This window comes from Amblyraja radiata, chromosome 15 (assembly GCF_010909765.2).
Source record: "Amblyraja radiata isolate CabotCenter1 chromosome 15, sAmbRad1.1.pri, whole genome shotgun sequence".
Classification (NCBI taxonomy): domain Eukaryota; kingdom Metazoa; phylum Chordata; class Chondrichthyes; order Rajiformes; family Rajidae; genus Amblyraja; species Amblyraja radiata.
The window spans coordinates 5,121,404-5,409,761 of record NC_045970.1 but is presented as its reverse complement, the minus strand read 5'-3'; the positions used below and the strand labels follow the sequence as shown (position 1 = coordinate 5,409,761).

Sequence of the window (288,358 nt, the reverse complement as noted above, 5' to 3'; positions counted from 1 at the left end):
TTATAAAGGCTTTTGGCACTTTGGCTTTCATCAATCAGAGTATTGAGTAAAGAAGTTGGGAGGTCATGTTGCAGTTGTATAAGACGTTGGTGAGGCCGGCATTTAGAGTATTGTGTTGAGTTCTGGGCAGCACGTTATAGGAAAGATGTGCTGAAGCTGGAAAGGGTACAGAGAATAATTACGAGGATGGTGCCAGCAGTAGAGGGAGTGAGCCATAGGGAGAGGTTGAGTAGGCTGGGACTCTATTCCTTGGAGTTCAGGAGGATGAGGGGTGATCTTATAGAGGTGTGCAAAATTATGATAGGAATAGATCGGGTAGATGTATAGAGTTTCTTGCCCAGAGTAGGGGAATCGAGGACCAGAGGTCATGGATTTAAGGTGAAGGATAAAAGATTTAATAGGAATCTGAGGGGTAATTTTTTCACACCAAGGGTTTTGGGTGTATGGATCAAGATGCCAGAGGAGGTAGTTGAGGCTGGGACTATACCAATGTTTAAGAAACAGTTAGACAGGTACATGGATAGACAGGTTTGGAGGGATATGGGCCAAATGCAGGCAGGTGGGACTAGTGTAGCAGGGACATTTTGGCCGGTGTGACTCGTACACAGAACTAGTGTTTGAGTGATCGATGGTCGGTGCGGACTCGGTGGACCGAAGGGCCTGTTTCCACATTGTATCTCTAAACTAAACTAAACTAAACTAAAAACTAATATCCAGGTATTCATATGATATACTCCTGTAGATGAGGAATTGAGGCTTGGGAGTTGTGCGGTTAGGACATGGCATATGAGATCAGGGGCTGAGAGTTAAGATATCAAGGCCTGGGATTGAAATTATTTGTGTCCAGTGTTTGGGCATCGGAGGATGCAGTTTGTGAGCAAGTAGCCTTGAAATCACGTGATTCTGGCCTGAGGTTAAAACATCTGGTTCTAGGGGTTTTACTTTTAGTTTTTAGTTTTAGTTTTAGAGATACAGCGCAGAAACAGGCCCTTCGGCCCATTGGGTCCGCACTGACCAGTGATCCCCGCACATTAACACTATCCTACACTCACCAGGGACAAATTTTACATTTACAAAGCCAATTAACCTACAAATCTGTACTTCTTTGGAGTGTGGGAGGTAACTAATCTCGGAGAAAACCCACACTGGTCACGGGGAGAACGTACATACTCCGTACAGACAGCAGCCGTAGTCGGGATCGAATCCGAGTCTCCGGCGCTGCATTCGGTGAGTGCCTGAGGATTGTATTTGGAATATGGCCCATTGAGATTGGAGCCTAAGAATCAGGAATGGAGGCTGAAGATCGGCAGATGTGGGCTTGGAGGCTTAGAACATTTCAACAGAGAGTTATGGACCTGTACAGCACAGGAACGGACCTTCTGCCCTTCTTATCCTTGCTGACCAAAGGAAACTTGTGGAAGAATTCTTCTCACCAATTGTTTAAATGAACAATAAGTGCACATCTATATTTATCAGAAGTGTGATTTTCAAGAGTTGTTCATACAAATGTCTGGGATGGCATAATTCAACTTTAAGATCTCTGTAATCATATTCCACTTTGAACAGTTTAGTTTAGTTTAGTTTAGTTTATTGTCAAGAGTCAATATCACCAACAACTTCTCCTGGACCACCCATATTCAATCAACGACTAAGAAAGCACACCAGCGCCTCTACTTCCTTAGAAGGTTTAGGAAGTTCTGTATGTCCTCTGCAACTCTCACCAACTTCTACAGATGCGCCATTAAAAGCATTTTATCAGGATGCATCACAGCTTAGTTTGGAAACAGCCCCATCCAAGACCACAAGAAATTGCAGTGAATTGTGGATGCAGCCCAGACCATCACGCAAACCAACCTGTGTAAGAAGGAACTGCAGATGCTGGTTTAAACCGAAGATAGCTGGAGTAACTCAGCGGGACAGGCAGCGCCTCTGGAGAGAAAGAATGGCAGACATTTCGGGTTGAGACCCTTCACAAACCAACCTTCCATCTATTGACTTCATTTATATCTCACACTGCCACGACAAGGCCAGCAGCATAATCAAGGACGAGTCGCACTCTGGCCACTCCCTCTTCTCAATGCACACCTCCAGATTCAGGGACAGTTTCTTCCCAGCTGTTATCAGGCAACTGAATCATCCTACCCACAACCAGAGAGCAGTCCTGATCAACTATCTACCTCTTTGGTGACCCTTGGACCATCCATGACCGGACTTTGCTGGCTTTACCTTGCACTAAATGTTATTTCCTTATCAGTACACTGTAAATGGCTCAATTGTAATCATTTACGGTCATTCTGCTGACTGGTTAGCACGCAACAAAAGCTTTTCACTGTACCTCGGTACACGTGACAATAAACTAAACTAAACTAAACTAATGTGTACCGAGGTACAGATGTATACTATCAATTTGCATCATTCTAACGAGTCGTACACACATAAACAGACACAAGAACATCTTTCTTGGCACTGTGGCAGGACTTTCACTTGTGTGTCAGTAGGTCATGAGATTAGGGATTAAACATACAAGACAATCAGGTGCAGAGCTGATTCCTATCTGTGCAACAGGAGGTGCTGTCTTTTAAATAATATCATGAAACTGAAATATTGCCTTCCCTTATATGTGGCAATCATAAGTTCAGACTCTTATATTTGTGGTTAATAATACAAACTCATACTGAATACAAAATGTTTATTCTCTGACACTATAGCTCAGGCCTGAAACTCCAAATATTCTGAAGAACCTGTAATGTTGTCTGTCCATTTCTACACCGCATCCTGTCTCGCCAGTCGAAATGAGTGCTTTTGGCCATAATCACAGCACGAGTGAAAGTACACTGAGTTACTCTGTTGTTTCCTTCATAATTTAAGGAGAGTCTGCTGACTCCTGTAGCCTTTTTCAGACAGCTTCAGGCTGCCATGCACCCTCCAAGCAACAAGTAAAGTGAGCATTTTGGTGACCCTCGGACTATCTTCGATGCTTCATGCTTTATTTTGCACTAAATGTTATTCCCTTATCATGGATCTACGGTATACACTGTGAATGGTTCAATTATAATCGTATAGTCTTTCCGCTGACTGGTTAGAACGCAACAAAAGCTTTTCACTGCACCTCAGTACATGCGACAATGAACTAAACTAAACTAAACTAATCAATGCTGTGTTCAGGACTCTGCTCATGTGAGTTGGTTGGGGTGAAGGGGGTACGTCACTGCTGCAGCCAAGAGCGGAACCCGCTATCAAAACATAGAGGGGACGGGGGACACAATTTTTTGGCGGCCACGTGTGCATGCGCACTCTCACACACATGCGCACGCGAGGCTTCAGAGGCTCAATCCAGCGCTAAATGCAGCTCAACTCTGCCTGTCTTACCGGGTTAACTACAGCCCTGTCTGGACTGACGGGATACCAGCGCTGTTTCTCCGCGCTGGCCATATTTCCCGCAAGTCCAGGAAGGGTTGTAAGCTCACCTGGCGGGACAGGCAGAGTTAGCTGGGTTTAGCGCTGTTTCTCTGCGCTGGCCCGTCTGACTCCCGACCAAAGATCCTAGATCCTATAGCGGAGGATCTTTGCTGCCGACCTCTCTGGCCACCCGCGGGTGGGGGGGGGGGGCACTCGGGACAGCGCCGGAGACCTGTCCGGGATCGATTCTGGCTGCAGATGAAGCGCACGTCTGTGCCACTTCTCCCTCCTCCAATCACCGCGCTCTATCCTCAGTCACCCTGTAGATCAGTGCATGCTCCTTTAACATAGTGACCTCACCACTACTAACCACTCCCCATTATCTTCTGTATAACTGTAGCCTCCCCACGTCTCTCTCGCTCTCTAGCTCCAGTGACAGACCACGGACAGCTAGGGCACGGTGTGTGTTTTATACCAGTGTCTATAATAAAACATGTAGTGAAGACCACACGTGTTTGGAAGTCATTACATGGTCCTTCCCCTCGGAAACAATCCAGGTGGCCACGGGCATACTCAAGGAGGTGAGTGATCCCATCCGGTGGGTCTCCACCATGGTTGTTGCAGCAAAGAAGGACAAGAGCGAGATTCGAATCTGCATCAACCCAAAGGACCTGAACCTTGCCATCAAGCGCCCGCACTACCCCATGTGAACGGTGGAGGACGTCGCTGCACAGGTTGGCCCCGCCACTGTATTCTCGGTCCTCGATGCCAAGAGCTCTTTCTGGCAGATTCCGTTGGACGAACGTTCCTCCTTCCTGACCACCTTCAGCACTCCTTTCGGCAGGTTCCGTTTCCTCCGCATGCCTTTCGGGATCAACTCTGCCAGCGAGGTTTTCCAGCGCACCATGGAGCAGCTGTTTGCCGGTCTGCCGTGTGCTATCATTGTCGACGACATCCTGGTGTACGGGAGGGACGTCGCTGAGCACGACCTCCACCTCCGTCAAATCCTGGATAGGGCTCATGAGGTCAACCTCAAACTAAACCCCAAGAAGTGCCGTTTCCGCGTCCCGGAGGTCACGTACGTGGGACACGTCTTCACGGCTGAGGGTCTGAAGCCAGACCCACAGAAGACGGCTGCGGTCTCGGGGATGCCCGCTCCGACCGACGTGCCCAGCCTGCAGCGCTTTCTGGGCATGGTGAACTACCTGGGGAAATTCATTCCCGACCTCAGCGAGCTGAGTGCGCCCTTGAGGGAACTGACCAAGAAGGACACCGCCTGGGTTTGGTTCCCGCACCATCAGTCGGCTTTCGAAGCCCTGAAGTCCCAGTTGGTCCGCGCCCCCACTCTCAAATTTTTCGACCTCAAGCGCCCCATCGTCCTCACCTGCGATGCCTCGAAGTTCGGCCTCGGTGCCGCCTGCCTGCAGCTCTACGACAGGCTGCAGCTGCCTGTCTCCTACGCTTCCCGCACCATGACCACTGCTGAGCAGCGTTACGCTCAGATCGAGAAAGAGCTCCTTGCCGTGGTGTTTGCCTGCTCGAAGTTCAAGGACTACATCCTGGGCAACACCTTCACTATTGAGACCGACCACCAGCCGCTAGTCACGATCCTGAATAAGCCGATACACGTTGCCTCATCCCGCCTGCAGCGTATGATGCTGCAGCTCCAGCGTTTCACCTTTCGAATTGTATACCGCAAGGGCAAGGACATGTTTGTGGCCGACACTTTGTCCCGCGCACTGCTGGCGTCCACTGCCCAACACCCGTACGAGTCGTCTGACCTGATGATATTGAACGTTAACATTGTGCCTTCCCAGCAGATGCAGTCCCTGGTCCAGCACACCGCCCTGGATCCTGCCCTGCAACAGCTTGCGGACGTCATCCGCCGTGGCTGGCCCGACCGCCGCTCGTCCCTGCCTGATGGCGCTGCGCCATACTTCCTCGTCCGGGATGAACTTGTACTGCACGACGGCGTGGTGGTGAAGGGCCACAAGGTCGTGGTGCCTGCTGCGCTGCGGGACCACTACTTCCAGTCTGCCCACAGCGGCCATCCAGGGGCCGAAGCCACTCTGTCCCAGGCCCAAAGTCAGTTTTATTGGCCCGGCATGGCGCAAGACGTCCGGGACAGGGTCTCTGCCTGCTCGACCTGCAACTGCCTCGCTCCCCACCAGCAACGCCTGCCGCTCCTGCAGCAGCCTGCCCCCGCCCTGCCGTGGATGTCGGTCGCCACTGACATTTTTGAGTGGCGCGGCAAACATTTCCTGGTCCTTGTGGACTCCTACTCCAGCTGGTTCGAGGTGGATCAGCTGCCCACCCTCACATCTGCTGCTGTCATCGGGAAGCTGCGCCGCCACTTTGCGACCTTTGGCTCTCCAGTTACTTTGCAGTCTGACAACGGCGGCCAGTTCTCCAGTGGGGAGTTCAGCGCCTTCGCTGCATCCTGGAACTTTCGCCACATCACCAGCAGCCCCGAGTACCCGCAGTGCAACGGCCTTGCTGAGCGCGCCGTCCGCAGTGCAAAGGAGTTGCTGGAGCATTGCAGACTTTCGCGGTCGGACTTTTACCTGGCCATCCTCAACCTCCGCAATATTTCCCGTGACCCTGCCCTGGGCTCGCCTGCTCAGCAGCTCATGTCCCGCACCACACGCCCCCCGATCCCTGTCTCCCAGCGATCCCTGCAGCCCGCCGTCCTCAGCCCTGCCACAGTCCAGGAGCGTTTTGCCCAGAAACAGGCCATTCAGAAGCGCTCCCACGACAAGTCCTGTCGTCCCCTTCCGCATCTCTTCCCGAATCAGGTGGTCCGGATGCGGTCCCCCTCCGGCCACTACCGGCTAGCCGTGGTCGTCGGCTCTGCGGGCTCTCCTCGGTCTTACCTCATTGACTACGAGGGTACCATCTACCGCCGGTCCCGCCAGCATTTGCTCCTGGTCAACGAGCTCGCTCCACCCCCTGCAGCTCCTTTTGCCCCACCGGTTCCTTCCTCTCTGCCCTCCACTCCTCGCATGCCCAGGACCCTGCCGTCTCAGCTCTGTGTGCCACGTTCTCCCCCGGCTCCTCCCAGTCCGCCTTCGCCTTCCTCGCCCGCTCCCGTGCCCGCTTCTTTCGCTTCACCTCCCCGCTCTCCTCGTCCTCCCTCTCCCGCAAGTTCTCCTGCCCGTTCCCCTGTCGCCGCCCCGGCTCTCGTCCCTGCTCTTCCTGCGGAGGGGGGGGAGGGTGGGCTGCGCACCTGCTCCGGCCAGTTGGTCAAGCCGCCTGTACGTTACGGGGAGTATGCGTGAATGTGTTAACTGCTTCCTACCGGTGTACGCGCGGAGGGTGTTTCTAGCGTATGAGTCGTGGTCGCACTGCCACTGCCATAATACTTTGTTTCCAAGGGGAAGGATGTAGATCAGTGCATGCTCCTTTAACATAGTGACCTCACCACTACTAACCACTCCCCATTATCTCCTGTATAACTGTAGCCTCCCCACGTCTCTCTCGCTCTCTAGCTCCAGTGACAGACCACGGACAGCTAGGGCACGGTGTGTGTTTTATACCAGTATCTATAATAAAACATGTAGTAAAGACCACACATATTTGGAAGTCATTACACCCCCCACTCCACCCTCCTCCAATCATCGCGCTGAATCATGTCCCGTCCCCATTGCCTGCCGACCGACGTCTCTCTCCTCCAATCGGCGCCCTCGATCACCGGGTTTTAAAATCCGGATTACAAAAACTTGGAGGGGATGTCCCCCACCTCTCAAAACATGGAGGGGACGTGTCCCCTCTGCCCCCCCCGGGTTTTCTGCCCCTGGCTGCAACAGGATGAACTACTGTAGTTCCCACATGCCGTGCAGATGCTCCTGTTGGGGTGAAGCTGTTCATACAAGGCAGCTCTGTGCTAGTGATGAGGTGCAACCTGCTTTGTGCCATCTCCCTGGTGAAGGAGAACATATGCAGCATCCCACTGCTCCTGGGGAACTGCAAGCTGCTCACTGGGAGCATCTTGGAGACCTTGGGGAAAGCAGCAAACAGCTTGACAATGGAGTCCCCAGCCCAGTGCAGCCAATGGCTGTCGATGCCACAATGCTGGCAGATCACCACTGCCCTGGTCATCACTGTCTTCTCATCAAAATCTATTTAGATGATGCCATTCCTTCGTGAAGACTGTCCCTGGGTGATCTCTCTGATGTAGGGGAGAGGAATGTGTTGGACAACACAGCAGAGATTTTCTGCAGCCACTGAGAGGCCCTGTGGCAAAGGAGCTGAGAGTCAACATGATATTGGCTTCCAGAGAGAGGACAGTGCAGGAACGAGATCACAGCTCAACGTCTGCCTCCAAACCACATATACTTCAGCCAAGGAAAATCTACGTCTGTGAATACATTGTTTATCCGGAAGGCATAGAAGAGCAATCTCTCTGACAGTCTGTAGGAACGGGCTGTCTGCTGTCTGTAGGAACAGGCTAGATGCCACAAAGCATAACCAGGTAATCTTCTCCCTCCTGCTGTGAAATCCTCAATTCAACTTGAGTGTGAGTACGGTTCAGATTCAGATTCAGATTCAACTTTAATTGTCATTGTCAGTGTACAGTACAGAGACAACGAAATGCAGTTAGCATCTCCCTGGAAGAGCGACATAGAATATGATTTCAATAAATAAATCTATTTACATGTATACAGACATAGTGTTTTTCCTGTGGGAGGAGTATCCGGGGGGGGGGGGTGGGGGGGGGGGGGTGGGGTGATTGGCAGTCACCGAGGTACAGTGTTGAGTAGTGTGACAGCCGCAGGGAAGAAGCTGTTCCTGGACCTGCTGGTCCGGCAACGGAGAGACCTGTAGCGCCTCCCGGATGGTAGGAGGGTAAACAGTCCATGGTTGGGGTGAGAGCAGTCCTTGGCGATGCTGAGCGCCCTCCGCAGACAACGCTTGCTTTGAACAGACTCAATGGAGGGGAGCAAGGAACCGGTGATGCGTTGGACAATTTTCACCACCCTCTGCAGTGCTTTCCGGTCAGAGACAGAGCAGTTGCCATACCATACTGTGATACAGTTGGTAAGGATGCTCTCGATGGTGCAGCGGTAGAAGTTCACCAGGATCTGAGGAGACAGATGGACCTTCTTCAGTCTCCTCAGGAAGAAGAGACGCTGGTGGGCCTTCTTGACCAGAGTTGAGGTATTGTGGGTCCAAGAGAGGTCATCGGAGATGTTGACCCCCAGGAACCTGAAGCTGGAAACACGTTCCACCTCCGTTCCGTTGATGTGGATGGGGGTGTACGTGCCGCCCCTAGACTTCCTGAAGTCTACAATGAGCTCCTTGGTCTTCTTGGAGTTAAGGGCCAGGTTGTTGTCAGCGCACCATGCTGCTAGGAGCTGGACCTCCTCCCTATAGGCCGACTCATCGTTGTTGCTGATGAGGCCAATCACCGTTGTATCATCTGCATACTTGATGATGGTGTTAGTACCATGTACAGGTGTGCAGTCGTAGGTGAAGAGGGAGTAGAGGAGGGGGCTCAGCACAGAGCCGTGTGGAACGCCGGTGTTCAGGGTGAGGGTTGAAGAGGTGTGGTTGTCTGACCTAACAGACTGGGGTCTGTTAGTTAGAAAGTCCAATATTCAGTTGCAGAGGGAGGGGTCGATGCCCAGGTTACCGAGTTTGGTGATCAGTTTAGAGGGTATAATGGTGTTGAATGCTGAGCTGTAATCGATGAACAGGATTCTTATGTAAGTGTCTCTGTTGTCGAGGTGGGAGAGGGCGGAGTGAAGTGCCGTTGAGATGGCATCCTCCGTACTCCTGTTCTTGCGGTAGGCAAACTGATAGGGATCCAGTGTGGGGGGTAGGCAGCCTTTGAGGTGTGCCAGGACCAGCCTCTCGAAGCACTTGGTGATGATGGGAGTAAGTGCAACTGGGCGGAAGTCGTTGAGGCTTGCCGCAGTGGAGTGTTTTGGCACTGGCACGATGGAGGTGGTTTTAAGGCACGTGGGGACAACTGCTTGGGCAAGTGACAGGTTGAAGATGTCAGTCCAGACGTCTGTCAGCTGCGCAGCACAGGCCCTGAGCACGCGCCCGGGGATGCCGTCAGGGCCAGCAGCCTTACGTGCATTTGTCCTACTCAGTGCCACGTACACGTCGTAGGGGGTGAGTGTGAGGGGTTGGTGATCAGCAGGGAGCACAAACTTGGTGGCTGTCTCTAGATTGTCCCTGTCGAAGTGGCCATAAAAGTGGTTAAGCTCCTCAAGGAAGGAGGCGTTGCTGGATGTGGGGGTGTTATTGGTGGGTCTATAGTCCGTGTTGGCCTGGATGCCTTGCCATATGCGTTGGGGGTCGGAGTTGTTGTTGAAGTGCTCCTCAATCCTGAGCTTATGGCAGTGCTTGGCCTTCTTGATGCCCCACTTCAGGTTAGCCCTGGATGAACTGTAGGCTCGAGCATCGCCTGACCTGAAAGCGGTGTCCCGTGCTTTCAGCAGTAGCCTGACCTCGCTGTTCATCCATGGCTTCTGATTCGGGAATATGGTCACCCGTTTGTGGGAGGTGACACTATTGATGGTGGAGTTTATAAAGTCCAGAACAAAGGATGTGTAGGAATCAATGTCCGTGTGGGAGTCAAGGGTGGCCTGGGATGCAAACGCCTTCCAGTCAGTGTTTCCAAAACACTGCTGAAGTGTGGAGTCCGCTTCCTCTGACCAGACTTTAACTGTCCTCACAGTGGGTTTAACCCGTCTGATGAGTGGGAGTACTTAGGGAGCAGGAACAATGAGAGGTGATCAGACTGACCAAGGTGGGGGAGGGGGACGTCTTTGTAAGCTTCAGCCATGTTAGTGTAGACTTTGTCCAGTGTCTTGTCTACTCTAGTGGGGAAGGATACATGTTGGTGGAATTTGGGGAGTACAGTCTTCAGGTTGGAGTGATTTAAGTCACCCGCAACAATGAAGGCTGCCTCAGGGTTGTGCGTCTGTTGTTTGCTAATGGCTGTATGCAGCTCTTTCATTGCAAGCTTGGCATTAGCATCAGGAGGGATATAGGCTGCAGTCACAACAGTGGAGTTGAACTCTCTGGGCAGATAGAACGGTCTGCATCTAACCAAGAGGAACTCAAGGTTAGCTGAGCAGTGACTCTCGATGATGGTGGAGTCCATGCACCATGCTTTATTTACATAAATGCACAGACCCCCACCTCTGGTCTTACCGGAGTCTGTTGTCCTGTCCGCTCGGAGTAAATGACGCCCCGATAGCTGGATGGCGCTGTCAGGAACGTCGATGTTGAGCCAGGTTTCCGTGAAGATCAGGATGTTGCAGTCTTTGATCCAGTTGTGGGAGGTGATCCTTAGCCGGAGTTCGTCCATTTTGTTTGCCAGTGAGCGCACGTTGGCGAGGAAAAGGCTAGGAATCGCTAGCCTGTGTGGGGCTAGCTCTAACCTGGCCTGTGTGGGGCTAGCTCTAACCTGGCCTGTGTGGGGCTAGCTCTAACCTGGCCTGTGTGGGGCTAGCTCTAACCTAGCCTGTGTGGGGCTAGCTCTAACCTAGCCTGTGTGGGGCTAGCTCTAACCTAGCCTGTGTGGGGCTAGCTCTAACCTAGCCTGTGTGGGGCTAGCTCTAACCTAGCCTGTGTGGGGCTAGCTCTAACCTAGCCTGTGTGGGGCTAGCTCTAACCTGGCCTGTGTGGGGCTAGCTCTAACCTGGCCTTTAACCCACCTCTGCGTCCCCGGCGGTGCTTTCGTACGCGTCGCCGTCTGTTGGTGCTTCCGGTCGGCCGAGCTGGCTTGGTGCGCGCTGGTGTACTACCGCTCCGTTGCTCCGCACCTCCGTGGCTCCAGTGGCGGTCTCCAGCCCCGCGGCTCTGCTGGCGGTCTCCAGCCCCGCGGCTCGGGTGGCGTTTTCCAGCCCCGCGGCTCTGCTGGCGGTCTCCAGCCCCGCGGCTCGGGTGGCGTTTTCCAGCCCCGCGGCTCGGGTGGCGTTTTCCAGCCCCGCGGCTCCGGTGCTTCGTTGCTCTGACGAGCTCAGGAGCAAGACGGAGATCGCCCAGAAAGTTGTTGCGGCCGCAGGAACCGAAGGCCAGAAGTTCCTGTCGGCTGTACGAAATGGATACAAGACTGCTCCGTGTGAGCAGCCTTGAAACAGGTAGGGGAATTGTCGCTATTTTTACCATTCTTGGGAGACACGGGGCGTTGCGATGTGCCCGTGCCGCCGCCATTTTCTTTATCTACATCCACTCTTATTCCTACGATGTGGGAGAAGGTAGGCCTGCTGCTTCACACCTCCAATAACTTAGGGTGGATGTTGACCTCCATCATCGCTCTCTACTTGGTGTTAACTGTGACAACATGAGGTTTCTTCATTTGGATTATTATTGGATTCATATAAATGGATGATTGATGGACAGTGTGGACACGGTGGGTTGCAGGTTTCAGTGCTGTACTTGAAATAATATGAGTGCAACATACCTGCACACAGCAAGATCTAGTCATAGGATGAAACATGTCGAGAAACATCATGATCCTTGAGTGTTATAACCAACAGTGAGTGGATACTAACTATCTACTCCAGAAACTCAATGGCATTACATTCATTGATACAATCACACAACCAACCTCCCTTCCATTGACTCCATTTATACCTCACGCTGCCTCGGCAAGGCCAGCATCATAATCAAGGATGAGTCGCACCCTGGCCACTCCCTCTTCTCCCCACTCCCATCGCGCAATAGGTATAGAAGTGTGAAAACACATACCTCCAGATTCAGGAACAGTTTCTTCTCAGCTGTTATCAGGCAACTGAATCATCCTACCACAACCAGAGAACAATGCTGAACTACTATCTAACACATTGGTGACCTTCAGACTATCTTTGATTGGACTTTGCCGGCTTTACCTTGCACTAAACATTATTTCCTTATCATGCATCTGTACACTGAATGGTTCCATTGTAATCATGTATTGTCTTTCTGCTGACTGGATAGTATGTAACAAAAGTATTTCACTGTACCTCGGTACACGTGGCAATAAACTAAACTGATATTCCCACCATCAACATCCCCCACCTGAATGGCTTCTACAAGCTGGAAACTCAGATGAATCAGCCATAAAGTGCCTTGCTCACAGAAGAGGTCAGTTATCCCTGTGTCCAGGTAGGTTATCCTGTGGCCTGACAAAAATAAATGACCTGAACATAAATGTAGATGGGTTTGGTGAGTCAGTTTGCTGACAACACCAACATTGGAGGAGTTGCAGACAGTTAGGAAGGCTGTCGGAAGATACAACGGTATATAGATCAACTGCAGAAATGGGCCGATAAATGGCAGATGGAGTTTAACCCGATGAAGTGTGAGAAGTTGCACTTTGGTGGGTTGAATCTAAGGGGAAAGTATACAGAAAATTGGCAAGACCCTTAACAGCTTTGTTGTGCAAAGGTATCTTGGAGTCCAAGCTCATAGCTCACTGACTATGGCAGCACAATCGATAAGGTAGTAAAGAAGGCATGTTTTGCCTTCATCACCAGAAGTATTGAATATAAGAGTCAGGAAGTCATGATGCAACTCTACAGGACTTTGGTTGGACTGTGTTTGGAGTATTGTGTGCAGTTCTAGCCAGCCAATTACAGGAAAGATGTAGAGGCTTTTAAGAGGGTGCAGAGGAAATTTATCAGAATCCTGTCCGGATCAGAGTTTGGATAGACTTGGATAGTTTTCTCTGGAAGTCAGAGGTTGAGGAAAGACTTGATATAAGTATATAAAATTATGAGAGGCAGAGATAGGGTAGACAGTCAGAACCTTTTCCCCAGGGTATAGCTATAAGGCGAGAGGGAGAAAGTGTAATGGAGATGAGGAGGGTAAGTAGTTGGGGCCTGGTACGCATTACCAGGGGCAGTGTTGGGGGCAGATATGATAGTGGTATTTAAGAGGCTTTCAGACATGTACATGGAAGTGCAGGGAATAGAGAGATATGGATCATGTACAGGCAGATGAGGTCCGTTTAGTTTGGCATGTTGTTCGACACATTGTGGGCTGAAGGGCCTGTTCCTGTGCTGTACCATTCTATGTTCTATGTTCCATTGTTCTTCCCATGGACAAGGACATGAAGACTGGGGAACTTGGGACAGTGAATGGAAATATCTTGAGAGCAGACCCTATAACAGCCTAGGAGTTGCTGAATGTCCCCAGGTTTATGAAGGCAAATACATCTCTCGGGCCTGATCAGATATGTCCAAGGACACTGCAGGAAACTAGAGAAGAAATTGCCGGTGTCTTGACTGAGATGCATGAACCATCATACATGGGAGAGGAGCCAGAAGACTGGAGAGTGGCGAATGTTGTGCCTCTATTAAAGAATGCCTGGAAGGAAAAGCCTGGCAACTATAGACAAGTAATCACATCTGCGGTAGGCAAGTTACTGGAGAGTATTCTGAGGGATAAGATATTTGGACAGACAGGGGGTGATTAGAGATAGTCATGGTTTAGTAGGGCCTGGTCTGTGCCATATGACTCTATGACTCTAAATAGTGTTTTGTCTCAATGTTGTTCTGTCACCTGACTGTGCACATTCTCGCGGCAATCTTTTGACATTTTACAAGAGTATCGACCTAGCAAAATCAAAAGTACTCTGCACGGTGACACAGCGGTAGAGTTGCTGCTTGACAGCGCAAGAGGACTGGGTTCAACTCTGACTACGGGCCCTGTCTGTACAGAGTTTGTACGTTCTCCCTGTGATGGCATCGGTTTTCTCCGGGTGCTCCAGTTTCCTCCAACACTTCAAAGACGTACAGGTTTGTAGGTAAATTTGCTTCGGAATCATTGTAAATTGTCCATAGTGTGTCCAGAATAGTGTTTGTATGCGGGGATCGCTGGTCGGTGTGGACTCGGTGGTCCAAAGGGCCTGTTTCCACGCTATATCTCTAAACTAAACTAAACTAAACTTGGATGTAAATTGAGAGTGTTTGCTACTTTCATTATGAAATAGGTTTTCACAGCTCCTTCAGAATTCGTTGTTGTGGGCATGTTTTGAATCATTTTGGTCTCTGTGGTTAGTAACTGCGCTGAGATGGAGTTTAAACATTTGAAGTTACGGGTGAGACTGAACTAAAGAATAGAAATGTATTTTTTTGCAGGTTGCAATTAAAAATTCAGTTTAAAAAGCATGAAAAATGTCACACATATTGAGCATGCCGGTACTCCAGAAATGTCTCATGCCTCATCAGAACAAAATGTTCCCTGAGATGTAACCCGTTTGGTTTGTGATCAGGTTGACCAAATAGTGAAAGGCTTGGATAGAGTGGATGTGGAGAGGATGTTTCCACTTGTGGGAGAGACGAGGACTATAGGTCATAGCCTCAGAATTAAAAGACATTCCTTTAGGAAAGAGATGAGGAGGAATTTCTTTGCCACAGATGGCTGTGGAGGCCAAGTCATTGGATATTTTTAAGGCAGAGATAGCTAGATTCTTGATTAGTACGGGTGTTAGGGGTTATGGGGAGCAGGCAAGAGAATGGGGTTAGGAGGGAGAGATAGATCAGCCATGATTGAATGGCGGAGTAGACTTGATGGGCCGTATGGGTTAATTCTGTTCCTTATGGCACAGGTGGTCTCTTGAAGAAGAAGCCATGCCCATCAACCAGGTTCTTCTCTCCATTAACCTTGAACAACTGCCAACAGCCTCCCAAACTGTAAGGGTGGCACCTTACTGAGACTACTCAACACATGCAAGTCACAGGGAGAATGTACTGGACAAGAATGTACAAACTCCATACAGACAGTACCCGTAATCAGGATTGAACCTTTCTCTGGCGATGTAAGGCTGCAACTTTCATTTATTCTCATTTAACCTCTAATATACTGGCGAATAGCAACTTATTCAACTAACAGTAAAAGGCAGTCATAAAGCTAAACAGCATGGATAAAGGCCCTTCGGCCCCACTTGTCACTGCCAACCAAGATGCCCCAACTAAGATACTCCCATTTTCCCACATTTGACCCATCTATCTATACTATTACTAAAATTCTCATCTTGACCACTACCTGTTTGCATTTTTTCTCTCTCGCAAAACCGGTACCCTATATCACTAGGATTTTTTCACCACCTTACTCACCGTTCTCCTCTGCTCCAAGCGCACCAAGTTTTGTTCCAATCAGTGGAATATTACAAATGGTATGAAGGTTTAAAAAATCGTGAGATCAGCAGATTGGTCTTCTTGCCTGTCATCCACCATCCGGAGGCGGGGCTGAGTTCACAAGCCATGTGGAGTCTAGGGAAGCCGCTGTGTGGACTGTGAGGAGGATGCTATGAGGATGCAGGGTGACTTGGACAGGTTGGGTGAGTGGGCAGATGTGTGGCAGATGCAGTTTAATGTGGATAAATGTGAGGTTATCCACTTTGGTGGCAAAAACAGGAAGGCAGATTATTATCTGAATGGTGTCAAGTTGGGAAAAGGGGAATTACAATGAGATCTGGGGGTCCTTGTTCATCAGTCACTGAAAGTAAGCTTGCAGGTACAGCAGGCAGTGAAGAAAGCAAATGGCATGTTGGCCTTCATAACAAGAGGAGTTGAGTATAGGAGCAAAGAGGTCCTTCTGCGGTTGTACAGGGCCCTAGTGAGACCACACCTGGAGTATTTGTGCAGTTTTAGTCTCCAAATTTGAGGAAGGCCATTCTTGCTATTGCGGGAGTGCAGCCTAGGTTTACAAGGTTAATTCCCGGGATGATGGGACTGTCATATGCTGAGAGAATGGAGCGGTTGGGCTTGTATACTCTGGAATTTAGAAGGATGAGAGGGTATCTTATTGAAACATATAAGATTATTAAGGGTTTGGACAGGCTCAACGCAGGAAACATGTTCCCGATTTTGGGGGAGTCCAGAACCAGGGGCCACAGTTTAAGAATAAGGGGTAAGCCATTTAGAACGGAGATGAGGAAAAACTTTTTCACATAGAGGGTTGTGAATCTGTGGAATTCTCTGCCTCTGAAGGTAGTGGCGGCCAATTCTCTGTTTGCTTTGAAGAGAGAGTTGGATAGAGCTCTTAAAGATAGCAGTCAGGGGATATGGGGAAAGGCAAGAACTGGGTACTGAGTGTGGATGATCAGCCAGTGAATGGCGGTGCTGGCTCGAAGGGCCGAATGGCCTACTCCTGCACCTATTGTCTATTGTCTGTTGTATATTGTCTAAATACTGGCTTGAACTCCTTTGTCCACATATAATCAATGAGCTCACATTTATCCCAATGTGTATCACACCTGATGCTTGGGCAGTTACTCTACTCATGAGTGGCTCTGCCTTCTCCCCAATACCACAAATTCAGCCCTAGTGTGCTTCTCACCTGCTTGGACCATTGCCTTGAAACATCCAACTGTCAGGAGTGGTCACGATGATGTATAAGGAAACAATTTCTTCTTACACTTTCTTGAAGTGCCTTTTATGGTATTCCATTTTAAGTTTTCCCACAGTCCTCTATCAATAACATAGCTGTCACTTCCTGAGTCTACTATTGTCTACTTCTACACGGCCAGTTCTCACCGCCACCTTTGTGTGCTTATTGTTGATAGCAAAAGCGTATCTTGCATCCATCCTTGTTTCATCACGTTCACATTCATACCGACATTCATCAACTTGGCATAAATTTCAACGGTATCCGCCTCTGCCCCCTTCTTCCTCCAAATCTATTTGTTTATCCATCATCTCCCTTTGGTTTTCCTGAGGCTCAACACTTCTTTGCAAAATGTTTTTTTTTTCCACATCTTCTGCACATTTGTCCCATGGCAGGGCATCAGGAATACTTGCCAAAATGTCCAAAATTCCCACATATAAAACTCTCACCGTCATCTGCAGCTTTGGAATGACCCTCGCCAAGTCTATGTCCCTTACGAGTGCCAGTAGATGTCATCTTGTTAACATGGCTTCTTCCATCCAATCTCATGGTCTGAAACTGGCTTTCCACGGCTTCAAATTACACGGCAATTGTCACTGTTTCCACGAATGTCATCGTGTCATCTTTCTCCAACACCTTGCGTCTTAAGCAATTTGATTTGCAACTTTGTACAAACTGATCCCTGATTTCAGTTCAGTTCAGTACAGTTTTATTTATCATATGAAGGTTAACACAGGGTCAACGGTACAATGAAATGTTTTTGACATGACAACGGGTCACCTCATCAACGATATTACAAGGATAAAATTGATTCTCCAACTCAATTCCATAGTTGCAGCGCTCAGAAACTTGACACAATCTTGTGACAAACTCAGCAATGCTTTCCTCATCTCTCTGTGTCGTCTGGCGAAATACATGTCGTTGAATGCCCGGCGATGAAATGCCCGGCAGGCCGCTGTGGAGTAGCCGAGGCCAGAGTCCCCGCGGGTCGGAGTCCGCGGCCGGTGGAGCCCGTGGCTGTCGGAGCCTGGGTCGTTGGAGCCCGCACGCTGAGGTTGGAGCCCGCACACTGCAAGTCGACGGAGCCCATGGCTGGGTTGGTGCCATGGAGGCGTCAGGGGAGCACCCGGCAGCGTTAGTGGAGAGATCGGGGATGGCACCGACCGACGGACGTGGACACACCACGTGGGAGTGAGGACACCGCTGCTGAGGCAAGGTCATTAGAAACGGGAATAGTGCCGGAGGATTGGCGTACTGCGCATGTTGTTCCATTGTTTAAAAAGGGGTCTAAGAGTAAACCTAGCAATTATAGACATGTTAGTTTGACGTCAGTGGTGGGCAAATTAATGGAAAGGATACTTAGAGATAATATATATAAGCATCTGGATAAACAGGGTCTGATTAGGAACAGTCAACATGGATTTGTGCCTGGAAGGTCATGTTTGACTAATCTTCTTGAATTTTTTGAAGAGGTTACTCGGGAAATTGATGAGGGTAAAGCAGTGGATGTTGTAAAAATGGACTTCAGTAAGGCCTTTGACAAGGTTCCTCATGGAAGGTTGGTTAAGAAGGTTCAATGGTTGGGTATTAATGGTGGAGTAGCAAGATGGATTCAACAGTGGCTGAATGGGAGATGCCAGAGAGTAATGGTGGATGGTTGTTTGTCAGGTTGGAGGCCAGTGACTAGTGGGGTGCCACAGGGATCTGTGTTGGGACCACTGTTGTTTGTCATGTACATCAATGATCTGGATGATGGTGGATTAGTAAGTATGCAGATGATACTAAGATAGGTGGGGTTGTGGATAATGAAGTAGATTTTCAAAGTCTACAGAGAGATTTATGCCAGTTGGAAGAGTGGACTGAAAGATGGCAGATGGAGTTTAATGCTGATAAGTGTGAGGTGCTACATCTTGGCAGGACAAATCAAAATAGGACGTACATGGTAAATGGTAGGGAATTGAAGAATGCAGATGAACAGAGGGATCTGGGAATAATTGTGCACAGTTCCCTGAAAGTGGAATCTCATGTAGATAGGGTGGTAAAGAAAGCTTTTGGTGTGCTGGCCTTTATAAATCAGAGCATTGAGTATAGAAGTTGGGATGTAATGTTAAAATTGTACAAGGCATTGGCGAGGCCAATTCTGGAGTATGGGGTACAATTTTGGTCGCCTAATTATAGGAAGGATGTCAATAAAATAGAGAGAGTACAGAGGAGATTTACTAGAATGTTGCCTGGGTTTCAGCAACTAAGTTACAGAGAAAGGTTGAACAAGTTAGGGCTTTATTCTTTGGAGCGCAGAAGGTTAAGGGGGGACTTGATAGAGGTCTTTAAAATGATGAGAGGGATAGACAGAGTTGACGTGGATAAGCTTTTCCCACTGAGAGTAGGGAAGTTTCAAACAAGGGGACATGACTTGAGAATTAAGGGACAGAAGTTTAGGGGTAACATGAGGGGGAACTTCTTTACTCAGAGAGTGGTAGCTGTGTGGAATGAGCTTCCAGTGAAGGTGGTGGAGGCAGTTTCGTTTTTATCATTTAAAAATAAATTGGATAGTTATATGGACGGGAAAGGAATGGAGGGTTATGGTCTGAGCGCAGGTATATGGGACTAGGGGAGAATACATGTTCGACACGGACTAGAAGGGTCGAGATGGCCTGTTTCCGTGCTGTAATTGTTATATGGTTATTAAAGGGGGACCTGGCGTGGGGGACCACCGTGATGGGGATGGAGGGGGGGAGGGAGAACAAAGGGGGACCTGTGGGGGGGGGGGGGGGGGAGTTTGTAACATTGTAAGCGCCCTTCATGGGCGACTATTGCATATCTTGGCACGGTACGCAGGCAAATAATTTCACTGTGACTTGTCACATGTGACAATAAAGTTTTCATTCATTCATTTTCATTCAAATGTAGCATTTGGTTGCACCACGTAATGCTTCCTCAAAGCAGCAACAGTCATCGTATAATCTACTTGTCCACCTCCCTGGAAGTGTTTTGAAAGTCTCCAGAACTGAAGCTCCAGCGCTGTATGATATCAATGATCACTGTCGTGTCAGCTGCACTGGAGTTGCTAGTCAACATGGTTCATCTGACCACGCGTCCCAACGTGCACTCACCACACTTGCTTCTCCACTCGGCTCAAATAGATTCAAACCTCTAATCCCAGATGCTCCCACTCCACCAAACACCATGTCTGATTCCAAAGTTGAACTACACAATTCCTAGGTACACAAAAATGCTGGAGAAACTCAGCGGGTGCAGCAGCATCTATGGAGCGAAGGAAATAGGCACCGCTGCTTTATTCCCCATCAGTTATTACCCACCAACATGTGTCAACAAACCTTTCTGTCTGTGTAACATGTGATACATTTCAATACAACAAATGTTGCCATGACAGGTATTTCTTTGGACCAATCTACCTGAGGCATCAGAAGGGTCAGGAACATAGGTGTGGGAGCTAGTTAAACATAGAATAAAGAAAAGTACAGCACAAAATAACATTCAGCCCACAATCTCATTACCAACACAATGCCTAGTTAAACTGATCTTATCTGCCTGCACATGATCCATACCCATCTGTTACCAGCATGTCCATGTGCCTTTCAAAAAGCCTCTTAAACGCCACTATTACATCTGCCCCTTCAACACTCATGGCAGCACGTTCAAGGCACTCAACACTCACTGTATAAAAAAAGCCGGCCCCACACGTCGCCTTTAACCTTTGCCCTTCTCATCTTAAAGCTATGCCCTCTGGTCAGTACATTCCCACCCTGGGGAATAGGTTCTAACTATCTACCCTTTCTATGTCTCTCGTGATTTTCTATCACTTCTTCACTTAACCTTTTTAGCGTTCCAGAGAAAACAAACCTAGTTTGTCGAACGTCTCCTTTCAGCAACCACTCACGAATCCAGGCTACATTCTGGTGAATCTCTTCTGAACCCTGCCAATAGCATCTGTGTCCTTCCTGTAATGGGGTGATCAGAACTGCACACAATACTCCAAATGCAGCTTCACCAAAGTCTGATACAACTGCATCCCTGACTCATATATGCAATGCCCCGACAATGAGAGCAAGCATTCCATATGCTGCCTTTACTATTGATAGAACTTGGGCAACAGGACTGAACTGTGGGATCCCAGCACTATTACAACTTTGTTGTTATGAGTGTCCAAGACCAGGCACTGTTGGGACAAGCTGAACTAATTTCCCAAGTGGAGATCCAATAGAGGTATGGAAAATAGTGCATTTACTGTATCTCACTCACTAAATATGTCAGATATGGACAAACCATGCAGCTGAGAAATGGCCAGCCACATTTTTGGAGTGGTGCGAATCGACCTGGAAATGGTTATTAACACGTCACTGAAATAAATAGAGCTACAGTATGTGACTGACTTTCTATATCTCCAGATGCACATTTTATTGACATGAACAAGGATTTAAGCAGTCCTCCCAATTCAGAATATCTTCATGCTTCAGGGAGCGGGGGTTCCCCTCCCCTACTGTAGATGAGGCTCTCACCAGGGTCTCTTCCATACCCCGTAACACTGCTCTCTCTCCACATCCCCCCACTCGTAACAAGGGCAGAGTCCCCCCGAGTCACCTTTCACCCCACTAGCCGTCACATACAACAAATAGTCCTCCGTCATTTTCACCACCTCCAACGTGACCCCACCACTCGCCACATCTTCCCATCTCCCCCCCTGTCTGCTTTCCGCAGAGATCGCTCCCTCCGTAACTCCCTGGTCAATTCTTCACTTCCCTCCTGCACCACCCTCTCCCCGGGCACTTTCCCTTGCAACCGCAAGAAATGCTACACTTGTCGCTTTACCCCCCCCCCCCCCTCGACTACATTCAAGGACCCAAGTAGTCGTTCCAGGTGCGACAGAGGTTTACCTGCATCTCCTCCAACCTCATCTATTGCATCCACTGCTCTAGATGTCAGCTGATCTACATCGGTGAGACCAAGCGTAGGCTGGGCGATCGTTTCGCCGAACACCTCCGCTCAGTCCGCATTAACCAACCTGACCTCCCGGTGGCTCAGCACTTCAACTCCCCCTCCCATTCCCAATCCAACCTCTCTGTCCTGGACCTCCTCCATGGCCAGAGTGAGCACCACTGGAAATTGGAGGAGCAGCACCTCATATTCCGCTTGGGCAGTCTGTACCCTAGTGGCATAAACATTGAATTCTCCAATTTCCGGTAGCCCTTGCTGTCTCCTCCCCTTCTCAGCTCTCCTTCAGTCCTCGGGCTCCTCTTCTTCATTTCTCCTTTCTTCTCCCCGTCCCCCCCCCCCTCTACATCGGCCCGAAACTTTGACTATTTCCTTCGCTCCATAGATGCTGCTGCACCCACTGAGTTTCTCCAGCACTTTTGACTACCTCCCAATTGAGAAATTGATTTTATTATGAAGATAGACACAAAATGCTGGAGTCCCTCCGCGGAACTGGCAGCATCTCTGGAGAGAAGGAATGGGTGACATTTTAGGTCGAGACCCTTCTTCAGACCCTGCACATTAGGGTCCTCCAGCAAATTATATTTTATCATCCCATTCTTTTCTCATTGCCATCTTTATTTTGCTCCTCCCTTCTGGCGATCCCTGTGCTCTATAAACTCATCAGCAGCATAAACAGAGTTCGCTGTTCAGCAGGGGATCAATGCAGCTAGTTGTTTGAGAATAAATGTAAAGGGCATCTTGTATACACAAGTGAGAGCCAAATGTCAGGGGCAGCTGCATCAAACTTCTACTACACAGCAAGACTTGCTTGGAATCGCTGCCCATTCTCATCCCCCACGGAGAACTGCAGAAGGAAATATCACTGCCTGGTCAATTAAAGCTAATAATAGTAAATTAAAATACTCTGATGAACAACCCATGGGGAACACTGGCAAGTAATGATGGAAAAATAAAATATCATGTTTTAATGCCTTAATAAGCTGATCCCACTACAACTTGTGGGAAATAGCCAAATTTGGCCTTAGGATCTCTGAGCTGGGGGAAGGGTTGCTGGCTGACAGATTTCCTGTCCCTAATTGCCTTATTGGAATAGCTAGAGTAAAACAAGTAGAATGCTGTGCAATGATAAGTTTGACCTTGCTTCTGATTATCCGCGTGGTTTAGTTTAGTTTAGAGATACAGTGTGGAAACAGGCTCTTCTGCCCACCGAGTCCACACCAACCAATGATCCCCGCACATTAACACTACCCAACATACACAAGTGGCAATTTACATTTATACCAAGCCAATTAACCTACAAACCTGTACGTCTTTGTAGTGTGGAGGAAACCGAAGATCTCGGAGAAAACCCATGAAGGTCACGGGGAGAACGCACAAATTCCGTGCAGACAGCACCCGTAGTCGGGATCGAACCCGGATCTCAGGCACTACATGTGCTATAAGGCAGCAACTCTACCGCTGCACCACCATGCCGCCCGGTTGAATAGCTCTCTGCGAATGAAAACAGGCCACTTAGATGTGGCCACTAATACCGCACATATAAGGATGGCAATACCCTCCCTCATAAAAAGAGAAACTTACTGAATAACATTTTTTTGTAAATAATTGACGTTTAATTTTATGTACATTGTCCTGTTTGTGGACAATTGCAGTTCAGAATCATGTTCTTCTTCTTGCATATGGCATGCACAGCCTAAAGTTGTAGGACAACTTGTTCTATTTGATCTTATTTGATTGTGCACGCCAGGTTGATTGCATTCGTTGAAACAGGGCGGACCACGTGAAGGTTGCAATCTCCCACCCCAAGAATCATGATTGTGAGGTTGAACTCTCAAGTCTGCGCTGGCCACATGGTCGCCACATGGTCGCTGGTGGTCTCTGGTGAGTCTCCTTCATGGTCGCGAGGAGTTCCCGCATTCTGGGATCTAGTCGCGGCCTCAGTATGGTCGCCATGGAGAAAATCAATAATCCTGTAGTTGTGGGTGCAGTTGTAGTGGGGTAGCCATGTAGTTATAGGTAGTCGAGGTAGTCGTAGGTAGTTTTAGTTGATTGCCTTTACTGACCGGTCATTTTCATTGGCTCATTGGGGGAAATAAAACGTAAGCACGAGTTTTCAGAACCGAGGAAAACTGACCGATAATGTTAAATGTGCGCCGAACTTCACTCCTGTGTATCTCTGGCTTATTAAAAGTTATCTGGCTTCTCAAAAGTTGTCTCCACTCCTTCTCCCCCCTTCTCACCCTCCAACATCCCCCCCTCTTTTAAAGGACTTACAGTATACTGTGCTTTAGCCGGCTTAATTACAGCGCCAACCTTCCTGTTGATCGCAGTGTGTATCTGTATCACCTTGGCTTTGCACCGTGGGAATTTCAGATAGCGCTCCCCCCGCTTGCCCTGGCCCCTGCCTTTGAGATGTGTGTGTCTGTGTGTGTGTGTGTGTGTGTGTGTGTGTGTGTGTGTGTGTGTGTGTGTGTGTGTGTGTGTGTGTGTGTGTGTGTGTGTGTGTGTGTGTGTGTGTGTGTGTGTGTGTGTGTGTGTGTGTGTGTGTGTGTGTTCCACTCTGACAGTCGCCGATCCAGTCCCCGGTTTTTCAGGGGACTGCCGGCAACTTGACAGTCGCTGGCAGTCTGCTGAAAAAAAGCCTAAGTGGGACAGGCCCATTAGTCAGCAATTGCAGGTGACTGCCGCTATTTATAGACTCAATTATAGGTAGTGGTATCTTCATGATTCAGGCCAATAACTGTCTTTCAGTTCCTTCAACTTTGTTTTGCATCTGTAACAGATGGTGGCATCTGGTGTGTGATACTTCAGCAATGGCAGATGTGCCAACATTCATGTGCTTGCAAATAGAAAGGTTCAGAATGTAGCTCACACCTGCTGCAATAAATAATCAAGACTCTTCAATCATGCTGTCAACAGCCATGGCCCAACGTGGCCCGTGGTGCCTCACCGATGTGAATTCCAGAACTGAAACATCTGATCACTGAAAGATATTTTGTTGATTTACTGATTGGACTTCATAGAATCGAATGGCTGAGAGGTATTCAAGAGAGAGTTAGATAGAGCTCTTAGAACTAAAGGAATCAAGGGATATGGGGAGAATGCAGGAACAGGGTACTGATTTTGGATGATCAGTCATGATCATATTGAATGGCGGTGCTGGCTCAAAGGGCCGAGTGGCCTACTCCTGCACCTATTTTCCAAGTTTCTATGTTTCTATGAGAATTAAAGAGAATTAAACTTAAAGCACCATTGTGACAAAAATTGAATTGTCTGGTGTCTGCATTGCCTTTACTCCTGTGTCACATTCCAAAATAAAACTGGGATTTGGGATTATTTCACTTTCAGGTCATTTATTGAAATTGGCAGCAATTGTGCATGATTGCATTTCACGTATTCAAAATTTGAAAAGTTACAAAGGTTACTGTGTGAATGCAGCGGTGGCGCAGCGGTAGAGTTGCTGTCTTACAGCGAATGCAGCGCCAGAGACCCGGGTTCAATCCCGACTATGGGTGCTGTCTGTATAGAGTTTGTACTTTCTAACAGGACCGCGTGGGTTTTCTCCGAGATCTTCAGTTTCCTCCCACACTCCAAAGACGTACATATATGTAGGTTAATTGGCTTGGTAGAAATGTGAATCGTCCCTAGTGTGTGTTGGATGCTGTTAATGTGCGGGGATCGCTGGTCGGTGTGGGCCGAAGGGCCTGTTTCCACACTCTACCTCTAAAACGAAAACTAACAAAACACCCCAAGACAATGTTTTTCATTCTCTGATACGCTGGTAGACAAAAATGCTGGAGAAACTCAGCGGGTGCAGCAGCATCTATGGAGCAAAGGAAATAGGCAACGTTTCGGGCCGAAACCCATCTTCAGACCGATCTGATACGCTGGATATGCTGATACGCTGATACACTGGATATGAAACGTCCTGCTGAAAAAGTTCTGATGCATCCACCCGGGTCTTGTTAAACATACGGCATCTGCGGAAAAAGAAACAGTTAATATTTTGAGTCGGTGACCTTCCATCTGTAAGCTCTGTACTTATAGAGAGAGAACTGTGGCTGAGGCTGGAAGCATAGAGGCTTTGGCTTAAGTCCACAGTATACACTTTTTTGGAATTAATGCACCATGACTGGTGTGTACAAACCTTGTCAAGGACATGCAGAACACTTTAGAGGTTAGAAACCCATATCCACAGCAGTGTGACATTGAGACAGTCTCAGCAGATGGCAGGAGTGGCCACAAATGTTGTCATATCTGTTCCATCCAGCAAGGCAGTGCAAGTGACATAAAGCATCCCAGGTTGAATTAATTCTCAAGTGCATCGTATGGTGAGGTATAGGTACAATGAACATCTTGCTTGCTGCAGCATCATTGACACAAAGATGAAGGCAACACACAAAAACATCAATTGTACATGAGTTACATATAAATTCTGTAAGACGGTCAAAAGAAAAAGACAAGTATAATTCTTTTGAACAGATATGGTCTCCATATATACAGTATTTAGAGAAGTAGCTGTTCTTGGCAACACAGCTCGGCGTGCACCGTGCGGGATTTGGTGAGAATAATTCATTTTTATATTGGAATTAACATATATGCCTTTATTGATACTATCACTTGTAGTAGTGTTATTAATAATACATATTGTGGTTACTAAAAATTTTTTTTTTTTTTTTTTTTTTCGTTTCTCTTTTCTTTATTATATATAATCAAATTATTATTTAATCACTCTCTTAATGATTTATAACTGTTCTATTCTTTCTCTATCATTATTTCTAAAAAAATAGTAGATAAGTATTACTAGTGTTTTACTTAATGCAAATTGAATTAATTTGATATAAAGTTGTTTGAAGCATTGTAATTGATTACCTTTAATAAAAAAATATATTAAAAAAAAAAAAAAAAAAAAAAGAAAAAGACCATGCAAAAACAAGATCTTCTACAATAGATGAGGCTCTCACCAGGGTCTTTTCTATACCCCGTATATATACCTACTCTCACTCCCTACCCCCCCACTCTCAACAAATCCCCCATGTCCTCACCTTCCACCCTACCAGCCGTCCCATACAACAAATAATCCTCCGACATTTTTGCCACCTCCAACGTGATCCCACCATTGGCCACATCTTCCCATCTCCACCCCTGTCTGCTTTCCGCAGAGATTTCTACCTCCGTAGCTCCCTGGTTAATTCGTCCCTTCCCACCCAAACCACGCCCTCTGCGGGCACTTTCCCTTGCAACTGCAGGAAATGCTACACTTGTCGCTTTACCTCCCCCCGTGACTCCATTCAAGGGCCCAAGCAGTCTTTCCAGGTGCGACAGAGGTTCACCTGCACCTCCTCCAACCTCATCTATTGCATCCTCTGCTCTAGGTGTCAGCTGCTCTACATCGGTGAGATCAAGCGTAGGCTTGGTGATCGCTTCGCCCAACACCTCCGCTCGGTTCGCAATAACCAACCTGATCTCCCGGTAGCTCAGCACTTCAACTCCCCCTCCCATTCCGAATCCGACCTTTCTGTCCTGGGCCTCCTCCATGGTCAGAGTGAGTAGCACCGTAAATTGGAGGAGCAGCACCTCATATTTCGCTTGGGCAGTCTGCACCACAGCGGTATCAACATTGGCTTCTCCAATTTCAGGTAATCGTTGTTTTCTCCTCCCCTTCCCAGCTCTCCCTCATCCCACAGTCTCCACCTCTTCTTTTCTTCTTCCCCCACCCCCCTTCCCACCCTCACATCAGTCTGAAGAAGGGTTTCGGCCCGAAACGTTGCCTATTTCCTTCTCTCCATAGATGCTGCCTCACCCGCTGAGTTTCTCCAGCATTTTTGTCTACCTTGCAAAAACAAGATGTCAGTGCTAAACACATATTGGAAACAAGTCCATGGGAGTTTCATAGGTGGGACCTTTGTCACGGTCCTTTCAGCATCATGTTCCTTTGCCAATGTAAGATTAGGCATAGGGTCAACAAGAACCTGATGGTTGTGGGAAAGTATCCGTTACTGAATTTGATGGTGCGTGGCTTCAGGCTTCTGCCTGGCAGGAGTAGCAAGAAGAGGACATTGCCCAGAGGGATCCTGCCCCATAGATAGATGCTGCCTTCTTGAGGAAGTGTCTCATATAAATGCATTTGATGGTGGAGTTGGCAGGACTTGACCGAGTCCACAATTCTATGCAGCCTTATTCATTCTTGGGCATTGAGATTTCCCTATAAGGTCATGATGCAACCAGATTATCCACCATGCACCTGTAGAAAGTATCTTGATTGAAATACCTTGTCACCATTTCCTTGCAAAATCCATTGTCTTCCTTGTCCAACGCTAGTCATGGATTGAAAAGGAAACGCTCAACTCCATTCTTCAAATCTCACTTCAGCTTTGAGTAAACCTAGCACACAAGCTGGGACCTGAAATATCAATAATAATGTAATTGACAAATTAAAAGAACATCCTACATAAATCATCTGGAAATCTCGGGGTTACATACCCAGGAATAGTCTGAAGAAGGGTCTCGACCCAAAATGTCACCCATTCCTTCTCTCCAGAGATGCTGCCTGTCCCGTTGAGTTACTCCAGCTTTTTGTGTCTATTTTCGGTGTGAATCAGCATCTGCGGTTCCTTCCATCACAACAGTTATGGCCAGTTGTGTGACTTTGCATGTAGTGTACAAAACCGCAGGAGCAAGATTAAACAAGGGACAGGTATGCATGGTAGAATATGCACTAGCAGCTGGAGCAGGGAAGGTAAAAGCAACAAATGGGGTGGTACAGTGGTGCAGCGGTAGAGTTGCTGCCTCACAGTGCCATAGACCTGGGTTCGATCCCGACTATAGGTGCTGTCTGTATGGAATTTGTACGTTCTCCCCGTGACCGCGTGGGTTTTCTCCGAGATCTTCAGTTTCCTCCCACACTCCAAAGATGTACAGGTTCATAGGTTAACTGGCTTGGTATAAAATGTAATATTGTCCCTAGTGTGTGTAGGATAGTGTTAATGTGCAGGGATCACTGGTCGGTGCAGAAGGGCCTGTTTTTGTGCTGTATCTCTAAACTAAACTAAACTAAACTACTGTCAGAACCTCGCCTTGATCCGATTATGATAAATACACTTAAACTAAACTAGACTAACATGGCTGGTGCTGTTGAAAATGGCACATATCCCTAAAAACTTACTATCCTTAGAGGCATTTTCTGCAACAAGCCAAAATTGATGTGATCAAGATATTCTTCTCATTTGAGTGTGATCCTTCAGCAGTAAGTATAGGTACTGGTAAACGGAGTAAACCTCTCACACACCTGTAAACATCTGTATTCACTCTCCCATACAACATCAGGCGATAACGTTTAGATATGCTGCACAGGCAAATATAGGTCAAATTACTTGATTTGGAAAAATCGCTCACAATCATTCTTTATTTCCTGAATGAAAGTGTCATCTGCAAAGTCAATGGCCCCTCTACCAACTTCAGTAAACATTCAAAAATAAGGTGACTACTAATCTCTTCAATACAAATCTATCCAATAGTGTTCAGTTTTAGCCACTGCGCCAAAGGTAAGATGCCATTAAGCTGGAAAGGGTGCAGAGATGGGTGTTTGAAATTGAGTTTGATATTTTAACCAGTATATTTTTATTGGTTTGATTCACTTTGGTTGTTCGTATATGGTTAATAGAAGCAAAGTTGATATAGAACGATGTGCAAAGATCTGAATGTGCTCTGTTCCTGCCTTTAACATGTAGTTTGAGTTATAATCAACTGTGGCTCAGCAGTAATTTGAGTCTCATCATTTCCCACTCATGATACTAGCTGTGGTGTCTTACTAATGCTAACAGGAGACTTTGACAAAATTACAAAGATGGATCCCACCACCACCTGTTTTTCAGCTTTCCTTCCCCTTCTCCAAACAGTCTGAAGAAGGGTCCCTATTCAAAAGCTGTTCATTCCCCCCACATATGCTGTTTGATCTGCTGAGTTCCTCCAGCACTTTGTGTTGTACTAATAAGGAGACTTATTTTCCCCTCAGGAATGCATAACACTTTAGCCACAAGTGCCGGTAAAATTAGTGCTGGCTGGAAGACACTGATCCAGCTGTCTCTCGCACATCAGGAAATAAGAGAGAACTGCATAGTCATCAGCAGCTCTGCCAGCAAGCTAAAATAATCAACTGAAGCACACAGAATAGAAAAGCATTGAGATAACCAGCAGTTGGTTACTGTGGCAAAACAGTGGGAGCAATTTTGCAAAGAAGACATGAAAATTCTCCTGTGTAGTTGTAAGACTTGGCTGAAAAATGTGACCAAACCTAACCTAGTTCCTATGTGTCAGAAGGAACGGCTGGTTTACACCGAAGATAGACGTAAAATGCTGGAGTAACTCAGCGGGGCAGGCAGCATCTCAGGAGAAGAAGGGTCTTGACCCGAAACGTCACCCATTCCTTCTCTCCAGAGATGCTGCCTGTCTCGCTGAGTTACTCCAGCATTTTGTGTCTATAACCTAGTTCCTGGTGACATCAGGCCAGCAATGTTGTCTGGCGCTGTCAATCAGAACTTTATTAAAGATTGTTGAGATTAGAATGGGGAGGCAAAATTTACTTTCTTCTCCAGTGTGTGCTTTTTTTTAATGATTAAAGCACTTGTTGTGCAGAATATTTAACTTTATACCTGAGCTTGGTACATCAAGGGTGTGTAACACAAAGGGCACAAAGTGCTGGAGTAACTCAGCGGGTCAGGCAGCGGGTCTGGTGAACATGGATGGGTGACGTTTCAGATTGTGTTCCCTCTCCAGACTGGAAAAAAGGGTCACGATCTGAAACGTCTCCTATTCATGTTCCCCTGGGATGCTGCCTGAACCACTGAGTTACTCCAGCACTTTGTGCCCTTCTGTGTTGTTAATCAGCATCTGCAATTCCTTGTTTGTACATCAAGGGTGCGTGACGTTTTCAGATAAAACTGCCCGTCACTATCAATTCCTGATGTGTTACTGAGTTGTAAACTGTCCTGGGTTCGATACAATTCCACATTGTACACACGTCGCGTATTCCTCTGTACACAAGTATGATTGGGTTTTGTCACTTGCCATAATGTTAACCCAAAATTGCAATTTTGTTGTGGGATTGGAAAAAATCCCTTTTATTTGGCATCCAGTGATTTGTTGATAGTCTAATGACAAATTATTTGTTGAATAATTCACTGAATTGTGTGTAATTCCACCACATATTGGTGAGGGACAGTCTGGTTAACATTAACATATGGTTTCTTTATTGTCTGGTGTATCAGGTGCAGTGAAATATATGTTTTTACATACAGCTCAGCAGACTATGTCTGTCCTTGAGCACAATCACCCCAGTTAGTACAGAATGTACAGAACAGCCCACTGTGTCCGTCCGCATGCATGGGGCACCATTTTGGTGCCATTTCCCAGTCCCAGCTGCCATTGCCTCCATTCCAGTCATCCAGTGATCCGATATCCCGCTCCCCGCCTGACCCTCTGCAGCCAACCTCGAGGGTGCGGAAGGTAAGACCCCCCGTGTTCCTCTTTGTCCAGCGTCAGCCGCAGCTGTCGCATCGATTCCCGGTCCATGGGGCGAGTAGGGGCCGGGCTCGGTGACCTTCCCTCTCCGGGTGAGCCGGGAGCGGTTGGGATACAGCCGCTCCCGCCAGGCCCTTGGCCGAGCCCCAGGCTGCTACCGCCCGGGCCCCCAGCAGCCCTCTCCACCGACGAGGCCCCCAGCAGCCCTCTCCACCGCCGAGGCCCTGCGCTGCTTCCCACCCCCGCTCCTTGAACCGGACCTTAGTCCAACTCCCTCATCTCCGGTCCACAGGGTGGGCAGGGGTCGGGATCGGCGGCAACCTCTCCGGGCGGGATCTCATTACCATGGCACCAAGCCGGGCCTGTTGTCGGGCATGTCCACAACCATAGCCCGTCAAAAGTGGATAGGTGTTTAATACAGAAATATCTAAAATTGGGCAAGACTTAATTTATAGCAAAATGATTGATGGAAGAAAATGCAGCGAGAAATAATATCAGAAATAATAGGCACCAAGACAACTAGATTTAATGGCTTGACAAGATGACCATTGTAAGCAGCAAATAGTCAAACAACAAACTCGAGGGATGAAGGTCGTGGAAGTTTAATTAATCTCAGACTAGTTTAAGATTCATTTGTTGACTAGGTTTTTTTTAGTAATTATTATCATTAATTACTATAACAAATGTTATTCTGTGACATTGATGTGAGTATGAGAATCAGGATAATGGGAATCAGGATAATTATGTCATTGATGTGTGTATGAGAATCAGGACAATGTTTCCTCCACTTGAAATGCAACAGCAAGATAAACAAGAAAATGAATGAATCTCATAAAAATGAAGTGGGTAGTGGCAGCAGTAGGCCACGGCAGCAGCAGCGGTAGGCCATGGCATGGGTAGGCAGCTGTAGGCCATGGCATGGGTAGGCAGCAGCCCCTGCCTGGAGCCGTCCCCCTCCCCTGGCTACAGGATCCCACCCCCCCCTCCACCTGAAGCCATCCCCATCCCCATCCCCGTCCCCGGCTACAGGACGCTCCCGCCAGCCCCCGCCTGAAGCCATCCCCCTCCCCATCAGCAGGTGCTTCCACACCGGCCCCCGCCTGAAGCCGTTCCATCCCCAGCTGCAGGATGCTCCCCATCGGTCTGGTGGCAACAGTAGGCCATGGAAGCATTAGGCAGCGATAGATCATGGTAGTGGCAGCAGTTGGCCATGGCAGCAGTAGGCGAGGGAAGCGGAAGGCCACGCAGCGTTCACGCCAGCCCCTGACAGCCCCCGCCTAAAGCCGGCCCCGTCCCCAGCTGCAGGATGCTCCCCACCGGTCCCCACCTGAAGCCGGTGGGGAGCGGCAGTGGTAGTCCATGCCAGCAATAAGCAACGGCAGTGTTAGGCAGCTGCAGGCCATGGCAGCAGCAGGGATAGGCTGCAGTAGACAGTGGCAGCGGCAGGTCACGGCAGTTCTCACCCCTCCACCACCAACCCCCAACAGCCCCCGCCTGAAGCCGTCCCCCTCCCCCGGATGCAAGACGCTCCCCCCCCCACCAGCCCCCGACAGCCCCCGCCTGAATCCGTCCCCCTCCCCGGCTTTAGGATGCTCCCCACCGGTCCCCGCTTGAAGCTGATGGAAAGCGGCAGCGGTAGGCCACGGCAGCGGCAGGTGTAGGCGGCGGCAAGGGTAGGCAATGGTAGGCCACGCCACGGCAGCGGTAGGCCACCGCAGCATTCCCCCCCTCTCCACCGGCCCCCAACAGGCCCCGCATGAAGCCGACCCCCTCCCCCGACTGCAGGACGCTTCTCCCACCAACCCCTGACAGCCCCTGACTGAAGAAGTGCCCCACCCCGGACTCCAGGACGCTCCCCCCACTGGGCCTCGACAGCCCCCTGCCTGAAGCCGTCCCCCTTCCCCCGGCTGTAGAACGCAACAAGAAAGAATGGACTGCATAAATCACCTCTTTAACGTTTAAATTGTTGTTATATTTTAAGAGTTATTCGCATTTTAAGCTTTAATAAATTCCTTTTCCACTTGCCGTGCCCATCAGCTGCACCTGCGCAGTAATACCTGCGGGTTTTACATCACAATGGGAATCCAATGTGTGGGAATGGCTGCACTGTCGGAGAGCCACTAAGAGTGGATGGGAGAGGGGTTTGAGGGGGAGAAGGAGTGAGTGCGTGGGGGGGGTGAAGGGCAAGGGACAGAGTGGGGGTGTGAGGGGAGGAGGGGGATCAGCGGCATCACAACGGGATGCGTGAGTGGTGGAATATTGTGTTGAGGGACCAGGAATCCCTTGTGACGATGGGTCCCACGTAGTCTAGTCTTTCCTATAACATGGTGCCCAAAACTGAACACAATACTCTAAATGTAGCCTCACCAATGTCTTATACAACTGCAACATGATCACTCAACTTCTATACGCAATGCTTTGACTAATAAAGGCCAACAGATTTTGAAGGATTTGAGTTTAGGAGCAAGGAGGTCCTTCTGCAGTTGCACAGGACCCTGGTGAGACCCGCACCTGGAGTATTGTGTGCAGTTTCGGTCTCCTAATTTGAGGAAGGACATTCTTGCTATTGAGGGAGTGCAGCGTGGGTTCACCAGGTTAATTCCTGGGATGGTGGGACTGACATATGATGAAAAAATGAGTTGACTGGGCTTGTATTCACTGGAATTTAGAAGGATGAGAGGATGATCTTATGGAGACATATACAATTCTTAAGGGTTTGGACAGGCTAGATGCAGAAAAAATGTTCCCGATGTTGGGAGAGTCCAAAACCAGGGGTCACCGTGTAAGAGTAAAGGGTAGGCCATTTAGGACTGAGATGAGGAAAAACTTTTTTACCCAGAGAGTTGTGAATCTGTGGAATTCTCTGCCACAGAAGGCAGTGGAGGCCAATTCACTGGATGTATTCAAGAAAGAGTTGGATTTAGCTTTTAGGACGAATGGAATCAAGGGATATGGGGAAATAGCAGGAACGGGAGTACTGATTTAGGATGATCAGCCATGATCATATTGAATGACAGTGCTGGCTCAAAGGGCCGAATGGCCTACTCCTGCAGCTATTTTCTATTTTCTGCCTATGTTTCTAACGTACCAAAAGCGTTTTTGACTACCCTACCTGTGGTGGCACTTTCAGCGATTTATGTACCTCTTGATCCCTCTGCTCTACAACACTCCCCAGTCCCCTACCGTTCACTGTTTAGGTTCTGCCCATGTTAGTGCTCCCTAAACACCTCACATTTCAATGTATTAAATTCCATCAACCATTCCTCAGCCTGCCTGCCCTTGGGTTTTATCCACATTAATGCTCTTCAAGAGCCACAACACCTCCATCTTCTTCAACTTGAATTTCCCTTTCACATTAGGATTCTCAACACTGATCTCACTGTCTTCCATGTCCTTCTCCCCGGTGGAAACAGATGAAAAGTATTTGTTTATAAACAAAAATACTGGAGAAACTCAGCGGGTGAGGCAGCATCTATGGAGAGAAGGAATAGGTGACATTTCGGGACGAGACCCTTATTCAGACTGATGTCGGGTGGGGGTGGAAAAAAAGAAAGGAAGAGGCGGAGACAGTAGGCTGTGGGAGAGCTGGGAAGGGGAGGGGAAGGGGAGGGAGAAAGGACCATCTGAAATTGGAGAATTCAATGTTCATACCGCTGGGGTGTAAACTACCCAAATGAAATATGAGGTGCTGCTCCTACAATTTGCGCTGGGCCTCACTCTGGCATTGGAGAAAGCCCAGGACAGAAAGGTTGGATTCGGAGTGGGAGGGGGAGTTGAAGTGCTGAGCCACTGGGAGATTAAGTTGGTTAGTACGAACTGAGCGGAGATGGTGGGCGAAACGATCGCTGAGCCTGCGCTTGGTCTCACCGATGTAGAGAAGTTGACACCCGGAACAGCGGATGCAGTAGATGAGGTTCGAGGAGGTTCTATTTGTTTAGCACCTCACCTACATCCCCTGCCTCTATGCATACATTCCCTGCTTTATCCACGAGTTGTCCTATAATCTCCCAGATTATCCTCTTGATTGTAATATAGGAATGAAAATTGGGGATTTACTCTAATCCAACTTGCCAAAGCCATTTTGTAGTCTCTTTTGGCCCTTCTAATCACCCGCTTGAGTTCTTTCATATCTTTATATTCCTTATAGGCTTTGTCTGATTCCAACCTCTTAAACATTGCTTGGGGAATACTTGCATAGAGTATCCTTGCCTTCATTTGCCAGGGCAGTGTGGGTAAGAGTCAGGAGATCATGGAGCTGCTTTATCAGTCTGAAGAAGGGTCTCGACACAAAACGTCACCCATTCCTTCTCTCCAGAGATGCTGCCTGTCCCACTGAGTTACTCCAGCATTTTGTGTCTACTTTCGATTTAAATCAGTTCTTTCCTGCAGCTTTATAACACTTTGGTTAGGGCATATTATGCACAGTTCTGGTTGCCCTGTTATAGGAAGGATGGTGAGACTTTGGAAAGGGTGCAGAGGAGGTACATGAGAATGAGACCTGGGGAGATAGTTCAAACTTTAATTGCTTTCTCAGGAATACTGGATGCGGTTTCAGGGGAAACCTGATGGAAGTATTTAAAATGATGAGGCATAGCTAGATTAAACAGTGAGAACCCTTTTTCCAGGATGGAAATATCAGATACTAGAGGGCAACTTTGAGATGAGAGGGGCAAGTTTAAAGGAGATGAGTGGATTAATTAGTTTTGAACTAAATCAAACCCCAGTCTTTGTCTGTTTTTCGTGAAGTTCACTGCACGTTTTTTTTCTCTTTTGTGTTACGTCAGTATATTCAAAAAGGTCACTTTCAAATTGAAGACCATAAGAGTGGGATTTTCATAAATTCATAAGACATAGGAGTGGATTTAGTCCATTCGGCACATGGAGACTGTTCCGCCATTCAATCACGGCTGAAAATGTTCCTGCCTTCTCTCTTGCCTTCTCCCTGTATCCTTTGACCCATTACTAATCAAGAACCTATCAATTTCCATTTTAAAAGTACCAAATGACAGCCTCCACTGCCATCTGCAGCCATGAATTCCACAGATTCACCACCCTCTGGCTAAAGAAGTTCCCCCTCTTACACCTTCTGAAGGTACACGCTGTTATTCTGAGGCTGTGCTCTCTGGTCCTAGACTCTCCCACGTCTGGGCGGCAGGGTGGCACAGCAGTATAGTTGCTGCCTTTTAGCACTTACAGCGCCAGAGACCCGGGTTCGATCCTGGTTACAGATGCTGTCTGTACGGAGTTTGTACGTTCTCTCCGTGACCTGCGTGGCTTTTCTCCAAGAACTTCAGTTTTCTCACACACTCCAAAGACGTACAGGTTTGTATGGTAATTGGGTTGGTATAAAGATGTTTTTAAAAATTGTCATTAGTGTACGATAGTGTTAATGTGTGGGGATCGCTGGTCAGTGCAGCCTCAGTGGGCTGAAGGGCCTGTTTCTGCGCTGAATCTCGAAACTAAACTAAACTAAACTAAACTGAAAACTTCCTTCCCACATCCACTCTAAGCAAGCCTTTCACCATTTGGTAAGTTTTAAAGAGATATCCCTTCATCCTTCTAAACTCCAGCGAGTACTGGCCCAATGCCTTCAAATGGCCCACATACATTAACCTAATCATCTCTGGAATCATTCTTGTAAGCCTCTTCTGAACCCTCTCCTATCCGAGCACATCCCTCCTCAAATATGGGGGCCAAAATAAGCGAGTTCGGTATTCCGAAATTTGCAAGGAATCATGGGATTTGTCAAAGGTCGAACGCTATAAATAAAAATCGAACGAAGCGTGTATAGTGAGTATAGTTTGGGTCCGATTTTTTGGGAGACGGGGTGGTAGGGGGGGGAGACGGGGGGGGGGGGAGACGGGGGGGGGGTAGGGGGGGGGGGCAGGGAGACGGGGGGTGGGGGGGGAGGGAGACTTGCAAGGGCTGCCGAACTGCCACTGGAACGTCCCCGGTCCCCTCCCCCCTCTCAAGACGTCCGGACCAACAGTGCACCGGCCCCCAGGCCCAGCACGGAGAAGCACCAACCCCAGCTCACCTCCGCCTCTCCTGCCGGGCCAACCGACAGCCTGGATCAACGACACCAGTGACCCCAGGCCCACAGACAGCGCCAACTCCAGCCCAACCCCGCTCCAACTGCAGAGGAACCAGCTCCCCAATGGGCCGCTATGCCGACAAGTGCCAGTTCGTCCATGCCCTGGCTGAGCTGCACTCCGTAAGCCGCCACCCCAAGTACAAGCCGTACCTTGCGCACCACCGGCTTCTCCCCCCACGTAACCCGCTGCCGCTTCATGCACAACCCCGAGGAGGAGCGAGAGCCCCGGCCTCGCCTGCGCCAGTCTCCTCCGGCCCGGCGCTAGACTGGGCCGCGCTGCAGGCGGCCTTCAGCCCCAACCTGGAGTTGGTGCTGGCCCGGACTCTGGGCTTGGGGCTGGGCAAGGGAGGGGGAGGAGGTTGCTGCTGCTGGCAGCAGCACCAACAGCACCAGCAGCTCCAGTGGGCAGCCGGCCTGCCCATGGCCAGCAGGAGCCCGTCCGCAGACTCCCTCTCTGACCAGGACGACTCCAGCAGCAGCGGCTCCGAGTCGGCCGCCCGGCCGGCGACTGCCCATTTTCAGCAGGATCTCGGTGTCGGTCTGAGGGGGGGGGGGGAGGGGGGGCGGAGGTGGAGGGCTGTCGGCCGACCCGGCAGCTGCATGTCTGGGGCCGCCCCACTAGCACATGGCCATCCCGGACACCTCCGGATAGGATCGGGACACCGGGGAGGGGACGGGAACGGCCCAACAGCAACTCAACAGCATCGGAGAGCCGACCCCGACTCCGACTACGGACGAAACGTAAGCCTGCACACAATGCATCACCACCGTTACCAAGACTGTTTTATACCTAGTGACCTATGACCTGGGCATGTGCAGCCGGAATACCGAACTCGCTTATTGTTCACAATATTCCAAATTAGGCCTGACCGGCAACTTGCTAAACTGGTGATTACATCCTTGCTTTTATTGCATTTGTCTTCCTTACTCAATCTGCAAATTGGCCTTTTGCACCAGCACACCCAAGTCCCTTTTCACTGCTGAATTCTGAACCCTCCCCCCATTTACAAAGTAGTCTATGCCTTCATAGCTACTACCAAAATGCATGGCTGCACACTTTGCTACACTATATTCCATCTGCCCACTCTCCCAACCTGTCCAAATCCTTCTGTAGACTCTATGCTTAGAGTCAGAAACAGGCCCTTTGGCCCAACTTGCCCACACCGACCAACATACCCCATCTACACTGGTCCCACCTGCTTGCATTTAGTCCATATCCCTCTGAACCTTTTCTATCCATGTATCTGTCCAAATGTTTCTTAAATGTTGTGATAGTACCTGGCTCAACTACCTCCTCCAGTATCTCGTTCCATACAGCTCTCGATTCCCCTACTCTGGCTAAACGATCCAGTGCATTTACAATATCTATTCCTCTCTTGATCTTGTACACTTCTATAAGATCACCCCTTATCCCGCTGTGCTCCAAGGAATAGTCTTCACCTGCCCAACCTCTCCCCATAGCTCAGGCCCTCGATTCCTGGCAACAACCTTGTAAATTTCCTCTGCAGCCTTTCCATCTTAACAACATACTTCCTCCAGCAGGATGACCAAAACTGAACATGATACTCTAAATGCAGCCTCACCAATGTCTTGTGCAACTGTAACATGGCCTACAAACTTCTATACTCAATACTTTGATTGATGGATACTAATGTGCCAAAAGCCTTTTTGACCACCCTACAGTATCTACCCGTGACGCCATTTTAAGGAGCTATGTACCTGCACTCCTAGCTCCTTCTGCTCTACAACAGTACAATGCCCCGCCATTCAGTGTAATCATGCCCTAGTTAGACTTACCAAAATGCAACACCTCACACTCCTCAGTATTAAACTGCATTAACCATTCTTCAGCCCACTTGCCCAGCCAATTAAGATCCTGTTCCAATTTATGATTCACTATCTATAATACTGTCCATTTTAGTATCATCTGCAAACTTACTAAACATGCCTTGTACGTTCTCATCCAAATAATTGATATAGACGACAAACAGTACTGGATCCAGCACCAAACCCTGAGGCACACTGCAAGTCACAGGCCTTCAGTCTGAAAAACATCCTTCCACCATCACCCTCTGCTTTCTTCCATGAAGCAATTTTTCTATCCAGTCAGCTAGCTCTTCTTGGATTCCATGAAATTTAAATTTCCAGAGCAGCCTACCATGTGGAACCTTGTTAAATACAGTACTTCCTCAACACTACCTGCCCCTCACCTACCTTCATTTCATCTGCAAATTTGGCAACAAAGCTATCAATCCATCATCCATAGCATTAACATATAATGTGACAAGTAGCAGATCCAACACTGACTAGTTAGAACACCACTAGTCACCAGCAGTCACCCAGAAAGCCCCCCTTTATTGCCACTCTTTGCCATTTGCCAATTAGACAATTTTCTATCCATGTTAGTATCTTCCCTTTAATACCATGGGCTCCTATCTTGTTTAGCACCCTCGCTTACAGACTCTATCAAAGGCCTTCTGAAAATCTAAGTTAACACTTACTCTCATTTGTCTATCCTGCTATTTACTTCCTCAAAGAATTCCAACAGATTTGTCAGGCAAGATCTCTCCTTGGCAAAACTATGCTGACTTTGACCTATTTTATCAAGGGTTCCAAGTACCCCGAACCATCAACCTGAATAACAGACTCTAAAATTTCACCCACCATTGAAGTCAGATCAAGCAGCCGAAATCTTCCTTTCTTTTGCCTCGTTCCCATTGTGGAGTTACATTTGTGACAGAACCATTCCTGATTCTAGTGATTCTTGAAAGATCTACACATCTACTAATGCTTCCACAATCTCTACAGATACCTCTTTGAGAACACTGGGGTGCAGGCCATCTGGTGCAGGTGACTTTCACCTTCACACCTTGCAGCTTCCCAAGCACCTTCCCCTCAGTAGTTGCGACTGCACTCACTTCTGCCCTCTGACCTTCTTACATTTCTGGCATGTTCTCTCACTGAAGACTGATGCATAATTGTACTCAGTTCATCTGTCATTTCTTTGTTCCCCATTACTATTTCTCCAGCATCATTTCCCAGCGGTCCGATGTCCACTTGCCTCTCTTTACTCTTTATATATCTGAAAACAACTTTAGTATCCTCGTTTATATTATTGAATAGCCTACCTTCTCTTTCTCTTTTCATTGCTTTTTTAGTTGCCTTCTGTTAGTTTTTAAAGGCTTCCCTATCCTCTAGCTTCCCTTTGCTATATTACATAGCTTTTCTTTTGTCTTTATGCTGTCTTTGACTTTCATTGTCAGCCATGGTTGCCTCATTCTCCCCGTGGAACAAAGATGCTGGATTCATGCCACGTTAATCGGGTGGCAGCCTCACCAGCAGCGTCAGTCATTTCAACTTTCTTTTAGTATGTCTAAATCTATGCGCTAATGTTTCTCTGTATGTTTTTATGTGTGGGGGTGGTGGGGGGGAATAGGGGGAAACCGTTTCCAGTCAATTATCTCGTCAGAGATGCAACCTTTCTCCTAGTCGCCTAACAACTTGGATTGGTGCGGCCATTCCCGGAGACGGCCCAGAGCTTCAGCAGCAGGCGCGGCATGGCGCAGACTTCCATTGCGGAGCCAGAAGGAAGGCTCTAACCGCCGGCCTGTTGACTTTAACATCATGAAGCTGCGGTCTGCGGAGCTTCCAGCAACAGGCGTGGCGTGGATTTACCATCCTGGAGCCAGGGATCCTTTGCCGGGGATCACCAGAGAAGAGCTCCAACCTCTGGCCTGCGGCCTATAACATCTAGAAGCCGCGGTCTCCCGTAAGAAAGTGGCCGATTCGGGAACTCCAAGTTCCATCCATCCTGACTGCGGAGGGTCAAGGCCCCAAACACAGGTGAACAAAAAGGAGGAACACTGAATGAACTTTATGGCCTTCACAGTGATCACAATGGCGGATGTTTATGTTAAGTTCTATCATGTCTTGTGTTCTTTTAATTGTATGGCTGCATGGTAACTCAAATATCACTCACTGTACCTTCGGACGACAGATGGCACAATGGGCTAAGTGTTCGGCTGGCAACCGGAAGGTAGCCGGTTCGAATCCCGCTTGGAGTGCATACTGTCGTTGTGTCCTTGGGCAAGACACTTCACCCACCTTTGCCTGTGTGTGAATGTGTGTGAATGTGTGTGAATGATTGGTGGTGGTCGGAGGGGCCGTAGGCGCAGATTGGCAGCCACGCTTCCGTCAGTCTGCCCCAGGGCAGCTGTGGCTACAGAAGTAGCTTACCACCACCGAGTGTGACTGAGGAGTGAATGAATAATGCGATGTAAAGCGCCTTGAGTATTAGAAAGGCGCTATATAAATCCCATCCATTATTATTATTATTACCTTAAAATGGTGCATGTGACAAGAAATGTGAACTTGAACTTGAGGGACTCGTATTACAACCATTCAGAAAAATTGTTGCCTTGCTTTCTTAAACTATTCGCCATCTTTCTCTTTTTTAATATCTAAGTTGAATGCATAATAAATTCTATTAATATTCCTGCCAGTAAACCATCTAATGGATGTCTAGGTTTTGAATTTCATGTGCAGACATGATTTCATGGTTCATTCACTTAGGTCCAAGATACATATTTGTAGTGAGCTTGTTATTTTGCACAAACTATTTTCAACATTGAGGACATGCCTGGTTCCCAGAATGACTTGGCTATTATCAGGTTTTCTGCAGGTTATAATTAGTATGTTAACTTTTGCTGCTTAGAAGTAAGTTCAAATACTCATTTGTACGGGATTAATATCCATTTTCCGAATGATAATGAGCCAAATGATAATGCAACACCGACTGAAATTAACTAATGTGTTTGAATCTTGCTGAAGTATTTGAAGTCATAGCTTCTAACTCAGAGCCAAATATACTGTTACTGAGCTGTACTGAACACCCTGGGTATAAATCTTGTGCTATATTCTCTAATTGAAATCTGTGCAGTCATAATGAGGTTTGCATATGGCCCAGAGGAAGGACTATATATATATATATGTATGTATATGTATATATGGTATGGTAAAGGCTTTGTCTGGCACACTTTAGGGATTGGTGTTTCAGAGAGAATGGCCAGGTCAAGAGAAGGCAGTACCAAGGAAGTACTGTACTGGGCCATATTTGATTAACACACCCCAGACAAGTTTCATATGTAATAGGAGCAGATTTACGCCATTCAGTCCATCAAGTCTACTCCAACATTCAGTCATGACTGCTCTATCTTTCCCTCATAATTCCATTCTCCTGCCTCCTCTCCATAACCACTCACACCCATATTAATCAAGAATCTATCCGACCCTGCCTTAAAAATATCCATCAACTTGGCCTCCACAACCTTCTGTGGCAATGAATTCCACAGATTAACCACCCTCTGACTAAAGAAGTTCCTCCTCATCTCCTTCCTAAAGGCACATCTGTGATTATGACCTCTGGTCCTAGACTCTCCCACTAGATTGGAAACACCCTCTCCACATTCACTCTATCCAAGCCTTTCACTATTCGATAAGTTTCAATGAGGGGTCCCCTCATCCTTCTAAACTCCAGTGAGTACAGGCCCAGTGCCGTCAAATGCTCATCATATGTTAAACCACTCATTCCTGGGATCATTCTCGTAAACCTTTCTCAGATATGGGTCAAAAATTGGTTCACAGTATTCCAAATGTAGCCTGACCAGCGCCTTATAGAGCCTCAGCATTACAATAGACAATAGTCAATAGACAATAGGTGCAGGAGTAGGCAATTTGGCCTTTCAAGCCAGCACTGCCATTTAAAGTGATCATGGCTGATCTTCCCCAATCAGTACCGAGTTCCTGCTTTCTCTCCAATATCCCCTGACTCTGCTATTTTTAAGAGCCCTATCATGCATGCTGGCGGGGTCTTCACGTAGTCACTCATGTGACTCCGAAGTAAAATTGCCTCCTTAATGCAGGTATAAGAGAGCTCTCAGCACCTAGTCTTTCCTCCAGTCTTTCCATCACCTTTGAAACTTTTATTGCTGTTCATCAACATGAGGACCAAAGTTGTCCAATGAAAGTCAAAGAAGCCATTATGAGACTGAGAAACAAGAATAAAACTGTTAGAGACATCAGCCAAACCTTGGGCTAACCAAAATCAACGGTTTGCTACATCATTAAGAAGAAAGAGAGCACTGGTGAGCTTACGAATTGCAAAGGGACTGGCAGACCAATGAAGACCTCCACATCTGATGACATAATATAATAAGACTATAATAAAGAAAAATCCCCAAACTCCTGTCCGACAGATCAGAAACACTCTTCAGGAGTCAGGTGTGGATTTGTCAATGACCACTGTCCGCAGAAGACTTCATGAACAGAAATACAGAGGCTACACTGCAAGATGCAAACCACTGGTTAGCCGCAAAAATAGGATGGCCAGGTTACAGTTTGACAAGAAGTACTTAAAAGAGCAACCGCAGTCTGGAAAAAGACAGATGAGACGAAGATTAACTTATATCAGAGTGATGGCAAGAGCAAAGTATGGAGGAGAGAAGGAACTGCCCAAGGTCCAAAGCATACCACCTCATGTGTGAAACACGGTGGTGGGGGTGTTATGGCCTGGGCATGTATGGCTGCTGAAGGTACTGGCTCACTTATCTTCATTGATGATACAACTGCTGATGGTAGTAGCATAATGAATTCCAAAGTGCATAGACACATCCTATCAGCTCAAGTTCAAACAAACGCTTCAAAACGTTGGCCGGTGGTTCATTCTACAGCAAGACAATGATCCCAAACATACTGTTAAAGCAACAAAAGAGTTTTCCAAAGCCAAAAAATGGTCAATTCTTGAGTGGCCAAGTCAACCACCTGATCTGAACACAATTGAGAATGCCTTAATATGCTGAAGAGAAAACTGAAGGGGACTAACCCCCAAAACAAGCATAAGCTAAAGATGGCTGTAATACAGGCCTGGCAGAGCATCACCAGAGAAGACACCCAGCTACTGGTGATGTCCATGAATCGCAGACTTCAAGCAGTCATTGCATGCAAAGGATATGCAGCAAAATACTAAACATGACGACTTTCATTTACATGACATTGCTGTGTCCCATACATTACGGTGCCCTGAAATGGGGGGGACTATGTATAAACACTGCTGTAGTTTCTACATGGTGCAACCAAAATGTATCAAAATTGCCTTTATAAAAATCTAACAATGTGCACTTTAACCACATGAGATTTTTTCTACTACAAATCTCAAATTGTGGAGTACAGTGCTGGAATCTAGCCTATTGTTACCTCCTTGCCTGTCTAATGGGATATTTATGCCCAATGTCTACGTTGATGGATGTTCTTATGCCATTTAGTGATGGGGGCGCCGTTGAGTATGGCTGCCCTGCCTGCAGCTGTTTGTCCTTTCACCGTTTTTTTAATTTTTAGTGTGTTGAAAGTGTTTGTTTTGGAGATCTAGTCTTTTTATGTGGGGCGTGGGGGGAGGGGGGGGGGTGGGACTGTATTTATCAGTCCCTACCTGGTCGGAGCTTAGTCCCTACCTTATACTCCAAGTGGCCGTTCCAGACACTACACGCCGGTGAGAGTGTTCTCCCGACGCCGGAGATCCATCATCCGGTGAGAGGGCCTGAAACATCGGGCTGCCATAGCGGTGACTGCGGAGGCCTCAAATAGGCCCCGACCACGGGGTGAGCAAGAGGAAGAGGACTGGACTTTGCTGCCTTCCTTCACAGTGGGAACCATTGTGGGGGGATGTTTTTATGTTTAATGTTAAATTCTTTAATGTTGTGTTTATTTTTATTGGTGTGCTGCAAATGGCATCTTAAATATCACTACACCAATTGGTGTACATGACAATAAATGTCCTTTGTCCTTGTCTGTTTTCATTATCAGTGTTTCTTTACTGTTTCCCACTTTCTATGCTTTTGAAATGTAAAATAGGTTATAAAAGGGTGAGGTTATAGTGTAAAAAGGGTCTAGTATAAAAAAGAGGTCTATGCTTATGGTACCTGGAGCTTGTGAACCAGCAGAAACTCTGGGTTTGTTATGGAATGGGAGGTGAGGGGAAGGATCAGTCTGGTGACACAAGGAACTGCAGATTCTGGAATCCTGAGTAAAACACAAAGTGGCTGGAGTAACTCAGCAGCTTAGGCAACATCCAGCTCAAAGAGAGGTGGGAGTGGGACAAAGCCTGGCAAGTGATAGGTGGATACTGGTGCAGAGGGTTCATGTTACAGATGGGTGGAGTAAGACAAAGGTGAGAGATGAAGAGGGGACAAAGAGGGGACAATTTTATTGTCCTATCTGGGACACATGACAATAAACTCTCTTGAAGTGGAGTGACTACAGAAATTCCTCCTCATCTCCTTCCTAAAGGAACATCCTTTAATTCTGAGGCTATGACCTCTGGTCCCAAGTGTGGCTTCTGCTAGGCAGCAGAGTTTTACAGTAATTCATTCACGACCTATATTTTTAATTCTTTAAATATTAATTAAATCTCTGTGGAAAGACAAACAATCTTTGTCATAGTGAGTTCTGCTAACACTGTTTGGCATGGCGGAGTGAATCAATCCCTGTTGCCTCAGTAAATACGCTTTGTGTTGTTTACAATGTGTGTATCCCAGAGCTTCCTTTAGTTGCTACTAATTATCTGCTGGAGGAACTCAACAGTTCGGGCGAGAAAAGCACAATTGACGTTTCAGAACAGGAAACTTCATCTGGATGCAGGTAGGTTGATGGACGTCAGGTGGGACGGGTGGCGGAGACTGGGAGGTGACAGCCAGGTGGTGGCAGCATAGGGCTGCAGATGGTGGCATCTCATAGGTAAGGATGTGAATCGTGAAACATTGGGTGGGTTACTATCACCATCGATCACCATCTCTCACTAACGGAACACTATCGCTATATCCACCCATCATCCCTTTCCTGACTCCGTCTGACAATCACCCCTCTTCATCTGGACCCACGTATCACATGCCACCTCTTGCCCCATCACTCCCCCTCTCACCTCCTCATATTGGCAAACTTCCCTCTGCTCTTCCAGTCTAGATGAAGTCCCAACCCGATACATCCACTGCCCCTCTCCCTCCACTGATGCTGCTCAACTCGCTGAGTTCCTCCAGCACCCTCACTTCTATCCCCATCTTCCTTTGGTTGCTGCTTGGGTGAAGGTAGGAGATAAGTGGGTGATACATGCCATCAAACTGCTCTTGTCATTGAAGGAGCCCTTCATGTTCTATTGACAAGTGCTGGCCCTGTGGTGGATGCCTTGAGACAAAAATGCAACATGCTGACACGTTCAGCAATTCAAGCAGCACCTGCACAAAGAGAAATAGTCAACGTTTCCGATCTGAAAATATCACAGAACTGAAACTTCGACTGTTTGTCTCTCAATAGATGCTGCCTGACTTGCTAAGATTTTCCAGTATTTCCTGTTTCTTTCCTAATTCCAGAATCAGCAGTTTTTTAAATTCTCATTGATGACCTGGGGATAGTTTGGGTCAGCCCTCTTTGCAGCTTGCCATTGGATCGTTTGAGAGTGGGGCAGGGTGACATGTATAATTTACCAGCTTGAAATAGCTGCCTGCTCCTGCCGCACCTCTCGTTGAGCAGTGCTTAGTAGGGGGCAGACTCACAGAGAACGCTGAAGTCTCAAGCTAATGTCCTGTGCAGATGGCACCTTGCTCAGTGGATTCAGCTAGAACCAAAACTGAAGTTCTTTATTGCATCAGCATCTTGATGAATGATTGGACACATGGTAATCTTTTCCATGTGTCCAATCTGACTTATCTTTTTAATCTATCCCTGGAGACAAACAAAATTCCCCTTATTTGGAAATCTGCCTTTGTTCTCCCACTGTTAAAAGGGGGGGACCCCACTGTGCTAAACAACTATAGGCCCATCTCCAAACTGTCTGTTTTAATTAAGGTGCTGGAATCCATTGTAAACCAACAACTGAAGGACTTTTTTATCAACTAACAGTATTTTATCTGAATTTCAATCTGGTTTTAGGAAAAAATATAGTACGTCAACAGCTGCTTTAAAAGTAGTAAATGATTTTATTGAATTTTTAGACAATAAGCAACACTGTGCAGCCCTTTTCGTTGACCTATCAAAGGCTTTCGATACTGTGGATCATGCCTTATTGTTACAAAGACTATGCAGCATCGGTTTGTCTGATCAAGCTGTCTGTTGGTTTAAAAACTATCTATCAGGCAGATCCCAGTGTGTGCGAGCAGAAGGCATTACTTCTAGCTCTCTTAATGTATCCAAGGGTGTGCCACAGGGATCGGTTCTAGGACCTTTATTATTTACTATTTATATTAATAGTCTAGATCATAAAGCTCCGAACGCAAATTTTCACTTTTATGCTGACGACACAGTGATATATTGCTCTGCGTCTACCCCAAATCAGGCTCTCTGTCAGCTCCAAACTGCTTTTAACACTGTGCAACGTAACCTGTGTGATTTAAAACTTGTTTTAAATGCTGACAAGACAAAGCTCATGCTGTTCACTAAAGCTAAATCAAAGCCCTCGGACCTCCCTCCTATCACCACTTTGCAGGGCTCTGTGGTTGAATCTGTGTCTCAATATAAATATCTGGGAATTATAATTGACGATTCTCTCTCTTTTAAACCTCATATCCAGCAACTTGTGATAAAACTAAAGATAAAATTAGGTTTTTACTTTAGAAACAAATCTTGTTTTTCTTTTGAAGCCAAAAAAAGACTTGTTGCTGCAACGTTTATGTCTGTGCTGGACTATGGTGATGTTTTATATATGAATGCATCTTCAAAATGCCTACAGTCTTTGGACACGGTTTACCACGGCGCACTGAGATTTGTTACTAATTTTAAAACCCTCACGCACCACTGCACTTTGTATGCTCAAGTTGGATGGTTTGCCCTGTCCACCCGCAGACTCCATCATTGGCATATCCTTATTTATAAGACTATCCTCGGTGTTCTTCCTTCATACCTGCAGAAGTATGTAATTCGAAAAAGCACAGGAACTTATCAGCTCCGCTCTGAGGACTTGTTCTTACTAACTGTACCTAAAGTCCGTACTGAACTGGGGAAAAGGGCATTTAGTTATGCTGCTCCCTTCGCATGGAACCAGCTGCAGAATGAACTGAAACTTAAGGAGCTGGTTTCTATAAACAGATTTAAATCCCTTCTTAATGATGTTGAAGCGGGCTCTTCTGTCTGTACATGATTTGTTTGATGATGTTCTGACTGTGACTCTATTTATATGTTCTCTGTTGTTTTTTTTAAATTATTGTCTGTAACTGTGGAACTGTGCTGCTGCCTGTCTTGGCCAGGACTCTCTTGTAAAAGAGATTTTTAATCTCAATGAGACTTCTCCTGGTTAAATAAAGGTTAAAAATAAAAAATAAAAAAATAAATAAAAATCTTGCCTGGAATTAGCACTGCTGCAAGTGATGCCGGAGATAACTGTGTTATTGTGGATAGTCCAAACTCACATAAGGGTTTAATCCTTAGGGGAATGATGTGGCTTGATAACTCTCCTCATATGCTCTCAAGTGGGGCAGATATTTTAAGGAGAGTTTTAAGGGGAGTGTCATGGTGGTGCAGCACCAGAGACCCGGATTCGATCCTGACTACGGGTGCTGTCTGTACGGAGTTTTTTACGTTCTCCCCGTGACCTGCGCGGGTTTTCTCTGGGTTCTCTGGTTTCCTCTCACTTTCCAAAGACGTACAGGTTTGTAGGCTAATATTTAGCCTAGTTTAGTTAAGAGGTACCAGCGATCCCCGCATATTAACACAAGCCTGCACACACTAGGGATGATTTACACTTATATCAAGTATACAAACCCAAGCCAATTAACCCACAAACCTCTACGTCTTTGGCGTGTGGGAGAAAACTGAAGGTCTCACAGGTCACGGGGAGAATGTACAAACTCCGTACAGGCAGGACCCGGTCGGCTTGGTAAGGCAGCAACTCTACCGCTGCACCACTATGCCGTAATTGGTTTGGTATTTTTGTGATTTGACCCTAATGTGTGTATGATAACGTTAATGTGCGGGGATCGCCGGTCCGCATGGACTCGGTGGGCCAAAGGGCCTCTTTCCGCACTGTATCTCTAAATTAAACTAAATTAAATGTGCAGGGCCAGTTTTTTTACACAGAGTAATCGTTCACCAGTTTATTGTCACGTGCAGAGAGGTAGTGAGAAGCTTTTGTTATGTGCTAACCTGTCAGCAGAAAGACAAGGAAAGTCAGCAAAGTTCGATCAAGGATAGTCCGAGGGTCACAAAAGTGGTAGATAGTAGTATTAGAATTGGTGGAAAGGTGGAATATTGCTTTGGGGAACCAGCCCACCCGTGTGAACATGGGACCCAACGGGTCCCACTTAGTCTAGTTATATCATAAAATTTGAATAATTCTTAAAATATAACAACAATTTAAACGTTAAAGATGAAATTCATTCAGTCCATTCGTTCTGCAGCTAGAGGAGGGGAACGGCTTCAGGCAGGGGCTGTCGGCGGCGGTGGGGGGAGCGTTCTGCAGCCAGGGGAGGGGGATGGCTTCAGGCGGGGGCTGTCGTGGGCCGGTGATGAGGGGTGGGAGCACTGCCGTGGCCTATTGCTGCCGTGGCCTATTGCTGCCTACCCCTGTCGCTGCCTACCCCAGTCACTGCCATGGCTTACCGCTGCCTACCCCAGTCACTGCCATGGCTTACCGCTGCCTACCCCAGTCACTGCCATGGCTTACCGCTGCCTACCCTAGTCACTGCCATGGCTTACTGCTGCCTACCTCTGCCGCTGCCGTGGCCTATCGGTCGTGGCCTACCGCTGACTACCCCTGCCACTGTTGTCACCTACCGCTGCCATGGCCTTTTGCTGCCACTGCCTACTGTTGCTGCTGCCGTGGCCTATCGCTGTCGTGGCCTACCGTTGCTTCTACCTCAGGCAGGGACCGGTGGGGAGCATCCTGCAGCTGGGGACGGGACAGCCTCAGGCAGGGACCGGTGGGGAGCATCCTGCAGCTGGGGACAGGACAGCTTCAGGCGGGGACCGGTGGGGCGCATCCTGCAGCTGGGGACGGGACAGCCTCAGGCAGGGACCGGTGGGGAGCATCCTGCAGCTGGGGACGGGACAGCTTCAGGCAGGACCTGTCCAGGGCCGAAGGGGAGGGGGTAGCGCTGCCATGACCTGCCACTGCCTTGCCCTGCTGCTGCCTATCACTGTCCTGGCATACCATTGCTGCTGCTTACCGCTGCCATTGCCGTGGCCTTTCGCTGTCGTGGCCTACAGCTGCGGCACCCCACCGACTTCAGGCGGGGGCCGTGGGGGGTGGGAGGTGAGTGTCCTGCAGCGGGGGATGCGGATGGCTTAAGGCGGGGGCTGTTGGGGGCTGTCGGGGGCCGGTAGGTGAAGGGGTGGCGTCCAGCACCCGCGGGAGGGAGCCAGCTGCAGGCAGGACCTATCGGGGGCCGGTGGGGAGGAATGGGAGTGCTGCCATGGCCTACCGCTCTCTACCCCAGCTGCTGCATACACCTGCCACTCCCTATCGCTGTCGTGGCTTACCGCTGCTGTGGCCTACCGCTACCGCTACCGCTACCGCTTCCTCAGGCGGGGACCAGTGTAGGGGGGAGCGTCCTGCAGCGGGGGAGGGGACAGCTTTAGGAGGGGGCTGTCGGGGGCTGTCGGGGGCTGTCGGGGGTGAAGGGGGGTCCTATAGCTGGGGTAGGGGTGCGGTTTCAGGCGGGGGCTGTAAAGGGGCAGGTGGGGGTTGGTGAAGAGCGTTGTGCAGCCGGCTGAGGGGGACGGCTTCAGACGGGGACTGTTGAGGGCCAGTGGGGAGGAAACGTCCTGCAGCCAGGGGAGTGGGACAGCTTCAGGTGGGGTCTGCCGCGGGCCAATATGAGGGGGGGGGATGGCTTCAGGCGGGGGCTGTCGGGTGCCGGTGGGGGTGGGGGGAGGGGTGCGGGGTTGGTGGGAGGGGTAGGGAGCATCCTGCAGCTGGAGACGGGGAAGGCTACAATCAGAGGCCTGTGGGAGCGTTCTGTAGCCGGGGGGATGGGGACGGGGACGGCTTCAGGTGGGGGCCGGCGGGGACCGTCCTTCAGCCGGGGGAGAGGGACGGCTTCATGCGGGGCCTGTTGGGGGTGGGGGGGAGCGCTGCTGTGGCCTAACGCTGCCATGGCCTACCACTGCCGCTCCCCACCGGCATCAGGCGGGGACCTGTGGGGAGCATCCTGCCTCTGGGGACGGGGCCTGTCGAGGGCCGGTGGGGGGGGGGGGGGAGGAGCTCTGACATGGCCTACCGCAGCCACTGCCGTGGCCTATCGCAGTCGTGGCCTACTGCTGGTGTGGCTTATTGCAGTCGTGGCCTACCGCTGCTTCTCCCCACCGGCATCAGGCGGAGACCGGTGGGGAGCATCTTGCAGCCTGGGACAGGGACGGCTCCCAGGCCCGGCCTCACACAGCGGCTCCTGGCTCCAGCCGCACTCAAAAAGTCCCAGCTCCAGCTCTGACTGCACTCAACAGCTCCCGGCCTGGGCCCCGGCCTCACTCAGTGGCGTCCGGCTCCCGGCTGCACTCAACGAATCCCGGCTCTACTCAGCAACTCCCGGACCCGGTCAGCGGCTCCCAGCTTGTAGTGGTGGTCGACGCAGGCGCAGACATAGACGCCACCCGCTCTCCACACTCTACTCACTCCGCTCCTCCAGCTTTATTCTCCTCGCCACCGGTGATTGAAAGCGGGTGCCGGAAGGGGCGTCTCCTTCTTGGCAAATGACAGGAGAGAAGACCAATTTGCTGACAGAAGAGGAGATCTATCTGTGCATGCCTGGTTTTGACGATTCTTGAAACTTAATAACTTTTGCATTTTCCACAGATCAGAACGAAATGTGGTGCACTCGCAGCACAAGAGAATGGTGAGTGAGCTGGCGAAAAATCGTAGCGCTATTGCCTACCGTTTTTGCGCAAATAGAAAAACGGCACAAACCGGAAGGTAACAAGATCAGAGTTTTAGTTATGTATAGATAGATATAGGGGTGCAAATGAATGTGGTACTTCACTTTTGAAATTCAGCACAAGGTAATTTCAAAAGGAAATGACGATGTATTGTAATTGGCTCCTGGATTGGTTGTTTAAATCAGAGGACCAGGATTCTATTTGTTATATAAAGTAATAACCTCTGGGGTAGTTTGGAATAGATGGGGTTTTTCCGACTTTGTTCAGGAACTGAGATTTATTTGTCTTGGCTTAATTGGCAATAATGCAACCTCTGTGGCTGAGCGTTATGGGTTCAATTTCCATTACAAAAATGTATGGAACTACTGGATAAAATAACAAAAGAAATGGGCAAACTGAAAACATGGTTTGACAGGAACAAAATATCATTAAACTTGAGCAAAACCAAAATAATGTTATTTGGTAATTGCAGAACAAATACACAAGCAAATATAAAGATAAATGGGGTTGAAATTGAACGAGTTCATGAAAATAAATTTCTTGGTGTTATAATGGATGATAGAATCAGCTGGAAATCACACATTAAACATGTACAATCCAAACTGTCAAAAAGCATTTCTGTATTACACAAAGTTAAGCAGGTTCTGGATCACAAATCACTCGGAAAGCGCCTGGACCTGATGGTATACCCGGTTGAGTTCTCAAGCAGACCAACTGTACAGACCAACTGGCTGGAGATTTTACGGACATTTTCAACCCCTCACTTCTGAGGTCTGAGGTACCCACCTGCTTCAAGAGGGCATCAATAATACTGGTGCCCAAGAAGAGTAAGGTGACGTGCCTCAATGACTATCGACCAGCGGCACTAACGTCTGTGTTGATGAAGTGCTTTGAGAGGTTGGTTATGGTGCACATCAACTCCTACCTCGACAAGAACCTCGACCAACTACAGTTCGTATACCGCCATAACAGATCAACGGTGGATGCGATCTCACTGGCTCTCCACTCCGCACTGGACCACTTGGACAATAAAAACATCTACGTCAGGCTGTAGTTTATAGACAACAGCTCGGCGTTTAATACCATCATCCCTTCCAAGCTAGTTACCAAGCTCACGGAACTGGGCCTCTGCGCATCCCTCTGCAATTGGATCCTCGACTTCCTCATCCACAGACCACAGTCTGTTCAAATTGGAGGAACCACTTCATCCTCAGTAACAATTAGTACGGGAGGCTGCGTTCTCAGCCCCCTGCTTTACTCACTCTATACCCATGTAGCCAGACATAGTGCGAACTCCATTATCAAATTCGCCGATGACACCACTGTGGTTGGACGAATCACAGATGGGGACGAGTCAGAGTATAGAAGTGAGATTGACCGACTGACCAAATGGTGCCAGCACAATAACCTGGCCCTCAACATCAGTAAGACCAAGGAACTGATTGTGGACTTTGGTATGGGAAGGATGAGGACCCACAATCCTGGCTATATCAATGGGACGATGGTGGAAAGGGTCAATAACTTCAAATTCCTGGACGTGCATACATCAGAAGATCTTTCCTGGACCCAGTACACCGATGCAATTGAAAAGAAGGCACATCAGCGACTACTTCCTGAGAAGATTACGGAGATTCGGCATGTCGAAGAGGATTCTCCTAAACCTCTACAGGTGCACAGTAGAGAGCATTCTGACTGGTTGCATCATGGCCTGGTTCGGCAACTTGAAAGTCCGGGAACGAAAAAGACTGCAAAAAGTTGTGACCACTGCCCAGTCCATCACCGGCTTTGACCTCTCCACCGTCAAAGGGATCTATCGTAGTCGCTGCCTCAAAAAGGCAGCCAACATCATCAAGGGCCCACACCATCCTGGCCCAACACTCATCTCACCATTGCCATCAGGAAAGAAGGTACAGGAGCCTGAAAACTGTAACGTCCAGGTTCAGGAACAGCTGCTTCCCGACAGCCATTAAACACTACAACGAATAAGCTCTGAGCTCTGAACTGCAAAAGACTATTATTATTTGTTATTTACACTATATTTGTTATTTATTGAACTTTTACTTTTTTTTCCCATTATATACAATGTTTACATATTCACATATTCTGTTGTGCTGCAACAAGTCAGAATTTCATTGTCCTGTCCGGGACATATGACAATAAAACACTCTTGACGTATTGTCTTTCCGCTGACTGGATAGCATGTAACAAAAGCTTTTCACTGTACTTTGTTACACGTGACAATAAACTAAACTGATACTCTAGGCCAACATTAATGAGCACTGCTCTATCAGAGATCACTTCTTTCAGATGTTAAGCCGGGGTCTGAGGCAAACTTTTAAATTGTAGAGAATTGTCGGTATGTCAAGGAGGACTCTCTCGAGCTTCTACAGGTGCACAGTAGAGAGCATGCTGACCGGTTGCATTGTGGCTTGGTTCGGCAACTTGAGCGTCCAGGAGCGGAAAAGGATGCAGACAATTGTAAACACTGCCCAGTCCATCACCGGCTCTGATCTCCCCACCATCGAAGGGATCTATCGCAGTCGCTGCCTCACAAAGGCAGCCAACATCATCAGGGACCCACACCATCCTGGCCACGCACTCATCTCTCCACTACCATCGCCAGAAGGTACAGGAGCCTGAAATCTATTACATCCAGGTTCAGGAATAGCTGCTTCCCCACAGCCATCAGGCTATTAAACTTGCCAACAAACAGACTCTGAACTGTAACAGCCTATTGCACTTTATCTGCTTATTTATGTGTATATTGAACTGAACTGTTCTGTATTTTTGCTTACGATATTCTGTTGTACAGCAGCAAGCAAGAATTTAATTGTCCTATCTGGGACATATGACAATAAACTCTCTTGACTTGACTTGATACTATACCAGTATATCAAAGTAGAGATATCCCAGACACTCCAGACACTTCTTTATCTATCAATCAACATCAGTAAAAAGGGATCATCTTTATTGCAAGACAACTGTTTGTGGGAAACTGCCTTGTACTGATTGGCTGTAGCACTTTTAGAACAAGGATTATATTACATCAGTCTTTTAATGGCAGTAAAATGCCCTGGGACTTTCAGAAGTTGTGAAAAGCGGTTTAAATGTAATATATTGAAGGTGTCCTTGAAGACTTGCCTTTACGACTGGTTCTAGTTTAGCCTGGAGCTCAGAGTAAAATAGAATTACACAGTTTAATGTAACTGCTCCACTGATTTAATCAAATGGAGAGTTTGATCCCTTGACAAAACCCAATGTAATACGGTTTATGCTCTTGTTAAGTGTGAAAAGTACTGAACATGTAGAATAGTACTTTGCTTCCAAATCCTTGCTGGGATCCCAGCTTCTTGAAACTCATCAACCTGGTAAGTCGGAGGGGGCGCTGCTCTGGCAGCAGCCATGTCATGCAGCTCGTCAGTTTTTCAACTTTTTTTTATTTTTTTAGTATGTTTTAAAGTCTGTATTTAATGTTTCTTTGTGTGTTTTGTGTGGGGGGTGGTGTGGTGGGGTAAGGGGGAAACCGCTTCGGTCGCCTCCTCCACGGAGAGGCGAGTTTTTCCAGGTCGCCTCCCCCGTGGCCTAACATCAAGGATCGAGGCGGCCTTTCCCGGAGACGCGCCCGGGGCTTCAGCGGTGGGCGCAGCGTGGACTCTCGATGTGGAGCTGGGGCTCGCTGGAGGGGAGCGCTCCGTTTCGCTGGCCTGGGGCAGCCGGCAGCCTGAAGTCGCAGCCTGAAGTCGCGGTCTGCAGAGCTCCAGCTGGTGCGGCGTCTACAGCCCGGGATCTCACGTTGGGGACCCGGGGGAAGAAGAAGCCATCACTGCCGGCCCGCGGCCAACTTCTACCGCGGGGCCGGCATGGACTTACCATCACCCCTGGAGGGGAGCTTCGACCGCCGGCCCTGCAGTCTACGGTGCTTCTGGCTGCGGCGAGGACTTTAAATCTTGACCGCCGGCCTGCGGCCTACAACAACTTAACAGTCTCCGGTGAGGAAGAGCCGATCCTGGACTGACTCTGGACTCTGGTCCTGACCACGGGGGGGGGGGGGGGGGGGGAAATGGAGGAGGACTGGCCAAATTTTGTGCCTTCCACCACAGTGATGAATGCTGTGGTGGATGTTTGTGTTACATTTTTATTGTGGTTGTGTGTTCTTTATTATTGTATCGCTGCAGACAACCCAAATTTCCACCAGCCTGGCTGTGTGGCAATAAATTATATCTATCTATCTGAAAGATGTTGCAGTTTTCCAGAAATAAACCACTGTTATAAGGCTTGTTCTGGTAATTATTGACTTATGTTCATACCTTTTTATCAATAAGATGGGCAAGGTCAATTTTGCTTTTCAGTAGCATTCTTGTTTTCAGTAAAAAAAAGTGGCAACTTGGGACTGGACTCATCTTTGGACATGTGTGAAGAGATTTTCAGATTCCGCACATTCCATTGTAAAAAGAAATGGAGTAGACTAACTATCTTATGATCACTCCCCCTCGACTCCATTCAAGGACCCAAGCAGTCGTTCCAGGTGCGACAAACGTTCACCTGTATCTCCTCCAACCTCATCTACTGCATCCGCTGCTCTAAACGTCAGCTGATTTACATCAGTGAGACTAAGCGGAGGTTGGGCGATCGTTTCGCCGAACACCTCCGCTCAGTCCGCAATAACCTACCTGAACTCCCGGTGGCTCAGCACTTCAACTCCCCCTCCCATTCCCAATCCGACCTCTCTGTCCTGGGTCTCCTCCATTGCCAGAGTGAGCAACACCGGAAATTGGAGGAACAGCACCTCATATTCCACCTGGGTAAGTTGCGTCCGGATGACATGAACATTGAATTCTCCCAATTTTGCTAGCCCTTGCTTTCTCCTCCCCTTTCTTAACCCTCGAGCTGTCTCCTCCCATCCCCCCGCCCTCGGGCTCCTCCTCCTCCCTTTTTCCTTCCTTCTCTCCCCCACCCCCCATCAGTCTGAAGAAGGGTTTCGGCCCGAAACGTCACCTATTTCCTTCGCTCCATAGATGCTGCTGCACCCGCTGAGTTTCTCCAGCATTTTTGTGTACCTTCGATCTTCCAGCATCTGCAGTTCCTTCTTGAACATCTTATGATCACTGATGGGCCTGTATTTAGGCTTTATTATTTACTTCGAAAGAACAAGTTAACTAAGTCTGAAGGAGGGTCTTGACCCAAAACGTCCCCTAATCCTTTTATCCGGCTGTCTGACCCGCTGAGTTACTCCATCTTTTTGTGTCTATCTCTACTAAATCATCATATGGATTGACCACACTGCTGAAAAACCTTTTACTCAATCTACTAAAAGATCATGACCTCGAAACTCATAATCTCAAGAATATGTATCCACCCTCTGAATTCTCTTCTATGTATTATCCTCGTGAAAAAGTTTGTGCAAAGTTGTTTTTAATATTGCAAAAAGTAGCCTCGTTATAAATTAAAAGTCAACATGTGTTCAGCAATCAAAAATGGTCAAAAGTGCATCTTACAAATGTTTTAAAAACTTCAATTTTCAACTCATTGATTTAATGACAATGGCAGTCCAGATCCACAGTAAATCTTTAACAACAGCATTTTCATTACTAATACATTTTATTGCTTCATTTAATTAGCAAACCACTACAAGACTGGGTGAATTGTGCTTCAATTGATACAATTTTCTGACACAGTATTAATTTCTCAACCCAGTGTGACTGCAAATATACAGAACATTCACTAAAACCCATACATGGTTCAAGAGGAATGTATGCCTGCAGCAAATACATATTAAAAAATAGAACTGCTTCTCTAAACAGTTTTTTTGCAAAACATAAAATACTATTAACATCAGTATGCAAACAATTACAATAGGTTCTCTTTACAAAAATATTTACATTTTAATAGCAAGATTTCATCAATGGCCTTCAAGTTAATTATTCATTTGTCATTAAATGATCTTGGACATTTTCTAACCGCAGCAAAATGACCTTTTCTTCAACGGTGAAGTTCAGTGTAGTATTTTAGAGTGCATTACAAACATGATGGAAAAGTTCAGAAAAGTTTAGTTAATGGGGAAACAGTGGAATGTAACACTTTGAAAATGACACCATTGCAAAGATGGTATTACATTTTAACAGGTACAAATTCTTGCAAACTAACACTGCTCAAATCATTCAACAACGTAATATTTTAATACAATTGATATCTGACTATGTGAGATGGCACTTAAATGCCTGCCTGGGTCTATTTAACTACAGACGACTAGAAGAAACAAAAATCATGAACAAGTTGGAAGGACGCACTTGGAGAATTGTGAATCATTTTTGGTCTCCCTGCCATAGGAAAGATGCCATTAAGCTAGAAAGTCTGCAGAGAAGATTACAATGTTGCTAGGCATTGAGTACCTGAACTGTAGGGATAGGTTGGGCAGGCTAGGATTTTATTCCTTGCAGTCCTTTTCCCCAGAGTAGGGGGAAACAAAAACTAGAGGGCATATGTTTAAGATGAGAGAGATAAGACCTAATAGGAATCTGAGGGGCAACTTTTTCCACACAGCCAGTGGTCTGTTACACAGACAGCAGTCCATATTTGTATATGGAATGAGCTGCCAGGGGAGGCAGATAAAATAACTACATTTAAAAAACATTTGGATTGATACACAGATAGGAAAGATTTAGAGAGACATAGGTGGATACATGAGTAAAGTTTAGATGGGGCTAAGACGAATTGGACAATTTGGGCTGAAGAATCTGTTTCCGTGTTGTATGACTAAGTTCCTATTGCTGAAATAATGAGCTGAATGCTGAACATATTTTCCAACCTTATTTTCTGACTTTTTTTGTACAGAGATTTTATTCCACCTATTTGAAATGTTAATTATTTAAACAACAGGTAAAAGAGTGCTATGTCGACATGTTGGTTTATTGTCCAACACGCTGGCTAATTCCAATTCCTTTTGAGTCAACTAATTCTAATATAATTGAAAATTAGAAATTTAGTGTAGTAAAGAACATTATTTTCAGTGTCTTTACTATTTTGACCAATGCTAATATATATTATAGTTCACTTTTAAAAACTCTATATTGTCTAATGGAATATAAAATTACAATAACAAATAAAACTACACTTGTGTAAACAATAGACCTCTAAGGTTAAACGCAAAGTCACGCAGATTTCTTCCTCACTATTGGACACTCAACATATGCACTCATTGATTAGACTGTGGACATTATCGAGTAGCTATGCTTTTGTAGGTGCATTTGGGAGGTAAAATCACCAGCATCACAATTCTCAATAGTTTCGAAGTCATACTGCCAGAGCTATTATTTTATATATTAATTTAGCAACAAGATTGCATTTTTTCATAGTCTGCATCACAGGTTTTCAATTCAGTACAGATGAATTCACAGATCTCATACCAAAATTGTACCAAAGATCCCTAAACCAATGTTGGACAGGTGTAATATAATACAAATTATATAATAGAAGGTACACAAAATTGCTGGGGAAACTCAGCGGGTGCAGCAGCATCTATAGAGCGAAGGAAATAGGCGACGTTTCGGGCCGAAACCCTTCTTCGGCCCGAAACGTCGCCTATTTCCTTCGCTCCATAGATGCTGCTGCACCCGCTGAGTTTCCCCAGCAATTTTGTGTACCTTCGATATTCCAGCATCTGCAGTTCCTTTTTGAACAAATTATATAATGTTGTCTATCATATATTGCCAATACAACTACATCTGATTGTCAAGGAGGTGAACTGAGTGGGGCAAGATATTCTATTTTTAACAGGTCTGTATTTACCAAAGTACTTTATTTTAGCAAATATGAAGGAGGAAACCTATTTGTTCGTTCTTTCACTGTCAAATCAATGATCTTCGTAATCAACGTAATCTTCATGATATTCTAAACTAGCAGGATTCCAAAATCCACCCATCTCATTTCCATGCAAGCGCACACGGATTAGAAGACAAATACAAATTCAATGTAATAATCTGTTGAGAGATCTCAGTCTGAAATTTGACATGAGCAACAAACAGATTCATCAAGATTTTCCCCAAGACTTGGTGGAATAATTATTTTGTTAATCTGGAATTTGACTTTGAAGTCCAATTATTTTTAGTGGTGTCCAGGCTACGTTCCTCCATATTGGAATGAATCAATTTTTGATCCATGCTCTCTGGTCTTTTGTGTAATAAGTAATAATTTTCTACTTCAGGTTGTTATTTTTTTCTTATGCTCATAAACCAATGTATTTTCTTCAGCTATAGAAATGGACCATCAATGCTTATGGTACAGGATATCAAGTTATTTGTCCCCCCAAAATGCACCTCCTTATTTATGATTACATCAGTGGTATATAACAAAAACATTAATAGCTTCAAAAGGTTGTCCTTATGATCAGTTAACAGACTACAAACAAACAAAGTCAATGCATGGTTTAACCGGAATATGAATGTATTCAAGGCCGTAGACCTAGATTTGTCATTTTGCTCTATGTTTTAGCATTAGCACAAGCACATGTATAACTTCAGGACATAGGCTTTTAAACACATGAACAGTGTTTCACTGACTATCAACTCACAGGCTAAAAAAGGGGTGATTATTTGCAGTCTTCAACACAAATATCACACTGACGAACATTGACGTTTCATGGCTCCAGTAGCAGAATAGCATCAAGCTTGTTCTTGGGAAAAATAAACACATCTGAAAAATGGTAGACAGATACAAATTCTGTTTCTATTTCGAAATATCTGATTGAGTCCAATATATATCCATTCATTGTGCAAACTGTCGATGGGTAAACTTTAGTGCAGTATCCTCCATAGTGGATAACAGCCGCTCTGGTTTAACCAAAGTCAATCCTTGGCCGGTACTGTAGTACCATTGGATAAGACTGTAAAAACAAAAACAGTGATTACTAGAAGGACAAGATTACAATTGATTAAATGCTTAGGATAATGCTTATACAGAAGTTATATTATGAATATTTTCCAATTATAATCACTATTTCTATTGATTATTGATACAATTGGTACAATCCATTCGATAATCCATTCAATAGCAGTGTGGATCACAAAAATAGTAGGCAATGTCCTCCAAGCAAAAAAAGCCTGTCCACTTAATCTTGATATCCACATTACCCGAGTAAACACCATCAAAACACCCGCAGCTTTGCCACTGAACCAAAAGACAACTGGACCAGCCACTTAACACTGTGACTTTGAAAGCTACATACTCTTTGGTGTGTAGCCTGCTCCCTGATGCCCCAAAATCTTTTGACCCCCTACAGCTCAGTGTTGAAAACCATCATCCCCTCCAAAGATGTTACCAAGCTCATGGAACTGGTCTGTGCCCACCCCCTTGCAACTGGGTCCCCAGCTTCCTCATAAACAGAATACAGTTGGTATGAGTTGGCACCAACAATTGCTCTTCGATAGCTGTCTGTGCAGGGGCACCTCAAGGCTGTGTGCTCAGTCCCCTGCTCTACTCACTCTACACCCATGAGTGTCCAAGCCCATCTTTAAATTTGCCGACAACACCGCTGTTTATAGATAAAACACAGATAGTCATGAGTCGATGAGAGCGAGAGATCGTCTAATTAAATGGTACCAGAACAGTAACCTTGCTCTCAATGTCAGTGAAAGCAAGAAGCCGGGTGGTGACTTAGAAGAGGAAGGCGAAGGATCCACAAAACGGCATTCAGTGAGAGAATCAACAACCAATTTCCTGGGCATGCATATCTCTGGGAAACTGTACTGCACCCAGCACATTGATGCAATCGTCAGATAAAGCCCATCAAAGTCTTTAGATTGCGGAGATTCGGTATGTCGATGAATACACTCTTGAACATCTCCAGGTGTAAGGCAGAGAGCATATTTTGTGGTTGCATCATGGTCTAATTCAGCAACTCAAAGGCCCAGGAATGAAGGAGATTACAAAAAGTGGTGAAGGCTGCCCGGTCCATCACATGAACTGATATCCCCACCACTGATGGGATCTCGGGGAGGCAGTGCCTCAAAATGTCATCAAGGACCCACACCACCTGGCCACACACTCATTTCATGCCTGCCATCGAGAAGAAGGTACACTGAAAACTGTGGCCTCAAGGTTCAGGATCAACTCTTCCCAACATTCAGCAGGCTATTGAACACTGCAAACACCAACTAAACTTCAAACTACAAACTGGCTTGGTTACACTAAGGAATTTTAGTTTTTATTTTATTTTGCACTATATTGTATTTTTTTAAATTTACTGAACCGCATGTTCATTATGTTATCTATTGAATACTGTATTTACAAAGCTGCTGTGATGCTGCAAGTGAGAATTTCATTGTTCCATTTGGTACATTTGACAATCAAACACTCTTGACTCTTTGAAAAGCAGTGTTGATGCCCTGTCAGGTTCTGCTATAATCTCATAAAGTGGCAGAGCAGGCTTAAGGTACTGCCTGGCCTACAGCAGCTTTCATTCTCCTAATGAGTCAGGTAACATTCATGTCAAAATTACTATTGTCCAGAAACTGAAATGGATTATCCGTGAAATTAGAACAAATCAGAGACTGAATATTCTGCAAAGAGAGACTTACAAGTTGATACCTCAAACCTTCTTTCCTTCCACAAAGCACAGGAAAGGAGCATGATGATGTACTCTCTAGTTTCCAGCACTCTCACAATACTCAAGAAACTTGTAGAAAGGAACTGCAGATGCTGGTTTACACCAAAGATAGATGCAAAGTGCTGGATTAACTCAGCGGAACAGACAGCATCTCTGGAGAGAAGAAATGGGTGACGTTATAGAATGTCTTCAGAATTCAAAGTTGTCACCCATCTCTCCCGAGATGCTTCCAGCATTTTGTAACTATTTCAAGAAACTTGACAGCAACAAAGTAAAAACAACCAACTTGACTTGGTCTAAATTTGCCTAAATTCCAGCAAAATTGCACCGTGGTTGGAGGTGTGCCATCTTAAAATGCACTTACTATCAGGAAAGACCAGAGTTAAATTTAAACAACAAATTTTGCATCGTAATTGAATAAATAAAAAATGACTAAACACAGTGCTTTTTTCTGATGGCTACTATGGTGTACCAGCATCTCTGAAAACATTAAGCCGTTTTTAAATCTTTTCAGGCAATGTTACACGTTTGTTTATTAATGGTGTTTTCAGCACCTTTTCGACTAAATCCAGTGTATATTGTATGGCTATTTTGGTTTGCAAAGAAATAGGACTTTGCAGTATATTATTCTGAATAGGTCACGGTGGCGCAGCGGTAGAGTTGCTGCCTTACAGCAAATGCAGCGGCGGAGACCCGGGTTCGATCCCGACTACGGGTGCTGTCTGTACGGAGTTTGTATGTTCTCCCCGTGACCTGCGTGGGTTTTCTCCGAGATCTTCAGTTTCCTCCCACACTCCAAAGGCGCACAAGTTTGTAGGTTAATTGGCTTGGTATAAATGTAAAAATTGTCCCTAGTGGGTGTAGGATAGTGTTGGTGTGCAAAGATCACTGGTCGGCGCGGAACCGGTGGGCCGACGGGCCTGCTTCCACGCTGTATTTGTAAACTAAACTAAACTAAAAGGTAATCCAAAATGAATAACTTATCGCCTTCTAAGACACTTTGCAAAAATGTGTTTGTGTGTAAGAACGATTAATACAGGCAAATGCTCACAGAGCTGTGTAAAATACTCCTACAGTAATTACCACTCTAACCAGGCCCAGTGCCTAATTACAAAGTAATTATAAATTATAAATGAGCAGTTGTTTGCAACCAGCATGTAGAATTAACAAAGTCAGCAACTTGGTTCTATTAGCTATTTATGTACTGATGCTACCACCATTCATCTTGTAACAAATGTTTTCCAATGTTCTATTGTTCAATTGACACATTATTTTATTGAATGTGAATGTGCTATGATAAATAAGGCCACTTTGATCAGCTTAACCACCCATTAAATACTGTGATTACATGGTAGTTTGGGGAAGAGCAGCATATTTTCAATTAGGTAACATCTGTTTCATTAGTGCATGTATTTTGAAATAATGGTCACACAAAACAAAAACAAGTTAATACAGACTTAGGAGAACATTTCAGAAAATGAAATATCTTCAATCATCTTCGTAGCCCCAAACTTATGATGTGGCTGAATTTTTAGAAATCATGGCAAAGGTGTTCAGAAAAAAACGTGGAAGGATTTGAAAGCTGAAGATTTAAATAATGTTATAAATCTAAAAAGTTTCATTTTTAAGTCACACACTGAAAACTGTCCCAAGCTTATACTGTAAATCAGGCTTAAAATATATAACACAGCTGCTATGTTCGTGAAGAAATCACTATTTATTGTTCAGCATCCATTCAGGAACACTTACTTCACTTGCATCTGCATGCATTTATGAATATTATGTTGTACATAGTACATACAGTAGATCAAATATAGAACAGTACAGCACAGGAACGGGCCCTTCAGCCCACAATGTTTGTGCCAAGCATGATGCCAAGTTAAACTGATCTCATCTGCCTGTACATGATCCATATCCCTCTATTCTCTGCACTTTCATCCGCTGATATGAAAGGCTCTTAAACATCAATATTGTATCTGCCTCCACCACGATCTCTGGCAATGCATTACAGGTCTCCTGTGCAAAAAACCTGCCCGATGCATATCCGTTAATCTTTCCCTCTCTCACCTTATAGCTAGCCCCTCTAGTGCTGGGCATTTCCATCCTGGGAAAAGGGCTCATTTATCAAATTATCTCTGCCTCTCATAATTTTACATAGTTCTATCAAGTCTCTGCTCGAACTCTGACATTCCATAGAAAATAATTCAAGTCAATCCAAACCCTCCCTGTAGCTGACACCTTCTAACCCAGGCAGTATTCTGGTCAACCTCCTCTGCACCCACCCTAAAGCTTGCACATCTTTTCTGCTAGGGGGTGACCAGAACTGCATGCAAGACTCCCAATGCAGCCTAACCAAAGTCCTATAGAGCGGCATCATGACTTCCTGACTCTTCCTGCCCCCGAGCAATGAAGGCAAGCATACCATCCATCTTCCTTTCCACCCTATCTACTGGTGCTGCCACCTTCAGTGAGCTATGAACTTGCACCCTTGGATCCCTCTGTGCTGTTGAGGGTCTTGCCGTTAACCTTAGATTCTAATCTCCCAAAGTGCAACATCTCACACTTGCTTGTATGAAGCAAAGATTCTAAATCTCAATGAAGAACAATCAGAGGCCATCCCAGAAAGGTCCATTTGAGTTGGGGAGGCTATCTGGTGCAGCTGTAGCTCCTACTTTCCTGCTCCACAAATAATTCTTCTGATCTTCCAATCTACCTGACTGAGGCCCTTGTACTTTCTTTATCTCTACTTTCTCTGTTCTGAATCACTATATACGACTGCAACCGAAAATATATTTAAGGCATTCGACAAAATACATTTATCCTTATTCATGCCAGATGAATAAATAAGATCTTAAGAAGGTTGCCAACCTTTTTAGAATCTGATACCTAGTTAGGGTCTTGCATTCTCAGACACATACACCACAGCTCTTTCAATCACCAGTGATTATAAACATAAGGGATTTTTGCACTCAGATTAAATTCATAATTGTGTTTAACAGTTGCAATAGATATTTATCTTTAAATATACATTTCTATTTGAAAGATGTAACTTTCTTAATCTCCTCCAAAATGAAACGTCTTTGATGGAATGTTTCATTCAAATAATCTCATCCACCTGCAATCCATTGCTATGGTGACACTGTACAACAATTATACTGAGCCGCAAAGTTCTGCAAAACTTTGACCATGGGAACAGCTTCTGTCCTTGTGCCATCAATCAATTCAATGAATGAATGAATGAATGAACACTTTATTGTCCCATGTGACAAGTCCCAGTGAGATGTTTTGTTTTGCATTACCAAGGTATGCAAAGAGTCACCACATAAAGGGTGCTGACAAAGTATTCCACCTCAGGTCCTCCTTTGTTCTACCCCACCTCTCATGGTGGTCCCCCGACGGCGGATCCTCTGTTGCCCCCCCCCCCCCCCCCCCCACGGTGGTTCCCCATGCCGGGTCGTCCCTTAATTGTGGTGGACAGATGCATCTTGAAATTCAAAAACTTGTTTTGTGAATTCTGATACCAGCAGATTGAGGCTTGAAAGAAATTGAAAAATGCTCCAAGGTGCTGTCTGAGAGAATGGCTTGTTATGTAAGTTCCAGGCACAGTATCTCACCTTCTGACAAGGTACTGAAGATGGATTTGAAATAAGGGAGTGTCTAATATAGAGCTAATGCAGAATAATGTTAATGGTGTGGCACTACATTAAAGATAGAATTCTTTCTAAATAAAAATAGGAAATACTGGAAATATTCAGTGGCTCAGCCTCGCTCTGTGGAGAGATATATAATGAGTTAACGATCCAGACTGAGTACTTTTCTCAGAACATGGAAAGTTAGAAAGAAAACGTTAGTGAGAGGCTGAAGACAGAGAGTTTGAATGGTGCAAATAATAGGTTGGTGGCTGATGGTGGGTGGTGACATCTTGTTCCAAAGGTTCAAGGAATAGCATGTTATCTTCCAATGAGGCTTGCCGTCGCCTTCAGGACTCATCACTCAATATAACATTTCAGACAACCAGCCTTTCCAGTTTATGTCAGAACTGATGAAAGGATGTCAACTTGTTATGTTGTCACAGATTGTCTTTCTCCACAGCATTGCTGTGCAACCTCCTGGGCATTTTCTAGTGTTCTCTCTCAGTGTATCATATCTCACAGTTCCTGCATTATCACCCCTCCTCCCCTCCACCTTCTCATGTCTTCATTCCTCACTCTCTCTATCAGCTCCAACTAACAAACCCTCACCCTCTCAGCTGGCACAGCAACTACAGTATTTACAAAGGTAGGCGGCGCGACTCTCGTCAGCAGCGGCCTCTGCAGTCCGTCTGCGTTTTTATTATTTTATGTCTATGTTTTATTGTAGTTTTTGTTATTTTTGTTGGGGTATGTGTGTGGGGGGGGTGGGGGTGGTGTGGGGGGGTTGGGGGTAACTTTTAAATCTCTCCCTGCACGGGAGACCCGACCTTTTCTTTGTCGGGTCTCCGTTGTCGTTGGGGCTGCAACGAGGAGCGGCCTCCAACAGGAAAACCGGGGGCTCTGGTGCTGACTACTCACCTCACCGTCGCGGAGCTGGCCGAGTCCAGAGCGGGTGGAGCTATGGTGGACGCTGCTGCGACCCGACCCCCGGAGATTCGGAGGCTGCAACTGCGGGTTTGGCGGACGGCACCGGGAGCCCGCGGGTCCCTGGAGGGAGACCGCTTTTCGGGGCTTCCGCAGCGGCGACTTCTCCCGCCCGAGTTGCGGGGTTGAAGAGCTCCTGGAGCGGGGCCTACATCACCGCCCCGCGCGGCTTGGAATGGCCGCGGGAGTTTGCGAGCGCACGCCGGGGGCTCTAACATCAAGACCCGGTGTGCGACCTTGCATCACCCGGCGTGGCTTAATGGCCACGGGACAATTCGCCATCGCCCGCCGGGGGCTTTGACTTTGACTCTGACATGGGGGGGGAGAGTGCAGTGGAGAGAAAAGTTTTTTTGGCCTTCCATCACAGCAATGTGATGGATGTTTATGTAAAATATGTTGTGTCTTGGGTCTATTTGTTTGTAATGTATGGCTGCAGAAACGGCATTTCGTTTGGACCTCAAGGGGTCCAAATGACAATAAATTGAATTGTATTGTATTCGGTCTCCATACATCACCTTTGTTCTCTCTCCTGCCCCTTTTTCTCTGCAACCTGAAACATGCTTGCTTTTTTCATTTTTTCTCCATCAGAAACATATAAGGTCCTGAAGGATCTTGACAGGATTGTTGCAAAGTTCTTGTGGGAGAATTGAGAACTGGAGGTCACTGTTTCAAAATAAAGGGTCAGCATTTATGAAAAGTAAGGTGACTATTTTTTCTCTCAGAGTTAGGGTCTTTGAAACTCTCTTCTGCAAAGGGCAGTGGAAGATTAGATTCTTGCTCTGCTAAGATGTGGAAGACAACTCAGGATAGATAGGTATAGAGTTGAGTTTAGAGTCGGATTAGCCACAATATAAATAAATGCCAGAGAGACTTCCTCTACAACTTCTATGTAAAGGGCCTGTTCCACTTTCATGACCTAATTCACGACTTTTTTTACTTGTGGACATTTTTCATCATGCTAGAAAAACGCACCGACCTACTTGATGCCACGAGTACCTACGACTAGCATCATGGCCTGCTACGACCTACCTACGACCTCCTATGACCTTGTGACTACCATGTTGCGAGTATGAGTCAAGGGCAAACTCGGCAGAATTCGTGAATTAGGTCATGATAGTCGGACAGGCCCTTTAGTAAGATAAAATTGCAAGGTCAATGTGCATGTCAATCATTTAGAGTCATAGAGTGATACAGCATGGAAACAGGCCCTTCGGCCTAACTTGCCCGCACCGGCAACATGTCCCAGCTACACTAGTCCCACCTGCCCGCGTTTGGTCCATATCCCTCCAAACCTGTCCTATCCATGTACCTGTGTAACTGTTTCTTAAATATTGGGATAGTCCCAGCCTCAACTACCTCTTCTGACAGCTCTTTCCATATATCCACCACTGTTTGTGTGAAAAAGTTACCCCTCAGATTCCAATTAAATCTTTTCTCCTTCACCTTAAACCTATGTCCTCTGGTCCTCGATTCACCTACTCTGGGGGCAAGAGCCTCTGTGCATCTACCCGATCTATTCCTCTCATGATTTTATACACCTCTATAAGATTACCCCTCATCCTGTTCTCCAAGGAATAGTCCCAGCCTACTCAACCTCTCCCTATAGCTCACACCCTCTAGTCCTTGTACAATACTGTAAGACATTTCTGGATAAAGTTTGAAAAGGCCGAAATGGTTGTGGATCACACTTACACACTAGATCACACACTTTCCAGATTGTGGTCACTCCAAGTCATGCAGCTACCCACTAAAAATGCTTCACTTTAAAGAGATTTAAAGCACCTCTTTATTGTGCTTTACCTTATATTCGGTTTCTGGTAAATTACCCAAGTAATATTGTAATTTCACCAAAAAATTGAAGAAAATCCATTTAAGAAACAGCTCCAGTCACTAATTACTAGATAGAATTTTAATTCCCAACTGTGTATTGTGAATGAATGAATGATACTTTATTATTACATGTGACATGTCACAGTGAGAGTCTATGTTTTGCGTACGCGAGGTATGCAAAGAGTGGCCACATAGAGGGCGCTGATAAAGGCACAAAGCATCAGATGTACTCATAAATTATTTTGAAAGTTTCTCGAACTTTGTAAACTTAATGTGATATTCTTAAGATACGATCCATGGTAAAAAAAAACACTACCTGCGAGATACAATGCAGTGATTAATACAATTTTACTTCGGAGTCACGTGAGTGACTAAGTGAAGAAGGGCCGTCCGTCTGCGTGCGCGTCATTACGTCTGAACGCAACGCGCGCGACGGACTGGCAGAGGCATTGTGTCCTCCCAGCCCGTCGGGATGGGCAGGTAAGCAAAGTTGAATTACTTACCTGCGTTCTTTCGGGCTTGAAGCTTTTTGTAGTTTCAGGGCCCAGATGTCGAGGAGACGGTCTGCGGGGAAGTTGGCTGCCGAAGACCGCAGCATTTCCAGTAGCGGGCGACGGTCTTGTTCCCGACATTAGCGCCGGCAGAACCGGCAGGAGGCTTCGGGAGGAGGAGGAGCTCCGTTGATGGTCCCGGGGGACGTAAACCACCCGCAAGTCTGACAAACCCGTTGACTCAGATGAGTCCGGGGAAGAGGGATACCCCCCCCCCCCTCAACGGAGAGCGTCTGAGGACGACTCTCCCACATGGGGCAACTTTTGGAGAAGTTGCTCCAACAATGACCTGCTCCAAAGGAGGGAGCAGTATCAGCACGGCCTACAGCAGTGCCGGGAGCCTCGCACATGGGGCAGCCCAATATCTTCCCCATTGGAGGGGGAAGTACATATGGAAGAAAGCACACTGAATCAGAGTACAAAAGCGGGGGGGGGGGGGGGGGGGGGGAACCTTCCCAGGGACAAACAGAAGAAAGGAAGTAAGTTTTACTTTCACTGTTTAAGTTAACTCGCATTGACACCAAAGTGCTTTACATAAAATGAATAATAAGCTTCCATACAAACAAAAGAAAATGAGTACTTCTGCAATCATCCAGCTTCCACTGGATGCTTCCCTGGATGGAGATCTAGCAAATGTCTCCTGCTCTGAGGAGAAGAGCATTCACGGTCAGTTTCAGTCTGACCCAAAGCAAGAATCTCATTTAGGCCCGCTGGAGGGGCCATGTCAGCGCAGGTATCCTCAGGGGCCTGCGGCAGCACCTGTTTGCAGGGCTACTTACAAATCTCACTCTCAGTGGAGGGGAGTGTGAGTGATCAGTAGGTAACTGATCTCGAATTTAAAGTATGAACATACTGAAGCACATGCATATGGCCTCAAGAGCCAGCAGTTGGCAGAATATCCGCACGCTACAAATGCCGGCAAGGGAACAGCGCTATCAGGGTGACATTGGAGAAAACAGCCGCCGAATCCTCTCTTCAGGTAAGACCAGAAGAAGGAAGCAAAAGCTGTCGGACCAATCAAGGTACCAACGACAAGCAAAACTTCATCAGTAGGCGACAACACACCCCACACCTCCATAGGGGGTAAGCGGTTCACTGAAGCCGGTAGTAGCTTGAAAGCTGGGCACGGAAATATGATCAGAGTCGTCTTTCAAGGCAGACTCAGAATTATGGCCAGAATTGTCCTACAAGGCAGGCTCAGTATGATGAGGTTTTCAGACCAACATGGAATTTACACTCCCTACCAGTCCTACTCCCAATCAAGGAGAGAAAAGGTACCCGCATCAGGGGCCTTTGGGCTTACCACAAGACCACCGGTAGCCATGGAGGTAGGTGGGTCTGGGTTTACTGAAACAAGGGATTGTGGGCCAGTTACATGTTGGTAATTCTACTCTTGTGTTTTTGTTCAAAATGACAATAACATGAATTTCAGATCTGTTTTAAAAAAACAGATAATAACATGTGATTATGTTTACTGCACAACATACATAAGTTCCAAGCAGACTTGGAACTCGGACCGGAGTTGTCTTCAAGGCAGGCCCAGTATTATGGGCAGGATTGCCTTTCAGGACAGGTGACAGATGGAGGATGTCACTTCATCCAGGTTTAACTCATTTGTGCAGTACAGACTTTCAGAACAGCAAATTTTGTTACGGTCTAACAACTGTTTTATAGGAGCTTCCTATAAAATGGTCACATGGCATGCATCGACCTCAAAGATGCATACTATTCGGTGTCTATTCACTAAGAACAGGAGATATTTGAAGTTTAACTGGATGGCATGGCTCTGCCAAATGGGTTGACATCAGCTCCTAGACTATTGACTAAACTACGGAAACCAATTCTGGGTCTACAAAGGTCTCAGAACCACATAGTAATGGCATATTTGGAGGACATTTTTCATTTTGGAGTCACCAAGAATTGGCAGAAGCATCAGTCAAAGCAAACCAAAACCCTGTTTGAAAGAATTGGTTACCTCATCCATCCAGTTAAATCAAAATTGACACCTACAAGGGTAATTGATTACCTAGAATTTACTATCAAAAACAGTAAATATGTTGGGAACTTTGCCTAGGGGCAAGCAACAATATTTAATTAAGCCTGCTATGACCTGATAGTCAAATACTAGCCATCTATCAGGCAAACAGCGAGTGTAATTGGCAAATAGTAGCTGCATTTCCAGCAGTACGTCACGGGCCTTTGCATTACCAGAATTTACAGCGAGCAAAGGAACGAACACTCAGATTCCATGCAGGCCAAATTGGCAAACTATGGATTGCCAGCAGAGGCCATTGTTGAATAACTATGGTGGATAACGAACGTGAGACAGCTCAAGGGAAATTTTGCTCGAAAGCCATCGGGGGTTCTTCAGACCTATGCAAGCGGCTAAGGATGGGGAGCCACAAACACAGTCTAGAGCTGTGGGGGCAGATGGAATGAGCAGGAGTCTGTAATTCCCCAACACATGGAATCAATTACCCAGAATTGTTGGGGGCACAATATGGACTCAAGGTTTTGGAGCAATATATAACCAGTGCTTGTTCAAATTCAGATTGATAACACCACTGCGGTGGCATATATCCATTAACAAGGGTGGTGGAAAATCTGTATCTTACGACAGATTGTCGAACCTCATTTGGCACTGGTGTATCGAGAGGAATATTTGGGTAACAGCGGTCTATCTACGAGGTAGATATAACACGGTGACAGATGCTGGATCAAGAATGTTTAATAACAACACAGAATGGATGTTGAATCAGGCAGTATTTAACGAAATAACTACACGATTTGGCATACCAGATATTGATCTGTTTGCATCTAGACTAAACCATCAGTTACCCAGATATGTGTCCTGCGAGTTGGATCCAGGAGCAAAGGCAGTGGATGCTTTCTCCCTCAATTGGGGAGGAATGTTTATGTATGCTTTCCGCCAATTTGTCTCACAAACCGATGCTTGACCAAAATCAAGCAAGACTAAGCCACAGGCATATTGGTAGTGCCAGATTGGCCTACTCAAGCCTGGTTCCCCAAAAAAAAATAATTTGGGAACTATAGTCCAGCCAGTTATGGCTGTACCCAAGAGCAGGGGCCTCCTAGTGAACCCAGTTACAGGGAGTAATCATCCACTACATGAACGTATTAACTTGTTGGTCTGCAGATTCTGAGGAGGCCATTTCAAGGCATAGGACTGTCCGAACAAATACAACACAGTTCGGATAACGGATGTCTTGGAGTTCCTATCAACTCTGTACTATAACTATAAACAAAGTTATAATGCAATCTATAGTGCCAGAGGCGCACTCTCCTCCTATCTGATATTGCAAGCAGGGCACGGGTCGATAGGAACGCACCCCTTTACAACAAAATTCATGAAGGGAATTTACAATTTAATACCTCCAAGGCCAAGGTACACGGACACATGGGATGTGAGCATGGTACTAATCCTACTTTGACAGTGGGGACCGCCTATAACTATCCCTGAAGGTGGTATGCTGACAAAGAGTCCAGACACTGCAAAAGCTACGGTTGGACTACATGACCACCAATATGAACAACATAACATTCCTAATCAGGAACCTGATAAAACAGAGCAGGCCAGGAATGCCAGGGATGGAGATCCAGTTCTTGGCATATCCAGAGGACCAACGGTTGTATGGGTGGTAACATACTAACACCACTATCTGAGAGTTACCTCAGAGGCTCAGAACAATCGGTCCTCATCAGCCATAAAAAGCCACACCAGAAGGTGTCAACTCAAACCATCTCCAGATGGTCAAAGGAGGTAATGGCGGTAGCAGGAGTGAACATTTATATGGTTAAATCTCACTCCATCAGAGCTGCATCTACGTCGGCAGCAAGAGCTATGGATGTGCCCCTTGACGACATCCTAGTGGCTGCAGGATGGACGAATGAAATAACGGTCCATCGGTTTTATAACAAACCCATAACCGGACTGGGGGTTTTTGCACGTACCATTTTAAGTTCTGTCCCTTAGTTTCCCCCCCAAGGTTGGGAGGGGTAACTATTTTTTTTTAAACTTTTCTTTCATTTAAAGCATCAGTGTCTTTACTTAACTACGTAATGTCTGAATGCTTTTAATGATTACACGCATCCATGGTCAATCCATTCAGTGTGTGACGCCTGGATTCGTAACCGGCGTAAAATCACAGAGCTTTGAAATCTTCACGTAGTCACTCACGTGACTCTGAAGTAAAAGAGTAAGATTAAACGAGAACTTACCAGTTTGAAGTTTGATCTTGATTTTATGAGGAGTTACGATGAGCGATTACGTGCCCACCGCTCCCACCCTCATACTATCAAGGTCACATGGAAGTTCTAGTTTCTTCACAATCTTACTATTCTCAGGTCTTCTTTTTATCTGTGATTTAACACCGCTGCTTTGAAGATTGACGCGCACGCAGACGGACGGCCCTTCTTCACGTAATCGCTCATCGTAACTCATCATAAAATCAAGATCAAACTTCAAACTGGTAAATTCTCGTTTAATCTTACTATTCTGCAGCAAACTGTTTTATTGGTTTCAGGTAACCAAAACAAATGCCATGTCAGGTTCATTTCATGGATATTAGTTAGAGACCACCATATTTATTGAACTGCCTTGGCATACAGTGGCTTGAATTTACTACTTCAAGATTTAAAAGGACTGGACAAGCTAGATGCAGGAAAAATGTTCCCAACGTTGGGCGAGTCCAGAACCAGGGGCCACAGTCTTAGAATAAAGGGGAAGCCATTTAAGACTGAGGTGAGAAAAAACGTTTTCACCCAGAGAGTTGTGAATTTGTGGAATTCCCTGCCACAGAGGGCAGTGGAGGCCAAGTCACTGGATGGATCTAAGAGAGTTAGATAGAGTTCTAGGGGCTAGTGGAATCAAGGGATATGGGGAGAAGGCAGGCACGGGTTATTGATTGGGGATGATCAGCCATGATCACAATGAATGGCGGTGCTGGCTCGAAGGGCCGAATGGCCTCCCCCTGCACCTATTTTCTATGTTTCTATGTTTCTAAGATTCTTAGCCCAGTATTGACTATAAGACTAACAGGTGGGAAATTACAAGAGTAGTCAAACAGTTTATTTCCTTTAGCTTACAACCCAGCGGTATGAATCTTGATTTCTCTAACTTCAAGTCACCCTTGTCTGTCTCCCCTCACCCTAGATCTCCTGCTAGTTTCACTGTCCTCCTTCCTCTACTCCGGCTCGTCATTATTTAATATCCCGCCCACACTGGTGGTGCCGTCCGGAAAGAGGATGTTTCCTTTTGATTGTACTTGGAAGATACAGCATGGGAACAGGTCCTTCAGCCCATCAAGTCCACCCCATTCATCCATCACCCATTCACACTAGTTTTATGTAATCCTACTTCCGTGCCCACTTCCAACACGCTTAGGCAATTTTCAGAGGATAATTAATCTACAAACCCGCACGACTTTGATATGAGGGAGGAAACAAGGGAACCCAGAGTGAACACACGCGCTCACAGGGAGAAGGTGCAGACTCCATACAGACAGCACCCGAGGTCAGGAGCTGTGAAGCAGCAGCTCTGCATGGGAGGGTCCAAATCAAGAGTCTCAAAATAGGGGCATTCATTTAAGACTGATTTGAGGAAGGATTCTTTTCTCCCAGAGTTATGAGTTTATGGAGCACGTTGCCACAAAGCGCTGTTGGGACAGTTATTGAGCATATTTAAGGCTGGGAGAGATCGATTTTAAGGATCAGGAGGAAAATATAGGAAAGTGATTGAGGAACCCTATCGAGTGACACAGCAGGCTCGAAAGGGTGAATGCCTATTCCGGTTCCCAAATTTCATGGTTTTACACAGTGCCAGCCCCTTAGAATGCTATATTTATCACAAAGATTACATCTCATCCTAGTATGACACATGTTATAAATAATTGATGTTATCAATTTTTCCCTTTGCATCCTCCACACTGAATAATCCACTTTGCAAATATTATAAAACATTTTGAATTATGAAAGCAGAAAATTCAGTCAATATTGTCCAGCTGTCCATGATAGTCCCTCCTCTACCCTGTTCTGCAGCAAAATCTACCTTGTTAGTTAGTTTAAGAAGGAACTGCAGATGCTGCAAAAATCAAAGGCAGACAAAAATGCTGGAGAAACTCAGCGGGTGAGGCAGCATCTATGGAGCGAAGGAAATAGGTGACATTTCGGGTCGAGACCCTTCTTCAGACTGCTTATAGTTTAGTCATTTTTGCCCTCAATGCCAAATTGACTAAATTCTACCACTGGATTACATTTAACTTTCACTGTAATATAACGATGAATTGTTGTTGATCTATCCCTGTTATACAGCACTAAAATACAACGTGGCTCTTACTGTAGTACATCCTGAGTTACACCTGTTCTCATAATGCAATATAACAAATCATCGGTTGTGGATAATATGGTGTCACAATTACCATGGAGTATCCAGGCCAGGGCTTCAAACGCCCCACAACTGAGACTTCAAGTGCAGTAATGAATGTCCGTTGCACTGTCCATGCTGTTGGCTTTCTAAATGTACTGTGCACTACACAATAACAATAACGTTTCAATCTGAATCTGAATCTGAAATGAAATCCTAAACCATAGCACCCATACTTTCTTGGAAGGACGTAAAAGATATATTGTAACGGGCTCACAATTGATCATAACATGTTGATCTGTATTTATCCCATAAGCAAAATCACTACAACAGGTTATCTGGTTGTAATCACAGTGCTACTGTGGAATCTTGCGATGCACAAACTGTCGGCAAACAGTGTAAAAATAAGTGCTGGAGTAACTCAGCGGGTCAGGAAGGTCATGGCCTGGAAGGTCATGTTTAACTAATCTTCTTGAATTTTTTGAAGATGTTACTCGGGAAATTGATGAGGGTAAAGCAGTGGATGTTGTGTATATGGACTTCAGTAAGGCCTTTGACAAGGTTCCTCATGGAAGGTTGGTTAAGAAGGTTCAATGGTTGGGTATTAATGGTGGAGTAGCAAGATGGATTCAACAGTGGCTGAATGGGAGATGCCAGAGAGTAATGGTGGATGGTTGTTTGTCAGGTTGGAGGCCAGTGACGAGTGGGGTGCCACAGGGATCTGTGTTGGGTCCACTGTTGTTTGTCATGTACATCAATGATCTGGACGATGGTGTGGTAAATTGGATTAGTAAGTATGCAGATGATACTAAGATAGGTGGGGTTGCGGGTAATGAAGTAGAGTTTCAAAGTCTACAGAGAGATTTATGCCAGTTGGAAGAGTGGGCTGAAAGATGGCAGATGGAGTTTAATGCTGATAAGTGTGAGGTGCTACATCTTGGCAGGACAAATCAAAATAGGACGTACATGGTAAATGGTAGGGAATTGAAGAATGTAGGTGAACAGAGGGATCTGGGAATAACTGTGCACAGTTCCATGAAAGTGGAATCTCATGTAGATAGGGTGGTAAAGAAAGCTTTTGGTGTGCTGGCCTTTATAAATCAGAGCATTGAGTATAGAAGTTGGGATGTAATGTTAAAATTGTACAAGGCATTGGTGAGGCCAATTCTGGAGTATGGTGTACAATTTTGGTCGCCTAATTATAGGAAGGATGTCAACAAAATAGAGAGAGTACAGAGGAGATTTACTAGAATGTTGCCTGGGTTTCAGCAACTAAGTTACAGAGAAAGGTTGAACAAGTTAGGGCTTTATTCTTTGGAGCGCAGAAGGTTAAGGGGGGACTTGATAGAGGTTTTTAAAATGATGAGAGGGATAGACAGAGTTGACGTGGAAAAGCTTTTCCCACTGAGAGTAGGGAAGATTCAAACAAGGGGACATGACTTGAGAATTAAGGGACTGAAGTTTAGGGGTAACATGAGGGGGAACTTCTTTACTCAGAGAGTGGTAGCTGTGTGGAATGAGCTTCCAGTGAAGGTGGTGGAGGCAGGTTCGTTTTTATCATTTAAAAATAAATTGGATAGTTATATGGATGGGAAAGGAATGGAGGGTTATGGTCTGAGCGCAGGTATATGGGACTAGGGGAGATTATGTGTTCGGCACGGACTAGAGGGGTCGAGATGGCCTGTTTCCGTGCTGTAATTGTTATATGGTTATATATATGGTTATATGGTCAGGCAGCATCTGTGGAGAACATGAGGTGATGTTTCTAGTCAATAGACAATAGGCAGGAGTAGTTCCTTCCTTCTTCCCATATCCCTTGACTCAGTTATCTTTAAGAGCTCTATCCAACTCTCTCTTGAAAGCGTCCAGAGAATTGGCCTCCACTGTCTTCTGAGGCAGCGAATTCCTAGAAACATAGATCATAGGTGCAGGAGGAGGCCATTCGGCCCTTCGAGCCAGCACCGCCATTCATTGTGATCAAGGCTGACCGTCCCCAATCAATAACCCGTGCCTGCCTTCTCCCCATATCCCTTGATTCCACTAGCCCCTGATTCCACAGATTCACAACTCTCTGTGTGAAAAAGTGATTCCTCATCTCCGTTCTAAATGGCTTATCCCTTATTCTTAAACTGTGGCCCCTGGTTCTGTACTCCCCCAACATCGGGAACATGTTTCCTGCCTCTAGCTTGTCCAAACCCTTAAGGTTTCGGCCCGAAACGTCGCCTATTTCCTTCGCTCCTATAGATGCTGCTGCACCCGCTGAGTTTCTCCAGCATGTTTGTGTACCTTAATAATCTTATATGTTTCAATAAGATCCTCTCTCATCCTTCTAAATTCCAGAGTATACAAGCCCAGCCGCTCCATTCTCTCAACATATAACAGTCCCGCCATCCCGGGAATTAACCTTGTAAACATACGCTGCACCCCCTCAATAGCAAGAATGTCTTTCCTCAAATTAGGAGACCAAAACTGCATGCAATAATCCAGGTGTGGTTTCACCAGGACCCTGTACAACTGCAGAAGGACCTCTTTGCTCCTATACTCAACTCCTCTCTTTATGAAGGCCGACATGCCATTAGCTTTCTTCACTGCCTGTTGTACCTGTATTCTTACTTTCAGTGACTGATGAACAAGGACCCCCAGATCCTGTTGTACTTCCCCTTTTCCCAACTTGACACCATTCAGATAATAATCTGCCTTCCTGTTTTTCCACCAAAGTGGATAACCTCACATTTATCCACATTAAACTGTATCTGCCATGCATTTGCCCACTCACCCAATCTGTCCAATACACATTGCATCCTCATAGCATCCTCCTCACAGTTCACATTGCCACCCATCTTTATGTCATCTGCAAATTTGCTAATGTTACTTTGAATCCCTTCATCTAAGTCATTAATGTATATTGTAAATAGCTGCAGTCCCTGCACCGAGCCTTGCGGTACCCCACTAGTCATGATTGTAGGTGGGGGAAGAAAGCTAGAAGAGATGAGGTACTGGACAAAACCTGGCAGGTGATAGGTTGGTACAGGTGAGGGGGGAGGTTCACACTGGTAAGATCCACAAACTGGATTGACCTGATAGACTCATTGTTTCTGCCAGCTCCTGCCCCAAGGAACTCATGTCCAAAAACATTGATTCCATCCTATTCCCACCCTGGTCCCCTTGTCCAGTCTGTTGTGATCTGCATCTGAGACACCTCACATGCACTTCAAATTTTCAATAACGTTTAGTTTCCAGGCTCCTAGTGTGTCATTTTTGTCATGATGGCCAGTCCTTTTACCCTTCCATCCCCCACCAGGAAGGTCTTGGGGACCCTATGGTTCTTCCTTGAACACACACCCAAACAGTTTCCCCCGACTAATATTCTCCTCAGCCTGGCGGAACATGTTCTCATCCTTAATAACTTCTCCTTTGACTCCTCTCACTTTCTCCAAGTTATAGGTGTAACCATGGGCATTTGCATGGGCTCTAGCTTTGCCTGCGTTTTTGTCGGTTACGTTGAACAGTCCTTGTTCCAAACATACTCTGGCACCGTTGCCCATCCCTTTCTCCACTACATTGATAATATTGGGGCTGCCTCCTGCACTCGTGCAGAACTCATGGATTTCATTCACTTTTACTACTAACTTCCACCCTGCCCTCAAATTCACTTGGACTATCTGACACCTCTCTCCCCTTTCTGGAATACCTGTCGCCAACACAAGAGACAGACTATCGACTGACGTCTATTACAAACCTACCAACTTCCACAGTTATCTGGACTACACTTTCTCCCACCTGGCCTCTTGCAAATACGTTATCCCCTACTCTCAATTTCATAACTTCCCGTTGGATCTGCTCCCAAGATGAGGCTTTCCATGTGATTTCCCCAGCCGTCATAGAAGGATCCCTCACCCATGACTCCTCTGTGTCCTGTAGTTCTGCTCTCCCCCTCCCCCCAAACAGAAGAAGAAGATTTCCCTTGGTCCTCACCTCTCTTCCCACCAGCCTCCACATCCAATACTTCATCCTCCGACATTTCCGTCACCTCCAACATGATCCCATCTGGTGTTTCCGATGTGGCCTCCTGTACATCGTTGAGACTACGTGTAGACTCGGTGACCGTTTCACAGGGCACTTGCACTCATTCTGCTGAGCACGACTGGGTCTCCCAGTTGCTAACCATCTCCTCTTCCCATTCCCATACTAACCTTTCTGTCCTGGGCCTTCTCCATTGCCAGAGTGAGACCATATACAAACTGCAGGATCAACACCTCATGTTCCGTTTGCGTAGCTTGCATCCTATGAACGGTATGTACCTTGAATTCTCCAATTTTAGATAACTACAAAACCCTTCCCCCCCCCGATAATTTCACATATCAAAACTCTTCAATCTTTTTGTCTCACAGCTTCTGTCTTTTCATCTTTGGCCTTTGCCACCATCTGCCTATGAAAAATGTCCCTCACTTGTGTCAATGAATAGGCTTTGTCCAGCCCCTGTTCCAGCTGTCTTTCCCACCCCAACCACACAATCTGTCTGAAGAAGTGTCCCGACCATCGTTCTCCAGTGATGCTGATTGACCCACTGAGTTTAGTAGTTTAGTTTTGTTTAAGTTTAGTTGAGAGATACATCGTGGAAACAGGCCCTTCAGCCCACCGAGTCCATGCCGACCAATGATCACCCTGTATACTAGTTCTATACTACACACTAGGGTCAATTTACAGAAGCCAATTAACCTACAAACTTGCAGGTCTTTGGAATATGTGAGGAAACTGGAGCACCCAGAGAAAACCTGCAGAGTCATTGGGAGAACATACAAACTCCGTACAGACAGCAGCCATTAATCTGGATTGAACCCAGGTCTCTGCGGCATAAGTGACTTCCTCTGCGCCACTGTGCTGCCCAGCTAGTTACTCCAGCTCTTTGTTTAAGAAGGAACTGCAGATGCTGGAAAATCTAAGGTAGACAAAAATGCTGGAGAAACTCAGCGGGTGCAGCAGCATCTATGGTGCGAAGCAAATAGACCTTTGCTTCCTTCGCCCCATAGATGCTGCCTCACCCGCTGAGTTTCTCCAGCATTTTTGTCTACTCCAGCACTTTGTTTATTTTTTTCATAAACCAGCATCTGTAGTTCTTTGTATCTACATTTTACTGTCAACAGCGAGTTGGCTTCACAAAATGTTTTTTTGACAATGAAGTGGTTTGGAATGTGTGAGATGGCATTGTGGTGTTGTGTAAATTCCCGCCTTCCAGCCATTCTGACTATAATACACTAATCTAAGTGAATTACTGCTGATCTTCCTCACTTCAACATGTTGGCCACTTGTGAATAAAAAAAATACATGTTTACTAATGGTAGACACAAAATGCTGGAGTAACAGCGGGACAGGCAGCATCTCTGGAGAGATGGAATGGGTGGTGAATCGGATCGAGACCCTTCATCAGACTCGCTTACTAATCACAGAAAAGCCGTGAGACTTTATTAATATTTCTTTTTCATCTTTAAAGCTTAGAGACTCAAGTGCTCTCATAATGATCTGTTCAAACACAATCATTGCTTTGTTTAGCCACACTGGGCCTGACGAGCACACCTGAAACCAAGAGTTTATTCCATCAAAAATTGCCATTAAGTTGCACAAATGCAATAACTTCTAACAGATCAGTGATGGCTCAGCAAAGTTTGCACTTAAAATCTTACAAATCAATAAGGCTACATTGAAAGTGTTTCCAACCCGTAACAAATTGGGGTCTGGTTAAATGATAAAATATCAAACCTGGAGTATAATACAGATAAGTGTGAGGTATTGCATTTTGGGGCAGGCCCCTCACAGTGCACGGTTGGGCACTGGGGAGTGTTGTAGAGCAGAAGGATCTGGGAGTACAGGTACATGGTTCACTAGAAGTGCGCCACAGATAGATAGGGTGGTCAAGGGACATGAGTGTTTTATTGTCATATGTCCCAATGAAATTCCTACTTGCAGCAGCACAACAGAATATGTAAACATAGTACACTGTAAACAATAGAATAACCGAGAAAACAAAAATTTAGTGTGTATATATACACATTCATAATAATATAGATTTTATATATAAAGAAGGCTTAAGCTTAGGCAATTTTTTTGGCGACTACAGGCCACTAGGCTGTCGCCACATGGTCTCCGGGTAGTTGAGGCAGATACTAGAACAGCATTTGATAGACACTTGGATAGGTATATGGATAGGAAAGGTTCAGAGTGAAATGGGGCTAATGTGGGCAAATGGGACTATCTTAGATGAGGCAGCTTGGTTGGCATGGATGGGTTGGGCCAAAGGGCCTGGTTCCGTGCTGAATTACTCTATGATTCCAACCCAACATCTTCTTGGTTTAATAGACACAAAACAAGGAGCAGAGCGCCATTGTTCACTCAGAAAGTAGGTTGGTAATTTGCATATTTTCATGAGTTTGAAAATCTCTAGCTGTGTAACGACAAGTGAGAGAGGGATGGAAACAGGCACAGCAGCCCCACGGACTGAAGAGAAGAGGTTTCGAGCAGAAACATGTAACAACACCGCCAAAGGCAGCAAACATGTCAAGACAAATAAACAGGGCTCGTTTACAATGAAGCACAGAATCTTGCAATTTCCAAGGGGTACGGAATGTAGACACATAGCCCCATCAAAACATCACTAAGCAACAATTTCTCATACTTAGTGATTTGTTCTGTCAACTGTATTCCTGCATTATAGCACTATACGGCACCCGCTGAATGAATGTAGCCACTGTTAACTCATCACAGTGCTATTTGCTGGTTGAAAATCCTCATGCTAAATCAGACCCCCCACTGTAATTCCCACAGGAACAAGAGATCAGGACACGCTATTCCTTTGAAAAGCACATACTAGCACACTGTTTAGAAGCTTATTGCTTAAAAGTTCATCCCTCATCAGTAGTGCTAATTGGGTGAGACCACAGTGACAATGTGTTGCACCTTGCCTCTGAAAGTAATTCTATTGTGAAATGTGGAGACATGCTAGTCTATTGCACTGCAAGCATTGCAGCTAGGGAGTATTTCTCATCAAAACTCTTAAGAAACCTATGAAACACTAAAAACCTTATCAATTAATTTTAAGACATACATATTTTAGATCTCTAAAGTAATTTCACTTCTCGTCTTGTTTTTGATTTTGGTTTTGGGTGATTTGGAAAATTTAATACATAAAGTTCCTTTCTTCTCATATCTTGATTACGATAGATCAGGAATCGAGGAGGAGCTTTAAGTAATGAATATTGCAAGACTAACTCCTAATCATATCACTGCCATGGCACGGCAACACTGCAACAGGGAGAGTGGGCAGAGAACAGAAGTCAAATGAGTAAGAAAATTCAAAACATTGCTACACATACTCTAAATAAGACCCACACATGAGCAAGAAAAAGAGAGCTACCTAGAACTTAGAGTCAGAGTGATACAGTGTGGAAACAGGCCCTTCGGCCCAACTTGCCCACACCGGCCAACTTGCTCCAACTACACTAGTAGCCCATGTTTGGCCCATATTCCGCTAAACCTTTCCTACCCATGTACACATCCAAGTGTCTTTCAAATGCTGTAATTGTATGTGCTGCAACTAGCTCCTCTGGCAGCTTCTTCCTTATACCCATGTTCCATATACCCACCATCCTCATGTTCCCATTTCATCCTGGGATTTAATCAGCGCAGTTCTAGAGCCCCAACACCTCTTCCCTCTCACTCTCAAACTACCCCTGCATATCAGTATTCTCCATATACATCTCGCTGCCCTCCATGTCCTTCTCCTTGGTGTAAACAAAGTTCTTGTCCAGTATCTCAACTACCAGACCCCAAAAACAAAATGTTTAAGAAAGAACTGCAGATGCTGGAAAATCGAAGGTAGACAAAAATGCTGGAGAAACTCAGCGGGTGAGGCAGCATCTATGGAGCAAAGGAATAGGCAACGTTTTGGGTCGAGACCCTTCTTCAGTCTGAAGAAGGGTTTCGACCCGAAATGTTGCCTATTTCCTTCGCTACATAAATGCTGCCTCACCCGCTGAGTTTCTCCAGCATTTTTGTCTACCTCCAAAAACACATTCCTCCTTTATCCACGAATGGTCCTCCTCGCTCCCTGGTTACCCTCTGGTTTTTAATCTGGGTATAAAAGGTTTGGGATTTTCATGTTGAAAAGACATACGAGCGGAATTAGGCCATTTGGCCCATCGAGTCTACTCCACCATTCAATCATGGCTGATCTATCTTCCAGAGCAGCCTACCATGTGAAATGTTGTCTAATACTTTGCTAGTCATTTATCCTCCCCATCTGTCCTTCCCTCTCATCCCCATTCTCCTGCCTTCTCCCAGTAAGCTCTGACAGAATTACTAATTAAGAACCTATCAATCTCTGCTTTAAAAATACCCAAAGACTTGGCCTCCACAGCTGACTGTGTCAATGAATTCCACAGATTCACCATGCTCTGGCTGAAGAAATTCTTCCTCATCTTTCTAAAGGTATATCCTTTTATTCTGAGGCTGTGCCCTCTAATCCTATATTCTCCCTCCAGTGGGAATATTCTCTCCACACTCACTCCACTTTCATTATTCAGAAAGTTTCAAAGAGAGCCCCCTCATCTTTCTTTAATCGACTCTCCAGTCATTTCATGGTCCCCTTTGTCGGTGAACCAGTTTCAACCATACTCTCAGGCAGGGCCTTATAATCGTTCCCGCTCTCAGGGTGAAAATGTCACCCCCAGATGCCCTCTAAATCTCTTCCCCCTTGCCCTAAACCGATGCTCTTTAGTTTAATCTACCATCGATGGGGGGATATAGTTCCTGCAGTCACACCTACCCATATCAGCATAATTTTATAGACCTTATTTTTGCCCCCTCTTATCCTCCTCCATGGAGAAAACACCCAGCTTCTAAAGTCTCTTCCCACTACTGTCACAAGCTTCATCCTGGTCAATCTCCGCTATACCCTCACTAGTGAACGAATGAATACTTTATTGTTACATGTGACCAGTCACAGTGAAATAGTCGAAACATAAAGGGTGCTTACAAAGTTACAGAGTATCTGTGCCAGGGCTCCCTTCGTTCTCCCCCCTCACCTCTCCCCCAAAGCGGTCCCCCTATGCCGGGTCTTCCTTTGTTCATTCTCCCAGCAGCAGCTTCCTCACTTCCACATGTCCATCCTCGTCCGTCGGTCTGTGCCATCATTGACCGCCGCTCCGACCTCTCTACTGTCGCTGCCGGGTCCTCTGTGGACGTCTCCGTGACGGCGACCCAGGCCCCGGCGACCGGGCTTCGGCGACCCATGGGCTTGCCGCGGGCTCCGCCGACCTCTGAGGCTCCACCAACCCCCGAGGCTCCACCATCCCCCGAGGCCCCACCAACCTCCGAGGCTCCACCAACCCCCGAGGCCCCACCTCCACTGTGAGGCTTTGACTCCGACACCCGAAGCGCCAGCGGAATGCTATCATATTTTTCTATACTTTGGTGACCAGAATTGCACGCAATGCTCCAGTTGAGATCTGGCCAATGTTTTGTGAAGTTGGAATATAACCTCCCTATTTCTGAATTCAATGCCTAGAAATAGTAAAGGCCAGTATTCCATATGCCGTCTTAACTACTTTGACCACCTATGTTGCCACCTTCAAGGATCTATGGACTTGTACTCCAAGGTCCCTCTGTTCCTTAACACTCCCTGAGGCCCTACTTTTCATGACATGTTCTAATCTCATTAGTGCTCCCAAAGTGCATCATTCCACATTTATCCGGATTCACCCGTACAGTCATCATTACGTACGGTTAAGATGTCAGCAGACTGGAGGGTGGCAAATGTTGTGCCTCTATTCAAGAAGGGCTGCAGGGAAAATGCTGGGAACTATAGGCCATTGAGCTAAACATCTGTAGTTGGTAAGTTACTAGAGAGTATTCTGAGGGATAGGATATACAAGCATTTGGATGGGCAATGGCTGATTGGTGATAGTCATGGTTTTGTATGTGGGAGGTCGTGTCTCACAAATCTGATTGAGTTTTTTGAAGACGTGACCAAAAAGGTCGATGAGGGCAGAGCTGTAGATGTTGTGTACATGGACTTCAGTAAGGCGTTCGACAAGGTTCCGCATGGTAGGCTGCTCTGGAAGGTTTGATCACATGGGATCCAAGGAGAGATAGCTGAATGGATAGCAAATTGGCTCCATGGAAGGAAGCAGAGGGTGATGGTGGAAAGTTGTCCCCGGACTGGAGGCCTTTGACTAGTGGTGTGCCTCAGGGTTCGGTGCTTATCATCTATATTAATGATAGGATGAGAACGTACACGGCATGATTAGTAACTTTGCAGATGACACTAAAGTGGGTGATATTGTAGATAGTGAAGATGGTTGACAAAAATTGCAGAATGATCTTGATCGGTTGGGCCGGTGGGTTGAGGTATCCTTAATGAAGTGTAATACAGATAAGTGCGAGGTATTTCATTTTTGGAAAGCAAACCAGGGCAGGACCTACACTCTGGGCCACGTTGTAGAGCAGAGAGATCTAGTAGTGCAGGTTCTTTGAATGTGGCATCACAGGTAGATTGTGTGATCAAGAAAGCTTTCTACACATTGGCCTTCATCAGTCAGCGTATTGAGTATAGAAGTTGTGAAGTCATGTTACAATTGTACAAGACAATGGTGAGGCCACATTTCCGGTATTTTGTTCAGTTTTGGTCACCCTGTTCCCATTGTTAAGCTGGAAAGGGTGCAGAGAAGATTTATGAGGATGTTTTCCAAGACTTGAGGGCCTGAGCTATTGGGAGAGATTGAGCATGCTAGAACTTTATTCCTTGGAGCGCAAGAGGGTGAAGGGTGATCTTACAGAGATGTGTAAGATCATGTGAGGAATAGATAGGGTAAATACAGAGTCTTTTACCCTGAGAAGTGCAATCACGAACCAGAGGACATAGGTTAAGGTGAGGGAAGAAAGATTGAATTGGAACACTGAAGGGCACCTGTTTTACTCAAAGGGCTGTAGATGTGCGGAACGAGCTGTCAGAGGTGGTCAGTGAGGCAGGTATTATCACAACGTTTAAACAACATTTAGCCAGACACAGGCAGGTGGGACTAATGTAGATGGGGCATGTTGCTCAGCATGGGCAAGTTGGGCTGAAGGGCCTGTTTCCAAGCTTGATGACTCTATAGGTCACAATAGAATTTCCATTATTCCATTATTCATCTACCCATGATTTCCATGCATCAGGACTATCTAACTGTGGCCATTTGAATGTCCACGTTGCCAGCCATGTTACTGCCCCTTCCCACTGCCACACTGATCTGTCTGACCTCGTTCTCCTCCACTGCCAAGACGAGGCCAAGGGCTAAATGCAGACAGTGCCTCATTCTCCATCTGGGTAGTCTACGTCTGAAGACTGAACTCTCTAAATATAGATACCTCACACCTCCTCTGTCCTATCTACTCTGTTCTTCACACATCCATTTCTTCCCACCTCTCTTCCTAGCCTCCAATCACCTGGATTCCTCCCCCACAAACATTTCCCACTGGATGCCCTTCCCTGCCTACTGCTCACCTCCCTGCTCTCTATTCTCGTCCCATCGGCCACCATCCCTTCAATGAGCAGTTCCATACTTCACCTTCCTTTCCCATCAGATTCCAGAATTTACAGCCTTTAGTTCTCCACTTATCACCTCCCAGCTTTTCCTGCTTTCTCCACCCCTTCCTACCCCACTTGACTGTGACTGTCAACCCAGCCTTCCTCACCTGCATCCACCTACTGCTCGCCAGATCTTGCTTTGCCCCTTCTCCTACCTCTTTATATTAGCTACTTACCCTCTTTCACTCTAGATGAAGGGTCTTGACCCAGAACACCGTCTTATCCATTTCTATCCACAAATGCTGCCTGACCCACTGCGTTCCTCCTGCTGCTCTCCCTTTCCCCCATCTGCAGTCTCTTGTGCCTATCTGACTGTCTTAGGCAGCAAGTTATCTTCTCACACAGGTGCTGATCCATTCACCACAGCCAGTTATCAAACTGTCTTACCTGCGACTATCTTACATTTGGGCAGTTTGCACCCCAGCGGTATGAACATTGACTTCTCTAATTTCAGGTAGTCCCTACTTTCTCCTCCCCTTCTCAGCTCTCCCTCAGCCCACCGGCTCCACCTCTTCCTTTCTTTTTCCCGCCCCCCCCCCCCCCCCACCCTCACATCAGTCTGAAGAAGGGTCTCGACCTGAAACATTGCTTATTTCCTTCGCTCCATAGATGCTGCCTCACCCGCTGAGTTTCTCCAGCATTTTTGTGGGTTCAGGTCCCACTCAATAACCTGAGACTCTCGGCTAACATTGAGTGCCATAGTTAATGTGTGCAATACTATCTCCAGATGATGTCTCATCTGCCTTTTTAGGTGAACACAAGAGATTCTCTGAGTTGGAGGTATCTCTTGCATCATGACCAATATCCGGACATTACAAATAAGGACACTTGCCATTATCCCCTCACTGATTGTGAGTTTACGGTGCATTAATTAGCTGTCAAGGCTTCCACATTACAGCAGTAACTACATTTTAAGAATTACTTAATTGACGACGATGTGTTTCACTGCCATTAAAATTCACCATATAAATATAGGTTGCTTTATTAGACTGCACAATGTCAGTTTAAGGAAGGGACCTGACCCGAAATGTCACCCATCCAAGCTTTCCAGAGATGCGATCTGACCCCCTAAGTTACTCCAGCACATTTGTATCATTTTTGGTAAAACAGCACCTGCAGATATTTAGCTCTTTCTTACAGGATACATTTTGCATAGGCATGTTCAGCAAGAGATGGATGGGCCGGCCTCTATGTTCTAACTGCCCCGATATAGATCACAACATTTAAAAAGTGCTGGAGTAACTGAGTAGGTCAGGCAGCATCTCTGAAGGACATGGATAGGTGATGGTTCGAGACAGGGCCCTTCTTCTGATTGACTGTGGTGGGGGGAGAAAGCTGGGATAAAGATGAGGCAAGACAAAGCCTGGCAAATGGCCAAACACAAACTGGAGGAACACCACCTTATATTGTGCTTGGTTAGCATACAACCCCACCGTATCAACATTGAACTCTCCAATTTTGAGTAAACCCCCCCCTTCCACATTTATCTTTCCTGTGCTGCCCCTCCCCGTTCCCACTCTGGTGCACGGCAGTGGCATTTCTCCCATTGCCCTGCCCCTTTGTCCCCATCCCCCACCCCCATCCCATTCCACCATTATCCCGCCACCGGGCTTTGAATTTCACTCCACTTCTGACCCCTCTTTGTCTCCTCTTCATCTCTCGCCTTTGTCTTACTCCACCCATCTGTAACATGAACCCTCTGCACCAGTATCCACCTATCACTTGCCAGGCTTTGTCCCACTCCCACCTCTTTTTGAGCTGGATGTTGCCTAAGCTGCTGAGTTACTCCAGCCACTTTGTGTTTTACTCAGGATTCCAGAATCTGAAGTTCCTTGTGTCACCAGACTGATCCTTCAGGGCCTGTCCCATTTGGGTGTCATTTACGCATCACGCAGGTGGCGTGTGAAGATTTTGTGAATCCCAAAATCCTGGGGCACCGCACGCTACCGCGCGTCACTGCCTACGCCACCACGCCTCACCACGTGCCATGCGCGCGTTGTGACGTGTAAATGATGCAGCGCAAATGATGCGCAAATGACGCCCAAGTGGGACAGGCCTTTCCTCTCACCTCCCATTCCACATCAAACCCAGAGTTTCTGCTGGTTCATAAGCTCCAGGTACCATAAGCATGGACCTCTTTTTTATACTAGATCCTTTTTACACTATAACCTCACCCTTTTATAACTTCTTTTACATTTCAAAAGCATAGAAAGTGGGAAACAGTAAAGAAACACTGATAATGAAAACAGACCATCACTAAAGGTCATAAGAACATCCATCAACGTGGACATTGGGCATAAATACCCCATTAGACAGACAAGGAGGTAACGATAGGCTAGATTCCAGCACATCATAGTGCAATGGCATACATGGATTCTGCTGCAGAGGACCCAGATATGGATTTGCACTTGGTTGTGTTTTGTGCAGGCATATTCAAGATGGAAGTGGTCAACTTTGTTTGGATGCTTGTGATCTCAATCATGATAGGGCCTCGGAGGGTCAACTTCCTTTGCATCACTTGCAAGGGCCATCTAATAACTGAACACAAGTGAAAGGTCAGCCGACACACATGCACTTGGTGACCTTTCTCATAATTACACTGTGGGGAGCAACATGCACAGGCACAGCACCCCAACTCTCCCTCCTTCAGTGGAATGCTGAGGCTCTATAAGGTGCTGGTCAGGCTGCATTTGGAGTACTGCGAGTAATTTTGGGACCCATATCTGAGAAAGGTTTACGGGAATGATCCCAGGAATGAGTGGATGTGGAGAGGATGCTTCCGATCTAGTGGGAGAGTCTAGGACCAGAGGTCATAACCTCAGAATTAAAGGACGTGCCTTTAGGAAGGGGTTGAGGAGGAATTTATTTTGATCAGAGGGTGGTGAATCTGTGGAATTAATTGCCACAGAAGGCTGTGGAGACCGTCAATAGATATTTTTAAGGTATTGATAGTCAGATTTTTGATTAGTACGGGTGTCAGGGGTTATGGAGAGAAAGCAGGAGAATGGGGTTAGGAGGGAGAGATCGATCAGCCTTGATTGTATGGCAGAATAGATGGTAGGCTGAATGGCCTAAATCTGCTCCTATTATTAATGAACTTACAAGAATGTTCTCCTGGTCAAAATGATTTTGCTCACAGATTGAACTTGCTGTGGAGTTTAACTTTAGCTGGAGCTAGCCTGCCACAATACTGACGTTGTGGATACATTGAACCAAGAGACTAAATTATTCCCACTGCCTGTGTGCTGCAACCAAAGATACAAGCATGAAGTTGGGATTCTACCTGCATTTCAAGCAAAGTTACCAGTTAGTCATGGGCGTTTTGGATCATTAAATAACACTGGTCCTATTCTGTAAACAACATGCAAATCCAAAAATAGAAATATCGTGCTGTAGATTCTGTATAATGACGTTCATGTTAAACTTACTTATTCAGAAATATTCTGCGATGTAAACAAGAAACAATAGTTTGTGATAGTATACAAAATGCTGGAGTAATTCAGCGGGTCAGACAGCATCTCTGGAGAAAAGGAATAGGTGACGTTTCGTGTCTGAAGAGTCTGAAGAAGGGTCTCGACCCGAAACGTCACTTATTTCTTCTCTCTCGAGATGCTGCCTGTCCCGCTGAGTTACTCCAGCTTTCTGTGTCTATCTTTGGTTTAAACCTGCATCTGCAGTTCCTTCCTAAACAATAGTTTGTGATATATTTATTAGGACAAGCGCTCATGCCACATTTGTTTGTTAACATAAAAATGATTTATAACCTAAAACTAGACTAAGTGGGACCCGTTGGGTCCCATGATCACACGGGAGGGCTGGTCCCCCGATGCAATATTCCACCTCTCCACCAATTCCAATATTGGTGGCCAGTGGGGGGGGCTTTCTGGAGTGCTGATATGGGTTCTTGGGGTGGCAGCTCAGTCCCTCAAGCCTGATCTGCTGGCAGCTAACTCACGGCTGGTGGGCTGGCAGTTGACTCATGACGATTCCTTGAAATTCCATTTCAAGCAGGGTGCAAGGCCACCAAATTCAAATCCAAGTTCCTACCATTTCAAGCAGGGTGCAAGGCCACCAATTTCAAGTGCAGTTTCTTACCACTATGAGCAGGGTGCAAGACCACCGAATTCAAGTGCAGTTTCCAACCACTTCAAGCAGGGTGCAAGGCCACCGAATTCAAGTGCAGTTTCATACCACTTCAAGCTGGATCCATGGCCACCAAATTCAAGTGCAGTTTCATACCACTTTCAGCAGGGTGCAAGGCCACCAAATTCAGTGCAGTTTCATACCACTTCAAGCAGGATGCAAGGTCGCCAAATTCAAGAGCACTTTCATTCCACTTCAAGCAGGGTCGAATTCCACCAAGTTCAAATGCAGCTTCATACCATTTCATGCAGGGTGAAACCACCATAAAACCACACAAAACACCAAACTCACAGTTCAGTAGACATTCAGTGTGTTCAGTTAATTCACAGCCCAGACAGAGCCATGACCTCTCCCTCCCCCATCATGCAGAGACTGAGCCACACCCACATTACCGGGTTTTATAACCCCTCCCCCTCCCACTGGAAAAGGTGTGGCTTTCAGGGCGTGATTGACAGGAGAGAGATTCTCAACACTAATAACACTTTTATTTTTCATTGATGGGAAGAATTCTCTGCACCTGCTCGGCGGAGGGGGGACTGAGTAAGATGGCAAAAAATCACAGCCGTAAGTGGTAGCATTTTATCTTAAATCAATATACAGTGCAAACAGGAAGTAAGTGCATTTTCAGTAGTGCCTTTAAACTTCAAGCCAAAGCACCCAAGCCGCCATTTGCAGTAAGTAGTGACTTTCAACTTCAAGCCAAAGCACCCAAACCACAATTTGCAGTAAGTAGTTCCTTTCAACTTCAAGCCAAAGCACCCAAGCCACCATTTGCAGTAAGAAGTGCCTTTCAACTTCAAGCCAAAGCACCCACCACCATTTGCAGTAAGTAGTGCCTTTCAAGTTCAAGCCAAAGCACCGAAGCCACCATTTGTAGTAAGTAGTGCCATTCAATTTCAAGCAAAGCACCCAAGCCACCATTTGCCGTAAGTAGTGCCTTTCAACCTCAAGCCAAAGCACCCAAGCAACCATGTGCAGTAAGTAGTGCCTTTCAACTTCAAGCCAACGCACCCAAACAACCATTTGCAGGCAGTACCTTTTACTTCAAACAAACCATATTTTCATTTTCATACCACATTAAGGGTACTCACAGTTGTGCAGACATTTGTTCAGTGTTATTCAGAGCTCATAGAGACATGACCCTTGGCTTCATCCATCTTGCAGAGATTGAGTGAGGCAAACCACTTCCTGGTTTGATAGTCCCTCCCCCTCCCTCCAGCAGGTGCAGCAGAGAGAATGGTGATTTTTTTAAACTTCAAGCCAAAGCTCCCAAGCCATCATTTGCAGTAAATAGTGCAATTCAACTTCAAGCCAAAGCATCCAAGCCACCATTTGCAGTAAGTAGTGCCTTTCAACTTCAAGCCAAAGCACCCACGCCACTATTTACAGTAAGTAGTGCCTTTCAACTTCAGGCCAAAGCACCCAAGCCACCATTTGCAGTAAGTAGTGCCTTTCAACTTCAAGCCAAATCACCCAATCCACCATTTGCAGTAAGTAGTGCCTTTCAACTTCAAGCCAAAGCACCCAAGGCACCATTTGCAGTAAGTAGTGCCTTTCAACTTCATGCCACCATTTACAGTAAGTAGGGCCTTTCAACTTCAAGCCAAAGCACCCAAGCCACCATTTGCAGTAAGAAGTGCCTTTCAACTTCAAGCCAAATCACCCACCACCATTTGCAGTATTAGTGCCTTTCAACTTCAAGCCAAATCACCTGCCACCATTTGCAGTAATTAGTGCCTTTCAACTTCAAGCCAAACACCCAAGCCACCATTTGCGGTAAGTAGTGCCTTTCAACTTCAAGTCAAAGCAGCCAAGCCACCATTTACAGTAAGTAGTGCCTTTTACTTCAAACAAACCATATTTTCATTTTCAAACCACATTAAGAGTACTCACAGTTGTGTGGACATTTGTTCAGTGTTATTCAGAGCTCAGAGAGACGTGACCTTTAGCTTCATCCATCTTGCAGAGAGTGAGGGAGGCACACCACTTCCTGGTTTTATAGTCCCTCCCCCTCCCTCCAGCACGTGCAGCAGAGAGAATGGTGATTTTTTTAAACTTCAAGCCAAAGCTCCCAAGCCACCATTTGCAGTAAGTAATGCCTTTCAACTTTAAACCAAAGCTCCCAAGCCACATTTTGCAGTAAATAGTGCATTTCAACATCAAGTCAAAGCACCCAAGCCACCATTTGCAGTAAGAAGTGCCTTTCAACTTCAAGCCAATTCACCCAAGCCATCATTTGCAGTAAGTAGTGCCTTTCAACTTCAAGCCAAAGCACCCAAGCCATCATTTGCAGCAAGTAGTGCCTTTCAATTTCAAACAAAGCACCCAAGCCACCATTTGCAGTGTCTTTCAACTTCAAACCAAAGCACCTAAGCCACCATTTGCAGTAAGTAGTGCCTTTCAACTTCATGCCACCATTTGCAGTAAGTAGTGCCTTTCAACTTCAAGCCAAAGCTCCCAAGCCACCATTTGCAGTAAGTAGTGCCTTTCAACTTCAGGCCAAAGCACCCAAACAACCATTTGCAGGCAGTGCATTTTTACTTCAAACAAACTATATTTAGATTTTCAAACCACATTAAGGGTACTCACAGTTGTGTAGACATTTGTTCAGTGTTATTCAGAGCACAGAGACATGACCCTTGGCTTCATCCATCTTGCAGAGACTGAGGGAGGCACACTACTTCCTGGTATTATAGACCCCCCCCTCCCTCCAGCAGGTGCAGCAGAGAGAATGGTGATTTTTTTAAACTTCAAGCCAAAGCTCTCAAGCCACCATTTTCAGTAAGAAGTGCCTTTCAACTTCAAGCCAAAGCAACCAAGCCATCATTTGCAATAAATAGTGCCTTTCAACCTCAAGCCAAAGCACCCAAGCCATAATTTGCAGTTAGTGCCTTTCAACCTCATGCCACCATTTGCAGTAAGAAGTGCCTTTCAACTTCAAGCCAAATCACCCACCACCATTTGCAGTAATTAGTGCCTTTCAACTTCAAGCAAATCACCCGCCACCATTTGCAGTAAGTAGTGCCTTTCAACTTCAAGCCAAAGCTGCCAAGCCACCATTTGCAGTAAGTAGTGCCTTTTAACCAAGCTAAAGCACCCAAGCCACCATTTACAGCAAGTAGTGCCTTTCAACTGCATGCCACCATTTGCAGTAAGTAGTGCCTTTCAACTTCAACCGCCAGACCCACCTGTCCACCACTTTTCAGTAAGTAAGTGCCTTTCAACTTCAAGCCAAGCACACAGCCACCATTTGCAGTAAGTAGTGCCTTTTCAACTTCAAGCCAAATCACCAATGCCCACCATTTGCAGTAATTAGTTGCCTTTCAACTTCAAGCCAAAGCACCCAAGCCACCATTTGCCGTAAGTAGTGCCTTTTCAACCTTCAAGCCACAATCACCCCAGCCACCATTTGCAGTAAGGTAGTGCCTTTCAACTTCAAGCCAAAGCTCCCCAAGTCCACCATTTGCACTAAGTAGTGCCTTTCAACTTTCAAGGCAATAGCACCCAAGGCCTACCACTTTGCAGTAAGTAGTGCCTTTCAACTCAAGCCAACGCATCCCAAGGCTACCATTTGCAGTAAGTAGTGCCTTTCAACTTCAAGCCAAAGCTCCCAACCCACCATTTGCAGTAAGTAGTGCCTTTCAACTTTAAACCAAAGCTTCCAAACCACCATTTGCAGTAAGTAGTGCCTTTCAACTTCAAGCCAAAGCACCCAAACAACTATTTGCAGGCAGTGCCTTTTTACTTCAAACAAACCATATTTTCATTTTCAAACCACATTAAGGGTACTCACAGTTGTGTAGACATTTGTTCAGTGTTATTCAGAGCTCAGAGAGACGTGACCCTTGGCTTCATCCATCTTGCAGAGACTAAGTGAGGCACACCACTTCCTGGTTTTATAGTCCCTCCCCCTACCTCCAGCAGGGGCAGCAGAGGGAATGGTGATTTTAAAATAAACATTAATATCTCTCTGATTTTTCATCGATGGGAAAAATCCTCCGGACCCGTAAGGCGGAGAGGGGCTCTGAGCGAGGTGGCCAAAAATGACGGCCGTAGGTGGCGGCGTTCTGTCGGAAATTGCAGCACAGTGGGCCAAAAGCGGTCAAGATCAGAGATTTAGTAACATAGATAACAGAACATTTACATATGCATACTTACATTTTCAGCTCTGAGTCTCCATCTTGTCATATATATGAATTCCATAGTATGATCTTTCCCCATAATTTCCCCATTGCATAGAACATCGAGCTTTGGGAAGAAAACAAAACAGTTATTATCATTGATCAATGCTTAGATATTTTATAATATATACATAATGGAGAGAGGCTTCCACTTCCATTCAACAAAGAGGCAACTTTGTTCATTTGAGTCATTGGACCTCAGCATGAAAAAAGTGAACATTTGTGATTCCTAAAAATGCATGTTTGATTTATGGGTTTTTACTTTCAGAGGAACTGAGGTACCGTAATAGAAACATAGAAAATAGGTGCAGGAGGAGGCCATTCGGCATTTCGAGCAAGCAGCGCCATTCAATGTGATCATAGCTAATCAGCCCAGTTTAGAGACACAGTGCGGAAAAAGGCCCTTCAGCCCACCGAGTCTGCATTGAACAGCGATCCATGCACATTAACACACTAGGGACAGTTTTTTAAAATTAATACCAAGGTAATTAACCTACAACCCTGTTCGTCTTTGGAATGTGGGAGGAAACCGAAGATCTTGGAGAAAACCCATGCAGGTCACGGGGAGAACGTACAAACTCCATACAGACAGCATCTGTAGTCAGGATTGAACTCGGGCCTCTGGCGTTGTAAGGCAGTAGCTCTACTGCTGCGCCACCATGTCACCCCTAGTTCATACATCATCCAAAGCCATACTGAAAACAATCCTAACAAGATCATTAAGAGAATCCTGTGTTCAATCCCGAACACAAACGACAGCCTTTATCTTTTCATCACAATCAGTCACACAGCAGGAAACAGGCCCTTCAGCCCAGCTTGTCCCTGCCGACCAAGGTACACATGAATTAGTCCCATGTGCACGCGTCTGGCCCATATCCCTCTCACCCTTACCTCCCCATCTATCTGTCCCTTTTAATAACAAAAGATTGGAACCTTGGAGAATCAGATGGGCATTGCTAGTCAATGTCACTACACCTTCTGAAAATGGGCCATTTTAAAATTATTTTCCCCATTCAAATATATCGTCAAAAAACAGTTTATTGCTGGTTGATTTCAGTGTCGAAACAGGAGCAGGAGAATTGAAAATTAGTCGGTGGATTGGTTGCGTGATCAAAATTGGCTAATTGAGCAATCAATAAAAAGGAGGCAATGTGTGGTGGAGCTGGCCTATTGAGCATCCACGGGGGGTGTATGGAGTGTCCATGAGGAGGGGGGTGTGTATGAAGGGAGGAGGAGGAGGTCAGTGTGGAGGGGTGAATATGTGGGGTGAATGTGTGGGGGAGGGGGAGTGTGTCGGGAGGGGGAGTGTGTGTTTGTGTGGGGGGGTGGGGGGGAATGTGTGGGGAGGGGATTGTGTGTGGGGAGGAGCGTGTGTGGGGGAGGGGAATGTGTGTGGGGGAGGGGAGTCTGTGGGGGGGGCGCGTGTGTGAGGGAATGTGTGGGGGAGGGGGAGTGTCGGGAGGGGGAGTGTAATTGTGGGGGTGTGTGTGTGGGGGGAGGAGTGTGTGTGGAAAGGAGTGTGTGGGGGGGAATGTGTGGGGGGGGAATGTGTGGGGGGAAGTGTGTGTGGGGGGGAGTGGGTGTGGGGGGGGAGTGGTGTGGGGGGGAGTGTGTGTGGGGTGGGTGTGTGTGTGTGGGGGTGTGTGTGTGGGGTGTGTGTGTGTGGGGGTGTGTGTGTGGGGTGGTGGTGTGTGTGGGGGGGTGTGTGTGGGTGTGTGTGTGTGTGGGGGGTGTGTGTGTGGGGGGAGTGTGTGTGGGGGGAGTGTGTAGGGGGGTGTGCGTGGGGGTGTGTGTGGGGGGAGTGTGTGGGGGGGTGTGCGTGGGGGTGTGTATGGGGGGAGTGTGTGGGGGGGTGTGCGTGGGGGTGTGTGTGGGGGGAGTGTGTAGGGGGGTGTGTGTGGGGGGAGTGTGTGTGCGGGGGGGTGTGTGCAGGGGAGAGTGTGTGGGGGGGGAGTGTGTGTGCGGGGGCGAGTGTGTGTGCAGGGGGGGAGTGTGTGTGCGGGGGGTAGTGTGTGTGCGGGGGAGTGTGTGTGGGTGGGGGGTGTGTGCGGGGGGGGGGAAAGAGTGTGCACCCCCGTTACCATTCCCCTTCAAAACAGGTTTCCTCTTTATTTAGGGTGGGGGGATGAGCAGCAGTAGAGAAGCACTGTGGCACCAACCCTGGCCCTGAGGCACAGTGGGGAAGGGTAATGTCAGGCAGAGCTGTAGTGGTGGGTGACTCGATAATGAGAGACTGTGCAGACAGCAGATTGTGCGGCAGCAGGCACGACTCCAGGATGATATGCTGCCTCCCTGGTACCAGGGTCCAGGACATCTCGGAGCTGCTGCACGACATCCTCAAGGGGGAGGGGGAGCAGCCAGAGGCCGTTGTATATGTTGGCACAAATGGCAAAGGTAGGAAAAGGGTTGCAAAACGATTGTAAGGAGTTAGGCAAAAAGGCTAAAAAGCAAGACCTTCAGGATTGTGATCTCTGGATTACTCTTGGTGCCACGTGCTGGTGAGGGTAGGAACAGGAAGATACGCAGATGAATGTGTGGCTGAGGAGTTGTTATAGGAAGTAGGGATTCAGAGTTTTGGAGTATTGGGATTTCTTCAGGGACAGATGTGATTTTGCAAGACTGATTGAATTTTGAGTCTCACAAAACGCAATCGTATTTGTGGGACACAAGCTCCTCTCCTTTGTACGTGGGAGATTGTGTCACAAACCTGAGTTTTTTTAAGGTTGATGAGGGAGGGCAGAGCCATGGATGTTGTCTACCTCGATTTCAGCAATCATTTGATAAGGTTCCATATGGTAGGCTCCTCTAGAAGGTTACATCGCATGGGATTTAGGGAGAGCTAGCCGAATGGATAGAAAATGGGTTTCACGGAAAGAAGCTTAGGGTGATGGTGGAAGGTGGCTTCTCGGACTGGAGGCCTGTGACAAGTGGTTAGGTGCCTCAGGACTAGTTTATATCACCAATTTGGATGAAACTGGACAAGGCATGATTAGTTTATTTGTAGATGACACTAATGTGGGTAGTGTTGTATATAGTGAAGATGATTATCAAATATTACAGCAGGATCTTGATCAGTTGGGCAAGTCAAACCAGGGCAGGATCTTCATAGTGAATGGCAGGGCTCTGGGGAGTATTATAGAGCACAGAGATCTAGGAGTGCAGGTACATAGTTCCTTGAAAGTGGTGTTACAGGTAGATGATGTGGTTACGAAGGCTTTTGTCACTTTGGTCTTTACCAATGGGGGTATTGAGTGTGGAAGTTGGAATGTTACTTTACAGATGTACAAGACATGGGTAAGACCACGTTTGGAGTATTGGAGTTTAATCTTTGTCACGCTGCTATAGGAAAGATGTTGTTCAGCTGGAAAGGGCACAGAGAAGACTTACGAGGATGTTGTCAGAACTCGAGGGCCTGAGCTACAGGGAGAGGTTGCTTAGGCTGGGACTTTATTCCTTGGAGCACAGGAGGATGAGGGGTGATCTTATAGAGGTGTATAAAATCATGAGGGGAATAGATAGAGTGAATGCAGTCTTTTACCCAAGGCAGGGAACCGGGGACCAGATGCTTAAGGTGTGAAGAGAAATTTAATAGGAGTCTGAGGGCATCTTTTTCGCACAGATAATGGTGGGTAAATGGAACGAGCTGCCAGAGGATGGAGTTGAAGCAGGAACCATAAAGGTGTAGAGGGATATGGGGCAAATTCAGGCAGGTGGCACTAGTGTGGATAGGACGTGTAGGACTGAGTCTGAAGAAGGGTCTCGACCCGAAACGTCATCCATTTCTTCCATCCAGAGATGCTGCCTGTCCCGCTGAGTTACTCCAGCATTTTGTGTCTAGCTTTGTATAGATAGGACACCTTGGTGGGCAGGGGCGATATGGGTTGAAGGCCTTGTTTTCATGCTGTATGACTTCATATATTGCTTCATGACTCATTAAGTAAATATATGTGCAAGGATACTTTGTAAATGGCAATTATTATCAAGTTTAATGGGATATTTAAAAAATGACCTTTGCATCTTTAGCAGAAGGCTGCGGTTAGGGAACAGTAGTCATACAATAGAAAAGGTTTGATTTTTGATCAAGCTAATTGCTCACCTAATTATTTCTGAACTCCTATGATAAAATGACTGAAGTGAAAATAATGTCTGAGGGTTTTTCAGAAATTGCTCCCGATCTATCTTTGTAACATCAGGGAAATGCCTCTACAAACTTTTAATTAAGTTACAGTATCAAAGGAGAACCACGTCCAAGGCACATGCCAATTAATATTTAATTCCATTTAACATTCTCTTGCTTGACAATCAACTATATATAAAAAACACTGTAAATGTTAAGAATTCTCTTTGGGGTTACACTGACTAACTATACTCAAATTTCTTTAATGTATAACAGTCTTACTATTAAAAAAAGATACACATTAATGATTTTGTGACTTTAGGTTGTTGACTTTGGAATACATTGCCCATCTCTCTTACTCTGTCTAAATAGTTACTTGTTTCACTTCCAGACACTGAGTCACTTAGTTATTTCTTTTGGATGTATAATTTTTTCTCTGAACAAGGCTAAATAATGCACAATGCAGAAACTTTCCAATTAGAATCTGGCCTATGTGCCAAAAAGGGGCAAAGTTAACTGTGTTTCAAAGAAAGGAATATCAGAGTTTAATCCCAAACTACGATGGGAAAATACACACAAATGATTAACCAAGTAAAATTTTGCTTTGATTTTTCATTTTAATTTGCAATATTAAGAGTGCTACAAAATGTGATTTTTATAAACTTTATGGATATTAACTGAGCAAAGAACTGCTCCTGCTCTGGGGGAAATGATCACATTATATTATTCTACATATTGAAGTTGATAAATTTGTGTCATAGGAGAAGAATTAGGCCATTCGGTTCATCGAGTCTACTCACCATTCAATCATGGCTGAACTATCTTTACCTCTCAAACCCATTCAAGCCCAGCTTGAGGGGGGCTGTAGCTGTCCAGTGAGACCCGAAAATCCCTCCCACCGTCGGGAGCAACCGCTGGCGCCTCGTTTTACGCCAATCTAACGATGACTTATTGTTGCTCCCCGTGTTGTATTGACGCTGCAGGTGAAGCTGGAGTATCCTCTCCAGGTTGTAGGTGTAGGTTTGCAGGTGATGTGTGGTCGGATGCAAGCCTGGGCGATGTCATATGGAGGACAGGCTGTTGCCCATGCAGCACGTCCCCCCCTCTCCACATCGCTGATCGATCCAATGGAACAGCAGGGCCATCGCAGGAGCTGCCAGAGCGAGGTTGTAGACAACGACGAATGGCGTTAGAGGCTCCGACTCCGGATTTTCTTGATGTTTACTCCTGGAGCCTTTTCCATGACAAGGCAGTGGAGGTTTTAAATCAGTGTTTTCCCTCTCCTAGATTGACTGCCTTCCCAGGCTGACGAGCCCCATCTGCCCGAGACTGGTGGGGGCGGGAGTGTCTACCTTCCCGTGCAGGTCTAGAGCACCTGCCCACCTACCCTATCAATGCCTCTTCTAAGTTGAGATACTTCTATCAGGTCTCCCTTCAACCTTCAGCGTTCCAAGAAAAGCAACCAAAGTCTGTCCAACCTCTCCCTGTAGCTGTTTAAGAAGGAACTGAAGATGCTGGAAAATCGAAGGTAGACAAAAATGCTGGAGAAACTCAGCGGGTGCAGCAGCATCTATGGAGCGAGGGAAATAGGCAACGTTTCGGGCCAAAACGTTGCCTATTTCCCTCGCTCCATAGATGCTGCTGCACCCGCTGAGTTTCTCCAGCATTTTTGTCTACTCTCCCTGTAGCTAATAGCCCACAATCCATCAATCTAGTAAACCTCCTCTTCACTCCCTCCAAAGCCGCCACATACTTTACAATTAAAAAAAAGATTTACTAAAAAAATTTCTGTGAACAAAATCACCCTCTTTTATTTATTTTTAATAATTTAAAATATAATACATAATTAAAAAAAAGTAACATACCTTATTCTTCCTTCTGCTGACCTAACAACAACTTTTCAAATACGAATATTCTGCACCAGGTCTAACAAAGCAGGGTTCTAAGAGCAGATTTCTCCAGTGTAAATGCTGAGGTAACTCAGCAAGCTCTGGTTCTGCCATTGGATTCTATGGTAAATTACTGGCAGAAGTCAACCAGTTGGTCTGCGACATTCTCACCGGCACAGGAGACCTGAAGTGTCCTGGTACTCAGACTATAAACAGTGCACAAGGCGTGAATTGTAACTTACGTTTCCTACCATTACAGTCATGTAAGTTTTTTATCAGTACAGTGATAATTTACACAAATCAGCTACCATTTTCTAACCAGTACTCAGTTCTGGCCAATGCTAACTTAAGGGCCTGTCCCACTTGGACGACCTAATCCACGAGTTGAAGAAAATGTCAAGGTCGTGTTGACTCGCCGAAGTAAAAGACCTCCTACGACTATGTCTACGACCTCCTACGACTATGTCTACGACCTCCTACGATCCCCCTCGACCTGTCTTCCACACATAAGACCAACTACAACTAGCTACGAGTGGAAAATGATCACATGATAAAATGAGGTCACGTTTGCATTTTTTTTCTCGGGCCAGTTACCGACCTACGACTACCTATAACTACCTACCACTATCTACGACTACCTACGACTATCTACGACTACCATCACAACCTTGCCATAGAGGGAGTACAGAGAAGGTTCACCAGACTGATTCCTGGGATGGCAGGACTTTCATATGAAGAAAGACTGGATAGACTCGGCTTGTACTCGCTAGAATTGAGCAGATTGAGGGGGGATCTTATAGAAACTTACAAAATTCTTAAGGGGTTGGACAGGCTAGATGCAGGAAGATTGTTCCCGATGTTGGGGAAGTCCAGGACAAGGGGTCATAGTTTAAGGATAAAGGGGAAATCCTTTAGGACCGAGATGAGAAAAAAAAAATTCACACAGAGAGTGGTGAATCTGTGGAACTCCCTGCCACAGAAGGTAGTTGAGGCCAGTTCATTGGCTATATTTAAGAGGGAGTTAGATGTGGCCCTTGTGGCTAAAGGGATCAGGGGGTATGGAGAGAGGGCAGGTACAGGATACTGAGTTGATGATCAGCCACGATCATATTGAATGGCGGTGCAGGCTCGGAGAGCCGAATGGCCTACTCCTGCACCTATTTTCTATGTTCTATGTTTCTATGACCTACCTACGAGTAAAAAGTATCAATTTTTTCCATGCCGACCTTTTTTTTTACTCGTGGACATTTTTTATCAGGCTGGTAAAAACGCCGCGACCTACTTGAGGCCACGAGTACGCAGAGACGACTCATCAGCACGAGGAAGAGTTACGAAGACCTCCTACGACCTCGTGGTGACCATGCTGCGAGTATGAGTCAAGGGCAAACTCGGCAGAGGTCGCTAATTAGGTCGTGAAAGTGGGACAGGGGCTTTACTTCCAACTCTGGCTGGCCCTTACTGGAACAGCCAACAACATGCAGGAAAATCTGCACTAAATAATCTTTGGGGCCTGAATGACAAAGCATATTTTCTCTTGGAAATATGTTTGCTAAATTTTAGTTAGCAAGAAAAAATTATTGCAAGCCCATCTTTAAGCATGGCAATATAAAAAGCTATGCATTAATTTGAATAATGCCACCGAGTAAATGAGAGGAGTATTGGCAGAGACTGACAGATGCACTGATTGCATTTGACATCAGATTCACTTCCAATCTTCTTTGTTGAAACAGAAAACACCACTAAAACCACACAATAATTGAAAGTTATCTCAATGTTATTGGGCCTGAGTGTATCAGAAGGTAATGAATGTAGAACAAATATAGTTTCAACATATTTTTCTTTTTGTTAACACAATACAGTCCTAGTTCTGGGTCAGTGACACAATCTATTGAGGAATACTAATCACACTAGAATAGGGTTGTAATGGTTGGTCTTGCACACATGCTGCATAATTTCACCCCATCAGCCGTCACATACAACATATAATCCTCTGCCATTTTCGCCATCTCCAACGGGATCCCACCTCAAGTCACATCTTTCCATCTCCATCCCGTTCCACTTTCCGCAGAGACCATTCCCTCCGCAACTCCCTGGTTAACTCGTCCCTTCCCACCCAACCCATCCCCTCCCCAGGTACCTTCCCCTGCAAGCGCAGAAGATGCAACACATGTCCTTATACATCCTCCCTTGACTCCGTCCAAGGACCTCGAGGCAGAGGTTCACTCCCCTCCACCAACCTCATCTACACTATTCCAGGTATGGACTTCTATACATGGGTGAGACCAAGCGCAAGCTCAGCGATTGATTCACTGCACAACTCTGCTCAGTCCGCCTAAACCTACGTGATCTCCCGGTTGCTAAACACTTTAACTCCCCCTCCCATTCCCACACAGACCATTCTGTCCTGGGCCTCCTCCACTGTCAGAATGCGGCCCAAAGCAAATTGGAGGAACGCCACCTCATATTTTGCTTGGGCAGCTTCCACCCCAGCAGTATGAATATTGACTTCTCTAACTTCAAGTAACCCTTGCTTTCCCTCTCTCTCCATCCCTTCTCCATCCTAGTTCTGCGACCAGTCTGATTGTCCCCCTGATTAAATTCTATCTCTGTGTGCTTCATTGTCACCTTCTCCAAGCTAACCATGATTTATTCTACATTTTCCTTGAGCTTCATCCCCTTTGATGTCTCACTCTCACACCTTATGCCCCTGTCCCAGTTAGGCGATGTTTTAGGCGTCTACAGGCGACTAGGCTGTCGCCACATGGTAGCCAGGGTGTCGCCTGTATGGTCGTGAGTAGCCTCCTCAGTCGCCCAAAGTGTTGTGCGGTTTTCTGGTCGCCGCTGGTTTTTTGCAATGATCAGAACTTTTCGGCGACAGTCGGCGACAGTGGGCTTGATGCCAATGAGTGTAGCTTGACTTCTCCTGACGTAGGTGCTGTCGTAGGTTGTCGCCAGGATGACGTAGGTTGTCGCCGGTGCTGACTTCGGTGAATTCCATTGGCGACTACCTACGTCAACCTACGTCAACCGGCGACAGGTACCGGCGACTGATTTGTCTTACCTTGTCGTAGCTTGTCGCGGGTGGACGTAGGTGGTCATAGGTGTGGTCGTAGGTGGACGTCCTAATGGGTCGTCAGTTTCCGTAGCTTGCCGTAGCATGACGTCGACTAGGTGATAGGTTGTTGTAGGCATTGTCGTAGACATTGTCCTTGGGGAATCCAGTCGCCATTTTTTCGGCGACCTGCTTCGATTATGACAGTCGCCGGCAGTTGCCAAAGAAATCGCCTAAGTGGAACAGGCCCATTACCCTTCCTTACAGTATCTCTGTGTCTCCCTCTCCCCTGACTCTCAGTCTGAAGAAGGGACTCAACCCAAATCGTCACCTATTCCTTCTCCAGAGATGCTACCTGTCCCGCAGAGTTACTCCAGCATCTTCCATTTAATAAAATAACACATTTTTAAGAAGCCAAACATGTTACAGCCAGTGTTAGGGTATATTTGTGAGTATCAATGAATGGCAAATGGTTTGCATTGCCATTCATTCAGCTTTCATCCTCCCAGGTGCACACAAGTGTGTACACACAAACACTCACACAAACATACACGCGCATCACATACACAGAAAGCAAAGGCATACATTGTCAGTACTTAAGTGATTATATTTTGCAATCTCACCTCACAAGTGCTCGGAAGTTTTAATTTCAAACTGAGAAATTTCTTTATAGTTCCCACTGTGACTCTTGTGGAGCAGCGGATAAATTTCTTCATTAAGCCCTGTTGACATCAGACAAATATTTACAATAAATGGCTAGGACCCAGCAGGTTATAAACTGTGTTCCAGATTCAGGTTTGTTACATATACTGAATTCAAAATTCCACCATATGCTTACAACAAATATTCAAGCTGATTATCTACTCACAGGAAGAAGAGTTTGCTTCGATCGACACAAGAGACTGCAGATGCTGGAATCTTGGGTGAAAAACAAACTGTTGGAGGAACTCAGCAAGTCAGGCGGCATCTGTGGAAGGAAATGAACAGATGATGTTTCGAGTCTGAAGAAGAGTCCCGACCCGATATGTCATCTGTCCATTTTCTTCCACAGATGTTGCCTGACCCACTGAGTTCCTCCAGCAGTTTTTTTTTTCTTCTTTTAGTTGTGCCAGGCCTCAGTTCAACTTGTGAAATTATCCATTCGGTGACATTGTTCATTCATTATATCTTGTTAATCTAATTTAGCACTGGTGGGCTAGCAATATCGTGGCAACTGATGAGAGTGTATAAGTATACTGACAATATTCTGATCACTGATAGTCAGAAGGATGTAGTGTATGAAAAATATGGTGAAATCTACCCCTTCTCCACTGACTCCATCTGTGATATCAGAAACGTAAGAAGAGTTTCTTAGCAAGACCTGGACATCAATGAAAACACTCAAAATATGGGTTGATTAAACTCTATGGACAAAAAGCATTCTCTTAAACTTATGCTTTGGCCTGTTTAAGAATTGACTAAACTGATATAAACTTACATAAGTGGTCATTAAGCAGGGGTGTGGAATCTGACAAGGTCTCCTACTAGACACAAGGAATGGCAGATGCTGGTTTTTTTAAAAGGTGGAGGCGGTGAAGTCAATGTTCATACCATTGGGTTGTGAGCTACCCATGCACAATATGAGGTGCTGTTCCTCCGGTTTGTAAGTGGCCTCTCTCTGGCAATGGCGGAGGCTCAATAGAGTATCGGAATGGGAAGGGGAGTTAAGAAGGTTAGCAAACGGGAGGTGCAGCAGGTCTTGGCAGAGCGAGCACATGGGTTTGGTGAAACCGTCGTCTTGTCTACTCGTGGCCTCATTAATGTAAAGGAGGCCACGTTGGGAGCACTGAAGGCAGCAGATGAGGTTAGAGGAGGTGCACATGAACCTCCGTCGCACCTGAAAGAACTGTTGCGGTCCCTGGATGCATGTGGGGGAGAAGGTTTAACAACAGGTGTTGCATATCCTACTGTTTCTGGGGAAAGTACCTGGGGAACGGATGGTTTGTGTGGAAAGGGATGAGCGAATTTGTAGAGGGAGAGAGAGGAAAGGGGTGAGGATGGAAAGATGTTGGAATCGCGTTGAAGGTGGCGGAAATGTCAAATGTGTTGGTTTGTAAGGTGAGGAACAGTGGAGTTCTATCCTTGTTCCTCCTGGGGGGAGGGCAACGAGAGCGAAAGCATGAGATGCAGGTGAGGGAGTAATCTCTGACATGAGCGAGGAAACTATTTTTACCATCATGGACGTCCAAGGGTGGAAAGCATCATCTTGGGTGTAGATGCGGCAGAGAAGGAGAGTTTGGGAGTTGGGGGATGTTTTTTTTTGCAAGAGTCATGGTGGGAGGAGTGGTCCAGATAACTGTGAGAATCAGTGGGTTTATAGCAGATGTCAATCAATCATGTGTCCCCTGTGATATAGACAGAGAGAGATTAAGAAAGGAGAAAGCAGTGTCAGGGATATCAAGAAGGGGGACTCCTAATAGACATGAGTTGATTCCTGTGCTTACCTAGCTACAATGTTTTAGAAAGGTTGTAGGAGATTAAAACACTTCTGGTTTACTAGAATTGGAGGAAAATATCAATCGTAAAGAGCATTCTCACGTCAACCACTTTATTCTCAATTCTCACTATTTGCTTTGTGACTGATCCCACCCCTTTCTCAGAAAAATGTCTAAATATATCTCCAAAAAAAAGAAATTACACTTCAAGATATACAATGTTTTCAAAAGGGAACTGCAGATGCTGGAATATCGAAGGTACACAAGAAGAAGGGTCTGAAGAAGGGTTTCGGCCCGAAACGTTGCCTATTTCCTTCGCTCCATAGATGCTGCTGCACCCGCTGAGTTTCCCCAGCAATTTTGTGTACCTTCAAGATATACAATATTCTGTTTGAGTTGAAGATTAGTTAGTACCTTTACTATATTGTCTCCCGATTGGCCATTGTTGCGAAGGCAGTCTAGACAAATGGCTATCTGTGGGTCACTTCTGTGATAATCCTGATCATCTTGGTCCTCTTCCTCTTCCACTTTAGGCTTCTTTGCTTTGGGGCCTTCATTATCTTTACAGAAACACAGGCAATTATTTTGTAAGATACACGCTGCAAACATTGTAGTACCAGTTCTCAGCCAGAAATGATCTTCTGAGGGTTAACTCCCAAATTGTAGTTTCTTATCTCATGTCATAATATTACAGCTTTTGGTAGATGCTTGTACCACATTTCCAACTATTTAAAAATTACATAAGTCCTCCCCAAAACTTTTTAATATATGATCAAGAATCATGGTGATCAAATTGGAAACAAGATGACCAGCTGAAAATTAGGTTGACTGTGGAAAATTAAGTTGACTGATGAATTGTCATTCTTGTCAATAGAAAATAGACAATAGATCCAGGAATAGGCCATTCGGCCCTTCGAGCGAGCACCGCCATTCAATGTGATCATGGCTGATCATCTCCAATCAGTACCCCGTTCCTGCTTTCTCCCCATATCCCCTGACTCCGCTATTTTTAAGAGCCCTTGTCCTTACTCCTATGTCACTACTCAATAGAGAAAGAGAAGATTGTAAGGGTTTTTTGCAGCGTTAAAGCTAGTTGCTTGAGATGATTCATCTCAGTCTGTTTTTCCTCTCATGCATTCAGCTTTTCTGTCCAATTGGTCAGGGTTTTCTTTCCGTCATTGTTCCAAAATAATCAATTATTTTCACCCATGTGAAATCCTTCTTTAATGATCTTCAACATGAATGCATTGGATTTCTCAACAGGATGATCATATATTAAAAAAATGTTAGTAACCGACAAAAATTTGGCGATTTCACAAGCACACATAAAGTAAACAGTAGAGGGATACTCTCCGGGGATTGGAGTGGGGATGCATGTTGCTGAGGTTGATGTCCTTTCCAACTGAACATAGTATATTTAATCTGGCAACATTTAGCAGGATACTGGTTAGCTACATGATAAATACATTTTTTATCACTGACACCAAAGCTTGACGAACATATAATTTGGCCGAATATTAATTGAAAAAATATTTTGTTTAAATGCTCTTCCTCTTTTTTTTTGTCTTATTCTTAACCAACTTACTTTATCCACCATATCTGAATAATGATCCAATGTTCCCGATGTTGGGGGAGTCCAGAACCAGGGGCCACAGTTTAAGAATAAGGAGTAAGCCATTTAGAACGGAGACAAGGAAACACTTTTTCTCACAGAGTAGTGAGTCTGTGGAATTCTCTGCCTCAGAGGGCGGTGGAGGCAGGTTCTCTGGATACTTTCAAGAGAGAGCTAGATAGGGCTCTTAAAGATAGCGGAGTCAGGGGATAAGGCAGGAACGGGGTACTGATTGATATTGATTGAAATTGTTCATTAGTTCTATGTTGGGGATGATCAACCAAATCTGAGGAAGGACATTATTGCCATTGAGGGAGTGCAGAGAAGGTTCACCAGACTGATTCCTGGGATGTCAGGACTGTCTTATGAAGAAAGACTGGATAGACTTGGTTTATACTCTCTAGAATTTAGGAGATTGAGAGGGGATCTTATAGAAACTTACAAAATTCTTAAGGGGTTGGACAGGCTAGATGCAGGAAGATTGCTCCCGATGTTGGGGAAGTCCAGGACAAGGGGTCACAGCTTAAGGATAAGGGGGAAATCCTTTAAAACCGAGATGAGAAGAACTTTTTTCACACAGAGAGTGGTGAATCTCTGGAACTCCCTGCCACAGAGGGTAGTCGAGGCCAGTTCATTGGCTATATTTAAGAGGGAGTTAGATGTGGCCCTTGCGGCTAAGGGGATCAGAGGGTATGGAGAGAAGGCAGGTACGGGATACTGAGTTGGATGATCAGCCATGATCATATTGAATGGCGGTGCAGGCTCGAAGGGCCGAATGGCCTACTCCTGCACCTAATTTCTATGTTTCTATGTTTCTATGATCACATTGAATGGCGGTGCTGGCTCGAAGGGCCGAATGGCCTACTCCTGCACCTATTGTCTATTGTCAATTATACCATTTCCATGAACCAAGGTGAATTGGGTTCAAATTAATATTTTCTAGGGTGGGAGACAGCAACCTTCACATGATCCACCCTGTTTCGACTAGTGCAATCAACCCGGCGTGCACAAGCAAATAGATCAAATAGAACAAGTTGACCTACAACTTTAGGCTGTGCACGCCATACGCAAGAAGAAGAAGATTTTCTACTAAAAGTTCTGTCATTTCACTGTGGATTCCTGAATATTAGCAAAGAAATATTAAACAAATGGTTGGGTTTAACGAATAAACATATTACTGAAACAAGATTGCTGTTGTCTTTGCTTTCAGATTGCTGTTTGATCACTTCACTGATAATCAAGTAATAATTAAGTAAACCAAGGAGGTAAAGCTTTGACAAAAGGTGTCCTCTTAAATGAGGAAAAGGATGAATGGGAGAAATGAAGCAGGTTACTGCTTTGCCATCTAAATTTAGCAACGGAAATAGAACTGTTGGATGTTGATGTGCAGGATGGAACTGCAGATGCTGGTTTAAACCGAAGATACACAAAAAGCTGGGGTAACTCAGTGGGTCAGGCAGCATTTCTGGAGAAAAGGAATAGGTGACCCAAAATCACGGTCTGCTTCCCTCGTTTCCCTTTCCCCTGACTCTCAGTCTGAAGAGGGGACTCGATCTGAATCGTCACCTATTCCTTTTCTCCAGAGATGCATCGTGACCTGCTGGGTTACTCCAGCTTTTTGTATTGTTTAAGAAAGCACTGCAGATGTTGGAAAAATCAAAGGCAGACTAAAAGCTGGAGAAACTCAGCGGGTGAGGCAGCATCTATAGAGCAAAGGAATGGGTGGTGTTTCGGGTCAAGAATGGTAAATAACCTAGAGTAAATGAAGGGTCAGTGTGAGCGGGCAACCTACTGCCAAAATACGCTGTAGTAAGTACAGCAGACTTAAGTTTTCATCAGATGACTGGTCTTCTGTACCAACAAAGGTCTCCAAAACCACAAGATCTTTAGGACAATTCATTACACTGAAGGTGAAGCAAAGATTCTAATTTAATTTACCTTCTCCATTCTCTTGTGGTTTATTTTTTTTCCAGAATTCTTCTTCCTGTCGTTTTTCCACTGGCCAAAAGAACATATATATCCTCTAAGATTATTAAAATATTTTCCAATTTACATAGAAAGCAATTATAAAAACCATGGGAGTAGCATTCCCTGTCACCACATACGGTGGATTTAATTTCAAATGGAGGACAGATACTGCCAGATTTAAACATTATTTAGGAAAATGCCTCAAAGGTTTTTCTTTAGCTTTTAATGAGTTGTTTACATCTTAGAATAAATAAACCCCATTCTACTTAATCTAAATGTGTTAGCATTATCCAAATAAAACATACAGGTGCCACCTGTTGTTCTGAGCACTGAGATGGTCATAGAAATGTCCTACATTCAATATTTTGCTAATTTAACTATGGAATGTGCACGGTTCAATCAATTAGTACACAAGATCACGCAGGCACTATTTTAAATGCCAAAACTCAGAGGTATTGTTCTATTGTGTTATTATTTAGTTTAAATTAGTTTAGATATACAGCAGGGAAACATACCCTTAGGCCCACCGAGTCCAGATCGACCACCGATCCCCATAAACCAGCACTATCCTACACAATAGGGACAATTTACAATTGTTACCGAAGCCAATTAACGTACAAACTTGCACACCTTTGGAATGTGGGAGGAAACCGGAGCACCCGGAGAAAATCCACTTGGTACATAGGGAGAATGTACAAACTCTATACAGACAGCACCCGTAGTCTCTGACGCTGTAAGGCAGCAACTGTACAGCTGTGCCACTGTGCTACCTTTTTGAGTAAGGTCAGATGACAAGCACTCAGATCTCCCTCATTACTTGCTGGTATTGCAAGTTTCACAGGCATACTCTACCTAAGACAATCTGAGACTTATTTATTTATTCTACTTATTCAACTTCCACTCTTAAGTCTGCACCCATACAGTTGAATAATCTCTACAGATATTATAAGATTACAATTTTTAATTTTACTTCTTGAAATATTGCTTCTAAAAAAATCCAATTACTCTTACAAAACTATCAATGTTCATAATTTAGAATGGAATTGCTTTCTCTTCACCTGTTCAGATATCATTTATTCCAATCCCAATTTCCATTTTCAGAACATGAATGATACTTCCATCATGACTATAATACACGATGACAGTTCTCTTTTTAATTCTTACTTCTAAAAAGACAATTTAAATAGACAGTGAATCTGTGGAGTTCATTGCCACAGAAGACTGCGGAGGCCAAGTCAATGAATATTTTTAAGGCAGAGATTGAGAGTCTTGATTAGTACGGGTGTCATGGGTTATGGGGAGAAGGCTGGAGAATGGGGTTAAGAGGGAAAGATAGATCTGCCATGATTGAATGGAGGAGTAGACTTGCTGGGCTGAATGGCCTAATACTGCTCCTATCACTTATGAAACATAGGAAATAGAAACATAGAAAATAGGTGCAGGAGGAGGCCATTCGGCCCTTCAAGCCAGCACCGCCATTCATTGTGATCATGGCTAATCGTCCCCAACATAGAACTAATGAACAATTTCAATCAATATCAACTAAACATGATATTTGTAGAAATGATACTTCATTGTTCACTTATTTAAGGGCACTAGAGTCGGCAAATAGTTGCATTTTGAATGCACTTTTGATCCAGTGAGATTTGTACTGGGCTAAATGAGCTGCATGAAAGAGTGAACTACCTCAGTGAGATCACCCTTAACTCTGGCATTCCTACTCAGCTGTTAGAACTGGAGCTTGTTCTTCCTTTCCATCCCAACTCCTAAAGGGCCATAAATAACATCAGTGATCTTGAATAAGGATTTAAACATCATCAATAATGTTTGTGGTTGACCATTTATTAGAAATACACTAATTCAGAAGTAGGACTCAAACTGATTTAAAAATATGTGATAAAGATCTGTATCAGCTTTCTATTTTATTTGGTCACCGCTTTATATTACTTTTCATTAATAAAAAGTGGAACACATCCCCCTGAGTATCACAGTTTCAATTTAAACAAATCTAGTAAATACGTTTTATCACAGATGGTCCACCACAGTATTAGTATATTAGAGGGAATCTCACAGTATTAGAAGGAAGATACTAACATGGATAAAAGGTTGGCTGAAAGGAATAAGGCAAAGAGTGGCAATAAAGGGTGAACACAGGGAGCTATTTCAGGTTGGCTGCCAGTGACTAGCGGAGCTCCGCAGGGGTCGGCCGCTACTCTTCACGTTGTCTATCAATGATTTGGATGAAGGAATTGAAGGCTTTGTGGCCAAGTTTTCAGATGATATGAAGATAGATGGAGACGCAGGTAGTGTAGAGAAAGCAGGAATTCTGCAGAAGGACTTGGACAGGTTTGGAGAGTGGGCAAAGAAGTGGCAGATGGAATACAGTGTAGCAAAGTATGGAGTCATGCATTTTGGTAGTGGGAATAAAGAGGTAGTCTATTTTCTAAATGGGGGGAGGATTCAAATTTCAATAATATTTCTATTTTCCAAGTTATCTAAAGGGAGGCACTAATGACTGATAAGGTATAAATAGAGTATTAATAGGACCGAGTGCATTAAACATTTGGCTGGAAAAATAAAGAATTTAATGATGATGTTCACTTACATTCTTTAAGACCAGGCACCACCTTAAATATAATTTCTTCCAAAGTATTGTCCAACCTGTAAAATAGATTCAGATAGGGTTACGGGTAGTTCAAAAACAATCCTAAAACAAATCATTCTCTCAATTCCAAAATGAAGATTGAATTTTCATGCATTTTAATTCTGCTAAAAGCAATATACAACCGCCTTGGGGTCCCTCTCCTGACCCGCACACAATTGGCATCAGGACCCACATTTCCCCGCATATTATCATAAGGTCATAAGTGATAGGAGTAGAATTAGGCCACTCGGCCCATCAAGTCTACTCCTCCATTCAATCATGGCTGATCTATCTCTCCCTCCTAATCCCATTCTCCTTGCCTCCCCCCCCATAATCCCTGACACCTGTACTAATCTAATATTCTGCTCCTTTCCTCATTGGACATGAGAAACTTCACCTGGGAGCATATTAGTTTTCAGGCAAAGAAGGTGCAAGAGCTTTTCCATCCACAGAATGTTCTTAACTCCCATAGCCTCATGTCTGTTTCGTTTAGCTTTCCTTTCGGACAAAATCTATGTTCACCTACTTCAGAAAGAAAGGTTCTCCATATCTCTCTAAATGACTATCTGCCATTACGTAGTCCACTTCAAATGCTGATGCACCATGATGCCGGTTTTGTATAAACAGTACCATCCATTATTACATGAAGCATATCGATTTGCCTCATATAAAATCTTAATGAAGCCTCATTTAAAAAGGATGTGTTTCAGTTCTGGCCCCTGCACACGGCAGACTGAACTGGGGCTTTGCAATAGAACCCCAGGTATGATTTATAGGGTGATTGTACGGTTGACACTTGACCCGTAATGTTGCCACGCAACGCCTTCTGGAGGACAAGCGGTGTACTGGAGGCAAGCGCGAGTGTGTTGATTACTATGGCTGCCAGTATAGCCAGACCGTCTCCGGCCCCAGCAGTCCCAGTTGAATTGTCGCCGGAGCTTGTTGGTAAGCATTTTACCAGTCCTCCCGAAAATATGTCAGAGTATGTCATGGAGACCGATGACCAGGGTGAACAAAAATGGTGCTACTGTCAGGAGGTGGACAGTGAGAAAATGATCACATGTGACAACACAAAATGTCCTATTTCATCGTTTCATTTTGAATGCCTGAAATTGCCAGAAAATAATGAGATACCAAAAACATGGTTTTGCCCAGATTGTAGGCTCCTCCCAAAATCACAAAGAAAAGTTCCCAAAAAGAAATGAACTGCAAGTATTGTGCTGAACAGGTTTGTCATCAATACCAAATCTTGCATTTGTCTACCAAGTTAGCCCTACACTGTATAAAACCACATCATTGGCCATTTTGTGGTCATTTTCACACACCAGTTTCTTTTTCATACTCTAATATTTAAGTTTAATATTAAATATTTTGATTGGTGCAGAGTTAAGCAAAGATATGCACCCTTTTGGCATATGTTTTAATTTTAAAAAGTAACAACGGTATTAAAAATAGAGATACCAAAGTTATTTAAGTGTGCTCTCTTTAATTAAAAACATTTAAAAAGGTGATTTCTTTGTTTCAGAAAATATGGTGTTTTCTTTGTAGTATGCCTAAGTAAATCATACATGTATCCGTGCTTTTATTGAATTGGTAGATTAATGGTGCTTTCTTTGAAGTATAATCCATATGTCAAAGATACATCAAGTGTGTGCTGTTGAGGTAAACTGTACTTTCTTTCAAGTGTGTGTGTGTGGATAAAAAATGACAAACTGTCAATTGATATAAAAATAAGTGCTTTCTGAGAAAACTGAGAGAAAAAATGCTTTATTTCAAGTGTGCTGGTTGATGTCAACACTCCCAAGGCAAATTGAGAAGTTTTTTTCCAGGCCTTGTAGTGAACTCATAAAAGAGACAAAGGAGGGAAGACTAAATTGCCTGATGAAACATTTTAAATGAACATGAATGGAATTTGAGTTTGTTCTCATTTTAAAATGACAAAGTGCGCTTTTACTTCTGTGTTTGTGATTCAATGATTTGCCAATTTGTTACAATTTCATTCATAGTAAATGCTGATGAGCCAAGTTACTTTATTGTAAGTGTTTAAGAAGGAACTGCAGATGCTGGAAAATTGAAGGTACACAAAAAAGCTGGAGAAACTCAGCGGGTGCAGCAGCATCTATGGAGCGAGGGAAATAGGCAATGTTTCGGGCCGAAACGTTGCCTATTTCTCTCGCTCCATAGATGCTGCTGCACCCGCTGAGTTTCTCCAGCTTTTTTGTGTACTTTATTGTAAGTGTTGATTGTTGGTATATGCCCCATACGAAAGCACAACTACTGCGAGACTATGGATTAATTTAAGTTGATAAATGCACAACAGATCCTTGCAATTTTATCAATTTTGGGTACTTGAATTTCAGAGTTGGTCATCATGTACTCCAGTGGTACAGTATGACTTAGAATTAGGTATTTTTGCCTGACAACGCCAATCACATGCTCTACATGAATGCGTAAATGTGCAATTTCATGAGTTTTTTCCACAACCAGCGCAGATAATTGTGCTTTCCCTCTTGTACATGCAGGAATTTCTGCTTCACAACCGTAAAATCCGGCATCATCTTTTATGTCAAAACCACGATCAGATAAAATTACATCTCCAGGGGTCAGGTGGTCAAAAAAGTTAGATGAAAGTGTGATTGTGTTATCTGTGCCTCTGATTCACAACACTACAGACAATCTTGTACCCAGGAAACAGTGGTCTATCAAATAATGAATGATTGGGAGAACCCAAGACTCTACATAGTCTCCTGGACTAACTTAATTGAACGTAAGGACTCGAGAGATAGTTAGACTTTGGACTTCACTTTAGAATTTAGAGATGCAGGGTGGAAACATGCACTTCGGCCCATCAAATCCGTGCTGACCAGCAATCACCCTGCAGTGTACACTAGCACCATCCTATATGCTAGGGACAATTTACCATTTACCGAAGTCAATGTACCTACAAACCTGTATGTCTTTGGAGTATGAGAAATAAACGAAGTAGGCCGAGAAAACCCTCGCGGTCACATGGAGAACGTACAAACTCCGTACAGACAGCACCCGTAGTCAGGATTAAACCTGGGTCTCTGGCGCTGTAAGGCAATGACTCTTTTGCTGCTCCACTGTGCAACCCCGTAAGACGAGCTAGTTCTTGACTCTTCCACCTTTTGAGTGGAATTTGGCAAGGACAAAGCTTCCGGCAATCGACACAAGCAATATGTGTCTGAATGAACAGAATCTATGTCTGAAACTTTATGTAATTTGGTCAGATTATGTCTGAAATGAATTTGACCTGCAATATTGTGATAGATGAAGTTTGCTCTTGGTATTGTGATTGACAGAAAATCTGGTTTAGTCCTGTCAATGAGCTCAGGGTGAGCTGCTGTAATGGACAATATTCATGGAGTAAACTATAATGGTGAAGGATGATGCAATGTTCAAGCAGACATGTGTTGGAGCAACTCATATCCAGACTGGTACAAAGTCAGACTCCTGGCTTGCTCATTGTTGGTGAATCTGATGCAGAATACCCAAAAGCTGATCTGTTTTTGTGACCTAAGTATGTCTCTGGTTCATCTCTGTTACACTACTTTCACATCTTACAACCCAGTTAATGATTGTAGGAAGGTAGGCACAAAATGCTGGAGTAACTCAGCGGGACAGGCAACATCTCTGGAGAGAAGGAATGGGTGAGGTTTTGGGTTGAGACCCTTCTTCAGACTGAGAGTCAGTGGAAAGGGAAACTAGAGATATGGAAATATAAGGTGTGAAAACGACAGAAAAGCAGACAATGGTCAAGGAAATATAGACCATATCTCTAGACTCACTCTCCCCTGACTCTCAGTCTGAAGAAGGGTCGTGATCCGAAATGTCACCCATTCCTTCCCTCCAGAGATGCTGCCTGTCCCGCTGAGTTACTCCAGCATTTTGTGTCTATCTTCGGTGTAAATCAGCATCGGCAATTCCTTCCTACACATCATGATTGAAGGAGATTTGGTAACAAAGATCTCATCACATTCTTGATTTGTGCCTAGTGGACAATGGAAAGGCTCTGGGTATCTGGACGTTACTCACATGGCCGAATATCTACTTGATCTTGTAACCATATCATTTACATGGCAAGTCAACTTAAGCTTCTAGTTAAAGAAAAGGCGCAAAGTGCAGGAGTAAAGGGCCTGTCCTACTTAGGTGATTTTTTAGGCGACTGCCGGCGACTATCATAGTCGTAGCAGGTCATCGAAAAACCGGTGATTGGACCCCCCCCCTCCGACAATGTCTATGACAATGTCTACGACAAGCTACCATCTGGTCGACGTCTAGCTATGACAAGCTACTGACAACCGGCCGGTACCTGTCGCCGGTTGATGTAGGTTGACGTAAGTAGTCACCAATGGAATTCACCGAAGTCAGCACCGGCGACAACCAACATCACCTAGCTACAACCTACGACAGCACCTACGTCAGGAGAAGTCAAGCTACGCTCATCGGCGTCAACCCACTGTTGAAAATCCACGGCGACCAGAAAGACGCTACGGCTTTTTGGGCGACTGAGGAGACGACTCATGACCATACAGGTGATGCCCTGGCGACCATGTGGCGACAGCCTAGTCGCCTAAAAAATAGCCTAAGTGGGACAGGTCCTTAAGTCAGTGGGTCAGGCAGCATCTCTGGAGAACATGGAAGGGTGACGTTCTGGGTCACGACCCTTCAGCACTTAGTGTCTTTTTTTAAGTCACGCCAGCACTTTGTTCCTTTTTGTTGTCAGTTTCTACGTTTCCAGTCAGCTGTGGATCCCGATGGTTTTAGTGTATGATTCAGCAATGGTACTGTCATTGAACATTAAGGGTAATTGTTCAAACTTTCTCTTGTTTATTTTGCAATCGTGTGTCACGAATATAATTTCTATTTTCTGGCGTTCTATGCATTTCTGTGTCCCGGCAAGGGTTGCTTCATTTTCTGAAAGGTGGCTGATAAAATTAAATATTGTGAAACTATTAATGAATATCCTCACTTCTGAGCTAATGAGAGGAAGCAGCTGAATATATCTAGGCTGTGGAGCATGCACTGAGGAAATCCTGCACTGATATTGTACGGCTGAGATGGCTGCCTTCCAACGTCTTCTGTCCATGTTTGGACTGAGGCAGTAAACTGAGTGCGGAGCTATGAGGTCCTGGTGAAATCTAAGTTGCACAGCTTCCACATTTGAAGGGAGATACAGGTGTGACAGCTGTTTTGAAACACCTTAACTAGAGATGCTGCAAGTTTTGGGATTCTGTCTCATCACATATCTTTTATTCAATACTCAGTGGTGTTTTGATACCATCTCGAATTAACAAAGCTGGCACCTCAAAAAGAAGCAAAGGTACTTGATTGCCAATTCCAAATGCTTTATCACTCACATGAACGGAGCTTTCCCTTTTCTATCATAGATGAGGCCCACACACGGATTTCCACGGTACTCCGCAGCTCTGTTCTTGCTCCCCCTCCCCCGTGTCCCTAGTCCTCTCCTTTCACTCCATCAACCATTGCATGCAGCACATGATCCTCTGACATTTTCACTACAGGTGCACAACCTTTTATCCGAAATTCCAAATAACGAAAAGCTCCGAATAGCGGACATTTTTTCGGTCCTTGAAGAAAGGTCCTTGAAGACGTTCACCGAGGGCGGCCCGCAGAGGTGACAGCGGAACCTCCGGTCGGTCCTCGAAGAAAGGGGAATTAAATCCCCATTCATAAAAGAGAAGGTGAGGGTATATTGCGCGGGAGGGTTAATAATTGACAATCTGCTGCTGCCTGCCCGCTGAGTTAAAAAGTTCCCACGGTAGACTCACGATACACAGTGTATCGTGAGTCTTGCGTGGGAACTTTTTAACTCAGCGGGCAGGCAGCAGCAGATTGTCGCTCCCTTCAGTTTCACCCCACCTACACCCCTCTGCTTCCCGGCCATGTGTGTGACCCCTTCCCTCCCCTCTCCAGCTCCCCGCACATTGCACCGGCGCGGGGACTTTGCACTGTCTTCACGTCGGCGATGCCAGCAGGTCAGTGCCAGTCACCGGAGACGTCAGGACCAACGGGACACCGACCCCCAGGCCCACTGCAAGCACGGAGATCCCAGAGATCCACAGCCAGCAGCAGCCCAGCCCCGTTCCAACTCCAGAGGAACACACTCCCCGTAGGGACAGAAGCTGATGGTGTGCAAGGTACGTCTTGTTCTTGGGGTTGCGGATGAGGGGGCGCAGCTCGGGCTGTGACGTCTCCGGCCACCCCCCTGTAAAGGAGCTGAGACTGGGAACTGTACCGCCCTTGCAGGAGAGTGGGGTTGTTTGCAGTTGCAGAGGGAGGGGGCAAGGGCAGTACAGTTCCCAGTCTCAGCTCCTGTCCAGGGGGGTGGCCGGAGACTTCAGGACCAATGGGAAACCGATTGCAAGCACGGAGATCCCAGAGACTCACAGCCAGCAGCAACTCTAGCCCAGCCCCGCTCCAACTCCAGAGGAACCCGGGTTGCGGATGAGGGGGCGCAGCTCGGGCTGTGGGCGAACTGCCACTTGTTGCTGTAGCGGCCCATCGGGGAGCGGGTTCCTGTTGGTCCTGACGTCTCCGGCCACCCCCCTGGACAGGAGCTGAGAGACATCAGGACCACCAGAAGCCGCTCCCCGATGGGCCGCTACGGCGACAAGTGGCAGTTCGCCCACAGCCCGAGCTGCTCCCCCTCATCGGGACACCGACCCCCAGGCCCACTGCAAGCACGGAGATCCCAGATCAGCAACTCCAGCCCAGCCCCGCTCCAACTCCAGAGGAACACGCTCCCCGTAGGGGCAGAAGCTGATGGTGTGCAAGGTACGCCTTGTTCTTGGGGTGGCGCAGCTCGGGCTGTGGGCGAACTGCCACTTGTCGCCGTAGCGGCCCATCGGGGAGCGGATTCCTCTGGAGTTGGAGGGACAGGGAGACACAGCGGCTTTTGAGAATGGTGGGCAATCACTTCCAAAGTTCTGCCCACACTGTCAGTACACCTCTCCTACACTTGTCTCCCGCACTAAGATCATCTCGCAGAGAATGATCCCAGCCTAACCCTCCCTATTCTCTCCTATTCTGCAAGAAAAAACTACATTGAAGACTCAAACTCGCGATCGAGTAACTGCCGGTATTGAGGCGCAAACTCGCGACCTTGCGGATATGAGCCGAGCACTCTACCACTGAGCCAGCCGTTAAAATCTACGCTAAAAATCTTCCATTCCGAAAGCCGAAAAATTCCAAATTACGAAAAGTGTCTGGTCCCAAGGCTTTCGGATAACAGGTTGTGCACCTGTACCTCCAAAAGGATCCCACCACTAGCCACATCTTCCCATCCCCACCCCTTTCTGCAGAGACCGTTCCCACCCTGGTTAACTTATCCCTTCCCACCAAAACCACTCCCTCCTCAGGTACTTTCTCCTGCAACCACAGGAGAAGCAACACCTGTCCCTATACCTCTCCCCTCATCACCATCCAAGGACCCCGTCGGGTGAGGCAGAGGTTCACTTGCACCTCCTCCAACCTCATCTACTGTATCCGCTGTTCCAGATGTGGACTCTTATACATCGGCGAGACCAAACCTAGATCGGGCGATCGTTTCACTGAACACCTTCGCTCAGTCCGCTTTGGCCTATGTAATCTCCAGGTTGCTAAACATTCTAACTCCTCTTTCCATTCCCACACTGACCTTTCTGTCCTGGGCCTCCTCCATTCTCAGAGTGAGGCCAAACGCAAATTGGAGGAACAGCACCTCATATTTCGCTTGGGCAGCTTTCAACTCAGTGGCACAAAATATTGATTTTGATAACTTCAAGTAATCCTTGCACCCCCTCTCTCTCTGTCCTCCATCACCCTAATCGTTGTACAGGTTTCACTGTCGTCCTGCTGAGTTTCACTGTTTGTATCACTAGTTATTACCTTCCCACAGCCAACAATGAACCATTGTGGGCTCCACTTTTCTTAATAATCGGTGCCGGCCCTGTTTTGTTCTGTGCCTTTTTCATATCTCTTGTTTCCCTCTCCTCTGACTCTCAGTCTAAGAACGGTCTCAACCCAAAACGTCACCTATTCCTTTTCTCCAGCGATGCTGCCTGACCCGTTGAGTTTCTCCAGCTTTTTGTGTCTAATCTCACTGTTGTTGAGGATAGGAATACCCCTGGAGAGCTATTCACCTGTTAGCTGTTTCAATGTTGATCGCATACGCAACTACATGTGGCGGGACCGCAGAGCTTTGATCTTCATTATCGTTAGTTAGATCAATTATCTCTTCTCAATTGTATGATGTTTTTTCCTGTTAAGCTTAAATGTTTTTGCATGTTCTACAGTTCATTGCCTTATCTTTAGATATATATTGTACTAATCCAATCAGGATATTCTAAAAGGCTAACCAAACAAGAACTAGTCCACTGGGATAAGTTTATAACATGGGCTGTCAGGTTATAGATGGTGGGGGAATATATGTCCTTAACTACTGATAACTAATGATACCTCAGGCACAAGCTATCATATCTGTTCTGCTTCAATCCCATTTAACACAAGACTTCTACCACACAACACATTGGAGGTTGTCTTCATTGTGAACATAGGACGTGGTTGTGAACTGTTGCAGATCTAGGTCAAGTGGGTAATCTTAGTCAAAACACAAAGTGCTCGAGAAACTCAGGGTTAGGTAGCATTAGGCCAAGGATAGGCGACAATAGAAGCATCTACGCCCTCCACAGATGCTACATGACCCACTGAGTTACTCCAGAGCTTTGTATTTTACTCAATCTGCATTTTACCCAATTTACTCAGCATCTGCAGTTCCCTGTGTCTGGTTGGTTTGTTCAGTAGCTGCCCTGCCCTGAAAGACTGTGAACTGGATGGAATTTATGGTCCGATAATTTCACAGCCATTATTGAAAGCAATATTAAATAAACCCTGATGAGTTGATCAACAATACAAATGTTCCAGCTGCCATGCGTTTGTGTGTTTCTTGATATTACATGGACTGAATCTAAATCATTGAGGACCAGCCTTTTGTGACGGGGGGAATGTCAGGAAAACACTAGACAAGATCGCCTTTCCACATGGAAGGTAAGTATCCATCAAATTGTTGTGGATCTGAAGTCACATACAGCATAGACGGGGTAAAAACAGATTTCCTTCCCGACAGAATCAGTTGGATTTTTGCAACAATCAAATGACCTCAAAGTTACAATTGTTCCAGATTCAATTAATCAACTAAATTAAAATGACCCAGTTTCCATAGTAGAATTTGAACTCAGACCTTGATTACACTGAACAATGGAATACTGGTAGATACTGGTGCTATAGGGGGGTTGCACGGAAGGTCACTGGGTCATAGGGCTTGACGCACGGAGCCGCTAAATCCAACTGGAAGACATCCGTCACTTCCGGTATATGTTATTAATATATACTCCATGACCCAGTCTTATCAACTAACTGCCGAGCTCCCACAACTGTGGCTGGCAACCTGCCATGAAACTAGCGCACCAAAAGGGGGGGAGAAAATCTTTCTGGACTTTGACACCTGCATCCAGAACAGCCCCCCCCCCCTTACTGCCTCGCCGGTGCTGACCGGGCCGGTCTGGCTTTCGTGTGGTGTGGGAGAAATTCCAAACCTGCACCGTCTCGACATCTTCTGTGGCAAAAATCCAAGATGGCAGCACACGTCTCCTCCTGTCTCTAACTGTGTCTGTTTGTTTTACAAATATGATTTCAGGGAATGTTCAACCTAACCCAGGCCCAGGCTCTGCTGAGTCTGCTGTTAATTTTAACACCCCTGCTGAATTTGAATCAAGGTCTGGACTTGGTTTCATCCATTTGAATGTGCGCAGTATGATTGCTAAAATGGATATGATTCGTATCTGGGCTCATTCAACTGATGCTGATGTTATTGTCATATCTGAAACTTGGCTAAACAAAGCAGTTTTAAACAAGGATATCAACATTGACGGCTACAATGTGTATAGGACTGACCGAACCAAGAAGGGCGGAGGGGTCGCAGTCTATGTCAAATCTAAGTTTCATGTGAAGATCCGTCTCTCTACATCAGTGAGTAAGCAATTTGAACTTCTGGCTCTTGACATGGAAATCTCAAAAACTCACCACATCACTGTCGTCGGTTGCTATAGGCCACCTTCAGCTATCAGCTGCACCTTATCATCTTTAATGGAGCTTTTATCCGGGTTGAACTTTAATGAGATTGTCCTTATTGGTGACCTAAACTGGAACTGGCTGCTACCAGCATCAGATAATTTTAAAGCATTTTGTGATTCGTTTAATTTCTTTCAGATTGTTGACAGTCCTACTAGACCTAATCTGAAATGTCCGGAAAAATCTTCGTTAATTGATCTTATCTTAACTAATGTTCCTCATAAATATTCTGCTGCTTCTGTTTTTGCAAATGACATCAGTGACCACTGTGTCATTGCAACAGTAAGAAATACAAAAGTTCCTAAAACCAAACCTCGTGTCATCATAAAGCGGGACATGAAACATTTTGTGGAGCAAGCATTTTTTCATGACCTGTTTCTCTTTGGCTGGGAGAAAATTAATGTAATTCCTGATGATGAAAATGCCTGGAAATTCTTTTATGATGGTTTTATTGAAATTGTTAACAAGCACGCTCCTTTTAGGAAGTATAGAGTAAGGGGCAGGGATAATGCATGGTTCACGTCAGAGTTATCCATTTTACTCCATGAGCGCAATGTGGCATGGTCTAAAGCCAGGAGTACTGGTCTTGGATCAGACTGGTTGCTCTTTAGGCAGCTGCGAAATGCAAGCACAGTTGCAATTAGAAAAGCCAAAGCTGATCATTTCCTTACTGAAACTTCAAATAACCTAAACAATCCGTTGAAATTCTGGAAAACCATTAAATCAATAACTGGAAATAAAAATGTTATTGAGCTACCTCCATGCATTGTCAAAGACTCTACCCAAATTTATGAAAAGGCTGACATGCTTGGTTGTTTTAATGAGCATTTCATTGCCTCTGGTTCACTTTTCAACTCTCAAAACACAGCTCAAGGCTCCTCTGCTTCCTCTGCTTGCTCTGATAGTAGTTGTTTTTTTGAGGGACAAGCCTTTACTTTTGACGCTGTTACACTTTCAGAGGTGCATAAGGCCCTGAGATGTTTAGACACAAAAAAATCGGCAGGTCCAGACAACGTTGAGCCTTACTTCCTAAAGTTAGCCGCTGATTTTATTGCATTGCCTCTGACTTATCTTTTTAATCTATCCCTGGAGACAAACGAAATTCCACTTATTTGGAAATCTGCCTTTGTTCTCCCACTGTTAAAAGGGGGGGACCCCACTGTGCTAAACAACTATAGGCCCATCTCCAAACTGTCTGTTTTAATTAAGGTGCTGGAATCCATTGTAAACCAACAACTGAAGGACTTTTTATCAACTAACAGTATTTTATCTGAATTTCAATCTGGTTTTAGGAAAAAATATAGTACGTCAACAGCTGCTTTAAAAGTAGTAAATGATTTTATTGAATTTTTAGACAATAAGCAACACTGTGCAGCCCTTTTCGTTGACCTATCAAAGGCTTTCGATACTGTGGATCATGCCTTTTTGTTACAAAGACTATGCAGCATCGGTTTGTCTGATCAAGCTGTCTGTTGGTTTAAAAACTATCTATCAGGCAGATCCTAGTGTGTGCGAGCAGAAGGTATTACTTCTAGCTCTCTTAATGTATCCAAGGGTGTGCCACAGGGATCGGTTCTAGGACCTTTATTATTTACTATTTATATTAATAGTCTAGATCATAAAGCTCCGAACGCAAATTTTCACTTTTATGCTGACGACACAGTGATATATTGCTCTGCGTCTGTCTACCCCAAATCAGGCTCTCTGGCAGCTCCAAACTGCTTTTAACACTGTGCAACGTAACCTGTGTGATTTAAAATTTGTTTTAAATGCTGACAAGACAAAGCTCATGCTGTTCACTAAAGCTAAATCAAAGCCCTCGGACCTCCCTCCTATCACCACTTTGCAGGGCTCTGTGGTTGAATCTGTGTCTCAATATAAATATCTGGGAATTATAATTGACGATTCTCTCTCTTTTAAACCTCATATCCAGCAACTTATGAAAAAACTAAAGATAAAATTAGGTTTTTACTTTAGAAACAAATCTTGTTTTTCTTTTGAAGCCAAAAAAAGACTTGTTGCTGCAACGTTTATGTCTGTGTTGGACTATGGTGATGTTTTATATATGAATGCATCTTCAAAATGCCTACAGTCTTTGGACACGGTCTATCACGGAGCACTGAGATTTGTTACTAATTTTAAAACCCTCACGCACCACTGCACTTTGTATGCTCAAGTTGGATGGTTTGCCCTGTCCACCCGCAGACTCCATCATTGGCATATCCTTATTTATAAGACTATCCTCGGTGTTCTTCCTTCATACCTGCAGAAGTATGTAATTCGAAAAAGCACAGGAACTTATCAGCTCCGCTCTGGGGACTTGTTCTTACTAACTGTACCTAAAGTCCGTACTGAACTGGGGAAAAGGGCATTTAGTTATGCTGCTCCCTTCGCATAGAACCAGCTGCAGAATAAACTGAAACTTAAGGAGCTGGTTTCTATAAACAGATTTCAATCCCTTCTTAATGATGTTGAAGCGGGCTCTTCTGTCTGTACATGATTTGTTTGATGATGTTCTGACCGTGACTCTATTTATATGTTCTCTGTTGTTTTTTTTAAATTATTGTCTGTAACTGTGGAACTGTGCTGCTGCCTGTCTTGGCCAGGACTCTCTTGTAAAATAGGTTTTTAATCTCAATGAGAGTTCTCCTGGTTAAATAAAGGTTAAAAAAAAATTAATGCTAGAAACGCGTACTTTCCTACCTGTTAAAAACCGCCAAAATGTTGAATTTTTGCGCTGAAAAAAATTGTGGGAGTCGGGGTAAGCGTGAGAGACATGTACCCAACTTCAGAATTCCAAACGTGAAGCGAAATGAAGGTAGAGAGAAGCGAGAACTGAAGGGACAACAGCAGCTAAAGTGCTTGGTGAACATTGAAAATATTGGGAATTATCGCGTTTTCTCACTGCATTTCATCAAGTAAGGCATTATTTGTGTTTTTTCTTGATTCCTTTGGTATCTAAAAATTCTCAGAAGTGATAAATCTGGCTGTAAATTTTTCTTCAGATGCGTTTTCATTTTGTATGTAAAAGCCCACGAGAACCATGGGCGATTAAAAAAAATTACAGCCAGATTTCTTCTGAAGCTTTTTAGACAAAAACACAAATAATGCCTTACTTGATGAAATGCAGTGAGCAAACGGCCAATGTTCGCCAAGCACTCTGGCTGTTGTTGTCTCTTCATCTCTCGTTTCTATCTACCGTCATTTCTCCTCACTTTTGGAATTCTGAAGTATGCTAAATGTCTCTCACGCTTATCCCGATTTCCATAATTATTTACAGCGCAAAAATTGACAATTTCAGCGGGTTTTAACGGGCCCGCTACACTGGAAACAATGGTAAGTGCCTACCTGCAGTACATCGCGTGTAATCCATTTGGAGTAGCGTAGCAACAGTACGGGTCATGGGTCGTGACCCGACTGCCGTGAAACCTCCCTATTGTAACAGCTCTGCTAAAGCCACAGCAAGTTCTGGAGTACAGGTCTTTTGTACTAAGGCCTGCATGTTGCCTTGTCCCATGGACTCCACTTTAAATCATGCTCGCAGCCATTTACCGGCATTACTTGGAACAAAATGGAATCACTGACTTCTGTGATGGTGGGATCTCAGGAGAAAGCTGTGACGTACTGTATCACCTATTCACCACTTCTGGCTCAACTTGGTTACAAATGCTTGTCTGCTTTTCTTTAGCACTCACATGATAGAATGGTGGAGTAGACTTTATGGGCCGAATGGCTCCTAGAACCTATGAACTTATGACCCTCCAAATTCAGACACGCTGCTTGACTGCTGTAAAGAAACAAATTCACTGATTCTGCCCAAGCCTGTGACAGTCGTGTTTTGTGATCCCTAAAAAAAGATACCCGGAATAAAAATGGAATATCTAGGGTGAGTTGCAGTTAGTATTGATTTTTAGCCCCCTGCTGTGTGGACAATGTACAGATAATAAACTAGGTTTTGCATGTTCAGGATGATGTACTCCTCTATCTAGGAACCTGCACTGTTACTTTTCAAAAGACGATGCCCGGACTGAATGGAGATGTACAGTATTATGAGTGGAAATACAAACCATTGGACACATGGACCAATTTCCTGTACAAGGCCACGGGAAGGGAATAGATCAAGGAATGTAGAACAGTAGCGCGCAGCAACTGGCTCTTTGGCCCACAATGAGTTTGCTGAACATGATGCTGAGATAAACTAAACTCATCTGCCTGCACAACATACTTATCCCACCCCATTCCCTGCATATCCGTGTGCCTATCTAAAAGCATCTTACATGCCTGTATTATATTTGCCTCCAACACCAGTCACCAGCAGCACATGGCAGGCACACACCTCTCAATGTGAAAAACTTCCTCCACACATCTCCGTTAAACTTTCCCCTCTACCCTGGCCCAGCTGGTAGAGCTGCTGCCTCACAGAGCCTGAGACCCGAGTCCATCCTGACCTGAGCTGCTCTCTGTATGGAGCTTGCACATTCTCATTGCAGCCCAGTAGGTTTCCTCTGGTTGCTCTGGTTTCCTCCCACATCCCAAAGACGTGCAGATTTGTAGGTTAGTTGGCTACTGTAAATGGTGAGTGTGTGGGGAGAGGGATAACATGGAACTAGTGTAATCGGTTGATCGAAGGTCAGTGTGGGTTTAAAGTAGATTGGCGGGGGGGGGGGGGGGGGGGGGGTGAGATCTTATACAGGTTCGAGGCGTGTGAGAGGTTAGAAGTTGATATGAAGGGTGGTGAGAGGAAGTATAGAGGGCAGAATGGGCAGGAGAAAGGCAGGGAGCGAGGAAGGACTGTGGTTTAAATTGCATGTATTTTAAAGCAAGAGGCCTGATGGGTAAAGCAGATGAGCGTAGGGCATGAATAGATACGTGCGACTGGGACATAGAAACATAGAAAAAATAGGTGCAGGAGTAAGCCATTCAGCCCTTCGGCCCATTCAATATGATCATGGCTGAACATCCAAAATCAGTACCCCTTTCCGGCTTTTTCCCCATATCCCTGGACACTTTAGTCATTACGGAAACCTGGTTAAGGGACTGGCAGCTCAATGTTCCGGGGTACAGGAGCTTCAGGAGAGACAGGGGTGAAGGTAAAAGAGGAGGTGGGTTACATTGTTGGTTAAGAGGATGTCACGGCTATGATCAGAGGCGACATTATGGACGGTTCGTCTAGTGAGGCTGTATGGGTGGAGCTGAGGAACAAGAAAGGGATGATCACCTTGTTGGGGGTGTTCTACAGACCCCCAAATAGTCAACGGGAATTAGAAGAACAAATGTGCTGGGAGATTGCAGACAGCTGCAGGTCAAATAAGGTTGTTGTAGTCGGGGATTTTAACTTTCCCAATGTCATAGTGTAATAGGTTTAGACAAAGTGGAGTTTATCAAATGTGTTCAGGAGAGTTTTATCCAGCAATATGTAGAGGCCCTACACGGGAGAGGGCAACACTTGATCTAGTATTGGGAAATTGGGAGGGGCAAGTGAATGAAATGTTCGTGGAAGAGCCTTTTGGGACCAGTGACCACAGTTCCATTAGGTTTAAGATAGTTATGGATAGGGACAGGGCGGGCCCACACGTTAAAATGCTAAATGGGGGCAAGGCCAACTTTGAGATAATGAGACAGGAACTCATGAACTGTGAGAAGGCTGCTATGAGAATGCAGGGTGACTTGGACAGGTTGGGTGAGTGGGCAGATGCATGATAAATGTGAGGTTATCCACTTTGGTAGGAAAAACAGGAAGGCAGATTATTATCTGAATGGTGTCAAGTTGGGAAAAGGGGAAGTGCAATGAGATTTGCGGGTCCTTGTTCATCAGTAACTGAAAGTAAGCATGCAGGTACAGCAGGCAGTGAAGAAAGCGAATGGCATGATGACCTTCATAAAAAAGGAGTTAAGTATCGGAGCAAAGAGGTCTTTCTGCAGTTGTACAGGGCCCTAGTGAGACCAGACCTGGAATATTTGTGCAGTTTTAGTCTCCAAATTTGAGGAAAAACATTCTTGCTATTGAGGGAGTGCAGTGTAAGTTCACAAGGTTAATTGCCGGATTGGCGGGACTGTCATATGATGAAAGAATGGAGCAACTGGGCTTGTATTCACTGGAACTTAGAAGGATGAGAGGGTATCTTATTGAAACATATAAAATGATTAAGGGATTGGACACGCTAGATGCAGGAACCATGTTGCCGATGTTGGGGGAGTCCAGAACACAGTTTAAGAATAAGGGGTAGGTCATTTAGAACTGCGATGAGGAAACACTTTTCCAGAGAGTTGTGAATTTATGGAATTATCTGCCTCAGTGGAGGCCAATTCTCTGAATGCATTCAAAAGAGAGTTAGATTGAGCTCTTAGGGCTAGAGGAATCAAGGGATATGGGGAGAAGGCAGGAACGGGTTACTGAGTGTGAATGATCAGCCAAGATCACATTGAATGGCGGTGCTGGCTCAAAGGGCTAATTGGCCTACTGCATCTATTGTCTATGTATCTCTGTGATCAGAAGGGCAAAAAGGGAACAGGAGACAGCTTTGGCAGATAGCATTAAGGAAAATCCCAAGAGATTTTATGTACAAAAAAGGAAAAAGGCTATTCAAATATGAATATTGATTTCTCTAACTTCATGTAACCCTTGCATCTCTTTCTTTGTCCCTCCTCATCCAAATCATTGTATGAGTTTCAAAGTCGTCTTGTTGAGTTGTCTGTAACAATGACCTGTGTCCTTTATCATCCTTACTTTTTTGCATATCTTTCATTTATTTGTTCTATATCTTTCTATATCATCATCTATATATCTTGTTTCCCTTTCCCCTGTCTGAAGAAGGGTCTCGACCCGAAACATCACCAATTCCTTTTCTCCAGAGGTGCTGTCTGACCCGCAGAGTTACTCCAGCTTTTTGTGTCTATCTTCGTGTGTTGAGAGCAGTCAGTATTAGGGTCAAGGAGATGCTGAAGGTCCAGACCCATATGAATGTAGGCAAATCTTCCTGGCTGGATCAGATATATCCGGGGATACTGTGGGAAGCTAGAGAGGAAATTGCGGGAGCCCTCACTGAGATTTATGAGTCGGCATTAAATACTGGCGAGGTGTCGAAGACTGGAGGGTGGCAAATGTTGTGCCTCTATTCAAGAAGCTCAACATCTCTGGTCAGTAAGTTACCAGAGAGTATTCTGAGGGATACGATACACAGGCATTTAGATGGGCAAGGGGTGATTAGGGATAGTCAGCATGGGTTTGTACATGGGAAGGCCGTGTCTCACGAATCTGAGTTTTTTGAAGTTGTGACCAAAAAAGTCGATGAGTGTAGATGTTGTATACATGGATTTCAGTAAGGCATTCTACAAGGGTCCACATGGTAGGCTGCTCTGGAAGGCTAAGTCCCGTAGGATTCAAGGAGAAATAGCTGAATGAATAGAAAATTGACTTCATGGAGGGTAGCAGAGGGTGATTGTGGAAGGTTGCTTCTCGGACTATAAGCCTGTGACTAGGGGTGTGCCTCAGGGTTTTGTGCTGGGTCCATTGCTGTTTGTCATTCATATCAATGATTTGGATGAGAACATACAAGGCAGGACATGATTAGCAAGTTTGCAGATGATAAAAAAGTGAGTGATATTGTAGATAGTGAAGATGATAGTCAAACATTGCAGCAGGATCTTGATCGATTGGCCAAGTGGGCGGAGGAATGGTTGATGGAATTTAATACAGAGAAATGTGAGGTGTTGCATTTTGGGAAGTCTAACATGGGCAGGACCTACACAGTGAATGGTGGGGCTCTGGGTAGTGTTGTACAGCAGAGGGATCTAGGAGTGCAGGTGCATGGTTCCTTGAAGGTGGCGTCACAGGTAGATAAGGTGGTCAAAAAGGCTCTTGGCACATTGGCCTTCATCAGTCAGAAAATTGTGTATAAAAGTTGGGAGGTCATGTTGCAGTTGTATAAGACGTTGGTGAGGCCGTATTAAGAGTATTGTGTTCAGTTCTGGGCACCATATTATAGGATAGATATTGTCAAAATGGAAAGGGTACAGGCAGAATCTCGGGAGAGAAGGAATGGGTGACGTTCGGGTCGAGACCCTTCTTCAGGCTTGAGTCAGGGGAAAGGGAAACGAGAGATACAGACGGTGAAGTTGAGAGATGTAGAACAAAAGCCCTTCAGCCCTTTTCTTCTTTGTTTTTAATAAACATTTTAATTAAGCTAGACACAAAATGCTGGAGTAACTCAGCGGGACAGGCAGCATCTCTGGAGAGAAGGAATAGGTGACGATTCAGATCGAGACCCTGCTTCAGACCCAAAATGTCGCCCTTTCCTTTTATCCAGAGATGTTGCAAGTCCCACTGAGTTACTCCAGTATTTTGTGTCTAGCTTCAGTGTAAACCAGCATCTGCAGTTCCCTCCTACACTTTTAAACAAGTTTCTGCTTGAATTGTTTTCCTCATTTCATTCACATCTTTCATTATTTTTAACATAATTTTTAACTTATTTCACTGCCCTTTTCTTTTATATATTTTACTTTAAACAAAAATTGAAAATGAGCATGTTTTAACATGGATAAATTTAAAAAAAGGGAAAAATGATAATTTTCTGGGGAAATTATGAAAAGCAATTTTATGGAAATTGTTGGCCATTTTCACACCTGCTTTTGAAGTCAGCACCCAAATGAGATAATTTTTTTAAATGAATTAAAAGCAAGTACTGAATTAAAAGGCAAACTTTAATATTTGGTGGGATGGGCAAGACCCAATTGGACAAACAAGGGAATTAAGACATTTTTAGTTTTGATTTTAGAAAACATTCAACAAAATCGCTACTAAGTATCATGATCAGCCATGATCACAATGAATGGTGGTGCTGGCACGAAGGGCCGAATGGCCCCCTCCTGCACCTAGTTTCTATGTTTCTAAGTTTCTAAGTAATTTGTTAGAAATTGCATAAGAATGCACTATTGGTTGAATGAGAAATAGAGATATGGAGTCATATTTGTGCAGGATCAATTCTTATTTTCATATAACTATTTTACTTATGGAGCACAATATTGAAATAAAGTAAGCAGTTTAGCAAAATAATTGTAAAATATTTCCTTAGAGGCATAGACAGGTGAACAGAATAGGCAGGCCTAAGTTATTGTGGCAAGCAAACAAAAAGTGGAAGAATATCTTCAGTAGAAAGATGCTGAATAGCGTGGGATTACACTGTGTGCCAAAGCCAACAGAAATGTCAAAGCACTTTACAAATGAAAAATGAAGTTACAAGAATAAAGAAAAAATAATACTCTTGCGGGCAAGGCCAACAATAACTGCTATTGGAATCATATTACAAAAAGGACAAAGCAGCCAACAGAGTGGAAACCCCTGAAAATCTTGAATTATGAGGAAGATTTTTATAACGGAGCAGGAGGTTGAGAGAATCTGTTTTTAAATGTATGAAGAATTCTAATGGGATGAAGAGGATAAGTGTCTACTGTAGATGCTGGTTTAAATTGAAGGTAGACACAAAATGCTGGAGTAACTCAGTGGGACAAGCAGCATCTCTGGAGAGAAAGAATGGGCGATGTTTCTGGTCGACACCCTTCTTCATACAAAATGAATGGATTGCAACCTTTGTTTATGTTAACAATTGCTGAATCATGGAATTCTTTGATGCAGGGAACAACTTCGACATAACTATTGCATTATTTAAATAATCAGAAGACAGCATTTGAAGCAGAAGCAGGTACAAAGCTGTGGGAGAAGACTAGAAAAGTAAACCAGCATCTGCAGCTCCTTCCTACACTAGAAAAGTGGGATTTGTTTATAAATTAGTCGATCAAAGACATGATATCTCCAAGTGTCTTAAACTCTGTTTTATACATCTTTGTGGCTCAGTTTGCATCTTATCTCCATGTTCCTTCAGATCATTCAAATGGATCCATTTGTTTGCTTTAAATTTACCATGGCTCCCTTTACAATTCCAGTGTCCAGTGCTCATTAAACATAGTTAGCTAACTGAGAAATATTATGAATTACATCTTCATTTTTTCCTCTTTCTTTAATTATGCCAAGTCTTTACAAACTGAACAACCACAGTTATCATTTTTAAATCCCTACTTCTCGCGACTGCTATTACCATCAAATCTTGGATCTCAAAAAGGCCGGCACGGTGGCGCAGCGGTAGAGTTGCTGCCTTACAGCACCAGAGACCCGGGTTCAATCCTGACTACGGGTTCTGTCTGTACGGAGTTTGTACGTTCTCCCTGTGACCTGCATGGGTTTTTTCTGAGAGCTCTGGTTTTGTTCCACATGACAAAGGCATACAGGTTTGTGCGGTTAATTGGCCTGGTAACATTGTAAATTGTCCCTACTGTGTGTAGGATAGTGTTAGACACAAAATGCTGGAGTAACTCAGCGGGACAGGCAGCATCTCTGGAGAGAAGGAATGGGTGGCCTTTCAGGTCGCGACCCTTCCTCGGAAAATGTAGGAAAATGTTAATGTACGGGGTTCAGTTATTCGGCGTGGACATGTGGGGCGAATGGCCTGTTTCCACTCTGTATATCTAAACTAAACAAAACTGCCACATCTCCTTCATTGCTAAAACTGCCTCTATCATACTTAGAGTCATGGAGTCATAGAGTGATACAGTGTGGAAACAGGCCCTTCGGCCCAACATGCCCACACGTCCCAGCTACAATAGTCCCACATGCCTGTGTTTGGTCCATATCCCTCCAAACCTGTCCTATCCATGTACCTGTCTAGCTGTTTCTTAAACGTTGGGATAGTCCCAGTTACTACCTTCTCTGGCAGCTTTTTCCATACACCCACCACCCTTAGTGTGAAAAAGGTACCCCTCAGATTCCTATTAAATCTTTTCCCTTTCACCTTGAACCTATGTCTTCTGGTCCTCGATTCACCTATGGGCGAGACTCTGCATCTATCCAATCTATTCGTCTCATGGTTTTATACAACCCAGCATCCTCCTGTGCTCCAAGGAATAGAGACCCAGCCTACTCAACCTATCCCTATATCTCAGACCCTCTAGTCATGGCAACATCCTCGTAAATCTTCTCTGTACCCTTTCCACTTCATGTAGTTTATTTAATTGCCCACCTTTATAACACCTGAATACTTTACATTCTTGGAGAACCTTTTCTAACCTGCCACACGCTCTAAAATGGAGACCAGAGAAAGTTGGCTCTCAGCTCTGATTTCCAATTCTTCTTTCCAGATTTTTGTCCATATTTTTTTTTCAATACTAACGTCCGTGCACCTCTGAGCTTTTGTGCAGCATCAATTTGATCAGGTACTTGAAAGGGAAAGGTTTGTGGGGTTTGGGTCAAACAGGGGCAGGCGGGGATTAGTGTAGATGGGCATTTTGCTACATGGGCAAGTTGGGACATTGGGGCTGTTTAAGTCTATAACTATCAACTTTCCAAACGTATTGCTTTACATACTCTGCCACTCTACATGCTTGTGCTCATAGTGTTGAAACTAAGCTGAGTTGCACAAACCTCTACTTTTCAGCATTCTTTCCCAAAGCTTCACAACTGTGAACCTCATTACATTGTACAGCATTTTCTTCTGGTAAAAGTCATGAAAGTTTGTATTATGTGCTCTCTATTTTGCCTTCTACTTCATATGTTCTTTAGTTTAGAGATACAGCGCGGAAACAGGCCCTTCGGCCCACTGAGTCCGCACCAACCAGCGATCCCAACAAATTAACGCTACCCTACACACACGAGGGATAATTTACACTTATACCAAGCCAATTAACCTACAAATCTGTACTTCTTTGGAGTGTGGGTGGAAACCCAAGATCTCGGAGAAAACCCACGGGGAGAACGTACAAAGTCCGTACAGACAGCACCCGTAGTCGGGATGGAACCCGGGTCTCCGGCGCCGCAAGCGCTGTAAGGCAGAAACTCTACCGCTGCGACATCGTGCCGCCCTTCGATGACTTCTTGATTTCCCAGTTTAAAACATTTTTTTTGAGTCTCTGGATATTTAATGATGAAACGTACCTTAACATTTCCAATGGGTTCGTTTCATGAACTTGAATTCCACATTTTGGACAGTCGTTTGAGTCTTCAAAATGTTGAACAATACATCTTTTGCAAACTGAAAAAAATGAAAGGTATTTGAACTTAGTAAAACATTCTATTTTAGACCGATGATTTCAACTAATGATATTTACTATTATAACATAATAAAAGATGAAATGTAATGGGTTTCAATCAGTACCAAAATTAAAGTGAAGATGCAATTTTTCAATTTGCCAAGCAATGCTGAGTGCTACAGTGAAATGCATTGGTAGACAAAAGTGCTGGAGAAACTCAGCGGGTGCGGCAGCATCTATGGAGCGAAGGAAATAGGCAACGTTTCGGGCCGAAACCCTTCTTCAACTCCCGCTGAGTTTCTCCAGCACTTTTATCTACCTTTGATTTTCCAGCATCTGCAGTTGCTTCTTAAACAGTGAAATGCATTTATAGGCAAAGGACTATGGGGTTTAGTATTGTGAGTACTTACATCATATGAACTTATATTACACACACTGTCCTAAAACCTCACACAAACCCTCTTGGTCTAAATACATTGTTCAGTATGCATAATTATCCATACATAATTCTTATCAATGTTCGGCAACTACTCTCATGGCTTTAACTGTTGATTTTGGAAACTGTTGCTTTGTGGCATTATGGGTGTGGAACCTCTTAGCCTGCCAACAATTGCTTATAAATTCCAATCTCCAAGAGTTATCCACTTTTAAGTTTTCATCTCAAACACAGTAAAACCGAAATAAGTCCTGACCATACTGCAAGCTATTCTTCATTCTAACAAATAGTTTAATACCACAGTATTAATGCTGTGTAACTGCAGCTACCACTAGAGTCATGTAAGATAATCAAAACACTTTGACTAATTTCTTCAACTTCTGTTCTTTTCCCTACCTCATTCAGTCATCTCCATTATCTTTTAATTCTAATTGATTTTTACCTGGCGCGAAATTTAAAAAAAAGTTCTGGTGCAGAAACTGGAATCACATTTTCAGAAGACAAGTTGCATTATCCATATATATATATGTATATATATATATATATTTTGATAGACACAAAATGCTGGAGCAACTCAGCGGGTGAGGCAGCATCTCTGGAGAGAAGGAATGGGCGACGTTTCGGATCGAGAACCTTCTTCAGTCTGAGGAAGGGTCTCAACCCGAAACGTTGCCCATTCCTTCTGTCTAGAGATGCTGCCTCATCCGATGAGTTGCTCCAGCATTTTGTGTCTACCTTCGATTTAAACCAGCATCTGCAGTTCTTTCTTATATATTTTGGTACTTGCACAGTTCACATTAAAGTGGTGCTCAGTAGCTGTGTTGTGCTGTGAAATGGTGTTTGAAAAGTAGAAGATTGATTTCATCCCTCGGGATCCAGTCAGTATGGTAAAAAAGAATGACCATCATACGCATCTTCCTAAGGATGCATGAATCAAATGTGCAACGTGTTATTCGTCTTCATGATAATCTTCTGATGATTTGCAACCACAGTCATCGAAAGATTAACAAGGTTAATTCCCGGGATGGCGGGACTGTCATATGCTGAGAAAATGAAGCAGCTGGGCTTGTACACTCTGGAGTTTGAGAGTGAATCTCATTGAAACATATAAGATTGTTAAGGGTTTGGAGACGCTAGAGGCAGGAAACATGTTCCCGATGTTGGGGGAGTCCAGAACCAGGGGCCACAGTTTAAGAATAAGGAGTAAGCCATTTAGAACGGAGATGAGGAAACACTTTTTCTCAGAGGGTGGAAGAGGCCGGTTCTCTGGATGCTTTCAAGAGAGAGCTAGATAGGGCTCTTAAAAATAGCGGAGTTAGGGGATATGGGGAGAAGGCAGGAACGGGGTACTGATTGGGGAAGATCAGCCATGATCACATTGAATGGCGGTGCTGGCTCAAAGGGCCAAATGGCCTACTCCTGCACCTGTTGTCTATTGTCTATTGAAAGATGCAGCAAAGAATGGCACCAGCCCACCAAGTCCACGTTGACCATCAGCCACTTATTTACAGTAATCTTCCATTGATTCCTTTATTTTTGATTATCCGCACAATCTTGTGAACTCCCACCAGATTGTACCTCTCACCCACACACCAGAGGCCAATTAACCTGCCTACCCGGTGTGTTGGGTTTGTGGGAGGAAACGGGGGCATCCGGGGAGAAACTCACACGGTAACAGGGAGAACATGCAAACTCAACACAGACAGTCCGTGAGGTCAGGATCGAACCCGGGTATCAGGCCCTGTCGGGAAGCACCAGTGTTGCCACTAGCCAACCCGAACTTTGATGGAATCGAAACTGGAAATTATCCGGGTTATCTGTGGAAGCCCTCAAGAGTTAATGAGAACCATCAACATTGTAAGAGATGCCCCCATTGTAAGTGATCAGCGACGTTGTGGAATCCCAGTTCCTGGAATACCAATTGTTCCATATTTAAAAAGCATCGAACTTCATCTCTGCATATAAATGTGCCCGGGTGACCTTTGACGCAGCAGTGAACAAGCAGTACATTGTGAGACGGGGTAGAGGTGTACCATGGCTGATGGCAAAGATCGTAAAGTGAGGGTGTTGAGAATTGAAGTAACCTTAATATCCATTAAGACATTAGTCGAGGAACAAGTATGATCACAGGTCTTCTTGCAAAATTTTGCACACTACAGTAAACGCAGGCTTGGGAAACCAAACCCTAAAGCATATCAAACTTTTTATTTCTTTAGAGGAAATGAATGAGTGAAGATTAATAAAAAAAACTACCCACAAACATGAGTGTGCCTTTACCTCACTGTTCAAAGTCCACAAACCAGCTTCACTGCCACACTGACATCTCTGGTACTGTAACTGACTGCAGCCAACAGAGTCATCACTGGAGTACCCATCAAAGATACTCTTTGGTACCCACTGCATGAGCATGTTAATGTGAGCACATTCTGAACTTTAGAAGACACTAGACCAAGTGGGACCTGTTGGGACCCAGTCACAAGGGAGGCCTGGTCCCCCAACGCAACCCGTTCTCCAAGGCAATATTCCACCACTCAACCGTTTCTCCAACACAACCCGTTCCCCCAACGCAATATTCCAGCACTCACCCATAGCAGACAACTGAGCAGGGGCTGCTCATTTCGCCTTATTCAGCCTCCCTCATTTTTAAACTTAAAAAAAATGCAATTGCGCTTGCTAGTTAGCAGAACTCAGTGTACCGTGACTTTAAAAAAAAAAGGCATTTGCACTTGCTAGAGCTCGCAGGACTCAGTGTACCTGGATAGCAACAATGTTGCGAGCAGGGCTAAGCACAGGGAATAAGTGAAAGACAGTTGTTTTTATCCAAGTTTTTTGAGATTTTTGAACATTATGATTAATAACTCGAGAAATAATGCATTAATTTTTCAGATAAGGCGATTTTTGATCATGGCAATATCGGAATATGTAAAAATGTTACCGTTAGTGCGTTGTTTTTTCGAGAAGATGTGAATCACACACAAACACAAATAAATACACATCCAAGATCAGAGTTTTAATAGTTACTAGACCAAGTGGGACCCGTTGGGTCCCGACCCCTCAACTCGCAGTTGCTGGGGGGGGCGGCCTGTGGCGTCACACACACACTAACCACCCCCCACATATACCAACCACACCTCCCCATACACACACGCACAGGAGGGGGGGGGGGGAGAGGAGGAGGGGGGAGAGGAGGGGGGGAGAGGAGGAAGGGAGCGGGCGGGTGCAAGCTCGGGAGCTGCAGTAGAAGGCCCACTTGCTCGTTCTTTCTGCGTCTTTTGAAGAACAGGGAGGAAGGGGTGACGTCACTCGCTGCGCCTGGAACATAGCGCAGCAGGCCGCGCGGAGCAGAGCCATTGTGACATCATCAGCGAGACCATCTTGTTTATTTTCAAAGTTATTTGAGAATTGTGAACATTTTCACAAATAACTCGAGAAATAATGCATGAAATTTTCAGAAAAGGCGATTTTTGACTTCATGGCATAACTCTCTATCCTTTTACCCTAATCCCCGCCCTATCCACTCATGTATAGCCCCCAACTCACAGGCGCATCTAGAGAGGGGGGGGGGGGAGAGAGAGGGGGCAGAGACACAGTGAGAGGGGCAGAGACAGAGAGAGAGTGGCAGAGACACAGAGGGGCAGAGAGAGAGAGAGAGAGAGAGGCAGCGAGAGAGAGAGGGGCAGAGAAAGAGAGAGAGGGGCAGAGAAAAAGAGAGAGAGGGGCAGAGAGAAAGAGAGAGGGGCAGATAGAGATAGAGAGAGAGGGGGGCAGAGAGAGAGAGGGGCAGAGTGAGAGAGAGAGAGGGGCAGATAAAGAGAGAGGGGGCAGAGAGAGAGAGGCAGAGAGAGAGAGGGGGGCAGAGAGAGAGAGGGGGGGGCAGGAGAGAGAGAGGGGAGAGAGAGAGAGGGAGAGAGATAGAGAGAGAGAGAGAGAGAGAGAGAGAGAGAGAGAGAGAGAGAGAGAGAGAGAGAGAGAGAGAGAGAGAGAGAGAGAGAGAGAGAGAGAGAGAGAGAGAGAGAGAGAGAGAGAGAGAGAGGAAGAGGGGGGGAAGAGGGGAGGAAAGATGGGGGGGAAAGAGGGGGGAAAGGGGAGGCAAAGGGGGGAAAGAGAGGGGGAAGAGGAGGAGAAGAGGGGGAAGAAAGGGGTGGTAGGGGGGAAGAAAGGGGGATAAAGAGGGGGCGCAGAGGTGGGGGGTAGAGGGGAGAAAGAGGGCGAGGAAGGGGGGGAAGAGGGGGTGAGGGGGGCAAGAGAAGAGGGGGGAGAGGAGGGAAGGGATGGGAAGAGGGGGAAGGGAAGGAAAGAGGGGGGAGGAGGGGTTTAGAAGGGGAGAGGAGGGGGGGGAGAGAGGAAAGAGGCCGGGGAGGGGAGGGGAGAGGAGGGGCGGGGAGAGGAGGGTGGGAGAGGAGGAGGGGGGAGAGGAGGAGGAGGAGGAGGAGGAGGAGGAGGAGGAGGAGGAGGAGGAGGAGGAGGAGGAGGAGGAGGAGGAGGAGGAGGAGGAGGAGGGGGGGGGGGAAGGGGAAGGAGGAGGGAAGGGGAGAGGAGGAGGCGGGAGAGGAGGAGGGGGCAGAGGAGGAAGGGAGCTTGGAGCGGGGAGCAGGGTGTGGGCGCGCATCAACCAAAGGACTGCATGTTCATCGGCTTCAATCCAGAGCCCGGGGGGGGGGGGTGGTGGGGGTGGTGGGTCATCACAGGGGAGGGCTGGTTACCGAACGCAATACTCCCTCGCTCTCGGATGGCGCGGCTGGACGCTGAGCGGGCGAGGCCACGGCGAGTTGGCATTAACCAAAGGGCTGCGAGTCAGGGGGGGTGACGTCACTCGCAGTGCGTGGAAAACATTTCACAGCAGGACGCGCGGAACAGACCCATTGTGACCTGATCAGCTCGTTTATTTTCAGTTATTTCAGATTTGTGAACATTTTCATAAATAACTCGAGAAATAATGCATGAAGTTTTCAGAAGTCGAGTTTTTACTTCACGGCATAAATCTCTATCGGAATATGTGAATCGAGAAGATGTGAATCACATACAAACACACAAATAAATACACATCCAAGAGTTTTATAGTTACAAGGATAAAGATATGGATATGGATTTAAGTAGCCTTGAGTTAGTCTGAATTCAGTCAGTCATGTCTCCTGATACTAACAGAATGCATCTTTAAATAGGAATTAATGCAACATAAGTAGTTCCCAGAATGTTCAGTTTAGTTTATTGTCACAGGTACCGAGGTACAGTGAAAAGCTTTTGTTACATGCTAACCTGTCAGCAGAAAGGCAAAACATGATTACAATCGATCCGTTTACAGTGTATAGATACATGATAAGGGAATAACATTTAGTGCAAGGTAAAGCTGTATCCTGTCTGAGGGTCACCAATTAGGTAGATAGTGGTTCAGCACTGCTCTCTGGTTGTGGTAGGATGGTTCAGTTGCCTGATAACAGCTGGGAAGGAACTGGGAAAAACTAGGAAGAAAAAAATTGTGACTTGGAAATTAGGACAAATAATTGTTTCAGATTTTTTTACATACTGTTTTCATTGTTGTTATTACTTTAATCAATTTATTTATTTACTTTTTCATTGGTGTTTAATTATTTTGAGATATTTGTTGCAAGGAAAAGTTGCCTCTGGTTTTACCCTCTGTCAGACACTGTCAGAACATTTCAGTATCATGGTCTTGATTTTCTACTGCCTGTAGTCCACTCAACACCAAAATCTTGCCGTACACTGCTGGAATTCCAGCATCTGCACCAGGTTAGTATAGAAAAGCAGGCAAGGAATAGGTGGCAGGCTTGTTTAAGAAGGGAATTAGAGAATCCAGGGAAATATAGGTTGGTGAGCCTCGCATCAAGGGCAAGGAAACTATCAGCGAGGACTCTTTGGGATAGGATTTACTCCCATTTGGAAGAGAATGGGTTAATTCGAGACACTCAGTATGGCTTTGTACACCACAGGTCATGATTTACTAACTTGATCGAGTCTTTTGAGGAGGTGACGAAGGTGACCAATGAGGGTAGGATGGCAATATAGTCGCCCATGGGAGGCTGATCCAAAAGATTAAGATGCATGTGATTCACATATGGATTCTTACTGATAAATGACAAAATGTTGTGGTCGAAGGATGGTATTCAGGCTGAAGGTATATGAGCAGTGGATCAGTTTGTGACAGGGATCTGTGCTGGCACTTGTGTTGTTTTGGATATATATATATATATATAAATGACTTGGACATAAAGGTAGATGGTTTGGTTGATAAGTTTGCAGATGACATCAAGATTTCTGAAGTCACGGAATGCGAGAAAGGCTGTCAAAGTATGCAGCAAGATATAGATCAGCTATAGGAATGAGCAGAGATATGGCACATGGAATTGAATCTGAGCAGGTGTGAGCTGCTGCATATTCTGAAGGCAGATGTATGGGGGAAAAGATGCGAGAACTTAAACAGCATTGATGTACAGAAGGATCTCGGAGTACCAAGTACATAACTATCTGAGAGTGGCAAAATAACGAAGAGTGGTGAAGAACGCGTATGGTATGCTTGCCTTCGATGGTCGAGGTACTGAGTGTAAGAATCAGGATGTTACAATGCAGCTTTATAGGACTTTGTTTTGGCCACATTTGTAGTATTGCGTATATTTCTGGTCGTCCCAATAGAGGATGTGGAGGCTTTCAAAGGGGTGTAGAGGAAGGTTACCACAATTATGTCTGGATTAGAGTGTTGGAATCCTCTGACAATTAAATGTTAGGCAGACTCAGATTGTGTTCTTCTGGAACGACATAAGTTGATGAGAGACCTGATAGATTAGTATAAAATTATGAGAAGCTCAGGCAGGGTAGACAGTCAGAACCTTTTTCCCACTATGGAAATATCAAATACTGGAGAGCATCGATTTAAAATGAGATGGGCAAAGTTTAAAGGAGGTGTGTGGATATGTTTTTTGTACAGATGGCAGTGGGTGCTTGTAACACATTGCCTGGGGTGGTGGCGGTGGAGGCAGATATGGTAATGGTGTTTAAGAAGCTTTTGGACAAGCCCATGGATATGCAGGGAATGGAGTGATATGAATCACATGCAGGCAGATAACAGCTTGCCTTAACCTCATGTTTGGCACAGATATTGTGGGCTAAAGGCTTGTTCTTGTGCTGTTCAATTTTATGTTCAGAATGTGTAAGAAGTAACTGCGGACGCTGGTTTAAACCAAGCATAGACACAAAACGCTGGAGTAACTCAGCGGGACAGGCAGCATCTCTGGAGAGAAGGAATGGGTGACCTCCAACCTCATCTACTGTATCCATTGTTCAAGATGTGAACTCTTATACATCGGCGAGACCAAACGCAGAAACGCCTGAACCTACCAGATCTCCCGGTTGCTGGACACTTTAATTCACCTTCCTTTTCCTACACAGACCTTTCTATTCTTGGTCTCCTCCATTGTCAGAGTGAGGCTAAACGCAAATTGGGGGAACAGCATCTCATATTTCGCTTGGGCAGCTTACAGCCCAGTGGTATGAATATTGATTTCTCTCACTTCAGGTAGCCCCGACATTCCCTCTCTATATCACTCCCCCACCCAAGTCGCACTAGCTTCTCATTTTCACCTTACAAACAGCTAACAATGGCCTGTTTCCTCTATCATCGTTACTTTTTTGCATATCTTTCATTCATTGTTCTTTATCTGCCCACAACATCGTTTATATCTCTCGTTTCCCTTATCGCTAACCAGTCTGAAGAAGGGTCTCGACCCGAAACGTCAGCCATTCCTCCCCTCCAGAGATGCTGCCTCTTCCGCTGTTACTCCAGCTTTTTGTGTCTACCTTCCGTTTTATGTTCTATGTAGCCCAAATAAGTGTAGATTCTTGCGAGATATCACATGTATCTGGTTGTCCCAATGTCAATAAAGTGAGAACATATGTAGTAAATCTGAAAAAAAATAATCATTAACTCTTGCCCCCGTCATTGTTGAACAGGTCTGGCTCATAAATGTATAAACATCTTATCTTTGTGGTTTACAGTAAATGGTTATAACGAGACCTTCTGACTGTTATCTGCTCATTTTAATTTAAACAGAAAGTAATTGCATTTATAAAGAACTATTCACAACCTCAAATACATTACGCCAATGAAAATATACCACTTGAATCAAATGTATTTAATTGAATGGTGAATCTATGGAATTAATTGCCACAGAAGGCTGTGGAGGCCGAGTCAATGGATATTTTTAAGGCAAAGATAGATTCTTGATTTGTACGGATGTCAGGGGTTATGGGGAGAAGGCAGGAGAATGGGGTTAGGAGGGAGGGATAGATCAGCCATGATTGAATGGCAATATTAGACTTGATAAGCTGAATGGCCTAATTCTGCTCCTATCACTTATGAACTTATGAAATGTATTTTCTAGTCTTTTCTACGATGAGGTCAAAAATCACATGGTTTTTTCATTTTAGTATCCATACAAACATCTGGTCTCTCTCAGATGACAGCTTATTTGTCCTGTCCATCCCTGCACTGGATCTTTCATATCTATGACCGTCCTTGATCATTTACTTACTGATTCTTTTGTATTCAACGCTATGCAGGTTTAGCACACAGTTGTAATCCAGTTTCCATAAGTCAAAGTGAATAGAAGCAGATCCCTTATAAATGAAATGGACTCAGTACAGCAATGATATGCACCAAATTAGTTCTGTACATGGTAAGGGTCTAATCTCCTGAAAACGATTTATTTATTTATGTAACGGCTGAATGAAAGGAATTCCTGAGTACAGATGTATATGAATATAATGTACTCTCAGTTATTAGTCTTTATCAAGGGAAATAAATCCAAAAACACTGCACTATCTCAGCGGGCAGGGCAGCATCTCTGGAGGACATGGAAAGGTGACGTTTTGGGTCTTCTTCAGATGCCATGGCTAAGCAATGTTTTGAGTCCCGACCCTTCTTCTTTAGTTACTTTGTCACAACAAGACAGACTGCTTAAAGAAGTAGAGCAGAAAAAGACTGCATGGTTCCTCGAACCCACTGCAATCAAATAAGATCCTTGATGTGCATCTCCTTTTATGTCTCATTTTGACACATTACCCTTCCTTATCTCTGTGTCTCCCTTTCCCCTGACTCCCAGTCTGAAGAAGGGTCTCCACCTGAAGCTTCACCCATTCCTTCTCTCCAAAGATGCTGCCTGTCCCGCTGAGTTACTCCAGCATGTTATGTCTATCTTCAGTGTAAACCAGCATCTGCAGTTTCTTCCTACACAAATCATGGTCTCAACTCTCCTTTTCTGCCTGATTCCTCTATAATCTTAACATCTAGCTTGGGTTTAAATATATATTAATGATACTCCGCCCCGGTTCTGCGCCTCTTTTGGGGAGAAAATCGCAAAGATCTCTGACCATCTGAAACGAGAATGTCTTCACTTTGAATAGCTTGCCTCTTATTCTGAAACTATGACCCACTGGTTCGACTTTCCATCACAAAAAGGAACATACTTCCAATGTCAATATTGTCATTTCCTCTCAACATTCTGTAGGAGTTAAACTTGTTGTGGTTTTCAGAGGGTTAAATTTATTATAGTTTCAAGATCAATAGAAATCTATCCAAAATAAATTTCCAACTGTGATGTGTTTTGTAAATTACTATTTTACAACAACAGAGGCTGTTTGAAAGAAAGAATTAATTGCTACAACTATGAACCTTATCCAAAATTTCTAACAAATAAGAAGGAAATTACAGTGTAATAAGGCAGAACTGTCAACATATTTTCTTAATACCTAAACAAGTAAAATTATTCCTATACAACTATGGTAAATCAGCATAAGGCAGGACAGACTCTATTTGGACAGAATATTTTAAATGCCTATAGTTGCATGGTTACGTTAGAGGGCCCTATACGTCGATGTTAGATGTTAGGGGCTAGTGGAATCAAGGGATATGGGGAGAAGGCAGGCACGGGTTATTGATCGGGGACGATCAGCCATGATCACAATGAATGACGGTGCTGGCTCGAAGGGCTGAATGGCCTCCTCCTGCATCTATTTTCTATGTTTCTATGTTTGCATTGGCGAGTGAGTCAATTCAGTTATGTTTTTTTTTACCCCCTTTAAAAATTATTGCTTCAAATCCACACACTCAGGGTAAAGAAGAGCAAAGGTTGGAGAAATGTAATGGGTAACTTGATTAATACCTAAGATATGCAAAAAGGAAACACCATTACACCAACATTAGTGTAGACAGAGCAAATCAGTTATTTGTAGGAATTTGCAAGGTGATCTGCACCTTCACTCACAGGGAGAAGATCACAAAGTCTACAGCCTCATACAGCCAATCTTTAAAGTACTGGAATGTAGGCCTTGCTCTATTCAAGGCTATCAAAGCAATTACTGTTCTTGATATATTTGTCAATATTGCCTTCCAGTAATATTTGCCAAATCTCTTAGCAGCAAGCTACAGATGAATTATCAATATTCCCATTGCTGAGATAAACCTGCATATTTATCATTTGGCAATGTTCCAAAGCACATAGGGCATTTTAAATCATAGATACAAAGCACTAAGGACCTTAGTGAGGACATCCAACTACCCCCAGTCTCCACCACCACCATCACGTGCTCTATCCTCTTCATGAAGAAAAAATGACTACCCATCAAGATTTCTCCAATATTATCCCTTACAGGAACAGAACACATTCCATGGTAGGCAGCCGGTCTGTGTACCTGAATACAGACCCATTGCACTGGTTGCTGCCATGGAAGCTACCACCCACCCCTTCCTAATAAATTCAAGGAAAATGAGATGAGAAGAGGCAATTGTAGTTAACATTGTTAGTTTAGGGAAATTTGCTTCTTTACAATTATAGTATGCATCCTTCCAATCTATAGCCAATGAACTGGCCTCAACTACCTTCTGTGGCAGAGAATTCCACTCTGTGGCAGAGAATTCCACATCCCATTAACTTTGCCAAAAAACAGAATCCCTTTCATTATCTTCTGCCTTTTTCGTATTGATCGTTGCACATTAAATATCTCAAACAAATTCTCAATCAATGTTATAATACTCCACGAATGACATTTGACAAGCTAACTATGGGTTTGTTTGACACCAGCTTCTCTTTTATGGAAGTGTAGATTGGCCTCCTTCTGTGTACTCTAGAAAGCTGGATTACTGTTGGGCTTCTAAGGCCATGATCACTAAACTCTCCACTCCATTGGAAGTTAAGAAACAGATGCAGTGGCCCCTTTCTTCCCACTCTCTCTGTCAGTCAATTGTGATCAACGCTGATCTATCACTTTAGCTCCTATTTCACATGTCATGGGCACATCACCTCAGGAATTCATGTATTTGGTCCGTTTTTGGATCAAGGTGGTGATCAGATCTGAAGCCAAGTGCATCTAGCAAACGCAAAAATGAGCATCACCTAATACGTTATTGGAGAATGACACTGTCAGCACCTTCCTGATGAGAGAGGCATTTGATGGTAATAACACATTGGATTTACCCTGCCTTATGTCTGTAAGGGAACGTTCTTGAAAGCTTTACATTGCACTGCAATATCATCAATTCTTATTTAGTTTAGTATACAGAGCGGAAATAGGCCCTTCGGCCCACTGAGTCCTTGTTGATCTGTAATCCCCATATTTTAGCACTTTCCTACACACAAGGGACAATTTACCATTTTTACCGAAGCCAATTAGCCTTCAAACCTGCACGTCTTTGGAATGTCGCAGAAAACCAGAGCACCCAGAGAAAGCCCACGTGGTCATGGGGAGAACGTACAAACTCTGTACAGACAGCACCCATAGTCAGGATGGAACCCAGGTCTCTGGCGCTGAAAGGCAGCAACTCTACCGCTGCACCACCATGCTGCCAGTCTTTTATTTGTCAAATATCTGTGGAAAATCTAAATCCACTACATACTGTATGCCTGCTGGGTCTTCCACTCACTTCCCATTCCCAAATTGACCATTCTGCCCTGGGGCTCCTCCATTGCTTGAGTCCACACTCAAACTGGAGGAACAGCACCTCATTTTCCGCTTGTGTAGCTTACAACTCAATGGTATGAACATTACTTTTAGTCTTCAAGATACAGTGTGTAAACAGGCCCATTGGCACCAAGCTCCTTGCCAATGATCACCCACCCATACACAAGATCTATGTTTTCCCAGTTTCGCATCCTACACACTTGGGACAATTTACAGAATCTAATAAACCTACAAACCTGCACGTCTTTGGAATGTGGGAGGAAACATGAGCACCCGGAGAAAACGCACGCAATCACAGGGAGAACATACAAACTCGGCACAGACAGTACCCGTAGTCAGGATCTAAACCGGGTCTCTGGTGCTATGAGGCAGCAATGCTCTAGTTGCACCACTGTGCAGCTCTGAATTCTCTAATTTTGGGGTAATACACCCCCTTTACCTCTCTTCTCTTCCTATGCCCCCCTCCCATCACGTTCTCCTCTGCTTTCACCTATTCCCTTCCTCTGGCTTTACATTTTACTCCTCTTTCACTTCCTTTTTCAATTAACTGATACCCTTTTCTTTCCTTGTCTCCTTTTTGTCTCCCTTTGTCCCCTTTCGTCACCTTTTTGTCTCCGTTTCATATCTAGCTTTGTCCACTTATCGACCATTGAACCTCACCCCCTTCCTTCACCTGGGTCCACCTATTACTCGCGAGGCTTTGTCTCGCCCCTACCGCTTTTTTCGGCTTTGTCCCTCCATCACAATCAGTCTGAAGAAGGGTCCTGGCCAGAAACATCACCTATCTATGTCCTCCAGATGCTGCCTGGACCGCTGAGCAACTCCAGCACATAGACCAGATTCCAGCATCTGCCGTTCCTTGTGTCTCCACTCCATCTACAGGCTTTCCTCTATTAGAAACATAGAAATTAGGTGCAGGAGTAGGCCATTCGGCCCTTCGTATTAACATTGCTTGTTCCATTTAAAAGAAATTCAGCAAATTTATCAAATATGATCTAACTTTCATAAAAACATGCTAATTTGGTTTGATTACAATAAGCGTCTCCAAATAATTGAATGCAACTTTAAATTAAATACAACTTTATTTATAAGTCAATAGACAATAGACAATAGGTGCAGGAGTAGGCCAATCGGCCCTTCAAGCTAGCACCACCATTCAATGTGATCATGGCTGATCATCCACAATCAGTACCCTGTTCCTGCCTTTTCCCCATATCCCCTGACTCCGCTATCTTCAAGAGCCCTATATAGCTCTCTCTTGAAAGCATCCAGAGAACCTGCAGCACAATAGAATATTTTAGGCATAAATACAGATCAGATCAGTGTGTCTATTTACCATAGAATATATATATACACACATACATAAACTGATGAAGTGCAATAGGCTGTTATAGTTCAGAGTTTGTTTGAAGTTGTGTTTAATATAGCTGTGGGGGAAAAGTTGTTCCTGAACCTGGATTTTGCAGATTTCAGGCTCCTGTACCTTCTACCTGATGGCAGTGGAGAGATAAGTGTGTGGCCAGGATGGTGTGGGTCCTTGATGATGCTGGCAGCCTTTTTGAGGCAGCGACTGTGATAGATCCCCTCGATGGTGGGGAGGTCAGAGTTGATGATGGGCTGGGCAGTGTTTACTACTTTTTGCAGCCTTTTCCGCTCCTGGACGCTCAGGTTGCCGAACCAAGCCACGATGCAACCGGTCAGCATGATCTCTACTGTGCACCTGTAGAAGCTCGAGAGTCCTCCTTGACATACCGACTCTCCGTAATCTTCTCAGGAAGTAGAATCGCTGATGTGCTTTCTTTAGAATTGCATCAGAGTTCTGGGACCAGGAGAGATCTTTGGAAATATGCACGCCCAGGAATTTGAAGTTCTTGACCCTTTCCACCATCAAGGGACTGTGGGTCCCCATCCTACCCCTTCCGAAGTCCACAATCAGTGGTGTTGAGAGCCAGGCTATTGTGCTGGCGCCATTTGGTCAATCGGTCGATCTCTCTTCTATACTCTGACTCGTCCCCATCAGTGATACGTCCCACAACAGTGGTGTCATCGGCGAACTTGATGATGGAGTTCGCACTATGTCCGACTACGCAGTCATGAGTATAGAGTGAGTACAGCAGGGGGCTGAGCACGCAGCCTTGAGGTGCTCCCGTGCTGATTGTTATCGAGGATGACACATTTCCACCAATACGTGACAATACTGTGAATGAGGAAGTCTGTTGTGGCGGTAAGCGAACTGCAGTGGGTCTAGGTTTTTGTCGAGGTATGAGTTGATTTGCGCCATGATCAACCTCTCAAAGCACTTCATCACCACAGACGTTAGTGCCACTGGTCGATAGTCATTGAGGCACGTCACCTTGCTCTTCTTGGGCACCGGTATTATAGATGCCCTTTTAAAGCAGGTGGGAACCTCAGACCTCAGAAGTGAGAGGTTGAAAATGTCCGTAAAAACTCCAGCCAGTTGGTCCGCACAAGTTTTCAAAACACGCCCGGGTATACCATCAGGTCCAGGCACCTTCTGAGGGTTCACCTCTCTGAAGAATCTTCTGACGTCAGCCTCTGTGACTGTGACCGAAATAGCATCACGGCGAATGGGGGCTCGGGAAGGCACATCAGTGTTCTACCTATCAAAGCGTGCGTAAATCTTAGCAACAACCAATGTTAAGATAATAGGCCGACAATTATCTACCTTTCATCTAACAAAAGGCAGATAATTGTAGGCATATTGGTTGTTGCTAAGATTTAGTTTAGTTTATTGTCTCGTGTACCGAGGTACAGTGAAAAGCTTTTGTTGCGTGCTATCCAGTCAGCGGAAAGACATTGTAAATTGAGCCAGTTACAATGTATTGACATGTAATCCATTTAATCCCACAACAACTTGTAAGTGAATCACAAGGACTGGTCAGCAACAACCTTTATTTCATTTATCACTCCTATCATATGTTACGTCTGGATTTGAAGGCACTTAGCTCCAAGTGTCATTGTTATCTCTCTTCTCTTGAAAGATGGGAATAGGCCAACATTTTACCATCAAAATCATTCTGAACCAGAGAAAATGTTCTATACAAAATTACTTATAAAATTTAGTTTAGAGGCCAATAAAATAATATTTATTTAGATATTCACAGCACCAAAAATTAGAAAAATCAACAACTACTATGATGTCTGGTGGATGCACATTGCATTATCTTACTGAAAGCAAACTACAAATAAAACAATGAATGAACTGTTTCCATTCTGTCGACCAACACCAATAATCTATGTGGATAGAGCCAACCCCAAATTACCAACATATCCATCAAAAGATAGGTTTTGCTTTTATAAAGTTCAGAGTTTGGGAATCATACGGAACATTGTCATAGAATCATACAGCATGTAAAGGGGCCCTTTGGTTCGACTTGCCCATACCGACTAAGATGCCCCATCTGCACTAGTCCCACTTGCCTGCATATGGGATATCAGTAATATCACAAATCTTCTAAAGTGGGGTCATCTTTTATGTGTTTTTGGACAGACATGCAGCATGGTCCCATTTCACTTCAGCAAGCTCCGTGGATGAAACATGACAACATGAAAATCAATAATCCTTCTTAATGCTCCCAAAATTTACATCATGAAATAGCTTTATTACTCGGGTTTTTCATATTGACCAGCCTTTGCAAGTTGACATTCTAGGTTTCTGTTCAACAAGAAAGAAGAATTGTTTTTCAGTTTCCATGTGCCAGTTACCAGAAATATGTATTTCATAACATGCAAATTGACACCCTTGCATTAGCAACAGGTTAATAAATCTATCCAATGGTATTTTTAATTTTAAACAGTTTACATTACTAATTTAATACCTTATCAATATTTTTTAAGTGATATTATTGAATATGTACTGGAAACTGCAAGTTTCAAAAAATAAGAATGTTTCATTCGCTGAATGCATATTAAATACAAAACAACTTTATTTATGTCATTCTCCTTGTATGGCCTTCCTCTATTATCTGGTGAAATCTTAAGTGTGTTTTCTAATTATAGGCTAAAATATGTAACAGCACCATCTCTGGGTGGAAGAAGAATAACAGGGCATCTTGTATTACTTTTAAGTGATGCATGGTGAAACTTTGGAGCAATTAAAGAAATAGAGAATACCATTAGCACAGATTTTAATGGGCTGAAACCGTTAAGGTATTGCTTTTTAAGAAATTAAAACATAAATCCATAAAATGTCCTTCATGGGGACTATTCACCGTTGGATGTTATGGTGTCTTTTCATTTATTGTAACTCTGTGGGAAAAGTTATGATATCCTCTGCAAAAAGCATGAACAAGTGGCATTTTTGAATTAGTGTTTTTTTTAAGTAGTAACAGTGCCATCCTCAGGAGGAAGTAGAAATGGCTGGCATTACCACTCCTGTATTGCCCATTGATTTCTATAAACTGGAGCCTATAAACTTGTAGGATTCTATTCATATGGCACTGAGACACATTTCTTTATGGAGACTGATGTGGTTAGTTCTACAAAACTCTGCCAGCCTGTATTTTAAATAATGTGAGGAAAGTTTCACCTTTTTAATTTGTTATTCAATGTTGACTCATTTTCTCCGAGTCATTTTCTCTGGAAACTTAGCCAAATCATGTACTAAAAAGCATTAACAGTTTACAAGACAGGAACTAAAAATATGTCTCTTAAATACCATAATGGCTCCATGATAGAAACACACACATAATAAAACCACAGCACAAAATCACATTATCTGAGTTGCTGAAGTCTTCTTGTCATTTTCAATCATTTTCTACAAAGTGCTAAAACTATGTTTATAATATTATTAACAATCAGCATTTTTTGCACAGAAGGGTAAATCAAACAAGCTAACATGGAATTAATAGGAGACCGTATTTATTACCTAAATTTATTTTGGCTATCAGCATAAACTGCTAAGATGCAAAATGGTGTTCAATTCAAAAGTGAAATATGGCAAATACATATCAAAAGAAAATGGAAAAGAACATAAAGGCCATTGTGTTCTTTGCTATTCATATCTAGTCAACCTGATCAATTTATAATAGATTCTGGAATGATACAAAAAGATAGAGGAAAAAACAAAACTATACTTCATAGACTTAATTTCCAAAGATGACAAATTAAATGTATTCAGAGTTGCAGAGGTTAGCTTCTGCTATGGATCCCTCGGTGTTGTTTTCTTATTCATTCTTCTTCAAACACTACAAGAACTAAAGTACTGAAGATACTAGCAATCTGAAATCAAAGCACCAAATACTGGAGAGATTCACCTATTCAAGTAGCATTTGTAGAGAGATGGGTCAGGTCTAATACCTTTTGTCTGTTCTGAATCATTGGAAACAAACCCTTCCTCGATCAGGCCAAACCATTCAGAATTTAACTAGCATGGATGAAAGTGGAGTCTTGCTGGACCTTTAGATCCTGAAGGCACTAGGTCTTGGGATATTGTCTTTGGTCTGGGGTATTGTGTAGGAAGGAACTGCAGATGCTGGTTTAAACCAAAGATAGATCATTCCATATACCCACCAGCCACCGTGTGAAAAAATCTAGGCTCAAAGTCTTCTTGTTGAGTCTCATTGTCTGTAACTCGTTCTCACCAAGCCCTCAGCTAACAATGGCCTGTTTCTTTTATCATCGTTACTTTTTCACATTTCCTTCATTCATTTGTTCTATATCTCTCTATATCATCGTCTATATCTCTCGTTTGCCTTTCCCCTGACTCTCAGTCTGAAGAAGGGTCTCGACCCGAAACGTCGCCTATTCCCTTTCTCCAGAGATGCTGCCTGACCCGCTTTTTGTGTGTATGTCTTGGGTGTTGTAGTGCTGAGGCCCTGCCTCTAGAGCACTCTGCTGGCTTTAACAGAAGGCAAAGCCGAGGGAGGAGCTTTGCTTTCTGTCACATTGTCAATGCACTTAAGATTTTTAACTGCCATTGACATTTAAACTGATGTAAATAATTAGCAATAAAAATAATCTATAAACCAAATATAAATTCATTAAAACATAAAATCACCCACCAATCTTTGAAAAGGATTTTTTTAAATTAAGATTCAATTAGATTCCCCCATCAGCAGACCAATGATTCATTTAAATGTGATTATGATATTCAATCCTATATCAGGATCCGTAAGATAACCGCATTTGAAGAAAATATGATATTGTATAATTATTAATGAAAGGGTCATGACTTGAAACATCATTTGTCCATTCGCTCCACAGAAATTGCCTGCCCCTCCAAGTGTCTCCAGCACTTCTCCAGAAGGAAGATGATAAATGGTAATTCTGCATTTGTCATTAAAAAGTGTTGCATGTAGAACCCATGGAGCACATGTAGAAATGCCACTCAGGGAGTCCTGGGAGCATGGCAGATCTACATAAACTTGAGATTTAATTCAGTACAAACACCAGTGCTTCACCATTATCATAGTTTCTCTACAGGTCTGATCCGAAACGTCACCCATTCCATCTCTCCAAAGATGCTGCCTGTCCCACTGACCTACTCCAGCTTTTTGTGTCTATCTTCGGTTTAAACCAGCATCTGCAGTTCCTTCCCGCACGTCTCTCTCCAGGTGCCAGCTTGGATCCTGAGTATTCCAACATTTTCTGTTTGCATTTGTTACTTTTGAAAGCCATAACTATCTTCTGAATATATTTCATCAGAACCATTTCACCGAAAACCATCAAAACAAAACAATAAATCTATTATCATAATAATAGATTTTGTGTTTTCAGACCTTTATTGTTCTTAATTCTTCATTTCATTCTAACATATTCAGGTAATACTGAATTTGGAACTGAATAATAATAGTAATAGCCGAGTTAGATTCATGGGAGGTGGTCTTGGAGGGGAGGATGCCCCTCAAACTAAGGAACATCCTGGACAATACAGCTCATCCCCTCCATGACACACTGGTCAACCTGAGAAGCACCTACAGCAACAGACAAAAATGCTGGAGAAACTCAGCGGGTGAGGCAGCATCTATGGAGCGAAGGAATGGGTGAGGTTTCGGGTCGAGACCTTTCTTCAGAGTGGTGAGGGGATGGGGGGGGGGGGGGGGAGAAGAAAGGAAGAGGCAAAGACAGTGGGCTGTGGGAGAGCTGGGAAGAGGAGGAGAAAGAGGGAGAAAGCAAGGACTATCTGAAATTGGAGAAGTCAATGTTCATACCGCTGGGGTGTAAACTACCCAAGCGAAATATGAGGTGCTGCTCCTCCAATTTACGGTGCGACTCACTCTGACCATGGAGGAGGCCCAGGACAGAGAGGTCAGATTCGGAATGGGAGGGGGAGTTGAAGTGCTGAGCCACCGGGAGATCAGGTTGGTTATTGCGAACTGAGCGGAGGTGTTGGGCGAAGCGATCGCCAAGCCTACGCTTGGTCTCACCGATGTAGAGCAGCTGCTACATAGAGCAGCGGATGCAATAGATGAGGTTGGAGGAGGTGCAGGTGAACCTCTGCCTCACCTGGAAAGACTGCTTGGGTCCTTGAATGGAGTCAAGGGGGGAGGTAAAACGACAAGTGTAGCATTTCCTGCGGTTGCAAGGGAAAGTGCCAGGGGAGGGGGTGGTTTGGGTGGGAAGGGAACAATTGACCAGGGAGTTACAGAGGGAGCGGTCTCTGCATAAAGTCGACAGGGGAGGAGATGGGAAGATGTGGCCAGTGGTGGGATCCCGTCGGGGGGGGGGCGAAAATATCGGAGGATTATTTGTTGTATGTGACGGCTAGTAGGGTGGAAGGTGAGGACAAGGTGGACTCTGCCCTTGTTACAAATGGAGGGATGGGGAATAAGAGCAGAGTTACGTGGTATAGAAGAGACCCTGGTGAGAGCCTCATCTATAGTCGAAGAGGGGAACCCCCGTTCCCTGAAGAATGAGGACATCTCCGATGCCCTGGTTTGGAACACCTCATCCTGGGTGCAGATGCGGTGTAGATGGAGGAATTGGGAGTAAGGGATGGAGTCCTAACAGGAGACAGGGTGGGAAGAAGTGTAGTCCAGATAGTCATGGGAGTCGGTGGTTTTATAGTAGATGTTGGTCAGAAGTCTGTCGTCTGCGAAGGAGATAGTGAGGTCTAGAAAGGGTAGGGAGATGTCAGAAATGATTCAGGTGAATTTGAGTGCCGGATGGAAGTTCGTGGTGAAATGGATGAAGTCAGTGAATTCTGTATGGGTGTGGGAGGTAGTACCAATGCAGTCGTCGATGTAGTGGAGGTAGAGTTCGAGGATAGGGCCACGGTACACAGTACACGGCACACGGTACACGATAGGGCCACAGCAACAGACTGGTTCCACCAAGATGCAGGACACAACGCCACAGGAGATCCTTCTTCCCTGTGGTTCTCAAATATTACAACTCCTTCCCCATCTGTCGTGGGGTAGACTGAGACCAACTCCCCTCCCCCCCCCCCCCCCCCCCCCCCCCCCCCCCCCCCACCTCCCCAATCTTTGCACATCCCCCAAGCCTTTCCACTCATCACTTTAATTTCATGTTCCATGTATTTTGTGTTTTTATGACTGTTGTCAGATCAGTTTCCTTCCCGGGATAAATAAAGTTCTATCATATCGTATCGTAAAAATGTAATATTCTTTCATTAAATATTGACATTTTATTCTGAACTTAATTTTTTGTGTTAATTGTTACCATTAGTTACCCTGCATCCTTTAGATCAAGCACCAAGATACATTTATGACCATTTTATCCAGCTCCCTTTACATCAAGTTCCACTAATTCCGATTTATCATAATAAGCAAGGAATTAATAAAATTGTAGCAATATTTCCAGCAACATTAAAATGGCTAATTGTGAAAAATTTGAAGGAAATCTCCAGCTCATGCCTGAAGACAATATAACTAAGGGCGAGAAGAGAAGCAGACAAAGATCTTGGGACACACTGAAGTTGAGGAACTGCAAACCACTCTCCAGGTCAGCATTTTGATTCAAGTGTTAAAGGTGCCTTTTCATTGTTCGTTTAGTATCAGTTTTTACCAAGGACAGTCTGAAGAATGGTCTCAACCCGAAACGTCACCTATTCCTTCTCTCCAGAGATGCTGCCTGTCCCGCTGAGTTACTGCAACTTTTTGTGTCTATCTTCAGTGTAAACCAGTATCTACTGTATCTTCACCATGGACAAACTAGCTGTGCAAGACCAGAATCAAATCATTCTGGCAGCAAAGAAAAAGTGAGATTCAAAGGAGAGTGTGCCTCACAATGTTTCTGTTTGATACTACATAAAATGGAGTTGAAAGTGAAGAACAAGGCTGGACCCCTGATTACTTTAGCATTAATTTAAATATTTAGAGAATAAGTATTCTTTCTTCACTCTCACCATAAACATTTCAAGTTTCTATATTTGCCAGATAGCTTCCTTCATAATGTATTCAGTATACACAAAGCTTCCTTCCGAATTGAATTGTTAAAAGTTTCACTCGGAAGCCAGTCAAAGAAAGTGAGATAGACACAAAATGCAGGAGTAAAGGGCCTGTCCCACTTTCATGACCTAATTCACAACCTTTTTTACTCGTGGACATTTTCACCATGCTAGGAAAAACGCCCCGAACTACTTGATGCCACGAGTACCTACGACTAGCATCACGACCTGCTACGACCTACCTACGAACTCCTACGACCTCGTGACGACCATGCTGCGAGTATGAGTCAAGGGCACACTCAGCAGAGGTCGTGAATTAGGTCGTGAAAGTGGGACAGGCCCTTAACTTTGCGGGACAGGCAGAGGGAAGTTTTGCTTGAATTGAAATTGAACCTAACAGCTCTAATGCAACTGAAAGATCCAAGATGCTAAAGGTCAAAAGTAATGCAGACATAATATCCAATCACTTTTGAATTTGTAACTCAGAGTACAGTTCAATAAGAAAGATGAATGTACATAAAATATAGTTGATATCACTTAATCTTTAGTTTAAAAATACCATTCACTTCTTTCCTCAACAAGGATATTACTTTGTAACTCAGGTCATGATTCAATGACAATTAGTAAAATAATTCAACTCAAATGTTCTAAGCCAGAAAGTATTGTTCAATTAAAATCACAATCAGGATAGATTTTGTACTGCACAAAATATTGTGAAATCAGAAATGGTGTCAGTATTATATTGTTATTGTCATGTGTACTGAGATACAGTGGAAAGACTGTATTATGAATGCAATCCAGGCAGATGGTACCTCCCACACATAGGCAGATAGACACTGAAAGCTGGAATAACTCGGCAGTAATACAGCATCGCTGGAGAGAAGGAGTAGGTGACTTCTTCTGAAGAAGGGTCTCAACCCGAAACGTCACCCATTCCTTTTCTCCAGATATACTGTCTGACCCACTGAGTTACTAATGCCACTAAGCTCTCTATCTCCTTCTTGTACATCATCTTGTCGTTGTTTGAGTTTAGCCACGACAGAGGTGTCATCTGCATATTTGTAAATACAATTAAAGCAGAATTTGGCCGTAAGCAGGGAGTAAGATCATAGCCTGATGGTCAAATTTTCCAAAACATGGGCAGGGGAATATCGTAAGGGTCCTAATGACTCTTGATGAGCATGTGGACTAATTGTTGGGAATTATTGTGCAGGGTGCTAAGTCACCAAACCATACAGATTGTAAATAGTGGGTCAGGAAGTTGCAGAGGGTACTTAATCCTAGATCCTGAGGCTTGAAAATGGGTTTAGTTGGAATTATGATGTTGAAGGCAGAACTATAGTCAATAATTGTCTAATAAAAGCCCCTCGCATTTTACACGTTTTTAGAATAACGTGCTTGTCTAATTACCACCAAAGTTTAATTTATGCACTCCTATTTTCCGAATAACACTCATATGTTTGCCTGGCACTGTATGGCAACATTGTTACATGGGGTACATGGTATATGTTTAATTTACATGCCCTTCAATTTACACTCTGCTTTTCAAGCATGTAACTCCTGTTTAAAACATGAGGTGCCTGTTCTTGTTATCCAGATGCTTAGGAAGGAACTGCAGATGCTGGTTTAAACCGAAGATGGACACAAAAGCTGGAGTAACTCAGCGGGTCAGGCAGCATCTCTGGAGAAAAGGAATAGGTGACGTTTTGGGTCAAGACCCTTCTTCAGACTGAGAGTCAGGGTAAAGGGAAACAAGAGATATGGACGGTGATGTAGAGAGATATAGAGCAAATGACCGAAAGATACGTAAAAAAGTAACAATGATCAAAAAAACAGGCCATTATTAGCTGTGTGTTATGTGATAATGAGTTACAGACAATGAGACTCAACAAGATGACTTCAAAGCTGTTATGACTTGGGTGGGGGAGGGATGGAGAGAGAGGAGTATGCAAGGGTTACTTGAAGTTAGAGAAATCATAATTCATATAACTGGATTGTAAGCTGCCCAAGCGAAATCTGAAATGCTCTACCTCCAATTTGCGTTTGGTTCTCAACTCTGACAATGGAGGAAGCCTAGGATAGAAAAGCCAGTGTGGGAATGGGAAGGGGAAAAGTGTTTAGTAACCAGAAAATCAAATAGGCCCAGGTGGACTGAGTGAAGGTGTTCAGCAAAACGATCGCCCAGTCTACGTTTAGTCTCGTTGATGTATAAGTCCACACCTTGCACAACGGATACAGTAGATGAAGTTGGAGGAGGTGCAAGTGAACATTTGCCTGACCTGAAAGGACTGTCGGGGTCCCTGGACAGTCGAGGGAGGAGGTATAGGGACAGGGGTTGCATCTCCAGGGGAAGGGGTGGTTTGGGTGGGATGGGATGAGTTAACCACTGAGCTACTCCAGATTTTTGAGTCTAATTATCCTGATGTTCCAGGAATGAGTGTGTGGCCATTGAGATGGCACCTGCTATGGACCTGTCGCAGTGGTCGACGAATTGAAGTTGATCAAGGCCTCCGGAAGGTTGCAGTTAATGTTTGCCATGACAAGTCCTTGGAGCGCTTCATAATGCTAGATGCTAGATGGTAGTCAATTAAGGCACAGCACCTTATTTTTCTTTGGCACAGCGATGATTGTAGTCTTCATAAAGTAGGTGGGAAACACAGACTGGAGTATGGAGAGGTTAAAGATGTTCTTGAATACTCCAGCCTGCTGGTCTGCATAGGTTCTGAGGACATGGTCAGGGACTCCATATGGGCCAGTTGCTGTCCACGGGTCCACTCTCAGGAACGCTGATCAGCTCAGGTCTATGACAGTGACCGTGAGTACAGGTGCACCCGAGAATGTTTTACTGGGAGGTGATATTTCACTGACTTCATGTTCCAAAATGAGCATAGAATGCATTGAGCTTGTCGGGGAGGGATATGTTCTTGCCAGCGATTCTGCTCGACCTTTCTTTGTAGCATATTATTACATGCAAGCCTTGCCTCAACTGACGGACACAAGTGTGGTTAGTTTGGGACCCTAGCTTGGTCTGGAATTGTCTCTTGGCATACCTGATTGGCTTTACAAAGGTCGCACCTACATTTATTGTAGGGATCGTGATCACCCGAATTGGACGCATCAGACTTGGTTTTCACTCGAGAGTGGATCTCACGGTTCATTCATGGTTTCTAGTCAGGGAATTTTCGTATTGACTTCTGTGACATACAAACCCCTACACACTTACTGATGAAATTTGTGATGGCAATGGTTTACTCATTTAGTTTAGCTGCTGAGTCCTTAAATATGGACCAGTCCACCAATCAAAGCCATCACATTGGATCTCATGTGTGAAATCAGACCAGTACTGTACAACTTTCTGTATGCAGTATGGTTGTATATCAGTGCTTGGGGATGCTTGGGCCTCCAGTGAGACAGGGACATGTTGGTAGTATTTTGCTAGCGCACTCGTGAGGTTAGCTTGGTCAATATCGCCGGCTATGATGATCAAGGCCTTGAGATATTTTCTTTCAGGGCTATTGGTGGCACTGTACATTGCATCCTGTGCAAACATATACGATTATTAAGGGTTTGGACACCCTAGACGCAGGAAACATATTCTCGATGTTGGGGGAGTCCAGAACCAGGGGCCATAGTTTAAGAATAAGGGGTAAGCCATTTAGAACGGAGATGAGGAAAAACTTTTTCACACAGAGGGTTGTGAATCTGTGGAATTCTCTGCCTCAGTAGGCAGTGGAGGCCAATTCTCTGTTTGTTTTCAAGAAAGAGTTGGATAGAGCTCTTGAAGATAGCGAAGTCAAGGGATATGGCGAAAAGGCAGGAACGGGGTACTGAGTCACTCTACTCAACAACGTACCTCGGTGACTGCCAATCACACCCCCCCCCCCGGACACATATTATTATTTATTCAATCATTTGCTATGTCGCTCTTCCAGGGAGATGCTAAATGCATTTCGTTGTCTCTGTATTGTACACTGACAATGACAATTAAAATTGAATCTGAATCTGAATCTGAGTATGGACGATCACCCATAATCAGTGAATGGCGGTGCTGGCTCGAAGGGCCGAACGGCCTACTCCTGCACCTATTGTCTCTTGTCTATTGTGCAAGCTACACTTCCACTTGGGCTGGGATGATGGAATCTCACAAATGGTGATTTTCTGTAATAGTTTTGAAACATGTCTTATACACTAAAGTAGTAAACTTAAAAAAATCAACTATAATTTGTACAATTAGTATTGTAATGGTTGCCTATTGTCAGTCAAAATGAATATTGGCTGAAAGGTATTACGGGTGATTGATAAATAACACCATTCTGTGACATTATCACAGTCCCATCAGACCATAGTTCATCAGGCTCCAATTATCTATATAATTAAAAGTGTCATATTGACCACTTCCTGTCTGCGCTGTATATTGATTTTAGAAAAAAACGCTACAATATATCGCTATGATTTTGGCCATCTTACTCACAGTCCTCCTCCGCTGAGGCAGCCCTGAGGATTTTTCCGATCGATGAAACATAAAAATGATATGGGTGTTTAAAAAATCTTGAGATCAGCTGATTGGTCCTCTCGCCTGTCAATCACCACGATGAAGGTAACGCCCCTTCCGCGGGGGGGGGGGGGGGGGGGGGGGGGGGCAGGACTATAAAACCCCAGATGCCTGGACGTGACTCAATCACTCTGCAAGATCGCGAGGCCACGACTCTCATTCTAAGCTGTGAATCAACTGAACTGTGAGTCTGCAATGTACTTGCAATAAATGATTTTTTAGCCCTTAATGACAATGCCAGTGTTGCTTGGCCTGCTGCCCTGCCTGTGCTTGAAACTGCAATGCTTTCTTAGGTCCAACTGTGTTTGGAAGGAATAAATGCTTTATTAGGTCCTACTGTGTTTGGTTCAAAAGTCCTGCTCATTTAGTGACTTCCGCTTAGTGGACAGGTAATTGCGTAATTTCCGGTGAGTGCAGAGGTCGCGCTGATTGTGCAATTTCCGGTAAGTGCAGAGGTCACGCTGATTGCGGAAGTGCCGCTGACTGCGGAAGCCCCAAAGTGGAGAGGCCGCGCTCAGCCGTGTGAGTATTCAAGAAAGTTCACTGCCATATATGTGTGAGTCAGTGTGTGAGTCAGTGAGTGTGTGTGTATGTGTTTGTGAGTGTGTGTGTGTGTGTGAGAGTGTGTGTGTGTGTGTGTGTGTGTGTGTGTGTGTGTGTGTGTGTGTGTGTGTGTGTGTGTGTGTGTGTGTGTGTGTGTGTGTGTGTGTGTGTGTGTGTGTGGTCTCAGTGACTGAGCTGCCAGCCCAAGAATCCATTTGGCCCACAATGTCCATATTAGCCCTCTGGAAATAGTCCCTTCGGCCCACAACACCATGCTAGCGCTTAGTCTAGTTGTTCTTAATGATATTGTAGAATAGAGAGTGTAGAAAGGAACTGCATATGCCGATTTCAATCAAACAAGAACACAAGATGCTGGAGTAACTCCGTCTGAAGAAGGGTCTCAACCCGAAATGTCACCCATTCCTTCTCTCCAGAGATGCTGCCTGTCCCGCTGAGTTACTCCAGCATCTTGTGTCTATTGTAAAATAGAGAGTTGAGCAGGTTTGAGCAACATCAATATTTTTGCTGACTCCACAAAAACTTAAAATATCATCTTACTGCCTTGAGAGCTTCAGTAGTGCAGCAAATTATTCTGCACATTAATCGCATAAACAGAATGCAAAGCAATTTCAGCAGGTTTAGCGAGTTCAACTCTGTTTGGCATCACACCAAGTCAAGACTATTGTCAAATGTACAAATGTGTGTGGTGAGCATCACAAGCACAAAACTCAGCCAGCACACAAAATTAAAATTGTAAAGAAATTATACATCAGTTATGTAGATATGTAGATCTGTGAAAAGAGAAAAAGATTGTGCAAAAACAAGAAATTACTGCAAAACACAATTAAAAAAACAAGTCCATGGTCACATGTGGTGATCTGTTATGTTTCATTGCTGAGGTAAGATTAGTGTTGTGCAGGTCAGTTTAAGAACCTGGTGGTGGTAGGAAATGAGCTGTTCCTAATCCTAGTGGTGTGCAACGTCAGGCCTGGTGGTATGCATGAATAGAAAGAATGGGTGACATTTTGGGTCGAGACCCTTCTTCAGACATAAATCGTCACCCATTCCTTCTCTCCAGTTACTCGAGCATTTAGTGTCGATCTTCAGTTTAAACCAGCATCTGCAGTTCCTTCCTAGGTGGTATCCATCCTGTGCTACACCTGGTGGTGTATCTGATGGTAGCAGTGAGAAGAGGGCATGGCCTGGATGTGGGGATCCTTGATGACAGATGCCGCCTTTGTGAAGCAGCGTCTCAAATACATGCTTTCAATAGTGCGGAGCTCTGTGTCAATGACAGAATGACCAGGTGGAGACCTCTTGGCGAATAACGAAAACCTCCGAATAGCGGCCATTTTTTCGGTCCTTGAAGAAAGGTCCTTGAAAACGTTCACCGAGGGCGGCCCGCAGAGGTGACAGCGGAACCTCCAGTCGGTCCTCGAAGAAAGGGGAACTAAATCCCCATTCATAAAAGAGAAGGTGAGGGTATATTGCGCGGGAGGGTTAATAATTGACAATATGCTGCTGCCTGCCCGCTGAGTTAAAAAGTTCCCACGGTAGACTCACGATACACAGTGTTTCGTGAGTCTTGCGTGGGAACTTTTTAACTCAGCGGGCAGGCAACAGCAGATTGTCGCTCGCTTCAGTTTCACCCCACCTACACCCCTCTGCTTCCCGGCCATGTGTGTGACCCCTTCCCTCCCCTCTCCAGCTCCCCGCCCATTGCACCGGCGCGGGGGCTTTGCACTGTCTTCACGTCGGCGATTGCAGCAGGACCGTGCCAGTCACCGGAGACGTCAGGACCAACGGGACACCGACCCCCAGGCCCACTGCAAGCACGGAGATCCCAGAGACCCACAGCCAGCAGCAGCCCAGCCCCATTCCAACTCCAGAGGAAAACTGCAAACTGGCCGGAGACGTCAGGACCACCAGAAGCCGTTCCCCGAGCTGCGCCCCCTCATCGGGACACCGACCCCCAGGCCCACTGCAAGCACGGAGATCCCAGAGACCCACAGCCAGCAGCAACTCCAGCCCAGCCCCGCTCCAACTCCAGAGGAACACGTAGGGGCAGAAGCTGATGGTGTGCAAGGTACGTCTTGTTCTTGGGGTGACGGATGAGGGGGCGCAGCTCGGGCTGTGGGCGAACTGCCACTTGTCGCCGTAGCGACCCATCGGGGAGCGGATTCCTCTGGAGTTGGAGGGGGAGGGGGGCATTGTGCTGTTTGATCGCCCCCTGCTATCCCAGGGACAGGGAGACACAGCGGCTTTTTAGACTGGTGGGCATCCACTTCCAAAGTTCTGCCCACACAGTCAGTACACCTCTCCTACACTGCATTTCATACAAACATTTATTCTGCAAGAAAAAACTACATTGAAGACTCAAACTCGCGACCGAGTTTACTGCCGGGATCAAGGCGCAAACTCGCGACCTTGCGGATATGAGCCGAGCACTCTACCACTGAGCCAGCCATTAAAATCTACGCTAAAAAATTTCCATTCCGAAGACCGACAAATTCTGAATTACGAAAAGTGTCTGGTCCCAAGGCTTTCGGATAAAAGGTTGTGCACCTGTACAATCAATCAGGATATTTTCTACAGTGCATCAGTAAAAGTGTGTTAGGATATTTGGTGACATGACGAATCTCTTTAAAGTTCAAAGTAGCTGCACTGTTGAACCTTCATCTTGTTTACATCTGTGTGCTGGGCCCAGTACAGGTCATCTGAGGTGTTAGACACAAAAATACTGGAGTGATTCAGCAGGTCAGGCAACATCACTGGAGAAAAGGAATAGGTGATGTTTTGGGTCAAGACCCTTCTGTTAATGTCCAGTAATTTGTCGTTGCTATCTCTCTACACTGCCAACCCACCAATAAAAATTGACAGTCCCCAGTGTGAAGTGAATTGTTAGTTCCTTGGTTTTGTGGACTCTGAGCGAGAGCTTGTTGTTGCAGCACAACTCAACCAGGTGTTCCATCTATTTCCTGTACACTTAATCATCACCACCTGTGATTCGGCCAACAACAGTGGAGTCATCGGCAAACTAATCGATGGCATTGGGGCTATGCTTAGCCACACAGTCATGAGTCTAAAAAGAGTAAAGCTGGGGTCCGGGCATGCAGCCTTGCGGCAGCCTTGGTTGGTGGTCAGTGAGGAGGAGATGGTGCTAAGTCCGCACTGATTGAGGTTTGCCAATGAGGAAGTCAAGTCGCAAAGGGTGGTACACAGCCCCAGGTTTTGGAAGATAGACACAAAAAGCTGGAGTAACTCAGCGGGTCAGGCAGCATCTCTGGAGAAAAGGACGTTTTGGAGCTTGGCAATGCATTTGAAGGAAATGATTGTGTTGAACACTTCCTTTAGGCCCCCATGACCATCGGTGTCTCCAGGGTGCTATTCCCTAGATGGAGAATGCTTGTGCGTGACTTTGGTTAGCGTGGGGAAACTGGTGCACAGACAGCCACCCCACGGTCTTTGATAGATCTGGGCAGTGGCATGGAGTCCAAGACGATCGGAGACCCTTTTCTTCTGCAGCCTTCATCCGCCTTCCCAGCCGTTGTGACGCTCCACTAAGGTCAGCCATCGTCCTCCGCCTGTTCCACCGTTAAGGTCTTGGTTGGATTGCTCTTTGTCAGAAACCTCCCCCTCGACCTTACCGCCATGGGTGGCCCTACCAGGAGCACACCTCCAGACGGCATCGCTCTCAGGATCTCAGAACACACAAATTTCTCCACCACGACAAGGTGACAATCCACGGAGTCATGATGAACACTCAGCTGCAGTCAATTAACAACAGCCTGATGTATGTGTTGCTGTTATTCAGATGGCCCAGAGCAGAGTGGAGGGCCAGTGAGATTGCACTTAGGTTGACTTATTGTGGCGATAGGCAAATTGAAGTGTATTCAGGTCACTTCTAATTCAGTTGATTTGTGCCATAATCTACCTCTCAAAACCCTTCAGTGTTCATTATATATGTTTGGCTTTCTTTGTTTTAACAACATAAAAACTCGCAAACTGAAACTTAATCTACACAGTGGCACACATGTTCAAGGCTGTACACTATAGTATACTGACTGCATTACCCAGTCTATGGAATGACTGAAATATGTAAATCAGCCATATGTAAATCAGCCAATATGTAAATCAGCCATGAAATCAGCACAAAAAATAAATCTACATGCAAAATCCATCCACACAAAGAAGAACTATATATTTTGATATATTATTGATATAAAAAAGTATTTGGCATGCAGCCTTCTTTTAGTTTGGGCATTGACTATAAGTGTCAGGAAGTCATGATGCTGCATTATAGGACTTTGGCTAGACCATATTTAGAGTATTGCGTGCAGTTCCAGTCATCCCATGATAGGAACGATGTGGAGTACTACTACTAAATGCACTGCAAATAATTGTCCAGGTAGCCCCAGTTGTAGCTTCCAAACCAGTGACCTCTACCACCATTAAGGACAAGGGCAGCAGGAAACAACACAATCTGCAGATTCCTGACTTAGAAATATTATCACTAGAGCCATGATGTTTAGGCACTAAAAAACTCTGAAATAGGCAGGCAAAAAGGCATTATAAAATTACAAAAAAGGCACGAAAAATACATTTGTGGACAAAAAAAAGGCATACAAAGGCATGTATTTCTACCACCAAAATATGGTTTAAAATGATAATATAAAGGTATGCTACATTAAATGACCATAGTTGCCTGGTTGCACATAATTACTAGCATTTTTTTCAAATTATCTGGTGTCAGTCAGTCACCAGAATAATCAGACAGAATATGCTTCAGTTGTGAAAAACGTCTTTCTACCTCAGCTGAGGTCACTGGTGCATACCCGAAACAAGCTACAGACTCTATATTCCTGTTGATATCTTGGCATTACAACTACATTTGAGAACTTCAGCAACGTTTTATATTTCTTCAAGATCTTTATTAGCTAAAATCACTCTCTCACATTTTCCTTGTATGTCTTTACCAACATCGCCAGGAATTCTACGAATATCGTCAGTTACTTTGTTGAAAACCTGCAAGTTATTCACTAATGTTTCGCCACATTTCTCAAAGGAAGTGATAGGGTGTGGGAAGTTTGCAAAATTGGAAGCAATAAACACAAGATCGCGGTGGAGGGACTTTTTCTGCATGATTTCACCGACGATCCTGACTACAGCAGATTCTTCTTCTTCAAAACAATTGACGATTTTTTTAATCTTTTCAAAATTTGCAGCATAGTAGAGTACAGCAGAGAGCCATGTACCCCACCTAGTCAAAACGGGCTGAGGAGTATCTCGAGTGCCATTTCCTTGAACAACGGTGCTTTGAGGAAGATTTTCTTGACATTGGAAACTAAGCGATCGTCAATTGGAAACAAGCTCTGTATTTGCTCGGCAATTCTATGAAGTCCTTGAGCTAAGCGAGTCAAATGCAACATTTTGGGGCATAAAACTTTAAGAGCACGAGCAGCTTTTTTCATGTACAGAGCTTCATCAGTCACAAACAGAAGAACATTCTCGTGTTTTATACCTTCTGGCCAAAGTATAGCAAGTGAAGATGTAAACATCTGAGCAATAGTTGAGCTGTTTGACTTCTCCAATACTTCCGATGTCAACAAATACTCCTTTGATGGTTGACCTGCCTCCAGTGTACCGATGACCACATTGGCAACATATCTCCCCACAGCATCGGTTGTCTCGTCTATTGAGATTCATATTTTGTTGCAAGCAACTTCATCTCTAATTTTCTGCACAACAATGTTGAAGTTGCTATCAATATAATTTTTCCGTAATGATGACTCGCTTGGTGTATGTTCCTCTGTGTATTTCTCTAAAAAACCTCTGAGAGATTTGTTTTGCAATTTCCACAGTGGAATTCCAGCATCAATGAATGCCTTGCACAGATCACTCAAACTCAGATATGCGACTGGAGCCAGCAGTAAATGTAGTGAGAAGACAAGCTTGGGTATTTAGCTTGGGTAGTCTACACCCTAGCGGTCTCAACATTGACTTCTCTAATTTTAGATAGCCCTTGTCGACTCCCTTTTCCCCCTTTCCCTTCCCAGCACTCCTTCTAGTCATATTGTCTCCGGGCTCTTCCTTTCTTTTTCCTGCCACCCCCACCCACATCAGTCTGAAGAAGGGTCTTGACCCAAAAAGTCGCCTATTCCTTCTCTCCATAGATGCTGCCTCACCCGCTGAGTTTCTCCAGCATTTTTTGTCTACATTCGATTTTTCCAGCATTTGCAGTTCTTTCTTAAATAGATCTTGGAGAAGACTGAACCAGCGAGCAGCGGCATGAACGAATGAACGACTGACGGTGGCACCCCCGGTTTCGCCCCGGTGGTGGAAATTTTCTTGTAAGTTTTACGATGTTAACACGTTAATAACATTAATATTAACGTGTCAACAGAAAACGTCATTGTAATCACGGTACAACTAGAGAAAATAGCACGAGCTTTTAGCAAAACGGCAAAAAGAGGCTGATTTAGGCACACAATGTCTGTGCCGAACATATGCCAAGCTAAACTAATATCCTTGCACTGCACAAGATTCATGCCCCTTCATTCCCTGCATATCCATGTGCCTTTCAAAAAGCCTCTTAAACGTGCCTATCGTACATGGCTCCACTAACACAGCTGACAGAGTGTTCCAGGCATCCACCACGCTCTGTGTAGACAATTTGCCAATGTAGGTTATTGGTGATTAAGTGCCACCTGACAGCACTGCCAACAGCGGCTTTCGTCTGTTTCTGCTGACGAAGAGTAGACTGACTGAGCGTTAATTAGCCAGCTGGATTTATCCTGCTCTTTGCAAACAGGATATACCTAGGTAATATTTTATATTATCACACATATGCCAACATTAGAAATGTACTGGATCAACGTGGCCACAGGCATCAATAATACATACATGGAACTGCAGATGCTGGTTTACAAATAAAGGCAAAAAGTGCTGGGGTAACTCAGCGGGTCAGAGGGCATCTCTGGAGAACATGGACAGGTGATGATTTGGGTGGGGACCCTTCTTCAGATTGATTGTGGTGGGGGGTGGGGAGAAAAAACTGGAAGTGAGGTGGGGCAGGACAAAGTCTGGCAAATAATAGGTGGCTATGCAGTAGGTGAGGGGGGAATGTGATAGGCAGATTGTTGGACAAAGGCCAGGGATGTAAAGACAGAAAGTGTGAGACTAAAGCATTGAAGTTGTGAATTGTGAAGCGATAGGAAAGAATGTGTGGAATGGGAGTGGGAGGGGAGAAATAAGTGATGGAGTTTAATATAGAGAAATGTGAGGTGTTGCATTTTGGGCAGGACCTACACAGTAAATGGTAAGGCTCTGGGGGGTGTTGTAGAGCAGTATTATATGAAGAAGGGTCTCAACCCGAAATGTCACCCACTCCTTAACATAGAAACATCGACATAGAAACATAGAAATAGGTGCAGGAGGGGCCATTCGGCCCTTCGGGCCAGCACCGCCATTCATTGCGATCATGGCTGATCGTCCCCAATCAATAACCCGTGCCTGTCTTCTCCCCATATCCCTTGATTCCACTAGCCCCCAGAGCTCTATCTAACTCTCTCTTACATCAACCCAGTGACTTGGCCTCCACTACCCTCTGTGGCAAGAAATTCCACAAATTCACAACTGTCTGGGTGAAAAAAAATATTCTCACCTCAGTCTTAAATGGCTTCCCCTTTATTCTAAGACTGTGGCCCCTGGTTCTGGACTTGCCCCACATTGGGAACATTTTTCCTGCATCTAGCTTGTCCAGTCCTTTTATCATTTTATATGTTTCTATAAGATCCCCCTCATCCTTATAAACTCTAGTGAATACAAGCCTAGTCTTTTCAATTTTTCCTCATATGACAGTCCCGCCATCCCAGGGATCAATCTCGTGAACCTTCACTGCACTGCCTCAATCCTTCCTCAAATTAGGAGACCAAAACTGTATGCAATACTCCAGATGTGGTCTCACCAAAGCCCTATACAACTGCAACCTCTCTACTCCTATACTGAAATCCATTTGTTAAGAAGGCCAACATTCCATTAGCTTTCTTCACTGCCTGCTGTACCTGCACGCCAACTTTCAGTGACCGGTGTACAAGGACACCCAGGTCCTGCTGTACCTCCCCCTTACCTAACCTAACCCTATTGAGATAATAATCCTTCTCCTTCTCTCCAGAGATGCTGCCAGTCCCGCTGAGTTGCTCCAGCATTTTGTGTCTATGTTTAGGAGTGAAGGTACAGGTAGATAGGGTGGTCATAAAGGCTTTTGGCACATTGACCTTCCTCAGTCAGAGTACTGAGTATAGAGGTTGGGGGAGGGGGGAAGCTCATATTGCAGTTGTATCAGACATTGGTGAAGCCACATTTAAAGTATTGTGTTCAGTTTTGTACAACATGTTATTGGAAATATTGTCAAGCAGGAAAGGATGCAGAGAAGGGTACCCGGACGTGGTGCTGACAGACAAGAAGTCGAAGCCAAAGAACCGAATGGAAACGAGGCCGAAATGCCAATAAACGGAAAGAGTACGAAGACGAAACGCCTACTAACCAAAAGAATGGGAGGCCTAAATACAAACTAACCAAAAGTGCGGGACGCCTAAAGCCCAAGGAACCGAAAAGCTGCGTCGCCTAAAAGCAAACTTACCGAATGGCCGCTCTGTCGAAACGCCACCTACCCGAAAGGCGGCGTCGCCTACAAGCCGAAGGACCGACTGCCACTCAACAGAAACGTCCAATAACGGACATGACGTTGGCGGGGGGCGGGACTTGTCAGCGATTGGTCCAGACCCCCGTGTCCATCACATCACTGTGAAGGCATGAACATTGTCCCAAACCTCCGCTCCACCCGACCCGCAGCCCGCGGAGGGTGGACGTGGGTGTGGGGGCTGTGCCCTTTGGTCGCTTTCAACTTGGTGCTTGGGTTCCAGTCACCTATGGCTTGTGTGGGAAAATGAACCCCACACTCCTGTCTCCCCCTTCTCTCTCCCCTCTTCTCTCTCCCCCTCCCTTCTCTCTCTCCTCTTCTCTCTCCTCCTCTCTCTTCCCCTCCTCTCCCCCTCTCTCTCCCTTCTCTCTCCCCCCTTCTCTCCCCTCTCTCCCTTCTCTCTCTCCCCATTCTCTCTCTCCTCCGTCTTCACCCGGGGGAGCATCCCACAGTCACTGACCGCGATGCACCGCCATGGACCCCAACCTCCACACCAGGGTGATTCCCACGCACAAAACAGGCAGCATCTCTGGAGAAGGAATGGGTGGCGTTTCGGGTCGAGACCTTTCAGATGCACTCTGAAGAATGGGTGGAGATGGAGGAGAGAGAGAAGGGGGAGGGAAGGTGAGAGAGAGAAGGGAGAGAGAGGGAGGGAGAGAGAGAAGTGGGAGAGAGAAAAGAGGGAGAGAGAGAAGGGAGGGAGAGAGAAGGGAGAGAGAGAGAAGGGAGAGAGGGGGGGAGGAGGGGAAGAGAGAGGAGGAGTGAGAGAAGAGTGGAGAGAGGGGAGGAGCGGGAGAAGAGGAGAGAGAGGAGGAGGAGAAAAAAGAGGCGAGAGAGAGGAGGAGAGAGAAGGGAGAGAGAGAAGGTAGAGAAAGAAGGGAGAGAGAGAGGGGGAGAGAGAGAAAAGGGGGGAGAGAAGGGGGAGACAGGAGTGCGGGGTTCATTTTCTCACACAAGCCATAGGTGACTGGGCAATCTGAACCCAAGCACCAAGTTGACAGCCCCACTCTCCCACGGCCACCCTCCGCGGGCTGCGGTCGGGTGGAGCGGAGGTTTGGGTCAATGTTCATGCCTTCAGTGATGTGATGGACGCGGGGGTCTGGACTAATCGCTGACAAGTCACGCCCCCCCCGCAACGTCATGTCCGTTATTGGGCTTTTCTGTTGAGCGGCAGTCGGTCCTTTGACCTGTAGGCGACGCCGCCTTTCGGGTAGGTGGCGTTTCGACTGAGCGGCCATTCGGTAAGTTTGCTTTTAGGCGACGCAGCTTTTCGGTTCGTTGGCTTTTAGGCATCCCGCCCTTTCAGTAAGTTTGCATTTAGGCCTCCCATCCTTTCGGTTAGTAGGCGTTTCGTCTTTGGACTCTTTCGGTTTATTGGCGTTTCGGCCTCGTTTCCATTCGGTTCTTTGGCTTCGACTTCTTTGCTTCGGCCTCTCGTCCGTCGGCGTCACGTCCGCACATGGCAGAGAAGATTTACAAAGATATTGCCAGGACTAATGGGAAAAGTTGCACAGGCTATGCGCTATTCCTTGGAGCATAAGAAGATAAGGGGCGATCTTATAGAAGTGTAAAAAAAGTGAAAGGAATAGATCTGGTAAACACAGAGTCTCCTGCCCAGAGTAAGGTAATCGAGAACAGAGGACATATGTTTAAGGTGAAGAGGAAAAGATTTATTAGGAACCTGAGGAGTAACTTTTTGACTCAAAGGGTGGTTTACGTATGGAATGAGCTGTTGGAGGAGGTAGTTGAGGCAGGACTATCACAACATTTAAGAAACATTTAGATGGTACATGGGTAGGAAAGGTTTAGGAGGGTATGGGCCAAACGCAGGCAGGTGGGACTAGTGTAGATGGGACATGTTGGTCGGTGTGGGGAAGTTGGGTCGATGGGTCTGTTTCCACGCTGTATCACTCTGTGACTCAATGAGTTGCAAATTGTGGAGCCAGAGCAATGAATGTAGGTGGAGGGGCAGGGGGTTATAAATAGGTGTACGTCCAGATGAGGCACGAGCGGGTTGAAGAAAGGGGGTGTGGGGGAGAAAGGGAAGGGAGGGGGGGACTCGAAGGACTAGAAACTTCTTCATAGCACCTCTAGTGGAACTGTCATGAGCGTCAGTGAAGACATACCCAAGGATCATGATGGAGGAGACAAGCACATTATTTGTGAAAATTAATTACGTGAATACGAGTATGTCAGGCTATTTTTGGCTAAACTATGGGCCACCAGTTCTCTCAGTCCAGATACCAATTACCAGACATTTGTAGGACCACTGGGCTGGAACATCTTGTCCAATTTTGTGCCGATATCAATGATAAGTGTCCTGGTTAAACATGACTTTAATGGTACAAAGTAATGGCTTGCTAGGCCGCTTAGTGGGGTTTAAAAATCAACCAGATGGATGTGGTTGTTGGTTCAGAAAAGAGTAGCAGGTTTCCTCCTCCCAGGATGAACGTTATTCGTAAACCCATGTTTAAGAAGGAGACCCATGATCTTTTATGAAAACTTCTCATGATCATCAGTACTAAAGCTAGTTGGTGTTTTGTTTTACTAATTCATTTTAAAATTCTTTTATTTGTTTTTAAATCTTTAAATGGGCTCGCCCCGCCTTACCTCTCTGAGCTGCTTCATCCATACGCTCCTGCCCGGTGCCTCAGGTCAGCTGATCAGCTGCTCCTGGAGGTACCGAGGTCTAAGCGGAAGCTCAGAGGGGATAGAGCCTTCTCTGTTGCTGCTCCGGCACTCTGGAACACCCTGCCATTGCACATCAGACAGGCCCCCTCACTGTCCATCTTCAAATCCAGTATTAAAACACATTTATATTCCTTGGCTTTTGACCCTGCTTGAGACTTTGCTCCTGTTTTAGTGCTTTTAATGTTTTTAATTTTATTGTTTTTATTCTTTCTTTTAATGTTTTTATTGTCGTGTAATAATTTCTTGTCCATGACTAGTCATGTACGGTACTTTGTGGCAACAGTGGTTGTTTTTAAAGTGCTCTATAAATAAAGTTATTATTAAATTTCCAGATTATTAATTTGAATTCAGCTGCCACAGACGGATTGGAACTCTTGTCTCTGGATCAGTATTCTAAATCTCTGGATTACTAATCTAGTAATTTAACCACCATCATATCCAAATGTTGTAGCGGACGCAGAGTTGTCCGTTAAAGAACGAGGCTGACACGAAGTGTGTCCGAAATACTGGTTCGTTATTCTCCACTAACTCTCCTCACTTACCAACCCTGTGCACGCGCGATTAACCCTTAAATACTCCCCAGGGGCACCCGTGACCAAACCGTGGCCCCTTTCTTTCCTCACCGAGACACCTGACCCCCCCAAGAGCCGAAGGTTATGTACAGTGCGTGGCACTTCACCCAATGTCGCTACACTTTTAAATGTTTCCATTAGTTTATGGTTTATGCTTCATATTTGGTTTCACTCTTGAAAGTAAATGTACCAATGACATTTTAACCCCATATCCATGTTTTGGTTCATCATTCACACTGTTTAGACGTATACTGCCAATGGACAAGTACTACAAGCATTTTAGTGACCAAACCTAAAAGTTAAATCCTAGTCTCATAATACAGATTCTATTGATTGCTATATTTATGCATCTGCCTAAATGTTCCATGCTGCCTAGTTAAAATTCTTCATAGAGACACAAAATGCTGGAGTAACTCAGCGGGACAGGCAGCATCTGTGAAGAGAAAGAATGGGTGACCATGAAGGGTCTCGACCTGAAATGTCCCCCATTCCTTCACTCCAAAGATGCTACCTGTCCTGCTGAGTTACTCCAGCATTCTGTGTCAATCTTCAGTGTAAAGTTATTTCCTATACATAAAGTTCTTTGTATACTTTATTCTCCAATAGAGCTTATGTCTTGGTTTTATTGTATTTGGCAGTCTTAAAGGGCCTTGATTGCACATTATTTTGCAAAGGAAGAAATCAAATTATCCTTTGGATGCCAAAATCCTTCAGGACTCTTTAATTGGACAAAAGAAAAATAAGATGCATTATACTGTATCCAGTTCTGCCATGGCATTATGGGAAGCTGGCCATGTTTGCATTAGAAAAATGCTAAAACAATGTAAAAAACTGGAGCACCTGGAGGAAACCCATGCAGTCACAGGTATAACAGGGCTCGAAATTAGCGGTTGCCCAGGTGCCACTGACCACTCAAAGTGCCGCCAGGCAACCTAAACGGCGAGTCATTTTGCCCGGCTTGGCAAGTTGGTTTATACCGAAGATATACCGCGGGAAAGATGCTAAGTGTGGCGTGACGGAGGGTCGGAGCGAATGACGGGCCCCGCACAGCAGCAGCGGCGGCTCCATCTCCTCCTCCTCCTCCCGCACCCCGCCCGGCCTGATAACGCTATAGGATCATTGCTGATAATGGCCGCTGCTGCCACTCCGCCAATGGCGCTTTCAAAACAAACCCTTGGAGCAGTGAGGTGTCGGTCAGAGGCGGAGGTAGGGGGGGGTGGGGGGGGGGGGGGTGGGGGGGGGAGGGGAGGGGGGTGGGTGGGACTGAGGATAGAGTGCGATGATTGGAGGAGGGAGATGTGCCAAAACATTCTCGGCAGCCCTGCACCGCAGCCAGGTGCCAAGATATTGTGTGTCCCGGTCCCCTCCATATTTTAGCTATTTGAGCGATGATGCTGGTGTTGTCCGAGGAACGCTGACCTTCCTTCCCACCTCCTCTGCCCCTTCCTCTCTCTCTTTCTCTCTTTCGTACGCCCCCCTCCACCCCCCTTAGCCTGAGACCCCTCCTCTCCATACCACACTGATCCCCATTCCTGCCTCTATTCAGTCCTCACTGACATCCCCTGTGCACCCCTCCTCATCTCCCCCCCCCCCCCCCCCCCCACCCCCCATCTATCCATCCTGCACTGATTCACACACCCCACCCCCCACCCCCTCTCCCGACCCTATTGTGCTGGAAATGTCTTCAGAGCGAACATTGACTATGTTTGATAACGGAATGCAATCAAATATTTTTTAATTCCCAATGTTATTATTTGTTTTAATCCATAAAGATGCATTAATTAAATTGTGAACACGTGAAACATTAAAACCGCAGTGTTCGATTGTCACTGCTACCGTTGACACGTTATTACAGAATTTATTTTAACGGCAAATCAATGCTCTTAATATGGAGTATCAGTACTGTAGTTATTTAATGAGCAACATTCACAACCATATGTTGGATTTATCCAGGTTTAACTTCTACAGTCAGTCATATACATCACAAATTTGGTCAGGAGATATTTCCATTGAAATTTTAACGTTAATTCTGAAGTGGGAATGATGGAAAAAGCGTTTATCAACAATTTTTTTTAATTTGTTGCTTACAAACTGGGTATCTTTATTGCTGTTCACAACACATACATCTAATCTGAATGTCCGGTAATGTGGCGTCTTGACACCTTTAAATATATTACCAAAAGAACATTTGCTGCATTTATGTCCTTTGACCATCTCTTGTTAGTTAGTGTAATGTTTAACCTGTCAGATGGGTATAGTCAGTTTTGACAGCTATTATCATAAAATGCCGTTAGAAAATTTGTTGCAACCTGTATATTTTGTTGTGGATAAATTATGTGGGAAGCGAGAGTGTTTCTGTACCAATAGCAATAACGACTCATGCTATGGCCATGTCATGATAATTTTCGGTCCTTCACAGAATACATGCTTGCATTAATCTGTAGTGTGCATGGTTAAGCATGTATGTTATCATGGTCTAGGATTTATTGACACAAGTTGATTATACGCAGAATAATCCAACCACATTTTTGTTTGGAAGTGGAAAGAAATAATAAAAATTGCATTAATTGCAATGTGTAAAAAGAGTTGAGATACTGTATTATAATTTTGCTGCATGTTATTGTGGTATATATCATGTCTTGATTGGTGAATATGTTTAGTTTGTGACTTTATTTGAAGCAGCAATAATATGTGAATGCTTCATTGAGCATAATTCCGACATTGGTAACTACACACTTCGTCCGAGCACATTATCGCACGCGTCATGCAAGCCATCTTAAATTACCACCTAAACTGTCATTTGGCAACCGAAAAAGCTGCCAAGGTTGCCCGGCTGGCAACAGGGAAAAAAGTTAAGCGAGAGCCCTGTATAACATGCAAACTCCACACAGACAGCGCCCAAGGTCGGGATCGAACTCGGGTCCATGGCGTGGTGAGGCACCAGCTCTACTGGTGTGCCACCATGCCGCCAAATTTAACATGGTAAATTGCCCAAAGAGCAAATTAATGTACAAAGGGAAAGAATAAATAGGGAGGTGGCAAAAAAAGCAAGATAGGGGAATAGGCTCCACAAGAAATTAATTTTAGTAAGAACTAGACAAAGTGAGACCCGTTGGGTCTCTGTCACACAGGAGGCCTGGTCCCCCAATGCAACCTGTTACCCCAACGCAGAATTTGACCATTCACCCATAACCCCCACGGAAGGCCTGGTCCCCCAACGCAACCCGTTCCTCATGCAATATTCCACCACTCACCCGTTCCCCCAATTTCAGAGCACCATAATGTTTGGGACACATGGCTTCACAGGCGTTTGTCAGGTGTGTATAATTGCTTTCTTAATGCAGGTATAAGAGAGCTCTCAGCACCTAGTCTTTCCTCCAGTCTTTCCATCACCGTTGGAAATTTTTATTGCTGTTTATCAACACGAGGACCAAAGTTGTGCCAATGAAAGTCAAAGAAGCCATTATGTGACTGAGAAACAAGAATAAAAATGTTAGAGACATCAACCAAACCTTAGGTTTACCAGAATTAACCGTTTGGAACATCATTAAGAAGAAAGAGAGCACTGGTGAGCTTACTAATCGCAAAGGGACTGGCAGGCCAAGGAAGACCTCCACAGCTGATGACTGAAGAATTCTCTCTATAATAAAGAAAAATCCCCAAACACCTGTCCGACATACCAGAAACACTCTTCAGGAATCAAGTGTGGCTTTGTCAATGACCACTGTCCACAGAAGACTTCATGAACAGAAATACAGAGGCAAAACTGCAAGATGCAAACCACTGGTTAGCCGCAAAAATAGGATGCCCAGGTTACAGTTTGACAAGAAGTACTTAAAAGAGCAACTACAGTTCTGGAAAAAAGGTCTTGTGGACAGATGAGACGAAGAATAACTTATATCTGAGTGATGGCAAGAGCAAAGTATGGAGGAGAGAAGGAACTGCCCAAGATCCAAAGCATACCACCTCATCTCGGAAACATGGTGGTGGGGGTGTTATGGCCTGGGCATGTATGGCTGCTGAAGGTACTGGCTCACTTATCTTCATTGATGATACAACTGCTGATGTTAGTAGCATATCCTATCTGCTCAAGTTGAAACAAATGTACAGACAAATCCTATCTGCTCAAGTTCAAACAAATGCCTCAAAACTCACTGGCCAACGGTTCGTTTTGCAGCAAGCCAATGATCCCAAACATACTGCTAAAGCAACAAAGGCGTTTTTCAAAGCTAGAAAATGCTAAAGATGGCTGCAAAACAAGTTTGGCAGTGCATCACCAGAGAGGACACCCAGCAATTGGTGATGTCCATGAATCGCAGACTTAAAGCAGTCATTGCATGCAAAGGATATGCAACAAAATACTAAACATGACTGCTTTCATTTACGTGACATTGCTGTGTCCCAAACATTGCCCTGAAATGTATGACTATGTATAAACACTGCTGTAATTTCTACATGGTGAAACCAAAATGTATAAAACTGGCCTTTAATAAAATCTGACAATGTGCACTTTAACCACATGTGATTTTTTTTCTATTACAAATCTCAAATTGTGGAGTACAGAGGCAAATAAATAAAATATTAATTCCCGGGATGGCAGGACTGTCATATGCTGAGAGAATGGAGCAGCTGGGCTTGTACACTCTGGAGTTTAGAAGGATGAGAGGTGATCTCATTGAAATATATAAGATTGTTAAGGGTTTGGACATTCTAGAGGCAGGAAACATGTTCCCGATGTTGGGAGAGACCAGAATCAGGGGCCACAGTTTAAGAATAAGGAGTAAGCCATTTAGAACGGAGACAAGGAAACACTTTTTCTCACAGAGAGTGGTGAGTCTGTGGAATTCTCTGCCTCAGAGGGCGGTGGAGGCAGGTTCTCTGGATGCTTTCAAAAGAGAGCTAGATAGGGCTCTTAAAAATAGCGGAGTCAGGGGATATGGGGAAAAGGCAGGAACGGGGTACTGATTGGGGATGATCAGCCATGATCACATTGAATGGCGGTGCTGGCTTGAAGGGCCGAATGGCCTACCCCTGCACCTATTGTCTATTGTCATAAGATGGCTCTTTGTCCCAAACATTATGTAGGGCACTGTATGTAAAATCATGAGGGGGATAGATTGGGTGAATGCACAGAATCTTCTACCCAGAGTGACTCAAATTTCACTGTACCGTAACTGGTACATGTGACAATACACTGGCCTCGAGACCTTGAAACCTTGAGAGTAAGGGAATCAAGAACGCGAGGACATTGGTTTAAGTAGAGGAACATTTGTAAAATAGTAACCAAAATATAGTATTATTTAAGATAATGGTTGAAAAATAAATAAGGACGATTTGGAGAAATTCAATTGAGGGACAGAGAAAAGGTAAAATAACATCAATAATATTGTCAATAAATGATATCAACAATGAAATATTTTTTAAATGCTTGGGGAAATATATTCAACTAAAAAGCAACAAGATATAAAACATTAATGATAATAGTAAATTAATAAACACAAAAGGGTAATCATTGACGGAAAGATTTGGACATTAAGTACATTGAGAGAGCTTGACGAGTTAGTATTAAACAAGAGATTCGGAAAGAAAGTTTAAAAACAATTAGATAAAGCAAAATAAATAAAACATAACAATGTAATAAAACTAAATCTTAAAATATTTTACGAACTCCGAAAAGGTAGAATGGCAATCGGCCCTTAAAAATGACCGAAAAATGTCATAGATGGTAATTAAATGTTAATTTAAGTATCTTCTTTTAATATTTATCAGAGAGATGGATCAGATGTAACGTTGGAAGATCCAATGATTTCAGATTAGGAATTATGTTAGCACATATTGAAGTCAAAAGGGAAACAAGAACTCACCCAGTGATAGCTACTACAGTACACGTTTTAGAAGGATCCAAAGAGATAATAGAGACATTATTAGTTGTGCATAATACTTGTTTTGTTTCAGTGGTGCAGGACCAGACGTTGCTGAAAACTGGAGCCTAAAAACTGTTACGTCCAGGTTCAAAAACCACTTCTTCCCTACAGCTATTTGGCTATTAAATAGTATCACCTCCAAATAAGCTCTGAACTGCATAGACTATTATTGCACTAATATTATTTGTTTTTTTTTAATGTGTACGTGTGTGTTGAAAGGCAATAAAGTCCAATCCTCTTTTATTCTCCCGCGTCCGGGTGGTCGAAGCTCCAGTTGGGCGTTTGAAGCTCTGGCGTCGGGGCGTTTGAAGCTCTGGAGTTGGGCGTTTGAAGCTCCCGCGTCGGGGCGTTTGAAGCTCCCGCGTCGGGGCGTTTGAAGCTCCGGAGTTGGGCGTTTGAAGCTCCCGCGTCAGTGCGTTTGAAGCTCCCGCGTCGGGGCGTTTGAAGCTCCGGAGTTGGGCGTTTGAAGCTCCTGCGTCAGTGCGTTTGAAGCTCCCGCGTCGGGGCGTTTGAAGCTCCGGAGTTGGGCGTTTGACGCTCCCGCGTCGGGGCGTTTGAAGCTCCCGCGTCGGGGCGGTCGAAGCTCCTGCGTCAGAGCGTTTGAAGCTCCCGCGTCGGGGCGTTTGAAGCTCCGGAGTTGGGCGTTTGAAGCTCCCGCGTTGGGGCGTTTGAAGCTCCCGCGTCGGGGCGGTCGAAGCTCCTGCGTCAGAGCGTTTGAAGCTCCCGCGTCGGGGCGTTTGAAGCTCCGGAGTTGGGCGTTTGAAGCTCCCGCGTTGGGGCGGTCGAAGCTCCGGAGTTGGGCGTTTGAAGCACCGGAGTTGGGCGTTTGAAGCTCCCGCGTCGGGGCGTTTGAAGCTCCCGCGTCGGGGCGTTTGAAGCTCCCGCGTCGGGGCGGTCGAAGCTCCTGTGTCAGAGCGTTTGAAGCTCCCGCGTCGGGGCGGTCGAAGCTCCGGAGTTGGGCGTTTGAAGCTCCCGCGTCGGGGCGGTCGAAGCTCCGGAGTTGGGCGTTTGAAGCTCCCGCGTCGGGGCGGTCGAAGCTCCGGATGTTGGGCGTTTGAAGCTCCCGCGTCGGGGCGGTCGATGCTCCTGCGTCAGAGCGTTTGAAGCTCCCGCGTCGGGGCGGTCGAAGCTCCCGCGTCGGGGCGGTCGAAGTTCCGGAGTTGGGCGTTTGAAGCTCCCGCGTCAGAACGTTCGAAGCTCCTGTGTTAAAGGTATCGAATGGAAATAGCCCCTTTGGCCCACTGAGCCCAAGTCAACCAGCGATCATCCTTAAACTAATTCTATCACACACACTAAGGACAATTTACATTCCAAAGCCTACACGTCTTTGGAATGTGAGAGGAAACATTGGAGAAACCTGGAGAAATCCCATGATCACAGTGAGAACGTACAATCTCTGTACAGACAGCACCCATACTCAGGATCAAATTCGGGTCTCTAGCATTGCCAAGCAGCACCTCGACCGCTGGGCCACTCTAAAGTGCCATAAACATATCACCCCTTTCCATTTCCATACTGATCAATCTTGAATTTGAATCCCTCCAACCTGGTTTTCAGTCTTGTCATTGTACTGAGAAGTTCCATATTAAATTCACAATCAGTACTGTGAGTGGCACAGTGGCACAGAGGTAGAGTTGCTGCCATACAGAGCCAGAGACTATGGTTCGATCCTGACTACGGCTTCTGTAAATTGTCCCGAGAGAGTAGAATAGAACTAGTGTAGTTCGGCGTGGACTCGGTGGGCTGAAGGGCCTGTTTCCACGTTGTATCTCTAAACTAAACCCTAATTGGGATAAACCATCTCCCAGCCCTTTTCAATCTAATCTACAGCATCCTCCTCCACCTTTCATCCACTGCTTAGATGTAGGGAACAGCTCATGTTTGGCTCCATTTTTATTTATTAAGAGTTGGTCGTTTGTAAAATAAACCTTGCAATCTATCTCTTTCAGATATAAAACAGATATCTGTTCAATATCTCTCTACATCATCTATATCTCTCGTTTCCTTGTCCCCTGATTCCCAGTCTGAAGAAGGGTCTCGACCTGAAATGTCACCTATTCCTTTTCTCCAGACATGCTGGCTGACCCGCTGAGTTACTCCAGCTTTTTGTGTCTATCTTCTGCAAAAATAAAATACCAGAAATCTGAAGTTACTACAAAAGGGTGAATGGGTTGGATCTCTCGTGATTAGAGAATGAAGATGGCCAAACAAAAGTCTTTGAAATTACGTGGGATTCTGATGATAGCAGACACGGGGTGCATTTCTAATAATGGGAACAGCAAAACTACAATTAAATATGGGACAAACACAGGAATCAAATGGTCAGGTCTGTATTTACCCAAGAAATTGAGAGATTGTGAAACTTAAAACTTGAAGAAAATGGTATAAATTCATTGAGAAAAGCTCTCTTGAGTTACAAAGAATAGGTAATGTTGATAGTATTGGATGAAGAAATATGGGAGAGGCCTTAGGGGCCTAAAAATAACTCCACATTATTTTTTAATTGTTTAAGTTTATTTTGAATTTTTATGGTTTAAGGTATTTTACCTTTGAAATCTTTTGGCAGTTTTTAAAACTATCCAGAATGACAAAAATATTCAAAGTAAACTCAATGTCACATCTTAGTTGGCTGCCAACATTGAATTGAATTATCTTGTGAGCAATGTTTATTCTCAGCAACCACATGAGGTAAAATGACCTAGAAGACCACATCACGATGTGGGGCTCGCCGTGACTCGCAGAGCGAGGTTCTTTATGTAAGTACCCACCAGGGAAACGGGGGCGAGGTTACGTGAGAAGATTTTTCATAGGTCGGCAACAAGTGCGGGTGACTCACCACTGACCACAAGTTCTGAACCACAGAAATCATAAAAGACTGGGGAAATCGGGGGAAGAGACAGACTCTCAGTTTCTGGGTGACAATGTTTCTGGGTGACAAAGGTGACATTGGGTGCAAATCCAATCATGCATAATTTGCCTCAGGAAATGATATGGTTATCTATGATCAAACATATTTACATAATCTTCCATAGTCTTGGTTATTGATATAAATAGGCAATTAAGTAATTCCCCTAACATTTCTTTCAACCATTTATTCTTGAAATAAACAATAACAAGATACTCGAGTGCAAACGACTGTGAATGTGACTTTTAGTTGCACACTTTTAAAAGCATTTTAGTTTTTTTAAAGCACTACCGAGTAACGTGGAAAGAATGGGTTAACGTTCATATTTTAATACTGCACAATCATTTCTTACCGTTAGAATTACTTCCTTTCCAATTACAATGTACCCAGGAGTTCTCAGAAATTACATTGCAAACTGAGGCAGAATTCTCCATTGGAAACTCTCAGGATTAATAATATGCATGGAATCTATTGCTTGCAAGGTCTCAGGACTCCTGCTCATTCTAAATTGTCCCAAAAATGGATCCAATTTGAGAATGTAGAGTCAATGATATGGGAAACAGCATGATGTGGGTGGGGGTGGGGAAGGTGTTGGATGGGGGTGATCATATTGCTAAGGGTTAAAATCATAACCAACTCATTTATATGTCATTGTTACACGGACACTATCTCGACCTAAAAATTGGTTGCCATTTCTTTATTTTACGTTCATTTTTATTCAGGATTTGGGTATCACTCAGCATTTAATGCTCATCCATAATAGCCCTCAATGTATTAGTAGAGACCAGCCTTTTTGATTTGCTGCAGTACTGTCGATATAGGCACTTCATACTTGTTGCAGAGGCTCCAAATTCATAAATTTTAACCATACTGAGATTTTGTTTTTTTTTAGTTTAGAGATAAAGCGCAGAAACAGGTCCTTCAATCCACTGTCTGCACCGACCAGCGAAACCCACACAATAAGACTACCCTACACACGAGAAACAGTTTCCAATTATACCAAGCCAATTAACCTACAAACCTGTATGTCATTGGGGTGTGGGAGGAAGCCTGAGCATCCAGAGAAACCCATGCAGGTCACGGGGGGAACGTACAAACTCCGTACAGACAACATCCATGGTCAGGGTCAAACCCGGGTCTGTGGCGCTGTAAGGCAGCAACTCTACCGCTGTAATTTCTTGTGGTCTGGGATGAGCTGTTCCAAAACCAGGCTGTGATGCATCCCGATAAGATGCTTTCTACGGTGCATCTGTAGACGTTGGTGAAGGTTGTTGGAGACATGCCAAACTTCCTCTACTGCCTTCTAAGGAAGTAGAGGTTTTAGTGAACATTGTGCAATCAGGAAACATTCCCACTTCTGTCCTTATGATGGAAGGAAGATCAATGATGCAACAACAGAGGTGGCACTCAGCTGAATGCTTCAGTCCCCATGTTTACCCTCTAACCAGTCGACTTCATAGAATGCTGTGTACTCCAAGGACTTTCCTCTTGTAAACCAAATCTCCTCAACACTGCTGTGTCTGCCCTTTAACTGGAATAGGACCTATAAACCAATAATAATAGAGGAGCACAAAATTGCTGGGGAAACTCAGCGGGTGCAGCAGCATCTATGGAGCGAAGGAAATAGGCGACGTTTCGGGCCGAAACCAGTCTGAAGAAGGGTTTCGGCCCGAAACGTCGCCTATTTCCTTCGCTCCATAGATGCTGCTGCACCCGCTGAGTTTCCCCAGCAATTTTGTGTACCTTCGATATTCCAGCATCTGCAGTTCCCTTTTGAACATAATAGAGGAGCAGTTGCCTCAGTGTGGACATCAGTCCCCGCAGATGATTGTGAGGAGAATATTACAAGAATAACTTGCCTAAGAATGAATTTGTCAAGTCCAAATTTGGTGCATGGGTTGATGCCATTTGATCTGTCTGGATTTATTGACGAGAGTCAACTGTGTGAGGTGTTCCGCAGTAACAGAGACCAAGCAAAACACGGACAGAACCCATTAATAAACTAGAAAGTGTTTTGGAACAATCCAATGGTTTTTGAGGTTATCATTATTAAAAATAATTGTTTATTTTAAACAGCAGATTATTATCTGAATTTAGATTTCACACTACTGTGGTGAATGCAGGTCTCCGGATTGTTAATCCAATTCTCTGGAGTACTAGTTCCAACAACATAAACATGGTGCCGTCACATATCCAATATCTCTTACTGACATTAGATTGTTGAATGTAAAACCATGTGGATCTGTTGGCAGAGGTAGTCACGGACATCTTTACCTTTTAGAAACATAGAAAATATGTGCAGGAGGAGGCCATTTGGCCCTTTGAGCCAGCACCGCCATTCATTGTGATCACGGCTGATCATCCCCAATCAATAACCCGTGCCTGCCTTCTCCCCATATCCCTTGGTTCCACTAGCCCCTAGAGCTCTATCTAACTCTCTCTTAAATCCATTCAGTGATTTGGCTTCCACTGCCCTCTGTGGCAGGGAATTCCACAAATTCACAACTCTCTGGGTGAAAACGTTTTTTCTCACCTCAGTCTTAAATGGCTTCCCCTTTGTTCTAAGTGTGGCTCCTGGTTCTGGACTCGCCCAACATTGGGAACATTTTTTCCTGCATCTAGCTTGTCCAGTCCTTTTATAATTTTATATGTTTCTATAAAATCCCCCCTCGTCCTTCTAAACTCCAATGAATACAAGCCTAGTCTTTTCAACCTTTCCTCATATGACAGTCCCGCCATCCCAAGGATCAATCTCGTGAACCTACACTGCACTGCCTCAATCACAAGGATTCCTCAAATTAGGAAACCAAAACTGGACACAATACTCCAGATGTGGTCTTACCAGAGCCCTATACAACTGCAGAAGAGCCTCTTTACTCCTATACTGAAATCCTCTTGTTATGAAGGCTTTCACAACTTTATTCTGAATTCTCCATCTGATTCAAGAAGACCAACATCATTCCAGTGCCAAACAAAAGTAAGGTAGTGTGTTTTAATGACACCCATCTAGTGGATCTGCAATCCACTATCATGACAAAAAGGATGGGTGACGTTTCAAGTCAGGACCCTTCTTCAGACGCATCACCCATCTTTTTTCTTGTGCCTGACTCCCTGAGTTGCTCTAGCTAGGTATGTTACAAAACTTACCTTCAGCGGCGCTGTAATTCTGCCACTGGCCGTGTGCGCGACTTTGGCGCGTCTGAGGGGGGGGGCGGGGTTAAAACGGGTTTTTTTCCCGACCTGGTCCTGAATTATATTTGTTGGAGTGCAAGATTTTGCTAAAGAATCGTTCCTACGGCCGTTCTGTGTGTGTTAAAAAAAAATTCACCCGACAAGTTAATCGCTGGAATGATTTTAAAAGCAGCTTCTGAAGCCGTCAATGCCGACAACTGGGACGGATTTTATGCAGGACCAGGTAAAAGAATGTAGTTTATTTTTGCGTATAAAAGTGTTGCTTAAGATGTATTTAATTCACATTTTACGTTGCGAAACGGTGATTTTTCCCCCCGAAGAACCGGCAGTGTCTTTGCTGCAGATATGGTGGTATAAATTCACCGCATCTGAACGTTCTAAATGGTCCCGTTCCAGTAAAACCTACTCGCAAGCTGATTTAAACGGCCATTAATTTACAGGTAGTAATTTCCTTCCATTTGACCTGGTGTACACCAACATTAAAGATGCAAATAAAGCAGCCCCCCTCCCCCATATCAGCAACTCTGACCACCTAGCGGTTATGCTCACACCTGCATACAGACCCAGGGTGAAACAGGACAGGCCAACGGTCAAAGAAGTCAGAACATGGCCACAGGGAGCTACCGCAACACTACAAGACTGTTTCGAAACCACACAGTGGGACATTTTCAGAGAGGCAGCAACAGATGACAGTGGCATCAACCTCCAAGAATACACAGAATCCGTCATCGGATACATCAATAAATGCATTGATGATGTAACGGTGGTCAAAACCGTCAGGAGGCGTGCCAATCAGAAACCTTGGCTAACTGGGGAAGTGTGTTCCCTACTGAGAATCCGGAATGCTGCATTCAAATCTGGGGACAACGCAGCATACAAACTGGCAAGGAGTAACCTATCCCGGGGGATCAGGGAAGCGAAGAGGCTGTATGGGCAAAAACTTAATAGCCACTTCGCAAATGACAAAGACACACGTCGCTTGTGGCAGGGATTTCATACCATCACTGACTACAAGCCCCCCCCCCCCGCTGCGGATATGCCAAAACGACCCCTCTCTACCAGATGAACTGAACGAGTTCTACGCACGGTTTGAGGTTAAAAACAGCACCCAGACACGTGCACTACTGCCATCTCCCAGTGACCAGTCGCTTAGGCTGTCCGCAGCCGGAGTTAAAAAGGCCTTTGCCAGCATCAATCCACGCAAAGCTGCAGGGCCGGACAACATTCCTGGATGCGTTTTAAGAGACTGCGCCGAGCAACTGAAAGATGTCTTCACAGACATTTTTAACATCTCACTCAGCCAGGCAGTAGTGCCCAACTGTCTTAAGAGTGCCACCGTCGTCCCTGTCCCGAAGAAACCAAACCCAGCCTGCCATAATGACTTTCGACCAGTGGCTCTAACACCCATAGCAATGAAGTGTTTTGAGCGACTGGTTAAGCAGCATATCAAAAATAGTCTACCTGCCGACCTAGACCCACTGCAGTTCGCCTACAGAGCCAACCGATCCACAGAGGACGCAGTCTCAACAACACTGAACCTCGTACTGTCACACCTTGGTCGGAAAAATACTTATGCCAGGATCCTCTTCATAGACTTCAGCTCTGCGTTTAACACAATCATTCCGCAGCAGCTGGTGGAGAAGTTGGAGCTATTGGGGGTTGATGCTGGCACATGTAACTGGGTCCTGAACTTTCTATCACAACGGCAGCAGACAGTCAGGGTGGGCAGTAGGACATCAAAAACCATAGCCCTGAGCACTGGCTCGCCCCAAGGCTGTGTCCTAAGCCCCCTGCTGTTTAGTCTGCTTACACACGACTGTACTGCTAGACTCAATGACAACTTCATCAACAAGTTCGCTGATGACACAACAGTGGTGGGTCTCATCAGTGACAATGATGAGTCGGCGTACAGGATGGAGGTGGAGCTACTCACAGGATGGTGCAAATCCCACAACCTCATTCTCAACGTGGGAAAAACTAAGGAGATGGTGGTTGACTTCAGGAGGGCGGTAAAACAACACCATACACCTCTGCACATCGATGGAGCTGATGTGGAAAGGGTCAGCAGCGTGAAGTTCCTAGGACTCCACCTGTCAGATGACCTGATGTCCACAACCAACACCACAGCACTGGTCAAGAGAGCCCAGCAGCGACTACACCCTCTCCGAAGACTACGTAAAGCAGGTCTCCCCACTACACATCTACGAACTTTTTATAGGGGAACAATCGAGAGCACATTAACCAACGGCATCACTTCCTGGTTCGGGAGCTGCAAGGCGTACGAACGGCACCAACTTGACAGGATTGTGAAGACCGCCAGCAGGATTATTGGTGCTCCACTCCCTTTCTTGCTGGACATATACAGGAAGAGATGTATCAACAGAGCCATCTCCATCATCAAAGACCCCTACCACCCATCGCATCACATATTCTCCATCCTGCCATCTGGGAAGAGGTACAGGAGCATTAGCTGCAAAACCAGCAGGATGCTCCTCAGCTTCTTCCCGCAGGCTATAAGACTGTTAAACGGACTTTGCCCCCTGCCAAAGTATCGCGCACCAACCACCAACCTGGACAGAGCCACTGTCGTGCCGCTGCCGATCGGAACGCCTGTTGATGTTTAGTTGAGAGTAGTGTTAAACTTGTTCATGATATATGTATTTTTATTTCTATTTATTTTTTACTGCACACTGAATGGACACTGGTTTGAGTAACGTTTTTTTGTTTCCTCTGGGTATGTGAGTACTCAGGAAAATAACAATAAAGATATACAACAATAAACCCATGACAATGAGATTTAAAGATTATGTTATATTCTGAATTATTGTGTGAATGTTATTTGGACACTTAGGCTATTTAAAAATGTTCATCTATTCTTAAGAAATGGATAGATGTTAAGATCTAGTAATTGAATTTTGTAATTAGCTACAATTAGGTAACTAACTAATTATATGCTTTAATTTCAAATCATCTAAGTAAGATTGTTTCATATTTGTTTCAGAATGCTTCAATCTGTAATAACTGAAAATTTCTTTCAGTTCTCTTAAATTTTAAGAAAGTTATCGGCCTTTAAATGTTCTCGATCACAGTTTTTGTGTTAAGTCAATGAAAAAGCAATAGGGAACAAGATGCCAATTTCCGAGTATGAAAATGGCCATAACCTTTTTAATACTGAAGATATGAAAGTGAATTAGGTGTCAAATTAAACTTATTTTTATGCTTTATCTGATGGGATAAATTAAAGACTTGATTTTTAAAATCTCAAAATGTTGTAACATTGCTACTCTAGCACTTTGTGTCTATCTTTGGTATAAATCAGCAGCTGCAGTTCTTTGTTTCTGCATTTTGTCCACCATCATTCTAGAGACTCATGATGGTGCACATAAACTCCAGTCTCCCAGTCAGTCTTCATCCACTGCAGTTTGCTTACCATCACAACAAGTCCACAGCAGATGTCATCTTCCTAACCCTAAACTCGTCTCTAGACCACCTACACAACAAGGACTCCTATGTATTGACTATAGCTCCATCTTCAACACCATAATTCCATTCAAACTCATCCCCAAACTCATGGACCTGGGAATCAGTAACCCAAACTGCTACTGGACCCACAGACCACAATCAGTGATAATAGGTGACCACACCTCCTCCCCAATAATTATCAACACCAGCCGGCACTCTGCAGCGATGCATTCTCTGTCCGATACTATACACCTTATGTACTCACTACTGTGCGGCCATATTTTTGCTCTAACTCCATCCACAGTTTGCTGATGACATCACTGTGGAGGCCCAGATCATGACCAGACGAAACGAAGTACAGAAAGAAGATAAACAAGGCACATCAACACCTCTACTTCCTGAGGAGACTGAGAAAATGTGGAATGCTTCCAATGACTGTTACAAATGTATACAGGTGTCCCATAAGAATCATACTCTCAGGTTGCATCGTAGGTTGGTTTGGAAACAGTTGCCCAAGTGTGCAAGAAATTGCAGAGAGTTGTAGATCTTGCCCAATCCATCACACGGACCAGACTTCCTGTCAGAGACTGCGTCTACACTTCACGCCAGCTTAGAAAATCAACACAATCAAAGACTATATAACCTCACGAACCAGATGACACAGTTTAAGGTGAGAGGGGAAAGATTTAATTGGAAACCAAAGGGCAGCCTTTTCACACTGGGTGGGTATATTGAACGAGCTGCCAGAGAATGTAGTTGGGGCAGGTACGATAACAACATATAGAAAACATTTGGACAGGTTCATGGATGGGAAAGGTTTAGATGGATATGGGCCAAACGCGGACAGATGGATCTACAGTAGATGGGGCATCTTGCTCAGCATGGGGAAGTTGAACCCAAGGTTCTGTTCGTGTGCTGTATGACTCGATGACTAGAACCACCCCGGTCATTCCTTCTTCTCCCTGTTCCCACCTGGTAGATAGTACAGAAGCAAGAATGCACTCAACCACCAGACTCAGGAACAGGTTCTTCCCGTCTGTTGTCAGGCTGCTGAACTATCCTTCCATAAACTAGGTACTATCCAATTCACCTCTACCCCATTGTGGACACGTGACAATAATAAACTTAAACTTAAAGTTAATAGTGAATTAACCTTACAAATTAAAAACTGTTTCCATTGCTTCAATCTTATAATTCCTTTCCAGTGTGTACAGTTTGTAGAAGGATGACAATTCTGTTCATCAGGGGCAGCATGGTGGAATTGCTGCCTTACAGCGCCAGAGACCCAGATTCGATTCCAACTACAGGTGCTTATCTGTACGGAGTTTGTACGTTCTCCCTGTGACTGCGTGAGTTATTTCCGAGATCTTCGGTTTCCTCCCACAATCCAAAGATGCACAGGTTTGTAAGATAATTGGCTTGGTATAAGTGTAAATCATCCCGATTTTGTGTAGGATAGTGTTAATGGCAGGGATGGCTGGTCGATGCAGACTCGGTGGGTCGAAGGGCCAGTTTCTGCTCTGTATCTCTAAACTAAACTAAACTTTTAGCACTGTAAAGCATCTGACCTTAAGTGCTTGAAGAAGCTAAAACTTTTGAGCTGTTTTGTTTGTTTTGAAGAATGTCAAAAGCCAAAATAATTCAACTTGGTGTTTTACTATCACCTCTCATTTTGCACCAAAAGGTGATTTTATTTGGTGTGGAACCAAGCACAATGGACATAAACTTTCTAACCTGTACTTTATCTATATTGAAGCTCATTCAAAAGTACAGAAGTTTTATTTAGTTTAGTTGAGAGCTATAGCATGGGAACACTCAGCCCACACCGACCATCTATCACCTGTACACTAGTTCTATCTTATCCCACTTTCGCATCCTACACACGAGGGGCAAATTTCAGAAGCCAATTAACTTACGAAACCTGCGCATCTTTAGGATGTGGGAGGAAGCCAGAGCACCTGGAGAAACCCCACGCGGTCACTGGGAGAACATACAAACTCTGTACAGACAGCACACGTAATCAGGAGCGCACCCGGGTCTCTGGAGCTCCAGCTTTCCCATCAGAGGAATTCTGCCAAGACACTAGGAAGAGCTTAGCAAAGAAAATCATTTGGCCAACCTCCATAATTGCAATGGAGATTTCTGAATTTGTAGTACATTGTGGGTCGGACAAAGCTCATAAATGTCATACATATATTTTGATACGATTAAAAATGAATCTTTTGGAAACCTGCCCGTTTCTTCCGCATTAGATCACTTTGAAGCATAACATTATATACACATATTCTTGCCAGAAAAATAATTTTACATTGACTAGAACTAGCTTCTTTATTGTACGGTCAGAGGGGAAAGAAGAACAGATGCATCAACCTAAATATCCTAATGTTTATTGAACACTGCTTTATAAGTCTTTAGAACAAAATAGTAAGATTAAATGAGAATTTACCAGTTTGAAGTTTGATCTTGATTTTATGAGGTGTTACGATGAGCGATTACGTGAAGAAGGGCCGTCCGTCTGCGTGCGCGTCAATCTTCAAAGCAGCGGTGTTAAATCACAGATAAAAAGAAGACCTGAGAATAGTAAGATTGTGAAGAAACTAGAACTTCCATATGACCTTGATAGTATGAGGGTGGGAGCGGTGGGCACGTAATCGCTCATCGTAACTCCTCATAAAATTAAGATCAAACTTCAAACTGGTAAGTTCTCATTTAATCTTACTATTTTACTTCGGAGTCACGTGAGTGACGTGAAGATTTCAAAGCTCTGTGATTTTACGCCGGTTACGAATCCAGGCATCACACACTGAATGGATTGACCATGGATGCGTGTAATCATTAAAGCATTCAGACATTACGTAGTTAAGTAAAGAAACTGATGCTTTAAATGAAAGAAAGTTTTTAAAAAAGTTACCCCTCCCAATGTTGGGGGGGAAACTAAGGGACAGAACCTAAAATGGTACGTGCAAACACCCCCAGTCCGGTTATGGGTTTGTTATAAAACCGGTGGACCGTTAATTCATTCGTCCATCCTGCAGCCACTAGGATGTCGTCAAGGGGCACGTCCATAGCTCTTGCTGCCGACGTAGATGCAGCCCTGGTGGAGTGAGATTTAACCATATAAATGTTTACTCCTGCTACCGCCATTACCTCTTTTGACCATCTGGAGATGGTTTGAGTTGACACCTTTTGGTGTTTTTTTTTATGGCTGATGAGCACCGATCGTTCTGAGCCTCTGATATTCTCCGTAACTCTCTGATAGTGGTGTTAGTATGTTACCACCCACACAACCGTTGGTCCTCTGGATATGCCAAGAACTGGATCTCCATCCCTGGCATGCTCTGTTTTATCAGGTTCCTGATTAGGAATGTTATGTTGTTCATATTGGTGGTCATGTAGTCCAACCGTAGCTTTTGCAGTGTCTGGACTCTTTGTCAGCATACCACCTTCAGGGTTAGTTATAGGCGGTCCCCACTGTCAAAGTAGGGTTTGTACCACGCTCACATCCCATGTGTCAGTGTACCTTGGCCTTGGAGGTCTTAAATTGTAAATTCCCTTCATGAATTTTGTTGTAAAGGGGTGCGTTCCAATCGAACTGTGCCCTGCTTCCGGCATCAGATTGGAGGAGAGTGCGCCTCTGGCACTATAGATGCACTATAACTTAGTTTATAGTTATAGGACAGTTGATAGGAACTCCAAGACATCCGTTATCCGAACTGTGTTGTATTTATTCGGACAGTCCTATGCCTTGAAATGGCCTCCTCAGAATCTGCACACCAACAAGTTATACGTTCATGTAGTGGATGATTGCTCCCTGGAACTGGGTTCACTAGGAGGTCCCTGCTCTTGGGTACAGCCATTACTGGCTGGACTATAATTCCCAAAATATTTGGGGACCAGGCTTGAGTAGGCCAATCTGGCACTACCAATATGCCTGTGGCTTAGTCTTGCTTGATTTTTGTCAAGCATCGGTTTGTGAGACAAATTGGCGGAAAGCATACATAAACATTCCTCCCCAATTGAGGGAGAAAGCATCCACTGCCTTGCTCCTGGATCCAGCTCGCAGGACACATATCTGGGTAACTAATGGTTAGTCTAGATGCAAACGGATCAACATCTGGTATGTCAAATCGTGTAGTTATTTTGTTAAATACTGTCTGATTCAACATCCATTCTGTGTTGTTATTAAACATTCGTGATCCAGCATATGTCACCGTGTTATATCTACCTCGTAGATTTCCCAAATATTCCTCTCGATACACTAGTGCCAAATGAGGTTCGACAATCTGTCGTAAGATACAGATTTTACACCACCCTTGTTAATGGATATATGCCACCGCAGTGGTGTTATCAATGTGAATTTGAACAAGCACCGGTTGCATATCGCTACAGAGAACCTTGAGTCCATATTGTGCCCCCAACAATTCTGGGTAATTGATTCCATGTGTTGGGGAATTACAGACTCCTGCTCATTCCATCTGCCCCCACAGCTTTAGACTGTGTTGGTGTCTCCCCATCCTTAGCCACTTGCATAGGTATGAAGAACCCTCGATGGCTTTCGAGCAAAATTTCCCTGAGCTGTCTCCCATTCGTTATCCACCATAGTTATTCAACAATGGCCTCTGCTGGCAATCCATAGTTTGCCAATTCGGCCTGCATGTAATCTGAGTGTTCGTTCCTTTGCTTGCTGTAAGTTCTGGTAATGCAAAGGCCCGTACTGCTGGGAATGCAGCTACTATTTGCCAATTACACTCGCTGTTTGCCTGATAGATGGCTAGAATTTGACTATCAGGTCATTGCAGGCTTAATTAATATTGTCGTTTGCCCCTAGGCAAAGTCACCAACATATTTACTGTTTTTGATAGTAAATTCTAGGTAATCAATTACCCTTGTAGGTGTCAATTTTGATTTAACTGGATGGATGAGGTAACCAATTCTTTCAAACAGGGTTTTGGTTTGCTTGACTGATGCTTCTGCCAATTCTTGGTGACTCCAAAATGAAAATGTCCTCCAAATATGCCATTACTATGTGGTTTTGAGACCTTTGTAGTCCCAGAATTGGTTTCCGTAGTTTAGCCAATAGTCTAGGAGCTGATGTCAACCCATTTGGCAGAGCCATGCCATCCAGTTAAACTTCAAATATCTCCTGTTCTTAATGAATAGACACCGAATAGTATGCATCTTTGAGGTCGATGCATGCCATGTGACCATTTTATAGGAAGCTCCTATAAAACAGTAGTTAGACCGTAACAAAAAATTGCTGTTTCTAAAGTCTGTACTGCACAAATGAGTTAAACCTGGATGAAGTGACATCCTCCATCTGTCACCTGTCCTGGAAGGCAATCCTGCCCAAAATACTGGGCCTGCCTTGAAGACAATTCCGGTCCGAGTTCCAAGTCTGCTTGGAACCTATGTATGTTGTGCAGTAAAAAATAATCACATGTTGTTATCTGTTTTTTAAAACCAGATCTGAAATTCATGTTATTGTCATTTTGAACAAAAACACAAGAGTAAAATTACCAACATGTAACTGGTCCACAATCCCTTGTTTCAGTAAACCCAGACCCACCTACCTCCATGGCTACCGGTGGTCTTGTGGTAAGCCCAAAAGCCCCTGATGCGGGTTCCTTTTCTCTCCTTGATTGGGAGTTGGACTGGTAGGAAGTGTGGATTCCATGTTTCTCCTGACCTCTGCTTGGGTCTTGGTCTGAAAACCTTATCATACTGAGCTTGCCTTGTAGGACAATTCTGGCCATAATTCTGAGTCTGCCTTGAAAGACGACTCTGATCATATTTCCGTGCCCAGCTTTCAAGCTACCACCAGCTTCAGTGAACTGCTTACCCCCTATGGAGGTGTGGGGTGTGTTGTCGCCTACTGATGAAGTTTGCTTGTAGTTGGTACCTTGATTGGTCCGACAGCTTTTGCTTCCTTCTTCTGGTCTTGCCTGAAGAGAGGATTCGGCGGCTGGTTTCTCCAAAGTCACCCTGATAGCGCTGTTCCCTTGCCGGCATTTGTGCGGATATTCTGCCAACTGCTGTCTCTTGAGGCCATATGCATGTGCTTCAGTATGTTCATACTTTAATTCGAGATCAGTTACCTACTGATCTCGAAACCAAATTTTGTTTGAACGTTATGTGAGGTTCAAATGACAAATAAATGGTATTGTATAGTATTGTAATTCGAGATCAGTTACCTACTGATCACTCACACTCCCCTCCATTGAGAGTGAGATTTGTAGGTAGCCCTGAAAACAGGTGCTGCCGCAGGCCCCTGAGGATACCTGCGCTGACATGGCCCCTTCAGCGGGCCTAAATGAGATTCTTGCTTTGGGTCAGACTGAAACTGACTGTGAATGCTCCTCTCCTCAGAGCATGAGACATTTTCTAGATCTCTATCCAAGGGAGCACCCAGTGGAACCTGGATGATTGCAGAAGTATTTCTTTTCTTTTGTGCTTATTATTTATTTTATGTAAAGCTCTTTGGTGCAAGTTAACTTAAACAGTGCTATATAAGTAAAAGTTACTTACTTACTTCCTTTCTTCTGCTTGTCCCTGGGAAGGTTCCCCCCCCCCTGCTTTCATACTCTGATTCAGAGTGGTTTCTTCCATATGTACTTCCCCCTCCAATGGGGAAGACATTGGGTTGCCCCATTATGCGAGGCTCCCGGTACTGCCTGTTGCTGTAGGCCCCGGGCTGACACAGCTCTCTCCTTAGAACAGGTCATTGTACAGACTTGGAGGGACGACAGAGGCGTCAGAATTTAAGAATCGTGGGCATCCAGGAAGGCAGAGAGGGGACTCGTGACCCCCGTGAATTTGCTGCAGAAGTACTGAAAACAATTTTGAACCTGGATCAGGCGCCATTACTTGCCCGAGCGCACAGAGTGGGTCGCCCAAAGGTGGGCGACCGACCAAGAATAATGATAGTAAAGGTCCAATATGACCATGTATTGGATGACATGATGAGGAAAATTGGTAAAAGCAGAAATCTTGTATATGAAGGAGACAAGATTAGCGTATTCAGAGATTACCCCGTGGAAGTTGCTAAGAAAAGAGCGTTGTTCACAGAAACAAGAAGAATACTGAAGAACATAAAGAATCTGAGATATGGACTGTTATACCCCGCAACACTGAGAGTCAGTTACGAGAAGAAGGAATACTTCTTCATCAAGCACACGGAAGCATTTGAATTTGCCAAGAACGTCGAGGACAAGATCGAAGATTGAAAAATATTCAACTCTTAACACCTATCTCGCAGAGAAGATATGGAACTCTAAACTTTAAACTATTATATTTAAGAGTTGCCTAAAATTCGCAATAAGAATTGGGTATATTTCCTACAACGGATATATATAAAACTAACATTCTAGTACTAACCTCTAACCTCTAACAACTATTAATAATCAAGAATATTAACTAACACTAACTAATGATAACAAGATTATTTAGATTATTTAAGAATTAATTAAAAGTATGAAATATAAGTAAAGTATGATTCAGGTATTTTATAATGAGAAATGTCTGATGGCCCTTGCCCTGATGTTTTCGTTTTTGATTATTCTTTGATAAATGTTTAGATTATACAAAACTAATATCTCAATTTGAGACTATTAATTATACCATTAATGGAATATAATCAATATTTCTTTCCCCCCCACAAATTGTATGCATCGAATTGGAAACTTTCCTTTTAAGGAAAGCACGGAGCTAGTATTTTTATAAACCAAAAGCTACGGAAGTCCATAGATGCTTAGCCACATTAGGGTGGCTATCACTAACTGCACTAATTGTAGTTGTAGTTGCTTTTCTTTCTTACTTTCCACACTTTACTAACCCTATTAGCTATCACCTTTTTTATCTTATATCACATTATATTTTGTATATGGAATGGAATTGCATATTTTATTTAAGGAGATACGTTCGGATGGAAAACAGACGTGACCTAAAATTCATCTACCTGAAGTTCAAGTATAAGGTAGGGCTGAGTGTGCTGAATCATCTGCTCTACCACTTAATCACAAGATGCAAGACATGAATATAAAAATTGGGGGTGAGGGAATTAAATTCTGTAGTTGGAATGTTAAGGGAATTAATGAACCTATCAAGAGAGGCAAAGTGTTAGCACATTTAAAATCATTGAAAACAGATATAATATTTCTCCAGGAGACACATCTTAAAAAGGAAGCACAACATAGACTGAAAGCAAAATGGATTGCTAAAGCGTACCATTCTTCATTCTCACATAAATCAAGAGGTGTGGCAATATTAATTCGTAAAGGTATACCCTTTAAACATATATCAACGATAGAAGACATTGAAGGCAGATATATTATAATAATAGGGGAGTTATACTTAAAAAAGGTGACTCTCCTCAATGTGTATGGACCAAATTTTGATAGCCCTCTGTTTTTTAAGAGAATTCTTAACAATATCCCGGAAGGTACACAACAAAACTTAATAATTGGTGGAGATTTAAATTGTACATTGGATGCTTGTTTGGACAGATCATCAACTCAAAGAAAACTAAAATCTCGATCAAGTGAATTTTTAAATTCATACATTAATACCACTAATATTAAGGACGTCTGGAGAATTGAAAATCCATCGGGCCGAGAATATTCATTTTACTCACCAGTACATAAAACTTACTCAAGGATAGACTATTTTTTGGTAGATTCAAAACTTATCCCATTCACCTATAACTCACAATATCACAACATCATAATCTCAGACCATGCCCCATTAACATTTATGATCAAAGTAAACGGAATGGCAGAGACACAGTCACAATGGAGATTTAATCCCCAAATCTTAAAAGATAAGTCATGTAATGAATATCTAGTAAAACAGATTAAAATGTTTTTTGAGGCTAACGATAGCCCTGAAATCTCTGCCTCGCTTCTTTGGGAAACATTTAAAGCATTTGTACGAGGAGCATTAATTTCTTCCCAATCATTTTTTAATAAAGAGAATAGGGCCAAACAAAAGAAACTGGAAATGGAAATAAAGCAATTAGACACAGAAAATGCAGCAGCACCATCCACGATAAAACACAATAAAATTGCAGTATTGAAATATAAATTAAACAAGATTTATTCAGACCAAGTTATAAAACTTTATCAACACACAAAACAATTAAATTTTGAATTTGGTGACAAACCACAAAAACTATTAGCGCGTCAACTTCGCAAATTGGACGGGGAAAAAACAATATACAAAATTAGAACAGATAAGGGAGAAACATTAACATTGCCTAAAGATATTAATGATAGATTTCTACAATACTATCAAAAATTGTATTCATCTAAAATAACAGAACAATCAACGGGAATGGAAACATTTTTACAGAATTGTAAGTTTACGGGTCTAGATCAGAAAGAGAGAGAATTGCTAGGGGCTGAAATTACGATAAAAGACATTGAAGAATCAATAAAGTCCTTAAAAAATGGAAAGTCGGCAGGACCCGATGGTCTAAATTCGGAATTTTATAAAAAATTTTATGACTTGCTTTCCCCACGCCTACAGACAATGTACAAATATGCTTATACTCAACAGAAACTCCCAGAAACTCTAAATGAATCAACAATCATACTTATACCAAAAACGGACAAGGATCTTGAAGACCCAGGTTCATACAGAGCTATAGCCCTCTTAAATACTGATCAGAAAATATTAACTAAGATTCTATCTAATAGATTGAGCTTAGTGATCAGTAAATTAATACATCCTGACCAAACAGGGTTTATCCCCAAACGGTATTCATTTTTTAATCTGAGAAGATTATTTAATATTATATACTCCAATAGAATCCCCAACGCAGAGCTAGCAATTATCTCGTTAGATGCTGAAAAAGCATTTGACCAGGTAGAATGGCCATATTTATTTTCGGTGATGGAAAAATTTCAACTAGGAGAGAAGTACTGTACATGGGTTAAATTGTTATATTCTAACCCAACAGCTAGAATATTTTTTTTTTTTTTTTTTTATTTATTATTTATTTATTAGAAGTAGACATATTATACAATGTAATTACATATTATAGTAGAAAAAAAACTTTTCATATACATCAGTCATACATTATTAAAATTTTCCATTATCAATTACTTCTGCTTCTAGTATTTTTATTTTTTATAGAAAGCGAGAAAAAGAGAGGGTAGAAAGTTACAAATAAAAGAGGAAGCAAAAAAAAAACAAAAAAAAAACACAACAGAAAAACAAGGAAGGTGGAATGGGTTACCTGTGATACATCAATGGAGATAGGTTCGTAGGTTATAAAGTATAGAGTATAGTTTTTCATCTGTTCCTGAGTTCAAGTTTCAGCTGGGTCCTCGTGCTGTGCCAGTCTATCCCTTCAGATAGTTAATGAATGGAGCCCAAATTTTATGGAAAAGATCTTGTTTGTCCATTAAGACAAGTCTAATTCTTTCTAAGTATAGGGTCTCCGACATTTCCGTAATCCACATTTTGATTGTGGGGGTTGTAGGGCCTTTCCAAAATTTTAATATTAATTTTTTTCCGGTTATTATACTGTAATTGAGGAAGTTTCTTTGGTTTGTTGTGAGTGTTAAGCTTTGTTCTGATATTCCAAGTATTATTAATTTTGTGTCTGGGTCCAATTTTGTATTAATAACTTTTGAAGTTATTTCAAAAATATCTGTCCAGAAATGTTTAAGTTTTATACAGTTTGCAAAAGTATGTGTTAAATTAGCCTCTAAATGTAGACATTTATCACAAATAGGAGAGATTTGTGGGAAAATTCTATTTAGTTTTATTTTAGAGAAGTGTAGTCTATGTAAGACCTTGAATTGTATTAAAATATGTCTGGCATTTAATGAACATTGATGTATTTGTTGTAAACTTTCGTCCCACATATCTTTCGTGATAGGATGACCTATTTCAATTTCCCATTTGTATCTATGTAGTTCGGTCGGTGGTACCTCGTTATTTAGTAGGGTGTTATAAATATAAGCTATTAGTTTTTCAGTATTAGGATGCTTGTTCAGACACTCATCAAGAATTTCTGATTCCCTATTCTTGTAAACTTGTGTATTAGATTTAACATAATCTCTAATTTGTAGATATCTGAAAAAATTATTTGAGTGCAGTCCATAATTCAGTTGTAACTCTTGAAATGAAAGAAAAGTACCTTTCCCATAAAGATGTCCTATATTTTTGATTCCATGATTTTTCCATTGTGTGAAACCTTTGTCCATAAAGGATGATTTGAACAAAGGATTATTTACAATGGGAAGGCAGAGTGGTATATTATTCAATTTTAAATCTTTTTTTATTTGTTTCCAAATTCGTATTCCACTATGTATTATGGGGTTTTCTTTATAGGTTTTTTTGTGCTGTTTTGTGGGGGCAAATATGATCGGTCCAATTTCAAAAGGTAGACAGTCTTCCTTTTCCATCATTAGCCAATCTGGTTGTTGGTCCATTTCTTCCAGCCAAAAATTCATGTTTTTAATATGGACTGCCCAAAAATAAAATAAGAAATTTGGCAAAGCCAGACCTCCATTTATCTTTGATTTACATAAGTGTTTTTTACTTATTCTATGATTCTTATAATCCCAGACAAAACTTGTAACAATGGAGTCGACTTTTTTGAAAAAAGTTTTTGGGATATATATCGGAATTAATTGAAGTAGGTACAGTAGTTGCGGTAAAAAAATCATTTTTATAGCATTAATTCTCCCAAGCATTGAAATGGGGAGTGTTTTCCAGTATTGAATATTCTTATGTAGTTTATTCAGTAAGGGTGGGAAATTTAGTTTAAATAAAGAGGTATATGTCTTAGTTACCCAGATTCCTAAGTATTTAAATTTATCTTTAACTATTTTAAAAGGGGATTGTTGTATTGTATGTAAATTAAATTTTGTTATTGGCATGATTTCGCTTTTATTCCAATTGATTCTATATCCCGAAAACTGACCAAATTGAGTTATTAGATTTAATAGGTTTGGAATACTAGTTTCTAATTTTGTAATATATATTAGTATATCATCTGCATATAAGGAGATTTTATTCCTTGTGTCTCTAGTATTGTATCCAAATATTCCTGGATGGTTTCTAACGCTTTCTGCTAGGGGTTCAATTGCAAGAGCAAATAATAGTGGGGAAAGTGAACATCCTTGTCTACAGCCTCTAGAGAGATTAAATTTAGTTGATAACATTTTGTTTGTTAATATTCTAGCTGTTGGGTTAGAATATAACAATTTAACCCATGTACAGTACTTCTCTCCTAGTTGAAATTTTTCCATCACCGAAAATAAATATGGCCATTCTACCTGGTCAAATGCTTTTTCAGCATCTAACGAGATAATTGCTAGCTCTGCGTTGGGGATTCTATTGGAGTATATAATATTAAATAATCTTCTCAGATTAAAAAATGAATACCGTTTGGGGATAAACCCTGTTTGGTCAGGATGTATTAATTTACTGATCACTAAGCTCAATCTATTAGATAGAATCTTAGTTAATATTTTCTGATCAGTATTTAAGAGGGCTATAGCTCTGTATGAACCTGGGTCTTCAAGATCCTTGTCCGTTTTTGGTATAAGTATGATTGTTGATTCATTTAGAGTTTCTGGGAGTTTCTGTTGAGTATAAGCATATTTGTACATTGTCTGTAGGCGTGGGGAAAGCAAGTCATAAAATTTTTTATAAAATTCCGAATTTAGTCCATCGGGTCCTGCCGACTTTCCATTTTTTAAGGACTTTATTGATTCTTCAATGTCTTTTATCGTAATTTCAGCCCCTAGCAATTCTCTCTCTTTCTGATCTAGACCCGTAAACTTACAATTCTGTAAAAATGTTTCCATTCCCGTTGATTGTTCTGTTATTTTAGATGAATACAATTTTTGATAGTATTGTAGAAATCTATCATTAATATCTTTAGGCAATGTTAATGTTTCTCCCTTATCTGTTCTAATTTTGTATATTGTTTTTTCCCCGTCCAATTTGCGAAGTTGACGCGCTAATAGTTTTTGTGGTTTGTCACCAAATTCAAAATTTAATTGTTTTGTGTGTTGATAAAGTTTTATAACTTGGTCTGAATAAATCTTGTTTAATTTATATTTCAATACTGCAATTTTATTGTGTTTTATCGTGGATGGTGCTGCTGCATTTTCTGTGTCTAATTGCTTTATTTCCATTTCCAGTTTCTTTTGTTTGGCCCTATTCTCTTTATTAAAAAATGATTGGGAAGAAATTAATGCTCCTCGTACAAATGCTTTAAATGTTTCCCAAAGAAGCGAGGCAGAGATTTCAGGGCTATCGTTAGCCTCAAAAAACATTTTAATCTGTTTTACTAGATATTCATTACATGACTTATCTTTTAAGATTTGGGGATTAAATCTTCATTGTGACTGTGTCTCTGCCATTCCGTTTACTTTGATCATAAATGTTAATGGGGCATGGTCTGAGATTATGATGTTGTGATATTGTGAGTTATAGGTGAATGGGATAAGTTTTGAATCTACCAAAAAATAGTCTATCCTTGAGTAAGTTTTATGTACTGGTGAGTAAAATGAATATTCTCGGCCCGATGGATTTTCAATTCTCCAGACGTCCTTAATATTAGTGGTATTAATGTATGAATTTAAAAATTCACTTGTACATGGGTTAAATTGTTATATTCTAACCCAACAGCTAGAATATTAACAAACAAAATGTTATCAACTAAATTTAATCTCTCTAGAGGCTGTAGACAAGGATGTTCACTATCCCCACTATTATTTGCTCTTGCAATTGAACCCCTAGCAGAAAGCGTTAGAAACCATCCAGGAATATTTGGATACAATACTAGAGACACAAGGAATAAAATCTCCTTATATGCAGATGATATACTAATATATATTACAAAATTAGAAACTAGTATTCCAAACCTATTAAATCTAATAACTCAATTTGGTCAGTTTTCGGGATATAGAATCAATTGGAATAAAAGCGAAATCATGCCAATAACAAAATTTAATTTACATACAATACAACAATCCCCTTTTAAAATAGTTAAAGATAAATTTAAATACTTAGGAATCTGGGTAACTAAGACATATACCTCTTTATTTAAACTAAATTTCCCACCCTTACTGAATAAACTACATAAGAATATTCAATACTGGAAAACACTCCCCATTTCAATGCTTGGGAGAATTAATGCTATAAAAATGATTTTTTTACCGCAACTACTGTACCTACTTCAATTAATTCCGATATATATCCCAAAAACTTTTTTCAAAAAAGTCGACTCCATTGTTACAAGTTTTGTCTGGGATTATAAGAATCATAGAATAAGTAAAAAACACTTATGTAAATCAAAGATAAATGGAGGTCTGGCTTTGCCAAATTTCTTATTTTATTTTTGGGCAGTCCATATTAAAAACATGAATTTTTGGCTGGAAGAAATGGACCAACAACCAGATTGGCTAATGATGGAAAAGGAAGACTGTCTACCTTTTGAAATTGGACCGATCATATTTGCCCCCACAAAACAGCACAAAAAAACCTATAAAGAAAACCCCATAATACATAGTGGAATACGAATTTGGAAACAAATAAAAAAAGATTTAAAATTGAATAATATACCACTCTGCCTTCCCATTGTAAATAATCCTTTGTTCAAATCATCCTTTATGGACAAAGGTTTCACACAATGGAAAAATCATGGAATCAAAAATATAGGACATCTTTATGGGAAAGGTACTTTTCTTTCATTTCAAGAGTTACAACTGAATTATGGACTGCACTCAAATAATTTTTTCAGATATCTACAAATTAGAGATTATGTTAAATCTAATACACAAGTTTACAAGAATAGGGAATCAGAAATTCTTGATGAGTGTCTGAACAAGCATCCTAATACTGAAAAACTAATAGCTTATATTTATAACACCCTACTAAATAACGAGGTACCACCGACCGAACTACATAGATACAAATGGGAAATTGAAATAGGTCATCCTATCACGAAAGATATGTGGGACGAAAGTTTACAACAAATACATCAATGTTCATTAAATGCCAGACATATTTTAATACAATTCAAGGTCTTACATAGACTACACTTCTCTAAAATAAAACTAAATAGAATTTCCCACAAATCTCTCCTATTTGTGATAAATGTCTACATTTAGAGGCTAATTTAACACATACTTTTGCAAACTGTATAAAACTTAAACATTTCTGGACAGATATTTTTGAAATAACTTCAAAAGTTATTAATACAAAACTGGACCCAGACACAAAATTAATAATACTTGGAATATCAGAACAAAGCTTAACACTCACAACAAACCAAAGAAACTTCCTCAATTACAGTATAATAACCGGAAAAAAATTAATATTAAAATTTTGGAAAGGCCCTACAACCCCCACAATCAAAATGTGGATTACGGAAATGTCGGAGACCCTATACTTAGAAAGAATTAGACTTGTCTTAATGGACAAACAAGATCTTTTCCATAAAATTTGGGCTCCATTCATTAACTATCTGAAGGGATAGACTGGCACAGCACGAGGACCCAGCTGAAACTTGAACTCAGGAACAGATGAAAAACTATACTCTATACTTTATAACCTACGAACCTATCTCCATTGATGTATCACAGGTAACCCATTCCACCTTCCTTGTTTTTCTGTTGTGTTTTTTTTTGTTTTTTTTTTTGCTTCCTCTTTTATTTGTAACTTTCTACCCTCTCTTTTTCTCGCTTTCTATAAAAAATAAAAATACTAGAAGCAGAAGTAATTGATAATGGAAAATTTTAATAATGTATGAATAATGTATGACTGATGTATATGAAAAGTTTTTTTTCTACTATAATATGTAATTACATTGTATAATATGTCTACTTCTAATAAAAAAAAATTAAAAAAAAAAAAAAAAAAAAAAAAAAAAAAAAAAAAAAAAAAAAAAAAAAAAAAAGAACAGGTCATTGTTGGAGCAACTTCTCCAAAAAGTTGCTCCTATGTGGGAGAGTCGTCCTCAGACGCTCTCCGTTGATGGAGGTTATCCCTTTCCCTCCCCGGACTCTTCTGAGTCAACGGGTTGTTTGACTTGCGGGTGGATTTTCCCGTACTGCAGGACCACCAATGGAGCTCTCCTCCTGCAACAAGTCTCCTGCCGGTTCAGCTGCCGGCGCTAAATGTCGGGAAACACCGTTGCCCGCTACTGGGAAATGCTGCGGTCTTCGGCAGCCGACTTCCCCGCGGACCGTCTCCTCGACATCTGGGCCCTGAAACCACAAAAAGTTTCAAGCCCGAAAGAATGCAGGTAAGTGATTCAACTTTCCTTACCTGCCCATCCTAACGGCCTGGGAGGACGCAGTGCCTCTGCCAGTCCGTCGCGCGTTGCGTTCAGATATAATGACGCGCACGCAGACGGACAGCCCTTCTTCACGTAGTCACTCACGTGACTCCGAAGTAAAATCACCAGTCAGTCATCAGCTAGACTCAAAGTTTGATTAACAAAGCACAAATGCACCAACTAAGCACATTGATAAATCATGCATTCTCATAAATCCGCCTTCATCCCAGCGACTAAAAGCAGCTAGACTTCTCGTATTTCAAACATGTATCTTAATTCATCAGTTACATTGCCTGTCATGTAGATTGTATCCAATTTGGCCTTCCTTGTAGTCAACTTCAAGAGAATAATGTTTGTATGGGAATGCCTTCTTATTAACTTCTCCATTCCATCTTAGGTTCTCAGTCTCAATGGAATCATCTGTTCTCATGCAGTCTTCCCTTTCCTATCCATAAGTTTCACAATCGGGACACTATCGCTGTGCATGAAGAGTTTTTAAACTGAATGTTGTATTTCTTGTTTAAAATATAGATTTTTTTTTTTAAATCACAGCTAGGGGCGTTACAGTGGCACAGCAGTAGAGATGCTGCCTAACACGCCAGAGACCCAGGTTCAATCATGACCACGGTGCTTGCCTGTACACAGTTTGGATGTTCTCTCTGTGACCTGCGTGGGTTTTCTCCGGGATCTCCGGTTTCCTCCAACACTCCAAAGACATACAGGGTTGTAAGGTAATTGGCTTGGTATAATTGTAAATTGTCCCTAGGATAGTGTTAATGTGCGAGGATCACTAGTTTCCACGCTGTATCTCTAAACTAAAATAAATAAAATTGTGAGGATGGAGTAAAGTAACTGTTGAACCAAAAATTATTTAAATTGAGTGGGGGGGGGGGGGGGGGGTGAAAGTGTATTTAAAAATGCAAAACTCCACATGTACACTGTTCAATGGTGCATGTCAATATACATTCAAAGGAATTCTATTTCCAGTTACTATTATGTATCTATCCGTGTGCAGACGTGGCGCCGACGGACAAGAGACCGAAGCAAAGAAGTCGAAGCCAAAGAACGGAATGGAAACGAGGCCGAAACGACAATAAACCGAAAGAGTCCGACGACGAAACGCCTACTAACCGAAAGGGCGGGACGCCTAAAAGCCAACAAACCGAAAAGCTGCGTCGCCTAAAAGCAAACTTACTGAATGGCCGCTCTGTCAAAACGCCACCTACCCGAAAGGCGGCGTCGCCTACAGGCCAAAGTACCGACTGCCACTCAACAGAAAAGTCCAATAGCGGACATGACGTTGCCGGGGGGCGGGTCGTGTCAGTAATTGGTCCAGACCCCTCGCGTCCATCACATCACTGTGAAGGCATGAACATTGTCCCAAACCTCCGCTCCACCCGACCCTCCACCCGTCTCGCCCTTTCGGTTAGTTTGCATTTAGGCATCCCATCCTTTCGGTTAGTAGGCATTTGGTCTTCAGACTCTTTCGGTTTATTGGCGTTTCGGCCTCGTTTCCATTCCGTTCTTTGGCTTCGACTTCTTTGCTTCGGCTTCTTGTCTGTCGGCGCCACGTCCGGGTACCGTATCTATCTGCATCTACAACCCATTACTTTCCCCATCAATCCTAAAAATAGAATAGTTCAAAATTAATTGGAGAGATAAAATAGGCATTGGGAGATTGATTGTGTAGAAAGGAACTGCAGATGTTGGTTTACGTCAAAGATAGACACAAAAAGCTGGAGTTACTCAGCGGATCAGGCAGCAAGTCTGAAGAAGGGTCTCGACCCGAAACTTCACCTATTCCTTTTCTCCAGAGATGCTGCTTTACCCGCTGAGTTACCCCAGCTTTTTGGGTCTATCTTGGGAGATTGATTGTCCATTATTGAACATAGAAAAAAACTGCACATGAACAGCCCTTCAGCCCAAAATGAGTGGCCGATGTGATGCCCAGATAAACTAATCTCGTCTACCTGCACATGATTCATATCCCTCTCTTCCCTGCACTTCCATGTGCCTATCTAAAAGCCACTATCGTATTTGCCTCCAGCTCCACCCCGGCAAGACTTCCAGGCACCCATCACTCTCGATATAAAAATACTTGCCCCGCACGTTTCCTTTATACTTTGCCCTTCTCACCATAATGCTATGCCCTCTAGTCTTTGATATTTCTGCGCTGGGAAACCCGGGTTCGATCCTGACTACAGGTGCTGTCTGTAGGGAGTTTGTATGTTCTCCCCGTGGCTGCGTGGGTTATCACCAAGATCTTTGGCTTCCTTTTTTTCCCCTCTGACCTTACAACAAAGAAGCTCATTCCAGTCAATGTAAATTTATTTTTCTGGCAAGAGTATGGCTGCCGATAATGTTATGCTTCAAAGTGATCTAATGTGGAAGAAACGGGCAAATCTCCAAAAGATTCATTTTTAATCATATCAAAATATATTTATGACATTTATGAGCTTTGTCCGACCCACAATGTGCTACATCAGAAATCTCCATTGCAATTATGGAAGTTGGCCGAATGATTTTCTTTACTAAGCTCTTCCTAGTGTCTTGGCAGAATTCCTCTGATGGTAAAGCTGTAGCTCCAGAGACCCGGCTGCGCTCCTGATTACGGGTGATGCTGTATGGAGTTTGTATGTTCTCCCAGTCACCGCGTGGGTTTTCTCCGGGTGCTCTGGCTTCCTCCCACATCCCAAAGATCCTCGCACATCAACACAATCCTACACACACTAGGGACAATTTACAATTATACCAAGCCAATTAGCTTACAAACCTGTATGTCTTTGGAATGTGGGAGGAAACTGGAGATCCCAGAGAAAATCCACGCAGGTCACAGAGAGAACATCCAAACTGTGTACAGGCAAGCACCGTGGTCAGGATTGAACCTGGGTCTCTGGCGTGATAGGCAGCATCTCTACTGCTGCGCCACTGTAACGCCCCTAACTGTGATTTTTTATTAATCAATATTTGAAACAAGAAATACAACATTCAGTTTAAAAACTCTTCCGTTGCACCACCGTGCTGCCCGGAGTCGCAAACATCCTGACTCCTATCCTGACTTCTCGGTCTTCAGCCTCAATCGCATCCACTCTAATCACTGTGTCTTTAGCATCTTACATTCTTCTAATTGGAACGGCACTACTTCTTAAAGTCTTCAGGAATTAAAAATTAATTAAATGAATTCAGGTAAACAGCTTAGTTGAGATTAATTTAGAGATACAGAGTGGAAACAGGCCTTACGGCCCACAATGTCCATGCTAACCATTGATCATCCACATGCTAGTTCCAAGTTACCCCACTTTTGCATCTCACACACAAAAGGGACAATTTACAGAAGCCAATTAATCTACAAACCTGCATGTCTTTGGAATGTGGGAGGAAATCGGTGCAGCTGGTGAAAGCCGACATGGTCAGAGGGTGCACATGCAAACTCTGTACAGACAGCACCCCAGTCAGGATGGAACCCGTGTCTCTGGTTCTATAAAGTAGCAACTCTTCCACTGTGCCAATTTGTTTTGTTCGTTTTCTTTAAAAGCCAGCATTAAAGCTAACTGTTGCCTTCATAGATAACCTCTTGTGTTTCCTGCTACCGAAAGCACGCTTGTTTTCTAATTTTTCCCAGTTGTGATGAGAGTTCTGGACCTGAAGCATTCATTTTGCTTCTCTCCCCATGGATACTGCTTGGCTAACTGAGTACGTTTTCCATTAATATAGACTGTTGGGAAAATGTTAGCTCTATGTATTTCCACTACCATTCAACATAAAACTTGATTACAGTGAGTATAAATAGATTGTAATCTTAAAGGATTTACAGGTTGATCACCAATTTTCTGACAACTGATGGTCTGTACACATCTCTCATCTGGACAAAATTCCCAGTTGAGCCCAGTTGAAATTCCCTGAGCAGCCACAGGTGGCATCGCGAGTGGTGAGTGCTCTTTCCAGTCGTGTCTCTCCGTCGTCAAAGAATCAACTGTGCTCTTAATCATCTCTCCTAACTGTTTCGCAGACAGTACAGTAAACCCTTGTTTTAACGACCCCCTTATAACAGACGTCGTAAATAGCGGACAGACCTGCCGACCCACCATCTCCCCGGCTTTATAAAGCCCCGGCTTCCCACCCCACTTCTGACTGGTAAGGTGAATTCAGTCAGTTGAGTTATTCCAGCATTTTCTGTCGTTTCACATTAAAACTAGTCGTAGATGCTGCTGGTCTGCACCAGCGAGCTCTTCTTCACCGGTTCACATGCCTGTTATTACAGCTCACCTTGTAGCCCCTGGGGTCAGCACTTTCTTCATTGAGCCCCCACTGACAGAATGCGCTCAGTCACCGTGGGGCTCCCTCCCCTCTCACCCGTTGTTGCTTCTATGGTGGAGTATGGCAGCAACTCCAGGGGAGATGGAGGAGGCGGCCCGATGGAACTACAACGTGAGCAGCAACAACAGCCGTGTCACCGGACCACATGGTGGGTGAGGAAGGGCTCACTCCTGCCAGGAGTGCATTGGTGTTTCATTATCACATGACTTCTGTTGGTCCAGAAAAACAGATAATCCAGAAAGGCTCTGGAACCGAGGGTGCCGGAAAATCGGTGTTCAACTTGTAATAGTTAAAAAAGTAAACAAAATTATCTGCAGTGGAGGCAGCTAAATTGGATGCCATCAGAAAAAGGGCTCAGGGTTTTAGACATGTTACTCATCCATCACATCAAACCAAATCACCCACATCAAATTTGTTCAGCCTGATAATTCATGTGATTTCACCATCTAAACAGAACTATGTTATAGATCATAGCTGATTGACGGACTGTAAAATATCAGGGTCAGTTCAAATTAGCATGCATTTCTTGAAGTCATCTGTCAATTCTTAGGAGAATGGAAGTAATTGCAACTTAGTAGATGATACACAGGATCCAATGTGTAATTACATCACTGGAGACAAGAAGATATTGTCGATACTCTAAAGGTGACGAAGCCCTCCAGACAGTCAATGAAACAGGAGTGGGCTATTCTGGCCCCTCATTCCTGCACCACATGCACCATAAAATCATAGCTGATGTTTCAGTGCTTTAAAGTTTTTTTCCATAAACTATAGAAAGTTTTGATTCCCTTAATAATAATAAAATCCATCTAGAATATACTCATTGTCTGAGCCTGGACACATATCTCAATTAGAGAATTCCAGAGATATGCTGTCTTCTGAGCGAAGAAGAAATTTCTCATCTGAGTCAGTGGCCAACCTTTATTTTTACTTTTGGACTGCAACTCCAAATCGAGCACTCATGAATGTACCCCGTCCAAGCTCAAGAATAATTCATACATTTCAATGAGAGCACCTTTCATTCTTGAACATTCAAGAAAGCAGGCACAATTAGTTTAATCTTTCCTTGCAGCATAAATTTACCATGCCAGGAATCAATTGATGACATTTCCTTTTTTTCAGTTCATTCTAAGGTACGGACATCATCATAGTTACACAATATTCCAGGTGCTCTCTCAGCAGAGCTCGATATAATTTCAGTAAGAGGGTCTCATTCTTGTATTAAAAACTTCTTGCAATAATGCCAACATACTGCTTCACCTGCTTATTAACTTTCAGTGATCCATTTACAATGACACAAAAGACCTGAAAGATGTGAATGAACACCATAATCTCACCATTTAAATACTATTTCATTTTTCTATTTTTCTGTCATAGTGGGTAACCTCAATTTGATGTTATGTCATGATGAATGTCCATGTCCATTTATTAAATCTATCTCTGCTTCCCCTGTTCTCCACTCCCAGGCCAAACTAGTTCCATCCCTACAGCCCAAGACGACCGGTATATTTTTCTTTGTTTTCCATTCATTAACCAATCTATGTCTGTGACACACACATAATATTTGTTTGCTATCTTTACCGTTTCCTTATTCCCCCATGTACACTATAATTCTTAAGAGACCCACATTAGCTTCAGCTAACTTTTTCCCTTTTACAAATTCATGGATGCTTCTGGGAGTCAGCATTCATGGTTCTCATTAGAATCATGAAGGAAGTAGAAAATAGGAATAATCCTCCAGTGCTCTTCTCCACATTTTAAACTTTTTCCCCCAATATTCATGTCCAAAGAAAATAAAGAAACTATAGCTAGTGGAATTCTAGAACAAAAATTAGAAAACTGCTAGAAACACGTTAGGCAGCATCTGTGAAAGAGAAAGTGAGTTCCCATCTTGGGTCAAAGATCCTTCCTCAGATCCAATCTGATGGAGAGTCATTGACCTGAAATGTTAACTCAACTACCTTTTCCAAATTTTATTTAGCGAATGCAAAGTCCTTTAGCCAAGCAGTTGCCTCTTGATCTGCTGTATGAAGGGTGACAAGTCCTCCTTTGAGTCTTTGTTGAGGGCATGCTTCAATGATGTGTTGCATTGTTTGCTGCTCTCCACAAGCACACCATGGGGTTGGACTGCTGCCCCATTTGTGAAGGCTGGCCAAGCAGGGGCCATGTCCAGTCCTGAATCTATTCAGCGTCGTCCACTGCTTCCTTGGGAGATTGGTGCCAGGGACCGGTAGGGTGGGGTCTGACACCAGATGTTTATTTGGGACGTCCTTGGACTCCCATTCCCTTTTCCAAGCTGATTGGATGGTGAAATCAGCTGGTGGTAGGTTCTTCCAAATTGGTCGTCTAGATGGAAGTCGAGCAGTGAAGATGAAGATGTCCATGTGAATTGGCAGATGAGGGGAGTTTTTGGTCTTTTGGAGCATCCTTTGAGTGAGGACTACTCGCCGGATGTGTGGAGGGGCTATGTTGGATAGGACAGGGAGCCAGGAGAGTGGTGTTGAGCGGATTGTCCCTGTGATGATCCTCATTGTTGAGTTCAATTGGGTATCCACATGGTGTGTGTGGGATGACCTGGACCAAACAGGGGCACAATATTCGGCTGAAGAAAATGCAAGGGCATTTTCCAAAGACACTGCCTGACCTTCTGAAGGTTTCCAGCAATTTCTCTGTTTGCCTCAGACATATACATTTTTTGGCAATATTGTAATATTCTTCCTTTGATCTAAGACTATATTTAACGTCTTGTTAACCAATGGTGGGCCACATTTCCTGTTGGGTTTTGGTGCCCTTTGTTCTAAAAGATACATTTCTTCTTTGAAGGTTGTCCATCACTTGTTTACTGTCATATCTTTTAACACAGATACTTAACCCACCACAGCCATTTCTCACCTCATTTCTTTGTAGGTTTCTTTTTTAGATTTATAATCCTGATTGAACAAAATTACTTGTAATCTATCTATATTACTAAAAGTCTGTTCTTGACCGGTTTTGGCCACCTGTGCTGCGATTTCCGAGAGAACGCCGCCACCTACGGCCGTCATTTTTGGCCACCTTGCTCAGAGCCCCCCTCCGCCGCATGTGTGCCGAGGATTTTTCCCGTCGATTAAAAATGACAGAGATATTAATGTTTTTACAAAATTCCCCATTCTCTCTGCTGCCCCCGCTGGTGGCAGGGGGGAGGGGCTATAAAACCAGGAAGTGGTGTGCCACACAGTCTCTTCAAGATGGAGGAAGGCAGAGGGTCACGTTTCTCTGAGCTGTGAATAACACTGAACACATGTCTACTCAAATGTAAGTGCCCTTAGTGGTTCTAAAATGCTTGCAGAATGTGTCTATTGGTTCTTAAGCTTGCAAAAAAGTGTCTCTATTGGTTCTAAAGCTTGCAAAACAATGTCTATTGGTCCTAAAGCTTGCAAAAAAATGTCTATTGGTCCTAAAGCTTGCAAAAAATGTCTATTGGTTCTAAAGCTAGCAAAAAAATGTCTATTGGTTCTAAAGCTTGCAAAACATGTCTATTGGTTCTAAAGCTTGCAAAAAGTGTCTCTATTGGTTCTAAAGCTTGCAAAACAATGTCTATTGGTCCTAAAGCTTGCAAAAAAATGTCTATTGGTCCTAAAGCTTGCAAAAAATGTCTATTGGTTCTAAAGATTGCAAAAAAATGTCTATTGGTTCTAAAGCTAGCAAAAAAATGTCTATTGGTTCTAAAGCTAGCAAAAAAATGTCTATTGGTTCTAAAGCTAGCAAAAAAAGTCTATTGGTTCTAAAGCTTGCAATAAAATGTCTATTGGTTCTAAAGCTTGCAAAAAAATGTCTATTGGTTCTAAAGCTTGCAAAAAAAATGTCTATTGGTTCTAAAGCTTGCAAAAAAAATGTCTATTGGTTCTAAAGCTTGCAAAAAAATGCCTATTGGTTCTAAAGCTTGCAAAAAGTGTCTCCATTGCTTCTAAAGCTTGCAAAAAGTGTCTATTGCTTCTAAAGCTTGCAAAAAAAAAGTCTATTGGTTCTAAAATGGTTCATACTAGCGCTCCAGAAAGCGCCCCCCCCTCTCCCCTGGTTGGCTTGGGTGTGTCTTGAAATTGAAAGGCGCTACTTACTGCAAATGGTGGCATGAAGTTGAAAGGCACTACTTACTGCAAATGGTAGCTTGGGAGCTTTGGCTTGAAGTTGAAAGGCACTACTTACTGCAAATGGTGGCTTGGTTGCTTTGGCTTGAAGTTAAAAGGCACTACTTACTGCAAATGGTGGCTTGGTTGCTTTGGCTTGAAGTTGAAAGGCACTACTTACTGCAAATGGTGGCTTGGGTGTGGCTTGAAGTTGAAAGACACCACTTACTGCAAATGGTGGCATGAAGTTGAAAGGCACTACTTACTGCAAATGGTGGATTGGTTGCTTTGGCTTGAAGTTAAAAGGCACTACTTACTGCAAATGGTGGCTTGGGAGCTTTGGCTTGAAGTTGAAAGGCACTATTACTGTAAATTGTGGCTTGGTTGCTTTGGCTTGAAGTTGAAAGGCACTACTTGCTGCAAATGGTGGCTTGGGTGTTTTGGCTTGCAGTTGAAAGGCACTACTTACTGCAAATGGTGGCTTGGGTGTGGCTTGAAGTTGAAAGACGCCACTTACTGCAAATGGTGGCATGAAGTTGAAAGGCACTACTTACTGCAAATGGTGGATTGGTTGCTTTGGCTTGAAGTTGAAAGGCACTACTTACTGCAAATGGTGGCTTGGGAGCTTTGGCTTGAAGTTGAAAGGCACTATTACTGTAAATTGTGGCTTGAAGTTGAAAGGCACTATTACTGCAAATGGTGGCTTGGGTGCTTTGGCTTGAAGTTGAAAGGCACTACTTACTGCAAATGGTGGCTTGGTTGCTTTGGCTTGAAGTTGAAAGGCACTACTTACTGCAAATGGTGGCTTGGGTGTTTTGGCTTGCAGTTGAAAGGCAGTACTTACTGCAAATGGTTGCTTGGGTGCAATGGCTTGAAGTTGAAAGGCATTACTTACTACAAATGGTGGCATGAAGTTGAAAGGCACTACTTACTGCAAATGGTGGCTTGGGAGCTTTGAAGTTGAAAGGCTCTTACTGCAAATGGTGGCTTGGGTGCTTTGGCTTGAAGTTGAAAGCACTACTTCCTGCAAATGATGGCTTGGGTGTGGCTTGAAGTTGAAAGGCACTACTTACTGCAAATGGTGGCTTGGGTGTGGCTTGAAGTTGAAAGACACCACTTACTGCAAATGGTGGCATGAAGTTGAAAGGCACTAACTACTGCAAATGGTGGCTTGGGAGCTTTGGCTTGAAGTTGAAAGGCACTATTACTGCAAATGGTGGCTTGGTTGCTTTGGCTTGAAGTTGAAAGGCACTACTTACTGCAAATGGTGGCTTGGGTGTGGCTTGGGTGTGCTTTGAAGTTGAAAGACACCATTTACTGCAAATGGTGGCTTGGGAGCTTTGAAGTTGAAAGGTACTACTTACTGCAAATGATGGCTTGGGTGTGGCTTGAAGTTGAAAGACACCACTTACTGCAAATGGTGGCATGAAGTTGAAAGGCACTACTTATCGCAAATGGTGGCTTGGGTGCTTTGGCTTGAAGTTGAAAGCACTACTTACTGCAAATGGTGGCTTGGGAGCTTTGGTTTGAAGTTCAAAGGCACTACTTACTGCAAATGGTGGCTTGGTTGCTTTGGCTTGAAGTTGAAAGGCACTACTTACTGCAAATGGTAGCTTGGGTGTGGCTTGAAGTTGAAAGACACCACTTACTGCAAATGGTGGCATGAAGTTGAAAGACACTACTTACTGCAAATGGTGGCTTGGGAGCTTTGACTTGAAGTTGAAAGGCACTACTTACTGCAAATGGAGGCTTGGGAGCTTTGGCTTTAAGTTGAAAGGCACTATTACTGCGAATGGTGGCTTGGTTGCTTTGGCTTGAAGTTGAAAGGCACTACTTACTGCAAATGGTAGCTTGGGTGTGGCTTGGGTGTGGCTTGAATTTGAAAGACACCACTTACTGCAAATGGTGGCTTGGGTGCTTTGGTTTGAAGTTGAAAGGCACTACTTACTGCAAATGGTGGCTTGGTTGCTTTGGCTTGAAGTTGAAAGGCACTATTACTGCAAATGGTGGCTTGGTTGCTTTGGCTTGAAGTTGAAAGGCACTACTTACTGCAAATGGTGGCTTGGGTGTGGCTTGTAGTTGAAAGACACCACTTACTGGAAATGGTGGCTTGGGAGCTTTGAAGTTGAAAGGCACTACTTACTGCAAATGATGGTTTGGGTGTGCCTTGAAGTTGAAAGACACCACTTACTGCTAATGGTGGGTTGGGTGTGGCTTGGGTGTGGTTTGAAGTAGAAAGGCACTACTTACTGCAAATGGTGGCTTGGGTGTGGCTTGAATTTAAAAGGCATTGCTTACTGCAAATGGTGGCTTGGATGCATTGGCTTGAAGTTAAAAGGCATTACTTACTGCAAATGGTGGCTTGGATGCATTGGCTTGAAGTTAAAAGGCATTACTTACTGCAAATTGTGGCTTGGATGCATTGGCTTGAAGTTAAAAGGCATTACTTACTGCAAATGGTGACGTGGGCGCATTGGCTTGAAGTTGAAAGACACTACTTACTGCAAATGGTGGCATGAGTTGAAAGGCACTACTTACTGCAAATGGTGGCGTGGGTGCATTGGCTTGAAGCTGAAAGGCACTACTGTAAATGCACTTACTTCCTGTTTGCACTGTATATTGATTTTAGATAAAACGCTACCACTTACGGCTGTGATTTTTGGCCATCTTCCTCAGTCCCCCCTCCACTGAGCAGGTGCAGAGAATTCTTCCCATCAATGAAAAATAAAAGTGTTATTAGTTTTAAATAAAATGTTGAGAATCTCTCTCCTGTCAATCACTCCATGAAAGCCACACCTTTTCCGGTGGGGGGGAGGGGTTATAAAACCCGGAAATGTGGGTGTGGCTCAGTCTCTGCAAGATGGAGGAGGGAGAGGTCACGACTCGCTGTCTTTAGTGGCTTTGCACCCTGCTAGAAGTGGTAAGAAACTGCACTTGAATTTGGTGGCCTTATACCCTGCTTGAAATAGAATTTCAAGGGTTAGCCGTGAGTCAACTACCAGCCCACCAGCCGTGAGTGAGTTGCCAGCACAACAGGCTTGATTGACTGAGACACCAGCCCAAGAATCCATTTGGCGCACAATTTGCATACTAGCCCTCTGGAAACCAGTCCCTTCAGCCCACAACACCCATACTAGCGCTCCAGAAAGCCCCCAGAAATTGTTGGAGAGGTGGAATATTGCGTTGGATGACCAGCCCTCCTGTGTGATGCTGGGACCCAACGGGTCCCACTTAGTCTAGTATATAACTGACTTGGTTGTAAATGTAGATGTGTTGGTTAGTATGTTTTAAGAGAGCATTACTGAGTGTTGGGGTCACAGACTGAGACAGGCTGTCAAAGTATACAGCAGGGTATAGATCAGCAACACATAAGTGTGCAGAAATGGCAGATGGAGTTTAATCTGAGCAAGTGTGGGTGTTGCAATTTGGGAGGTCATATGTAATGAGAACATCTACATTTAACCGCCTGACCCTTAGGAGCATTGGTTTACAGAGAGGATATCAGTCCCCTCTTGGGGTCCAAGTCCATAACTCCTTGAAAGTGGCAACACAAGTAGATAAATTGATGAAGAAGGCATATAGTATACTTGCTTATTACCAAATATGTTGAAGATACAGGACGTCATGATGCAGATTTACAGGCTACATTTGGAGTATTGTGTGTAGGTCTGGTTGCCCCATTACAGGAATGATGTGGAAGCTTTGACAAGAATGTAGAGGATGTTTACCATGATGATGCATGGATTAGTGGGGATTAGCTACAGGGTGCGGTTGTACAGATTTGTATTGTTTTCTCTGGAATGCTGGAATGTTGCAGCAAAACCTGATAGAAGTGGATAAAATGATGTGAATCACAGATATGATATATTTATAGAACCTCGTTCCTCTTATACTGAAATCCTCTTGTTGTGAAGGACAACATTCCATTAGCTTTCTTCACTGCCTGCTGTACCTGGAAGCCAACTTTCAGTGACTGTTCTACAAGGACGCCTAGGTCTCGCTGCACCTCCCCCTTACCTAACCTAACCCCATTGAAATAATAATCTGCCCCCTTGTTTTTGCCACCAAAGTGGATAATCTCACATTTATCTATATTATACTGCATCTGCCACGCATCTGCCCACTCACTCAACCTGTCCAGGTCACCCTGCAACCACCTAACATCCTCTTCACAGCTCATACTGCAACCCAGCTTTGTGTCATCGCAAAGTTGCTAGTGTTGCTCCTAATTCCCTCATCCAAATCATTAATATATATGGTAAACAGTTGCGGCCCCAACACTGAGCCTTGCGGCACTCCACTCGCCACTGCCTGCAATTCTGAAAAGGACCCGTTCACTCCTACTCTTTGCTTCTGGTCTGCCAACCAATTTTCTATCCATGTCAACACCCTACCTCCAATACCATGTGCTCTAATTTTAGTCACCAATCTCCCATGCCGGACCTTATCAAAGGCTTTCTGAAAGCCTAGATACACTACATCCACTGGCACCCCTTCATCGATTTTACTTGTCACATCCTCAAAAAATTCCAGAAGATTAGTCAAGCATGATTTCCCTTTCATAAATTCATGTTGACTTGGACTAATCCTTTTACTGCTATCCAAATGCCCCATTATTACCTCTTTAATAATTGACTCCAGCATCTTTCCCACCACTGAAGTCAGGCTAACTGGTCTGTAATTCCCTGTTTTCTCTCTTGCTCCTTTCATGAAAGGTGGGATAACATTAGCTACCCTCCAATCCACAGGAACTGATCCTGAATCTATTGAACATTGGAAAATGATCACCAATGCGTCCACTATTTCTGGAGCCACCTCCCTGAGGACCCTGGGATGCAGACCATCAGGTCCAGGGGATTTATCATCCTTCAGTCCCATTAGCCTACCCAATACTATTTTGCGCCTAATTAAAATTTCATTCAGTTCCTCCACCCCCTTAGATCTACTGTCCTCCAGTACATCTGGGAGATTGTTAGTGTCTTCCTTAGTGAAGACAGATCCGAAGTACCTGTTCAACTCTTCTGCCATTTCCTTGGTGCCCATTATAATTTCACCCGTGTTTGCCTTCAAGGGACCCACATTTGACTTTGCTACTCTTCCCAATCCCCTGGCTTCCGGCTACTATTTGCTGTGTTATACTTTTTTTTTTTAGTTTTATTCTATCCCTAACTTCTCTTGTCAGCCACGGTTGCCTCTTGCTCCACTTAGAATCTTTCTTCCTTTTTGGAATGAAATGATCCTGCGTCTTCCGGATTATGCCCAGAAATTCCTGCCATTGTTGTTCCACCGTCATTCCTGCTAGTATCCCTTTCCAGTCTACCTTGGCCAGCTCCTCTCTCATGCCTTCATAGTCCCCTTTGTTCAACTGCATCACTGACACTTCCGATTTAACCTTCTCCTTCTCAAATTGCAGACTAAAACTAATCATATTATGATCACTACCTCCAAGCGGTTCCTTTACCTCGAGTTCTCTTCTCATATCTGGTTCATTGGACACCACTAAATCCAGAATTGACTTTTCTCTGGTCAGCTCCATTACAAGCTGCTCTAAGAATCCATCTCGGAGGCATTCTACAAACTCTCTTTCTTGGGGTCCTGAACCAACCTGATTTTCCCAGTTAACCTGCATATTGAAATCCCCCATCACCACAGTGGCATTACCTTTGTTACATGCCAGTTTTAACTCATGTTGCAACATACACCCTACATCCGGGCTACTATTTGGGGGTCTGTAGATAACACCAACTAGTGTCTTCTTGCCTTTACAATTCCTCAACTCATTCCACAGTGATTCCACCTCGTCAGTCCCTATGTCTTCCCTCACAAGGGACTAAATTCCAACCCTCACCAGCAGAGCTACCCCCCTCCTCTGCCCACCTGCATATCATTTCTATAGGATGGAAACCCTGAATATTAAGTTCCCAGGCCCGATCCTCCTGCAGCCACGTCTCAGTAATCCCCACAATGTCATATCTACTAACCTCTAACTTAGCCTCAAGCTCAACGACTTTACTTCTTATTACAGCTCTGCATTGAATACAATCATACCCAGCAGACTGCTCTCCAAGCTGTCCGACCACGACTTCGAACATAACATCAGTCTTTGGATAAAGGACTTCCTAACAGACTGGCCTCAGTCAGTCAGGTTGGGCCCCCACCACTCTCCCACTCTGTCACTCAGCACAGGGGCTCCACAAGGCTGTGTGTTGAGCCCCCTCCTCTACTCTCTCTACACCTATGACTGTATACTAACCCACAACACAAACACAATCATTAAATTTACAGATGACACGACTAGTGGGGCTGATCACTGAAGCGGCCTTTTCACGGGGCGACTTGACGCAAGAGTTAACCAGAGTTTAACATCGTGGGAACCTCGTGCGATAACAGTACGGCATTCCTGGACCACCGTGGACCACCGTGGCGCTAACGGCAGGTAATCGTGTAACTTGGTGACTCGGGAGAAAATTCAAGAAAGTTTGAATTTCTCCAAGAGTGACTTGTACACTTGTGGTTGAGCATTGCAACATTATATGGACGTAGTGGCCAGTGCGATATCCGTAATAACTCTTGCGGTTACCGTGGGAACTCCTGCGAACGGTGAACCCGGAAGCTGGACAGAGGGGACAGAAGGTGAGTAAAAATTGTCTTCTGTGGGATTGAATTTTAAAAATAAATAAAAATAAAGATTTGCATCCGCATATGGACATCAACTTATTCATGAGTTATGTTAATGAGATTCAAGAAAATAACTATAATCTTTAAAAGGGACTTTAAAAGGGACTTTACTGAAAGGTTACGCATTTTTATGGTCCGTGAGAAATTTTTCACATGTACTTCTTTGTGAGATACAGGTCAGAGTCCTCGCCGACTAGCGATCGATGCCTTTCCGAAGCAGGGTCCGGAACGCGACCAATCAATGTTGTACAGAGACCCGTGTAAGGAGTGAACTGCACATGCTGGTTTAAACCGAAGACAGGCACAAAAAGCTGGAGTAACTCAGCGAGTCAAGCAGCATCTCTGGAGAAAAATAGCTGATGTTTCGGGACGAGACACATCTTCAGACTCAATTCCGATTAGGCTGTCTGAAGAAGGGTTCCGATTCGAATCGCCACCTATTCTTTTTCTCCAGAGATGCTGCCTGACCCGCTGACTTACTCCAGCTTTTTATGTTTTTCTTCCCAGATCTGACTTACCTGCTGAGTTACACCAACATTTTGTGTCCTTTTGTGCGTATTAACCAGCATTAACCAGCGTCTGCAGTTCCTTTAGACATTACCTAACTTCAGATTTTAGAGATATAGCGCGTGGGAACTCCTGCGAACGGTAAACCCGGAAGCTGGACAGAGGGGACAGAAGGTGAGTAAAAAAGGTGGTCTCAATATCGACAAGGGAACATGTGTCCTTCGAGGACGTCCCACCTAATTGTCATTGTTGGATAATCTTTTTAACAGGAACACTTGCAGAGATGGCTCCCAGAAAATCTCAAAGAAAGGGGGTAAAGCGTGTCAGAGATGTTTTTGCCATGTTGCTCTATTCAGTTTCTATATTGTTTCAGTTTCTATATCTATATTGTTGCTCTATTCAGTTTCCCAGGGGGTCGGGACGGGACTGGAGTTGGGAGGGAAAGGTGGGGGAGTCGAGGGAGAGGAGAGGGAGACAGATGGGGGTGTCTTCATTTACTGGCGGCGGGTGTCTGTCACTGAAACAGGCAGGTGAGATTTCACATCCACCTTGTGTGTGCCCCTCTCTCTCTCTCCCTCCCTCTTACACAGGCTGAGAGACTCTGCCTCTGTGAGTGTACGTCTCTTTCTCCCCCTCTCCCACACACAGTAAGACCGAGGTACTGTGCTCAGTCCATCTGTGTCTCCCACATACACAGTAAAACATGTCTCCAAATGAGCCAATTCAACCAAGGGAGGATATTTATAGTGTGTGAAAAAAAAAGTTACATCATTTGTGTCACGTGTAGTTCACGATGTTCATTCAAGATTTAACGCGAAAGCTCGGGAGACGGACAAGTCACTCGCACAAATAACAGAAATGCAGAGTACCGTGGGAACTCTTTATCTACTTCCCGTTATATCGTGCGAGACTCGTGCTGGACCACGACCACTTCACTCTGGTGACATCTTGCGTCAACTCGCCCCGTGAAAAAGCCCCATGAGGGCGATGAGTCAGCTCACAGGGAGGAGGTACAGAGGCTAATAGTTGAGGTGCTCAGAGAACAACTTGGTACTCAACACCAAAAAAACAAAATAACTTATCCTTGACTTCAGGAAGAAGCAGGGTGACCATCCCCCACTGTACATCAACGGAGAAAGAGTGGATCGAGTCTCCAGTTTCAGGTTCCTGGGCACCCACATCTCAGCAGATCTCACGTGGTCAACTAACATGCACTACCTGGTAAAGAAAGCACAACGGCTTCACTTCCTAACAACACTCAGGAAAGTCAACTTGTCACAACAGCTGCTAGTGTCATTCTACCGCTGCTCCACAGAGAGTGTCCTGACACATGGTATCCTGGTGTGGTACGGCAACAGTTCTGCAGCTGACAAGAAGGCTCTGTAGAGAGTCATCAACACAGCACAGATCACCAACACACACCTGCCTGTCCTGATAGACATTTATAGATCCTGTTGCCTGCAGAAGGCATCCTGCATCCTAAAGGACCCGTCTCACCCCGCCCATCACTTGTTTGCCCTTCTGCCCACAGGAAACACTACAGGTCCATCAAACTCACACCACAAGACTAACACACAGTTTCTACCCCAAGGCCATCACCACATTGAACTCTGCACTGAACACACAGCCCCCATAGTCAATATTTATACTGTACAATATCTACCTTTGTGCAATACTGATATATTCATCTATAATATTGATTTTTATAGTACTATTCTGTGCAATATCTTACATTCTGACCGTGACCTTCTGTGCAATATCTTATATTCTGGTAAGGTAGCAATGTTACAACATTTTGAGATTTTAAAAAACAAGACTGTAAATTTTCCCATCAGAAAAAGCATAAAAAGAAGTTTAATTTGTCACCTAATTCACTTTCATATCTTCAGTATTAAAAAATTTATGGCCATTTTCATACGGAAATTAGCATCTTGTTCTCTATTGCTTTTCCATTGACTTAACACAAAAGCTGTGATCGAGGACAGTCAAATGGCCATAACTTTCTTAAAAAATAAGAGAACTAAAATAAATTTTCAGTTATTATAGATTGAAGCATTCTGAAACAAATATGAAACAATCTTACTTAGATGACTTGAAATTAAAGCATATAATTAGTTAGCTACCTAATTGTAGCTAATTACTAAATTCAATTACTAGATCTAAACATCTATCAATTTCTTAAGAATAGATTAACATTTTTAAATAGCCTAAGTGTCCAAATAACATTCACACAGGAATTCACAATCTATCTATCTATTATATAAAAGTCTGTGGCTGCCGCCTGCCGTCCGTCCGGCTGCCTGTCTGCCTTTTGATTCGTTCCCATCGTGTGATGTCACAATGCCCAATGCTCGCAGATGTCGAATCGGAATGGATCCATTTACATATGCCTTTGCACCAGCCCCAGCCCCAGCCCCTGGTGACCGTGTCATCGTGTGATGTCACAATGCCCAATGCCCAAAGACATTCTTGCCATAGAGGGAGTACAGAGAAGGTTCACCAGACTGATTCCTGGGATGTCAGGACTTTCATATGAAGAAAGACTGGATAGACTCGGCTTGTACTCGCTAGAATTTAGAAGATTGAGGGGTGATCTTATAGAATCTTATGTTTCTATGTTTCCCTCTCCTCACCCCTCTCCCTCTCCCACCCATCCCTCTCTCCCCCACCCCCCTTCACTCTCTACCCCACCCCCTTCCCTCTCCCCCCGCCCCCTTCCCCTATCCCTCTGTCCCTCTTCCACCACTCCCCCTACCCCTCCCACCCCACTCTTCCACTTCTCTCCCCCTTCCCCCTCCACTCTCCCTCCCCACTCTTTCCCCTCTCTCCCCCCACCCTTCTCCCTCCTCCCCTCCCTCCCCATCCCTCCCCTCCCACACATCTCTCTCCCCATCCCCCTCTCTCACCCCCTACCCCACTCTCCTTTCCCTCCCAAATCTGACCCGTTTCCTCCTCCTCCTCTCCTCTCCTTCCCCTCTTCTCACCCCCCTCCCCCCAACTGTGTGTTTGGGGTGTGGTTAATGTGAGTGTGATGCCGCAGCCCCCCCAAACCCCCCCCCCCCCCCCACCCGCAAACGCCGTTGGGGAAACAGACCCAACGGGTCTGCACTTGGTCTAGTTATATATTAAAACTCTGTGGCTGCCGCCGTCCGTCCGTCCGGCTGCCTGTCTGCCTTTTGATTAGTTTCCATCATGTGATGTCACAATGCCCAATGCTCACATATGTCCAATCGGGATGGATCCATTTACATATCCCTTTGCACCAGCCCCAGCCCCTGATGAACGTTCCATCGTGTGATGACACAATGCCCAATGCCCAAAGACATTCTTGCCAAAGAGGGAGAATACAGAGAAGGTTAACCAGGCTGATTCCTGGGATGTCAGGACTTTCATATGAAGAAAGACTGGATAGACTCGGTTTGTACTCGCTAGAATTTAGAAGATTGAGGGGGGTTCTTATAGAATCTTGTTTCTATGTTTCCCTCTCCTCACCCCTCTCCCTCTCCCACCCATCCCTCTCTCTCCCACCCCCTTCACTCTCTACCCCACCCCCTTCACTCTCCCCCTGCCCCCTACCCATCTGTCCCTCTTCCACCACTCCCCCTACTCCTCCCTCCCACTCTTCCACTTCTCTCCCCCCTACCCCCTCCACTCTCCCTCCCCACTCTTTCCCCTCTCTCCCCCCACCCCTCTCCCCCTCCCTCCCTTCTCCCCTCCCTCCCCATCCCCCCCTCCCCCACATCTCTATCCCCATCCACCTCTCTCACCCCCTACCCCGCTCTACTTTCCCTCCCAAATCTGTCCCGTTTCCTCCTCCTCCTCTCCCCTCCCTCCCCTCTTCTCACCCCCCCTCCCCCCACCTGTGTATTTGGGGGGTGGTTAATGTGAGTGTGATGCCGCAACCCCCCCCCGCAAACGCCGTTGGGGAAACAGACCCAACGGGTCTGCACTTGGTCTAGTTATAATATAAAACTCTGATCTTGGATGTTTATTTGTGGGTTTGCTTGCTTGCTTGCTTGAACTTTTTCTTTGATTCACATCTCCTCGAAAACCCGAGGCAGTAACGGTGAAATGTTTACATTTATTCCGATAGAGATTTACCTCATGATTTCAAAAATCCCCTCATCTGTAAATTTGATTCATTATTTCCCAAGTTTTTTACTAAAGTTGGTCACCAATCTGAGATCTATTTTGAAGTTAACGAGTTGAAGCAAGCTGGATGACATCACAATGCCTCTGCTCCTCGCGGCAAACTGCGCAGAATTTTCAACGCGCAGCCATGAGCTGCGAGTTACGTGGCCCAGCCGCCCTCTAACCTCCCTCCCCCCCTCGTCGTGCAGCGCCCTCTGCTGGGCTCCTTGAAGTTCTCCAACATGGCGGCAACGGGCGTTATCGCAGCACGGGCATGGACAAGCGCGGTGGATAAGTGGCCGTGGCGGCCGTCAAAGGGGATGACCTCCTCTCCGTCTTCCCCGCCCGATCATCTGTCACACTGGTGGGTAGGCATCCCCTCGTGGAAGCCACGATCGACCGGCCCTCTGCTGCTTTTAACCATCCTCAGATCGCTCCGGACCTCGCTCTGGTCCACGCCGGCCTCAGCCTAGTTCGGGCCCGGCGCCTGGTGGGGAGGATTCTGCTCTATGACCTAGGTAGGTGCTGCCTCTACCCCCCTCCCCCTCCCTCTCTACCCCCTCCCTGGGGCAGAGTAGAGAGAGGGGGGGAGGGGGGGGAAGAGGGAGGGAAGGAGAGGGGCGATGGAGGGGGGGAGGAGGAGAGGGGGAGGAGGAGAGGTGGGAGGAGGAGAGGGGGGAGGAGGAGAGGGGGCCCTCGCTCTCTGCCGCACTCCCTTTCTGCCCCCCACCCTACCTCTCTGCCCCCCCCCCCCCCCACCTCTCTGCCCCCCTCCCTCTCTGGCCCCCCTCCCTCTCTCGGGAGTGGTGAATATTGGGACCTACGGGTGAATGGTGGAGTATTGCGTTCGGGACCCAGCCCTCCTCTGTGACGCTGCGCCCCCCCCCATCCCTCAATCTTTACACCCCTCCTTCTCCCTCCCTCCCTCCTTCTCACGCCCCCGCCCCCCCCCCCCCCCAGCCGCGGCTGCGTAGATGGGGGGGGAGAGAGAGAAGGAGGTAGGGAGGGAGAAGGAGGGGTGTAAAGATTGAGGGATGGGGGGGGCGCAGCGTCACAGAGGAGGGCTGGGTCCCGAACGCAATACTCCACCATTCACCCTTGGGCTAGTTATAGTATAAAACTCTGATCTTGGATGTTTAGTTGTGGGTTTGCTTGCTTGCCTGAACTTTTTCTTTGATTCACATCTCATCGAAAACCCGACATTGTAACGGTGAAAATTCTACATATTCTGGTAGAGATTTACCTCATGATCTCAAAAATGCCCCATCTGAAAATTTGATATATTATTTTTTACTTTTTTTAGTTTTTTACTAAAATTGTTCACCAATCTGACATCTTTTTAAAATCTAACGTGCTGAAGCGAGCTGGATGACGTCACAATGCCTCTGCTCCTCGCGGCAAGCTGCATAGAATTTTCAACGCGCAACCACACTTTTTTCCACGAGCTGCGAATTACGTGGCCCAGCTGTCCCCTGAGGACTCTGGATAGAAGCCGTTGAACACGTGCTCAAGTTGTGCAGCGCGCTCCGCTGGGCTCCTTCAAGTTCTACAACATGGCGCCGGCGGTCGCTATCACAGCGCAGGAGCGGACAAGCGCAGTTGAAAAGTGGCCGTGGCAGCCGTCACAGGGGAAGACCTCCTCTCAGTCTCCCCCGCCCGATCGTCTGTCACGCTGGTGGGTGGGCTTACCCTCGTGGAAGCCACGATTGGCCGACCCTCCGCTGCTTTTCACTATGCTCAGACCGCTCCGGGCCTGATTCTGGTCCACGCCGGCCGCAGCCTAGCTCGGGAGATTTCTGCTCTACGACCTGGGTAGGTGCTGCCTCTACGCCCTCCCCCTTCCTCTCTACCCACTCCCCGGGGCAGAGAAAGAGAGGGAGGGGGAGGGAGGGGGAGGGGGGGTGGTGGATGGGGGGGGATGGAGTGAGTGGTGGAGTACTGCGTTCAGGATCCAACCCTCCCCTGTGATGTCATGCCCCCCCACCCCTCAATCTCTACCCCCCCGCCCTCTAGCCGCGCATGCGCAGTTGGGGGTTATGCGTGAGTGGATAGGGCGCGGGAATGGGGTAAAAGGAGCAAATGAAGATTATATCAAGGGTGTGTGTGTGTGTGTGTGTGTGTGTGTGCGCGCGTGTGACGCCGAAGGGCCGCCCCCCACCCGCAACGATGGAACGGGTCCCCCTTGGTCTAGTAAATAAATAAAATCCATGACTAGACTGTCAGACTACTATGACACCAAACTCTAGTGAATAGAGGCCTATCCCACTCAACCACTCTTCATAGGACAGGCTCACCATCCAGAAACTGGTGATGAATCATCAGTTTACTGCACTCCCTCTTTAACAAGTATATCTTTCTTTAAGAAAGGAGAACCAAATTGCACACTATATTCCATATATGGTCTCATTTTGATGCTATATAATTGTAGTAAGGCATCTTACTATTTCACTCAAATCCTCTGGTATAAAAGCCAATATTGCATTTCTCTCATCTTCCACAATTTAAAAACACATTTCCCTATTTTTTTCCCCAACAAAAGCAAAATCGTACATTTTTTTACATTGTAGTTCTCATGCATTTCTCACTCGATTTCCTCATGTGTATTCATTGAAGCCTTCCTGTGTGCTTATGACTATCATATTCCAGTTTTAGGTAATCTGCCACCTTTGAAATATTATATTTGGCCCTTTCCAGCAAATTGTTACGGCAGATTTTGAACAATTAGACCCCGGCAAAGATCCATGTGTTATCCTACTACTTAGTATCCTGCCAACCTACTCTGTATTTTCTCTGTGCCTTTCTGAACTCAACAGTTAGTTCTCTGATGTTGTTGAATTGTTGTTGCAGCACCAGTGAATCCAAATATATGCTATTCACCAGTTTTCTTTAATTTACTCTACAAGACACAACCTTAAAAAACTCAAATGGATTAGTCAAGCAAGATTTCCCTTCCATAAATCAATGTTGACCCTACTAAATCATTATTTTCCAAGGGTCTTGACATCACAAGAGTCTTAATAGTGCACAGTTATCTTTGTGGGAGCACAGACTGAAGCCAAGAGAAGGAGGTATGGGACGTTCTCCAAGATTCAGCCCTTGGTGTAAAGTAGTCACCTAAAGATGGAAGGCGACACTGTAAGCCTAAGAATATGGGAGTCATGTGGCTTGCCAGGTGCTGATCAATGGCAATATGCATAAAATAATCAACAATTCTTGCAATCAATGCCCTTTTGAAAGATAGCCTCGAAACCCTACATGTGCCCTCTATCTGCAAACCTCACAAATCCATATGCTTGTTCAGTCTGATCTTCTCCATGCAATTCTCCTTGAGTAGAATGCCTCTGTGATGTCCATAGTGCAGAGGTGCACAACAAACTAGTAATTATGGCATAGATCAGCTGTTGTGCCTGATATTGCAGTCGTCACCACACAGAAACAACTGAAGAGACTTTAGCTTAATTGTCAACCCAATCATGTGTTTGCCATACAGATGAATTTTTAAAAAATTTTAAAAATCGTGAAATTGTTTTTAACTTTAGAACAAAAACACTTAAACCACTGTCCCACTTTCACGACCTAATTCGTGGCCTCTGACGATCTTAAACGACCTAAAAAAAAAAACAGGGTCGTGGTAACCTACAACCTCCTACGACCTTCCACGACTATGTCTACGACCTCCTATGACTATGTTGAAGACCTCCCACGACTATGTTGAAGACCTCCAACGACTATGAAGAAGACCTCCTTCGACTATGTTGAAGACTGGCTTCGACTGTGTACGTTTTAGTGCTGTTTGCAGTAGCCCTTTTGCTTCAGCAGCCTTAAGAAAGGCAGAAGGGGAAGTGCAAGGGTGAAGAGGAAGCACAAGAAGAGGTCTCAATGGGTGAATGGAGATGATGTGATGGACTGTCCCAGTACACCAGATGACTGGAAGAGAGTGGTGCTGGGCTTTGACAAAAGATGGAACTTTAAGCACACATGTGGGGCAGTGGATGGCAAGCATGCCATTCTTGTCCCTGTCCCTGTACCTCTCATTTTCCTTTTCGTACAGGATGGCATTCTGCTGGAACCATTCCTTAAGGTCCCCCTCCTGCTGCCTGGTGAAGGTGTAGGGCATAACCTTCCTCCAACCCTCCCTCACCACCAATGGGGCATCTGCCTCTGATGCTGTGTCAGACACAGGAGAAAGGGCTGCTTTGCTGCCTTCAAATGAGGCAATGAAGGATGGGGTGATGGTGGGGACATATACTACCACCCTGGTCTCCTCCTCCAGGGGTATCTCATGCAGGGCTACCTCCTCCTGCACTATCACCTCCTGTGGCATCACCTCCTGCCACTCCTCCTCTTAGATGGACAACACCTGCATGCCAGTTTTTTTTTTAGGGCTTTGCCCTTCCCCTGCGCTGCTGCCTATTTGGTGCCATCTCTAAAACACGTCTCCTCTCCAAAAAAACTCTCCAGCTATGAATGAACGTGCCTTGGAGTGACAGAAGTGACCTTCTGCTGTTTAAATAACCTTTTTTTTCTACTGACCTTTTTTTCACCCCAGAGCTATTACCTTTGACTGTCTCCGACCACCTACGACTACCTACAACTACCAATGACTAGCATCACGACCTACTACGACCACCAACGACCTACCTACGAGTAAAAAGTATTGATTTTTTCCATGCCGACCTTTTTTATACTCATGGGCATTTTTTATCAGGCTAGAAAAAACGGCGCGTCCTACTTTATGCCACAAGTACTTACGACTAGCATCACAACCTGCTACGACCTGCTACGACCTCGTGGCGACCATGCTGCGAGTATGAGTCAAGGGCAAACTCGGCAGAGGTCGTGAATTAGGTCGTGAAAGTGGAACAGGGGCTTTAGGTAAAACATTTTAATAATAAACCAAGTTCACACCTGGTTGCCTTATGGAATCCAATGACAAAGTCAGATCACAGTTGGCAAAATCTTTGCAAAGAGCAGATGGGATTTCTGCTTAATTTTGGAATACCATACTTGGTGGCACTAATACACATTAATGTGAACACTTTTGGAAACACTACCAGCTGGGCATCTTTTAAATGAGATTAGCTGTGCCCAACAGGTCAATGAGACTGAAGATAGACACAAAGACGCCAAAGTAAAACTCAGCGGGTCAGGCAGCATCCCTGCAGCAAAAGGATGGGTGGCGTTTCAGGTCGGGCACCTTCGTCAGACTGAACGTAGAGGGGAGCTAAGAAAAAGCCAGAAAAAGCAGGACCAGCAACAGATGATCAAGGAAGGTTGTAGCCTTAACGGCCCATTGTTGGCTGGGGAAGAGGTGATAGGAGGTGAAGGGATACAAGGATACAACAGTGGAGTTAGTTGCATGAGTCACTACAGTATTTTGTGTCTATCTTCGGTATATACCAGCAGGCGAATGAGACTGTGCAAATTTACATTAGGTTCCAGCTAATTAAAAAAAGTATTGAGAGTTCCTTTTGTAAAATTACACATTTTGCTGGATTTTATGTCATTTTACATTGCTGAAAATTAAATTATTGTTAATGCAAAGTTTTATTTCATTTGTAATCTTAGTATTTATAGCATTAATATAAAATAACTTCACAAAAAGTCAGTTTTCACAATCATGATTATAGTTCTTCTCTTATGTGACGCTACAAATGTTCAAAGAAAGAAACAATGTGATGAATTTGTTCAATGTTTAGAATTGTTATGACTTGTATTTTTCATGGTGCAATCTTCAATGATTTCTTTATTTGTTCATTGCATTAACATCCTTCGTGACAAATGTTCCTAAAGTCATTCAACACTTCACTTCCAACCATTTATAAGTGGAGAATTTAGGGCTTGTTTCATTCCAGAGAACAGCAAACCATAGCCTAAGTGTGTGTTTGGAATACCTTTTGCCACAGAAAAAATAGAAAATCCTACCATTAAAAAATGAAAGTTCCCCAGGCAAATTAATGGTCTTATTTACAATAGAATTTTGTTCATAGAGATGATGACAGAAGACTTTCAGAACATATGTTAATTGAAATATTCCAGAATCACAATTATTAAGTTGCAATAGATGATATAATAAATGTTATATTATCATGACAGGCCATCACTGATATTATGCCATAGTTCGCTGCACTTTCCTTTGCATGAATCTTACCTTTGCTAATTCACTTCAAAGCTAAATTTGAGGTATATCTATTACATCTACATCCTTGTGATTGAGGCAGTGCAGCATAGGTTCACGAGATTGCTGGGATGGCGGGACTGTCATATGAGGAAAGATTAAAAAGTCTAGGCTTGTATTCACTGGAGTTTAGAAATGATGAGGGGGATCTTATAGAAACATATACAATTATAAAAGGACTGGACAAGCTAGATGCAGGAAATATGTTCCCAATGTTGGGCGAGTCCAGAACCAGGGGCCACAGTCTTAGAATAAAGGGGAGACCATTTAAGACTAGGTGAGAAAAAACGTTTTCACCCAGAGAGTTGTGAATTTGTGGAATTCCCTGCCAAATCACTGGATGGATTTAAGAGAAAGTTAGATAGAGCTCTAGGAAGCTCTAGTGGAATCAGGGGATATGGGGAGAAGGCAGGCTTGGGTTCTTGATTGGGGGACGATCAGCCATGATCATAATGAATGGCGGTGCTGGCTCGAAAGGCCGAATGACCTCCTCCTGCACCTATTTTCTATGTTTCATGTAAACCACTTTGTATTCCTTTAACATTTGTGATCAGTTCAATAACTGTTCTATTATATCCATTCTCTCACTGATATTGCTCTCACAACAAATTTATAAAAGCAATATGTAAACTTACAAAATCTCTGGATGCCATGTTTCGACGGCAGATGGCTTCAATGGAAGCAAGGCAATTGAATGCCTCTCGGGTCTACGAAGTTTCAAGCTGCGGCGCCCCATGTTTTACGCATGTTTGAGTTATGCGTTTTTGAAATAAGATGTTTGTTCCAGTAATACCAAAATTCAATTTCCGCGCTGGTATTTTTGGGATAACGCTCTCAAATTTACTGCTGGCGGCGTGGTCGCGTATGTTTAATTTATGTGTTGAACGAATCGCTGCACACAACCCCCATGTAAAACGTGAGGTGCCCGTACTGAAACTGGTTTACAAACAAAATACTGTTCCGTCTATATCCCTCTAAACCTTTCCTAATCATGTACCTGTCCAAATGTATTTTAAATGTTTTATAGTACTTGCCTCAACTACCTTATCAGACAGCTCATTCCATATGCCCACCACCCTGTGTGGGGAAAAAAATACTCCTCAGGTTCCTTTCTTGCCCTGCTCACCTTAAACCAAGGGTTCCCAACCTGTGGTAAATTTCACCTACCTAGGGGGTAAATTTGTTGATTCTGGATTTGTACACATTATTTTCTCATTGTCTGACTGTGTTTGGTTCTGGATCATCATTAGTTGATCATAAATAAGTGAAATAACATTGTTATGTGCTATCAAAGTTGCCAGGGGTAAATGGGATGAATAAGGTTGGGTACACAAAAAAGCTGGAGAAACTCAGCGGGTGCAGCAGCATCTATGGAGCGAAGGAAAGTGCATTCACCCTATCTAATCCCCTCATGATTTTATACACCTCTATAAGATCAGCCCTCAGCCTCCTGCACTGCAAAGAATAGAGTCCTAGCCTGCCCAACCTCTCCTTATACCTCAGTCCATCTAGCCCTGGGAACATACTCATGAATCTGCACTCTTTAATAACATCCTTAACAACTACTAGACTACGTGGGACCCATTGGGTCCCAGTCACAGGGGAGGCCTGGTCCCCCAACGTAACCCATTCTCCAACGCAATATCCCACCATTCACCTGTTCCCCCAACGCTACCTGTTCCGCCAATGCAATATTCCGCCACTCACCTATAGCACCTAACTGCGCAGGTGCGGCTGACAGGTTCCCATTGTGACGCCGCCTGATCCCCCCTCCTCCCCTGCGCAGACCGGGAGGGGAGAGAGCGTACTGCAGCCTAGGGAAGGGGACGGCTTCAGGCGGGGGGCTGTCGGGGGCCGGTGGGGGGGAGAGCATCCTGCAGCCAGGGGAGCGGGGCGGCTTCAAGCGGGGGCTTTCGGGGGCCGGGGGGGGGTGCGTCCTGCAGCTGGCGGAGGGGGACGGCCTCAGTCGGGGGCTGTTGAGGGCCGGTGGGGGTGGGAGCGCCCTACAGACGGGAGGGGGAGGGGGACGGCTTCAGGAGGGGCTGTCAGGGGCCGGTGGAGGAGGGGGGGGGGGGGAGAGCATCCTGCAGCCCTAGAAGGGGGCGGTTTCAGGCGGGGGCAGTCAGGGGCCGGTGGGGGTGGGGGGGAGCGTCCTGCACTCACTCATTCCCCCCTCAACCCCCACCCCTTCCATTCTCCGCGGCTCTCTGGCCGTGCAGCCATTCCCGCCCAATGGCTTCCCATTGTGACGTAGAACATGCAGGAATTACTGTGCAGCCGCAGCCAACGGGCACGCCAAGTGGAAAAGGGATTTATTAAAGCTTAAAATGTGATTAACTCTTAAAATATAACAACAATTTAAACGTTAAAGATGAGATTTATTCAGTCCATTCTTTCTTGTTGCGCCTCTTGGGGGGAAGGGTGTGTGGGGGCGAGGGGGGTGTGTGGGTGGGGGGGTTGTGGGGGGAGGGGGTTTGTGGGTAGGGGGAAAGGGTGGGGTGTGGGCGGGGGGGTGTTGTGGGAGGAGGGGGTGTGTGGCTGGTGCGGGGGGGAGAGAGCTCGGAGAAAAGACGGGGGTTGTTGGGGCAGGAACCTGCGAGGGGGACCAGAGGGGAATGGGCCGGAGTTGACGGTGCGATGGGAACTCACAGCGGTCGCTGATCGCTGGTCGTTCTCCACCGTCGAGATCAGAGTCTCCGCTTTCCGTTTGGCAAAATCGGCGACATCTCCGACTCAACGCCGGGTTGGGCCGGGCTGTTTCAGGTCCCTCCGAAAATTGTGTCAGGTTGGAAACCTCCGCCGGCCATCCTCAGCTCCAGTAAAGACATGATGGTACAGGAAGGGGCGGAGTGACAGGAGAAAAGACCAATCCACGGGGCGCTGAACGGCAGGAGAGGAGATCGATCTGCGCACACGCGTGGTTTTTACGATTTTTTAAACCTCGCTAACTTTTACATTAGACCACCGATCAGAACGAAATTTGGTGCAATCGCAGCACAGGAGAATGGTGAGTAAAAAAGCTGTCGGAATATCGTAGCGCTATCGCCTACCATTTTTGCACAAAAAGAATGGCCGCGCAAACCGGAAGATAACAAGATCGGGGCTTCAGTTATGTATAGATAGTAGGGTGACCAAATATAGCAGGGTGGCCAAATTGAACACAATACTCCAAATGCAGCCTGGTTGGTTGAATCAATAGGATCATACAGCTGGCAGATGCTGTCACTTTAGCACAGCTGGAGATACTGGTGCCAAAATCAGACCCTCTCTCACACCCCCCGCTGCTGAAAGACTCATCCATGCCTTCATCTCCTCCCGACTGGACTACTGTAACTCTCTTCTCTTTGGCATTAATTCCAGCAACATCAACCGACTCCAACTGGTCCAGAATGCAGCCTCCCGACATTACCCACACCAAATCCTGGCACCACATCACCCCAGTCCTCAAAGAACTTCACTGGCTTCCCATTTCCCACCGGATCATCTACAAAATCCTGGTCCTCACCTACAAAGCCCTCAACCACTTGGCCCCCCCTTATCTCACTGACCTCCTCTCCCCCTACCAACCCTCACGGTCCCTCAGATCCATTTCAGCCGGTCTCCTCTCCATTCTGAAATCCAACCTCTGCACTTTTGGAGACAGAGCCTTCTCCAGGGCAGCTCCCAGGCTCTGGAACTCCCTCCCACAATTGATCTGAACTTCTGAGTCCCTCACCATCTTCCAGTCCCGCCTCAATACCCATCTCTTCACCTCTGCATACCCTTAGTCCCATGTCCCCCTCCCCTTTGCATCTCTGTCTTACTGCTCTATTTTGTTTTGTTCTTGACTCACCATGTAAAGCGACTTTGAGTCCTTGAAAAGCACTATACAAATAAAATGTATTATTATTATTATTATTATTATTATTATTATTATTATTATTATTATTATTATTATGCTGAAGGATAATAGTAATTTTTTTTAATCTTTGTTCTTTGTGAATTTAGGCTATTCCCATGATCTAGATATCGCTGATGTAGACTACGTTCACCATCTGAAGTCCAGTATAATATTACATATGATGTACCAAGCTCATAACTCATTGAGGTCAAGCAATTGGGTTTCGGCCCGAAACGTCGCCTATTTCCTTCGCTCCATAGATGCTGCTGCACCCGCTGAGTTTCCCCAGCAATTTTGTGTACCCATCATAAGAAATGCTGGTGCCATTTTCATGGCTTCACCAGCTTTGTAATGGTTGAATTTAGGTGCTATCCTTTCCAACGTTGTTCAAGATCCCCCAACATAGATTAACTAGAGTTGCACATCAAAAGGGCAGAAAAAAATTAAGCCCAAATCCATTGCAGAACAGAGAATTGGATGAGTGCAGAGGTTATAAGGATTGCAGAGATACACCTTGATTGCAGTGGAAAGAGGAAGATTGCAGTTGAGCGGATATGGGTGATGCTGCAAGGCCATACAGAAACTTGAAAACACCAATCAGGTTTCTAACAAAAAATGTCAACATTGTCCAGTGGTGCCCATCTGAGTCACATATATTTAGCCAAGTTCAATTACCAAGTACACACAATATATTAATTTATAGAACAGATGTGTCTTCTTGGAATAAGTCCATCACAAAAAAAATTCTACATTGTTCCCACTTTTCCTGCAGTTTATAGCATGGCCTTTGAGCTTAAACTAGTCTGGAAATCAAGGCCAAAACTCAGCAGTCAGAACAAAACAATATGGGTTTATGCATCCTGTAGGATGTGTAATGCTCATAACCACTTCTTTGTTCCCACACAATCAAATGAGACTACAATTTCTTATCCTCAGAGGAGAGAGGTCATAGATCATTGTATTCCTATTAGTAAATATATTATGTGTAGGGAAGAACTGCAGATGCTGGTTTAAATCGAAGATAGACCCAAAATACTGGAGTAACTCAGCGGGACAGGCAGCATCACTATAGATGATGTTTCGGGTCGAGACCTTCGGTATATATATTATAAATATATTATTGCAGGCTTCAGAGAACTTCCACATGGACAAATCCTCTCTGCAGAGACAAGAATTTAAAGCTCATTTCAAAGTATTCCTCAACTTAGATGCAACTGTGTACACTTTCCAGAATCATCAAGGTGATATTTATATTTAATAGAAAATTATATATATTTTTTAAATCGATCTGCTCATTCAAATAAAAAAATCCCTGCAATGGCCTTTAGTAAGAGCCAATTTGAATTGTTTACAGAAAATCAACATTTCCTTTAATGGAGACATCAGCTTAGCACAGTTGGTAGCTCTCCACTGTTCAGAAATGTATGGATGAAGCCAGCACTTCAGCAGCAATCCAAGCTAATTAGATAACCGTATTCAGAAAAGCACACTCGTAGTACATTGCATGTTATGTGGCACTTGTTCATTAAACATTTCTGCTGTCACTATTCTGCTGGCTGATTGAAAATAAGCCACCCAGAAATCAAAACTAAATGGTTGAACATTTTACCCTGTGGATAATGATGAGAAAGTAATCAATTGAAAGAAAATACTGATGACCGATGAATACAAAAAATCCTGAATAACCAATCTGCTTAATATATCATGAAGAATAAAAAGAGGGTGACCCAATAAAAACAAAATTTCACAACACCGTGGAGACTGAAATTTCTTTACATCAAAATAAAGTTGCAACAAATAAAACATAATAACAAAGCTAAATTTAACATAAATGCTGCTGTCTGTGCTCATTGATAATATTACTAATGTATTTAACCTGTAATATAGTCTGACCATTGAACATAGCAGTAAAAAACAACTTTGATGGGATTGCAAATATTTGCAATACAGACTCAGGGTACTCTCCTACAATTTGTTCTTTGAATTTACTTCAGAGAGGCTAATTGGTATCTGTGTATAACGGATTGCAGATCCATCTCGCAATCATTTTTTACCATTGCCAACGTTTTACCCTTTAAGATCTTATCTGCATATGTGACATAGTTTGAGAAAGGTATGCAGTCCATACAGGGTCTGTGTACACAATTTTTAAATACGCATCAGAAACATTCAGTCAACTGAAAAGCAAAAATGAATTGAAAAGTTAAAGGACTTTTTCAAAACTTTAGCAACAATTGAGGTTTCTAAAAAATAACAAAGCTAGTGGCAGTTTGTCATCTTGACATTGGTGTCAGACCTTGCTAGCATTGCATTTGTCTTCCTTACTACCAATTCAACTTCCAAGTTAACTTTTTGGGAATCCTGCACCTGCACTCCTAAGTTCCTTAGCACAGTACCCGGACGTGACGCCGACAGACAAGAAGCCGAAGCAAAGAAGTCGAAGCCAAAGAACCGAATGGAAACGAGGCCGAAACACCAATAAACCGAAAGAGTCCGAAGACGAAACGCCTACTAACCGAAAGGATGGGATGCCTAAATGCAAACTAACCGAAACAGCAGGACGCCTAAACGCTACCTACCCGAAAGGCAGCGTCGCCTACAGGCCAAAGGACCGACTGTCGCTCAACAGAAACGTCCAATAACGGACTTGACGTTGCCGGGGGACGGGACTTGTCAGCGATTGGTCCAGACCTCCGTGACCATCACATCACTGTGAAGGCATGAACATTGTCCCACCGGCTGGGTCACTGTGTGACAGCAGCCTCAATGGCCGGGTCACTGTGTGACAGCAGCCTCACCGGCTGGGTCACTGTGTGACAGCAGTCTCACCGGGCAGCATCTCTGGAGGGAAGGAATGGGTGGCGTTTCGGGTCGAGACCTTTCAGATGCACTCTGAAGAATGGTCTCGGCACGAAACGTCACCCATTCCTTCTCTCCAGAGATGCTGCCTGTTTTGTGCGTGGGAGCTTGGGTGCGTTCCGCAAGCACCGAGACGGTAATAAATAAACCGTCTGTCCCTGCGGCCGGGGTGAATCACCCGGTGTGGAGGTTGGGGTCCGATGGCGGTGCATTGCGGTCAGTGACTGAGGGACGCTCCCCCGGGTGGAGACGGAGGAGAGAGATAAGGGGAAGAGAAGGGGAGAGATAGAAGGGGAGAGAGAGGAGGGGGAGAGAGAGGAGGGGGAGAGAGAGGAGGGGAGAGAGAGGAGGGGGAGAGAGGAGGGGAAGAGAGAGAGGAAGAGAGAAGAGTGGAGAGAGCGGAGGAGAAAGAGAAGAGGGGAGTGAGAGGGGGAGAGAGAAGAGGGGAGAGAGAGAAGGAGATAGAAGGTAGAGAGAGAAGGGAGAGAGAGAAGGGGAGAGAGAGAAGAGGGGAGACGGGAGTGCGGGGTTCATTTTCTCACACAAGCCATAGGTGACTGGGCAATCTGAACCCAAGCACCAAGTTGAAAGCGGCCGAAGGTGTGCATCACTCGGGACAGCCCCCACTCTCCCACGTCCACCCTCCGCGGGCTGCAGGTCGGGTGGAGCGGAGGTTTGGGACAATGTTCATGCCTTCACAGTGATGTGATGGACGCGGGGGTCTGGACCAATCGCTGACAAGTCCCGCCCCCCGGCAACGTCATGTCCGTTATTGGACCTTTCTGTTGAGCGGCAGTCGGTCCTTCGGCTTGTAGGCGACGCCGCCTTTCGGGTAGGTGGTGTTTTGACAGAGCGGCCATTCGGTAAGTTTGCTTTTAGGCGACGCAGCTTTTTGGCTCCTTGGGTTTTAGGCATCCCGCCCTTTCTGTTAGTTTGCATTTATGCCTCCCATCCTTTCAGTTAGTTGGCGTTTCGTCTTCGTAATCTTTCGGTTTATTGCCGTTTCGGCCTCGTTTCCATTCGGTTCTTTGGCTTCGACATCTTTGCTTCTGCCTCTCGTCCATCGGTGCCACGTCCGCACACGCCTTAGCAACTCTCCCCATTTAGAAAATAGTCTAGGTCTTTATTCCTACTACCAAAATGCATGAACACACTTTGCTGTAATCCATCTGCCACTTCTTTGCCCACTCTCCCAACTAGTCCAAGTCTTTCTGCAGAGTCCCTGCTTTCTCTACACCACCTGCCCCTCCACCTATCTTTGTATCATCTGCAAACTTGGCCACAAAGCCACATTCCCTCATCCAAATCATTGATAGACAATGTGAAGAGTAGCGGCCCCAGCACCGACCCCATGCGGAACTCCGCTAGTCACTGGCAGCCAACCAGTAGTTAAAACCCCCCTTTATTTGCCAGGCTTTGCATTCTGCCATTCAACCAACCTGCTAGTATCTTCCCCTCTGATACCATAGGCTCTCAACTTCTTTAGCAGCCTCACGGGTGGCACCTTATCAAAAGCTTTCTGAAAAGTCCTGCATATATGCAGAAATAAAACATAGGTTTTACAATATTTTAACTCATTCCCCTCTCAAGTGGAAAGATGGCTTGAAATTGCTGATTGCTGACCGTAGCAACAGACTGTAGGATAATACTTCCGTCCTAATAGACTATTGGTTGGAGGAGGTACAGTTGATACTCTAGGTTAGGCTGCCACAGGGCCTGTAGTAAATTGGAGACCACTGAAGATTCTGTTAAGTTATGTCTAATCCAGTTTAGTTTAGAGATACAACATGGAAACATTCGGCCTACCGAGTCCGCGCTGACTAGCGATCCCTGCACACTAACACTATCCTACAAATGCTAGGGACAATTTACAATTTTAATAAACCCAATTAACCTAAAAACCTGTACTTCTTTGGAGTGTGGGAGTAGACCAGAGCACCCAAGTCGTGAGAAGAAATGTACAAACTCCGTACAGACAAAAACCCGTAGTCAGGATCGAACCCTGGTCTCTGGCGATGTAAGGCAGCAACTCTACCTCTGCACCACCGTGCCGCCCCACATTTCACATAGGACTAACTCCTCGGCTATTTTCCACAGAAACCCACAGAACCCGATGGATTACCCAAGGAGAAAAAGAGGATTAGTCAATGTTTTATGGTTTTATGCCTGAGCAAGTATGAAAGAGGAAGGTAGACACAAAATGCTGGAGTTTCGAGTCGAGACCCTTCTTCAGACTGATACTGAAGAAGGGTCTCGACCTGAAACGTCACCCATTCCTTCTCTCCAGAGATGCTGCCTGTCCCGCCTGCTAAGTTACTCCAGCATTTTGTGTCTAACTTCGATTTAAACCAACATCTACAGTTCTTTCCTACACATGAAAGAGGAAGATAAATTTTCAAGTGAAGATGTTGTGTTTGAAAATCTGCCTGGTGTAGAAGCACCCAGGTAGATGCTGAAGTACCCCAAGTGACAGCTTTCCTTGCCTTTCAATGTATTTGGCAGTAAGCCTCGGGATTGTTTCCTTCCAGTTGGAGAACAAACACCATGACCATGTCAGCACTGGACAGTAGCGATAGCTCACAGTATAAGGGAAAAGGGAATACAGAGTATCTAGAGATAGAGATGAAAGAACATAAGGCGGCAAGTGAACGAGAATCTCAACCAGACACTCGGGAACGCCAAACAATTAATTTATTTACGTTATCTATCTATACATAGCTAAAACTCTGATCTTGAGCTCTTCCGGTTTGCGTGCTTTTTCTATTTGCGCAAAACAGTACACGATAGCGCTACCATTTTTCAGCAACTCACTCACCGTTCTCGTGTGCTGCGAGTGCAACAAGTTTTGTTACGATCGGTGGTATATTATAAAAGTTAGCAAGGTTTTAAAAATCTTAAAAACTGCGCATGCGCAGACTGATCTCCTCTCCTGGCAGTCACACTATTGGGATTGGTCTCTTCTCCTATCACTCCACGAGACGGTCCGCCCCTTCCTGCGCCATCGCGTTTTTACTGGAGCTGAGGGAGGCTGTGGATGGCTGGCAGAGGTCTCCAACTGGACACATTTTTCAGACGGACCGGAAGCTGCGCGGCGCGGAGTCGGAGATGTCGCCGAACGGAAAGCGGAGACTCTGATCCCGGCGGAGGAGAACGACCAGCGACCGCTGTGAGTCCCCATCGCACAGCCAGCTCCAGCCCCTTCCCCTCTGGTCCCCCTCGCCGGCTCCTGCCCCCCCTCCACTCCTCTCCTCCATGGCCCTTCTCGCGTCTTTTCTCCAAGCTCTCTCCCTCCCTCCCCCCCCCCCGACCACACACCTCTCTCCCCCCACAACCCCCCCGCCCACACACCCCTCCATCCACAACCCTCCCGCCCACACACCCCCACCCCCCACACCCCTCCCCCCCACCCCCCACAACCCCTGAAGAAGGGTCTCAAGCCCAAAACGTCACTCATTCCATCTCTCCAGAGATGCTTCCTGTCCCGCTGAGTTACTCCAGCTTTTTGTGTCTATCTTCGATGTAAACCACCATCTGCAGTTCATACCTACACACCTCATACATCTTCAAACTTTAAATAGTGCAGGTACAAGGCAAATCTCTACTGTTCAGACTTGTGCATGGTTCACACTTCCATGATTCACTTTCACAGGAAAGACAGCAGTTGGGCATTGCCCATGAATCAATGTCACCTGTACCCGTCACCCGTCGTTGTACCAACTTCAAAGTTATCTTGTTGAGTCGCATTGTCTATAACTCGTTTTCACCCCAAGCCACAGCTAACAATGTTTCCTTTATCATCATTACTTTTTTGCATATCTTTCACTCATTTTTTCTATATCTCTCTATATCGTCTATTTCTCGTTTCCTTTCCCCTATCTCTCAGTCGGAGGAAGAGTCTCGACCCGAAACGTCACCTATTCCTTTTCTCCAGAGATGCTGTCTGACCTGCTGAGTTACCCCAGCTTTTTGTGTCTATCTTCAACTACACATACTCTGTGTTCAGTATATAGATGCATCTCATACATTGACAAGTAGGTGAAAGCTACTGTTTTACACTCTGAAAACTTCTTCAATCATGTCTTGCAAACACATCACTTAAAAACTGCACTGAAATTCTAGTCTCATTACTTGCCCATAGGTTTGGAGAAACAGCCAACATAGGGTAACCAATCTATTTAAATTTGAAACATTGATATTTTTATCAGTTTCAATAATTTTGTCTGTGTATCACAGTATGTTTTTCTGGCAATGATTTGAAATGAAACATTTCTAAAAACAAGTTACTTTTAAAAAAAGTTTCAGAAAGCTGAAAAATAGAAATTATACCCGAACCTACATTGACGATACAACCGTTATGGGTGAAGACATTTCTACATATTTACTACCAAGTGGGAAAAAAAGTCTACTTCGCCATTCAATCATGGCTGTTCTATCTCTCCCTCTCAACTCCATTCTCCTGCCTTCTCCCCATAACTCCTGACACCCGCACTAATCAAGAATCTATCTATCTCTGCCTTGAAAATATCCACTGAAAATATCCAGCCTTCTGTGGTAGTTGTGATTGGTAGTATAATATGACTGCATAGGTATAATCTTTTATTAGTTCTAGGACCTCTCTTACTTTGTAAGACAAAGTTTACTGAATTAATTAATTTTGTTCTTTAAAAATTAAAAAAAAGCAACCGTGGCCATGTTTATTTACAGTTTCAATGAGGCAGGATGGAATTTGTATATTTATTTACGCAGCAGTAATAAATGCCAGAATAAATAAATCACGTTCTTCAAATTAAACAAATTCAACTATTTTTGAAATAGCCATCAAAAGATACAAAATGTGTGTGGCTTGGAACTCTTTCAGCAATACAGGATTTTGTTTATCAACAGTGAAGTAGGAACATAGGATTTAATTTTGAAGGTAAGCTTTAATTTAAAAAAAATAAACAACACCTTTACAAAGATAAAAATGTATACATTTACTTTTGTTTTTGCAGTTTTATTTGCCACAATATACCAAACTCTAAACAGTTTAAATGCAGAAAGCATATTAATATTAATATCCCCATATTAATGCAAAAATATGTTTCTAATGTAAATATCATATGTAACGGAAACTTTTCTGATAAACTTACAATACATGGTATTTCTCAGGAATCAATTTAGGAAAATGTTCAAACATGCTTGTATTATTCCTTTTCAACAAATAGTTATAAATATCCACATTTGCTCAACTTAACAGCAACTAACCCAACCCACCCCATCCACCCAGCACTGCATACCATAAAGCAAAGGTTCAACAGGACATAATAACCAATTTTCCAGCAACCGGTGGTCCGACCTCCACGCCCTGGCCAAACCCCAACCCCCCCCCTGGAAAACTGGCACATAGGATGGGGTAAGGCAGCCAATCTTTACCTCATCGAATTTGCCGCCTGCGGCAGGGACTCTAGAACTCCGGCCCAGCTGGAACCGGCAGATCCGTTTCCATAGCCGACTTCAGCGGCCAAACGGTAGATCAAATTTGCCACCTGCGACCAGGGCTCTGGAACTCCAGCCAGAGCCAGCAGATCGGTTCCCAAACCAACTTCACCGGCCAACTTGAGGCCGTAACTTCTGCTGACAGAACGGATAATCACGAAAGGCTATTGAACCAAGCGTGCCAGAAAATTGGAGGTGGACCTGAATTACATTGCATCATCTGTCATCATTGAAGGTCCACCATCATATTTGAATGTAGCCAAGTCTAATCTTAATCTACATTTTTGAAAAATGCATAGTAGTTTTCAACTTCATCAACAACGTAAAGTCAGAGTGTATCCCTGGCAATAATGGACCTCTCCACAACAAGTTGTATTTAGTTTAGTTTAGTTGAGATACAGTGCGGAAACAGGCCCTTTCAACCCTTCCAAATGTGAAACCATGCGTGTCACCAGAAAGAGGAATCCAGGCGAAACATCTTACAACATACTTGGTGCCACCCTTGAAGAATCCAAACAAACCAAGTATCTTGGCATCAAATTGCAGAATGATCTGCGTTGGAATGGTCAGACTCATCATGCAACGGTGAAAGCAACAGGTGTCCTAAACTTTCTGAGGCGCAACTTTCATCATTGTTCAACTTCTGTCAAGGAGAAGCAATACTTCACCCTCGTTAGACCTCATTTGGACTACGCAGTTGCAGCATGGGACCCATACACAAATAAAACATTTCTTCCATCGAACGTGTCCAAAGACAGGCAGCCCGATTTGTTACTAACACCTATGAGAGAGAAACGAGTGTCACCAAACTTCTGAATCCTCTGGGGTGGAACCCTCTCCAAGACAGACGTGAAACTCACCGTTTGACCTGTTTTAACAAAATGTTAAATGGTCAGCTCGACATAGATTACAAGACCTACACCAAACCCTAATCAATTAGGAGCAGACGAGGGCATTTGATGCAATTTGTGATCCCAGCTACAAAGACAGATGTGTACAGCAATTCGTTCTTCCCCCGCACAATTAAAGCATGGAATAATCTCCACCCTACTATAGTTACCAACCAGATGCAACTAAATTTAAAGTAGCTCTTTCTTCCCAATAACCCTTTCTGGCTTAAGCCCTCCCTTCACCACCTCCAGTTTAAATTCCATTTGGAATATTTTGGAGGACCAAGAAACCAAGAACCAAGAACCTTTGGCGCACCGAGTCCACACCGACCAGCGATCCCCGCACATTAATACTATCCTACACACATTAGCTCATTATTCCAAGCCAATTAACATACAAACCTGTACATCTTTGGAGCGTGGGAGGAAATGCAAGATCTCGGGGAAAACGTGCAGGTCACGGGGAAAACGTACAAACTCCGTACAAACAGCACCCGTTGTTGGTATCGAACCCAGGCCTCTGGCTCCGTATGCTTTGTAAAGGGCCTGTCCAACTTGGCCATCATTTGCGCCTCATTTATGCGTCATGTGTAAAATAGGTCGACTTGTCGTGATGCGCGACGTCGCACGCAAATCACTAGTCAGCACAGCCGCCTGGTGCGCGTGACGTAATTAGAATACCCTGCGGCGCGCGGCGACGCATGGTTACGGACGTCGACACACGGTGACGTAACCATGCGTCACCACACGATACACGTGAGACGTCGGGACACCAGCTTGCAAGGCCAATGCGTCAGCGTGCGTAGCCAATGTGTCAGCGTGCGTACGTGATACGTCACCCAGGTGGCGCGCGAGGATTTCATTACACTACGAAATCCTGGAGTGCCGCATGATACCGCACGCCACCGCATGCGATTCCACACCTCATCATGCGCAATGCGTGCGTCACTCACGCGCACCCACGCATCACGACGCGTCGACCTATTTTACATGACGCGTAAATGAGGCGCAAATGATGGCCAAGTGGGACAGGCCCTTAAGGTAGCAACTCTATCGCTGCGCCCTATTCTCTAATTACTTTAAATAGCGGGTATGGGGTATGATGCCACCTGCCCCAACAGTCCAGGGTGCACCTGTTACCCATGGTCACCATCACAACCATTGTATTGCCGTTCCTGAGAACAAACCCACAGAAATCAACTGGTCTGACAGTGTCCCAGAACCTGCACGGACCAGCAAGAAGGGCAACTCTAACCTCTCCCCTGCCAGTCTGTAGTTCTCATCTGCTTTACGGAGACCACTAATATCCAGGAGCTAGAAGAGATAGTGAGCCATAATAACTATCATCTAGCGACTGATGGTCACTATTGTGAAGTGCTTCAAGAGGCTGGTCACAGGCAAACATCAATTCAAGCCTCCCAGACAGCCTAGATCCACTGCAATCATCTATCGGCATGACAGATCCACAGCAGATACCATCTCCCTGGCCTTACACATCCTTGGGTGGGGGGGGAGTAAACATGGTTTTGGTCTCTTATTTCGGGGGGATGCGACTTCTCTTGTCGTATCCCCCGTCTCCGTCTCCGCCTGCGCCGAGGCCTAATAGTGGAGCTGGCGGCCTCGGAGCTGCGGCAGTGGCGACCCGACCCTGGAGCGGGCAGCGGCAGTGGCGACCCGAACTCGGCGCAGGCAGCGGCTGCGGCGACCCGACCCCGGTGCGGGCTGCGGCAACCCGACCCCGGTGCGGGCTGCGGCAGTGGCGACCCGACCCCGGAGCGGGCAGCGGCAGTGGCGACCCGACCCCGGAGCGGGCAGCGACTGCGGCAGCAGCCACCAGACCTCGGAGCGGGCAGAGGCAGCGGCAGCAGCGATCCGACATCGGAGGACCGGCCGCGGGCCCGGTGGACGACATCGTCAGGAGCTCGCAGGTTGGTGACCTGTTCTGCGGAGCTCCCGCGACAACAGCTGTGTCCTCTGGACTGGAGGGCCGCAGCTTCGGCGGCTTCGACCACCCCGGGCCGCGGAGCTGAACCGGCCCGTTCGCGGAGCTCGGATTCAGCCGCGGGACTGACATTACTTACCATCGCCCAGCGGGGTCACAACATCGGAAGCCTGGATCGCCTCGGCGCAGAGGGAGAATAAGAAGGAAAGAGACAAAAACTTAAGACTTTTGCCTTCCATCACAGTGAGGAGTATTCAACTCACTGTGGTGGATGTTAATTTGTGTTTTTTGTGTGTGTTTTTGCCATTTTTTACTATATGTAGGACTGCAAGGCAACAAAATTTCGTTCAGACCGCAAGGTCTGAATGACAATAAAGGCTACTTTACTTTACTTTTTTACTTTATCTGGATAACAAGGACACCTATGTGTAGGAAGGAACTGCAGATGTTGATTTACACCGAAGATAAACACAAATGTGGGAGTAACTTAGCGGGACAGGTAGCATCCCTGGAGGGATGGGTGAATGGGTGACGTTTCAAGTCGAGACCCTTCTTCAGACTGGTCACCCATGTCAGATTCCTACGTATCGGAAATAGTTCCATCTTCAACACTTTAACACCAATCAAACTCATCTCCAAACTGAATTTACGACAGTGTTCCCTCTGCAACTGGATCCTTGACTTCCTTACCCATGGATCGCTATCAGTAAGGATAGGGTAAAAGTCATCCACCACAATAATTCTGAACGCTAATGCTCCACAAGCTTGCATTCTTGGCCCCTCATTATGCTCCCTATACACTCACGACAGTGCAGCCAAATCCTAGTCTGAATCCATTACAAGTTTGTAAATGACATCAGTACAGTAGGCCAGATGTGAGACAAAGATGGGACACAGTACAGGAACAAGGTAGAGAGCTTAGTATCAGGACAACAATCTTTAAGGAGCTGGCCATCAGCCTGAGGAAGCAGGGTGGAAGTACACACACCAATCCGCAGTCATGGTGCTAAAGTGGAGATGATCCAGAGCTTCAAGTTGCTAGGTGTACACGTCAACAAATATTTGACATGGTCCAACCGCATCGAAGTTATGGCCAAAAAATAACATTGATGCCTCTAATTCCTCAGAAGTCTAACAAAATTTGGCATGCCTCCAATGACTCTTGCCACAGGTGCACCATAGAGAGCATCCTATAGGGAAGCATCACATCTTGTTATGGCAACTGCTCTGCCCAAGGCAGCAAGAAATTGCAGAGTAATGGGAGCAGCGGTGTCTATCACACAAACCTGCCTCCCCCTCTCATCAACCCCTCCTCCACCTACATTTCACAGCGCCTTGGTAAAGCAACCACATAATCAATCCATGACCATTCAGACCTCAGTCATTCGTTCTTGTCCCCTCTGCCTTTGGCAGAAGTTCCAAAAGCTTGAAGGTATGTACCACCAGATTTAAGAACAGCTTCTTCCTGCTGTCATCAGACACTTGAACAGACCTGTCATATGTTAAGGATGAATTCCCGATCTTTCCATCTACCTCATTGTGACTCCTGCACATTTTTTAGCTGCACTTTCTCCGTATCTGGACCGCTACATTTTGCAGTTTCCTTTCTCTTTTGCGCTGTCTGTTGTACATATGATTTCCCCCCAAAAAATGTCACTGTATCCTGATACACATGACAACCAATCTGATGATTCTGAAGGCATCATCGTTGACACGTTTATATCTCACCTGACATTTCTCTTTGCAATGGGTTGTCAAAGCAGTAGTTTGTTTCATTTGAAAACGAAAAAATGAATGAATTCCACCAACACTCATGTCAATACAGACAGTTCCCACTGTGCATTGTTAAGCACTTACATTACTACAAATTATACATCATTTCTAGGCATAATTGCTGACTCAGTCAAACTATCTATGCCCATTAAATAACAACAATGGAGACGCAAGGAACTGCAGATCAAACTGTCTGAAGAAGGTCCCGATCCAAAACGTCCTCTTCTCATTGCTGCCTGACCTGTTGAATTCCTCCAACACTATATGTTTTGCTCAATAACAACAATAGCCCTTCATTTTCCACAGACTTAACAACACATCCCAACACGGCGATGATTCATTCCAGCCTGTTCGCTCTCTCACACACGTTGGCTGCTATGGTGCTTACACATGCATTGATTTCCTTAATGTTGCATCCTTCTGAACCTTCTGAATGTTGTAGTAGGCAGGGCAGTACTCTGCATATCGCCAACTTGGACAATTTACATTTTTTATCAAGCCAATTAATCAAGCCAATTAACCTACAAACCTGTCCGTCTTTGGAATGTGGGAGGAAACCGAAGATGTCAGAGAAAACCCACGCAGATCACGGGGAGAACGTACAAACTCCATACAGACAGTATCCGTATTCGGGATCAAACCCGGATCTCTGGCACTGCATTTTGCTGTAAGGCAGCAACTCTACCGCTGTGCCACCGTGATTGCCCTCACCTTCACAATGTATGAATAACCCTCGTATTCCAATAATGGCAGTCAAAGATAGATGCATTTTTAATTTGAGCGGCACAGTGATACAGCTGTTGCCTTACAGCGCCAGAGACCCGGGTTCCATCCTGACTACGGGTGCTGTCTGTACGGAGTTTGTACCTTCTCTCTATGATCACATGGATTTTCTTCAGGTGCTCTAGTTTCTTGCCACATTCGAAAGACGTGTAAATTTGCAGGTTAATTGCCTTCTGTAAATTGTACCTAATGTGTAGGATAGAACCAGTGATCGCTGGTTGCCACGGACTCAGTGGGTCGAAGGACCTGTTTACATGCTGTATCTCTAAAACTAAATAAGTTGTGCATTGAACGTGCCCCGGTGATTATGCTTACGACAGCAAGGCTGAAAATGTTCAAGATGATATTAAAGTAACTTTAAGGTCACATTAAAGCATTCTGAACTGTGAATATGGATAAAATGAAATTTTGATTGCAGTACGGATCAAGCATCCCAACAGTCAGGGCAGCATAGTGGCGCAGTTGATTGACCTTTTGCCTCACAGAGCTAGAGACCAGGGTTCAATTAGACCTCGGGTGCTGCCTGCGTGCAGTTTGCACGTTTTTACTGTGACTGTATGGGGTTCCTCCAGGTGCACCAGTTTAGAGTGATTGAGTCAGAGTCATACAGCACAGAAACAGAAACAGGCCCTTTGGCCCAACTTGCCCATGCTGACAAAGGTGCCCCATCTGCACTAGTCCCACCTGCCCCTTATGCCCATATCCCTCTTTTCCTATCAATCTACCTGTGCTAATGTCAATTAAATGTTGTTATAGTACCTGCTATAGGCAGCTCGTTCCATATACCCACCACACTCTGCATGAAGATGTTACCTCTCAGGTTCCTATTAAATCTTTCCTCTCTCAGCTTAAACCTATGTCCCCTGTTCCTTGATTTCCCTACTCTGGGTATTCCCCTCATTATCCTATACACCATGGCACGCTGCTCTGGAAGGTTAGAGCACATGAGATCCAAGTAGAGATAGCCAAATAGATAATTAGCTTCATGGAAAAAGCAGAGGGTGATGGTGGAAGGTTGCTTTTCGGACAGGAGACCTGTGCCTCAGGGTTCCGTGTCGCTGTTTGTCATCTATATCAATGATTTGGATGAGAAAGTACATGGTATGATTAGCAAGTTTGCAGATGACAAAAAAGTGGGTGGTATTTGAAATAGTGAAAAAGGTTGTCAAAAATTGCAGCAGGATTTTGATCGGCTGGGCAGGTGGGCTGAGGAATGGTTGATGGAGCTTAATACAGGGAAATGTGAGGTGTTGCATTTTGGGAAGTCTAACATGGGCAGGACTTACACAGTGAATGGTCGGCCTCGGGGGTGTGTTGTGGAGCAGAGGGATCTAGGAGTGCAGGTACATGTTTCCTTGAGGGTGGTGTCACAGGTAGATAGGGTGGTCATAAAGGCTTTTGGCACTTTGGCCATCAGTCAGAGTATTGTATATTGATCCGCAATAACCTACCTGACCTCCCGGTGGCTCAGCACTTCAACTCCCCCTCCCATTCCCAATCCGACCTCTCTGTCCTGGGTCTCCTCCATTGCCAGAGTGAGCAACAGCGGAAATTGGAGGAACAGCACCTCATATTCCGTCTGGGGTCCTTGCGTCCTTATGGCATCAACATTGAATTCTCCCAATTTGGCTAGCCCGTGCTGTCTCCTCCCCTTCCTTCACCCTCCAGCTGTCTCCTCCCATCCGCCCGCCCTCGGGCTCCTCCTCCTCCTCCCCTTTTTCCTTCTTTCTTTCCCCACCCCCCATCAATCTGAAGAAGGGTTTCGGCCCGAAACGTCGCCTATTTCCTTTGCTCCATAGATGCTGCTGCACCCGCTGAGTTTCCCCAGCAATTTTGTGTACCTATTGTATATAGACGTTGGGGGGGTCATGCTGTAGTTGTATAAGACGTTGGTTAGGCCGTATTTAGAGTATTATCTCCAGTTTAGAATGGAATCAACTCAAGAATGGCATACAATCTCATCTTCCTGTAATTTAACAATAATTTAATTTTTAAGATTCTCCTCACATTGGGAAATGCTACTTTCATCACTTCTTGCTGTCTTCCATAGCCTCCGACCTAATCGTTTTCCCAGCCCCGCACAACCGATTTTTACCATCTCCCTAAAATCCATGAACACAACAGCCCTGGCAGACCCATTGTTGCTGCCTGCTCCTGTCCCACTGAAATGATTTCCACGTACCTCGACTCCATCCTATCCCCCCCCGGTCCAATCTCTCCCGACCTATTTGCAAGATAGCTCACATGCCCTTCGTCTCTTTAATAACTTCCGCTTTCAGAGCCCCCGCTCCTTCATCTTTACTATGGACTTTCAGTCACTCTACTGCATCCCCCACCAGGAAGGCCTGAAAGCCTTACGTTTCTTCCTCAACTGCAGAACCATCGAATTCCCCTCTCTTCGATTCCTCCCACTTCCTCCAAGTCCAAGGTGTAGCTATGGGCACCCACATGGCCCCCAGCTATGCCTGCCTCTTTGTAGGGTACGTTGAACAATCCCTGTTCCAGGCCCTATTCCCGAACTCTATCTCCATTACATTGACGACTGCATCGGTGCTACCTTCTGCACCCATGCAGAACTCATGGGCTTCATCAACTTCACCACCAATTTCCATCCTGCACTCAAATATACTTGGACTATATCCGACATCTCCCTTTCTTTCTTGATCTCACAGTCTCCATCACAGGAAATAAACTATCGACTGACACCTATCACAAACCCACTGACTCCCACAACTATCTCGACTATATTCCTTCCCACCTTACTTCCTGCAAAGACTCTACCCCCTACTCCCAATTTTTTCCATCTACGCCGCATCTGCGCCCAAGATGAGGTGTTCCATACCAGGATATCCGAGATGTCCTAATTCTTTAGGGAATGGGGGTTCCCCTCTCCCATCATAGATGAGGCCCTCACTCGTGTCCCCTCAGTACCTCACAGCTCCTCCCTTGCTCCCCCTCGTCACAACAGAGACAGAGTCCCCCTAGTCCTTACCTTCACCCCATCAGCCGTCGCATACAACACTCTGAAATTTTTGCCACCTCCAAATGGATCCCAACACTAATCACATCTTCCCATCTTCGCCCTTTCCGCCTTCCGCAGAGACCATTCCCTCCGCATCTTCCTGGTTAACTCATCCCTTCCCACCCAAACCACCCCCTCCCCAAGTACCTTCCCCTGCAACTGCACAAGATGCAACACCTGTCCCAATACCTCCTCCCTCGACTCTGTCCAGGGACCCCGACAGTCCTTTCAGGTTAGGCAGAGATTCACATGCATCTCCTCCAACCTCATCTACTGTATCCGTTGTACAAGATGTAGAATCTTATGCATCGGCGAGACCAAATGTAGACTGGACGATCGTTTCACTGAACACCTTAATTCGGTCTGCCTGTACCTGCCTGATCTCCCAGTTGCTAAACACTTTAATTCTCCTTCCCACTCCCACACTGACCTTTCTGTCCTCGGCCTCCTCCATTGTCAGTGAGGCTAAATGTAAAATGGAGGAACAGCTTCTCATATTTTGCTTGGGCAGTTCACAGCCCAGTGGTATGAATATTGATTTCTCTCACTTCAGGTAGACCCGGCATTCCCTCTCTCTATCCCTCCCCCACTCAAGTCGCACCAGCTTCTCATTTTCACCCAACAGCTAACAGTGGCCTGTTTCCTCTATCATCGTTACTTTCTTGCATATCTTTCATTCATTGCTCTTTATCTGTCTACATCATTGTCTATATCTCTCGTTTCCCTTATGCCTAACCAGTCTGAAGGGTCTCGACCTGAAACCCAGTCCTCTTTACAGAGATGCTGCCTGTCCCGCTGAGTTACTCAAGCTTTTTGTGTCTATCTTCAGTTTAAACCAGCATCTGCAGTTCCTTCCTACACAAGCTAAAGATCCATCTTCTCTCTACGCTCAATATTTCCTGACAACTCAGGAGACCATTTTGACCGATTAAATATATTCCAGTACAGAGAAATCCCCTTCCCCACTTTTCCCGAAAATCTGTTCACCCCAAATCAAATCTATTCCTCCTCAGATTCGTGCACAATATGGACAATTTACAGAGGTTAATTAACATAGAAAACATAGAAAATAGGTGCAGGAGACCATTTGGCCCTTCGAGCCAGCACCGCCATTCATTGTGATCATGGCTGATCGTCCCCTATCAATAACCTGTGCCTGCCTTCTCCCCATATCCCTCGACTCCACTAGCCCCTAGAGCTCTATCTAACTCTCTCTTAACTCTCTACTAACACACATCTTTGGGGTGTGGAAGGCAAAAGCATCCATGAGAAACCCCCACAAGTTAGTTAGCATGTGCAAACTCCACATCGCACTGGACGTCAGGATTTAATCAGTGTTGCTGAAGATATAAATCGCAGCATTACTGTGCTGTCCCTAAAAGATTCACCTGAAGGACCTCAAGGCATTATTTCAAAGTAAAGGAGGTGTCCTGGCCAATGCTTATTTATCAATGAACATCATTAAAATATGGACCATCATCTGGTCCTTTATTCTTTGGTGGAAGCAAGCTATAGATTTATCTATTCTCCGCCCGCTGCCTAAACCTACCTGTCTCCCGGCTGCTAAACACTTTAACTTCCATTCCTACACCGACCTTTCTGTCCTGGGCCGCCTCCACTGTCAGAGTGAGGCCCAACGCAAATTGGAGGAACAGCACCTCATATTTCGCTTGGGCAGCTTACAACCCAGCGGTATTAATATTGATTTCTCTAACTTTGTAACCCTTGCTTTCCCTCTCTCTCCATTCCTATCCCTCCCTCCCTCCCCATCCTAGATCTCTGATCAGTCTGACTGTCTTCCTGATTAAACATTTTACATTGTATGCTTCGCTGTCACCTTCTCCGAGCTAACAATGATCTATTCCTCATTTTCCTTGATCCTCATCCCTTTTGATGTCTTATTTTCTTCACACCTTCCCTTCCATACTTCTGTGTCTCCCTCTCCCTTGACTCTCAGTCTGAAGAAGGGTCTCGACCTGAAACGTAACCCATTCCTTCAATCCAGAGATGCTGCATGTCCTGCTGAGTTACTCCAGCATTTTGGGTCTATCTTTGGTGAAACCAGCATCCGCAGTTCCTTCCTACACAAGCTATTGATTATCTAGTGTCAATCAGAGCATCGCTGTTCATGGAAACAGCTGCTCACATATCCGACTGAAAGATTGTTCTATATCACAATATTGACCATTTCAAAAAAATCTTCATTGGTTTGGATTACTAACAGAACAAAGGTTGTAAACAAATAAAGTCTTCCCTACTTTATTTTCAAAACAATCTCAGCAGCATCCATTTATTGGAAATATTTGTTTCTGTCTATTCAATTCACATGATTGCAATCTGCAGCATTCCCACTTAGGCTATCCGCAGATCAATTTGCATTACAACCAATATTATGGCCCCACTCTTCTAACAAAAAAACTAATTGTCACCATAGGCATGTATTTATTCCCAAATAAAGAGTTACAAAACACTGCACACCATTGGGATTGTTTTTAACAACTGAGAAAGCATGCAATCTTTTCTTCCTAAATACTTCTAGCTTGGTACACTAAATTAAAAACTCTAATCTCATTTTGTGTACCTGAATTTGGATGGGGCTGCAAACTCAAAGGTACTTAATTATCACCTACGCTCTGCCCACGTGAACCATCCTGATCTCCCGGTTGCTGGACATTTTAATTCTCCTTCCTATTCCTACACATTATTCCTTCCTATTCTGTCCTCAGTCTCCTCCATTGTCAGAGTGAGGCTAAACGCAAATTGGAAGAACAGCATCTCATATTACTCTAGGACAGCTTACAGCCCAGTGGTATGAATATTGATTTCTCTCACTTCAGGTAGCCCCAGCATTCCCTCTCTCTCTCTCTCTCTCTATCCCTCCCCCACCCAAGTCGCACTACAGGAGAGGTGCTGGAAGACTGGAGGGTGGCAAATGTCGTGCCTCCTTTCACGAAGGGCTGCAGGGAATGCTGGGAACTATAGGCCAGTGAGCTTAACATCTATGGTTGGTAAGTTACTGGAGAATATTCTGAGGGATAGGATATACAGGCATTTGGATGGGCAAGGGCTGATTAGGGACAGTCAGCATGGTTTTGTACGTGGGAGGTCGTGTCTCACAAATCTGATTGTGGCAGATAAGGTGGTCATAAAGGCTTTTGGCATTTTGGCCTTCATCAGGTTATGGGCCGCATTTGGCCCAAGGGCCGTAGGTTGCCGACCCCTGCACTACATCATACTCTGACGTGTTCAGCACCTCCATTGTGACTGGACCGAAGTCACATCTTCCCATCTCCATCCCTTTCCGCCTTAAGCAGAGACCGCTACATTCACAACTCTTTGGTTCACTCATCACTCATCCCTTCCCAATCAAACTAGCCCTCCCGAGATGCTTTGCCCTGCAACCGCAATAGATGTAACCCATGCGTTGTAATTTCCGCACTGTATCTCTGAAGTAAACCTGTCCCTATACCTCCTCTCTCGTCTCTATCCGGTGATCCCAGCAGTCCTTCCAAGTGAGACACAGGTTCACGTGCACCACCTCTAACCTAATCAACTGCATCTAGTGTTCCCAATGTGACTTCCTGTACATTGGCAAGACCATGCGTACACATGGCGACTGGTCTGCCAAGGCCTGTAGGATAGACAAAAGTGCCTGAGAAACTCAGCGGGTGCAGCAGCATCTATGGAGCGAAGGAAATAGGCAACGTTTCGGGCCGAAACCCTTCTTCAAAGGCCTGTAGAATATCCTGGTTGCTACCCATTTAACTCCCCATTCCGATACTAACCTTCCTATCCTGGGCCTCCTCCATTGCCAGAGGGAGACGAAATAGAAACCAGAGGAACAGCACCTCATGTTCTGAATCCTGCATATGGATATGCAGGGAATGGAGGGGTGATATGGACTATGCATGTTGCTAAGAGATAGCCATGGCATCGTGAATAGAATAGAATAGACATTCATTCATTCATTCATTGAGAGCTCGGGCAGCTTACACACAACAGTATGAACATTTAATTCACCATTTTTTAGTAACCTCTAACTAATCCCTACCCAACCCCCCCCCCCCCCCCCCCCACACCCACACACACACACTTTCTCCCCTACCTCCATCTCTCTACCGTACCCCACCCACCTTCCCTCCCCTGTGCCCCACATGTACTCCCACCTATTTCTCCCATCCACCACCTTGCCTCCCCCCCGCTACTTTCCTCCCTCTCACTTCACAATCTACAGCTCTTTAAACCTGTCACACAGCTTCTGTTCTTATCTCTGGCCTTTGTTCCAACTAGCTGCCTATCAAAACCCCCCACGGCCTATTACCTGCCATACTTTATCCTGCCTCTCCCCATTTCAAGCTTTCTTCTCCCCTGCTCTACAATCAGTTTCAAAAAGGGTCTAAACCCAAAACATTGCCTATCCATGTTCTCCAGAGATGCTGCCTGACCTGCTGAGTTACACCAGCACTTTGTATCCAAGTCTGACCAACTTCTTCATATACCTACCCACACTCCCCAACACATTCCCCTTTCTTCCCTCTCCCCCTTTCCAAAGCCCCACCTACAGTGCCCACCATAATGTTTGGGACAAAGACCCATCATTTATTTATTTGCCTCTGTACTCCACAATTTGAGATTTGTAATAGAAAAATAATCGCATGTAGTTAAAGTACACATTGTCAGATTTTAATAAAGGCCATTTTTATACATTTTGGTTTCACCATGTATAAATTACAGCTGTGTTTATACATAGTTATACATTTCAGGGCACCATAATGTTTGGAACACAGTAATGGCACGTAAATGAAAGTAGTCATGTTTAGTAATTTGTTGCATGTACTTGCATGCAATGACTGCTTGAAGTCTGTAATTCATGGGCATCAACATTTGCTGGGTGTCTTCTCTGGTGATGCTCTGCCAGGCCCATTGCAGCCATCTTTAACTTATGCTTGTTTTGGGGGCTAGTCCCCTTCAGTTTTCTTTTCAGCATATAAAAAGCATGCTCAATTGGGTTCAGATCGGGTGATTGACTTGGCCACGCAAGAATTGACCATTTTTTAGCTTTGAAAAACTCCTTTGTTGCTTTCACAGTATGTTTGGGATTATTGTCTTGCCGTAGACTGAACCGTCAGCCAATGAGTTTGGAGGCATTTGGTTGAACTTGGGCAGATAGGATGTGTCTATACACTTCAGAATTCATTATGCTACTACCATCAGCAGTTGTGTCATCAATGAAGATAAGTGAGCCAGTACCTTCAGCAGCCATACATGCCCAGGCCATAACATCCCAACCACCGTTTTTCACAGATGAGGTGGTATGCTTTGGATCTTGGGCAGCTCCTTCTCTCCTCCATACTTTGCTCTTGCCATCACTCTGATATTAGTTAATCTTCATCTCATCTGTCCACAAGACTTTTTTCTAGAACTGTGGTTGCTCTTTTAAGTACTTCTTGTCAAACTGTAACCTGGCATCCTATTTTTGCGGCTAACCAGTGGTTTGCATCTTGCAGTGTATTTCTGTTCATGAAGTCTTCTGCAGACAGTGGTCATTGACAAGTCCACACTTGATTCCTGAAAAGTGTTTCTGATCTGTCGGACAAGTGTTTGGGGATTTTTCTTTATTATAGAGAGAATTCTTCTGTCATCAGCTGTGGAGGTCTTCCTTGGCCTGCCAGTCCCTTTGTGATTAGTAAGCTCACCAGTGCTCTCTTTCTTCTTAATGATGTTCCAAAAAGTTGATTTTGGTAAGTCTAAGGTTTGGCTGATGTCTCTAACAGTTTTATTCTTGTTTCTCAGTCTCATAATGGCTTCTTTGACTTTCATTGGCACAACTTTGGTCCTCATGTTGATAAACAGCAATAAAAGTTTCTAACGGTGATGGAAAGACTGGAGGACAGACTAGGTGCTGAGAGCTCTCTTATACCTGCATTAAGGAGGCAATTAAACACACATGAGCAATTACAAACACCTGTGAAGCCATGTGTCCCAAACATTATGGTGCCCTGAAATGGGGGGACTATGTATAAACACAGCTGTGATTTCTACATGGTGAAACCACAATGTATAAAAATGGCCTTTAATAAAATCTGACAATGTGTACTTTAACCACGTGATTTATTTTGATTGATTGATTGATTGATTATTCCTTTAATAATCCTTTTCAGGAAATTACAGTGCCACGACAGCTTCAAGACAAACATAACACCACGCTTTCATACATAACAAGTTAAAATACGTTAAAATACAAGTTAAAATACAATTAATTTTAAAAAAAGTGCAGTTATTTATGCTCATTATAAAGTCTTATAGCAGCTGGTAAACAGGACTTCCTGTATCTCTCCGTTTTGCACATTGGTGCAATCAGCCTCTGACTGAAGATGCTGCTCTTGATCACCTTCAGGGCATGGAGTGGGTGAGTGGGGTTTGTCATTATAGAACCTAGTTTATTTAGAGTTCTGGCCTCTGCCACCTGCTGGACCGTTCGTTGCTCAGCCCCGACCACTGAGCCGGCCTTCCTGATTAGTTTGTCCAGTCTGTTTTTATCCGCTATACGGGCGCCATCTCCCCAACAGGCCACAGCAAAAAACAGAGCACTGGCCACCACTGAATGGTAGACACTGCACAGTAGGGGTTGGCAGATATTAAAAGACCTCAGCCTCCTTAAAAAATACAGTCGGCTTTGTCCCTTCCTGTACACCGCCTCCATATGACACTTCCAGTTCAGCTCACTGTCAAGCTGCACCCCAAGGTACCTGTGATTAGCAACCACCTCCACCTCAGTGCCCTTAATGGTGATCGGCGTTGCTTGAGTCCTCCTCCTCCCCCTCCTGAAGTCCACCACTATCTCCTTTGTTTTTTTGGTGTTAAGATGGAATTTTTATTACAATTCTCAAATTGTGGAGTACAGAGGCAAATAAATAAATGATGGGTCTTTGTCCCGAACATTATGAAGGGGACTGTAACATTTTAGTTTAGTTTAGTGATACAGCGTGGAAACAGGCCCTTCAGCCCACCTGGATTCCTTCCTCTGACTTCACAACTCTTCAATCCTTTTGTTCCAAACTTTGTTTTTTCATCTCTGGCCTTTGTTCAACCATCTTCCTATCAAAAGCCCCTCGCCTATGTTCAACTATTAATGCCCAGGCATTGCCCTATCCCTCCTCGCTTCTAGTTTACTTCCCCCTGCCTGCCCCACAATCAGTCTAAAGAAGGGTCCCGACCTGAAACATCACATATCCATCTTCTCCAGGGTGCTGCCATCAATCCAGCACTTTATGTCTAATTTTTGTAAACCAGCATCTGCAGTTCCTCATTTCTATACTTCCATACCCTATGCCTCCTTTACCACTCTATCTACTTACATTGTTACTTTCAGGGAGCTATTGATTTGGATCCCAGGAACCCTCTGTACATCAATGCTGTTAGATTATTGCAGGTTAGAAAATAGGTGCAGGAGGAGGCCATTCGGCCCTTCGAGCCAGCACCGCCATTCATTGTGATCATGGCTGATCGTCCCCAATCAATAACCTGTGCCTGCCTTCTCCCCGTTTCTCTTGACTCCACTAGCCCCTAGAGCTCTATCTAACTCTCTCTTAAATCCATCCAGTGATTTGGCCTCCACTGTCCTCTGCGGCAGGGGATACCACAAATTCACAACTCTCTGGGTGAAAAAGTTTCTTCTCACCTCAGTCTTAAATGGCCTCCCCTTTATCCTAAGACTGTGGCCCCTGGTTCATGATTCGCCCAACTGTTGATGGTTATGCATTCAATTGTATCTTTTCCACTTACATTTGACTTGAAAAAGTGCAACACCTCGCACTTGATTGAGGAGATTCATTGTGTCTACCAATATCCACTTGAACATCTACAGGTGTACAGTAGAGAGCATATTGACTAGTTGCACCATGGCCTGGTTCGTCAACTTGAACGCACAAGAACAAAAAAGATTGCAAAAAGTGGTGAGCACTGCCCAGTCCGTCATGGGTACTGACCTCCCCTCCATCGAAGGGATCAACAAGACTTGCTGCCTCATAAAGACTGCCAGCATTATCAGTAACCCACACCACCCTGGCCAGACTGCCATCAGGAAGGTGGTATAGGAGCCTGAAAACTGTAATGTCCAGTTTCAGGAATAGCTTCTTCCCAACAACCATCAGACTATGATTAACTACATATAAGCATTGAATTACATAGACTAGGGGGCAATGTTTTTACCTTTGCACTATTATTATTATTTTTTTTAAATATATATACTGACCTTTTTGTTCTTTATTATGGTGTTTGCAGAGTACTAGGTTTACATATCTGTTGTGCAGTTACATATCACTGACGACTGCCATAACATTCTCCTTAATCAATAAAGCAACACCCCCTCCTCTACCTCTCCTGTAGCACCTGTACCCTGGAACATTATCCTGCCAGTCCTGTTACGCTCTGAGCTAGGTTTCTGTAATGGCTACCATGTCCGATTGCTCATACCTATCCAATCCCCAAGTTTATCTACCTCACCCATCAGGCCTCTCACATTAAATAAGTGCAATTCAATCCAACTTCCTCCCATCCCTACCATGCTCCTGCCTATTCTGTCCACTGAACTTTCTTTCTTCACCATCCATACCAACTTCCCACATCTCACCCGCCTCAATCCTGCATTGTAACCCACCCCTTGCCAGTATAGTTTAAACCCACCCATGTAGCACCAGCAAACCTGCCTGCCAGGATATTGATTCCCCACAGTTCAGGTACACCCCATCCATCTTGTGCAGGTCACCCCTGCCCCAGAAGAGATCCTAATGGTTCAAAAATATGAATCCCTGCCCCAACTCCTCAGCTACACATTCATCTGTCCTATCTTCCTGATACTGCCCTCATTCTTGCCTAAATAAGAAAGGCAAAACTGCAGATAAAGTCTCACCAATGCCTTTATAACTGAAACAAAGCATCCCAACATTTTCTTCCATTTCTCGAGCAATAAACAATTACATTCTATTATTTTTTTCTAATACTCACTGTATCTACATGTTAGTCTTAATGTAGGATGTAATCCATATCTCTTTGAAATGTTCTTATAATTTTGTAATTGCAAAAAGTTGTAAAATGTTGAGGCCCACTGATATATATATCAGTATATATATATATATATATATATATATATATATATATATATATATATATACCTAGCCTGCTCCGTATTAGCCACCCATTCTTCTACTCAATCCAATGTTTCACCTGCTACACAATTGATTTTTTCTTTGGTTTTTGATTTTCCAGACCTCTTCGATATTTTAATACTCTACATATCATTCCCCATTTCTTTCAGCTACTCATTTCCTTCTGTTCCGATAACTTTATTAATCTAGCTTTCCTCCTCTGACTGTATATCTAAACTTTCCCTTCCAGTCATATCACTTCAATCTTCTGTCACCATTCTTTTTAACTCTCCTCCCTACAAGAATGCATATAGCATTTTGGTTTTGGTGAGGATCAGCATCTTGATTCAGTTCCCACTCATGGCTCACTCATATGTGAAACTTGCCTTCGTGCACAACTCGCCACATCAACCTTGGCATTACAAAGACACAAGCAGCTCTCTGAACATCATCATTCTTTTTTACCCCCCAAATCACAGTGACGCAACTGGTGGAGCTGCAGTCTCACAGCGCCGGAGACCAGGGTCTGATCCTGACCTCGATTGCTATCTGCATGGCATTGCACATTCCTCGCTGTGACCTTGTGGGTTTCTTGCAGGTGCTCCGGTTTCCACCCACATCCCAAATAGGTGCAGCTTTGTACATTAATTAGCCTCTGTAAATTGTCCCTAGTGTGTAGGGAATGGATGAGAAAGTGGGATAACATCAGGTTAATGTGAACCAGTGAACAATGGTCGGCATGAGATCAGTAGGCCGAAGGACCCGTTTCCATGCTGTGTCACTAAACTAAACTAACATCCAATGCAATTTCCCCAAGCAAGACCGGTCTTGAGTTTATCAAAATGACAAGTTCCAACATTGACCAGGACATTCGTCCTCTATGCATGAGCTTCTCTATCCTTCACAGAAGGCAAATACCATGAAGCAACAAAAATCGACACGGTAATACAGCAGGGTGTGCTGCTGCCTCAGATCCAGCAAACTGGCTTCAATCTTGACATACAGTGTTGTCTGTGTGGTTGGTGTCTGCTCATTCCTGCTGTGAAAATGTTAGTTCCCTCCAACATCCCACAATCTGGTCAATAAGTGAATTAGCTCTTGTAAATTATCTCTGGAAAAAATTCCCACGAGGACCAAACTTCAGCAAGAGAAAAATTCAATGTATTTTTCAAGTAAGCATTAGAAATGGGAAACAAACATCTCCTGACCATATGCTTCTTGGGGTTTTCATAACAATATTGAATGCATCCCTGTCAGCTCAAATCTAACAACATTTTTAGATCAACTATAAGAAGGGAAACAAAACAATCCAAAACACAGATCATCACAAAGCAACATCTTGCATCAATGTTGCACTTTCACCATGGCTAAAATTTCCCAAAGGAAATCATTACACCCATTCTGACACCAGGCAGCACACGGTTGGATACAAACAAACTTGGGCAGAGAGGGGAGGGAGGGGTTAAGGGGAATCTCAACATAGCCTTTGGGTGGGAATTCAAGAGCTTTAGCCATTGGCATGAAGGAACATCCCCCATGGAAGAAGAAAGAAACATCAGATGCACAACAAACCAGAACTGGGGGAACATAAGGAATTCAGATTACAAAAGCATTCAAAAACATGAGCATTCAGTGAACATTAAATAGTTTATATTGAGGCATGATGTAGGTCACTAAAAACTAGTGTGACAAATAAATGCATTTATAAGCAATTAATTGACATAACTAATTTAAAACAAATTCAAAATTAAAATAAATACAAGTGAAAGTTGGACTCAATGTGCAGTCAATTAAGTATTAATTCTCAGTCAATAGAGTGAATAATTAGTATAGATGTACAGGACTTTATCAGTAAATGTTTGCACTTCAGGTGCAGTCAATAATCTGGACACAAATTGAACTTTAGACAGTGCTCGGTTTCTAAAATAGATTTATGATTGAAATTTCTGCCTAAACATCTTTGCACATTCATAATGAAAGGAAATACTAATCTGTCATCGGCAGTGGGAAAATACATGAATCGATTGATTGATTGATTGAAAAATACTGCATGGAAACAGGCCCTTCGGCCCAGTGAGTCCATGCCGACCATTGATCACCCGTTCACACACGTTGCATGTTATCCCACTTTCACATACACCCCTACACACGAGGGGCAATTTTACAGAAGGCCAATTAACCTACAAACCCGCACATTTTTGGGACGTGGGAGGAAACCGGAGCACTCGGAGGAATAAAAGATGTGATCTTAAGACAAATAGAAAATAAAAATATAATTGAGTTGTATCTCAGAGACGATTAGGCACAACTCTATATGGTATATATGGATTTTCAGTGCTTTTGAAAAGCTCACATATGTCAGTGACAAGATTAGAAAAATGGAATTGATGGCAATAAATTAGCATGTGTAGGAAAGAACTGCAGATGTTACTTTAAATCGAAGGTAGACACAAAATGCTGGAGCAACAGCAGTACAGGCAGCAATTCTGGAGAGAAGGAATGAGTAACGTTTTGGGTCGAGACTCTTCTTCAGACTGATGTCAGGGGAGTGGGCCGTACAGAGATAAAATGTAGTCGGTGACAGTAAGACTGGTGGGAGAACTGGGAAGGGGGAGGGGATGGAGAGAGACGGAAAGCAAGGGTTACTTGAAGTTAGAGAAGTCAACGTTCATACCGCTGGGGTGTACGCTACCCAAGCAAAAGATGAGGTGCTGTTCCTCCAATTTGCACTGGGCCTTACTCTGACAATGGAGGAGGCCCAGGAAAGAAACGTCACCCATTCCTTCTCCCCAATAAATTACCATGGATTGAGAGTTGGTTAACGAATGGAAACAAAGTGTAGGAAATGGAAAGTTCTTCTTAGGTTGTGTCTAAAACAGTGCATCAGAAATCAGTGTCTGTGCCACAACTATTCCCCAATCTTGTTTCCAGCCGGGAAACAGAGCGGAGCAGAGCAGCAACGGGAAGGTTTAAAAGAGCACCGTGTGAACAACTGAGCTACTGAGTAACCAGCCAGGAGAGGGTGCAGAGTAGCAGCAATGTTTGTGGGTAAGTGTCGAGGCTTTGACTCGAGAGGCTTTGATAAGAAGCCTGAGCAGAGGGGGACTGCAAGATAAGGAGAGTCTAATTTTTTGTCTTTGAGACTTTCTTCTTGAGTCTAAGTGCAATGGGGATGGCAGTTAGGTCATTGGTGTAAGAAAGAACCGCAGATGCTGGAAAATCGAAGGTAGACAAAAAACGATGGAGAAACTCAGCGGGTGAGGCAGCATCTGTGGAGAGAAGGAATTGGCGATGTTTCAGGTCGAGACCCTTCTTCAGGGAATGTTCCTCTTGCAAAATGTGAGGTCAGGGAAACTTTCAGTGTGCCCGAGGACTACACCTATAGGTGAGTCCAGCTGCAGCTCCTGACTGACCGAGTGATGGAATTGGATCTGCAGCTGGATGACATCAATGAATGGTGGTGCTGGCTCGAAGGGCCAAATGACCTCCTCCTGCACCTATTTTCTATGTTAGGACCTACACAGTAAATGGCAGGGTGTGAGGAGTGGGGATCTAGGTGTGCAGGTGCATGATTCCTTGAAGGTGGAGTCGCAGGTAGATATGGTGGTCAAATAGGCTTTTGCCACATTGGCCTTCATCAGTCAGTATTGAGTATAGAAATTGGGAGGTCATGTTGCAGTTGTATAAGATGTTGATGAGGCCGCATTTAGAGTATTGTGTTCAGTTCTGGGCACCATGTTATAGGATAGATGTTGTCAAGCTGGAAAAGGTACTGAGAAAATGTACAGGGATGTTGCCAGGGCTAGAGGGTCTGAGCTGTAGGGAGAGGTTGAGTAGGCTGGGACTCTATCCCTTGAAGCATAGGAGGAGGAGGAGGGGTGATCTTATAGAGGTGTATAAGATCATGAGAGGAATAGATCAGGCAGATGCACTGAGTAGGTGAATCGAGGACCAGAGGACACAAGTTTATGGTGAAGGGGAAAAGATTTAATAGGAATCTGATGGGTAACTTTTCCCACACAAAGAGTGGTGGGTGTATGGAACAAGCTGCCAGAGGATGTAGTTGAGGCAGGGACTATCCCACATTTAAGAAAAAGGCAGGTACATGGATAGGACAGGTTTGGATGGATATGGACCAAAAGCAGGCAGGTGGGACTAGTGTAGCTGGGACATGTTGGCTGGTGTGGGCAGGTTGGGCCGAGGGACCTGTTTCCACACTGTATCACCGAGAGTGGTAATCCCTGGACTACTCCCCGTGCTACACACTTGTGAGGGTAGGAATAGAAGGATAGGCCAAGTTAATATGTAGTTAAGGAACTGATGCAGGGGGCAGGAGATCAGGTTTTGGGATCATTGGGATCTCTTCTGCGGCAGAAGTGACCTGTATAAGTGGGACTCTAATGTTACTCTGAAGGGTTTAAACTGGATTGGCAAGGGGGAGGGTCCCAGAGGAGAAAGGAGGAAGATATTGTAGTCATAGAAAGCAAGATTAGCAGACAGGATAAGAGTGCCTGTTTGGTGCACGGCAAAGAGAGAGAAAGCCTCAGTGGTTTAAACTGTACTTACTTCAATGCTGGAGGTTTAACAGGCAAGGCAGATTAACCCAGTGTGTGGATTGGCTTGGGGGACTGGGATATTATAGCCACAACAGGGATGTGGTGAGAGGAGGCCATGGTTAGCAGGTCAATATTCCATGGTACATGAATACAGGTGTCAAAGAGAAGTAGGTAAAAGAGGAAGGGTGGTTGTCTATTTCCTCAGGGAGGATGGAACTGCAGTGCTCGTAGATACAAGGAACAGCAGATGCTGGAATCTTGCACAGAATACAAAGTGCTGGAATAACTCAGCGGGCAACTTTTAGATGAAGCCTTCTTCAAACTGATTGTAGTAAGAGAGAGAAAGCTGGCAAAGAGGTGGGGACAGGATAGAATGTGGTAAGTATTAGAGGGGCATTTGATTGGCAGATGCGTGAACAAAGGCTAGAAATTTTGTTCTGAAAAAGGAAAAGCATGTGGTCATTTGTTACAAGTTCCTGGATCCAATGAGGTGTGTAAAGATAGACTGAAAGATATGGAACTGAAATTTTTTATTTTTTTTTAAAGTCCTGAAAGGTAAAAAGGGGAAAAGTTTAGCAAAACAAATCCAAAAATTAGACCCAAAACATGTAGGAACTGCCATTAATGGAATGGAAGCAAAATGGAGATATACCCAATACCACGTATACCCAATGACAGAATAGGAAATAGGAAATAGGAAGCCAGGGATAAGGATTTTAAGAACAAGTTGTTGGGTAAGATAGACACAAAAAACTGGAGTAACTCAGCAGGTCAGACAGCATCTCTGGTGACCCTTTTTGAGACTGAGAGTCAGGGGAAAGGGAAACAAGCGATATAGACGATGATGTAGAGACATAAAGAACAAATGAGTGAAAGATATGCAAAAAAGTAACAATGATAAAGGACACAGGCCACCGTTAGCTGTGTGCTTGGTTGGAGCGAGTACGGGCAATGGGACTCAACAAGACCACTTTGAAGCTGGTACGACTTGGGTGGGGGAGGGACGGAGAGAGAACTTCAAGGGTTACTTGAAGTTAGAGAAATCAATATTCATACCACTGGGGTGTAAGCTGCCCAAGTGAAATATGAGATGCTGTTCCTCCAATTTGTGTTTAGCCTCACTCTGACAATGGAGGGGGCCCAGGACAGAAAGGTCAGTGTGGGAATGGGGAGGGGAATTAAAGTGTTTGGCAACCGGGAGATCAGGTAGGTCCAGGTGGACCGATCAAAGGTGTTCAGCGAAACAATTGCATAGTCTACGTTTGGTCTCGCCAATGTACAAGAGTCCGCACCTTGAGCAACGGACACAGTAGGTTGGAGGAGGTGCAAGGGAATCTCTGCTTAACCTGAAAGGACTGTCGGGGTACCTGGACAGAGTCGAGGGAGGAGGTATAGGGACAGGTGTTGCATCTCCTGCGGTTGCAGGGGAAGGTACCTGGGGAGAGGGAGTTTGGATGGGAAGGGGTGAGTTAACCAGGGAGTTGCGGACGGAACAGTCTCTGCGGAAGGCAGAAAGGGGTGGAGATGGGAAGATGTGACTAGTGGTGGGATCATGTTGGAGGTGGTGAAAATGTTGGAGGATTATGGGTAAAGCAGAGAATATAGTGTGGGGCACAATGCAAGTGATGCATACCCAAACATGCTGGAGTACATGAAGGGTGATAAAGGAAAGATTGTAATGGGCACCTACTTTAAAATAGACCCGGATTTTGATATAATTGAAGTAAATGCAAATGTGGAAAGTCTTATGAAAGTAGAATTTAGCATTTGTATATTGAAACCCCATTTTGGCTTCTAAAGGATGTTTTGTGTGGGCACAATCTAGTTCAGCCAAGAAGAATATTGCCACAGAGTATCAAATGAATAGTGTTTGATCAGGAGAGGGGGAAAAAAGACTGATTCTCTCAAAATTCAGCTGCAGAAAATTCAGAGTTTTGATAATCATTACATGGGGGAGGGAGGTGTGGAAAGAAAGAGGCAATACCTTCAATGATCATTCCAAAACATGGAAAACTAAAGGGCCTGTCCCACTTGGTCATCCTTTGCACCTCATTTACACTTCATATGTAAAATAGGTCGACAGGGGTCGTTACGCGTGATGTCGCGAGCAAATCACACGTCATCATGCCGTCTGGTGCGCGTGACGTCATTAGAATACCCTGCGGCGCGCGGAGACACATGATTATGCACGGTGACGTAACCATGCGTCACCACGCGATACACGCGAGACGTCGGGACGCCAGTGTGCGACGCCAATGCATCAGCGTGCACACCCAATGTGTCAGCATGCGTACACGATACGTCACGCAGGTGGCACGCGAAGATTTCGTGCAGCACGAAATCCTGGAGCGCCGCGTGATACCGCGCGCAACTTCACACTCCACCACGCCTCTCCATGCGCCCGTCCCGCGCTACCCACATGCTACCCGTGTGTCACAACATGACAACCACATTTTTGGAGGTCATGTAAATGGCGCGCAAATGACTGCCAAGTGGGACAGGCCCTTAACTTCAAAACAATGAGACGCTCAACCTTGAGAGGATATTATTAATATAGTCTTGAAAGAAACAGGTATGGTATCCACGAACATTTTGTTGTTGCTAATGCTGGAATATATGAAGGCCTAGGTAACTGCAACATCAAAGGTTGGCATGGAAATTTATAGAGGAACTCAGTTTTACAAAGTGAATCTGATGAATGGGTAGAGCAATTGAACATTTGCAAATGCTCAGGGAGACCTGGTGAAGATGAAAGACGGTTAGGTATGAGAATACTGTTAGAGGGGAGCATGAGTAAACCAACTTGGAAACAGGTTGGTGAGGGTGCTGAGTTTGAGGGGCAGTGGCATAGACTGAATTGAATGATTAGATATCATGGATGATAATGGAGGGAAGGAAATGCTTAAATGCTTAAAAGACAATTACACAAGTAATTAACTGTAAGGTAAATGGGTTGGCATTAATTTTAATAAGATTGGACAAAGATAGAATGACGGAAAAATAAAAATACTACTGGGCACAGGGGCAAGCAGGGTTTGCACTGAAATCAAGAAGAGATCAATTAACTTAAATCATTTAACTTTAACTGAGTGACAGCAGGAATATGATGAAAATATATTAGAGGACAATGTGACGCATGGATGACAGCCAAGAGCTGAGACAGGTAATTGAATGTACCTGTGGAAGGTAAATGTCGCCATCCACGAGGATCAAAGATTTATCCTCAAGTTGCTGGAGGATGACAGCTCCTTGAGGGCCTTGTTTACAAGCAATACATGCTCTGGAGAGGGGGGGGGGGGAGAGGAGAAGGGAGGGGGGGGGAGAGGTGAGGGGGGGGGAAGAGGGGGGGGGGGAAGAGGAGGGGGGGGGAAGAGGAGGGGGGGGAAGAGGAGGGGGGGGAGAGGGGGGGGGGGGAAGAGGAGGGGGGGGGGGAGAGGAGGGGGGGAAGAGGGGGGGGAAGAGGAGGGGGGGAAGAGGAGAGGAGGGGAGAGGAGGGGAGAGGAGGGGAGAGGAGGGGAGAGGAGGGGAGGGGAGAGAGGAGAGGAGAGGAGGAGAAGAGGAAAGGTGTGGGAGGAGGGAGAGAGGGGGGGAAGAGGAGAGGAGGGGGGGAGAGGAGAGGAAGGGGGGGAGAGGAGAGGAGGGGGGAGAGGAGAGGAGGGGGGAGGAGAGGAGGGGGGGAGAGGAGAGGAGAGGGGGGAGAGGAGAGGAGAGGGGGAGTGGGAGAGGGGGAGTGGGAGAGGGAGAGGGAGAGGGAGAGGGAGAGGGAGGGAAAGGGTGAGAGGGAGAGGGGGCTGGGGGAGAGAGAGGGGGGGAGAGAGGGATAGGGAAAGAGAGAGGAATAGGGAGAGAGAGAGGGATAGGGAGAGAGAGAGGGATAGGGAGAGAGAGGGATAGGGAGAGAGAGGGATAGGGAGAGAGAGAGGGATAGGGAGAGAGAGAGGGATAGGGAGAGAGAGAGGGATAGGGAGAGAGAGAGGTGGGGAGAGAGAGGAACCCAAACCCCACAAACAACCATTTGCAGGCAGTGCTTTTTTATTTCAAACTAACCATATTTTCATTTTCAAACCACATTAAGGGTACTTACTCACAGGTGTGAAGAAATTTGCTCAGAGTGCCCTCCATGTTGCAGAGTGATTGAGGCACACCACTTGCAGAGACTGATTGAGGCACACCACTTCCTGGTTTTATAGTCCCTCCCCCTCCCTCCAGCAGGGGCAGCAGAGAGAATGGGAAATTGTGTAAAAACATTAATATCTCTGTCATTTTTCATCGACGGGAAAAATCCTTGGCACACATGCGGCGGAGAGGGGCTCTGAGCAAGGTGGCCAAAAATGACAGCCGTAGGTCGCGGCGTTCTCTCGGAAATCGCAGCACAGAAGGCCAAAAGCGGTCAAGAACAGAGATTTAGTAATATAGATAACAGTCTGAAGAAGGGTCTCGACCCAAAACGTCACCTATTCCTTCGCTCCATAGATATTGCCTCACCCGCTGAGTTTCTCCAGCATTTTTGTCTACCTTCGATTTTTCCAGCATCTGCAGTTCTTTCTTAAACATCAAGACTGCAGGCCCATCCCACTTATTTTCATAATAGATAAGTTAAGCTAAAAAACAATGTTTGAGCTGCGGTGAATGCAATTAATGTGTTATTAAAGATCACATGAGTATGGAATAAGTTTATTCAAGGGGGGGGGGGGAGAGATATGAATCATATGCAGGCAGAGAAGATTGGTTTAGCTTGGCATCATGTTTGGTATGGACACTGTGGATCAAAGGGCATGTCCCTGCATTGTACTGTTGTAAGACGACAAGATGATAGCCAAAGCTTGGGACGACAGATGGCACAATGGGCTAAGTGTTCGGCTGGCAACCGGAAGGTAGCCGGTTCGAATCCCGCTTGGAGTGCATACTGTCGTTGTGTCCTTGGGCAAGACACTTCACCCACCTTTGCCTGTGTGTGAATGTGTGTGAGTGATTGGTGGTGGTCGGAGGGGCCGTAGGCGCAGATTGGCAGCCACGCTTCCGTCAGTCTGCCCCAGGGCAGCTGTGGCTACAGAAGTAGCTTACCACCACCGAGTGTGACTGAGGAGTGAATGAATAATGCGATGTAAAGCGCCTTGAGTATTAGAAAGGCGCTATATAAATCCCATCCATTATTATTATTATTAAAGCAGGCAAAACGTTGAAGGCAAGTCTCACCATCCACCGCAAATATGTCCTTCCAAAAATTAGGCCAATCTTTGTATAATTAAGGGCCAATTTCCTTATTCTGGTACTCAATCCCTGTTTAGTAAAAGCTAAGACACATTTGCTTACATAATCACTGGCTATATAGAACACTAGACCAAGTGCAGACCCTTTGGGTCTGTTCCCGCAACGCGCGGTTGCAAGGGTAGGGGGCGGCCTGACGTCATTGCGCAATGCCACGCGCTAGGCGTACACCATCGAGACGCTGCGTACAACGTCAAGACGCTGCGTACGACGTCAAGAAGCTGCGTACGCCCGTCGAGGAGGTAAATTCGCAGGCGAAATGGTAGAAATCTCGGCGTTTTTGGAGGAGAGCCGGGCGGGAGCAGCCGTTATGGTCGCGATGAGAAGGTGCCCAGCGTGCGGCGAAGAAATTAGTCAGTGGCGGGGGGGGGGGGGGGGAAGGATTTTATGAAAAATGTGTACAGAAAAATGACTAAATTTAATGAGGAGTGGATGAGCGAATGTAAAGGGCCTATCCCACTTACGCGATTTTTCTCGGCGACGTGCTGGCACCCATCATAGTCGCAGCAGGGTGCTGAAAATTTTTAACATGTTGAAAATCCAGCGGCAAACAGAAAAAGGTACAACGCTTTGGGCGACTACTCACCACGAAACAGGCGTCACCCCGCGACAACGCTGCTGGATTTTCTGGTCACCGCTGGATTTTCAACATGTGGAAAATTTTAAGCAACCTGCTGCGACTATGACGGGTGCCGGCAAGTCGCCGAAAAAAATCGCATAAGTGGGACAAGGCCCTTTAAATGCCACTATCATGCCTTCTCCACCAATACACTCCAGGCACCCAATCGTATTGATATTAAAAAACTAGCCCCGCACATCTATACATAACTAAAACTCTGATCTTGTTATCTACCGGTTTGTGCGGTCTTTCTATTTGCGCAAAAACGGTTTACGATAACGCTACGATTATTCGCCAGTTCACTCACCGTTCTCCTATGCTGCGATTGCACCTAGTTTCGTTCCGAACGGTTGAAAGTCATAAAAGTTAGCGAGGTTTAAAAAATCTTAAAAACCGTGCGTGCAGATTGATCTCTTCTCCAGCCTTTCAGCGCCGCGTGGATTAGTCAATTCCCCTGTCACTATCCGGGACGGTCCACCCCTTCCTGCGCCATCGCATCTTAACTGGAGCTGAGGATGGCCAGCGGAGACACAATTTTCAGAGGGACCCCAAGCAGCCCAGCCCCAAGCAGCCCAGCGTCGGAGACCCAGCGTCGGAGACCCGGCCCAGCGTCAGTGACGCGGCCCAGCGTCGGTGACGCGGCCCAGCCCAGCGTCGGAGACCCAGCCCAGCGTCGGAGATGTCGCCAAACGGAAAGCGGAGAATCTGATCCCGGCGGAGGAGAACGACCAGCGAGTCACCATCGCACCGCCAATTCCAGCCACTACCCCTCTGGTCCCCCTCGCTGGTTCCTCCCCCCCCCTCCCCCGTGATACCCCCCTCTCGCCCATGGCTCTTCCCCATCTTTTCTCTGAACTCACACCTCCCCTGTCCCCCCCTGCCCACACCCCTCTCCTCCCACAACTACCCCCCCCCCCCAAAGGGTCCCACTTAGTCTAGTCTCCTTTAAACTTTGCCCCTCTCGCCCTCTAACGTTTGACATTTCCTACCCTGCGAAGGTGGTTCTGATTGTCTCCCTGACATATGCCTCTCATAAATCTGACCATCTCCCCTATATATGCCTCTCATAACTTTTTTTCTTCTATCAGGTCTCCCCTGAGCCTCCGACGCTCCTGATAAAATAATCCAAGTATGTCCAACCTCTCATGACAGTTAATGCCCTCTAATTCAGGCAGCAACCTGGAAAACCTGCAGCCATTCCTAAGCCTCTGCATCCTTCCTTTAATGAGCCAACCAGAACTGCACACAATACTCCAAATGCGGCCTAGCCAAAGTCCTATAAAGCTGCAACACTACTTCCTGACTATTATGCCCAATGCCCTGACCTATGAAGGCAAGCACACTATATGCCTTCTTTCCCATACACTTATGTTGCCACTTTCAGGAGCTATTGGCTTGGATCGCAAGATCGGAGGATCCTAAGGTCCCAGATCATCTCCAAACTTGTGGAACCTGAAGCCATCACCTACCTCCGCAACTGGATCCTCGACATTTTGACGAATCGACCACAATCAGTGAGATTAGGTGACAAATCATCCTCTACGATAATCCTTAAATCTGATGCTCGGCAAGGATGCGTTCTCAGCTCCCTTCTTTACTCCTTGTACACCCATGACTGTGCAGCCTGGTACAAATCTCATTCAATTTACATAGTGGGCCGGAATAATGATGAGACAGAGTACAGGCAGGAGGATGAGCACCAAGTTACCTGGTGCCAAGACAACAACCTTTCCCTCAATGTCAGCATGACAAAGGAGATTATGATCAACTTCAGGAAGCGAAGCGGTACAAATAATTTGACAGCACAAAAGTAGAGATGGTTGAAAGCTTCGAGTTCCTCGGAGTAAATATCACGAATAACTTTCCCTGGACTAGTCATGTCAAAGCAATGGTCAAGAAAGCACACCAAATCCCCTACTTCTGTAGAAAGCTTAGGTAGCTCGTCTTGTTTCCAACAACTCTCACCAACTATAGATGTGCCGTAGAAAGCATTTTGTCGGGATGCATCACAGATTAGTTTGGGAACAGCTCCAACCAAGACTGCAAGAAATTGCAGAGAACTGAGGACGCAGCCATCATGTGACCAGACCATCGCACAAACCAACCTCCCTTCCAGTGTCCCCACCTACACTTCACGCTGCCTTGACAAGGCCACCAGCATAATCAAAGTCGAGTCTCATCGCGGACACTCCCCTCTCCCATCAGGCAAGTAGTACTGAAGTGTGAAAAAACATACTTCCAAAGTCAGGGACAGTTTCAGGCAACTGAACCATTCTATCACCAACTAGAAAGCAGTTTTGACCTAGCATCTACCTCTTCAGACATCCTCAGACTATCTTTAATTAGACTCTTTTAGAACATCATATGGAACAGCCGACATGATCTTCACAATGCATCAACTACAACAAAAATGTCGTGAACAACTTCAACCTTTGTACATGGCATTCATCGACCTCACTAAGGCGTTCAACTCGGTATCAAGGGAACTCTAATGGGACATCCTATCCACCTTTGGATGTCCTGAAAAGTACATTTGAATCCTGAGACTCCTCCACGATGACATGCTTGCCACAGTCATGACCAGCAACAGCAACTGTGAGCCATTTCAAGTCAGATCAGGAGTAAAACAGGGATGCGTGATTGCCCCAACACTGTTCACTATCTTCATTGTGACAACCATCCACATTATCCAGGAAGACCTAATCCCAGGAATCGAAATTGTCTACAGAACAGATGGCAGACTTTTTGATCTTACCCGTCTCAAGTCCAAAACTAAGACATCTATGAGCTCCCTCATCAAGTTCCAATACGCAGACGACAACTGTGTTGCAGCTCTCTCAGAAAATCATCTGCAACAGATCCTGACTGCCTTCAACAATGCATACACGAAACTTGGACTTACCATCAACTCCAAGAAGACTCAGGTTATCTTTCAATCATCACCAACTGAGACAAATCGGAAAGAACAATCAATTCAACTTGGTGAAACAACCCTGAAAATGTGGATCACTTTCCGTACCTTGGAAGTCACCTCTCCTCCAATGTCGACCTTGATGACGAGATCCAACATCGTCTTAAGTGTGCTGGAACAGCTTTTGGACGTCTTCGAACGAGAGTCTTTCAAAATCATGACATCCGAACCGACACCAAAACGTCAGTGTACAAAGCAGTGGTGATTCTAACACTCCTGTGTGCATCAGAAACCTGGAAACCATACCGACACCATCTGAAAACACTTGAAAAGTTCTATCAACGCCTTCGAAGCAGCTTAAATATCAGTTGGGAAAACAGAAGAACCAACGTCAGCGTGCTGAATGAAGCAAAAACATCTAGCATCGAAGTCTTCGTCATCAACAACCAACTAAGATGGGTCAGTCATGTTGTTCGGATGGAAGACTTGCGTCTATCAAAGCAAACCTTCTACTCCCAGCTTAAAGAAGGCAAAAGTAAAAGAGGCGGACAAAAGAAGAGATTCAAAGACTCCTTAAAAGCCAGCATGAAGAAATGTGAAATCGACAATTGGGAAACCAATGCCAAGGGCAGGAAACTCTGCCAAACCATCATCCAAGAAGGAACAGCGACCTTCGAAACCAAGAGATGCGCAGAATTAGAAGAAAAGAGAAGAAAACGGAAAGAGGCAGCAACAACCAAAGCCCGATCTGCCAACTGGAGTTACCTGTCCTGAATGTCAAAGAACTTTCAAAGCCAGGATTGGACTCATAAGCAACCTGAGAGTCCATAAAAACAACAGAACGTAGACCAGCATCCTCCACCTCGAGGGATAGCCACGACTGTACTTTATCTTGCACCAAACATTATTCCCTTTACACTGTATCTGTTCGCTGCTATCAGCTTGATTGTAATCATGTATTGTCTTTCTTCTGGCTGGATAGCACGCAACAAAAAAACAGCTTTTCACTTTACCTTGGTACACACGACAATAAACTAAACTAAGAATCCTCTGGACATCAATGTTGTTTAGAGACTTGCCATTAACTAGATGGTCCACTTACATTCGACCTTTCAAAGCTTAACACCCCAAACTTGCTCAGATTAAACTCCATCCGCCATTTCTCCGTCCATTTCTGTATGATACGATACAATACGATAGCCGATCTGTAACCATTTGTATACTTTGACAACCTTCCTCCCTGTCCATAACTCTGCCGATTTTGGTGTAGTCTGCAAACTTACTTAACAACAGATCTACATTTGACCCGCTGCTACACATCCAATAAAAACATCTAACTCTCCATTCCCTGGCCACATTTTAGGAAATCTATAAACAAAATCTGAAGCAGGAAGTTATTCAGTGCTGGTCTGCAGAAACAGGTGACATCCTACACGACTGCTTGGAGTCTGTGGTTTTGGTCCATATTCAGGGAGTGAGTAGAGGAATGCAAGCCGACGAAGACAATCCGACTGTTCCCCAATGAAAGAATGAATCATGGGTCCAATGAACCATGGATGAATCATGCGCTCTATTCCCAAGTGAAGGCCAAGACAAACAATCCTGAGCAGTACAAGAAAGCTTGCTATGATCTTCACAAAGCTATCAGGAATGCCAAGAGACAATGCTGGTACAAACGTGGGTCCTGGTATAATTACTCAGACACCTGTTGCAAAGCTTGATTACTATAACTGGCTTCAAAGTGAAGTCAGACAGAATCGCTGGTGATTGTGCAACCCTCTCTGATGAACGATGCATTTTATGCTCAAAGATAGACAGTAAATGTTGGAGTAACTCCACGGGTCAGACAGCATCTCTGGAGAGAATGAATGGGTGATGTTTCTGGTCGAGACCCCAGAAGGCTAAGATGACATCTGTTCCAACAGACTGGAGTGTGCTTCTTCCCAGGATCATTGTTGCATTTTCCCCGACCTGCCTGGGTTTTCTCCGGGTGCTCTGGTTTCCTCCAAAGATGGACAGGTTTGCAGACTAATTGGCTTGGTAAAATTGTAAATTGTCCCTAGTGTGTAAGGTAGTGTTAGTGTGCGGGGATCGTTGGTCGGCGTGGATTCGGTGGGCTGAAGGGCCTGTTTCAACCCAGTGATCTCACTGTCCTCATGTCCTTCTCCTTGATGAATATAGATGCAAAGTACTCAGTTAGTACGTCACCTACATCCACCTACTCCAAATACCATGTGACAAAAACTGATGTAAGGGTTTCTGGTGCAGTGGCAAAAGCAAGCAAAGTCCCATAACCAGCAGTACTATTCAAGAATCTGTCAATCTCCGCCTTAAAAATATCCATTGACTTGGCCTCCACAGCTGTACGTAGCAATGAATTCCACAGATTCACCACCCTCTGGCTAAAGAAATTCCTCCTCATCTCCTTTCTAAAGGTACACCCTTTTATTCTGAGGCTATGTCCTCTGGCCCCAGATTCTCCCACAAGTAGAAACATCCTCTTGTTTTTAATATATAAAGTGCCTTGGGATTTTTTTAATCCAATTCGCCAAAGATATTTCATGGCCCCTTTTGACCCTTCTAATGTCCCACTTGGGTATATTCCTCTTTAATTTATATTTCCCCAATCAGGTTTTATCTATCTAAACCTTACATAGGCTTCCTGTCCACCTGTTTGTCTTTTCGATAGGACATATAACCCTGAATATTCAGTTCCCAGCCCTGGCCCTCTTGCAGCCAAGTCTCTGTAATTCCCACATCATACTTGCCAATTTCTAACTGAGCCTCAAGCTCATCCACTTTATTTGTTATACTTCGCACATTCATATATAACACTTTAAATTCAGTATTCACCACCCCTCTCACACCGGTTCCTCTTTAACCTGACCTTACTCTCTTATCCTTTCTTGAACTTTCCGTACCATTAATTCGGGTGTCTTTCGTCACTTTTCCTGTACTCTCTGTCCCTTTAACTCCATCTTTATACTCCCAATTTGTCGACCCCTGCCCCCCGCTATATAGTTTAAACCCACCCATGGTGTAGCATTAGCCAACCTGCCTGCCAGAATGTTGGTCCCCCTCCAGTTAAGGTGCAACCAGTCCCTTTTGTACAGGTCACTCCTACCCCAGAAGAGGGGAGGGGTGACCTGCTTCCTGCACCAGCCACACATTCAGATCACCCATCTCCCTGTTCCTGACCTCACCAGCACGACGTATGGGAAGCAATCCACCACCCTAGAAATCCTGCTTTTCAGTCTTCTTCCCAACTCTCTAAACTCACTTTGCAGAACCTCCTTCCTCTTTATCCCGGCATCGTTTGTGTCGACATGCACAACCACTTCCGGCTGCTCCCCTTCTCCCTTGAGGATGCCCAGCAATCGGCCCGAGACGTCTTGGACCCTGGCACCAGGGTCCAACACACCATTCTCGAGTCTGGCCTGTTGCCGCAGAATCTCCTGACTGTACCTCTCACTATTGAGTCACCTTCCACTACGGCGTTACATGACGTAGGTATTTCCGGTTGAGCCTCAGCGCCAGGATTTGATTGAAAGACCTGTCTGCCGCTCGGACTGGACGTGTCTTCCATCCTAACAGCTTCCAAGAGGGTGTAACAACCTCATTGTAGATCCTGTCCAGGAAGCTCTCGTTCTCCCTGATGGTCCTGAGATCATCCAGCTGCTGCTCCAGTTCCTTTGCGGGAATGGCCATGGGGCTTCCTGCCCTCTCTGCCTATTCTCTCTCCTGATGGCCATCCACCTCACTGTACCTTAAGGGTGTCCCATTCACTATAACTCCTGTCCAGGGCACTCATACACTCCTGTATAATCCTGAGGTCGACCGTTCACAGCTCCAGTTCCCTCACTTGGTCAGTGAGGAGCTGCAGCCAGACACATTTCCCACAAGTGTAGTCCTCATTAACAGTGGAAGTCTTCCTGACCTGCCACATCCAGCAGGTGTATACCAATGCCCTAATTATCATTTTCACTGCACTGTCAGAAGAGGAACTAGTGAAAGAAAAAAAACTCATCTTATTCCATCATCAGCCTCCTAGCTGAAGCCTCAGCATTCATTCAGCCCAACTTATACCTGTGTAAGAACCTTACTCACACATATACACGCACATTTATACACACATACAATATTCAGAGCATCATACAGTGTGGAATAAGTTTTTCAGCCAAAGTTGCGCACACTGACCAACATGTCCCATCTACACGAGTCGCACCTGAGTGCGTTTGGCCTATTTCCCTCTAAGCCTGTCCTTTCCATGTACCTGTCTAAATGTTTCTAAAACGTTGTGATAGAAACCTCAACTATCTTCTCCGGCAGCTCGTTCCATACCCTTTGTGAAAAGGTTACCCCTCATGTTCCTATTAAATCTTTCCCCCTCACCTTAGACTTATATCCTCTAGTTCTCAATTCCCCTACTCAGGGCAAGAGACTCCACGTGTCTACCCGATCTATTCCTCTCATGATTTTGTACACCTCTATAAGATCACCCCTTATCCTCCTGCAAGGAATAGAGTCCTAGCCTACTAAACCTTTCCCTATACCTTAGGCCCTCGAGTCCTGGCAATATCCTCGTAAATCTTCTCTGCACTCCTTCAAGCTTGACAACATTTTTCCTGTAACATGGTGCCCAGAACTGAACGCAATACTCTAAATGCAACCTAACCAAAGTCTTATATAACTGCAACATGACCTCACAACTTCTATACTCAATACTCTGACTGATGAAGGCTCATGTGCCTAAAGCCGTTTTGACCATCCCATCTACCTGTGGTGCCAGTTTCAATGAACTATGTACCTGCACTCCTAGATCCCTCTAGTTGTACAACATTCCCCAGAGCCCTGCCATTCACTGTGTAGGTCCTGCCCATGTTAGTCTTCACAAAATGCAACACCTCACACTTCCCTGTATTAATCTCCATCAACCATTCCTCAGCCCATCTGCCCAACTAATCAAGATCCTGCTGCGATTTTTGACAACCATCTTTACTATGTGCAAGACCACCCACTTTAGTGTCATCTGCAAACCTGTTGAGCTTGCCATGTACAATCTCATCCAAATCATTGATATAGATGACAAGCAATAACAGGCCCAGCACCGAACCCTGAGGCACACACACCGCTGGTCACAAGCCTCCAGTCGAGAAACTACTTTCCACCATCACCCTCTGCTTCCTTCCATGAAGTCAATTTTATATTCATTCAGCAATCTCTCCTTGGATCCCATGCGATCTAACCTTCCAGAGCAGCCTACCATGAACAACCTTGTCAAATGCTTTGCTGAAATCCATATATACAATGTCTACAGCTCTACCTTCATCACCCTTTTGGTGGCATTATCAAAACACTCAGTCAGATTCGTGAGACACGACCTCCCACGTACAAAACCATCTGCTTATCCCTAATCAACCTTTGTCCATCGAAATGCATATATATCTTCAGAATACTCTATTAACCTTTTGACCACAGATATAAAGCTCACTGGCCTGTAGTTCCCTGGTTTTTTCCTGCAGCCCTTCTTGAATAGAGCGACAACATTTGCCACCCTCCAGTCCTCCGGCACCTCGCCTGTATTTAATGATGACTCGTAAATCTAAGCCAGGGCATCTACAATTTCCTCTCCAGCTTCCCCACAGTATCCGCAGGTAAATCTGATCAGGCCCTGGAGATTTGTCTACCTTCATACACGTCAGGACCTTCAGCACCTCCTTGACCGTAACACTGACTGCTCCAAAGACACTTCCATTGACTGCCCCAAGTTCCTCAGTCCTCCTGTCTTTCTCAAATACAAATACTCATTGAGGACCTTGCCCATCTCGTGTGGCTCCACGCAGAGTTGACCATTTTGATTCCTGAGGGGTTCCATTCTCAATTTCTCAAACAGCACCTATTTCCCTCGTCATCCATTCTTCCTTACGTTTGCCTGCCTTGCCCTTCACTCTAACAGGAACAAGCATGTCTTGAAGCACACTTTTAAATGCATTCCACTTTCCTGATGTTCCTTTCCCTTCAAACAACCTACTCCAATCAACTTGAGCAAGTTCCTGTCTCATACCCTCAAAGTTTGCCTTGCCCCAATTTAGCATTTTAACTCATAGGCCCACTCTGTCCCTATCCATAACTATCCACTTGCCCTTCTCAATTCCCCAAAACTAACTAAAAATGTGAGGCACTCCACATATTGCCAGAGGAAACTCTGACTATTGACTATTTGAGGGTCTGTAGTACACCCCCAGCAAGATGATCATCCATTTATTGTTCCTCAGCTCCACCCATATAGCCTCACTAGACGAACTGTCCATAATGTCACCACTACCATGACATCCTCCTTAACTAATAATGCAACACCCCCTCCTCTTTTACCCTCACCCCTATCTCGCCTGAAGCACCTGTACCCCGGGACATAGTCAGTCCTGCCCCTCTCTTAACCAGGTTTCAGTATGGCTGCAACATCCTATCCATGTCCTAAGCTCATGTACCTATCCATACCCTAAGCTCACCTGCCCTATCTGTCAGGCCTTACATTAAAATAAGTGCAATTTAAACCAACAATTCTTCCACACTTTCTGCCTTTCAGCGGTCTATTCTGTGCACTAAACTTTCTCTCATCACCCTCCATACCAACCTCTAACCTCTCACCTGCCTTGGTCCTATATAAGATCCCACCCCTCTACCAATTTTGTTTAAGCACATCCATGTCGCACCAGCGAACCTGCCTGCCAGGATGATACCCCTCCAGTTAAGGTGAAACCAATCCTTCTTGTATAGGTCACCTCTGCCCCAGTAGAGATCCCAATGATCTAGAAATCTGAATCCCTGCCCCTTGCACCAATTCCTCAGCCACACATTCATCTCCCCTAACTTACTGTTTAGAATGTTCTAATCTTCCTTATAAATTCTCTTACCTCAAACCTTCACTTTTAACAGGCCATCTTTTTGCCAACACTTTTTTGTTTAAATAGATCTAACGTACAGATAAAGTTTTTATCTTGCATAGCTGTCGGCTACAAGTCATTAGATGTAATATGTAATCAGTTTGTATGGGTTTTGATATATAGTTCTCGCAACTCATTTTCTCGCTGTATCTTTGTCTCATCTGCCAAATATATAAATACACTCAATCTCTTCAAGTCATTATTATTAGAGTCCAGTCCCTCCACGCACTAGAGTCTCCCAATCCATGCAGAGTAGTTATTAAGATGGCTGATCCATGGGCGGTTGCTGCTGGGACGCAAGTCGGGGCCTGATCAACCCCAGCTGTGTCGCCTGGGCGAGGGTGTCTTCTTCTTCTTGCCTATGGCATGCACAGCCTAAAGTTGTCGGACAACTTGTTCTATTTGATCTTATTTGATTGTGCACGCCGGGTTGATTGCATTTGTCGAAACAGGGCGGACCACGTGAAGGTTGCAATCTTCCACCCCGGCAAGGGTGTCTGATGTTGTGAGACCCAAAACACCCAGATCACATTACTGAGGATGCGTCCCAGCGCATCTAGAAGATGTATATTTTTCACATAGATTGCAAGCAATTGAACCCCAACAGTAATTCACAGTTACAATCCACTAACATCAAAATGACCAGTTTATCGCTTTGTTTTCTGTCGTTATCTATCCATTCTGTGACCCTCAACTCTTTTTTTCTTATGCAGTAATTGTTTTGTAGACACTCATACAAACCATGAGGAAATATAAATGATACTGGGTCCACGGGCTCCCCTTTCTGAACCCTGATAGTTACTACAAACATTTGCACAACATCTGGTAAACATAATTTTTCTTTCATAATGTTACAACTGTGTCTAATCACATTATGCTTTGTTCTGATTTCCTTAATATCAGAATCCAGCATTTTCCAAAGACTGATGTTAATCTGCAATTTTCTGTTCAAGAAAGGAAAGATAAAACTGCTACAACAAATACAAACGGGAAGTAGCAGATTAGGGAAAGTTCTTAAACCTGGGGCTTCAACACGAGAATGTCAAGTGGGTTTCATTGTCATATGTACTGACAGCAGAACAATGAAATTCTTACTTGCAGCAGTGTAACAGGCCTGCAAACACATGTCAGATGGAGTGCAATGTGGACATGGACTAAAGTGTGGAATGATGCTGAAAAAGTGGACAGAACAACAGTACGAGAGGCCACAATAGGCTGATGTTAAGGGAGCAATGCACAGTGGGCTAGGAGATGTTGAAACATTATTGGTAAAGGAGCAAAAGTTGCAACCAATGTACATAGTAGAAAGGAGATCTTAGATTACTAGAACAAACTGAAGAAAGCAAAAGTGCACTTAGGATAGGAGCTTGATGACAGATGTGCTGCTTAAGTACTACTAGCTGCCAAGTACAAACTAGTTGAGTATTCTGCAAGCAAGATTAATTAGTACAATATAGTGGAAGCTAATCAACCAGGTAGCCACTGTGGAAGCTTAACCACTCCATTCTAAAGTTAATTCCTATTATTTGAAAGCATCAACAATTTTAATTATATTCAGGATTGTCTATTACTGTAAGAAATTCTTCATTTACCACCACAATTGTGCTCTTCCAAGTGCTTGCTCTTAGTTTTCTAGTAAACATTGCTTTCAATGTGATTGTTTCATATGTTGTTAAGTGCAGAAATTGATGTTGAACACACACAAATCTGATCTTATATTCCTGTGCTACTATTCAGAAACATGTATGATGATTCTTGCAGCTTTACTTACAAGTGTGTAGACACTCAGTCACTGTAGTTGGCTTGATAAGATAGCCCTTGCAGATGTAACAAGTGATGAAGGCGTTAAATTCTCTGACTAGGTGTTTCCTTTGTGCAGCCATTGTTGGACAGGATAACAGTACAAGAACAGGACAATCAGGCCAGCGTTGCAGGTGGCAGTATGCTTAAAGGGCCTGCTGTGCTGCACGGCACAGCTGCACTTCTCCAGGCATCTGAGAAATTTGTTGGAACAATTTGAAGCAATTCAACTTCTCCAGGAGCACATTGTCCTTTACGCAAGGATCAAGGTTATGATTTTCTCTTCTGTGTTGTACAAAGTGTCCCAAACCTACAGCATTACAAGATAAAGATGTTAACTGTACGTTAAATTATATTTAAAAACAATGCAATTGTAAGCTATCGATTGCTCTAAAATTAGCATTTACTCATTCAAAATGTTTCCTTGGATGTTATTTGGTGTAACTATCATCATTTACATATAAATTAATATCCATACATTATATAATGAATATTTCCAAACTTTTGATAGAAAATCAATAATTAACTTTTCATTTTGGAGTGATAACATACCAGTTTAGATTCTGGCATACCGCAAATCTAAATCCTAATGCTAACTTTTTTTTAAAATATCAATTTTTATGTGGCACCAACAGAAATGACACCTAAATTCAAAAGAGTGCTCCAATTTTATGTAAAACATTGCTCATGAACAATTCAAACAATTACAATAAATGACACTTAGTTTGGAAACATTACTTTCAAGATGAAGAAACTGTTGGAGGGATAAAGTTCCATCTATAAATCGCTCGCTAAATAAAGTGCAATAAAATATTGAAAAAAGCACGTAAAAGGGGGTTGTCATCTCATCGGGGGAATTTCCAGCCAGTCTAAACTCACGTCAAAAGCAAGGGCATCGTGCTGCGAGTTAAACGGTTACTTGGGGGATCTACAATCACTAATTTAATTTGTGACTGTTCTTTAAATCAGACTTGGCTCTGAAGAATCGGGTGTTTAACTGGATAATATACACCATAACTCTGAAACATAGCCATAGAGCTTAATAATAATGGGAAGTTTGGGAGTGAATGGTGCAACTATTTCTCTGGACTTGCACAATTCTGATGGAATAGTTTTAAAAACATAATAACTTTAGCAATAACTCTGCGTTTTGAAACTTTAAATTGCTGGCGGAGTCTATATCGATTACCCGTTACTGCCCCAGATGCTGTTTTTGAATGCCACTTGTGCATCCTCACAGCGATAAGTTTAAAAATGCAGCTTAGTGGGGAAGTAGGCCGTATCGCATGGCTGGCGTCTAATCGGGCATCCTTAATTTCAAAGAGTGACTCTTGCCTTCTTTGCCGGAACAGCAAATTGATGGGTACACTTGTGCAAGGCGAACACGTGGAGAGCCCTGTCAGGCACTTTCACTCGGAGTGGGCTGTAGCTTTGTGTGCGCAGGTGTATGCGTGGACCTTGTACGCACTGTATTTCTCAGAAGCCGCTCCAATTTCACTGCACAGTACCGGCAATGATCCCCGTGTCTAATATCAGCTGACACGCTACGCAATTCATGCTATGCTTGGGGTGCAGTCGGAGTACAGTTTCTCCTGTAACACAAACTCATATCACCACTTGCACCTCGCACAGGAGAGATGCCGGTTGCTCGAAGCAATCCCTCCCTGGGAAATTGCAGGCAACTACGCAGCATGATGTGGGTGGTGGCGAGAGGGAAGGGGAAGGTGAGAGCCCGCTGACACTGGACCAGAACCGGTACCAAGCGCGCTGTGTGTCGTGTCTGTCCCTCATCAGGAAGCCACAAGCGTCACTATTTGCGTCAGTCTGCAAGAGAGAGAGAGAGAGAGAGAGAGAGAGAGAGAGAGGAGGGAGGGGGGGGGGGGACGGGACACACAGATCCGTTCCGACCCGGAGCCACAATTAAATTGTGGAAGTCGCTTTAACAATCCGATCGGATCCAGCGGGGGAGGAAGGGAGAGACTGAGAGAGGTGCTGGGGAAGGCGCTTCTCCAGCCCTGCTTTCCTCCGCCTCTCCCCCACCCCGTCGCTCTCCAGATATAAATAACAAGCGCTAGAAGTTTCCAACACAGTTTTGTGGCGCATTATTTATTTCCGAGCTGGCGGGCACCTTAACTTGAAGGCTGCTGCACCAGCACCAGCAGTAGCGGCAAGGTCGCTCGCTCGCTCGGCGTCTGCCTCGGCAACTTGATCCTGACACATGATCGCATCCTACACAAACTTTACGGTGCTGCTGAGAAGAGCCGGCACGGCTTGCCTCGGCTCGGCTCAGTAAAGCACACATCTAACCCTTTCCTTGCACACACCCTCCCAATAAACACAACTCCAGAGTTAGGATTTTTCTTCTGGCGAATGCGTTCCTTACCTTATATATTATTTTCCCCTCTCAAGAGGCCATACTGATTATAAGAGGACTAGAATTGTTTTTAAATGTTGTGGAGTGAAGCCCAGTCGGATGATGCCTCAACAACAGAAATAAATAAGCCAGAGCAGGGGGGAGGGGAAAAAAAGGAAAAGCGAAAGGGGCCAAGTTTGTCTTGTGCGTGAATGGCAGTAAGCACTTGATACACTGTAATGAGCTGTAGTGAAAACACGGAAATACTCCGAGGGCGGAGGAGTTAGTGCAGCGCTTGTTTACGCATCGCCCCGGTACTCCACACCACGCCGTGCTCATTGCACCCAAACTAGGGCGCCCGCTTTCAATCCGCTCGCTGCCCCCCGTCCCCAGCCCTGGCCCCCTGTCCCTGCCCCATCCCCGCCCTGCACTACCCGGTCCTGCCCCCCCCCCCCCCGTCCTCAGCCCGGCCCGGCCCTGCCCCCTTGTCCCTGCCCACATCCTCGCACTATCCGGCCCCGCACTACCCGGCCCTGCCCCCTTGTCCCTGCCCCCTTGTCCCTGCCCCCTGTCCCTGTCCACATCCCCGCACTACCCGGCCCTGCCCCCCTGTCCCGCACTACCCGGCCCTGCCCCCTTGTCCCTGCCCCCTTGTCCCTGCCCCCTGTCCCTGTCCACATCCCCACACTACCCGGCCCTGCCCACCTGTCCCGCACTACCCGGCCTTGTGGGCAGCGCCCTGGCCCTCCCCGCTCACCTCTGCCCCCTGAAAACTCCCCTCCCCTTCTGTATCTCTGTCCACTCTCCTCTCCTTCCACTATCCCCTCCCCTACGGGCTGGGCTCTGTGCGTGTGTGTGTGCGGGGCCGGGCTGGGGCTGGGGCCGGGACTGTCTGTGTGTGCGGGGCCGGGGCTCTGTGCGTGTGTGTGACAGAGCGGGGCCGGGGCTGCAGCTACCGGCTGGGCTCTGTGTGTGTGACAGAGCGGGGCTACGGGCTGGGCTCTGTGTCCGGGGCCGGGTCTCTGTGCGTGTGTGTGACAGAGCGGGGCCGGGACTCTCTGTGTGCGGGGCCGGGACTATAAATCCCCCCCACAGGCCGCACCACCGGCATGGCAACGGCAGGCCCGCGTGACGTCACCCCTAGCAACCCGCGCAACTCGTGGCGTCGCTGTTTCGTTGACCTGACGTCACAGCCGCCCGTGACGTCAGCGACAGCCGCGTAATCGTCATCGGCATTGCGTCATCGTGTGGGTGGGGGGGGAACTGCAGAGGCTGGCTGACACTTGACAACCATTGTGGACACAAAGTGCTGGAGTAACTCAGCGGGACAATTTCGGGTCGAGACCCTTCAGGCAGAGTCAGGGGAGAGGGAGAGGGAGACAGATAAGGATGTGTTAGGTGTGAAAAGGAGACATCAAAAGAGATGCTCAAGAAAAATGTCAAATAGATCATTGTTAGCTGGGAGAAGTTGACAACGAAGCACACATAG

At 44.9% G+C, this 288,358-nt stretch overlaps 1 protein-coding gene and 1 long non-coding RNA gene across 3 annotated transcripts; one reads left to right on the top strand and one right to left on the bottom strand.

Annotated features, from left to right (window-relative positions):
* Positions 1–59,890: 59,890 nt before the first annotated feature.
* On the bottom strand, positions 59,891–287,258 carry pcgf5 (polycomb group ring finger 5). Of its 2 annotated transcripts, XM_033033569.1 has the most exons (10): positions 286,900–287,258; positions 284,488–284,826; positions 136,019–136,115; positions 113,848–113,903; positions 111,213–111,272; positions 108,077–108,222; positions 106,057–106,155; positions 105,812–105,910; positions 96,108–96,197; positions 59,891–61,085 (listed from the first exon to the last, which is right to left on the bottom strand). In XM_033033569.1, exons 2-10 carry the CDS (start codon positions 284,597–284,599, stop codon positions 61,038–61,040), a joined length of 807 nt encoding a protein of 268 aa, XP_032889460.1. In that variant the 5' UTR covers positions 284,600–284,826; positions 286,900–287,258; the 3' UTR covers positions 59,891–61,037. The 2 variants fall into 2 exon arrangements, with proteins under 2 accessions (XP_032889460.1, XP_032889461.1); XM_033033570.1 differs by lacking the exon at positions 106,057–106,155.
* On the top strand, positions 245,152–251,337 carry LOC116980990. Its single transcript, XR_004414136.1, has 3 exons — positions 245,152–245,163; positions 245,655–245,660; positions 251,232–251,337. It is a non-coding gene; the product is annotated as an uncharacterized LOC116980990 (long non-coding RNA).
* Positions 287,259–288,358: the final 1,100 nt, after the last annotated feature.

Excerpts from the sequence above, each read along its gene's own strand:
- pcgf5 (XM_033033569.1), bottom strand. The coding sequence starts at position 284,599 with ATGGCTGCACAAAGGAAACACCTAGTCAGAGAATTTAACGCCTTCATC. Across the intron at positions 108,223-111,212 it reads ACCACAAGAGAATGGAGAAG|ATAATGAAGGCCCCAAAGCA; the intron begins GTAAATTAAATT and ends GTTTCTGTAAAG. Across the intron at positions 96,198-105,811 it reads AACTTCCGAGCACTTGTGAG|CTCGATGTTCTATGCAATGG; the intron begins GTGAGATTGCAA and ends TTCTTCCCAAAG.